Raw genomic sequence first — 206082 nt, 5'->3', positions numbered from 1 at the left:
TTTCGGTACAGCTGGATCTCGGGCCGGTTCCGTACAGCTCAGCTTCGGCCGTGCCGTGCAGGGGCTGCTCCCGGCACGCGACTTACATCAGACTTCTTCACAGGTAATAGGGAACACCAAAACCCACCCCATTCTTCATGGTTTGTAGCTGCTTTAACTTCCCTTAGGATCATGATTGATTAAGTCATGTATTTGTTTTTAAAATCCTTACCTATTTCATTCTGGTTTTAACTACCACTTATTCTTAGAGCTGAACTGGTTTTAAATATCCTTCTCCCAGTCTGAGCTTTCCCGGTCCCAGAAAAGAAAATGGATTAGCTGAGGGCTGTTGTTGTGGTGTTGAATTTCTCCTCTATCGCAATGTCGTAATGTTCGAGTCAAATGTTTCCAGGGAACAGCAGCTCAGCTAAATAATTCTGTTTCTGGAGGAATTAAAGAAGGAACTTTCCACTTGATCTCACGCACAATATCCTATATTTACAGAAACTAAATATCAGGCATAGATTGACTTGAGAGGTGCCTTTTAACTGACTGTGATATTTTGATCCGCCACATCCACCCCTGTGACTATTACGACGTGTCACCGGGTCCAGGCAGTCGGCCGAACCGCGGACCCGCGGGGCGTTGGGGTGAGCGCAGCAGCGGGGCTGGGAGCCGAACCCTCCCTCTGCGAACCCCATTCGCTTCCCGCGAGCTCCTCCCGCACATCCCTTGGTGAAGCTCGTTTGTATAAAACCACTTTTCCCCGGTGAAATGGAGCACCCCGAGGAACCGGCGGTCCTTCCCGGCCGGGGGGACGTTGCTGTGCTCTGCATAACGTGGGCACCTTGGGAAGGCTGGAGCTGGAGAGCGGGCATGGCCCGGGGGGGCTTCATTGAGGGGGGGACAGGACACATCCAGGCCTCTTGCCTTGATCATTTCAATCGCTTGAGCACCAGGTAGGGTTTGGACAAAAGCTTGGATTGCAACCAAGCCAACCACCCGGTGCTGGTCCCAGCGAGGGGCAGAGGGCTCTGGGAAGTCTCCGTGGAAGGTGCTGCTGCCCGGTGTGGGGCAGTCGAGAAAGCACCGATCGCGTCTCCATGACCCAGAGCCGTGGCTTCTCCTTCCCAAGCCACCACGAGGGAAACGCCGGTGCACCGGTGGCTTACGCAGGCTCCCTGCAAGCAGCTCCTGCGGCTTGTCCGTGCACCCATCTCCCAGCAGCTCCTGAGAGCGACTGGGAATACGGCAGCGGGCTTGTGCCCGAAGGGGTGTCGGTACCCCCCCCTGCAAGAAGGGGAAGCTCATCCCCTGGAAAACCCCTCCTCTCCATGGCAGGGGGTGAAAGGAGCGTGGTGGTCGGGGCAGAGGGGGGTAACACCCCGCCAGTGCCTGGCATCAGCCGGCCGGGGGACCGTCCACACATCTATTTTCGGCAGTGGCACGCCGGGAGCCGAGGACACGCCGTCTCGGCTGTTAAACCCATGTGAGTTTCCTATTGCTGGAGGCACTTGCTCGATGCCCAAAGACACTTGAGCGGTTAATTATGACCTATAGCTCTGATGGATCGTATCACCGCTATTTTTAGCTCTCCCACTTCTGGTGCGAGCCCTGTGTCTATCTCTTTTCAGCCTTTTATTTTCAGTTTCTTATTGCCATTTCCTAAACTCATCTCAGGCACCAGGTGGGCAGCAGCTGGGGAAGTATTTTTGTCTCTGTGCGGCACAACGAGACAGCTCCGAGGGCGCGGGGGGACGGGTACCGCTCCGCTCGGCCAGCAGCTGAAACCCGGCCGGGGTTGCAGACGGTGTGCGGCAGCTGACCCCAAAATCGGAGCCCCATCCCGGCACGGCTTTGCCGCAGCCACCGCGGGGACGGGCACGGCCGTTCCTGCTGGGAACAGAGACCGCGGTGGGTCCGTCTCGGTCGTTTCCAAACACGGCTGAGGATACAGAAATGGGGTGTTGCGTTGGTTTTGGGGTGTTGTTTCGGGTTTTGCACAGCCGAGGTGCGAGCTTGGCAAACGCCGGGGTGCTCTCAGCGGGGGAAGGCGCATCCTTGCTGCGAATGCAACGCCGGCGTGGTCCTCCCGGCACGATCGAAGCGGGATCGTGCAGAGACGAGGGAGCGGGGGGGGGGTGACGAGGGCACAAGTCAGAGAAGAGCTCCGAGTCCCTCCCCTGCCTCTCTCCGCTCCGGCCTGGGGAGACCGATGCTGCGTCACCCCTCCCTTGGCACCAAGACCTCTGGCAGGGACCCAGCGAGTTGGACGGGAAGGGACGGGAGGAGGAAACCTGGCCCTGGGGCTGGGAAAGGAATACCCCATCGCTCCTGGCCGCTGATGGGGGTACGGAAATAGCCAGTGCCCGGTTCCCTACGGAGCGGGCACGCGGCATGGACACAGATAGGAAAACCCTGCCCTGAAGCGAGCGACCCGGGCAGCGTCCGGATTCCTCCCGGCCATGCCAGTTCCCCCAGCTGCTCCCCGCCATCTCTGGGCTTCCCGGCATCGCTTCGTCCCTTCCGCGCAATCCCGTCCCTCTCCGCAGGCCAGGAGTTCATCTGAAGGCCGTCAGAGGGGTTTAAGGTTTTGGCAGAGGAACGTCAGGTTTTTGCAGAGAGCTAAACCAGCTCTGCTGCTCCGTGCAAACTGCTGGTCTTTAAATTCGTGGCCCTGACCGGCAGGCTGGAGTCCTGCACCATTTTACAGGATAACAAGGCACTTCTTGTAAAACAGCAATCTAGAAATGCCATTTTCACAGGTTATTGGTGGATGTCTGTGTTGCAGGCACACAGCTAATCCTGATTTAGTGCGTGCAGCTCCTGTGACTGCATTGCCCGAGTACAGTTGTATTACTGCCCATCCACCACCAAGTTACCCAACAAGCATCCAGAAGTAACTACACAAATTAACAACGCGAATCCGGCGTAGGAACACGTAACCGCACTCATCTGACCGTAATAAATCAAGCACGCAGCCCCGAAGCAAAACAAAGGGCAGTCACAGCTTAAGCGCGTACATAGGCAATCAGGCTGCGTACAGGTGATGAGCACCAGAAATTGAACCCTCTCCAAATCCACCACAGCACTCCAAAAGCCTTTGCAGGATGCGTTCCCGGAGAGGATGCTCCCCGCGTCGGAGAGCGAAGCGCGGCTGCTCTCGGTGAGGCCGGGGCTGCCCGCGGCCCCCGCTGCAGTCCGTCCCGCTCAGCCACCGGCACTGACTTTCCCTCTGCTAATTACGGTGTGGGAAATACGGTCAAGGTGGTGCAAGACATCTGGTTACCTCGAAATGAATTTTCCAAAGTTAATTATATTTCTCCTCCCGCAACATATGCTCAGGCGAAGATGAGGACGGGACCAATGATAGATGAAACAAGCAGATGCAACAACAACAGGGGAGGGTTGGGGCGGGAGGGAAGCAGAATCTCAAATCTTGCTGGTATTTGTGGAGCGTATAACTGACAGGAACATTTTTGGGCTATGAATACAAGCTGACGTATGCACGTATGTGCAAGCAGTAATCCTGCTAGGGCAGGACATGCCGATCACCTTCAGGAGAAGGAATTTTAGGCAGTCTTTTCCAAATGAAATCCCTTCATGCCAGCATCTAGGATTCGTTGTTGCCACGCATTTTTCTTTTTTATTGTCCCCGCTTTTTGTGGCTTTTCCTATCAACCTTGGTGCTAATATTGGGTTTATTTAATGTGCTTTTTATGATCTAGCTCCCCTGCTGCTGGCTGCTAGCTGCTGTCGCAGCCGCTCCAGGCAGGGGGGGACCAAGCCCCGGGTTTCTCTGCGAGACATTACGAGCTGGATGCTTCCATCAGTCTTCACGGACAGAGACTCAAGTTTTAGTAGCAAACAGCGGATGGCTGCGATCCTGGGATGAGTATCAGAAAGGACCATGGGAATCTCCTTGATTGACAGGCAGATCACAGCAAATGTAATACCATGGTATTTCTGCTAATTTGCTGGGAAGCGCAGGCTGGTGATGTATAGCGCTTACACACACACGCTGCAGATAGCGGGTGGAAGTGGAGGGCTCTGAGCACGCAGAGTCCCTGTGTGAGAGACTTACATCAAACCAGACGGTGTGGGAGGGCCAGATGCACAGGGAAGTGATGGGACCAAAATTTAAGCCCTTTGAAAGCTTCTTTTTCTCCGCTAGCCCTTACGTGAACAGGGCAATTAATCCTTTGGACTGCTGAGTATGATTTAATGCACGCACTGTGTCTTCCCACCCATTAATTCAGGTGGCAGTGGCAAAGTCTTTCTGTGTGTATTCGGTTAGCATGAGGAGGTTCACCAGGCACCCTGGGCAAGGCACTCTATGAGGATTACCAGTTAGAATGTCCCTGTATCTCTGAATATACAAACTGGGTAAGAAAATCAGGTTCAAACAGGCGGGTGAGACAACTTGGAGCTGTGCTGCAGAGAGCACTGACTTCATGTTGCTCTTCCAGATTGGAAACACAACTTCAACTTTTGCTCCTGGGCTGGGGAAAAAAAAAAAAAAAGGGGGACGTGAAAAGCATTCGGGAAGAGTTACGTTCACGACGGACCTTGCCTGAGCTCAGGCTGGAAGCAGCAATGAGTTTCTCCTGGCTTGGTCTCTCCTCCTCTCACCCCACAGACTTTTTCCATTGCACAGAACATTCATAACACCTTCTGGACTCGGGCTGGTCTCCAACACTTTGAGACGGACAGAAAGCACACCTGACCTCCCCGCTGCTGAAGCGGATGTGAAAATAAAGCAAGTTGGCTATTTTTGATCAATGACTAAAATCAAAACGCACATGTCCTGAAAGAAAGCAGGTACTGCTGCATGAGCCTGTCACCCAGGACGGCGAGGGTGACCAAGGGGACCCGCTGTAGCACCCATCTCCAGAGAAACAGCAACCAAACACCCCGATAGCTGGCATAGTGGTGTGTACACGGCAGCCCTCATGCTTTGCTAGGCACAGGGCATTTGGATAAGGATATTGCCTTTATTGCCTTTTTCATGTGTTACTCTCTTATTTTAGGGTATGGCTAAAACAGACCACGGAGTAAGATTCCCGAGTACTGAGGAAGAGGGATGAGAGCCCAGACTCACCGATCCTCATGAGCTTAATTATCATCCTGGTCCTGAGAAAGACAGCAGCAAATTTGGAAACTGAAGATGATGTTTTGGCAAGGGCAGGTAAAACCAATACCAGCAGGAACTGGCTTGCTTATGTTTTGATTTTTAAGTGGGTTATGAAGGATCTGTCCCAAAAAGATCCTCAATGCTATAAGCTCCAGCAGCTCCCAGGTATTTAGCTGAGAGGTACTTAGGGAGACAGAGGTTCAGCAGAGCATTCAGGCGCGTGCCCATTGGAATGGCATCCGAAAACATGGCTCAGAAAGTTGCTTTCATTTGGGAAACACCCCAGCTCAGTAGGCACGTTTTACTGGAAAAGAAAATTTAAGTGCTGAAGAGTAGGATGGAATTTTCTGCAATGTAATTTTATCTCTGTGAAGGCTTACAGTCATTTTTTTCTAAATCTGCCTCCTGCCCTTGTATGACTAAAAGAAAATCTGGGGTTTGGGGTTTTTTCTTTTCTAGTTTCTTACCACTACTGTAATGAAAACAGTCCTCAAACATTAACATTAAAAGGTCAATGGCAGGGAACAGGTTGCACTTCAGTAGCCTTCAGGCTTCAAAAATACTGGGGATTTCTAACTCACAACATCTGAACGGTCAGGACAGGGTTGACGGAGAAAAGAAACCCAGTTGCCCTTTTCCTTCAGCCGCAAAGGCCAGTTCGTATTTGTATCTGTGCAGTGAAATGAGGGATCAGGGAGAGAATTTGGTTTGCGATGGAGGTTGGCTGCTATGTCACTGGAGTAGCATCCAGCCGATGCGCCGGGTAATCTTCTCCCCTGCAGAACGCCTTTCCCTGCCCTTTTACAGACAGCAGCGGCGATGCCTGTCGGGGCTTGCGGTGGGTCAGCTGTGATTCCTTGGATCAAATAGCACTATACGCGCCGTCCGCATTTCTCTTGCCTCTCTCCAGCGCCCTGAGCACCTGTGCTGTATGTCACCTAAACCAGTGACCGAAGCCTTTGGGGCTGGATTACGGCCCAGGAAACACTTGCAGCTTGCAGAAAAGCCTGGGACGGGCGCTAGCTGCCTCGGCGGGATGGCAGCTACCCGGCAAACCCGGGGTGCGAATCCTGGGGGTGCAGCTCAGTGCTCGAAATAAAGAAAACAGCTCAGGTGCAGTTTTCTTTACCACAGCAGGTCTTACTTCATATATGTATTTACTGTTAGTAACAGCAGTGCTTTTTTACCCAAATGCTTCCGTTCTGCTGCTTCAGAATTGATTTTGCAGCTCAGACCATGAGCTTTTGTGAAGATAAGCTGGAAGCAGACCAGTGCCTGGCCACGGACACCGGGACGAGTTCAGCTCTGGGTTTACTCGGCTTTGCTCGCCTCTCTATTATCATCAGCCAAACCAAAATCTTGGATCCAGCTCCCCATGAATGGTGGTAAACTTTGGATCTGAGCTCCTGTAATAAGCAGTTGTTTGCTCTGGCTGGTGGCTTAAGACTCTGTAGAAAAAGATATTTCCAGGTATTATTTCTAAAAGGAGAATGACGGCTGAAAGAAGAACCTTGTCCAGCCAACTCATGTGTCCAACTCTTTGGCTTTCCAGGGCAAATGAGTAACTACAATGGGACAGTGAATGAGATAAATAACATCTAACTGGTATTGTAACGAACCTCGAGCAGTCTGCCTCTGTGGATAACCTGCAAATTATCTCCATTGCCGTTCTGTGAGTTTTTAAAAGCGGCTGCGAGTTATTCGCCAAATCCCATGAAACACAATTGGAAATGAGCAACAAATTCCCAGTGGTCTCATTTGAAAAATCCCTGCCCTATCCCTATAGGGAGGTAGAGCTCCAGGTTAAACACACCATAAAATGCTTGGATTTCTTTGTGTGGGATGGCAGCGTAGAGAGGGAGGATGATTATGTTGTGCGTCATTAACAGACCATCGAGCCCATGAAGCCATGAGGTTTTGTTACTGGTTCCTGGATAGCTGGGAGGTTAATTTGGCCGTGAAAGCAGAGGCGGATTTTGAAATGAGCTCTGTACCGCCTGACTGCTGCTACGAGTACTGTCAACAGCAGGCTGAGATGGGTGGAAAAAAGAAGGTAACGTAAGACCTGGCAAAGGATCCTTGTGGTCCTTGGGAGGCAAAGTGGGGACGTGCACACCGCAGGGACCCCACTGTGTGCCCCAAACCCCAAACTAGCTTCGAACCAGCCGCTTCAGCCTGCAGCCACGGTGTGCCTGGGCGGGTTAGGCACCCGCCAGCACTCGGGCAGGTTTTGCAGCCTGTGCTGAGCTCTGCCTCGCTGCGACCTGCCGGCAGCACCGGCCTCGCCGTCGGAGCCCTCTGGGCAACGGGGTGCTGCCTGCGGTGCAAAGGCTCAGCCTTGTTCCTGGGGTTGAACCAGAAGAACTAACAGCTCTTCCAAAACTACTTTTGAGTTAACTGGTGGGGGATTTGGCTTAGGTAAAGCTTCTGAAGAAATTCTCCGCGCCTTGGTCTCTGTGCAACCTTCTAGCTGCTTGAAATTCTAGAAGGAGAGGAAAGGAGGGAGAGATCCGGAGCCGCCCTGCTTAATTTGGATATAAAATATCAGGGAAGTCAGTCTTCTGGCTGTACATACTCTCAAAGTGCAGCCAATGGTGCAGTGAAGGAGTAAAGCAGGGACCGCTCTTCTCTGGGCAGCAAGCATCTCTGCACCCTCGCTTTTATGTCTGTCCAGCCTCCAGGAAGCAAAAAGCAGAAGATGCTCGATCCCTTCCCCTCCGGCTGGTGTGTGCGTGCCCAGATGAGCACATGCAACCGAAACAGAAACCGGGCTACGGCAAAGGATATGCAGAAGGCACATGACACTGCATATATGTTTGTTTTTAAGATCATCTCTTCATCCTTTCTTCATTAAAAGGCAAACAGCATTTTACGTCTCATAAGCTCTCACTTTGCAGTTCTCTAGCAAGAGTGTTAATTAGATGTTCTTCCCAATTTCTTTATGAAGCGGGTAAGCTCCGCAATCCCCATTTTTTAGGCAGACAAACTCTACCAAATCAAAACACCGCTCGCTCACACACACGTCCCCCTCGCCCAGAGCACGCGAGGTTGAGCGTGGCCACCCGACCAGCCGCGGAGCCGGCGCGGTGGCTCATCCGAAAAAGCAGCCCACACCTAACTCACGCATCTGCCCCTCTAATTTACAGCTCGGTAGATGAAGCCGGGGGGGCGGAAATCAGCGGGGATGCATTTTAATAATTTCCTTACAGGCGTTTTCAGAGGAATGCTGGAAGGGAGGGGCTGATTGATGGCCTCCCTCTAATTGGCATCGCCATCCCGCCCCAGCTCCGACGCCCTCGGCGGGTGCGATGCTGAGAAGGACCAGCTGCCAAGCAGAGCTGCCACTGGCACCTTCGGCTGACCTAAGATGGGCTGGAAGGAAGAGGGATGAGAGAGCGAAGTTATCACCGCAGAGTCGAGGGGACGCTTCCACGACTTGTAAATGTACCTGCAAGCTCGTAAAGGATTGACTGAAACACGTTTGCAAATATTTGGTATTTGTCGGCAAACTGAGATTGCTTAGCCACTCAGAAGGGAAAAAAAGAGGCACAAAAGTAATAAAAGACATAGCCAAAACCATAGGTCTACAAACAGGATTTCCTAGATTTAAGCTCTGTCAGCGGGGCCACTTTCCTTCTATGAGGAATAACGCAATTTCCACCTGCTACGTCAGGTTCAGATATTGCGTGTCTAGGGTTTTGTGAAGATTAATTATGTTTATGCCATAGAGTTTTACCAGCTAGCTGTGGATTTGCAGGAAGAGAGGTATTTCCTAAGGCACCGTGTAGGGCTCAGTACAGCCCAGTAAATAAGCTGATGACTCCCTTGGCTCTGCTCCTCGGGGCATTTCTTAAAAGTGCAGTCTTGGAGCACGCTGTTCTTAAATCAAAGCATAAAAATAACCAAAACAGTATCAAGTGAATTGTAGGAGCTGGCAGAATGGAGGTAATAAACAAAGTTAAAACAGCCTGATAACAATATCCTGTTACTGGAGAAGAATAAGCAATACTCCGTGATGGTGAAATATAAAAACTTTCTTGTGACAGGGCATTGATTTTCCCAAAAAGGAAAGGGAGAACAAACTGCAGCCGTAATGCAGCATGTGTGAGTATACCGAGAGGGTATAACGATGACAGCATTGAATAAGCATCTCATCTCCAAAAGCTGCATGACCTTTAGGAGCATTCAGGATTGCGTGTCTGTTTAGGATGTCATTAAACAAGACGGGCTTCCTCCAACTCAACAGTGCATAGAAGTAATTGGAACGGTTTTGAAGAGCGAGATTCCAGACTAGCTAGTTAGCAAACTTGGAAAAGCTACATGCCAGTAATACACCCAACACAAAAAATTAGTTTTGGATAATAGCTCTTTACTCCGTGTTCAAGTTAGTAACCTGGTTTCCATGACATGCCCAGTACAGGTCCCAGTGGTCCCAGTGCTTGGTGTGCTACAGACCGAGGGAGGGATACGGATGTCTTTAAGGCAAAATTAGATCAACTGGAATAGTCCTCAGGATCTTGGTAGTTGAGCTCCTGGTGAGTGGATGGCTACGTGATTGCTAACAGCTTTGCAAATCTGTGCGGGAGGGAGGGATTGCAGGGAACCGATGGTGCTCAGCCCGAGGTTTAGTACTCTAAAGCTAAGGGTGGTGCTATGAGCGTGTCTCTCACGGCCGGGGAAGTTATGAGTGGCATTTGAAAGCCACTCTACAGAGTAGAATAATGAGAGGGAAGAATTGTAAGGTAGCTTGAAGACTGACATTAATTACCCAGTAATTTTCTAGCTGTGATCCATGAAATACTTGTTGCTGATCCCCAGACAGATGGCTAGTCACATAGGACGGGCTTCTCCTCTTTATTTCCATCTGCTATATTTCATTAAGACAGCTAAAAATAAAAATATCCCTAATGTTATTTTTCCATGTAAGTTACTGCTACAGTGATTTGATGCAACTGTGAATAGAAGAGTTTCTAAGCGACAAGATTTTCTTAATTAATTTGTGATCCTTGGCATGAAAAGTGACTGCAAACCCCTACACTAGACTCATCATGAGCGCTACACTTACTTCTAAGTGCTATTTATCTAGAAGAGTCAGTTGAAAACATTTTTTTCTGGTATAAGAGGAGAAAAGAGGCTGCTGTCTCTTCTGAGCAGAAGTAGTTACCATTTTTAGGTCCTAACCAGTTGTAGATGGCGCCTACGGAATGGAGATGTAATCCTGGAGATCCTTCAGGCATGAAGTCTTCTTTCCCTCTATGTAGTAGGAATATCTCCAGAAACAGCTTTTCTGGACAGCTCCAAGCCTCTTTTTGGCCAGCGCAGGGGCCCAAAACCCCCTTGCAGGGAGCGGGCCATTTTGGGGAGGTTGGTTGGTTCTGTCTTTCACAGATTTTTTGGCTCTATCTAATGTGTCTTTGTGTGTGGTGAAGCTGGGTTCTTGCACAAACAGCTCTAGTTCCAGCGTTTAGTTCCTGATGTATTAAAGTGTTCTCCAGGGAAGCTGGAGTCCCCTCTATCCAGATTGCAATTTACTTTTTTTCCAAAAGGAACAAAAGCCTGAAACATGTAAGTGTTGATCATCTTTTCTAGTCCTTCCACGCCTTTCCCACAAATTCTTTCAGAGGGGCAGAAACTCTCCCTTATTTCACAATGAAAAAGTTTTAGCATGTTTTAGAAAAGGAACTGAGAGGTGGCTCAAACGCCCCAGAGTGCGTGCAGAAAGAGGGAGCGGGCAGCCCAGCAGAAGCAGCTTGGTGTGATGAGAAGCTCCAGGGACTTCGCTAACACTTGGTCTCCAGAACTTAAGATGAAATCTGGGACTGATATCTTAGACCTGCTATTTTTAGTCTCGACTACACAAGCCATTGCCATAGACCTCCTGAATGGCCATCGCAGACGCTTACAAGAGATGAACTCTGTTACTTTACCCTACTTTCTAAAGTCTAAAGCAAACTTGCTATTTTAGACAACACAACTCAAAGCGCCGCTAGTACTATGTCTTAGTGACACTGCCGACAACACAGGCGAGAACCTTTGTTCTCAGCCCTCCTTTATTAGTTGCTTCTGCTTAGAAAAGCAAGCAATTTCCTCACCCTCCTGGCAACGTTCCCACGAGGAAATTCCTCCTCCCAAGCCGTAGCCACGGAGCCAGTCATACAATCCTTCCTTCTCTCGGATCACGCTGTTTTCCCATTTGCTTGGGCTTTTGCCGCTCACCCCAGCCCGTCACCCCAGGAGAACCTTTGGCTCCGTTCTTGCGCCCGTTCTTCCTCCTCCAAGAGCAGTTATTTGAGTTCCACCCTAAGACCACACTGACTTAGGCCCCAGTTTAGCAAAGAATTTTATCACATGCTTAAGTGAAATTGACTTAGACCTTCAATCTGTTTTTAGCTTATCAGAAGCGTGGGTGGGGAAAGCTGTCGCCCTCTTACGCACTCTTGGCTCCCGTGCAGGTTGGCCGTTGATGAGCAAAGAGTGTATGTGCATAAAATTGAGCAGAAACTCAGATAAGGAGGACTGCTGCACTGGACTCCATCCAGCATGGTGGCGTGTCTTTTAAGACCTAATTATCTTCACACAACACTGCAGAGGTGTCAGCTCCGTGGCTGCGACGCTGCAGGTTATTGGGTACTTCTACCCCAACTCACCACCGCTGCATAGTAATTAAACCATGGGTAGTCTGTGCCTCGCTCAAACTTTGCCTTGGATATTAGGAATCCTGAATAAGGACTTCAAGAGTGATTCTTAAACTTAGGAGCAGAGAATGTGGCTAAGGTTGGCAAAAAGCAATGGTTGCCTCCAGTCCAGAAGAAAAAAAAACCAGTAATACTAGAATCAGTATTTTATTCTGCTTAAACCACAGTGAAGTTGGATGCAGTAGCACCTCATTTTCCTGGAGGGCCTCATCAGGTCAGTACAAGGCTTAATGACAATGGCTAAAGAAACAGAAAGACACCGTGGATTTCGCTTAGCCACTTACAACTTTTACCTTCAAAGTCTGGCATATTTAATTCAGATCATATAAAAATTCCAGTGGTGAAGGGTGGAGAAAATTGAATGTTGAATGAAGACTTTTGTTTTCCTGAACAGAGCTGAAATGAAGAAGAAGCTGGGTTGTGATGATCAGATTTCTCCTATAGGTCAGAAGTTCAATGTATCATCAGATTTCATGTCATGGGGCTGTTCTGTTCCTAATTGCAACCAGCCAGGACTCTGCACATCAGTGAGCTTTCACTCTGGGCTCCTTCCATAAGATATATATTGTAGTCAAAGTTGTAACTAAATAATTTTAAATGTATTTTTTAAGAGTGAATCATTACCTTTCAATTCTACAACACAGCAGAAAATGAAATTAGATGCTGGCTTACATTCATGTAAAATATAAAACCAGATACTTAACTGGATCATCATTAGAGCAAGTTTTTTTTACACAAATTTAGTACAAGCATTAAGCTATGAACCTCTGGTAGCTCAGGTTCAAAGGTATCTGGAACCTCACAGGGCTAGAGGAACCAAAACCCTGAGAAACGTGGTCCAAGGGCCCAGGCCCGACCCCAAACATCAGCTGTGGAGGATGGATGAAATACGGTTGAGCTGAGCTGAGTTCGTGCGGTAGGTGAGACGGGGATCTGTGCAAGCACCACTCTGCAGCACAGGTCCGGAGTGATCCTACTACATAACTAAATGAATTATTTATACATCTCAGGGAGAGAAGCTATAGGCATATCTCAAGCTGAAATAAAAAAAAACAGCTTAGCACTTAGCTGATGACTGACTTTTTGAATAATTTAAATTCGTCAGAGACATCCATGGTGGACTAGCGTGACCTCCAATGGACATCCGTTCATCTGCAGAATTAAATGAGACAGAGCAAGCGTGTGAGCTGTTCGGCCAGCCAAATGACAATATTAAATTATGACAGAGGAACACGAGCTGTTACGCAAGGATGATGTGGGGCTATGACTGAGAATCAAGCTGGGGTATCATCTCACGTTAATCCAATAGCTAGTGAAGGTTAAGCTACCAATCCTAAACCAACTTTACATCGTGTGTGTCTTCTGCAGAGTGCCTTTCTGCACACCTCCGCTTTAAGAAACCTCTGTCTCACGTCGTGATTAACTCTCGGACAGGTTTTATCCTTCCTACACCCAGGACAGACCATCTTGTGACCTGCAACATGTTCTCTCCTTAATAAATCATCTTCTAAGCATTTTCCTACTGAAAACAGGGCGTTCGCAGGTTTCAGCATACTCTGGTTTCCCATGTTGGGAAGAATGAGGCTTTTGCTGGTGCCGTAGGACAGCTTTGAGATGTAGGCATCGCCTCGGGTTGGAGAATAGTGCCAGCCAAGAGGAGCAGGACTGCACAGAAGACACGTCTGTGTTCCTCGGATGCTATGAATTTCTCTTGAAGCCAAGAAACCTGAAACTGCAGCGGCAAGTCAGACTTCCTCTCGAGATGGAGTCGAGGCAGGCTAATTTTAGTCACCATGCGCTATGCAAATCATCATTCTGTAGCTGAGTTTATTTTTTAAAGTGCTGACTGCCAAACTTGCTGCAGGGCATAGACTCTTCATATGGGTCTTAAAGAGGTTTGAAACCAGCTCTTTGGTTAGCGGTGCTACATTCCAGATGAAGCGGGGGGGTGCTTAAGGGGGTCCTGCTAGAAAGCGCGCTTTCAATAGGGAAGGTCTAGATGACTGGTTTAGATCATATGTTGATTTTCTCGCTGGCCAGGATTAGCTGTTAGTGGGTTTTTTGGAATATGTTTTTGGTTCTACATGTAATTTTTCTTTTTCCTTAAAAACTCCCCCGATAAGCTGCACACTGTGGGCCCACGGGAGATGATGGGAGTGCTGGTATCTGGATCACGCCCAATGTCTGTAGCTAAAGGGTTTTAGATTTATTGTCTAAATATTTGGCACATTCACAGAGTTCACTTTTAACTGGGATTGATCTGACTTCCTAGGAAAGAAGTAATTCTTTAAAAAATTATTATTGGGCTGTGATTCATGGCACTCATTTAAAAGACAGAGGCAGATATGGGGAACGCGGAGCAGCAGAAGCAAGGCAGGGTACGCTTCCAGGAAGCCCAGGCTTTAGCACGGACAGTAAATTGTTACATTTCTCTTCAATATTAAAAAGATTTAGCATGCAGACTTTCATCTGATAACTTTCATAATGTCTCTATCATGAGTCATACTATGACTGAATTGTTCTTTGTATTTAAAAGAAACAATTCTCCATTATTTCTTAGCGACCTATCAGAGACAGCTTCAGAAACTTTCCTTTCTTAACTTTAGGAATAGCCGCTTCCAAGTTTGATGTCTTACCTGTAACCTTCAAGGCATTTATCCATCCAAGCAGGTCTGCCTGGAGCTGAGTTTGGAAAGGCACTTTGAATCCTGAACTCAAAGATGAGGCAGGAGAGTAAAAGCTGGCGCTAGTTTTCAACTGTGAAATTATTTTAAAAGGCGCTTCTATGTTCTGTGGCTGATCCTGAATCTTTAACACAAGTGCTTTGGATCTGGGGCTTGAGCCCTAGCGAGCGGTCAGAATTTGTCCTTGAAATCTGCTGCAGGCTTTAGGGGGGACTTGGAGAAAAAATGTGCATAGCAGAATCTACGTTAGATAGGGAAGCTGTGAAATAGCCCATTGCATTTAGGGCATGGAAAGGGACTGCCACGGTGTTCCTCCGAGCGCAGGGAGCTGCTGCATTGTGTATTTATTTCTGTTTACGTGAACAATCTGCCTCTTTTGTAAGAAGCCAGCAATGCTCAGACGAAGACACTACCACGATTAAAATAAGTCACCGTAGGACCACATATACCACGTGTGGCAGCTCCCCAGCCGTTGGAAGGGTGGGATAGAGGAAAAATAGCTTTTCCCTTGTAAAAACCTGGGACGATGCAAGTGGAGCCCAGGTCCCCTCGTTCGGGGGAAAGGCGAGGCAGCCGGGCGGCCGCTGGATGTCAGTGGTTCTGCGCAGAGCCCGGCGCAGCAGGGATGCTGGCGGGAGGGGGGTCCCGGGGGGGCTCAAGACCACGCAGATGAAAATGATTCACCCGCTGAATTCACAGGATCTTCCTCCAAACCTGTCTTCCGTGGAAGTGGAGCCCTGTCCCAAATGTAAGACCAGGGAGTGATAAGGAGCCTCTGTGGAGGTGAACGGTGTGTTTGTGCTGCCGGGTGTCCCACCCGGACGAGCAGACACGCTTGCCTTTCGGCGTGGCTACGCTCGAGTTTTGTGCATTTTCTGTGTCATTTCATCGCCCCTCAGCTTCATATTAAATCTGACCTTTCCGCTGCACTTGACTGGGGAAAGGTAATCACCTACTTTGCTTTCTTCGGGGTTATACATCATTGCATATGGCAGGTAGATAAGTGTATCTGGAAAATACGGTTGCATGTGAGACTAGGCAGGGAAAAATATCTGTGAGTAGGTCAGGATCCACTTGAAGACCTGCCAGACCTGCCTGAGCACAAATATATTTTTCAAGCTGGGTATTTAACTCCCTCTGGCTCCCGTGAAAACTCAATGATTGCAGGAAATCTTCCTTTCCTTTGAACAGTGGAGAGAGACTTCAGTTCCCCCTCGCCCGCTGCTGCAGCGAGGCCCTGAGCGAGCACGGTGAGGCTTCTGTGATTTATGATGTTACAAAGAGTTGGGAAGTTAGGAAGGAAGAAAAGGAATATTTCAGGTTTCATACAGTGGCTAGAGATGAATCTAAATACGCCGTAGGGCAACCCTCGGACTGGAACTGAGACTGTGTGTTGCACAAAATAAACATCACTCAGAAGGAGTTTAATACCAAAGTAAGTGCAGCCATAAGCATCAGGGCTTCCCAGGGGATAACAATAACCTCACACAAACAGCTCTGTTAGAGCACCCTTACAGAAACTTCAGGGACCTCTTCTAATAAATGCAACTATAAAATATATGCACCTAGCGTGGGTTTGATCTGTTGGCTACTGACGATATTAATTGCTGTAACACGGTGACAATTCTGAAACGATGGCAAAGCTAATACAGCAGGAAAGGTGTGGGAACACAGCGTGGCTGCCGTTTGGGTCGAGCAATAAACAGCTTTCTTACAGCCGTGTCTATTTTATATGTCCAGGAGCAAACTACAAGAGCCTGCACTGTGCTCAGTGTTGCTACAACTGCTTATTCTTATTACTCTTTACAGTATCTTGATACGGTGCCATCTGGAGGTACCTGGATATTCGGGATATAATCTCTAATGATGACAGAGGGGACGAGTGTCAGCTGCAGCACATGCAAGGGCAGGGCTCCCACCGCTTGCGGTTTGAAACCCCTTAATTAAGGTGAAGAAAACACCTTGGTGTCACAGCTTGTTCTACTCATTTTACTCCTGTAGAAGCTCCACTTAATGTTGAAGTGATTAGAGAATAAGCTAACTTGATACAGAAGCATTGTCCAATGAAAACAAAGGCAGTTTAGCTAAAACTGGTTTGAAAACGCTCATTAATTAAGCTAACATAAATTTGCATAGATGTGGGCTTGCTAACACTCTTTCCCCCCTCTTCTTACCTAAATGGGACTAATTATTTCTCTAATTATGATGTAACTGTATGGCCTTGGGATCATTAATTACAGATGCACTTCCTCATCTCACTGTTTTGTCCGAATCCAGGCAGAAGAGAGGGATGCTCTTCTGGGATGTGCTGCTACTCCTTTTGGCTGCAGTCTTGACCTTAAAAACAGAGGAAAAGAAAAAAGTGAGTAAGCTGAGCTATTTATAGTTGAGCTAATTATTTTGATGTGATATGACAGCAGCGGAGTCTGTTTTCTCTTCACTCAATTAATGGCAATGGAAAAAGCATTCAATACCCTTTTAACAGTATTCATTGGCTACAATACAAGCCTTTGCTTAATGTTTTAAGACGCAGGATTTTGCAATACAGCAATGGGGGGGCACAATGCTGCGTTGTGCTTCTGGTCGATGTCGGAGAAGCTGCGATGTGAGTAGCAGTGAGGAGATGAAAGGGGGTTCCCGTTATTAAAGAAGAAAATCCACTATTTGCTGGGAAGGTAGCACGCAGCAAGTCTGTACAAACCACCACGTAAAATTGTGCGGGTCAAAGCTCAGGTGTCTTCTAGGACGCTTGGTGGACACCAAGGACTTTGAAGCAGCTGAAGCTTTACTATTCACAAACGGGGAAACTGAGGCAGAAGCGAACTAACCTGGCAAAGGTTGCAAAGCAAGTAAATGGCCAGAGAGTGACAATCTTGGTCTGTGGTCTCTGATCTGTCCAGAGAAGGTGGATTTATGCTGTGCTTTTCACTGTCTCTTAACTGCCTTTGTGCCGTTCCTATGCACAAACCCTGGGATTGAGACCTGCTGGGCAGCAAACAAAACAGGGAAGGTGGACGGGACAGAGGGGGGTGTCTCGGCTGAATTTTTTGTCACCCGTTACTAAAGATGCTGCAACAAAATCCACCCCCTGTGCACCATGATGTGTTTTCTAGGTCTCTGTGGAAGTTGCTAATAGTAGCTCCCCCTGGTCTCTGTTTTGGAGCTAGACAAGAAGCTAGACTGCTAATCTTTAAAATTTGGGGATTAAAAAAAAAGAGCAGATTCTGATTTTTTAACCGGACAAAACTTGAAATCCTAAACTTCTGTGAGTTATTTCTGGTGGAAAAGGACTTTACTGTTGAAGCTTGGGTCTTGTTCCCCCTCCCAGGCTTATAAAATAGCTTTTCTTCCTTGCTCCTCAGGGTGTTCTGCAGTTTGTCCCTCTCCGTGACCACAAAACTCCGGCCAGAGGATTGCCATGTATTACAGGGCTTTCTTCGCTGTTGCAAGAGAAGAAGGAAAAAAAAAAAAAAGCTTTCTCCTCCTTTTAAGGCTTTGATCAGGTCCCTGAAATCTGTGTACTTCTCAGGTTGCTTTTGGTGACCTTTCAGGCTTTCGGAAAGCAGGTGCTGTTTGTGAAGCCTTTACGTGACTGTCACTTTGTTTTCCTTTTATTTATATTTTTTAAACATGCAGGTCAGGCAGCTGCAGGTACAGTGCAATATTCATGAGAGGCTCCGTTTATGCGGGCGCAAGGCTGTGCAGCGGGATTACAGGGTACTGAATGTTATATGCAGTTTTAATTTCTTTTTATGACCAAAGGATACAGCCAGAGTTTCTCAAATGTGGAATTTATGAGAGCCTCATTCATGCAAGTTTTAAAGGGCTCCTGTATCTCTGCCTTGCAAAGCCGCTGCGCTGAACGATGGGGTGAGCAGCCTGCTCAGCCTTTGCCAGTTAACAAAAGTGTATATATAAAAACATGGCTAGGGCAATTAGTTTGACGCCCAAACGGCTTCTGCGTGTAGAGTTGAGGCACTCCTGCAGTATTTATGCAGCCCCAGCCTTTCTCTGAGTTACAGAGGCACAGAGAAACAAACTCCCTCAAATATTTAGACTCAAAAATCTTCCGAGCAGGGATTTTCTGTGCAGTGCAGTGCCGAGGGTTAACTTCAGGGCTTCTAAAAGCTACTACAGTGCAAACTATGTAAGAGAGTATATTTGTGGCAAGTCCTGGCGTCGTTTGGCCCTCCTAACTTCCAGTCCGGTGCTCCACACCGGCACAGCTCGCTCCTGTTCTGACTTAATTTTGCTCTTTGTATCTGACCTGCAAGTCCTTTCGCCCGAGAAGGAGCCTCTCTGCTTGCAGGAGAAGCGGGGTTTGTGGGTCTGGCGGCTCACGGGACACTGCTGTCCTCTTGGAATTTGCATTGTAGATCATGAAAACAACCTGGCATGAAATTCAAGGTATTAAAGGCAATAAATGGCCCTGCAACATAATGTGCCTATCTGATGCGGTGAATTATCCAGCCCTCTCCCGCTTTGAGCGTTACGTGTCGAATGACATGTACTTGCATCCCGCGTGGCTATTTTGGGGAGAGAGATGATTCTTTGGAAAGTCACCAAAGTTTTTGTAGTGGAACTGGATCCATGGGTATATTCAGAAACTTGGTAATGGGTTCCTGATGGGAGATGCCCCCTAACCATCGGTTTAAAACACTGAGTCGGGCCGTCTGTGTCTGTCTCCAACTCTGGAGTCCCCGGGGGAGGGCGAAGGGGACCTGCTCCAGTCTCCATAGGCACAGCGAGAAGTCACTTCCAAGCCTGACATCTCAGAACAAGGCTCGTGCTGTGCTCGGTGCTCCAGGATGGTCGATGCACGGTCCTGCCAGTGAGCCCCAAGTCCTCATCTCCTGGATGCTGCTGTTGCAAATGCCTCCCGAGTCCAACCTGGCCAAGTGGAAAAAGCCTTACCCGTCTCCTGCAGCTAGCGTCTTCAGCTTCTATTTTTGCAGAAGGGGAGCTTTCCTTTCCATCTTCCCCCCCTACCATGCCATCCAGGAAAACAAAAAGGCACTGCTAACATCTGCTCTTTTCTCCTCCTACATGCAGGCTCTTTCTCGGCTCTCTATTAAACCCCTTCCCACACAGAGGCGTAGGCAGGCTTATGCACATACATCTCGGTGTACAATTTTTCCCCATCCCTTGGGAGCAACATTTGCAACAGTGACTGGTGAGGGTTTATTTTCGTTCTTCGCTAAGACTTTGGTTAACGGGCTTTTCAGTCTCCAACTGCACCTACTCCTCTAGCGATCAGCCCATACACCGGGTAATGGCAGGGCTGACATGGAAGCTTATGGAGACACTGGGAGTGGGTGGAAATGGATGCAGCATCGTATGTAGAAATTTCCCATTGCTAAGCTACGCTCAGGTGCACTTACTTCTACCAAGAGGGGTTACTAAGGAAACAAGGAGCCAATTTCTGGGGAAAAAAGCAGACGTTTCTAATGAGCAACAAAAGTCCTTCACCTTTGATGTGACGGGGTCTGTTCTTTGGTCTCCCGTAACTGGAAAGTGTCTGATTTTGAACCCTGCCACCACTCTCTCGTCCCAGTCCTGTCCCTGGGGCCCGCGGCTGTGGCAGGGTGCCGAGCTTTCACCATAAAACGCACGAGCTCTGAGTCACTCCTCCTTCTGGCAAAGGAAACAGGAGAATCCATCTGGGCTCGTTCCATCCTGAAAAACTTGCCGTGTTTTGCAATTTGCACATTTTTCTCCTCAGATTGGAACGGGTTGGCTTTTCCTGAAGCTGGCATGGCTTTTTGTTGCAACAAGAAAAATCCCTATCAAAATACATTTTGCAGAAAAGTTTAATCCGAGAGGTTCAAAGCTAAACAATGCCGGCTGCTGCGTGGAAAGCTCTGCAGAAAGATGCTCAGCTTTTTCCCACAGCCCTAATCAAGCCCGGTTGCCAACTCTCAGTTTGTGTGTATGTTGCATCCTAGCTGAGACTCTTATGGGGAAAAAGTTACGCTGTCGACACGGCAAGAGAAGAGCAGGGGATTGCCTGACGGGTACCAAATAAAGGCAGAGGTCTGAAGGCACTGGAAGAGGTTGGACTCGCTGTTCTGGTCTCTGGGTTTGCAGAGCTGGGCCTCGGGTTGTGTGGACAGGAGCGGAGAGCAGCCGGCCTCCAGCCCACCCGAGACTTGCCGATCAATGGAAACGAGCGATTTGCTATATCGGAAACAGCAATTATCCTTGGAAATGCAGCAAGATGATTAATTGTACCACGAGGCATTAATAGTTATGTCAAGAGTACCTACTTCATGACATCAAACCAGAAAGGGTTTTAAGATATAGCATTACTCTATGAGGGGAAAAAATATTTTTTCCAAGTTAAGACATGAGACCCAAATACCTAAAACAATTCAGAAAATGCTAGAGAAGAAACATGAATAGGAGCAACATCATTAAGAAGGAACATTTCAAAAAGAATTATAATCCTCAACTGAAGTTCTCCAGTACAGAAGCAAAGAAAAGGAATTTTTCTTTTTTTAAATTTTATTTCCTGAATAGTGTGTTTACACTGGCGGGGATGTGACATAACTGCGTGTTTTCCCACCATTCAGAAAGTATAATTCTCCAAGTTATCACAAGGAACACTTGCTCATTAAAAAAAATAAATCTAAGCTTGCAAACCTGATGCATTTTGCAGTACGATTAACTTGCTGGCTTCCAGAGTATTTAATTCAAACAAAGAAAAAAGTTCAAAGAGAACAGTTCAGTTTATCTTAGTATATAATTTTTTTTTTCCCATGAACACAGAAAAAATGCAAATAACAGTTTACGTTGGTTTTGAGAGATTTACAATACTCTTAGATTGCACCCAGACCATCCTGAAGACATACTTTTAGACTTTGCTGTCAAGCAATTTAAAAACCCAATGCACTGGAAATTAATTCCAGAAGAAAGGAAAGGAAAAGATTGTTGTTCTTCCACTTTAGCTATTCTTGCTAACATTTGTATGCAAATGGCAGTGGGGATATGAAAAAAAGGAAAAACAGAGACACTTGTAGCAACATATTTATTTTGCAGCAGGAAAGGGCAGCGTGGATTTTTTTTTTTTTAATCTGTCTCTACACGAGAGGGTCTACATTGTAACTGGCAGTGACAAATATTCCATGTCCAGCGGCGATGGTTTGTACTGATATAAAAGGTGTGTATGAAGCAGATCATGGCCCTCTGGAGGCATCGGCGCTTTTCCTACGGGAAATAACAGATTCCACCCGAGCACCGAAATGCTGCTCCCATCAGACTTGGCTACGAAGGACTGATCCAGAGCTGAAGTCTGTGAAAAGTCCCCAGGGCAGCTGCAACTTCGCTTGCTTTTGCAGGGGAATAAACTGTCTTTATACAACTATATTTATCCAAGGGGTTGCACTACTTCAGGGCTCTGTTTCAAATATAGCGTTCCCAAGGCAGGTCCCTGGAGGGTGCGATGTGGTTACCCCTCCCGGGAAATGCAGAGCTGCCCGCGCCGCGTCGGCTGCTGGGTTTCTCCTCACTGATGGTTTAGGACAGTTTAAAAGTGGTGGTACCGAGGACAAAAGGAAAAATAATGGAAATTTTCTGATAGGACGTGTCATAGCTTGCTTCAGTATCCTATATATTGCTTTTGGGAAGCATTCTTAAATTACCTGAAATACAGTTGCACAGTATTTCCAGCAGTCACAGTCTGACCTGGGATATCATTATTTTGCAGTTTTTAATAAGAATAAAAAAATCCCCGAAGTGAGGGTTACACTGAATAGTGGTTTGGTTTTGGTTTTTGGTTTGTTGTTTTGGTTGGGTTTTTGTTTAATATTATGGTGCTGTTTTTTAAAAATGTCACAGTTAAGCGAGTGAGCGTGGTCACAGCTTCCAGTTTAGTAGATCCTTCATCATTTATCTGGGGGGGGGAAGTGAAAATATTTTCCTAAATAACCCTGTGTGATACCCGATCTCTGGGCAGGTATCACTGTGCTGACCTCCACTTTGGCACTAGCACAAAACCCCCGCCGGACCTGCCAGACCTCCCGGGTTCACGGGGTGGTCAGGACGAGCAAGCGATGGAAATATTTTTGGGATGAGCTGGGATTCCCTCTGAGATCCCATATAGCACAAGCAGTCTCACTATTTAAAATGACTTTGAAGTTGCAGAGCACAACACTGGCCCGTTCAGCCCCCGACGGCTCTTCGTTATCCAGCAGCAGCTCAGCGTTACGAAGATTGAAGGTTGTCAATTATAGAGAAATTAAGAGCCCTGTGAAGAAGAGTTTGTGCTTAAAACACAACTGGAGTTTGCCCGGATCCGGCTGATGTTTCTTGCCAGAAACAGGCACGGCTGAAACACAGCACAGCTTCAGTCTCAAACTGACGGTGACTCAGAGTTGCAAAATACCCGTTTTTGAAACCTACTTGTCCACATAAATAGTGAATAACCCAGGCTTCACCTGAATGCTCTGGTTTCTTAAATAGGCACAGCCCTAAAGCCCTGGCTGTGAACAAACATCGTCTGAAAAGTATGGTGTGCTTAGAGCATTCAATTAAAAATAAAAAAAAAATTGTGTATATTGTTCCTTCAGTGAGGAATTATTGCTTGAATGAGGAATTCAAATGAGGGAAGAGAATTGCTGCCCTTTTTCTTTCGACTTTTAAAAGATATATTTTTTAATATTTTATTTTTTTTAATTTAAAAACATCCCTGGGCACTGACAGTGCTGAAAGAAGCATTTTAAAACCAAAGCAAAGCTTTTAAGCCTTCGAGAACTGCTGGCAGGGAGAAAACACTGCCATCTGCTCTTACTCCTGTCTTCAGGGTGAGGGTTTTAACTTCAGCCCTGCCGAACGGCACGTGCGTACCCCCCCTGCCCGGCCGTAGCCGTTCCCTGCTCTCGGACCAGCACCGTGTAACACGCGTTACCCCCGTGTGTGCCTTAGCCTGGGTCTGAAGGCACAAACCCAGAAGTCCATGACATTTTCAAGGCCAGTTTTTGGCTATTTCACTTTTCCCAGGTACTCAGAAGTTTGTTACCTACGGCTTTTTATTGGGTTTGGATGCTGAAGGGATGATGGCCGGTGGGTTTACCAGAAACCTGATGTTTAAGCCCGTGTCCTGTACGGAAAGGGTCACCAAAGGATGGGTCTTGTATCCGAAAATAAGCAGGGCTGTCTTCAGCCAGCACATTCCTCAAAAGCTTTTCCATGAGACACCAGTGAGGCTTCAAAACAGGATTTTCCTGCAGTGGCAAATGTGAAAATGCACTTGAGCATTCTGCTCTGCTACTCGTGCAGCTGACCAGTACTGCTAGTAAGTAATAACTATGCATCCTGGGAGTATTTAAGTAAGTGGCAGCACAGGACTCCTTTTTACTTGCCTTCTGGAAAAGCTTGTGCTGCCGGGAATTTTAAAGCCAGTGCTGGGAAACGCTGGCATTGAGCAGATCTTAAAGTTTGCATTTCCCCAACCATCTGTGAAAAAAAAAAAAAAAAGAAAGAAAAAATTGTGGATTTATGCCACTCCAGCAATGGGACAGCAGTGCATCATGAGGTTCAGCAATACCCGTAGTAACTCAGATTTTTTTTTTTTTAAAGCCTTTAAATATTTACAACAAATTGCTCAGGAAGGAATTATATGTAATTCATTTTCATTGTTGTCCTGATAAAGTTTCAAAATCAAATTTTGAGGAAAATGCCTGGTGGTAGACACTTTATGGCAAGGAAAAAAACCCCACATCAGCTGTGCTAGCACTTGAGATTTATTTGGGCAATTACAGTTAATAGGAAATGCAAGTCTCCTAAAGAAATAACATTTTCTTCTTGAGCTGTCAAGGAACGCTGCGCGGACCATAAATGATAATAAGGCCGCGTGCGTGCTCAGGCAGATATTTGGCCCGGGGTTTGTTTTTCGGGGTCCCCTTTTCCCCCGGGTGCCTCGGGTAGGTGCACCCTGCGCGCTGACGGCGAGCTCGCTCCGAAGCTGAGCGGCCGGGTCAGCGGCGTGGTTTAGGTTCAGACCAATGCGGGAACGGCCACGTTTCCTTCTGGTTTGGGTAACTGAGTTTTTTGCATCCAAGTTCCAAATCGGCCCAAGTTGACTTGAAACGCTGCCAGCCTGGCCTGAGATTTGAAAGTCTGAGTCTAACCAGGAAATCTCCTCTTGATGAAAGTCTGGGGAGGGGGAGAGAGGGCACGATCTGTGTGTTATGTGCACGTCAATAATTTTATCTGCAGTAGGTTTAGCCTTCAAAAGACTGATTTTTAAAAAAAAAAAAAAAAAAAAGTGAAGGTTTGCAAAGCACAGCTCCGTTTCATGTAAACTCTATCTAAACTTTACTATTTTGTATTAAGACCATGTTAACCCCGTTGACCAAACCTTTTCCATGCTGGGTAAAATCCTCCTGTACCCCCCATCTCCCGGCAAACCGCCCCAACGGCACCAAAGCTGAACCCTATTGAGCTGTGCTCATCTTTGGGTGTAGGGGGGGGTCTGGTTCCCTCTGGGGGGGCATCACCATCACCCCGTACCGGGACGGGAGCCCAAAACCCATGGGGATGCTTGTCTGGGACGGAGGTGTGAATACGATAAGTTTGGATTTGCACAGAGCTGCTTTGGCAGGGCTGAGAAATGAAGGTCACGAAGTAAGGAGATCTGGGGTTATTTATACGCGGGGTGCTCACCGCTGAGAGCAGCAACATTTGATCAGGGACCTTTCCCGGCCGGAACCCCCACGCACCCAGAAGCGCACAGGCAGCCTGCCCCAGGGCGCATCCATCACCGACGCATCCATTCCTCCCGCCCTGGTTTGCAAAATAACCTGCTTTTGGGCCGGACTGAAGGGCAAGTGTGTGAGGCTGAACCTGCCTGACCTGGTACCAAAATTTGTGGCTTGAGCTGGGGGGGAGAAATCCATTGCGAATCAGGTCCCTGGAGCTAAAGCATCTTTCATCTATGTGCAAATGCTGAACTAGCACAGGTCGAAGTTTCTCTTTTGAAAGCCCACTGCTGGTTTGTGCAGCTTAATGATTTCCTCAGATATTTTTTCAGTTATTTATTTCCATCTCCAAAGGCTCCTGGCTCTTTAACTTTTTTTTTAAATGGTATTTTCTGAGCGTGTTTTCAAATTGAATGTTGATGAAAGACGACTTGCGTAAGAGGATGGGGGTTTGAGAAGCATTCGGGCCTGATTCAGCAAAAGCACTTGACTATCTTCAGTTTAATTTTACAAAGTAGTTAAGCACATGCCTAAAGCTAGGTATGTCCTTAAGTCCACCTCTGCTCAGCAAAGCATTTAAACACGTGCTTTGCTTTAACCAGAGACAAGGGATTTTTAGTGTATGCTTAAATACTCCCCAAACCTGGAACCTGAGCAGCTCTGGCAGACGATTACCCTCCTGCCTTTCTAGAACTGGTGGATCTGTCACACTGCTAAAAACATTTTTAAAAAAAATCCTTAAAATGTCCTATTTCTGGTAAAAGCAGGAGCAGCTCCTCCCCAGTGGTACAGGCTGTCCTACACCATCCTCCCCAGTTTGGGGCTGGAGGGACTATTGCCAGGCCAGGGAAGGGAGGGATGCTTTTCGAGTGAGTGAAGCTTTGTGGTTGCACCGACTGTCGTCTTGCTCTATATTTGGATGTTGTTGTACATGCAGAGTGCAGGTCCCTGCCTAAAGCCTGTGGGTGTTGCTGAAATACAGATAATAAATGGCTCGTGTGATTCGACTGGAGCCGCTTTGCCGAGTACATCTGAGCCCTATTCCCTTTGCTGGATGTGTCTGTTGCGGTGGTAATTTCTACAACACGCTTTCTGGTTTAAGGCTTCCAGCGTGTTGGTATGTTTAAGACTAGACCTCACTGGAGGGAAAGCTCAGACTGGATATGTTCTGGGTAGTTTGGCGGTTTGTCAAAACAGTCAGCAGAGATGGTCTGAAGCTGAGTCCAGCAAAACCAGGCAGGTAGGGATCAGCGGGGCTTCCCCTGAGATCTCCCATTCAGTTCCTGGGCATCTCCTGTGCCGAGTTTCCCTGAAACCTGCGAGGTTGGCAGCGCTTGGATTCTCAAATCAAATTATCCTGGAAAGCAGAAAGCCTCAAAGCCCTGGCTGAGCCAGAAACCGGTATCTTCTGGGATTCGGCAACAGCCTTAAATCACAGCTTCTGTAATCCAAATTTGGAAAAAGCGCCATTCAAATTTTTGATCCAGGGTTGCGCCGCGATGCAGTCATTTAATAGCTGCCACAAACACAGTACCGGTGGCCCGTGCTTTGTTATCTGGTGCATCAGGCACCACCACCCATGCGAGCAGGCGCTCATCAGCTGTGGGTAAATGAAGACTTTCCTTCTGTATTTAATATTAAAAAAATGTCTTTAAGAACAGCGCACCCAACACAAACGGCACCGAGCATCCTCCCTGCCATCTGCCCCCGTGCCGCAGCGCCGTCGCACGCCGTTACGGATGAGCACTGTGGGCGCCGGCTCCCGTCCTGCGCTTGGAACTGAAGGGATGATGGAACACAACTGTGGCAGCGGTGCTTTGGGTTTATTCATTGGCACTTTGGGTAAAAAGGTATATTTTCCAGCATGAGGAGTCTCCTCGTTCCCTGAAAGAAAAGCGGCTGCTGATCGCATAGTTCTAGCGCCAGGCGAAGGGCGGAGGACTGGGAAAGAAGAGTAAACGGATAAAAAGATCAGTGCCGATATTCAGATGGGGGTGATCCAAGTACCACAAGAAAGATCAGATCTATTCCCAGCTGTCCAGCCGAAGCTCAGCCTTAGGATGGGACAAAGTAAAAGTCTAGATCCAAAGAGCTCTCAGGTTGTTTGGATTCAGGAATCTGTCCTGGCTGTTGAAGACGTAGCTCCCTCCTCGCCTGTCTAGTCCCCCGTTGTTTGCCTTGGCTGCGCAGCTCTCACAGTATAGACTCCCTGCTTTTTTTTGCCAAGGCATGGGGGACATTTAACAAAACGCATTTTTTTTCAGAATATATTCCTTCTCTGCAAAGCTCTTGGTTATTCCTATCTTTTTTAAAAGTCTTCAAAAAAAAATAATTAAAAAAGTTGTTTGTGGTGCTAACGGTATGGAACGAGCTAAAGCTTTATGCCATTTTTAGCACTCTTGGAACAGAGAGAATTGGAGGAACTGAAAATATATGCTTAATCGCCCCCAGGAAAGACTGCCATAATATTTTGGGTTGCATAAGCAAACTAAATTGGAAATCTGGAATCTATTCAAGACCTTTTGATCAGGGAGCTTTGCAAGTGCAGAAAAGTAAAAACACAGACAGATGGGGATTAGAGTTGAGCATCAGGAGAATAATTTCCTCTTTTAATTTCAGTTCCGCCAACATATAAAAAGCATTAACAATCCAGTTACGTAACGTGCGTCAGAGCCCAGCTATACGGAGCAGTAATGCTCGGTGTAATTAAGCCATTACACAGCCTATGTTTGCTGCGTGGAGGTAGGAGCTGCTTTGCACAAGCAAAAGAACCCCCCCCCCTTCAAAAATCTGGGCAAATGTCCTGGCCAAAATTAGAACCAGTTATCGAGGCTAATAGGAGCTGCAGGGGGTTCAGGGAAAATTGAAGCCTGCTCCGAGATACTGCTGGGTTTACAAAAATCCAATTGACAATCACTTGCAAACCCCAATCCACCCTATTTTCTCTATCTTTGTTACTAAATCAGCTTCAGTGGGAGAAGCAAGATTAGGCTGAGGAGCAAGCGGAGATGTTTTTGCTGATTGTTTGACATTGGGAACAATAGTCCATAATATACTTTGTGTTATTCTAATAGTAGGATCTTTGAGAGAAGGCACTGCAACAATTAGAGGCTGGCAAGAGCCCCACAAATCTGAGGCTGCAAAGGCTGGCAGAATGGATTAGATTTCTCTTCTTGCCTGTTTTCCTCTTCTCAGGGGATATTTTTGCATACAGTGGCTGATGCAGAGCGATGCAAAAAAAAGTACTGAGAGGACTGTCTAAATAGGACCACTTACATTTCAGGATCAACTAACAGGACATTGCTTCTGAACAGGTTTTGAAGAGTTGCTGATACCCCAGAATATCCATTTTAAGAACTATTTGTCTACTGGGATCAACTCCCTAGACTGCTGATGTCTGCAGCCTTTAGATAAAAGCCACTTCTTCCAGGTAGCTGATTTTTTTTTTTTTTCCCAAATGTTTGGGGGTTTTTGCCTTTTTTTTTTTTTTTTTTTTTTTGCAAGCAGGTTTAACTGCGGTTACTTTTGCTTGCATTTCACTCTTATTATGTGAACTTAGGTGGGAGTAGGACTGTGATTTCACAGACCAGTTCTGCTTTTCTTCATTTCAATTAATATCACATATGGGAAGACATCTGTATTTTTGGCATTGCTTTACGATACTCTGCATAGGCACAAGCTCAGAGGAGCCTTGAGGAAGTCTCTGCAGTGGGAGCAGAGCTGTCCTGGGCATTTTCCTCCCACCCTGAGAAATCCCAAATTGGCCGAGACAAACCCTGGGAGTTCTCCCACCACAGCCCTCGCTCCAGCCCCTTCTGGGAGGCATACGGCGAGGAAATTCCCACCTCCTGGCAAACCTGGAACAGTGTCTGAGGGCAACCGGTAACCTTTGCAGATTAGAGCTGCTTGAAGGCTGCTGGTTCAGGCGCTGCACTGGGCTCAGGATTTGGGAATACGCAGTTGCTTTTCATACCGAATCGTTGAGCAAGCGTGGAGCCCGGCCGTTCATCGGACCTGGGGACTGCGGTTATTTTTAGACCACAAGAAGACCACAACAAGAAGAGTTAGTCATGTGTGAGCGGTACTCTCCGGGCTGATTTGCCACAATAAATAAATAAAAATAAGACAGAAGCATTAAAAATTTAGTTTTACACATGACTGGCACGTCATTTCCATTCAAATGGGTTATACCGTAGGTGCACATGAGATCATAGGCTGCTATTTAAGGAGGAAACCTCTACTTACATAAATGTCTGATTATGCAACTGTCATGGAAACCAGAGATGACAAAGATGTATTAGATTAGCTTGTCCATTCCCTCAGAGCGCAGGATTGTTCCTTGTGGTTTATTTTTTGCCTAAGATTTTAAGAAATGCTCAGTGGCTGCTGGATGCCTAGCTTGAGAAGAAATGATTTATAGTACGAGCTGAGCTGTCACTTTTCTAAAGGTGATTTGCTTTGGAAACTCAAGAATAGAAGCGCTTAAAGTCACCGGTCTCATCCAACGATCCTCGCACCAGCCTTTAGTTCAGCCCTGTGCTAATATTTTCAGAGTACCATTGCTTTCATTATTTAAAATGCATGCTAGAGTCTTAAAGGACATTTTTCTAGTGTCCTGCCTGACCTTTCTTTAATTTTCATCCCCTCACTCTGTTGTCTTTCCAAATAATACTCCATTTTCTCTGGTTTTGCACCCTGCCAGCACGTCCCTCGTTCGCTGTTGTTGCTTAGCCAAGCTATACAAATTTAGCTGCTCTTAATCTTTTCTCATAGGTCAGTCTTTCCAGCCACACTCATTTTTGCTGCTACGCAGGGAAATCAGTGGAGATTAGTATTTTAATCTTCTTTCCCTGTTTAAAGAAACCCCAGGAACTGTACACAGTGAATGGTTTTCCTGTGACTTTTAATTAAAATGTTTAAAAATTAATGTGTTTATATATATATATTTCTCAACTTTCACCTCCAGTTCCTCTCTGTCATTGATTTATCTGCTCTTCTGCCTTATTAGAAAATAGCTTCTTTTTTTTTTTTTTTTTTTTTTTAAAAATAAACAACAGATTAAACTTTGGTTTGGTTTCTTAGCATGAACAGGGTATCATTGTTATATCATGAGCTATACGGTTTAGTCTCACCCATGCTAATTCTGCAGAATTAACCTGAACTTGTTTTAAACCAAACCCTCCGGGTTGTCTGGTCCCACCAGACTCGGGATTTGGGAGGATATGTAGCAGTATGAAGACTAAAAGACTAATGCTGCCAGTAGTATTTACCCTCATTTATGTCAACTGGTTCCTCTCTTCTTGTATTTTCTGCTGGCTCACAACGTATTTGGTTGCTGTTGTTTTCCCTGAAGTTGGTCTCCTTGCTCTCACTCAATCCCAATGGTTGCTGAACTCTTTTGCTCCTCCCATGTCCAATCCAGAAACTGATGTCTAATTGCAATATGCACCTTTGGTTCTTAAGACCTATTTAGGGCCATGTTTAAAGAGTTTTAAAGAGTAAATGTTTTTTAGCTGTAGCTGGGCTTTACCCAGGGTCATAGGGCAAATCAAATTTAGGGTCCATCAGGTCCCAGCAAGGAAACAGACTGCAGAGTTGGGGCTTCTGCTCTGGCAGGAGGTCCCAGACCCGACCTGTACCCGTTCATTAACCGTTGGTGCCACCACGAAAGCTGCCACCGCTGCTGCAGAATATGGGGAGAAGCCAATACCTGATGAGCAGGAACTCAAAATACAAAAGCGCTTCGCACTGGATCGTTGCATCAGGCTTACGAGCTAATTCTGGTCTCGCTGAAGTCATTTGAAAAACTCTTTTTAGTGTGGGCATGGTTCCCGCTGACAGTCCTGCCAAGCACCTCGGTGGTAACCTACAACACCTCTCCTATCTCCCCATGCAGCTCCGGGGCTATTTTAGCCGAGGCTGTCAGCTGAGCTGAATTGTTCCATTATGTGGTGGCTTTGCAATGTGGAAAAGTGTTCAGGAGGGACCACTCTCTAAATGAGAGGAGAGTTATTGAGTCTCCAGAGCCAATGCAGTCATTGATTTTTTTTTTTTAATTTTTTTTTTTTTCCCCCTGAGGCAGCTGATACAGGGAGCAATTACAGTCGTGATTTTTCTGTGATATGGATCTCAATTGACCATGCAGTGGAGGGACGCGTGCTTATTTCACATAAAACCCTGCTACAGGGCAATGCTTTCCAGCCACTACTGAGCTGAGACAGATTTGACCCTGGAGATGAAAATTCAGATTGTAATGTCTCACCCTGTATATCCTTCCATCAGTGAGAAGACAATGAAACGTAGTGCTTATGGGATGATTTATAAGACCAAAGCACTCTAACTACTCATCTTAAATCACAGCAATTGGACTCCGTATAGGCAAGCAGATTTTTTTTGGAGCAGGTCAGATGAGTTCCAGCCTCCTCTTCAAGTATTTAAGAGAAGTCCTTAAAAGCAAGAACCTGCTTCGTTGCACTTCTTAAAAGAACAAGCTACCCCAGGGAGAACTCGCCTGGTCCCCTCCCCATGCCTCCGCAGCAGATGCCCACGTTGCTGCTGTCCCCTCTTCCACGAATAGACACGTTTCCGCAGGAATAATCCCTGAATTTCACCGTAAGAGCCTTTGAGAGCCTTCTAAATAATTTCAGCATGAGCTATCGTTAGGAAGTTAAAATCAAAGGCACGAGGACCAGCATATTTAATAAGATGGAAAAGGCTTTCAGCAAAATGAGAACCACATTGAAGGATTTGGGAGTTTCTCCCTATACGGATTCCGAAAGGGGTCACGGGTTCACAGTGCACTGGCAAGCACAGAGATGCTGTGTATTCAGCATAGGCAGTAATTACATCTCCTCTTTCTAAATTATGTTATCAGGAAACATCCATATTGTTTGCATGGGTCTAGATTACGCTCCGAGAATAGAATGTTCTCCGCATAAAGAGCGCGGCTGGAGTAAATCAATGAGGATGCACTCAGAAACATCAATTAAAGGTAATACAAGTCTTTAGCACAGTATCAGGGAGCTAGCAGAGTTTGAAATTCCTATTTTCCCAACCCTGCCTTCCTACCTAGGAAAGTGACAAAGCAGAGCTACTCAGAAATTCATAAGGTTTAAAAATAAAATACTTGTCTCCTCTCATCCTCGTCTTTACTCGGGTTTTTACTCAGTGCCGTTTCCCAGCATAGCAGCTGAATGTAATGTTTTTCTTCAAGAGATCTCAAACTTCTGCTGGGTTAAGGGGTTGCCCTTCTGCAAGTGTCACTAGTTGAGTACCTTGGTTTGGGGGTACCTGCTCTGGGACACCTGCAATCCGATTTCCTGAGATGCCGAGAGCCTGTTGCTGCTTCCAGCAGGAGTTAAGGTTTCCCAGCCCTGCTGAAATCCAGGTTCCAGGCTCCTTCAGGCCAACACCTAGAAAATTCAGACTTTCAAAGTTAACAGTTACCTCTGTATATAAAATAACAGCAAATCTATGATAGAAGTGGGAACAAAATCCAGACCTTTTGCCTTCCTAGTATGTAATACTTGGTGCTTGTTTGCAGAAGGGTTAGCGATCCGGCCACCTTTGGACATAATTAGTAAGGGTTGTGTACGTAAACGCCATCAACACGTTCTCTGCTGGTCCCAGTAATTTCCTGTTATTGAAGAAAATGGGGAATTAATGTGAATCTTCCTTCAGCCTATTAATTCTGCGTCCCCTTCACAGACGTTAATTCAAATGCGAAATCTGAGCCTGGGTTTGAGCCTCCCCTGTGCTCAAAGCAGTTCAGGCACAGGATTCCTGTTCGGGCCCATTTGTTACCTATGTGACACTCATCCATCATCATGATTGTAATGGTGAGGGGTGGAAAATTTTCCCCTAGCTACTTGGAAGAAAAAGGACCTTACGTAGAATTTATAAGCTTCTTCAGCTGAGCTAATTATTCAGGAAAGCGTATTTTTCATCGCAAGCAGCACAGGCAAGCAGATTCCATTCATAACTCAAATACCAAACAGCTTTAGCACCTTTGGTTTTAGTGGCTTATTTTATTAATATTAAGGTGGGCTTTTTTAGTTGGGTTTTGGTTTTTTTTTTTTTTTTTTTAATGCTTTTTCCCTTCGGGCAGAAAGCTGCTCCCTTTTCGTCACAGCCTCGATAATGAATTGCAGTGTACAAAGCCGGTCATACAATACGCAGCGGCGGCAGCGCGGAGCGAGAATCTTTGGGAAGAGTTTCCATAGAAACATTGACGTCCTCCTGGCGAACAGGACACCGAGTTCCTTCAATGGGAGGTATGGGGTTTTAAAGGAGCAGCGAGGTGGCGGGAAGCCAATCCAGCAGAGCTATGACTCGGCATCTCCCAGTAGAATAGGGGGTTTGAGCTGGTGGGAGAAGAAAAAAAAAAAAAATAACCCAATTACCTTCACATTATCAAAATGTTGGATTTGATGGTTGCTGCTTGAACGGTGCTGTATATAGCCTGGTAAATAATTAAACTGCTGACCGCAGAGTGCGCGAGAGCCAGCAGCCAAAAATCATAAATACTCAAGGCTGTGAGCTAGCGGCTTCTAAAAAATCTTGTCAGATTTTGTCACAGACTCCATCCCCAGAAGCCTTAAATTCGGCACAAATCGGCATGACGCAGGCATAAACCTCCCGGGGACGAGCAAGGTTGCACCCCAGCGATGCGCACCCTCCCCTTCCCTGCTTGTCTCGGAATGAGACAAGTGTTTTTGCTTATGTTCCAGCTCTGTGTTTTAAATAGCCTCGTGTCTACCCAGCTAAATAGTGGCAGAGCAGCCCTGTCTGGAAGAGGCTGTTTCTAGAAGGAAAACAGTCAGAGGAAATGTTTTTGCCAGAAATGTTGGAAATCATACAAAACAAAAAGGGAGCGTGCAAAAGAATTCGCCGCCGAGCGTTCCCCGGGTTTTTGTTCAGGCTCACAAAACGCTTTGTTTCGGAGCAATCCCCAGATAAGATTAATGAAGGTGACAGACGTCCCTTCTCAGAGAGCGTGTGACCCGCTCCGAAGCCCCGTCCGACGCCTGAGGACGCCGGCTGGAGCCTTTCCACCGGCTGGGGGGGCTTTGGCTCCGGACCCGGGAGCTAACGTGCCTCAGCCTGAAAAAGCAAGCAGCCATCTGACCCAACCTGGTTGCTCTCAGCCTTCACGGCTTCCTCCAGCCCTTTGACTCCGAGCTGGATATCTCTATCACAATTCAGACAACTCTCTGGTACAGTCTAATACATCTCAGCAAGGGTCTCAGGTGTGTCACCCTCCCAAACACCCGAGCATCTTCCCGTGGCGAGTTACGCAAGGTGAGCAGCACTTATTACAGCTCTTCCTCTCTTTCTCGCCAGCGCTGATATTGCAGGGGTGACTCGTTGTTTACCCAGCAAATCCCTGTGGTATGTGGTTTGCTTTGGGAAGGCGAGCTGGTGGAAGGGTGCGCTCCACCGGGACAGCGTGGAGCTCGGAAGGAGCTTTGCTACCTGCAGGAGCGGGCGCCGTGGTCTTGAACCGGCCTTATCCTCTCTGCAAGCGAGCTTCTCTTATTCCAAATTATCTTGCAGTTTGCACAGCTTGAAATCTCTCCAGAGTGATTACCAGAAAATACAAAGCATCCACAAGTCCACCACAGTTTAACGGGAGCCTCAGGTGCTCTGCACCTTTCGTAGTCTGCTCCAGATAGTCTTCAATTAGGCACCAAAGGCAAACTACTCGTGTGTGGATGCTGACCTTAATCACTTGTCCTTTGCACCGCTCAGAAAATGTGGCTATTTATACTGCTGTTATTACAATACTGAAAACTCTTATGCTGAAAGTTAAAGTATTTCAAATCTATATGGTTATGATGCTACATGTAGTTCTGGTTTATAATTTTATAGCAAAGACATCCATTTATTCAGTGGGCTCCAAGTAGGATGTTTGATACAGGATATGGAATTGATCTGTTTGCAGAATGTTTGCACGGAGATTATTTTGGTTAAACCCGTTCAGCAAGATTCGCCGTAGACACAGAAAGACAGAAAAGTCAGCACGTCAGAGGATCTCGAAGAAGTGTCTTGAGTTTTAGGGACTTACTCAGATTGTTTCAAAGGATGGCAGGAATTACTTTCAAGGGAATAGGAAGAGAGGGTAAAAAAGTTCTCCATCTTCCTGAGCAGTACCTAGCTCTTTTCATCCATTAGTCTCAAAGTGTTTTGCTACAGAATAAAAAACACTTTATCCTGTTTTGTAGATGCAGAAGCCTTAGAAATAAGGACCGGTTTAGAACGAGAGCCATTTTACTTGAGCACTTTGTCCTTACTTCCAACTTTGGTGAATCTGAAAGCTCATTATTCTTTTTTGATTAACCTCACCTTATAAGGTATTCAGCTAGCATGGCAATGAACTTGATTTCAATACCCAGGTAGGCTGGATTTGCATGCACAAGGAAGGGCAGACGACAAACCTGACCCACACACCCACCACAATAAGGCAGCTGGGTCAGAGGTGGGGCTGAGGACAACGCCTGGTGCTGCTATCCGGAGAAACAGGGACTCCGGTGCGCCCAGCGTCTGGCTTACCCACCCACAGTGCACAAGACTCTCGCTCTGGCATGGACCTATTTATACACATGCAGAAAGTACATGCTTAATTATACTGAAGTAGGAAGAATTACAGTTAAAGCAGGGGGACACGCTGGTTTGACTGCAGTTGTACCCTCCGAGCACTTTGACGTGGTATTTCTGCAAGAGCGAGCAATAAATGAAATTATCTACTTGCCTGATATTAAACTGGCGCACTACAGCAGTCCTGAATTTCTTCTAAACCAAATCTTATTACAGCACCTCCTATGCCAGAGGTCCTTTCTCTTCCAGAATATCTGCAGAACTGCAGTGCTGGGTGTGCATTCTTTATTGGTGCGGTGCTTTTAACCAAGGCAAAGGCACTGCTCCGTTCAAGCTGCTTAGGAGGCCCTGGCTGAGCAAACCCTCTTCACAGACACTTAATTGAGAAGTTGCACTTAAGTCTTACGAAACCTGACGGATCCTGATCACCCCCTTTGGTGCAGTACTGAACCGGGACGCCAACTCCTCATCGAATAACACGTAATTCCCATTAAGGGCAGATTTATCTGCAAGCTGAAAGGGGCAGGGGCTGCAAAGCCGCTAGCAGAACCACGCACCACGCTGAGGGGCTTTGGCAATGCCTCAGTGAATCCATACAGGCTCATGTTCAGTGGAGAGATGCTACGAACGTTTCTGCATACTGCTTCAAACTTGTGTTTGACTTAAAAAGTGAGAAGACAGCCAGTTCCCTTTCCATGTATCTTGTAGTCAAGAGCTGTCAAACACATTATAGATGTTTATATTCAGGCGGCTCTGTTTAGATGAAGCATTACTATCCTGCTCGCTAGCTGAATCAGGAAAGTCTTTCTCTGCACCTGAGCCTATGTGGTCGTTCCCTTTAGGTGGAGCTTCTGGAAAACTGCAGCCACGGGGAACTGCAGCCAGCAAACGCTGTGCAAATCCACTACACAGACCCACTCCTCCTGGAGTAGAGCCTATGCAAACAGCAGGGAAATTGTATTCTCTGTGGTATATCGTTTGAGCTTTCCTTCCAGCAGATCCTGCTTCTTTTTCACATCAGCTCCTCTACTGAATCTAGGACACGGGAGATGCTCAATCCTGCCTTCTGGGCTCTCGTCCATCAGATTTGCAAGATTTTTGTGATATAACAGTAATCACAAGCTGCTTGCATTAAATGGCATGCTATCGGAAAAGCCTGTCCGAAGGGCTCTTAGTCTTTGATCACTCCTTGTACGAGCAGAAAACAAAGTATTTCTTTCAAAAATGAAAAACGAATTCCCACTTTATCCTTCAAAATGGTGGTGGGTTTCTGTGCCTCAGACATGATACAAACCCATTGCAGTAGCCATTTTGAACACCTAAATTTTCTATAAAGAGCTGCAATTTGCAAAGCTTCAAAAGCCACGCTGGAGATTGAAAGCATATACTACGGAATAACAAAAAGGAAGAATAGACTTTGTTAAAGGTGGGAATTTGATACCAAAAATTAAGCATGGCCATAACAATTACAGCCATCTAGTGGGCAAAAGGTTTGTAAAAAAATAAATATAGTATTGATATTCAATTTCAACAGTAAAATACTTGTAAATGAAAGAGGTCTAGCAAATAACCAAGGGGGGGAGCTTGCACTGCTTTTTTTACTATTCTTCAGGAATACATAAAATCTTAAATATTTTCCTTCTTGCATTGTAGCCTGTAAATATTAGGAAAATTAGATCTCACCTGGTGCGACTGTTTTAACGAGGGACTTGCTGAGAATATCCGATGAAGTGTGTTATTGCTCACACTTCAGCTGAAGGAACAGGACTGATTCTTTTCACAGAGATTTCCTTTCTCCAAATGGTTCATTAAAATTTAAAGTTAGATATATGACAACACAAGCTTTACGTTAAGTAGATGGCAACAAATCAACAGGCTTCACAGAGTGATTAAGGATCTCTTTCTTCAAATGCTTTGTACATATTCTTTTGGCTCTTGATGTCATCCATCATTTCAGGAGCTCCTCAGGCTTCATGGGGTATTTCATGTTCGATAGGATCTCTAGTGAATTTCTACTGAAAAAGCAAATTGGAAAGTAAGTATTTAATCTAAATCTTTGCATATCAAAAGGAAGAAAAAGTACATCTCTTTCTTTATCTTACTTTTATATGGAGCATATGGGCTGAAATGATGAACTTCAGATCTGAATTCCAAAAACTCCAAAGCATTTTGATTTAGCCCATAATAAAATCTGCACTGGGATTTCATAACAATGCTTTTTAATCCACCTTGGAGGAGGGAAAAGATTCTCTGTGAGAGGGTTTGCTCTGTTATAAGTTTTTGGGTTGTTGGTTTGTTTTTTTTTAAACTTAGTCATCTGTATTCAAGATTTTAAAAACATATTTACAGAACAAACAAACCTTCCCAGAATAATCTCCGCAGGCTTTTGATTGCATGCCTTGGAGTGGAAGAACAGGCTATAGGATTTTTTAACCCTATGACAAGAAATAACTGGCTGTGAATTTTGGAAATCCTCTTTGGCATGTGTTCAAGCCGGTGTTAATGCAAACCGCCCCATGCCAATCTCCTGACTCATCCCAAATGGCAGCTTCTGACACTCATCCCATCCGTGGCCGGCCTTCCCTAGGAAGAAAACAAAGCAGCTCCTCCCTTCCTTCCTGAAAGCTCACGTGCTCGGCGTGCTGCTGAGCGGGTGCATCTTCTGTATTTCCAAGTATTTAATTTGGGGTCTGATCTTGTGCCTGCAAATCTCGAAGCGGGGGTTGTCACTGTATAATTTGTCTTGACTACCGAGTCCCAGGGCACAGAGCAGCTCGCGGTGCGTCCTTCTGCCAGCCCTGGTTTCACGTTCAGGGCATGAGAAACTCTTTGCAGCAAGTATGTAAAATTCTCTTTGTGCCTCTGGTGCAAATCTCTTTTAAGACAGCTATATGTCAAAAATAGCATTATGTTGCTTCTAAATCCTATATATTTTTATAGGACTCAATGATCCTTATGGGTCCCTTCCAACTGGAGACATTCTACGATTCTATGATAGATGTAATTTTTATATTATTTACGTAGTGTATAAATATCCAAGTAACCATTATCCAGAGGCAGACAATGGAAAATGCTGTTTAAATACCACAGTCCTGCAGAATCTCATGTGTTGGATTAAATCTTGGTCGACACTCGTTTGTGCCAGTTGCGGGAGGGCTTTTTCCTTGTCCTACAGGCGAGAGGCGAGGAGTGAAGGGCAGAGGCTCAGCTGCTCTAACTGTGAATTTCTTGACCTCTGACAGTTTGGTTTTTCTTTTAATCAGAGCCTTTTCTAAGCATAGGCTATGCAGTATAACATGCCATATAAAATCTCTGATAGATACAGAGCTAGATTTGTGATGCAGTTACTGGTATTTCATTAACCTTTATCTTGACAAGTGGAAATAACACGCTGTGATTCAGGGTAAATTTTTCACTTGCAGAGAAAAATGGTGCCAAAAGAAAGCAAATGGGCTAGAAATTAATAAATACAAATCTCAATAGCAAAAATCAACTTCCAGCTGGACTTGGCCCCTTGTGCATGTTTCAGACGTGTTGTGACGATGCTCTGCAGGGCACGACAGAGCCATGGCTTGCACATGACTCAGGAGCCCATGGGCGACCACAGCCAGCGTTGGGGACAGGGGTAGCCCCCCTCCAGGCTCCCTCCCCTGCTTTTTCCACCCAGATGAAGACACGGGCCTCAAGGATTGTCCACCCTGCCTTGGGCTGTGGCCCCTCCATGCCGCATCGGGTCTACGGCCCCGTGGTCCCACTGGGCTCAGCTGCAAAAGGCTTCTTGCTCTGCAAAAAGGCTGCTTGGGCTCACGGTCTCGATGATGTGGGTACCTGACCTACTGAAACCCCCGGGAAAACCATTTCTAGGAGGGCCTGAGCTAAATACAGCCTCTCGTAGACTGCAGACTTGCTGGTGGCTGGCAGAGTCCCCCAGAGGAGACGACAGAGCTGGTGAGTAATAAGGATAACTGATGTTTTTCCAAGTTGAAACCAGCCTGACTCACCACTATTTTGTTTCTTTTATTGTTATTTGTATTGCTCTGATGCCAGACAGCAGATCTCAGTTATTGAGCCCAGGGTTTTATCACCATATAACAGGAAAAAAGTGCCCTCTGAAACGCTTCCAGACTAAATCAGTAGGAGGGGAAAAAGAAAAAGCAAAGCCGCTTGCTCACTGCTGCCCTGTAATTCGGGGCTGAAAACCTCCAATGCTCTGCTCCTAACTAAGCACCTTCACTCACCCACGGTGGCATATTTTCCAGCTGGTCTTGCCTTGCTCTAAGCTTAGGTTTATAAATAGTCAGTACCATCTAGTTTTCCAAATAAGAGATCTGCTTAGAGCGTGCGTTCCCGGACCCCTCGTGCTCTGGGGAGCGCTCGCTGCCGGCAGGGGCTGCTCATATCCGCAGCTTTCTATTGAGATACTGATCTGAGGCTGCAGGAGAGCACAACATGCCATCAGAAAATGATCAGGAGACGGTAGATACACCACGGGTATAGCAGAGGCCACCCCTACCCCATTCGCTCAGGACATGCTCTCCTCCAGCGAGTGGCACAACCCTGTACAAGCAGCTCCTGCTCTTCTCTTAGGTGAAGTCAGGATCTATTCCTGGGCAGAGCTGCCATGGAAAATGTCTCTCCGGAGCTGCTATCTGCCAGGGGTAATGTCTCTCTCAAGCCAGTATCTAGCACAGGATAAGATTCCTACTGTTTGTGATGATACACATCAGCCTCTTGAGGTTTTCGCGACACCCTGGGTGTTGCTGGTGCAGGGAGCAGTCATAGCCACCGTTGTATCTGCAAAGCAGAAGATACACATCTATCCCTTGAAAGCTGTGATCCCTACCCCAAGGAGTTTAATAAAATATCAGGGTCTGGATCCAGTAACATCAATAGAAGCAGAATTATTCCCAGATCCAGAGAGAAAAGTACAAACAAAGAGAACCTAGATGTCAAAGAGACAAAAGCTGGCTGGGAGATCAATACAGAAAAGCTCTGCAAAAGGTCTGGGGTTTAATGAGAGATGAGTAGGATGGGACTTGGCATAGACAGAAGCTATTAGGAACAGCAGAGAAGAACACAAGATGCAGATAGTGAGAGGAGGGAGAGAACAGCTGGAAGAGGAGGCTGGGAGGAAAACAGGTAGAGGTGGGTAAATTTTGGCTTGTGTGCACCAGCGAAACAGCTACAGCCACTGCGAGGCCTGGCTAAGCACTGGGAAAAGCCTGATGGTTACAGAGGAGCCATGCAGAAAGCAAAGCTGCTCAGCTGCTGTAGGAGAACAGAAGTGGTGGTGACCCTTGAGGACGGGCATCGTGGCTGCTCCCAGGCTCTATGCTGGCCCAAGTGTTGGAGGCAGCTTCTCTGGTTTGGGGGGGTTTGGTTTTTTTTAAAGCAGGGCCCAGAGGGGTTCAGCAGCGGCAGCTCTGATTTCTACCCAAAGCTCCCCGGGGCTTCCAAGCACCCCAGCATCCACTGAGAATGACCCTAAAACTGAACTAAGCATGTGCCGAGTGCCACCTCTGTGACAGCGGGTCGGACTCGCCATGGCAGAGGTGTCGGTGAAGCTCTGCTGATCCACGTCCATCGGGGACGGGGTCTCCCAGGCTGGCACTGCACCCATCCCAGACCAGCCGCGATGCCTTTGCCACCGAACGGCAGCACGGCAGGCAGGCAGAGGGGCGAGGGTTTGTTCAAACCAACCTCGGCTTGCATCTTGGCTTGGGAAGACATGCCTGGCATTTTTGTCAGCAGTGTCTCTTGAAATAAATCATCAGCCGTTCTGGAGAACCGTGCCTGCGTATTAGGACAATTATTGCTTTCTTCCAGCCTCGGCTGTGTAAAAATGCATTGCTTCTCTTTATGAGAAATTCTCATCTCCTTCTGTCAGTCATCTTGTCTCAGCGGGGAAAAAAATCCCCAAGCCCTGTCATATCAGAAAATGAGAAAATTATCAATATCTAAAGTGTATGTGAAAAATATGAGCTCCTTCTCCGTTTGGGAGAATGGATCTCAGTTGTAAAGTCTTACAAACGTTAGCAGCTTCTCAGACATTCAAAAATGTTAATGATCCTAAGGTACTAAAATAGCTTGCCATAGAGTTTTCCATATTATAAATACTGTCTTGCCCTCTGCAGCCATCTAGAAGACTCTATCACAGATGAATGGTCCTATACATCGCTTTGTGTATTCAGAAAGCAGAGTCAGGATTAGTATATTCATGCAGACACAACAGGCTCTGATGATTGCCTGTGTATCTGGAGTTAGGATCGAGCTTTAGTGCCTGAGATCAGCTTAATAAATACTATCAGCTTCCTCCCACTGAGTGTAGGAATAGAAAAAAAATCTGTCAATAGCTGTAGCTTTGAATAGGAATCCTTGAGTAAAGTAAATCTCTCTACTTCAGATTTCCGCTGGCCTCCTTACGCTGCCTTGGGGAGAGAGGAGGGACTCGGGAGGTGACAGCCCCAACTGCCGCAGCTGAGCCAGCTGGGCTGCAGAGGGGGTCGCTACCAGCCCCAGGAATGACCCCCCTGTCACGGGGGTGTCTGAGCCAGTCCCGGGGTCCTCTTTCCCCTGAGGAGCAGCAGCTGACTCTATCCGCTGCCCTTCCAGAGGGAAGGTGGGGGTTTGGGTAAGTGGGCTCAGCTTCTTGTCCTCCTCTCCTAGAGCCGTGCACAGATCCCTGCGCTGTCCGGGGGCTTGTGCTATTGTTGCCTTCAAAACAGGAGATTCTGGAGTCAGCTCCCCATGGGAAACCTGGGAGCAGCTCCTTCCCTCCCTCGGGCTGTCTGCAGACTCCAGCAGACCTCACCTCCTTTGGCTGCACACAGGTCCTGTCCCAGCGCTTTGGGCTGGGACCCACAAATGTGCACCTCCAGATGCTTCGGCACCGCCTGAAGCAGCCAGAGCTGCTTCACGCCACAAGACCAGAGGTCTGAATCACATCCCCAGGCATGCAGGAGAGTGGTTTAATTCACATCTAAACCTTATTAACGCTACCTGGAATCACAGGTTTGAGTCTTGGCACCCGTGAAGCTGGCTGGCTTGGGGCGCGAGTGGAAGAACGCGGAGGAACTCGCTGCTTCTACAGCACTCCTGCGGTAGGACTCACAATTAGATTTGAATCTGTTCTGCTTTAATCCTTTTTTCAAATATCTGTCCCTTTTGCTTTTATGAGCCATCAATTGTTTTATTTCCCCATCAGATTAGTTTGTTCCTCTCACTGTAGCTTTGGGCTTTTGCAGCTGAATGGGACCCAGGAGACCTAAGCATCAGGACTGAAGACACAGTACAACACAAAAAGGGCAGCTGGTGCTCAGCAGACACCACAAACCACTTAAAATGTCTTTTGTTTATTAGCTATTGTTCAGTTAAATATAGTACCTGTAGCTTGAACAATAGGCAGTGGCAGAGTACGTGCTTTGTGCGCTTACAGGCTATTACTGAGCACCGAGGTGAGGATTTAACACACGAGGCCAGAGGCAGAGTACAGCAAATTTGCCTAGAAAGCCCTTATAATGCCATTATAACCGGCCCATTAGCAGAGCTACCGAGGAGACTACATAAATGATATTTATTGCATTTCTGCGAGCCCACAGCGGGCAAGTTTATTTAAACAATTTCATGCAGGGAAAGGCGGATGTCAGCAGGGCTTTGGGCTCCGGAGCTGCAGGAGTGCCGCTCCAGGAGAGAGGTCCAGGACACCCCGGGTGGGCCACCCATGCTGGGCTCCTCTTCCTCCCACACCAAGGTGCCCTGGGCCCAGAGGAGAGGATTCCTAACCTTCTTTGAATTAGGTAGGTTATTTCTGGGATGCTCGAGCTGGAAGCAGGGGTCCTGCTGCCCTGCTCGCAGATCAGTCATCCCCCCCGACCTGCTGGGACCCCAGTCCCATCCCAGCTGGGCGTTGCGTTGTGCCCACTATGTTCTTCAGCTGCCTACAGACAAGAAACGGGGCGTTTTCAGACACTTTTAGCGAGTGCTGTCTCAAAACTTGTGCTGGGACTCCAAGGGGAGCTACTGTTTGCATGAATCAGTCCAGAGCTTTTTGGATGCACCAAAGAGAACGAGATGTGAATTATTATTTTTTTCATTAATTTCCTCAGTTCTGAAGCTGAATTGAGTTTTCTGATCTAGTTAGCCCTCCTTTCCCAAACAAATATAATGGCTTTGAAAAATTACCTGTATTTTTATACACCTGACATCTGGATTTGGTAAAAATTCTGAAACTTTTTAAATGCTACTTGCGGTCTGGAGGAAGGGAGGGTGATATTTAGTAGATGATCTTTGCCCGCATTTTTAAGAAAAAAACCAAACCATCAATTCTGCTGCTGGCAATTGAAAAAGCAGTTAGGCTGAACTCGCTTTTAAGTGAACAAACACTTATGGATCTATTTATACCTGCCCTGAAGCAGACTACCGTAGGTGGAAAAGCTGTAATTATTTCCTTTCCCTGCTTTCCACTGTCCTGTAAAGATCTCCTGGAGCAGCTTGTTAACAAGTTACTGCTGTACATGTGAAATTAAAATCAAGCCCATATTAACAACCAAACCAATTTGACTAAGAATGACTAAACCAAACTGTAACAAAGGTGAGACAAGCTTGAAGGCTGCAAAGAGACAGCTTTTGTTGCTTAGCCCCATCTATCTAAGAAGGTTGAGAATTACAAATGATGAACATGGCTGGCAGTTGAGGGGGACAAAGACCTGATCAGTAGTGATGGGGGGATGCAACAACATATTTTTTCCCGTGTTCCTTTTCCCATCAGTGCATGTTTTCAATTTAATTCCCCTCCCTAAAGAGTCCCTCTCCTTTGTTATCTTCCTACTTTTCTCCCTCCCCCCTTCTCCCTTGGTTTACTTCTCAGAGCAGATGATGTCCTCCACTCACCACCCAGCTTAACTCTAGTTTCAGTATCAAAGATCATTTAAGCTGAAAATAGCTTTTACTGAGTCCACGTTACAACCCAGGAGTGTCTGGTCACCAGATAGGATCTCCAGCTGCCTCTCAGACGCTGTATCGGAGGGTTATCTGCGTTCTGGTACTCTCAGTACTATGGCCACAAGCCATTATGCTTCATAGCAATTCAGGAGGGTCGTGGACTCGATTACAGCTGATGATGGACCAGGTGGGAGGAGCTGATGAAACAGAGAAAAAAAATTAATTAACATTCAGCAGGGCAGCCTGTTCTGTAAAGAGATTTTTAATTTTTATAGAATGGAAAGGGATATTTTTTTTAAGTGATCATAAATTTTTATCGCTCTATGTTGCTACAGATTATTAGGAAATGCCTGGTGGTAATACTTACTATTGCTTTCTGGGGTACAGAGTCCAAATTAGTTATGAAAATAAGCCCTATACTGTTTAGAAGTATGAAATGTTGCCCTTCATTTGCAAGTATGAAGTAATGATGCTTCTGGAGCAAGAGGATGGATGTGCTATAAATCCCACTGCTGTGAACCTCTGCCTCCCTTGCAGTGCGAGGGAACGGCACCTATGAGCTGTGAACAGACGGTGCGTCTGCAGCAGCCTGAACAGAGTTAGATGTGCTCACTATTTTAGTGACCCCCTAAGTGTATAAGAACATCTTTACTTTGAGAAGATTATGCATATATGGCAGACCGGTGGAGGGAAGGAACAATGAATTGGCTATGGGGAGGGCTCTAACGAGTCCCTAAGGAGAGAGTCCTAGTAGAGATTTCAAAATCCTCACTACGCTTAAAAAGTAAATAGACTGTCTTGGTAGAAGGAGATGCAAAAAAGGTAGCAATTCAGTGAAGTTTTACTGCAATATATTTTGGAAGATTTGCCAGATGGCTGGCAGCAAGACTTTTAAACTCTGACTTTTTTTCAGAGCCAGCCATATTATCATCCATCAGACAGTCACTTTGGACTGACATTGCAGAGTGTGGCTGTCTCCTTTACATTTGCCTTGCTCCTGTTTATTTCTAGCTGATTTATTTATATCTGGAACTGATACAAGTGGCACGATTTCTTTGTTTCATTAAAAGATTCCTTGATCTAAACTTTAAAAGATTTGTCTTCAGAGAGATCAAAGTCAACCAAATGAATGCCTGGCATCCCTGAGTTTTTCTGATATCCCAGTCTTCAGGTAAATCCGGAAAAGACATTTTTTGTTGCAGTGTAGTAAGCTCTGGTGACTAGGTTAGAGCCGGCCATTGAATTCTTGGGTATTAATACATACCTATCGTCCAGGCTTCTTAATTACTATTTTCTAAGAGATGAAACAATGTTGACGGAGCCTGCACTGTCAAATGCAAGTCAAGGTAAAACCGGGCGCCAACTGCAAGCATGGAAAATTACATCCCACTGCCCAGCAACTCACAGTCAAGCAAGTAAAATACGATTTGCACAGCTGAGCGGAGGCATTGTCAGGGTGCTGACCTAGGAGCCAAGCACTCCTAAACCCCATCTGTCACGACCTGTTGCTTACTCCTGGGAAAACTGCGTACAGCCAGTTCTCTAAAAGAGGCTATTAATTCTGGGTACCTTATTTATTAATTTCAGGGTGTGAACCTGATTTCTAGACCAACAGTGGCATGGTGTGACCAGGACAGAGCTGTCTCATTCCTTCCTATTGCTGGAGGGGCAGTGGAAGCCGTTTCTTCCCAGCTTAGCTCAATTACTCCAAGAATTAGCAGGTCTTGAGCGCGCATTTCAAGCCCCGCTGCCTGTTACCTGCCAGTACCATTGAGAGAACAGGGTGTTTGCGGACGCTTTGAAGACGTAAAGCTGTATAGAATTGCTGAGTGTTATTGTGGATGGTTGGAGTATGTCCTGGATATGAATCATCTTGCTCTTTCTGACCTACTGTCCTAATTGAGAGTCATTTATTCTTTAGACGCTCGTCACTGTCTGGGCCATACCTTTTCGCAATGAAGCAGCAGCCTGGGGCTGCAGGTGTTTACCCCGCTCCCTTATTACATGACAAATTAGAGGAGATTTAGTAAACTGACATGCTGAATCATGGATCCTCCCCAAACGTGACCCCAAACCCCTGCCCCTTTGTTTTGCTGTTTTCTGCGGCAGGGTCAGGCCAGGACATGGCTTTCCCGTTGGCTATGTGAATTTTACTGCTGTGCATGTTCCAGTAAAATCAAAGGCCTTAGAAAAGGGATTCTGTGGAACCTTTTTTTTGTCAGTGCCTTTACACTCATTAGTTATAGTTTAGAGCACAAGCCTCGGGGCAGGACCAGCACAGTTGCTCCTGTTTGATTACGCGGGCACTACCGCATCTTCAAAAACCTCTGTCGCCTTGCAGATCCATAATGAGATGTTTCAGCCTTGTTTCTCCAGCACATTTAAGAAGTATACTCTTCCCTGACCATCTTGTATCTTCTTCTATTTATTAAAAAGGGGACTGATTGCCTGCTTCGAGACCCCTGTGGTCACAGTCTGCCTAGTCACATCCCTTTGAAGAATTTCTATCCAAGGGTTTATCTTCACTGCAGAATTAGCTCAGGCTTTCAGCCGAGGGTCCCCTGCCTCCCGGCTCTGCCCACGCTCCTCCCAGCAGCCTAACGGTAAATTGCAGCTGAGCAACCCACCGGTTGCTGTATATGAAAAGTTTAAATGCTGGAGTCGCTAGCATGACTGCTGCGATGCAGGTGTCGGCATACATCGCTCCATGCTGCAAATCCCCTGGTGCCTCCCTGGAGTCTTCCCGGTGATGTTCTTCCTTGTCATCTAGGCGCTTCCCTGATTCAGCTGAATCGGGGACATTAATACTTCCACTGTCCCCATTTGGATGTCACTTGGACAGGCTGGTGTCAAACATTTAGCAAGAGCAATCTGGATAGGAATATTGAGCTTGAACATCTGGGTTTTCCCCCTTTGAAAACACGCTTCTTCTAATATAAGTGAGAGAGATCTGTCAAATGCAGCCCGGGCTGGGAGTTACAACCAACGTGAACCCCTCTGGGGAAGCCACGGATATTTTTATGTATTTCACTGCTACCTTTGAAGGGTTCAGACAGTCATCTTTTCTCTCAGAATGCGTTGCTTTTTTCACCATTGGAGATTCCTTTTTTTTTTTTTTTTCATTATGTCTTTTAAATGTGTCTATGTTTTACAAAGGTACAGTGTTTGTACTGATCAACCAGAAGAGATCAATTCCTTAATTCTGGCCAGATTCTGACACACAGAGCTCTAGATCAGCTCTAAATTTCACATTCACTCCTCCACGCTGTATTTATAGCGGGTTTTTTACAATCAATTTTATTCTTTTATTTTGGGGTTCACTTGTCTCTGGAAACACATTCCAACTGAGTCTCTGCCAAAGGAAGTCCTTGAGAAAAGTTGATCCAACTTGGAAGAGAACTTCTAGGTAACAGGCGCCCAGTCTCCTGGTGTGAAGCAACAATTGCATTATTATCTCTCTGTAGTTGGAGATAAATGAGATTTATCCTCTTTGGGGCAGGGCAGGTATGATTTATTACCAAACAATAAAAGTTAAAATTCCTGGTAAGGAACAAGATCGGGGTGTGTAGCAACAAGTGCTTCTGGAGAACCTAAGCCTGACGTGCGTGCCAAAGTTACTCTTAATTTCTGAGTTATTACCTGATATGAAACCAGTCCTATGTATAAAGGAAACAAATTTCAACCTCTTCTATACCTGATTTTCAACAGCTACTAATGCAATACTTCAGTCAGCAAGAAAGGAGATGTTCATGGCTAGCTGGAAACTAAACCAAGTCCTGCCACTTCCATGACTGGTTTTGCTCCCAGATCCTCTAGGTCAGGGCTGGTGTCTTCTGCAAATCCTTGTAGGTGGGATTGCTGGTTAATAATTGCTGTTCTCCCAATTATTTAGGTTATGGCCCTTCTTCCGCTCCTTCTTTTCACTACCTGAGTGACAGAGTCGGAACAGAGATTATCCAAAGGCACAAGTGCTGGTTTGTCTTATTGCCGTAGTCAGCTAAATTTGAGATCTCTGCCCAGTATCCGTGGCTCAGTTCACCTCGGGTCTCTGGCATTGCTTCTTAAAATTGCCATTCTTCCACTTACATTTCAAAAACTGAAAATTGTTCTGTTTTTAAGGGTAGTCACACAGTTACACCTCCAAATGGAGTTTTGTGACATGAGGCCATTTTCAAGAAAAAAAAGATTTCCATTTAAAATACTTGGGGCTGTGTTTTCTTGCTCATGTTTGCAGGTGTTTTTATTAAAAGAGCCTGCTATGAGCAGTGTCATGTATGTATGCAGCCTCAGATTTGACTGAAATGAAATTGTGAGAATTTATGGAAAAGCATTTGGTGAGAAAACATTTGCAGCTATGTAGCCTTAGAAACTAGAGAGTTAGAGTTGGAGCTCGGAGAGTGGCTATGAATATGGAGAGCCGGGAGTTGGAATAATCACAAGGGAGGCAACTGCACCAGCCAGGATGAAAGATGAGAGTTTCAGCAGAAAATTGATCAAGATAACGAAGCAGGGGGAAGATGTCTTGTGACAGCAGCTGGATTTGTAGCATCTAGCCTCAAATAGGAGCATGAAACATAAGTTTGCTTGGAGGGGAGAAGAATCAATCAGATTTCACATAGGATTGTGAGACTATAGAAAACTCCAAGACGCCCTGGAACGCTGCACCATTTACCCTAATCGGAGGGTGAGTCAGCACTCAATTATGTTCAGGCAATTTTATATTCAGTTTTCTATGCGTTGGCGACAAAGCAATTTAGATAATATGGTCATGTAGCAGAATCACCTTCTTTACAAATCTGAGTTACATTAGCTGCAATAAAAAGTATGTCACTCTGAGTGCTCGTTTTCCAGCGTATAAGATAATCATCGTGTGGGATCAAGAAGAAATCTCTTCTCCCCATTGCCAAACTCAATGTAATTGCGCAACATGGCTGGTTTATTCCTTCTTCTAAAGTTGTTAGTTACAGCTACTCTTGAGACTAGACAGATCCACCGCTGTGTGCAGATACTGTCTGAAGTCTTGCGCATTAATAATAGCGTATGAGATAATAGCTCCTACTGGTTTGTGTATTCAAGAGAAAACACTCTGTTATATGAAGTGGGTTATATATATGTAGCTATGTGAGGATTGCTCAGCCTGTCCCTCACGTGGTAAAGACCTGTGACCTGTGAAACAGAAGAATCTGTGTTCTCTCCCTGCTGCTGCTTTATTGGCAAGTCCCAAGAGTATCATCCTGGGAGATTTCAAGGTGTGGTTCCAGGTTTACACAGCGTGTTGCCATCAGTTCAGGAAAGATGTTATGCTAATCTGACCTTTTGCTTAATCTTTTAAGGCATGTATTATACTATTTCGGAGCAATTATAGCTTTAGGAATCAGACGTTGGAGAGGAAATGAGTGATTTACTATGCTTTGAATCAACAGTTTAAACTGAATGATCATTTCAATGCCAGTGACAGATTCAGTCTTCCATGAACTACTCCTTACATGAACTGTGTTAAAACCAGGATGTACAAACTGTGTTAAAATCCACTTTGTATGTCTCAGGAGCAAACACACAGCTTGAATCTTCATTCTCCTCCATTATTCCTGTCGACATGACTCGATGGACTTTTAATAAGAGTTGAATAAGGGCCAGATCTGGAGCGCAGCAAACTCGAAGAGAAATTTCCATTGGCTTTTTTTAACGTGGATAATACCCTTAAAGATTCAGGGTCAAACCTCAGCTGTCATAAGCTGGCATCTTTCCACTCAACTAGCTCTTCATGTCTGCACAAATACAGAGTCACTAGGTTTCTGTCCATCTGAAAAGAAGCACCCTTAATTTTTTATTAATAATGAAGATAGTTTTCAGTGATCTTCTTCTCATGAGAATGATTTTCAGACTGTATTCATCAAGACACTGACATTTGAACTCATTTTACTTTCAAGTCACCATCGTTCACATATTGTCACAGCTTGACAGCACAGCGCGTTAACTCAGAGCTTCTCAAACTAATGCTCTCAGACCCAGTATCAATACCTGTAACCTTTGGCTTTCCTAAATGTGATATTCTGCATGTCAGCTACTAGTCACTAGCTAAACTCTCCAAGTCCTAAGCAAGTACTGGGCTCTGCATAGAACACTGTTACTGATAGGAATAGTATTGCAGAAAGGCATAAGAAACCCAGTCAACAGGCACACACTCCAGAAAAAAACCAGACTGCTTATCAAAAAGATGATAAATATTTAAAATATGGATGGATTCTTACTGAGCTGTATTGTTCTTGGTTGCTTAAATTCTTAGTCAAGAACCAGGTGAGATCATCTAAGGATGTTAAAATTATATTTTGTTCTGGATTTTATTGCAAAAATTGAGGTATCTTCCAATTGCTTCTTTATGATAAATTGACAATGTGGGAAACCTCATTCCTCCCCTTCTCATTCAAGACATGTCTACCTTGTTTTCTTGGAAGACTAGAGAACAGTAAGGGGTTCATCTGATCCTTACTAAGTAAAAAAAAACATTGCTGGGAGAGCCACAGGGTGCAAATTCAGAGCGGTGGCTTAGAAGACATCATGGCTAGCAAGAAAAACTAGTATTGTCTGGATCTTTGCCTAAATAAAATTGAGTTTCCATTTATTTCAAAGGGAGCCCCCTGGTAATTCTCAGACAATCTTTTTTTACCCTAACTGAAGATAATCAGAATGTCAAAAAATTAGCAGAACTTCTGTGTTTATGAGGCGTTTTTGCTAAACAGATGCCCCTCCATTGCTCATTCTTTCCATTTAAGCAGATTGAATGAAAGTTATTTCCTCATACTCATTTTTTTTCCCATTTAGTATCTCTTTCTTCACATTCAGTATCTCTCAGGAAGAAGACTGAACAGTTTTCCTGGATTTCCCCTCTCAGGAAAAAGATTTACCCGTCTTCCTCGAAAATGCTAAGTACACAAAATTCTTAAGTAAGTTCTTAGCGAAACTTTCAGGCTACCTTCATCTACCATAAATTGAAAGGGCAAAAGATCAGACCTTCATCTTCAGTGTTTATTTTTGATCCCCATAAAATAATTAAGGTGAGCAGTCCTTACAGTGTAAAAAGCAGCTGTCTCTTTAAAACTGTTTATGAATCACTGTTTGGAATGAGCGTAGTAAAGCATTTGAAGCCGATTAACTAAGAAGTTGCATGGCTATCAGCTAGGACAGTCCTAACCTCATAATTTTATCTATTAGATACTGCAGAACTAACTGACATTAAACTGGCAGAATCCCAGTGCAAAGGTGAACTCGAGGAAAAAATTATATTGGATTTTAATAAAACTTTCCTCAAAGGTTAACCTCTCTAAGGTATAAAATCAATCTTTCTTCCTTCCTTTTTCTTCAGCCCATTTATTCATAGCTATAGAAAATTCTGATACTCATGAAATATTTCCCGTTTTCTTTCCTCCCTCTCACTCTTATTACAGTATCTATCTACCTGTGACCATTATTCTTCTCAGCATTTTTATTTAGATTCCTTACTCCTCATTTCACTCTTTTTACCTGGCCTTCTCGGGATCTGTACCCCATTCTCAGAATGTCACTTATCAGGCTCCTCTTCAAGAACAGATCCTGCCTCATACCAGTTTCAGGACAAAAAAAAAACCCCCTTTTTACTTCATCCTGGAAGGTGGCTGAAACTTTGGGAAGAGCAAAGCTTTGGTGCAAAGTCTTTATTACAGTTTGTCAGGCTTCTCCTGGTTTTATTTTTCCTTCCTACCCAGCAGCTGCCTTCTGTGTCTTGCTCAGGACTCCAGTAACATTTGCCAAGAAAGCTATAACATTAGTAGCACGCCACTTACTTAGGATAGAATGATGTCCTTGTAAGCCCTAAGCTCCTGCAGATCAGTCCCCTTTACTGGTATCGGCCCAGCAAAATAATATATATATTTTTAAAGAAGAGTCACCAATATCTAAGGAAGTTCCATCTTAGAAGGGTTTTTTTCAGAGTTGTACTGGCGGCACAAAGCAGTAGATACCCAGATCTGGAAACTGCTTCTCCATCCTTGCCATACAAGCTCCAGCTCTTGATAGCCAAGCTTCTAAAATCCTGTTACCACCGGAGCCACTAACATCATCTACTGTAATAGCAGAGGAACTTCTGTTGCTGGTGTTTGGCTTTGCCCATCTAGCTGAGCTGTGTAGGGCAGGCCAGCGCCAGCGCATCTCATGAGAGTTGGTGCCCGGGCTTTCTGGGCCTCCAGGACGGGATGCACGATGCTGGGCTGTTCTCAGAATCACAGCCCCTCACTAACATACCCTCTGTCCTCCATTCTCCCCCTTTTACCAGAATACTTCTCTCCTTCCACTTCAAAGGCTACTTCTCCCCCTCTGTGGCAAGATTAACCGTACCTCTGTCAAGACCGATAGACATTTATCTAACCGCCAGGTCCTGCTCCCCCCATCCCTTCCCCGCATGCTCCCACATCCCCAGGACACTAATCCCATTCCTCAGCCCCCTGCGCTACAGAGGAACAAGTCCGGGCACAGCCTGGGTTGCTGTGGAGCCACACAGCAGTTTGCAGCAAGTCGCTGACTGTGGCTGTTTGCCCTGGGGGTAAGAGTCTGCAAACAAGAGTTATTGCACACACATCCTGCCATGTGTGCGTTTAACTTGGCATATAAAGCTGCACGCAGCAGCCCCTGCCAGCCAGCTGCTCTTGGTCAGAGGTAACTAACCGCTCGTAATTAGAGATGAGCTTGGGGCTCTCCCAGAAGATGACCTGGCCGGGACAATGCCCCGTGAACTTCTCTGTTTTGGCTGAATTCTGTTCTTGGTTATTCTTTACTCCATCGAAACAACTTTACATACAAGCTAATTTCGTGCTTCCCATCTAAAAACATCTTTGCGGTCAGAGAGCTCCTGAAGCTGGGCAACGTGATAGGTATATACACCCTCTATAACGTGTATTTATGGAAAAATCACTGCTTAAGCTGGTGAAGTGAAAAGTAGGAGAATCTACACTACATTTCAAAATCATTGTTAAGGTATATCCTGGAGATCAGCCAGGCTTGGCTGCTCACACTGATAGATGCTGGAAAAAAGGAACACGCGTCAAAATCAGCAAATGGATAAAATTGGGCTAGAGAGGGATGAACACAATGGGAAAAGCTTTCCATTTTTTTCAAAATCAAAGCCCAGGCTCCCACGCTAAAAGGAGAATTGTGTTCCTAAATAGGAAAATGTTAAAAAAGAGCCTGTACTATATTCGGGAATGTACGTTACAAAGCTTTATGTCCACTGTCAGGATAAATCTTATATATTCTGTAAGGAACAGCAAAATTCATTTAGTAGAGAAGATGAAAAGGACAAAGATGGGTGGCGGAAATTCTGAGCCTTGCCTTCTACTGCTCTTAAATTCTTGTCCATGTTGACACAGATTAGTAAAAATTTTCTTAGATATTTTTAATTCTTTTAACCGACTTTTAAGATTAATAAACTGTATTTTGGTTTTAGATATTGTATTGATCAATAAATAATACCGATTTAGTTTTTTAAAGAGCGCTATTAATTATTTTAGGAACCAAATTTATATTGCTTTAGTAGAAAAAAGAAGGTCCCTTTGTAGAGACTATATAGTCTCTACAAGGTCTTGTAGAAATGTAGGTCTTTGACAATGCAGAGATCGTAGCTCTAGAGATTAGACTGCAGAGACCCAGACTGTAGAAACTGTAGTTCAGTTGCTGGTGATGGCTGTCTTGCTGGCCAGCATCGCAGGATATGGCTATGCACAGGGGATGAGATCAAAACCCTTCTCGTTTAATACAGATTAAGAAAGTCTTTTTACTTCTAATCTCACTCCTGCCTCCCTGCCACGCTCCGAAATGCTTCTCTTGATTTGCTCTGCTGGGGAGAAAAATTGTCCGGGTTTGTCAGGAAAGATGACAATATATATTTTTTTCTTTTCTTTTAAGATTAATCTTTTAGTTGAATAGAATTGGCAACATAAGTAAAATTTTGCTGGTGGAGTTGTTTTGTATTGACTGCATTTTTAAAGATTTTTCTAGCAGGGAGAGGTAGACATTTTGTTATTGCTGTGTGTTAATCAAAAGGACTGAAAAATACTGCAGGACCTATTCTGACCTCTTTGTGGTCAAAAAGCCAGTCGAGGTTTTAAGAATACAAGCGATCCTGGATTAGACTCTGTTTTTAAGTGCTAATAATTTAACATTACTACAGTTTGGCCACCTACTTCTGATGTGTTGTATGTGGATGACATAATGATCACTGCAGTTTACAAGTCAGAATTCTTTTCAGGCAAACGAGGATAAATTGAAATTTTCATTGGACCACTAGAAGCGGGCTTCATTCTTGCTGACCTGTCCTGAAGAGGTTATTCTTAGGGCAATCACCTGTCTTGAACATTTAACATCGGATTTGTTCAATAGCATGCAATTTTAGCATTGACTGCATTAGAAGCTTCCTTTACATAAGCCACAGAAAAGTACATCACCATTTTCACAGCTTTAAAGGATCTCACAGCTGCCTTGATTATAAATGTATTAGCTCTGTATATTTAATTCAGTTCCTAATGCTTCTCATGTAGCGTTAAAGCCATTTAAAAGAAAGTCTCTGCTTTTACAACCTTTTTTTTTTTTTTTAGCAACTCAGCAGCAGTTAGGCAGTTTGTAAAGCTCCTTACGAAATCTCACCTGAAAACATTGATCTACGGAGTTGTGCAGTTTTTCCCACTTCAAAGGGAAATCTGCTGCTGCTGCTACCCCAGTCAGCGCAGAACTGAGCACCGTAACATGCTGAACTGTTCCCTGACACAGCTGATGTTAGCTGTCAATTTGTTCAGTGTGTGTTGTACCAGGGAGATTTCTTAAGTTCTAATTTAAAAAAAAAAAAAAAAAAAACAAACAAAAAAACCAACAAACCAACCACCGTATTTGTCTTTTCATCTTATCTGTTTCGGTAGTTATTTCACATTGTCTCTTAATTTTCATGTTAAAAGTAATGACAACTTGTTCAAAACAAAAATCCGAGACTCTCATTTGGATTCCCAGCTGTGCTACAGCAATTCCCAGTAGTCTCCCAGTTGCCAATGCTTATAATTTTACAATCTTCATACTTTATTTTCCATTTCGGGTGCCTGGTGATGACAGATGACCCAATTTTCACTGAAGGCCCATGCAACCCTTTATGGTTAAAAATGAATGAAAAATAGGGGAAAAAATCATAACTGCTTGGAGTCTGAATTAAGATTTTCAAGTTGTTTGCAATATTGCGATCCTAGTAGCATCAACATTGACATAAAACCATGTGTTTTACAACGAATTAGGCCTTCCAGCAGAAATTTTCAGCTGTGGAAAATCTCAAATATTACCCTTGCTATCTTCCTTTCCTTAACATTTTGGTTTTCAGGCTCCTGCCTCCCACACAGTCCTGTATATATTCTAAGCTCCAAATGGTTAAAGGCCTGGCATTTCTTCTGACTGGCATTTCCAAATCTCTCCTGGGGCCCATGCAGCGTTTATGCCAAAATGCTTTATTATTATACAAACACAGAGCAAGAGGAGGAGAAAAGAAAACCTCCGCAGTTTGTCCTCCAAAACCCGCTCCTGCTCGCCGGTTTGAAGCTAACCATACCAACCCCAACCCTAACAATACCCGCAAGTGATACTTAAAGAGCAAAACCAGTGATGTTTTAATGAACGGAGGGCCCGGCTCCCCCGCCACCGGGCCTGGTTCTCCTCCCAAATGTCTCTCGGTGCGGGAAGGAGGCGGCGGCCCCGGCGCTCGCCCGCTGCCTCACAGGCTCCCCCGCTTCCCCCAGCCGCTGCCTCCCGATTTAGCCGTGCCCCCGCGTTAAAATAAGGCCGGGCCGCAGGGCTGTTCCCGACAGGCCCAAATCGGGCTCGGCGGCACCGGCGCTGGGCGAGGGCCCTGGCGCCCGGCTCGGTCCCCAGGCTCGGCCAGGCCGCCGGGGGCCCGACCTCCCTCCCACGGCCCCGCGCCTCCCCACAGCGGCTCCCGCGGGCGCTGAGGCGGCGGCTGCGCCCCGCCGCCCCCCGCCCCCAACTTTTTTCCCCCCAAAACTGGGGTTTGACGTCTTCCTCCTCGATACCGAGTGACCAATCAGGCGGCTACCAGGGCGGGCAGGCAGCCAATCGGTCAGCGTTGCTACCTGTGGGGAGTATTTTTAGCCTCGGCGGGTGCGGGGCGGGGGAGCTGTGAGGGACTCGTCGGGCGCGGCGGGGGTGCCGCTCCGCACCCCCTCCTGGCAGGGCGGGCGCGGCTGCTGCCGCCGCCGCCGCGGGGCCTCGCTGGCCCCTGGCTGAGGGGAGACCGCCCCCGACAGCCCCGCCGCCGGGGGCTGGGGGACGCAGCCTGGCCCCTCGCTCCTGAGCGTGAGGGGCCGTGGGGTGCGCCCTCCCTCCCCCGCGCCGTCCAGGCGGGCTGCCGGCCCCCGCGGAGCCGCGATCGCCGCGGCCGAGGTCCCCGCGGGCCGTCGCCGACCGCCCCCCCGCCGCCCCCCCCCCGCCCCGTGCCGCGTCGCAGCGGCGGTCATGGGAGATGTAGTTCAGCGCGGGCCCCCTCCCCCCCCCTTCCCTGCGGAGCTGAGGGGCGCGAGGGCAGGGTTTGACGTAGGCAGTGACGCAACGGTGTTCTGAGGTGAGGAGCGAGCTGACGTAGAGAGCTGCCCCTCCACGCCGGGGTGGGGGAAGGGGTGAGAGCGGCGGGCCCTGCGCGCGAGGGGGCGGGGCCGGGGAGGCGGTGGCCAGGCGGGTGGTGGGCGGGGCCAGACCGGCGACGAGCCTCTGGAGGGCGGGGTTGGTGGGCGGGGCCGGGCGGGGCGCGCGGGCGGGGCGCGGCGGGGGGCGGGGGATGGGAGGCGATATATAGGGGCGCGCCGAGCGGCGAGGCAGTAGCAGAAGGAGCCCAGCTGCGGCGGCCGAGCGCGCCCGTCGTGGGGGTGTGAGCAGCGCAGCCCTCCCCCCCTTTCCCTTCCCCCCCCTTTTTTTTTTCCAACCCTCCCCCCTCCCTTTTTTTTTTTTTTTTTTTTTTTTTTTCTCTCTCCTCTTTCCTTTCCCCTCCCATCCTCGCCGAGGGAGCCGGCTGTCGGAGATGGGGGTCGGGTGCTGAGCCGCACCCCCCCACCCCGCCCCCGCCCCGCACTCACACCCCCGCCGGGATTGTTTGCACTACCCCCCGCACACCCACCGGGGTGAGTACCGCTCGCTGAGGGCGGGGGGACGGCCCGGGACGACGCGGGGATGTGCGCTGGGGTGTGTGTGTGTGTGTGGGGGGGGTGGTCCAGGCCGAAGGCAGGCGCTGCGGCGGGGGGGGGGGGGGGGGGGAGCTGAGGCGGCCACCGCCCGGCCCCGGCCGTGAGGCGAGCGAGGGGGCTGAGGCAGCCACCGCCCGGCCCCTGAGGCGAGGAGGGGCGGGGGGGGGGGGTTGAGGCTGAGGCGGGCGCGGCCCCGGCCGCCGTGGCGGGGGGCCTGAGGCAGCCACCGCCCGGCCCCGGCCGCTGAGGCAGCGATCTCCCGGCCCCGGCGGCTGAGGCGGCCCCGACCCCTGAGGCGGGGATGCCGAGGCGAGCACGGGCCCGGCCGTGAGGCGGGCGGCCCCGGGGTACCGAGGCGGTCACGACCCCGCGGTGACGGGGACTGAGGCGGGCACGGCCCCGCGGGGAGGGGGCAGGGCCGGGGTGCCGTGGGGGACGCCGATGGGAAGGGAGGGCGTGGGGACCGGCGGCAGCCCCTCGGAGAGGGCACGGCCCGGGGAGCCGGGCTGCGAGAGGGTCCCTCCCAAGGCGGTCCCTGGACGCGCTCAGGCTGGGAGGAGTGAGCGTTGCCGGCTGACTAATAGCTGCTGCTTGCGCTGGGCCTCTCCGGACAGCGCTGGCAGCCGTCCTCTAGGACCCTGCCCCACGGGTGGGGGGGGACGGAGAGGGGTGTCGCCGGGCCCGGGGTGCTGGCCTGTGTGCTGAGGAGAGGGGCCTTGCAGCTCCCCCCCCCCCGCCCTCCTTCTAGTCATCTCCCTTCCTCTTCTTCATTTTCTTTCTTTCGGGCTCAGAAAATGCTCTTCCTCCTCCTCCTCCTGCTGTTGCCGGAGCTCCCAGGGCTGTGAGCAGAAATCTAATGAGACCCGACTGCCTGGTTATGTAACTCCCCACACTGCTTAAGGCTCCTGCCTCTAACCCCCAACGCAGGGCTCTGCTCCTGGAGCAGTTAATGGGCTTCGATCCCTCAGAAATATTGTCCTCTTTAAATTTAAAAAAAAAAAAAAAAAAAGTTTGAAATGATCAAGCTGATTTGTTTGATCAGCTGCTTGCTTGTACCGTGGATCAGTTTGGGGGCTGAGAAAAATTTATAGCGTCTGCCCGGTGTGCCTTGAAAGGATCATTTCTTTCCCAAAGGACACGGAGGAAGGGAAACAAAACAGATGGATTAATAAATCATTTTTAAATGCCCCTTTTAACCACCCAATCAGCTTTTCTGTACTGATTGTGTCCCTTTTGTAAATATCTTCTGTTTGCCCTTGATCTTTTCCTTATCCCCACCCAGTGCTGATCCAGCAAACGTTTAAAGGTCGCCTTATCGTACAAGCTTTCAAACTATTCCCATGCCATGTTGGGGAGAACACGAGTGGCTTGGAAATAGGGTTCCAGACTTTAAAAGGAGATTATTTGGAGCAAGAAATAAAAAAGGATTGTATTCACATTGTTAAAGGATTTTGATACTGACTTTCATTTCTCTAATCGTTAGTGACAGCTACGCTAAATTTTGTTCCTAGTGATGCAGTGCAGAAAAGCACACTGTTAATTGAAATTCTCGTTGGGCCTTTAACTTGAGCCAAGAAATAGATATTTTCTTTCACTGGAACTTTTTGAACAAAAGTGTCTCCTGTGGATGAGTACCTTTATGCTAAGGTACTGCAGGATTTTCCTTAGCGGTACCTGTGCTAATACTTGATTCTTGTCCCTTCTTTAACTTTAGATAGCTAATTTCTCTTTTGTCCTTTGTGAAGGAGTGGCAACCATATTTTATATTAAATATAAAATGGAGTCATGGAGAAAGAGAAAAGCAATCGTTTTTGAGGCTAGCAAAAGCCCTGTTAGCTCCAGTAACTTTTTGAAATCTGAACTATAGACAGTGCGATATATGAATTTAGTATATATTAATATGTTACTCTGATAATAAATAACAATTTGTAGAAAGGGAAAAATCTGTGAATTAATTTATTGTAATAATTTCACGGTCATTGCCACCCTTATGACAGAAGATACATGTATCTATTTTGTATGCATTGACTGCATTATCATTTTAGCTATTCTGAGGGAGAATTGTTGTGTATGTACAGCGGACATTTTCTCTTCAGTTAGCATGATTTCGCCAGCACACAGTTTATGCGGATGGTTTGCTTGGACTTAAAATAAGTGTTGCATAATTTTAGCTATTTGTGTGAAATCTTCTAAAGCAGCTGTTAACATTTTTATAATTCTGTAGCTTACGGTGCAACCAATATGTTTGCAAACTTTAAAATGATAAATGACCCTTGGACTGAGACCTTTCAAGCTAAACTAATAGTCTGGTGCTAAATTTTGCAGCTGAGTACTATAAATCATCCAAATATGGGTTGGTAATTGAACCCTTGACAGGCCTGGCAGTTCTGTGATGTCTTAAAAATTATCCTTGCTGCTTTGTGAATAACTAAACGGCAAGCTCATGTGATTTTTGAAATGCCCCATGCTGTGTATGTAAACACATGCCTAGTGCATCTTCTGCAGTATTGTTTGTAAGCCACACCGAATGTAGTTGACATCCTTACCTTCTGCAGGCATGAACACAGATAGTTTGATGCACATTTTTTGATTTAAAAAGTACTCTATTTTATGCAGAAAATGAAGCTAAAAGAATAGGCCTTGGAGCTTGATCGTACGCTTTCCTTATTTGGATGTGTTTGCTTTTGTTTTTTCTTAAAGGAACAAGAGCACTCAAGGTGAAGGATAATAATCAACTAGAATCAGCACTTTGAATGAAATTTTGTTTCCCTGTGGCATCTTGAACACTTTCTTCTTCGGGTTTTGAAACAGACTTATAACTTTGTGGCATAGCAGCTATGCAGCTTGAAATCCAAGTAGCACTCAATTTTATTATTTCATATTTGTACAATAAGCTTCCCAGACGACGTGTCAACATTTTTGGTGAAGAGCTTGAAAGACTTCTTAAGAAGAAGTATGAAGGGCACTGGTATCCAGAAAAGCCATACAAAGGATCAGGGTTTAGATGTATACATATAGGGGAGAAAGTGGACCCAGTCATAGAACAAGCATCCAAAGAGAGTGGTTTGGACATTGATGATGTTCGTGGCAACTTGCCTCAGGATCTTAGTGTTTGGATTGACCCGTTTGAGGTTTCATACCAAATCGGTGAAAAGGGACCAGTGAAAGTGCTTTATGTGGATGATAATGAAAATGGATGTGAGTTGGATAAGGAAATCAAGAACAGCTTTAACCCAGAGGCCCAGGTGTTCATGCCAATTAGTGACCCAGCATCTTCAGTGTCTAGTTCTCCTTCTCCTCCCTTTGGTCACTCTGCTGCTGTGAGCCCAACTTTCATGCCCCGCTCCACTCAGCCTTTAACCTTCACCACTGCCACATTTGCTGCCACCAAGTTTGGCTCGACCAAAATGAAGAATAGCGGCCGTAGCAACAAGGTCGCCCGCACCTCTCCCACCAACCTTGGCTTGAATGTCAATGACCTGTTGAAGCAGAAAGCCCTTTCCTCCTCCATGCACTCTCTCTACGGGCTTGGCTTAGGCAGTCAGCAGCAGCAGCAACAGCAACAGCAGAAGACTTCTGCCCTTTCTCCTAACGCAAAGGAGTTCATTTTCCCCAACATGCAGGGTCAAGGTAGTACCAGTAGCATCTTTCCTGGTGACAGCCCCCTTAACCTCAGTCCTCTCCAGTACAGTAATGCCTTTGATATGTTTGCAGCCTATGGAGGTCTAAATGAGAAGTCTTTTGTGGATGGCTTGAATTTTAGTTTAAACAACATGCAGTATTCTAACCAGCAATTCCAGCCAGTTATGGCTAACTAAAAATAAAAGTGAAATACAAGTAAATACTATTGTACAAGTTAAAATGCACGTACCCAAGGGTGTATCTTTTTTTCCACCTCTTGAGATTTTTTTTAAGGCTTGTAGTATGAATACATTCAGGCTTGGTTAGATAAATACAACATGCATCATTTTTTCATTTGCCAACCAAGCACAAAATTATTTTATACTGACTGTACATTACAAAAATATACTCTCAAAATATGGCCTCTTACAGTATTTAAGATATAGCAAGGACGTGGCTAATTTTTTTCACGTGTGTGTATATATATATATGTCCACAAACATATATGTATATATATTAAAAAAATTGGCACTAATAGGTGGGTTTATTGGTCTTTTTCTAATTGTATAATTTAATTTAGTACAAAGTTTGTAAAATATCAGAGTATATATATTGTTTCTACAACATGGTATTGCATTTATATCTTTTTACTACAGTGATCTGTGACAGCTGCAGCAGCTTCATGTTGTATTTTTTTTACTGAAATTGTAAGATATCCATCTTAAAGACATCAATTCTAAAAAAAGTAAAAAGTTGTGTACAGAATATTCCTTAGTGGTGGAATTAAAATGTACGAAATATTTGCTTTTTTCAAAAGAAACACAAATTGTATTTTCTGTTAAAAGTTTAAAGATTTTTGCTATATATTATGGAAGAAAATGTAATCGTAAATATTAATTTTGTACCTACATTGTGCAATACTTGAAAAAAGGTATAAAAGTATTTTGAGTCAGTGTCTTACATGTTAAGAGGGACTGAAATAGTTTATATTAAGTTTGTATTAAAATTCTTTAAAATTAATTGACTGTCGTGGTCTGTGTTTTTACTGTTCTGCTGAAGATCGGAGCGCTGCATTTATTGTGTTGTCAGTGCTAATGATGCAAAAAAGTCTGACTCAGTGCATCACAAAGGAGCGATGGAAAGGGTTGCTGTATTGATGCACCACAATAATGGGTTGCTTTACCTAAAATACTACTGACAAAGCACATAGCCTGATTAAGTACTTGCTTACAATTATTTGAGCAAACTTTCACTTGTTTTCTGTAACTGCAGCTCACTGAAGTCAGAAGGTAATTTTTTTTTTTTTTTTTTCCTTGAGAGTTAAGACTATAAGCTATGTGAATGTTGAGTTATTGTGTGATATGATGTATCTGGAAGGGACTCAGGTGATTCAATGAAATTCACTTTCCATGTCATCAGAATGGATTTGAACTATTATCTCGAGAGGTCCGAGACCAATGCATCAGCGTTCTGTTTCTGTATTAGGGATTAATAGCTCAGAAAGTAGACTGAATAAAAGTGCTGATTTACAGTTTACTAAACTCATTGTAAACTTTCATTTTATACGCTCTATTAAAAAGAGAAATGTAATGCAACTACAGTGTGACATTCTAAGGTTTTTATTTTGGTGGATTTTACCAATTTTAACTTAATAGATTCTCAAAATGTGAACGTGAGTGGGAGGAGAAAGAATTCAGAGGCTGACAAAACAACTCAGCTTTTCCAGGGCTGTTTTGAAGTTGCATCCCTTACTCTTTTCTGTCTGTTCGGCAAATAGCGTTCCTTGCTGATGGACATTGTCAAGGGGAAGAGAAACTTACTTCTTTAATGTGTAAATCTAACAAATGTCAGCTTATTTTCCATGGCAGTTCCAGTGGTACAAAAAGAAGATACACGCCAAGTGGATAGTCCTTTGGCTCGTGATGATGAATGGTACGCCACAGGAGGAGTACAAGATTAAAATTATCCGAACTTTAGTATTCTGAAACTGGAATTTGAGACTGAAGATCAGTCTTTTCCCGTTTGATGCGCTTGATTTTACAAAAGGTGTAAATTCCACGCAGGCATACACCCCCAGTTTGGCGCGAGCAGAGTTTTGGTGGAAAGAGCCTAGTGCTGTAAGGACGAGGGTGTTTTTCAACACCAGTGTGAGATCTTTGCTTTGGACAGAGGCTGTGAAGAAATGGACGGGGTGGAGATGTGAGGCTGACAATGGTATCAATTTCTAATGCCATGACAACCAATTCAAAAGCAGTAACGGAGCGAAGGTTTTTTTAGGCATTCATCTGTCTCTATTTAACTGGCTTCTTTTTATTGAGTTTGCCATCTGGTTTGTCTTTCCACTAACGGCACATCAGTGGACAGAACCGCACTTAAAAGTGCATTGTTTGGTATCTAATTTTAAGTGGATGATTTTGCTTTTAAAGGGAATTAGAAAAAAAATAGAAAAAAATACTGGATCAGTTACTGGAAAATGGAGAATGTTACCTCTGTGTATTATTTCTGTTTGTGTACCTAGACTTTAAGACTTACTACAATTTTACTATTTACAATACAATAATAATACCTAAACTGCCTAGGAGGTTGAGCAGCTCAGTGGAGACTATTTTTTGTGTTCTGTAATATTTCTATTCCTGTGCTTTAAACTGAGATCATTTGTCTTAAAGGTCATCGAGCTTATCCTCTTCCCATGCCGATTTGTTCACTTCCACTGTAACCAGCTCTGCGTATGAAGGGCAGTGGTTTGCAGCAAGGAAGAATCTCTGGGAAGAAGGTGGTTTTTTGCAGCACCTTTTAATACAAAGATTTGAGTAAGCAGGGTTTGTTTATGGTGCTTTGCAAGGAGACAATCTGTAAGTGAGAGCTTCTAGTTTTCTCAGAGAATGCAAATGTGACAATTTTGAATGTTTTCTCCTACTTAGAGAAATTAAAGATGTGTGCTTTCTGTTCAGTCTACTTCACCCATTTATTTATCTTTTGCTGAAGTTTGGTGCTGAATTTGTTAGATCAAACATTGACATTGCAACATTCTGTTCTAAATGAGTGCCAAGTCAATCTCTGGTTTAATTTGCACGCACCCAGTATTCTGCTCGAGCCGTGCTGTCAGGTAAGCGCGTTTGCTTTGATACAGGGGACGCAAAAAGTAGTGAAGGGGGAAAAGGAAGCATTTGCTCAGTTGTGCAAGTTCTTTTGTATTTTCTCTTGTGAACATGCAATTTACTTCCTTAAAATTGCCAGTGTAAGTTAAACCTCGGAAGACATCTTTAATTTACAGTGAAGAAAAGGGTAAAACCCCAAGTGTGCGTCCCCCTCGATGCTGCTTAGTGCATCCTGTCTCTTCACCCAAAGTCCCCACCCGAGCACAAGTTAAAAGCACTTTCATCTGTCAGGCTCACTCAATTCAGCGCAAGTCGGTAACTTTTGAAAATCGTAATCTGAGATCTGTGAAGTTGAGCTCAGAGGCATCTTGGCATGGCAGGGTAGAGAGGATTCACTAGACAGCTACGGTCTGTGCTGCATTTGTTTTGTGGATAGACGACAGACCTTACTCCTGATCAGAAGTCTGGTAGCGGTCACCAAAAGTAAATTGATCTGATTATTTCTGCAAAGGAGAGCCAGCTCACAGGTGGAGTTGACAATACGTAGTGCTTCGTTACTGCCTCCTGTTCTCAAAGGTCCCTGCCGCAGATGTGAATCCAGAGGGCACGGGCTGGACTGGCACTGGAGTCTCGGTGAGTACAAGTTTGGTGGTTCTCTTAACTTCAACTAAGCTATCATAATTTATACAGATTGAGGGCTGGTGTAAGCCACGGAGAGATCCATCCCTCCCTCCTTAACGATGCAAAATTAGAAAGCTATTAAACATTGCTTGTACAGTCTTCTGCTACAGACAACCGTGGCAGATGATTACCCAGCTACAGCACAGGCGCCTGCCCAGCTGTCTGCACCCTGTATTCCAACGTGCAAAAGCCTGTTGGTAGCTAACAGCCCAGTTGCATTTCTGAAATATCAAGTAGCCAAACAACTAGTTGTTAAATCAGCTCTTTGGACCAGCATGGGATCAAAGCAGAGTTCATTTACTGATCTGATGCCCCAGACTGTTCTATTAATGTTTCAGGAATAAATACCTCAGAGTTTGTGTTGGTAGTTTTGGAGCAGATGAAGGAAACCAGTGGTTCAGCACTCTTTTTTATATCATCAGCAAGTTGATTTAAATTGAGTGTACAGAGTTGGCTGCATTCCTCTCGTGAGCTGCATAAAAAGTTCACTAAATCGAAGTGCCAGAGCTGTAAAATCCTGCTGAAGGGATTGTTTCCAAAGATCAGCGAGAGGAACGGTTAAACTGTTACCGTGGCAGTGTGCGTAGGACTTTTGTCCTCTTGGCTTTATTTTAGTGACGGTAGTAAGGAGTTTTGCCTTACAGAAGGGAAAAAGCATTAAGACTCGGGAACATAAACCACATTCCCTTTGGCACTACGAGTTCTCTACCTCATAGACAAAATATGATCAGTGTGCGGGACGAATAGCAGGTGTAAAATATTTTTAGAAAAACCTTGGCATACAGCGCCGACATCCCTCAACCCCCATCCTTTATTCTGTCAACTTTCGTTTGTTAAAAACAATCTGTAGTATCGATGGCTGCAGTTTTGGTGGAACTTGCTTTAGTTTTCCTTCGGTAATTTAGCACTTCAGAGGCCTGAAATCAGAGATCCTCTCCTCCTCTGAGAGCTGAGACACCATTACATTTAAAGAGTCTGTCAGCTCCGTGCCCTCATGGAGCTCGTTGTGCTGCGTTCCCTTGTCCCCTTAGCTTCAAGATCACCCGTAGCATAAAACAAAAGAGGACTCTGGGCACGTAGTGCCTTAATTATTGTTTAGTGCCCCTGTGAGCTTCTTTGAGAAGGTTATAGCAACAAGACAGGCTAACGCAATTAAAACCAGACCTGGAAACCCACCTTTTTCCCTTGGCAGAAGATATTAATTCCCTGCGACACCCATAGCCCCGTCCTTTGTCTTTTCTGCCTCTCCCACAGCATCCTCAGCAGGACCGGCTTGTGCGTTGCTCCCTTTGTTCGCTGCCTCTCGCTACTTGCTCTGCTGCACCGGGCTTTCATGCCGCTCTTCTTTTCACCCAGGCTCCGCTTCTCTCTGACCTCATCTCTTAAATTGCTCGATGCCAGGGACTGCTTGCCGTACCATGGGAGACCTCAGCACATGAGGCTCTAGCCACCGCAAGGTACCCTCTCCCTCCGCCCCTTGTAGGCTGAGGCTTACTTGACTTCACTTTCTCTCTAAAGACGTGGTGTAAAGAACTACTGAATGTCAGAATACAGGTAAGGATTATATTAGATGCTCACAGTCTCCCGAAACTGGGTGAATTTGCTGCTTGGGCAGCCTCATCCAGTAATGCAGCAGCCTGGGAGTTTTTAGTCACGTTGATGGAAATGAGAGGTGGCAGGTTAGTGAAGAACATGGTATAACAGATGACAGCTCGGGCACCCCACGTTCCAGATCTGACTCTGGGCAAGTCACTGCCCTTTTCTGTGTTGGTTTCCTCCTCTGTCTCCATTGAAATTCACTGTTAGCAAGTGTCAGACGTTAGCTGGCTATTGCTGTCTTTTCGCTGTCAATAAGGAGCTTCGTCTGATTTCTGTATGCCACAGGAACATCTTCTGAGGTTGCCTTACCGTTCTCTCCTTTTATTGCCTTTAGTCTCTGTGGCCTTTGAGAGTCTCCTCCGTTGTACAGTTCACTTAACGTGTATCAGATGACCTTTCCGTTTTGAAATAAGGCATGCATATAAAAGTGAAGCACTTGATTCTCATTGTCCATGGTATATAGAGTCTGATTCATCCACCGTCGGAGCAGAAGGCCTCCGGAGCAGTGAGATCTCACATACTGACTATTGTGATTCTCTAAAAGAATTTCTGTGGGTGTTTCTATAGATATGGAAGTATATATTCCTCCAGTACAAATCATGTGAAAATTTTACACCAGCCTACTCACCGAAGTTGCTGCTGGTCAAAATTAGACTTGCATACAGATTTTACAAACTAAAACAAATTCTCCTTTGATTTTCATTTTCATTAGAGGTTAAGCATCCCGTGTGCCAGCACGGAGACACGGCTGCTGGGTTCTGCCAGGGGCTGTGCTATGACCTGTCCGCCCAGTCTTCAACAGATTGCTTCAGCCTTGTCAAGAGTAGTTTCGGTGTTTTTAAGCCCATACTTGAGCCTTTAACTCCCTGCTGAGTCTCAGATGTCGTAGATAACTGCAACGTATTTTGGAAGCCAATGGGTTCTCGGTGTGTCTGTGTCTCAGGGTTAGTCAGGTACGTACAGCACCTCTGTTTGGCAATTTAGTGGGAAGAGTGCAGAATTCCTGACGACAGCTGAAACTGTTAGCACCTGGGGCAGTTACCTACTTTGCAGATATTTGTGAGTCTCATATTTATTAACTGCTTTGAGCCATAGATCGTATTTTACTTGAGAACAATTGGTATTTTGTTCTTAAGTAACGTGTAATGATGTTCTCCATTTGTGCCTTCTAGACTGTTAGTGCTGTCCTTAAAGACTCATTTCAGTAGTGCCAAACCAAATCACTCAAGAAATTGTGATTCAGGCCCCCAAGAATATTTTAGAAATTATGAGATAATCGTAAATAATAATCAACCTTGCACCATATTAATTTATCTTCCGGGTGTAGACTTAAATAGATTTCAGAATGTTCTAGCATTTCTCTCCAAGTCCACTAAGAACTTGATTTTAGGTGAAAATTTAGATCCTTAGAAAATCACAGGCACCCTGGGACTGGCGCTTCGCAGGAAACAAAACATCTAAGGGATAGTGATGAACTCATAAATGTTGGCAATTAACCACAGCTGCTTAATAGAATCAGATTTCTAAGTGATACAGAAGGACCGAGACCTACCACTGCCCTCCTGTCTGGGTGGTTTGCATCACAGATTTGACAGTCTGGTGGCAACAACTGCAGGCAACCAACCCAAATTAACTTGTACAAACTGATAAAGGACAGAAACACTGGGTAAGAGATCAACCACTGCATCTCTGACCTCTCGCTCCTGACCTTCAAGGAAGGTCTCCAAAACTGCTTCAGAAGACAAGCCGAGTACTAAAACTCCTGTCTCTAGGATATAAAAATCACAGAGATATTGATTGCATATTACATCATAATTTTTGCTACCACCAGCCATCCCATGGCAATCATTATTCCTGTCTCTCTCGCCCTCTCTTTGTGCCATAAATGACATTATCAGCTGTCCTCTGGCTAGTATCCTCCCTTTGATCAACAGGAACCAATCATCCTTCCTCTCAGATTGCCTAATTCATTAATATAATGAAGTTTAACTCAGAACAATTATTCTCAACCTGTATTTAGCTCTAAGGTTATTGCTTCTATTTCAGACCTAAGGAAGCCTTATGTGCCTGAAAGCATGTGTAGTTTTTCCAAGTACACCAGCTGACCTAATAAACGGTGTCCCCTCTCCCTGCCCTTGCCTCGCTTCCATCTCGCACCGTCCTCGCTGCAACGCGTCCGCTCCACCGCTCTGCTTCTTCCTGCTCAGATGAGTCTACAAAAGACGACATAGCCTTGATGAGCTGCTACGGGAGGTGCTCTACTAGCCCCGTTAATAGGAGGGGAGCGTAGGCATCGTGTGGTGGAGCTGCTCGGTCTGTAAGCCGTCCAGCCCACCTTGTCTCCGATCGCCTTGCTGTCCCTGAGGGTGCCACGTGGCAGTGGCTGGTGGGAGGTAAGCGAAGCTGCTGGTGACACTGGAGACCCGTGAGCAAGGCTGGCTCGATGATCACCTCAGTAGCTGGCACGCATTTGGGGGTGATGGACTTTCGGAGGTCAGTAAGGTTGTCTTTCATTTTTTTCTTGGTGTCTCTGTGGTTTTAAGAATTCCGTATTTGGAGCAGCTTACCTGCCCGAAGTCAGATACCAGGAGATCGGTTAAATTTAGAGTCTAGATCTCATCTTTATGAATCAGTCCTTTTTTCAATGTTCTGCTGTACAAACTCTCTCTTACCTTGTTTATTCTTTTAAATTCCTAGGTTTCCCCCTCCTGATTTTTTTCTCTGTTTTCCTTCAAAGTCCTCCTTTAGAATTGCTTTTCTTAGTTTCTTTCCCAAACCAAGCCATTCTCCCCATTCTGCTTGTCTGAGGTCTGTGCCTCACCATGTATAATTTGCAGTGTATTATCTGATGGAGACTGTAATCTCTTCAGGGCAGGGCTGTGTCCCTCTCCGGACTCACAGTTAGTTGCCTGTTTTTCTCTACGAGGTTGAATAAGAAGGACAGAAGAGTATACAGACACTCCCAAATGAACTGTGTATTTTATGATCTATGTTCAAGAAACAAATGCAGGAACAATTGTTATTGGTAACACAGTTCACGCCGTACCACTGGAGGCTTGAGGAGAAGTAGATGCTTTAGGCAAAGCAGGTTCCTTAACAAAATATTTGCGGAACACGTTTATCTAAAAATATACGTACTTATGGTAGAGAACAGCGTTCCTCTGCTGATCTATAGTTAATTGTCAATGGCAACACGGGACTCTTAAATCTTGTAAACAATCCTGCTGTAGGAATGTCCTGTACTTTATCCCTTTCCTTCCCTGCAGCATCCCGAAGCCCTGCCCAGGCTGATTTGCGTGGCCTCTGCTGCTGCTGTTGAAAGACTCCTGCTCACTCGGCTCTACCACCGTGCCCGCTGAGGCTCAGAAAAGGAGGATGGATGGAGAGGAGGATGACCCTCTGCACCTGCAACAGAGGTAACGGTGCAGAGGGAAACCTTAACTATGCAGGACAGATTTTTGCCTTTAACAATCACTGAAACTTTCCCTCTCTGTGTATGTGCTGTGGGTAATACGTGGCTAATAATGCATTTTAAAATGCATTTTGGTCCGAGATCTCCAATGAGTTTGGCTTTTTGATGCCTGCACAAATGCCTGATGAAATAAAAAAACGAGAGATATTTAAGCGGAGATGGGGATCATCTGTGAGACTGACTTTGAGATGACTCTCTCCAAAAGACAGAGCGATTAGAGGTAGGATTTTGACTCTGCCTGTTTTCCAGAGAGATCTGAGGCCGTCCAGCCTGACCCTGCCGCCGGGGGCATTGCTGCGGGGTGGCAACTGGCCCGTTCCCTGTCGTGACATTGAACAAAAGGCTTATTCTGGCTGGAAGTGCTGTGGCCAGGTCTCACATTGTCCGGTTCCCAGTTGCTTTTTGGAAGGAGCTAGCTGCGCTCAAGCGCCTGGCTTTCAGTCACTTCTGTGGGTCACTGTCATCTTGGATATTTTGGTCTTTTGTCATATATAAAAAGGTATCTGTATTATTTGTAAGCAGTAAGTCATCTGCTGGCCAGAATGGGGTTGTCTTCCTTAAGGGTGCTTAGGATGACATAACTCTTACAGGCAGAGGGGAAAATGTCCGTAGATGTTGGGATTGGTCATGTAACTGCTGCAGTTGTCTTTATCCAGAGCCTTTTCTTTCACTCTCCAATAGAGCTCCTGAACTCGAGGGCTGTATCTGATCTCCAGCCTTTCCCATAGTGACATTTATCTGGGCAGGCTGAAAGACAAAGGGGAACCCTGGCTGTATAACCTGTAGCCAGTTATTTCGTTCTTTACTTGTTTTGGTTTTTTTCATAACCACCTGATAAATCATAAATCATGCCGCGGAGAGCTGGGAATGAAAGGTTACAACCTGCTCACCGTGCTTGCCTGCTCCTGGCTTCCAGCGGTTCCAATTTCTCCGGGCCTCCGCTCCCCATCGGCATGAGATATAACCCCATTTCTGTGCCTTGCAGACGTGCTGTGAGGTTTCCTTCTCGCTTCAGAGCTCTGGGTGACCCTGGGGTACAATACCGCTGCTGTCGTAAAGCACGTCCCAGTCATCAACAGACTTTTATCGTTAGAAAAACCCCGTGTGGTATCACCGTCCCCGGCCTTGAGGTGGCCGTGGAGCAGAGGAGGGATGGAGGAGCCGCCAGCCGTCCCCTGCGGAGCCAGGGACGAGGTGAGCCGTGGACTTTGGCACCGTGAAGGTTGGCCTTAGTCTCCTGTGAAGTGCACGATGCCTCTCACAGCACGGGAGAAGAGAACGTACTATTTGCTTTCCATCCATTCAATATCCTGTGCTTGACCGGGATGTGCTTAATCTGGGGATAGCTGCTTTACGGGGATGTTTTCAAGGGAGCTGATGTCGAGTGGGACTAAACGGTCGCGACCGTCGCTTAACATAGACAGGGACACAAATCCTTTTTGCTGGAGATGACCCGGGCGGTGCGGTGCCCGCAGCGAAGGTGTTAATCGGTGTGCAACGCTCAATGGCGTCCTAGCAGAACGGGGACAAGCCAGTTGAGACAAAAAGAAGGAAAATTGGAAATTGGTCACTATTACTTGTAACTCTTTGAAGTCCTCTTAGAAGCAGTCCCCAAAAGACCCCCAAACCCCGATGGATTTATCCTGACGGTCCTTCCGTGGTGCACTTGGCCCAGGGTGCGGGGTCTGTGCCCAGCGCTTTGCTGCCATGAGAGTTGTTTGAATTTATGGAGGTCAGGTACCGGGAGGCCACTTGCAGAGCAAATGACTTCGCTGTGCAAGTTGTCCTTGTGAACTGGAAGAACCTGAAGGACTGGTGAAACGGGGACCCTGCAGCCAGCGTCTTCCAGGATTCATGTGGGGATTTTTCTTTTCCTCTGTCCTTCCAGAAACGGAGGAACATTTGCTGGGAGGTGCCTCTCAACATGGCAATTGGCCCACGAGGCTGTGTTGAGGCACGGCTGGGTCTAGGATGCACTATAAATATACGTGACAAATGTAAACATTGACTTTTGCCGGGGTGGGATTGTGTCTGCCAAGAAGTGCCAGCGTGGCGAGCGGGGCGGTCAGCGGCGCTGGGTGCTACGGGTGGCAGCGTGGCGAGGGGGAACGCTTTCTTCCCTTGGGTTGTCGGGTTTTTTTAAAGCAATTATTTAAAATTGTAACAGCTTCCTGCATTAGAATTGCAGCTTTTCCGTTACCGTGTCGTGGTAACCACGTTTCAACAGGTAGGCGAAGAAACTGGAAGGGGGGAAATAAGGAAATGAAGAAAGAGGAAGGAGGTATCGAAGGGGAAATGCCTCCACCTCCTCCCTCGTCTGCTGGGCTCCTTTCTTCGTTTCGTTTTCTTTTTTAAGACGTAAAAGCCAACATAAAAATTAGGAAGGGCGTAAGTCCGAGCCCCTGCTTGTGGCCGAAGGCAGGGTTCTCCTCCCGGGCCAGCCTCCCGGCGCAGGGGACGGGGCAAGGGGACGGAGCCGGGTGCCACGTCAGCGGCCGGCGTGCTCCTGCCCGGGGCTGCCAACAAAGGTGGCCATTGAGAGCCCGCCGCGCGCGTGCGCTCGCGGCAGCCGTGCTGCGGGAACGGGGCTGAAACCACCAGCGTGGTTTTTGCGCAGGCAGCTGATGAGCCACGTGAGCGTGCTCTCCTCCTCCTCCTCCTCCTCCTCCTCTCCAGCAGAAGGTCTCCAGGGTGTCCGGGGAGCGGTGGCGGGTTGCGGGCTGTCCGGTTGGGCGAGAGCTGGCCGCGTTGAGCCAGGACGGAGGACTGGGCTGGGTGGAAATGGGCTCCCCCAGGTGAATGAGCGACACCCACCCAAGCAGCCACAAAGCAAACAAATGTGCTTTTCCCCAGCCCATTGACTTTTTCTCTCGGCTGAGGATGCAAGAGCAGAGCAAGGGAAAATGTAGCTTTTTATTTCCCTCCCTTGCTCTTGCTAACTCCAGCCATCCCCTACGTGCAGCTCCAGAAGGAATGAATAAAATGATTTTGTTCGAGGCAGCTTCTGCTCCAGAGCATAAAGTTACTCAGCATTTGCAGGACCAGGTCATTGTAGATATTTTTATTCTGCGTCTGTTTTGCTCTGTCTCCGACTGATGTATTATGGATGCTTCCAATTAACAGTGCGTGAACGTAAACAATGCTTTACTCATACATTACAAATCAAAAGAGATTTTTCTGGGGTTTTTTTTGTTATGTCTGCAAAAACATATTCGTGTTCAGATTTTCTTTATGCAAAAATGAAAGCACCTGAACTCCAGGCCAGGGAAGGTTTGGTGAGCAGAGTGTAGGAGCCTGGCTACACCACGTTATGTAAACAAACTGGTGTTTTTGAAAGCAAACCTAGAGGAGTTTGTAAATGCATTTATTTAAGCAAGCAACCCATCTGCTCCTACCAATAATGGATTCACAGACCAATTGTATATTTGCTCAGCTTACAGGCCAATGAGTTTTGCATATGTTACGTGATTTGCGCAAATCGACAGGTAACGTAGACACACACGCTCGCATCTGGAACGCAGGAGCCATGAAGACAGGGATTTGAATAGTGACCTAGTTAGCACCTAGCAGCGTCTGGATCTTCAGGGCAAAAATATAACTTTTTTTTTTTTTTTTTTTTTTTTTAATGAACTGTTAGATTTTGTAAGGCAGACTGTAGCAATGCCCATTTCACAGGGCTGCATGACTCCTGCAGGATGCAGCTACCGCAAGAACGAGGCTTGGAGCTGCTTCACTTACCTGGCTGGCCAAGAAGGAAAACTCCAAATTACATATGAATGTAGCACAGCTGGGTGGAGGATCTGCCCCCACTCATGGCATTACCAAGTACACGGAGATGCATTTTAATTCTAGCTATGGAAGTAGGGAAAAGAAAGCTTTATCTAGAAAAGGAAAACTAGTTCTTTATATGAGAAACATGGAATACAAGCCAAACTCCAAAAGTCCTACCTAGAAATATCCTTCTGAGCCTTTCAGCGTGTCGAGGGTCCCTGTTTCTATTTGGTGTCCATCTCCCAGCCTCCTGCGGTGGCACCTGAGGCTCTAGAAACCTCCCTTCTTGCCAGAAACATTTCTAGAAACAGCATTTTTTCATCACGCTTGGGAATGCTCGCAGAACGCAATCTCAAATGGTCGTGAGCACTTGCCCTGGAGCTTGATTTAAGGAGCAGTGCTCGCCCAGCAAAATCCAGGAGCTGTTTCTGTGATATGCTCCCTTGAGCAGACTGGTGAGAAAAGTGGAGGCCAGGAACTTAAATTTTATCACCTTGTAATGCCCAGAGGCTCAAACCCGTGACAAAAGTCTCACTGGTCAAGGCAATTACTAAAAAAAGGAGAAAGGGAAAAAAACCTCCAACCCTGTCCTCTCTCCAGATTACCAACTAAACAACCTGGGAGCTGCAATAATTCTGCAAAAGATGCTCTCAGGAGTGTTTTTTACAGTGAAAGTAGTCATAAATAACAATAAAAAAATGCATATGTGTGTATTTTACAAAGCAAGGAAAAAATTTCTTCCCCTTCAAGCCCATAGTCTGTGAATAATTTGTGAACAAGAGAAGCAGCTCCATCTATCTTACACTATATTTGTTACAAATCATTTGCTCATGTGTAAATCTTCCTGCCAGGGTAGGAGCAGCAAATCCTCCTTCAGTTTTTGTCTGCTGAAAAACTTCTATAGCTAAACATGAGAAATGGAATCAATAAGTAACAGGTGTAGAAGTGCATCTCGGGATGAATATATTGCTGGAGCCTGCGGCGGAGGGGCTGGGTGACAGTCTTTGTGAGGCAGCTGGTGGCTGCGGGGCAGGATTTCTGGCTGGCACACATTGCTGAGCCACAAGGGCTAATAATTTTGCAGGAAACCAAAAGCCAAACCAAAAAGACCATCTCCAAAACCTGTTTGCCTCCCAGCACACCTAAGGTGAGCAGGCAAACAGCCACTACCCGAGTGAAATGCATCAGAGCATTCCATCTCGGAGAAAACTTTTTTAGAGCGCACAGAAAGTCCCTCGGTGGCAACGCTGCTCCTCCTGACCCTCCTGTGAGTCTTGTCGTGGTTGATAGATCTCCGAAAGCTCCTGCTTTGGAGATTCTGTGACTAAGTGAGACCTTAAACTTCCAGTCACGAATAAAAGTGAGAAAAAGCGTGTATGTTTAATGCTGGTGGTGGCAAAGGAAAGCGTAAATCTGTGATGGCTGAAAGGCTCTGCCAGCTGAAGGCAAATTAAAAGAACGACCAAACCACCCAAGAATTTATTTATTTATAAGAAATAACAAGATTTTAACGCCAAGTTTGTGACACTGGGAGATGTGACTCATGATCCCTAAATGCTTTGGGTTGCCAGCGCGCTTAGATATTTCTGTAATCGAAAGCCCAACACGTAACAGTTGCAGAAAGGTGGTTCAGCCCTTCCAGGCTCTACGACCGGGACGGAGGATGCTCTGCCGGGCCGTGGCACCGAGGGACCACTCGCTCCGTCCTGTCACCCGTCTCTTGGGACTGTAAGCTCTCGGCAGGCGAGTTGCAGCTCTCCATCGGTGTTTGCAGAGTGTGGCCCCCTTCCAGGCAGCTCCATAATACAAACACGGTAAATAATCTGAAGCACAGACATGGGCCGGACAGTCGAGGAGAAAAACGCCCGCCCCATCCTGCTCTTGATATTTTCAGGGGAAAAGCACCATCAGAGACCCAACAGATAAGGAGATTTTGGTGTAAGTCCTGCTTATCACACCTGTTAGACGAGTAGATCTGAGAAAGCCATTAACTTTTTCCTTTTAATCTATGTTTATTCTCTGCTGACTCGGTGCGAGCCTGCTGTGTCTATATACAGCCCTTCCAGCCCTGCGGCTCCGGTCGCACGTGCTTGTGAACGGCCGCTCCTTCACCGAAACGCCAAACCGACTGATAAAAGTAGCAATTTGTTATGTCAGACATGAAATGCTCTTGCCCATCTCTTGATTAGATGACTTTTGGAGCTAGCTAGCGCAGTAAAAATTGTGAATTGCAAATATTATAATCAAATATACAATTTGAGTTTCATCCCGAGTTAATTACCTGAGTAGTATACATCTGTTAGCTACAATAAATTACAGCAGAAATGGAGAATTTGATTGCAATATTCACTTTTTGGATGATCTGCAGGTCAAGTATTATTCACTGAAGAGATTCATGAATAATTTTGAATAACTGGACCAATATATTTAGAAACTGTGCAATCTGCAAACAGGGAGAGAAAAAGCCTCAAATAAATTATACATTGTGCCTTTTTCCTGCAGCTCTGGAAATGGATTTGATTGCCTTGTCACACTCCCTACTATATCTTTTTTTTTTCCCCCGTATAAACCTAAAATCTCCCCTGCTATGTTACTAACCAGACAAGGATGAAAGCAGTCAAACGAAAACCAGCCATCCAGCTGGGAGCCGGGGGGTCCCTTTCCACTTCGAAAATCTAAATTATACAGCCAAGTGTTTGTGAAACAGTTAAATTAACCAGGGCGAGGCAAATCGAACCACAACCGGAGGATGCTTCACTTGAAGGAGCGACTAAACCAGGCGGCTGCAAAGTGCCAGGTCCCCAATCCGTGATGCCACACGCCATCTCGTGTCAGGCGCTGGGAGTAGCTGGACGCTCCTGCCCCAATTTTCCAGCGATGTGACGTCATTTCAGGGATGAGGGTTGGTTTGGTTTTGTTTTTTTTTCTTTGCACCCCAAATATTGCAAAAATAGGAAGGTGTGACCGTGTGAGGAAGACCTTGGGTCCTCCATGCTGGGGCTGCGGTGGGTGCAGTAAGTGTGCGTGTGTGACTAGTTGGGTCGTGGTGCTTGGTTTTGGCTCGTGTAATTAAATTTTGTGTTGGACATTGCTGGATGGAGAACCTGACGCTGCCTGTTTATATGGTGAGGACAGTGAGACCTCCTCTGCCCCACAGCTGTCTCTAGACTATCCCGGTTGCACCTTGCTTTCTGTCCAGGGATGGAGTGTCTTGGCCAAGGCCAACCTTGGAGTCGTTTCCAGATGGAGCTTTGTGATTTCCAGCATCTTCCCCAAGCGCCGTAGATGCAGCAATTGCGGGACACTTCCCAAAAAGCCTGGGGGCTCTAGAGGTGGAAGGGTTTGTGACTGTGACCATTGTCCCTCCTGCAGCACGGTGCGCTTGTGGGGAAGCAGATGGACGTTAAGGTTCCTGTTTCAGCAAGATTTGACTTTATGGGGCTGGGATGTGGCTGAGATTTATCTGGTGATCTTAGAAGCAAGTCTCTAGTAGCAAGTAGTGTTTTCTTAGCCAGGCGGTAACCAACGCAGTCTGAGCATGATGTGCAAGCGCTGCTGGGTTTTTAAGATGTCCGTAGGCTTTTGTGCTTGTTAATGGGAACGTTGCAAGTTGTCAAGCTGCTGGCGCTCTTTTGAGAGGTGCGATGTACAGGATCTGCCCAGGGGGCTGCCTGCACACCAGAAGCAGGCTGGACCGGCTGCCCTGGTCAGATCCATGTGTGGATCATCGAGGTCTCAAATGGGAAGAGCTTGTTTGAAGTTATCATAGGAATTCACAGCTAGGACTCGCTTTCCCCCACCATGTATATTAATCAATATTGAATTTCATCTGCTATTTTATCATGCTGTCACTTGGTGTTACGATGCCCTTCTACAGCTCCTCACAGTCAGCTTGCGTTTTTGCAGCCCTAAATAACTTGATCTCAACAGCAACCTTTGTAACCCACCTCTCCCATCCCTCTTCCAGACCATCGAGCAGCCCTGGGACGCTGCCGATGACGTCCCTTCATTGTGAAAACTGACCTTTCGGTCTCACCCTTTCTTTTGGGTGTTTCAACCAGTTGTTGGCTCAAGAGACTGCCTTACCTCTCCCCGAAGGACGTCCTTAAAAGCCTTGGGTGAGGAAGTTGCTCTCAAGCCTTGATCCAAGTCTATCAGCTGGACCATCTCCGTCCTCGTGACTGCTTCAAAGAAAGTTAAGTGTTACGGAGTATCACTTCCCTCTGTTGAAGTCCACAGCCTCTTCCTCTTTACATCATATTTATCACTCAACTGTGAGTTTTATCTCCATTACAGTTTCTACCAGACTTGCTGAGTTTTCATACCCAGCTCCAGGGAACTCTTTTCTAAAATTAGCCCCATGTTTGCCACCTTCCATCCTCTGGTCCTGCTGCAGACTGACGCAAAGGTTATCCACTGCAGTTAATGGTTAAGCAATTTTTTATGTGAGTACTTTTACCCTTGGGTGAATACCATCTGATCCTGGAGGTTTGTTACTGTTGTTTTTCTATTTATTTCAAGCAGTAGAGGAAGTCATGTCCTTTACACATGTTACAATAACCCCCTTGGTTTGGGTGTGTTGGGAGTGGAGCGAAGGAGGAAGAGAAGGCACAAACCCCTTTATGGGTAGTTCCTTTTTATGCCAGTTAATCCAGTCCAACTACCGTGTTGTTATGCCAGTTTAAGGTGAAAAAATGCTTCCCCTCCTCCCTCTAGATGAATCTTTTCCTCTTTCTCTTTTCTCCAGCCTTCTCCTTTCCTCCCGCATTTCTAGCCAACGCTGGGACAAATGAGAGGGCGTAGGAATTGCCAGGTGGGGCAAGACCCATGGCCCTTTCCATCCAGTAAGCACCAGTGTCTCGGGCCCCAGGGGTTCGTACAAGATGCCCCGGAGCGGGGTCTGGAAGAGGCTTGTCCCCTCCCCAAACTGGCCATAATTCACGTCCGTTGGGTTTTGCTCTCATTGCCGTTGTCAGAGCTGCTGCGACCACGGGCTTCTGCAGCACGTGCAGGTCCGTGTCCACCAGCAAGGCTGAGGTTTGGAGGAGACCCTCCAAACCGTGCCGGCTGGGCTCACAGTTCAGCGGTCGGATGGGTAAGCACCCAGCGCAAGCTGGTACCGTGGAGGGTTGGCTCCGAAGAAAGGTGGTAATAGGGATGTGCACAGAGGAAAACACCGAAATCAGAGAGTTTCCTGACTTTGAAACCTGAACCACATAGCAGCCTTTGGAAGACTTCCCATTCACTTTCTAAACTCTCAGGCCTGAATGTCATATCATTTGCCGAACCATAAATAGCTGTGAATTAAACAGGCTGCGCCGCCTTTTTGGCTAATAGATATGTCCGCTAGTGCTGCAGTGTTATCTTCATATCCCACTGGTGTTTGCATTGTAGATCAGGAGCTCAAGCGGACTTTTTTTTTTTTTTTTTCGCCCAAGATTTAAAGAGCCGGCAGAACATTTATTCGGTTGTGCAACCTCCATTCAGAGTATTTCCCAGATCCTGGACATGGGGCTCATTTTTTGTCCTTTGACAGCCACTGTAAATCAATAAGGCGGTTGGAGGTCACTTGTAGTCAATCAGTAACCAGTGCCGGTGAAGGGGAAAACACTAAATATTTGGTATAAAAACACAGGCTTTAAACTCGAAGTTCTCGCTCAGGGTGACATTTTGGCAGCCGTGCCTTCGGAAACCTGGCTCCATCCAGCCTCGGTGTATACACCCAGCCTGGCCCCGATCTTTTCCTGGTAAATATCTACACAGAGAATTTCACAGCACGTGCACATGGCACAAATTACAGCAAAGCAGGGCGCAAGGTGCTTCAGGTGGAGGAAGTGGGTCTTGTGGTGCGAGGTGTTAATTTGGTGCCAGCTGAATTACTCCTCCTTTTTGCGGGAAGTCATTAGCTGCTGGCTGAAGCCGCGCATGACTTTCGTCACAGCCACCTCCCTCAGGAACCGAGACCCGTGGCCAGGCAGTAATTCTCGCAGGGGTCCCTAATTCCCTTTGCAACAACTGGGAGCTAAGCTCTTAAATACCTTTGCTGTCTGAATCATATTCCAACGGTGTCATCATCTCTGTTTGCTCCTAGCTCTGGAGCTGGTTGCCTGTAAAAACTTCTGCCTGACCTCATCTCGAGCCCCTGCAATGAGAACACACTCAATTTCCTCTTTCCTTTGACCTCAGCTGCTCTGGGCTTTGTGGTGATGCGGGATCCTATCTCTGAGTAATCATCCAGCCATCTCTCCGTGCGTGCTAACACGAGGCCCTCGTGCCCTGCACCGCCGGCTGTATAATGCATCAGGCCCCGTACGTAATCCGGACGTGCTCTAGCAGTGTCCTGTGCAGAAGCTGCACGCCGTCGCTTTTTTGCTGGTATTTTGTCCCCCTGTTAATATAGCTGGGCTGCACAGACGGTTTGCACAATAACCCGTGACTCATTTTCCGATCCATCTGCTAGATGGTTTCCATTGAGCTCTAGCTGCAGGGTTTGCAGATTCGTGTGTTGCACATTTCATCTTCACTCCAGACTGGGAGGTGGGCATGCCGCGCTGGGGCCAGCGGCTCTGCGCTTTCCTCCTGCCTCCCCGATCCGTCCCTGAGCGCCGGGGACGTCCTGCAGGTCTCCGACCCAGCTCCCTTGCTGCTTCCCAGGCCAGCGTCTGCAGAAAATGCTGCTTCTCTGGTGTCCGCACGTGGAGGAGAGCTTTGACAGCGGCCGCTGGCCGTGGCCGTGCAGCTTTGGAGGTGGCATCCTTCCTCCAGCTCTTCCCCGGAGCCTCAAACAGGCGCTCGTGCTCCTTCCCAGCCCTCTGCCGTGCGAGGAGAGGAGTCAAGCAGGCTTTTCCCTTTCCCTCTCTCTCCTTTCATACGCTTAATACAAACTTTAGATACCGGCGTGTCCTTCCAGCTTTCTGGCAACCTAGAGAGATGCACCCCAGAGAGCAGGACGGAAAACTGAGGGCACGAGCAACACAAAAGGGATTTTCTGATCAGGAGCCGCATGCAAGTACCTATTAGCCTTGCAAAGGCTTTAACGACATCCTTCAGCGCCTGGCCCTGCGCGTAGGCTTTCCTCAGGCTGGCTGACTGGTCAGACTTGAATTTTAGGCTTCTTAAGGGTTTAATGAGAGGCTGAACTAAAATACTAGCTTTGAGTGGAGAGCTAAATTCTTCAAGGTCAGAAGGTGGAGAGGCTCGGGGTTAGGGTCAGTCCCATGCCACGGGGAGGTGCGGTGCTCTCGGGATGGCCAGGGACGGTTTTTCCCCCTCGGCGAGCAGGCGAGGGGATGCCCGTGGCACTGCTCCTTCTGCCTCGGGACAGACGTGGTGTTTCAGCGCAGCAGAGCTGCCGCAGCCCTCTGCGCCCCCGGGGGTCTCCCAGCGTCATATTGGTCACGTCCAATATTTGCTTTCTCGGGGCGACCTGTCACTGTGGGGCTGCTTGCTGGCACCAAGCTGGTCCCGGCTGGCGCGCCTGCGTGGCACCACAGGAGCCGAACGGATCAACCCGATCCATAGCAGGGCAGGGAGCGCGTCCCCGTGCGGGACCGGTGAGGGATGGCAGCTGGGTTTGACGCTCGCCCTCGTGCCGAGGGCGCGTCTGCCCGGCACAGAGCCGTCCCACAGACACCGCGGGGCTTGGAAGCAACCCGGCTCCGTAGGTTTGGGCAGGAGCTACGCGAGTGTGGCCGTACCGCGTCTGGGAGCTGGGCTGGCCTGTTCAGTGTCCCCTTGCATTGCACCACGTTGGAAAACTGACCCAAAACGTCCCCGGGATCCCCCGCGCAAGCAAGCCCTCGCATGCGCGAAGGGGGCTGGGAGACACGTTACGCCTTGCGCAACCCTGGGTCGCAGCGCAGCAGATCGCTTGCACGCTGACTTCGCTTAAGTGCAGGCTTAATTCCCAGGGGTTTAACAGAGTAGAAGTTAAGACTGCGTTTTAGACCCCAGGCTTAAGCGCTGTAATGTGCTAGCTGGAAAAGCAATGAATCGTGTGCTTTTTGCTCTCAGCTACGTTTGCATCCCAGCTCTTCTGGAACAACCGGGTACATGTCTCCCGAGTCACTCCAACACTCCCACACTTGCAAAATCCTTTAGCTTTTGGAAAAAAAAAAGAGCCATATAAAGCCAGTCTTTATTAAACCTTCATCCTCCGATGCCTCTGTGTTAGAAAGTACGGCAAGAACATGCCACTTCCTACGGCTTGCTTGAAAAATGATAGATGAGCCATCGAAACAAGTGACACTTGCTACAGCCAGGGATGATCCGGCAGAGGTGCTAACCGCTTCAGAGGGCAGCGGAGCCGGCATCTCCCAGCTCCAGAAAATGGTCTTCACAAGAACATACACAAACGTTATAGACCTTTAATCGGAGTTTTTCTCATTTACACGTAGGAAAGGTGCAACGATAAACCAAGCAGATATTTTCTTGGTCAGCAAGTCTGAAGCAGGCTCCTCTCCCTCCCACCCAGCTTCTTCTGAAATTATACAAATAACTGGAGATTTAGATCCATTCCCGTTGCCGGAGCATTTTGGACGTAACCCAAGCCCAGACCACTTGGAGAGGAGCCCAGTTCTCCATCACGCTGTGGTCGCTGCCCGTGTCTGGTGCAGGGCATGGAAAGCCTTCACAGAAACCACAGCTGGCCCCACATTCAACGCCGTTACCCTCACTGTTAGTTTTCCTCCCTGCAACAGCAAAATATCCAACGTGTGCAGGCTCCGGGGGGGGGCGTTTAGAGCCTTGCACGTCATGCTGAAGCCCAGCATCTACCTATTTAATCTCCTTCCCCCGGCCCTTAACCATACCCAGCCCCAACACCCACGTGCAGAAGCAGACGCGTGCCCGCCGCCCGCCCCGCAGCAAGCCCGTCAGATGGCACCACGGAGCAGCGCTCGCTGCACCTTCCCTCCTCTCGCCCAGACGTGTCTTGACACCGGTCCAGCCTTGAACTGGCCTTTTGTGCAAGGCAGAAAGCTCCGGGCACCGCCGTAGTAACTCGCCGAACCCACCAACGATAAGGCTCGCCGTGCCACGCTCGCCCCTCTTCCCTGCAATGACAGTCCTTAGCGGAGGCAGGATTTTTCCAGGATCAGCCTTTTCTTTATTTAAGGATTTTTGCATAGGCAAATGTTACATTTTTGGACACACAAATGTTAAAATGATCAATCCCATGCGTCTGCACGCGCTCACACCCACAGCCCGTGCTGTCTTAGGGTATTTATTCATACGCGTATATACATTGGCCTGGCGGAAAATGTTTTCCGCGGTTTGCAAGAATGCTCTAAAAGGGTCAAATTGATAAATGCCTTTAAAGAGTGCCCACTCTGCATGTCTGTGTCTGTGCAGTTTGGTTTCAACAGCTCTGTGTCTGTGTGATACAGTCTGCAGACTGTGTATTGCACTTTTCTATTTTGAATTTTGTCCTGACTCCTCTTACTTTACTCTCTCGCCTATAAAAGCAGGATTTTAATGAAAATAAGCAATAAATTGCTGCATATGCTCAGGTGTAAAGGATTTTCAAAAGCAAGACAGCTGGCAGCACACTGCCATCCTTCTGCCTTGGACTTTTTGTGATAGACAATATATTGATTAAAACGGAAACAGGGAAGTGCAATGGAATGAGGGTGTTTGCTGACCTTGTTCTGATGACAGAAAAGTCATTTCAGGGTGAGACCGTGCCTTGAGCTTCTACAGGGACCTGTTGTCCTGGGCGTAGGATGAAGGGAGTTTTTTCTCCAGTAAGGATTGCAAGATAGGTAGTAGTTGCCATTTAAAAACGAGGTACGATCCAGAGAAAACTGCTAGGAAAATTTCAATTAAAAGAAGCAAATTCATAACGCATAGATTGGTTAAATGTGCACAACTGTAAATACAGACAATAATTTACAGGCTTTCCTCTTAAAATATTAGTGCTGCTATGAGGAGACGAGAGTGTGACTTACTTATAATGACTTACCATAACATTTCCATACTGTAAATGAGACAGATTAAGTTGACATTATATATTACTTAGCTGTGTACCAATTAGATAAACAAATGCTATGAATTCCATCATTTATGATGGAAGCTACATAAAAATTGTATAATTACTGCAGTGAGTCATCTAGTTAAATGGCACTCCTATATGGACGAATTGATTTCAATGCAAGATTAATAGCCTTTTGCTGCTGTTTTACGTGCTTGCCAAAGAACATACTACATTGTTGCTAAGCATCATTAATGGATTAAAATAAGGGTTCTGCATAATTCCTACGGTGTATCTTCAAACAGCTTGTTTAGTTTGTGCACTAGCCTAGCGCTTGTTAGCCCTACATAACACACGGGTCTGGAAGGCTGACACGTGTGAAGGAGGTTAATGCAATCCTAGGAACTCTTTCAAAAGCTCACAGGTTTTCTTGTGGATGACTTCGCGGAGTTTCCGCACGCGCCGGATGCTGGAGGTCCCCACAAAGCTGTCTGGCTGTAGGACAGCCATGCCATTGTGGACATCTCCCATGATGATGAGCTGGCCATCCACTGTGGTCATGTTGGGACATGGGCAGCTCCAGTCCATGTTCAAAAGCGTGATTTCTAGTGGTTCCTTCCCCAGGAATTTTAATCCCATTTTTTCATCTTTGAGAATCTCCTCCACTGTCACCAGGGCATGTCCCGAGTCTTGGTCTTCCGTCAGCTCTGTTATACGGCCCAGGATAACAAAGTCGCTTTTGCAGAAGCTTGTCACCAGCTTCTGGCGTGGTTTGCAAGCTTTGCAGTGCGTGTTCTTCGGGAAAGGGCACATCTCTTCGCAGGCTTCCCGGCTCTCAAAGTTGTTCTCGTTGCCTCCGCACCCGCCATAAATGAAGGACTGGCACTGCTTTGTCAAGCTGTTATAGGCCCATCTGGGCTCGTAGGCCTTGCAGTGACCTTGGAGGGCTGGCAGATTGCAAATGTTGATTGGGCCATTCATGCATGTTAGCATACAGTTCTCGTAGGTCTCAAAGTGGTTGAGGTTGCTGTTACAGTTCCCATAGATGAAAGTAAAGCAGTTGTTTTTCTTTGCGTCATAGTACCACCTGGTCTGCTCTTCCCCACAGTCCTCGCTGTCTGGTTGCTTCAGGCACTCATCGGTCGGAAAATGTGTTTTGTTTTGGGAAGCTTCTTTGGATGTGGGTTCTCCTTTGATGACTGACAAAGGGAAATCAGCCCTGAGAAGGCCACCGCTGTTTTTGGCGGTGCAGGTGTAGATGCCTGCGTCTTGGAGCTGGGTGTTGTAGATGACCAGCTGGGCGATGTTGGTGACCACGACGTTCCCTCTGACGTGATTTGGCTTCATGATGACTTTGTCTTTCCCGTCGACCTGCTTTTCCCACGTGATTTCTGGCTTGGGTCTCCCTGTAACATCACAGAGGAAGCTGACGGTCTCTCCCACGTAGACTGACTGATGGACGGGGTTGTTCACTAGAGCAGGCGGCAAGATGTCAATGACCGTTGTCTCGGAATAGGCAGTAGTAGGGCGAGCTGTTGTTTCTGGTGGGATAGGGCTGGTGTTTGGCCAGGTCAGATGGTACCTACAGGTGACGACGTTCAGTGTAATGCCTTTGATGCAAGCTTCTGCATCCATGTAGCACTTGTTGTAGTAGGTGAGCCCGTCGGAGGCGCAGGTGAAGCTCGGCTCCTTCTCACACCTGTCCTTGCACTTGCAGACGGGTTGCCCGTCCCAGATGTCACACTCTGAGCCTTGCTGGATGCACATGAAACGGTCGCAGGTTGCCTCTTTGGGCATTCCCACCGGCCCCTTTTTCCCCTTGACGTCCATGTAGCGAGCCGCCACGCAGCTCTTCGTTCCACAGACATTGGGGCAGCACTTCTCAAAGGTCTCGCACTCCTGCGGGGAAAGAAAATGACCTGATCGTTACTGGGGACGGAGTAAAGTCCTTTTTAGAGACCCAGCAAGCAGAGCGCCCAGAACCTTTCGAGGTGTTAGCTCAGGGGACCTGGTCTGCCACAGATATCTGTGGCCTGAAACTCAGTGTCCCCACCGGCAATGAGTAGAAACATCCCCCCCCAGTATCTCCCGAGAGATGTCTAAACACCTGAAGTGCTTCAAGAGAAGACTCTCGAGGAGGAAAATGTATTCCTGTTTCTTAAACACTAACCTCATCGTAAGTCTTTCCTAGAGTCACATGGACTGCTTGACTACCGAACCAACAACCCCCCTTCCGCACTCTCCGAAATGCCTGAGGACAAGCCCTGAGAAACAAGAGCGGATGGAAAGTCTTATCATATGGCTGTAGGCAGTAATCCTTCTTATTTTCCACAGAAGTATGTAAAGTATTATTTGAATTCCCTGAGACTAACAGCCTACTCTTGGAGGTGAAACTGCCAAGGATTTGTAATTGTTCACATTGTAGAGGAAATAATAGAATATCTCAAAAGTAAGGAAATTCTTGCTCCAAAAATAATTTTTCTATGGTATTTAGAAAAACAAACCCAAAACAGCTCATTATGGCTTCTCTGTCCTATTTTAGTCCTATTTTCAAATGCAGCATTGCTCTTCTAGTGATTTATTACACCCCGTCTCAGCTACAGTCAGCTCTAAATTGCAGTTAATTTTAGCAGAATTTTCATCTTCTGTGCAGAAAAGGTATTTGATATGTGTGATCACAGCTGCTGTGTTGTTATGGATTACTTTAAGGGACCATGAACGCTGCTACCATGTACACAACAGGGCACACTTCCACCGTGTGTTAAACCTCTGCAACCCCCCCCCCGAAATCCAATGGCTTTCTCCGTAAGTGAGAACAAAATGTTTTTTAAGCTACCAAACTAAATAGCTTCCCCTGAGTCCAGTATCCTTTCCTTATTGGGAAAAAGATGACCTAATAACATAACTCTTTCCCCATTTCCAGCAGCACATTACTAGGTTTCAGAAGCAGTTAGAAACCAGAACGGGTAATGGTTTCGGCTGAGGTTAAGGAGCATGGCTTTAGCAAAGTTGGTGACAGAGTCCTCGGCTGCTTGCAGACCACTCACTCCATGCGAGGTCCAGGGACTCTGTGCTGCCACAAAGCAAAAGTGAGTATTTTTAGCCAGTGGCTTCTGGCTTTCAGTTTTTGACCAGTACGTTATTCAAACAACGTCCTCTGCTGCTGCAGCTGGGGTTTTGCAAGTGTTTTAATATTCATTGCTGCACCTGGTAGTTGAAATAAAGGGGGCTTATTTGGGAATGGCAAAAGTAAAACCAGCACCTTCATTCATAACACATGGGATCCATCTGAGCAAATCTCTTTGTTTACTTGATGGCCAGCCTTTTTCTTTATCCCCCCCCCCCCCCCCCCCCACTGCTCCTTTTAGCATTGCAGAAACAACCTGGCTACAGAACATAAACCCAATGACTTTTTTTCAGCACGGGACATGTTGCTGTCAGCCTGGTTTGGGCTGCAGGAGCTTTGCTGTTGGACATGATGTAAGAGGCAGGACGAGCAGGTATTTTCAGATGCCAGCTTGAGCTGGCAGTGCTGACAGGTTGAAAAATGAATTTTAGGGTTGTAAGCTAAGCACATTTTGAGCTGGGAGCATCACAGAGAACATCTGCCTGGTCATTTTAACCATGCCCCTGTTTTGCACTCCAAGCACGCTTTGTGTTTCAAGTGCAGCAAAGGCTGATGATTTACATGTTAAATCAAACCATTTCATACAGGATTCCTCCCAGGAATATAAAGCATTGGTGATGGCCACCACCAACAAAGTGCGTGGTGACACTGCTAAAATGCTACGGCTTGGCCCCAGGGCATGCCGAGTTCTGGAGTATCAAATTCGGACGTTTCTTTTGACAAGAAAGCAAGGAAAATGTTCAAAGAGAGCGAGTGCTGTACCCACATCGACATAAGTGACAGCTGCCACACACCTCCCCACTTAACTGGTAACTCATCGAACCTTTTCTATTTTATATAGGTCACGGGTCAATTAAATACGTGCGCTGTCTGCACCAAGTCCCGCACAGCGCCGGCGCCTTTCTATCTGGAACAGAAGCAGACTGCGGTGCAAACAAGCCCGCCGACAAACCCCGTCGCCCGCGACGCAGAGAGATAAAACCGTGCATCACTCACCAGATCAGCTTCGCACTCTCTCTTGCAAGTGCTCTGCGCGTCTACCCACAGGTTGGGGTTCATGTCATTGGGGCATATCCCAGCGTGGGAATACCGGATTGGAGGTAGAGCTCTCCCTTTCAGAGAGACCTCCAGAAGCAAGAGGACACTGCTCTTCCCCAGCAAGATCCACATCCACCGAGTGAACAGCACCAACAACATCTCAGAACTTCTCCAGGGCAATGGCAGTGACCAAGCTGGAGGTAGTTCTTGTTTGCTCGGGGTTGCTTTTTTTTTGGTAAGCCTTAAATTTTCGAGGAACCCAAATGCACCTGACTTTTGTAAAAACTTCAGCAAGCTCCTCTGCTGCCTCTGTTGATAGTGCAGTTTGGTCTGGACCTCATTGGATTAAAGGTCCTAGGAAGTTACCCCCTTAATTTAAGAGAAATGCTAATAGTCTGAGCAGAGTTAGCTCTATTTATACCCTGCCTCTGTTAACAAGTCAGAAAAAGTAAACTTGATTTCTTTGACAGGCACACGCTTCCTATGTCCTGGTGGCAGTCAGACAGATTTGTTGCAAGAAAAAAAAGCTGGAAAGAGTTCAAAAGGCTGGAACTGGCACGGTGGGACCCCTGCATGTTTCTGAATGCAGGGAGGCCTTCTTAACCCCTTTAGACCTAAAGTACTTCCCTATGCTAAGAATGGCATTTATTTCTGAAAGAGTACTTGTCTAAATAACACGGACCCGCAGTCAGGGGATTTCCCCACGGCAAGGGGCTACACAATCACTTGCTAAAAGGAACGAGTAATAGGATTGAAGCAATTAAAGCTAGAATATCATATTTTAACAAAGGAAGTAGGGAAGAAATAACTTGTTTAAACTCCGGCTTGACAAAGCAGTATGTCTTCATAACTTCTCCCGGGACTCCTCCGGGCTTTTTCCTCCTCTTTGGTGGGGAGATTTCCAGGATGCTGGTTTTAATGCTGCCCTCCAACCCCACCAGCAAGATGTTAAAAGTGTCCCTGAATTCCTCCACATTTCCTGACAGCCAGATCCCATTGTACAGTGCATTGCCGACCCCTTTAACAGCGACAACAAAAAAATAGTAGAAGTTCAACTCTATGGAAACCTGCATAAAGGAATGTACAGCATTTTTGCATTGGGGGGGGGGGGGGAAATCCACTCAAGCTGAGTTCCTCGTTCCCTGATTATTACAGCAAGGGGCTGATCCTGCTCGTGCTGAACATGTGCCAAAATCCAGAGACGAGGAGCAGAAGTCAGAGTCGCTCAGCACCTTCCAGGATTAGAGCCTTTGGGCTGAGTTCTGGGCTAGCTTGGATGGATCCTGCACGGTACTAAGAGCCTCCTGGGAGGACCAGGTAAGTTTGCATCCCACGTCGGGGTTCAGCAGGGCCGGACCAGCAGCGCGCTGTGCTTTGGGAGGAGGGAAGGTTGCGCATCTGTCCTGTGCCCAGCGCTAAGCGCTGCAAAGCCGACAGACCCGGGCGCAATCAACCCTTGATTTAGTAAAGACTTGCCATTGGATTTCTTAAACCAGGGTTGCTTTTCATGGCAGAGTTTGGGCCTCACTGCCCCCCGAGTGATGAAGGCTGCCAACCAGTACAACCAGCAGTGAACTGGGCCACCACGCAGGCAGTGCCCCAGGCCATGGGGCTCCTGCTCCTCCCCTGGGGCAAGGAAGGCAGCAGAGCGCAGTGACCTGCCGGTGCTTCCCGAGGATCGCCTCCGAAAGGAAGGGAGAGCAACCTGAAGCCGATCTGCCCTCGGCTGTGGCATTTCTGTGGCAACCCAGGCTTATAAAAGAGGCTGTAGCAGGTTTGATTTGTGTGACCGCATTAACGATATGCACAGTATTTGAATTTCATATGACGTGCGGAGAGAAGTTGTCCAAATTAGCTATTTATAAGGAGCGAAGTCAACCGCCAGGCAGCAGTTTGCAGTTGATTTATTCTCTCTGAAACTTTAGAAACCTGCATGACACTTGTACAAAGTGCGGCTGTGCGCAAAATGTTTTATTCAATACTTGTTTACAAAGACAAACGCAGCACCCTGTGATGCCTAAAAAAGCCAACCAAAAATGACACATTCCCAAGAGGTACTTAAAATTCTTACAGCTCTATTAACAACAAAATCACATGTATTAGTGGTTCTGTTGACTAAACAAAGACACTTTATATTGTAAAACTGACTACAGATAAGCTTTGAAACCAGCTGTATGTGGGTCTTGAAGAGTGCGAGTATCCCGGGCGCTGGAGGAGCTGCTGTGATGACCCCAACAGACGCTGTACGTGCAGGGAATTTGCTCTTGGTTCATGGCATTGCCACTGTGTATCCATGGTTGTCATTTTCCCCTGCCATCTTGAGTCTTTTGGGGCTGTTTTACCCCTTTACCCGCTGGGCCAGAGGTGGGAAGCTGGCGAGTCCACGGGGTTCTTGCAGCCTCCATCTCCTCTCCTGGTGCCAGAAAGCCACCTCCTTGCAAGCTTTGGCCACGTTGAGTGAGAGACGCACCAGTGTGGACCCACCTTAGGTGGAACTCCCTTCCGAGGAGGAAAAAACAACATTATCTTATTTTTTTTCCCCCTCCCAGACCAAGGATCCCTTGCCCAGAGGCACATTTCAGCTGCAGGGGAGCAGAGTGGGGTTCTGAAGAATCAGACACTGGTTTGCATCAGACAGACAGAACAGTATTCCGCTTTGCTATGTCCTCCTCCATCCAGAGGGATAGTCTCCAGGGACAGGTAAGTCCCACCGCACCTTTCTGCTTTTGGCTCCCAAGCATCATGTCCGGTGCATGATTGCCAGGATGGTGGAGCTCAAGAGGTGGCAGGTTAATGAGTGCAGCTGAAGGAGCAGTCACACGGGACATGCAACTCAGCTGATTTAATTGTGTCCCTACTGCAGGTTTGTGGGGTCATTCAAGGAAAGGCCATTTGAATGGCTGGATTTGATGTATTGTCATCCCAAATGTTGGGCCAGAGCTTGGCCCAGCGGAGAGGGGCAAGGACATCCCATAGGAGCTTGGGGAAAAGGGCAAAGCAATTATCATGAACGACAATGATGGTTTTGTTGGGTCACTGTACTATCTTTATAAATGAGGCACAGGAAGCCTGTGTTAACTGAGAAATCACGCTTTCAGCAAAACTTTTGCATAGGAAGCCTCTTAGGGAATCAAATCCTGGCCTAATCCAATGGAAACGGGACAGATGCCGTGCTCCTCCGACTCCCATCGCTCCAGGAACAAGGAGTGCTCAGCCCCATGAAGGATCAGTCCCTTGGCCACTTGAACACAGCCGGGAGAGAGAGGAAAACAGGGCCATAAATCTCCCTGTGAATGCGGGCAGGCAGCTCCTGAGGTCAGAGGAGGCAGTGAGGACTCTGAATAACCCTTGACAGCTGCCCCGTCCCTGACAGAACATCCCAGATATGCTGTTACCCAACCTGAGGAGCACATCCAGGAGGGGACACCACTATGCAGGCTGCCCCGGGTTGGCTTGGGGACAGCGGGGACCCTGGTTGTCCCAGCATGGACAGCCAAGGTCTGCCTAATGCACTCAGTATCTCCTGGGTTTCACTGAGGGCTGTTTTCTCACCTGGTTTAAATTAGTTTAACTCCAGTGACCTCAATGGATCTGACTGGGTACTCCAGAACACTACCAGCTAACACCAGCTGTGAATCAGGGTCTTTGTCAAGGTCCCTGGGCAAATTTTTTCTGTTCTTTCCTGTTTATAAAGCACTGTGCATTTTTTTCTTTAATATCAGAAATAAAATAATCCTTGTTCTCCATTTGTATGAACAAATCTATTATGTATGCTGAATTTACGGCTTATCTTGTCTCATCCCTGTCAAATACTGATGTGATAAAGATCTTCCCAAATGAGTTCGAGCCTTAGAAGAAACCCCACTACTCCCCCCAGATGCCCCTTTCCTGATCAAGGTGTTGATCTGAGTCTGTTGGATGGGGAGCTGGGACAAGCTTTCTCTTGATCTCAGATGGACAAACCTGAGCCCCGACAGCACAAAGCAACATCCCGGATCTGCTCCCAGCAGTGGGGACATGCGGTCTCTGACCAGCCTGTGCTCCACAGACGTCCATCCAACACTACACCACGGTCCTGAAAAGCCCTCCTATGATGCCCAGGGTCCTGGTTAGGGCTGATGATCTAGAAATGGCTTAACCGTTGCTGTGTTTTTGTAAATGAGACTTTCTTTGCCCTTTTTCTTCCTCTTGCTGAGCTCCTATGGGATGTCCCTGCCCTTCTGTGCTGCGTCAAATGTTGACCCAGTGTTTGGTTGTGACCCCTTCTAATCGAGGAGGGAAACAGGATTCTCTGATGCGCAGGAAAGTATAATTGTGTTGGGTTTTTTTCTTAAACCACTTTTAAAGGAACAGCAAACCGTTGATCGTATTCATTAGTCAAAATGAGCAATCCTCATCTGGAGTTACTCCATGGATGGCAGATTGATTTGCTGGTTTTAGTGTGGAAGGGCTCTTGGCAGGAACTGTCACCCTGCGATGTTAAACCTCCATCTCCCATTGACCTCTGCCTCGGCAAAGGGGCCCTTCCAGATTCGGCCTCTCGTGCTGTCTGGGCCTGCCGCCACTCGCAGCCAGTTTTGCCAACACAAACACAAACCACCCCCTCTCCAGGCACGGCTGTGATTCATCGCTGCCGGGTGGTAGCTCGCTGGTTGTGGCATCGAGAGCCCTAACAAACACGAGGGCTGCCGGCTGGAGGGGGCACTCGTCTCTGCTGGGGGTGCAATGGATGCCCGCAGCACCCACCGCCAGCAGAGGCAAGCCCGGGGGTTGCAGGTTGGACCTGCGTGCCTCTGCTGGACGTCTTCTGCCTTTAAGCTTAGCTTAAAGCAAAGACCCTGGCCCTTGAGGCCTCCCTCGTCCTCCACGCAGGGCAGCCGGGCACCGCAGGACCTGGTACTAACTCCCTGGGGACCCTGATCACGCAGGCAGCCCCAAGGACATGCTCTTCTTCAGCCCCACCACCGTCATTCGCGCTCCTTAGGTGGCTCCTTGTCCATGCACAGGTGAAAATGTAATGCCTGAACAGAAAAGTACTTTAAAAAAAAACCACTTCTGTCTCATTTAGAAAGTAACGATGTTCCAGCCTGTATGTAAAGCTTACTGCACTTAAAGCTGATAGCCAGACATTTGAGAATGTCACTGCCAGATCCCTTTTGGAGCACGGCTGCCAACCGCTTGCCTCGAGCAGTAACGTTGCTTCCAAACCCACGCAGAAATCCAGATAATGCCTCGGGACCTCGGCTTTAGCTTGCTTTGGACTGCAAAGGGCCACATCTTCCCCTTCGAGCGATGCCCCGCTCCCACGAACCTTGGCAGGACCTGCTCGGGGGATGGCCAGGAAGCCCAGCTTGGATGCCTTTCCACATCCCTTAGAAGAGTGCCCGTCTCACGCCGGCCATGAGGTTGGCCGAGGGAGCAGGATTTTGGGCACCATGTGATGCACCTCCGAACATCAAAGCAAAGGCAAAGGCTGCCGTGCTGACCACATGCTTTGGAAGCACATGCATACGAGCAGGGGCAGATTTGGGCTGAAGGTATGCAACGGTAATGGCGTGCCTGGGTCCTATTTTGGGGGCTGTTCATACGCATAATTAGCAGTGGGAGCATATTTCAGTTTCCCCCTAGTTGTCAGGGTTCCCTGTAAGCACCCATAACTCACAAGTGCTGTTTTTTACTTCTGAAATAACCCATCTGAGCAGATAACAGCATGTACGGACAGGCTCAGGGAACTGGGGGCATATTTAGAGCAGCGATTGCTCACCGAAATGAGCCGCTCTTTATGTGCATTCTGCCTCATGCGCAGATGCTCAGTAAGCAGAAGTTAATGTAGTTAGACAAAAGGGCTCCGTTTGGGGGGAAAAATCAGTAATGTCAGGGAGTTTATTACAGGGTTATGGGCCACCTGCTAGAACTCAGCATTAGGCCTGCGTTACGTTGTGTTTCGGTGAGAGCTGATGGCATTGCACTCAGACGAGGCTAGTGCCAGAATTATTATTTTATGCCTTGGCAGATGGCTTCTGCTCAGGGGTTTTATCTTTGAGTGCAGACATACGACTAATCATCATTTGCTTTCTCTTTCTCTGCTAATGTAAGCTGGGCAGGAAGCAATTGCCAGTTTGATGATGGTTCATTATTGCTAGGTTTATGCTGTCTGAAACAGCACAGCAAGAGGCAAAAAGGGTACAAAGGAAGATAATCAACCAGTTATCAGTGAGATATGGGGAAAAGCTGGGCTCAGAGGCTTGTCTTTCACTGGCCTGTCTCCTTCTATCTCTCTTTCAGAGGCAAAGCCTTAGGTATCCCATAGATAATTCGGAGAGGCCATGGAGCTGGTATCTTCGGATAGTCAAGATTGCAAAGGTCAAATGTTGGGAATTAGTTCACCCTGCCTTAGAGCAGGAGGGTCTAAGTCCCTTCCCAAAGTCCCTTCCAGCCCTGTTCTCTGTCACCCTCAATGTGGAGCGAGACCTGCTCCATCAGTTAAGCTTTGAATTAGGGAAATCTGAGATCCCTAATGCAACCTAGAAAGCCAAGAAACAGAAATCACAGCCTCAGTGGCATCACTGCAGGGCCAGCACTCTTCACGTTAAGCCCTCTCAGTTACCTACTTGCGTGGTGTACAGGCTGGACAAGGGTACTGCCACCTGCTGAAAAGGGTGACATCCGTACCACACAAACGCACGGCTGCAGCAGAGGGGCTTGCAGACCTCGCTTTGCTGCAAGTTTTAGTAACTAGTGGTTGGTTCCATGGCTAGCGTCAGTAACAGCACTTCAGGAAACTCTGGCACCAAATCCACGGTGTGCAAATGGAAATGTTCCCGTGTCTTGCAGCACTGCTGTGGCTGTGTAAGCCATAGCATGAAAACCTCAGAGTTGAACTGCTACATTTGCTGTTGTTGTTTATGATTTTCAGTTTTTCTGCTTGGTTCCAGCTCGATTTGAATGAAAGCTGAGAATAAGTGTGAGGTGTGGGCCTGGCGCATGCTCAGGCTGAGTGCTCAGCACATCTTTCACCAAAGCTGGTGGTGTTTCTCTGGGAACGTGGGTTAATTTAGTTCCACACGTAGGAGGCTAATGAATATTATTAAACCCATTGCACAGATTCACTTCAGTCTGCAAATGACCCTAATTTAACCTCCCTTATTTACCTTTAGGAATTTAAAGCTGGGAGGAAATCACTTGCTGAGTGTCACACAGCAACAGCCATGAAAGGCTGGAGTCCCGAGACCCCGCTTCCAACCCCACAGGCACCATTTGCTTGTCAAAAAGCTAATTCAATATAGAAAGGTCACGTTGCTTTTGTTTGTGATGTGATTCAACTAATATAAACTGTAAGGTTTTAATCTCCTGTGCTAATTTAATTTACCCCCTCCGCCAGCTGTCACCTTTCTTCCTTGAAAACCCCGAGTTTCTCCTGGTTTGTACCGTAAACCTTAATTCCCTGTGACTTCAGTGTGAAGGTGCCATCTCACCATCGCTCTGAGCCGATCCTTTTAGGAAGTTTATGAACATTTCAGTGGATGAGGTCTGAGCTGAGAGTTTGTAAGGTGAGATAAAACTGCTGCAGATTTGCCTGGTTTTGTGCTTCTTTGTGAGACTTTACCAAACCACTGAATGTGTCGGAGTTTGGAAGCCCTCGCTGTGGCTGGGAGCCTCTCCAGGAGATGCAGAGCAGCTCCCAGCAACTGGGCTTTTCATCAGGCAATGAGCATTGGCTTCTCCAGACAACCTGGAAGTCCCAAGGCTCCTCCGAGGGTTTGGTATCCAAAACTTCGCTATAAACAATAATTAATTTTCACAAAATGGAACTATTTCCATTTCTGCAAATATCATGAAATCCTTTTAGCGTCAATTCTGTCTTCTTGGAATTTAAATCTAAATTAGGACAAAATTCTTTTTAACTGAAGAGTTATTGCCTCCATGTGGCTTTGCTGGCTGTTAGCGGTCCTGGCGGTCGCACAGCCTATCCTCTAACCATGCTCAGAGCGTGACCTCTGCCCGAAGCAGACCCCTACCTGGTATGTTGGGCACATTAACAGCCTTCCCAAGAGGTGAACTATTTTATTTCAGTTTGCCCTGTGTACTATTTTACCCCCAGATGCGAGACATCATACGCTCAGCATTGCTTGACCCAGATGACGGCCGTCAGAAACAGTAACCTCTTTTGGGCCACTGACACCGTTACTTGAAATGCCCAAAGAAGTCTAAATGCAGATCTGCTATAAACAGGGTGCTCCTCTCCCAGCATTCAGCAGATCTGAACACAAGCTAGAGGTGCAAGTGATGTCTGCAGAGCAGTGACGATCTGCTTCCATTGTTCTTTAGAGTAGCAAGCCAATCCTGCCCGCCCTGGCAATGGGATGTTTGTCTGCATTTAATTCCTTTTTTTCATTCTCGCTCTTTCTGATTTTACCTAATTCAACGTACATTTTTATTCTGATCTTTTATTATTTGCAGCGTGAAGAGTCCACCCGCAGCCTACATCGTAGCAGGGTTCACTGAAATGCAGCACTTTCTTTTCCATGGCAGTTTTGAAGATAACCAGTCCTCGATTGCCTGATGTGATGGTGGCCGGCAGAGCAATTGTAGGTAATGCTTAAGAGATTCATGTGGTTTAATCGTTATAATTTTCCTGTGCCTCTAGGGCCTGCACGTTGGGCTCACTGCGTTATCTAACCAATTGCTAGGATTGTGTTTTAATGATAGACGCAGCAGGCTGCCTTTGAGCAGGGAGGTACAAAGGAATCGGAGCATCATTAGAGGCGAGCGTTTCAAACACGCTCTGTAATGGCCTGATTTTTCTTTGATTGAAGTCGATGGTAAATATTCTGCTGACTTCAAAGGGGAGCGGGGTGAGGTTACAGCCAAACACTCTTGGAAATCCCACCCAGTGCTTGATTTTTCTTGACCTGAAGGCCAGTTCAGTCAGCTCTGCTTCCACAAAGGAGCTTTCAGGAGTCCTGTAAAAGCCGCCAGAGTGATTTTAGCCCTGGGTTCACATGGTAGCAGCATGTGAATTGTGGCAAATCTAGAGGACGATTCAGCCCTCCCAAGTTCTGATTTCTCTTCTGCAGATGTCCGGCTGGCATCGCTCCTGCTCTTTCCTCATTGACTGTGCGGAAGTTTAGGGCAATGGGATTCCTAATTAGGTACTCCAGTTCGGTGGGGTGAACTCCTGCAGTGAGACGGGAGGATTTGGGGTACCCTCACAAAAACTTTGGCTTTGCTGTGCGTCAGCCATGAGAACAAGCTGGCCTGTGTGCCTGGAAAATCTTTACATCATCTCTGCAACCCATGGCATGAGCTGTGACTTTGTGTCTTCCCATCACAGAGAAAATGGTCTTGAATTAATTTTTCTTTTGTGCTGCTTCTTTTGTAATTTTACACATTTTTCTTTTGTGTTTCTGTAACACTGTAGTTACGAAGCTCTACGCAGGGTGGAAAATCAGACTTTTCCATACATTTCCAAACATCTCTATAAACTAGTTTCCTTTTAAAATCAATTAGATTTGTCGAAATGGAATTGTTATCTACATGGGACCCGTTCCTGCCTCTGCCACTGACTTAATCTGTGAGCCTAGACCACTTACTCCCTCTGCGCCACAGCTTCCACCTCTCTGAAGGGGACTATAAAGCTCACAAGTGGGTCAAGTGACATCAGTTTGTCTTTTAAATCCCTACTTCCTACCATTGCCGCAGAAGTGATATGTGAGTGTGAGGTGTGATTTGCTGCAACCCCAAAACTGTCTGAAAAAAATGACGAACGCAAAAAATTGTATCTACAGCCATTTGTTTGCACGTCTTAAGCTGCAGCTTAAGCACAACCTTTTCTAGCTCACACACACATACTTTTTTTTTTTTTAAACTTTGCCATGCCTAGAAACCTAATACTGTTACTGTTTCAGAACATATACTTGGTTTGTACTTTCTTAGCTCCTTCTCGATTTCTTTGAGGAATCTGGTGTACCACCGGCCATAGAAAACCAGGTTAGTGCACAGTAGAGGCTTTCATGGCCACTAATCTTGATGACAAAATTATTCGAACAAACACTTCTTGTGTCACCAATATATATTATGTAAAACCTTGTGACTTTGATTATGTGTCTATAATACAGATTAGTCTGTTTGGGTGTTTGGTGCTGACCTCCAATAAGCTCCTAAAGTATTAGCAAGAATTTGCAAGTGACAGGCAGGCAGAGGTGCTGTTCTGCCTAATCCCATTCTCGAAACTCTGACTATATATGTCTGAACAGTTTCTGTTGCTTTCCTTAAGGCACCGGGTTATTTCTTTCTCTGTCCCCTCCCAACAGCCTTTGTCCTTCTCTCCACTGCATTGATGTATCACAAATGTTGGAAGATTTAGCTAACCTTATGGATTAGTGCCAGGAAGACAGCGAGAACAAATTTAGAATAGGAGGCAGAGAATGTACCAGCTGGGAGGTGATGCTGTCAATCTCCATGGAGACCTTTTTAGTTACAGCTTTGCTAATTACTCTGTTGAATTGTATAGCGTCTGGTTGAAAGCCCATCCAAGTCAATGGAGAGTTTCTAATTGACTGGCCATGTCTCAGGACCATGAAGAGTGCACAGGGCATAGCCCCTAAGTGTAACCGGTTATGATTTGCATTTGTGCCTTTCTCCTTGATGGCCAAATCACAGCCTAAGGAGAATCCAGACACCTTGATCTGGTCTCCTGCATGGGGCCAGCTTCTTCTAAAGAAAAAAACCCTGCAGAAACAAATGTAGACCTTGTTTTAGCATGAAAATTTTATTCTTAGGCATGCAAGTGAACCATCTCCATCATCTTGTTAACAGCCTGTGCGCTTTCCACAGGAGTCAGCTCCTGCGGGAGATGAAATTGGACGAGATCCACAGAAGCCTTTTGGCTCTGAACACCTAGATAGGACATGGCCCTACGCATGTGTCGGTCAACTACATACATTTGCCCCATGTCCCCAGGGTGAGCCTGTTTCGTGGCTTGGGAGAGCAAAGTGAGGGATGACAGACACGGGCAGAGAGGAATGCAGCCAGATGTCTGGAGAAAAAGCAAAGGCGGCCCCTTGTCTGCTCAGTTTTCTGGGTTAGGACATCTCTTAGCTCAGAGGGGACTGGGCTCACGCCTGGGGACCCTACCCACTACTGCAACACAAGCAACAACAACCCTCAGCGGCAGAAGTTTGGATCCATGGCGCTGCAGCTCAGGCTTGTCATTACTTCAAGCCAAACTGGCTTTAAACACTAATCCACTGAACAATTTCCAGTTGTTATCAAAATCTATTGGACTTCTTAATCACGAGCTGATGTACCACCCCCCTCAGGTTCCAGTTCCCTGACTTGTTTGTTCAGAAATTATTTATTTGTCCTACAAATAGGAACAATGTTATATTAACAAACGAAAAAAAATCAGCTGCGCACCATGCCTGATTTCTGAAGGGATTTGGCTGCCTGAGCAGATCCTTCCCCTGCAGATAACCATTCCCCCAAATATCAATGCCATTTTCCAACCCCTCCCATCAAATTTAACTCCATGCTGCAGGCATGTACATCCATGTGCATGTGTATGTGCTCACACCCGCTGAAAAATCTCTTTCTTAGGCACTCAGGTTCCCCTCAAGCCCCTGTGGGATGCTCAGCAGGGCTGAAAATCCATGGGATAGCTGGTTGCACTGCGATTCAGGGAAGCTGCAGGTGGCTAAGACCTGTCCTAAATCCCAGCCCTCTGTACCACTACCAGTGTTGCTTTTCCTGCCTGGTGATTTGGTGAAAAGAGCCATGATTTAAAGTCAAAAGAAAGATGATCGGTGAGTTCCCTGCAACTTTGCAATTCACTGGAAGGATTTATCTCTCTCATCAAGAATAGAGAAGCTAAAGGTAGGGCCCCAGCCACCCTGCCTCAGGTGCTCATCTTGCCTGACACTAGACAGCTGGAAATTACTGGGTTCACAGCTCGTTACCTTTGGCTCCTTTGACAGCAGGTAGAACACAATAGGCATCTCCAGAGGATGATTAGTCTGCACTATTCTTAGACACCTGCCCCAGGATGAGATGAATCAGCTTCTGTGCTGCATGTTTCTTCCCATGGGCACGAAGCGAGCGTTTGGGTGACGCAGGCTCAGACTTGACAACGTGGAGCTTCGAATTTAACCTAATTCACCTACAAACTCTCACGCAGCGACTTCCATGGGGTCAACACAAAAACTGGTATACTATGAACTGCTTCTCCCATGTGAATTTGATTCCACCTCTGAAATTGTCTTCTCTGCATTCAAACACTCATTGAAAAGCCCAAAGTAAGCAGCGTAGCTTAGTTTAAATCTAGGTGAATATTGGGCTTGACTGTTAATTCATTCCATCTTTATTCTCCACCAGTCCTGCCATTTCCCTGAGCCTTAATGCCATAACGGCTTTAAGTCTTTCTCTGTGTGTGTATGCACATTAAATATAAAGTTTAAGGTTTCCGAATATCCCTAAATCTTATTTCTAATACTCTTACACAAGTGCAGGGTTGGTTGAAATTGCCAGAAACATTATTGCAGTGGGTTGGGTGGGGACTGGGTGTTTCAAATAAAATTGTACAGCTCTATCACTGTGTAACTGGGAATTAAGCCTTTAAAACAATTTTTAATAATAATTTTAAATGACTGAGAACTTGGTTAAAGGAGTTGGGGAATGAAACCTGAAATGCAAAAAGGGAGTGAAAAACTTCCTAAGCCTTAAAAAAAAACAGCAGCAAAGAGCAAACAGACAGACCATGGTTTCTCCAAAAAAGGAGAAAAGAACCAATCCAGAGGGTCAGTCACAGTCGGAAGCTTGCAAAAAGACAGATATTAAAACTAAACCAATAAAATCTGGAAAACTTGCTCTGAGGACAAAGAATGGCCCAACTCTCCCTTGTGGTTACCCCAAGCAGCAGCAGGATGTCCAAGCATGTAACAGCTAAGCGCTGGCTCTGCACTGCCAGGCATGCCCCAGCGTTCCCAGCGATGCCTTCAGGCTGTCAGGGCTGTGCCCAAGGCTGGTTAATATCTTCCCCCTTGGGTGGTGAACGCACAGGGAGCACCGAGCACCTGTAAATCCCAAAGAAAACAAAATAGCACTTATCTGGGCTCCACACACACACACACACTCTCGCTGCGGCTCAGAGCTCAGCATGTTCCCGCTGAAGGCCCAAGGACATTTAGCAGGCACATTTGGGAGGCAAAGTGACTGCTCGCTTTTGCGCAGCCGAGCCATGAGCACGCAGCACTGGGTGCGATTCCCAGCCGCTTCCAAAGGCGATGGCCAGCCCTCTGCCGGCATCTGCCTCTCTGCATCCGGATCTACGCAGCCCCCGCTGCTCTCGGTAGGGAGATGTACGCACGTGTGCCCTGCACAGGTACAGGCATCGTGTGGGCTTGCCAAGTACGGGCACAAACCCAGCTGCCATATGGGAAAGGGGAGGGAAGGAGCAGGGAAAGAACATGGTTTTGGCTTTGCTCGGTTTTGGTGTGTGCAACGCTGGTGCCGATAAGCGGGGAGGGGGCAACGCGTGCGAGGGAGTCTGAGGCTCCACGCGCGAGGCACGAGCAGGAAGGCTCATGGCAGCAGCGGGGAGTTTCGAGTCAAGTGAACTCGCTGCTAATCCTCTTCTACACAGTCCTTCTTGCAGGAGGAAATCTTATGACTCCAGGGAGAAGTACGTTGTGTAACTAAGCAATGGTGAACCCGAGTTGCATTTAACAGGGCTTGGCACAAGCACGACAGTGTAGGATACTCATCCCAAGAGAGCGTGAGAGAGACCGTCTCACTGCATCGCCCGCTGGCTTCGAGTCCTTAAAAGCCCTGGTGTGGCCTTGGGAGAGGAGCTCAAGTAGAGGGGGGGAAAAAAAAAAAAAAAAAGAAAAAAAGTCCCATAAGCCTAAAGAAATCAGCTCACTGCGCAGGGCTTCCCTGTGCTTGTTGTTGAAACATTGCATAATGTCCCTTCGCACTGCACAGAGCTTTGAAATCCGCAGGCTCAAAGCTGTATGGAGGCACTGTGGATGTGCCGAGACAAATTTAAAGGCATTTTACAATTACAGCAAGAAGCACAAAGCCACGCTGCGGGCTCCTCTTGCTGTTCCACCGTGACATCTAGTGGCACTGTGCAGTTTTACTGATGAACTAGGGTCTGTGTTTCTGTTTTTAGGCCTACTCATGCACTTGCCTCCCGGATAGCTTTTCCCCATCGGTCTGAGAGATGTCACATAGGACTTTGGAATTGGAAAAGGCTATTTTGCCACTTTATCCTATTGGATTTTTCCAGATTTAACAAGTTGGGACTTAAAGCTTTCACAGTATGCGAAAGAGCGTTCTGCTTCCTTGAACGTGTCGCCAGGTCTCCACATTTGTGTGCCTTGTCTTTGTTTTACCAACTTTATGCCACAGGTGCTGAAAATAGACAGAAGAGATCATGGGTTAAAAAGCGTGATCATTTAGGACAGCGAGTTAAAATAAAAAGATCTAGGTCACAGCAGCGTCCAGTTGAAGGCTGGTCTTCCAGGTCTCTGAGGTTTGAATTTGCAGTTGTCGCTGCGTAAATCTTGTTTGCAAACCATTCTCTAAATCGAATTGTTTCTCGTACAGTTGGTCGTGTCTTTTGGTACGAGCTGGGCAATATTTTTGCTCAGCCTCTTGCAGTCTGTTTCATGAGACCAACAGCATGTGATCTGGTGTTAAAAAAATGCCACTGAGTCACTGTGTAACCTTTGTCATGCTAGTTAAAAATGTCACTACTGTTTGTGCGTGTCCCTCCTGCGTTCACAAGGGCGGTTTGCAGGGATGCTGGGCACTCACTTAAGAGAAACAGAAAGGTCTAGCCTGTGGGCCTCAGCCTCTCCCGACTGATTAAAAGGAGGATGATTGTCCCTCTTTTTCTGTGTTTTGAAGCTTCATTTATATTGATAGATATTCAGGAACTGTTTGGACTGTAAATGCTGCAGGCATAATCTTCGCATAATTGCCACAACTGCCACAGCAGGAACACAGTCCAAAGCGACTGCAGCCCAAGTCCTAAATTAAACAGTAGGTTAAAGATAATGTCACTAATAAGAAAAGTAAGCAATAAAAGAGAGGCAATGAAAAAAAAAAAACCCAGCTTAGTGCAAATTTCTGATTGGTGGCAGACACTGATGCCAAAATAGAAACCCTGGAGTTGAAAAAGAGCTCCCCAACACACGCCGCAGTGATTTAATGAAGACCCAGAGAGGCAAGAGCTGGGAATTAGGGGTGCCAGGGCTGGGGGTGCCCGGGGAACCCCCGGCAGGTTTCGCTGCCGGCCCGTGGCTTCGGAACCCGTCCTCGTGGCCCCTGCCCGTGGCGGCCTCGTGGCTTCAAGGCCGGAGCCAGGCTGCGGCGGCTCAGCCAGTTAAAAAGCGGGCAAAGCCGGCTTGATGTGCCTTTGCCGGGCAGGCAGTTTTGAAAAGCGGCTTTTTCCCTCTTCTCCCGGGAGCCGTCTCCCCTCAAACCCCCGCGCAGGGCTGGGGCTGTTTGCCGGGCAGGGCAGCGGGCGAGGGCGGCGGGAGACCTCGAGAGGAAACGCTTCAGTTTTGGCGTTTTCACCCCGCCCGTGCCCCTGCGTCAACCCAACGCCCGAGGGTCGGTTCCCTTCCAGCCTGCTCTGCCCTCGGGCATTCCCCTGGGGAGGGACAGCGGCCGCGGCAAGCCCTGGCGCGGCCCGCACCCCGCCCCGGCCCCGGGCACAAAATGGCGGCGGCCGTGAGGGCGCCCGCCGGAGCGAAGGGCCGGGGCGGCGGGCGGCGGGGCGCAGAGGGCCCGGCGGCGCGGCGCTGAGGAGGCCGCCCGGCCCGCCGTCCCCTCGCCACCTCGTGACGGGCTCCGGCCGCCCCGCCGCGGCGGGGAGGGGCTGCAGCGGCCGGCCGCAGCCGGGCCGAGGTGGTGGTGGCGGTGGCGGGGGGGTGCCCTGCCTGGCGTCTGCCGGCCCCGGGCATCGGCGATGAGCGGCGCCGCGGAGGCGCGGGAGCTGGAGGAGCGGCTGCGGGAGGCGGCGGCGCTGGGGGACGTGGAGGAGGTGCGGCGGCTGCTGGGCGCGGGGGCGGACATCAACTCCCGCAACGAGATCAACGGCTGGTGAGGGGCGCCGGGGGCGGCCGGGTCGGGCCGGGGGCGGGAGTCGGCGCCGGGGTCCCAGCGGGCTGCGGCGGGGAGGGGAGTCAGTGCCTCCTCCCGGGGAGGGGGTCGGGCTGCCGGTTCGCGGAGGCAGGCCCGGAGCTCGGGGTTGCTGTCGGGCCCGGCTCCCTGCTGGGGGGGGGGGGGGGCACGGACGGGACTGGCCCTGCCCTTGCCCTGCACGAGGTGTTTGGGCAGACGTGTGTTGGGCTGGGGGGGTCCCCACGTGAGGCTGGGCACCCCTCCTTAGACGTAGGGGAGAGCTGCTTTGAGGACGCAGCTCTTCTGTTTCTTAGTTTTCCTGTTGACAAAAAAGGAAATGCTAATCTCGGGAGGCTTTGAGATTTACTCCTAAAGAGGATCATCATAAAAGGAGGCCACCCTCCCTCCACTGTCACTACGGGTTTGCTGGAGGACCTCTTCTGAAGTCGCTCGTGTCCACCAACACAGTTAGGGCAGCGGTGGAGAGTCACTCTTTACGCTCTAGCGAGGCAAAGGAGGGCCTTGCCCCGCGGAACTTACAGTAGATTCATCACTTTTAAAAAGCGATGCAATGAAGGAAACTTTATTCCCGGTTATTTATTGTCACTCTACACGCAACTCGGGTGAATTAGGATGGGCATGTTAGGAGGAGCCGGGGCGATAGATCTGAGGCTGACGGCACAATCCCTCTGCTTCCTTCCCCGCAGGACCTGTTTGCACTGGGCCTGTAAGCGGAACCATGCTCAAGTGGTGTCCTGCCTGCTGGGTGCTGGTGCAGATAAGCAGATCCTCACGGCTAAAGGAGAGCTGGCTGCACAGTTAACTTCGAAACCAGACATCCGGAAGATTTTGGGAGGTACCGTTCCCATCTTAAAAGTCATCTAGAATTCTTGGTCTAAAGAGAAAAGCATTTTTAGTGCTTTTATCTGAGGCAGTAGATTGACAAAACTTTGCCTAGGACTATTGTATCTCATTAGATAGCGCCAATTTATAACTGTAATTCATACTCAGGGAAATAGACTTGGGGATTTCAGGTAGGAAGGCCTTTTATTCTGAGCTGTGTCATCAAGAGATTGAAGAGCTGTATACTTTGGGAAGTGTGCTGCTGCAGTCCCATTTGCTCTCATTAAGCAGAAGGGAGCATGCAGGCTGCAAATGGAGGCTTTCAGAACTGTACAATTTGACTGTTGTCTGACCGTAAGAAATCTTACAAATCCACTGAAAACTGCAGCATTTCAGAATTTAAGGTGTCTGAGCATTTTGTTACACTGTGACTTGCAGTATGATTAATTTTTTGCCCCATAATTCTGTCATCTTACACTTTTCATATGCACAGCAAACCTAGATGGATGTGACACTCCTTGAACACTGCCAGTGCCTATTTCCACCAGCATCTAGGTACTGTGCTCCAGATTAAAATTTTTAAGTGCTTCACCTTTGGAAATGTTGATCTTCTCTCTTCTGCTAATTGCACTTAAATTGCTCTCCACAATTATATACTCTTACGTCAACAGTGCAGTTATCTTAAATGAAGTTGCAGCTAAATCATGAATAAGGTGACAACAGCCACAACTGAAGGAATGCCATGTTCTTTGCATGAGCACTTTTGTTTTCTTTGAGCAAGGTGCTCATCTCTTGGACTTAGTTCATGGCAAATGACTTGCGTTCCATTTTTAAAAATCTAAATTGTCAAGTGCGTGTGTGAATGAACGCTGTTCATAGTTGCCTTATATTTCTGTCCGTTAAGCTTTCATATGTTTCCTGGGGAATAAACATGTATCACTTATATTCTCCTAAATGTTTTTTATTCTGGAAGTGTAGTGCTATTGAGCGATCTTTCTGAACTGCTTTGACATTAATATTAATGTCCTGTAATCCTCAGTCAGGCAAGAATGTCATTTACTGCAGTCATTTAAGCCAGAGAAGAGTTGGCTTGAGTATTCTGTCAAATTGTCACTTACCTGAAGAAATACTCAGTTTCATTTGTTGGCATGGGTCATAATAAACTGTTTACAGCAGTGTTATTAAAACCATTGTAAAATGAGATTTAGTGAAGAACTACGGGTCATACAGTTCCTTTGAAAGTGCTGGAATAACACTTCTAGAAATGACGTTGTCTTTCAAGTTATTTTTTTCCCACTTTGCTTTTAAAAAACACAATACGTTGTAGAAATTTGTAGATTTTTCTTTCATTTCACAGCTACTTGCTTTCCAGGTCTTACGTGCTTATGATACATTAGTATCATCCCTTGATTACCTCAGAATGTGATGTAGTTTTAAGACACAATGGAAAACTAACTATATTCAAAATGAGAAAGATCTATCCAATAACGTGGTGGGTTTTTTTCTCTCTCCAATCCCCTACCCCCCATTTTTGAACTTCATTAATAGAGGAAGAACCTGAATGTCAAGGAGTGAAGGATTTAAGTTTGCCAATTGTTGCAAACTACTTGGCCAACCCGCCATTCCCTTACATTTACACTGAAGAAAGCATTCCAGACAGCTTGGCAGAATCCCAGAATGAAAGTGCTTCCACCTCTTCTGCTTCCCAGTGTGGAACTAGTCCTTGTTCATCAGCAACTCAGGTTGAAAGCATACGCACACCTACGTCATGCAACAGCGAAGATGATTTCCCCGCACTAGACGCTGCAGAACAGCCGCCCGCCCTGTCAGCAACTATCGCAGCACCAAAATCCATCAAGCCTGAAGTACAGAACGGCCCCGTTTGCCAGCCGCCCTTGCCTCACAGCAGAGGTCTGTTCTCTCCGGTAGCATCCAAACAGGCTGTACCTCTGCAAACCGACAGTTCACCTACAGGTCCCGCGCCGACGTTTCAGCCCTTTTTCTTTACTGGAACTTTCCCATATAACATGCAAGGTAATGAAGAGTAATTTCCCATCCTTCTTTTGTATTTCGGTTCCATGTTTTTATTACTGGGTGAAAGAGAAAGAACCATTCTATTTTCAGACTCGTGGAATAGAGGCAGAGATGTTGAATTCTTCGGCCGAAAGTAGCCAGAACTATTTTTTTCTGCTCTGCTAAGTAAAATAACTGTTATACTGTATTTTAAACATAGTAATACTTTGCAAACCAATGGAAAGATCAGTCCAAGCAACATAACAATTCAAATTTTGCACTATATAATATAGCATCAAATGCATCTCTGGTAACGACTTTGTGACTGGATGGATCGGATTTTTAACATTGTAAACATGGTTCCCCTGTGTATTTCTTGCTGTTGAAATGGAAGCTTCTATTAACTGTACAGTATTTCTCAGTGAGATAATAGGTATTGTATTATAAAACCTGAATTCAAAAGATAATAGTAAATACTTCAATGTTAGGTTTGGGTTGATTTTTTTTTTTTTTTTTTGAGGAAAAAATCCTTTTAATCTTTTTTTCAATCAGAACTTGTGCTTAAGGTGAGAGTCCAGAACCTCAGAGACAATGACTTCATTGAAATTGAACTGGACAGACAAGAACTGACCTATCAAGATCTGCTCCGAGTGAGTTGCTGTGAATTGGGTGTTAATCCAGAACAAGTAGAGAAGATCAGAAAATTACCTAATACACTAGTAAGAAAGGTAAGAATTGAAATCGGAGATTAATTTGACTTTGCACTTTGCAGACATCAGAGAAGGTATTTTTGTAAAAAGATGGGCAAAACATGGCCTTGTTAAAAAACAAAAACTGACTTAAGCTCACAAATTCAAAAGGATGTTGAACTTAAAACTTCATCATAACTTAAAAATATTTTTGTCAAAATACAGATTATTTCAGCTCCTAAAGTGCATGAAACTATTACAGCTTCATTTTTTTTTTAAAATATATTGGAAACGGTGCATTAGTGTGCTTTTAACATAACTGCCATGTACTACTTCACTGTTTGCTTGCCTAAAAAGAACAAACAGTAAGGGGGAAAAACCCCACAAATTGGCATGTGAATCATTTAAAGATAAGGCTGTTAACAAATGAACATGCTCTTCTGTTCCAAAAATACCTATTCTGGAGGTCTGTAAATGAAATGCATTTGGTCACAACTCTTAGTTAAGTGACATGCACAAACACAGTCAAATCATGATGAGGTTCAAGGAGAAAAAAATGTACAATTCAAGGAGAAAAAAAAACCCAAACATGCTTTGAAAGAGCATATACTGGTAGGATTTTTTTTCTTTCATTTATTCTTATCATTGACTGTGACCTCTCTGGCATTTTAGTTTTTACTTCCTTCAGCTATTATTATAAATAATAATAACCAGATATGTTTAGAAGGAATGCATAGTTCTGTCTGTTCTTTAAAAGGACAAGGATGTCGCCAGACTTCAGGACTTCCAAGAGCTGGAGTTAGTTCTTGTGAAAAGTGACAGCTCTCCTTTCAGAAATGCTGCATCAACTTTGACTGAGAGACCGTGCTACAACAGCAGAGCATCAAAGCTGACTTACTGACTCTTCTAGATACATCTAGTGTACGAAAACCTGGTAATTATATGCTGCTGCCTTTTGAAGGCAGTGAATTAAGCGTGTGTAAAACCTTAAGTTATTGTTAGGGTTACTATTTTAACTAATAGTTTATCTTTTGTATTTAATATCCCCTTTACTTTTATTTTTTTACTTGATACTGTATTCAGATAAGGGATACCTCATTTGTCTACTAAAATCACATGCTTCCAATGTATTTCAATGAAGTTTATTGGTTGTATTTGGCAACAGAGGGCAGGAAAGACTTAATTATTGATATGACAAGTATGTTGAGTACTCCCACTCTTTGACCAAATAAGACTCATGGAAAAGAGATTCAGGAAATTGTGTGTGTGTGTGTGTGTGTGTGTGTGTATGTGTGTGTATATAGTTTTTAAACTTCCTGATTCAGTTAAACGTCAGAGGGTATCTGGCATACAATGAACAGCTGCTCTCTAAAAATGTAAAACTTGCAAGTCCTTAATCTCTTGCCCCTTCACAAAGACTTACCCAGATGTGTTGTCTTGCCTGCTGGGGATAGAAATATTTAATGCTCTGAAGTGACAAGAAAAATTTTCACGGGGCTGAAAATAAGTGGAGTAAGAGTGTCCACATTTAAATGTTTCTTTCCCATACGAGAATACTGCAACTTAAGTGATGGCATCCCTCCACCTCCACAAAAAAAAAAATATGGAAGCCCCTCTGTTAATTAAGGAGCATTTAAGTCACAAAGCAAGTTAAAGTGCCCTTTCAAAAGAAAGCCCTTATGTTTCAGGAGCTAGGGAGGAGATCACAAATCTCTGTCCATGGTTTTATTTATTTATTTTCCCAACGATGCGAGGAGACTATGCATTACTGACACCAAAAGTCAGTACTGTTAAGGTGGGTAACTTCTTTATGGCCCACCCTCACAGACCAGTTACAGGACGTGTGGTTAGCTTCTGCTGTGTGAGGAGCAGAAGCACAACAGTATACTCTTGAGGTATCACAACTGTAAGGAGCATACCATGCTCTTGATTAGCCATACTAAACTGGAAACATCCACCATTAGCAAATAAATAACCTGTAACTTTACATGTTGCACAGTCTACTATCACCTTTACGTAAGTGTCCAAAGTTCTAGCCAGGTGAGTACCAAAAGGGCTGAATGCCTCCAGGTGCTTCCAACTGAATTTTTTTGGGGAAAAAAAACCCAACCCAGACTCTGGTTAAGCTACAGACTGCTTAACTTGCACTTAAGCAAGTCAGTAATGAAAACATCCATCTGTGGTTTTATGAATGGCAGAAGTCAGTCATCATTAAAACACACCTTGACGTCATTCCCTTTCAGTCCGAACAAAGTATTTAAGTCACAGCATTGCTGGAGTATTAACAGCCTGCAGCTTTTCCTGTTAACGTGCTAGTCTGCAAAGTCACACCTTATGAAGCTTTTTGTTTTCTTTTGTACCAAAAACTACAATGATGACCTTTGCACCAAAAACCTTAATTGGGTACTGGGGTAGGTGGAAGAGTGAGGGACCTGGACTTGAGCTGCTTCCCCACCCCCAACAGTATTGATTTTCCTTCCATCTCTGCTTTATTAAGCTGCGCTAGAGCAGAGTTTATGCACAGCTAATGCAGCGTTTGTTGTTGTTGATCTGGATTGTAGTGTTGACATTCAGACCATAAATAGTACAATCAACGTGTTTTGGTAGGAGCAGCATGGCTGCCACCCTATCTTAGCTTCCTGCAGCACACATGCTTTATCCTTGAAGTGGCTCCAAGCGAGGTAAGTAAAAGCACGCATGTCTGAAGAATATAGAAACCCCTTCTGCCAGCAGAAGAGACGCTTGACTCTGGGTTCAGGATTGCATCACATTACTTAGGCTTAAAATTCTTGCTTAGTGCATTCAAAATAATTATCATCCTTTCCCACTTGCTCCATATAACCTCTTACCACTTACTTACTTCAACTCTGCTAACTCCCTGTTCTCAGTCCCGGCCCTTCTCTATCCAGGAGCTGGGCTACTTTAAAGCCCACTTCAACTCCTGGTAAGCTCAAGACTGTGACACAGTATGAAGTAAAATTTCCTAACTATGGCTCCCGCTTTGTTTTTCTTGTAGGAGAGGAAAGGAGTTCTTATTTTAACAATTGTACATTTATCTTTTCAGCATAGCTTGGAGGCTAGTTCAGATTATGTGCAATAACTGTTTGAAAAACAGTAGTAGTTAAATGGCTCAAAATTAAGAGTACCTAATTTCTTTTCAGTTCCTTTGTTTAGGAAATCATCATAAAGACTGCCTCCACTAATTACTGAACATTCAGCTACAGGAGCAGCTGGTTTAAAAAAAGCTTTATTTGCTCTAGTTTCCACCAAGAATAACTGTTAATGTGATAAGACTAAAACTTTAATTGTGATCTGACTGTAATAATAACAGTAAGTCTATGCATTCAGAGAAATATTTTTGTATGTTTTATGCAGTTTGATAAACTCTAAGGCACACTAGTTCTGTTAACTGGGGTTTTTTTTTGTTTTGGTTTGTTTTTTTTTTTTCTTTGAACAATAAAGCGTTGGTATGACAACTGAAACTAAGTTTACAAAACTTACTGTTCTTCCAAGGACAACTTTTGTTTGCACTACAAACTTGTACTGAACTGACATTGCTACTCTTCACTTATATTAAAATATCTGTTGTTTCAAGTACCTAGATGTCTTCCTTTTTCGGGGGGTGGGTGTGGGGGGATGATACATGGCACTCTAGAGGGGACAGGACACTAAAATTTTAACACAACTTTGAAAAATGATGGGCCAGTACATTTTCAAAAGACTGTCAGGCTGTCAAAACCACTATGGAGAAAGCATGTAGGAGGTGCTTACTTAAGCTAGTTGCTTTTTGCTTAGCATTCCTAGAAAATCTGAGATTATATTTATCTTGGGCTCAGGTGCTGAAGATGGCACTTTTCACACATGAATCTGTTGTGCAGACACTCCTTACAGTCAAATCTGAAGGTCATTACTAAGAAAGGCACCATGCTTCCTATGCTCTGAAAGATAAGACTTTTTCCTTATTCTTCAGTGCACTAGGGAAAGATTACACCATCAGACATGTCAGAAACTGAATCTCAGTCCAATTTACTACAAGGTACCTCATTTTATCATTTATACCTCTGCAAAATAAGGAAGGGAAAATGCTAGTCCTGTAACAAGTATGTGCAACAGAAGGTAAAAGACAAACATTTTAGCCACTGGAAGTAGTAACACACTCAGGCAGCAGCTGAATCACTTCTCTCACACAAGTTTCAAAAGGAAAAGGTGTTCATACAATGTCCATAATTAGAACTTTGTTATAATTTTACTTGCTCCTACTTGCATTAATTTTTTGTGTTAAGTTTTTCCAAAAAAACCCACCACCCAGTCTCAATCCCCTGTGCCCCTGTATGGGTGGCTGCTTTAAAACGGTATCAGTCAGAAAGGGAACATGGCTGTCTGCATGTGGTATCCCTCCTTATCAAAAAAACAGCACTCCATTTCACCAGAGGGACCAACATGCAGATCCTTTTATGAGTGCACTTCCACAAACAGACAATACAAGGCACAACAAAATTAGAACAAGCAAATTACAATAGTGCTTTGTCCATGTATAGTTGACTTCAGTTACATGTATAGTCAAGTCCTGAATACCAATAAGAAGGATAATGCTTTTTTTAAAATAGTAAATTCAATGCCTTACAGACACATCACTGAAGTACACCTTACTGTCTCTGCTGCTGACTGGTACGCAGTGCAGTTCTTCTCCAACAAGAAGCAAACTTGCTTGCACTATAGCTTCACAAGAAAGCATAAGGCAAGTCTCCTTTCCCTTGTATCTGTTCTAACATGCAGACTGTGCACGCTTACCAACTGCGTTAATATTCCACACTGCTACTACAGTGCAAATATAAGGCAGTCTGATGGCCAGTGTCAGCAGTGGCATCTTTCTGTTAATGCTGTAAAAGTCTAAACTACTTCATAAAGGCTTAAGGCCTACATTTTTATTGTAGGATTTCTAAAATTTCTTAACCAACTGCACCATAAGCTGCACTTTTTAGGGGACACAGAATCCCAACGGCCGTCTAACTGCTGAAAAAGTAAACTTGAAATACTAACTGATGGCACCAGAAAAACCCAAACCCACAATCACCACAGAATAACTAAGCATCCAAATTAATGGACTAAACTTGAAGACATGAGTAGATTTATTAGGAAAGAAACTTATTTAATATTAAACGTTCAATGACAGAGACAATCAAATTTGTAACAGAAATTCAAAGATACTTTATTTCCATTTCTTGTATATCAAGAAGCTAGGAATAGCTTAGTTGTAAAAATGGGATTCATTTTAGTTTGATTCACACAAATACTAAACATTTATTCTTGTGTTTTAAAGTCCAAGAATGAAAACTTGCAATTAAACACTGAGCAAGCCATGTGTTCAGGTTATGTTGGTTTCTTATCTTAAAAAGTCTTAAAGAAAAAAAGGATACAGGACTTATATTCTCAGTAGCATATGTGCTATTATCAACACATCTTTCTGAACTCTGGGAGGAAACACCAGTCCTGAATTAAATTTTATAAAAAAAAAAATTTCTAACTCAACTTTATATTTTTCTACGCCACTACAGCTTTCTTTCACCTCATTTTAAAGCAGATCTTCAGTTTAAGCTGTCTTCCGCTGTCTTCGCAGACTCTTCATGTAGTAGTCCTATAATGCAAAATTTTGGGAAAACAGACAATTAGACAGCATTAAGAGCATTTAGTTTACCATTCCTATATATTGGCCCAGTTGTTAGCTGTCATCTTAACTCTACAAAAATGTCAACATTGAACATGACTGGCTTTAGAAGCAATAATGTAGCATTAATGGTTTAATAATCAACATTAAGTGTTTAAGAGTCCTAGCATAAATAATGAAACTACAGTAACAAATTATGTTGCAAGAAGCTCATTTATCAGCTGTACTCTCCACTGTTAGTTCCTTATTTCAGGAATACAACTAAAGACCTTCTGTAAGAGTAAGAAAGCTATGTCAAGAGTGGGGAAAAAACTTCAAGTTTTCTTTTTAATACAGTATTTGTATTTCCTATTGTTTAGCTGTTTCATTTCCAACAAACAGTTTCTCAGCATACATTCTTGCCATGAACACTGTAATCATTTGGTGGCATCTGTCTTTGTATTTACATTTGCCTTAGAAGTCTGTTATCAGCCATTCCACTTGTCTGTACTATGGCTGACTGCAAATTCTCCTACACAGTAGGAAATATTAAACACATACCTCTTAAAGACTTGCATTGCATTGAAAGTAACAAGGCGATTATTATGTAGTGTTTATTGCATTTTAAACTCTTTAAAGATATCTAATTCTGGGCAGCACTGCATCCCTACATACAGTTGAAAGAAAATTCCATTCTGTTAACATCAGATTTACAGTATTCACACAATACACAAAAAGTCCTTTTCACTATCTTGAAAATCAAAAACACAACAGTAAGCTTAAAGATTACAGGCAACAGCATTCAAACATGGATGTGGGTAGAGAAAGGAGTACCTGGCATGAGTACCTGCTTAGTTTGACTGAATCCTTGATTTTTAATTTGGCTTTTCATGGGCCGCTCACAACACCAACGCTGTGTGAGGTATGGTAGTCAGCTGCAATAATTCATAAACCCTACACTTCCATCAATCCAATGCTACTGGCTCTCGAGTTACAGAACAAACTGCATTAGAATGCAAGGCAATAAAGCAAAAAAACTAGAAACATCCTTGACAAAGAAATACTAGCAGTTTATATGAAAACAAAGTAGTCCAACATGTGCCTCAAATATTAAGTATTAAAGCAAAAGTTTCTGCTGATGTACCAACACAATATGGACTTAAATACAAAAACAGTTCAACTTTTTAAAAAAACGATAACAAAATCCCTAAAAATAAAAAAGGATAATTAATTTTTCTATGGTGACTATATTACAAATATGTCCCAAAGAGGCACACTAATGGGGGCACGAGTCTGCTACAAAATAGCTGAGACAAAACAATGTACCTCAAAATGTTTTGCAGGACTACACTGTCTTTTCCTTCAGAAGGTGCTTTAGTATGTCTTCTTACTTGGCTTAGTTCCATCTTCATCTGTGCATACTTACGCTGCACTGTTAAACAGTAACAAAAAGCCCTAATCAAAGTTTGAAATAATGCACTTACCTCTGTCTGATCTGAGGTCATATCAGATCAGTTTTAATTGGACTGAGTGTCACCTTCAGATTTAATGTCTTCACTGGTCCCATTGACCTCATTCTTAGTATCACTCTCCTTCGAGTCTGTATTTGTGTCTTCACTCTGTTTTTCTCGACTACTGGACTTCATACTACTTTTTTTATCATCAGATCCCCTCTTTTCTGCCATGAAAGAAGACATTGACCATGGATTTCAAAGTAAAAACAAACATTGCACATGTGAGATATATATTGCATACAAAATGGGACAATTATGTTCTATAGCAATAACAGTAATACTCAAAAAGTTACAGGAATAGGCTTCAGACTACCATGCTGGAATGCAGAGGGTACAAAAAAAGGTCAAAGGGGACAGTACAGGGTGGGGAAAAGAGGAGAAAGGACAGACCTCCTAACAGAGGCAGCTACTCGGCTGTCTGTTGAAATATACAGATTGGGGGTAAAGAGGCAGTTGAGAAGTTAGGCAAATGTGTAATTATGGTGCATGGCTTCCTTACTTATCGTGGGACTCTTTTTGCCCCCAATTTTTAATTTATGATGTGTATGGCCTTCTTCGGTTTACAATTCTCATTGAATATGGTTCTTGAAAACAGAATCAGAAAGGAGTGGTGGGACGATGCATCAGTGCATTATCAAATAAATCAATACTTGCCAATTAAAAAAAACTTAGCAACCCCAAACGATCAAATACTTGTGCAAACAAACAATATTAAGCACCGACAGCTTTGAAGGTGGGGATCACTGTGACGATCAAAATTAACTTTACTGTATGGTATGTCACAGAAGCTGCACGCTTGTCAGCATTATTAATTCTCAATGTTATAGAAATGGCAGTCACTTTTAATCTACTCATTAAAAAGGCTTGGGGAGACAGTTTGGAAGATACATAAAAAGCACTATTTTCCAAAGGCAAAAGAACAGCAAGATGGGAAGGACCCCACAATTTCATCATGAATTGGAAAGCTGACTGAAGAGTTTGCTACACTGCTGAAAAACTCATCTTTTCCTCAATAATTTTCAAAGAAGGAAGGAAGCCAGAAGTAAAAATATTTCCATGGGAAGAAAAACATTCAGTATTAGAGCTGCGTGCCTCATCCGTAAATTCAGTATTTGCAAATTTAATAAAAATATCAATTATTTCTGTATTATTTCACACCATAATATTCAACCTTTTTATCAGTAAAGACACTTTGGAGAGAAAAAAAAAATCCAAAAAACCAACCTCTCGGATGTCATCATACAGAACAACATTCATGCTCTTTTTTCTGATTATTCCCTGCTATCCGGGCAATTAAAATAAATAATATAAATAAATATATATATATATCCCCAACACAGGAGCACACAGATCGAACACTCTGAAAAAGTTATTTTAAATAACGTTATCACCTAGACTGGCATAACACACTTTTATATTCCAGAAGACAAAGTAGAAATTAAGCTTTAAAAGAGAAGCAACATCCCAACTTCTTTGTTTTAAAACAGACCACCAAAGGGAGGGGTAAAGCCCCCACACAGAAATGAGGGCAACTGCCTAATGAACACTACTACTGAGGTTTCATCTGAAGCAGCACATCCAGTGCACTGTGCTTGGAGAAAGCACTCAGCGATGTCAAAAAGCTAACTGAAGAACTAGTAATTTTGTATCTGTCTGCCCTCAGTTTTGCAACTCCGCAGGTAGATTGCACTCTAACTAACCTTGTTAAAAAGTCTTCTTTTTGTGTCTTATAGGTATCTCCGATGCACACGTAGATCCATTGAGGAATAGTAGTCTTGTTTCCCCGCAGAGGACTAGTAGTCAGTCCAATAATCTTATCTTCTGTCCTATGTAGATATGGTAGATCTTAATAGCCCTATGGATGTGCAGTGTGCAGGGTTTTGTTCTGTCTTGTTTGTTTCTTGAATTTGGTCAGGAAGGGTAATTTTGTTTAAGGTTAAAAAAGTACTATTAAACTGTGGTAGGAAAGATGAAACTCTTCTAAAAACTTAAATAGTAAGATAGGTTTACCATAGCAAACCTCCAGTTTGCCAAGCAGAACTGAGAAAGTATATTCAACAAATAGTCCAGCAACTGAACTTCTTTCAACTCCTGGAGTATCTGCAAGCAGTTAAGTTCCTCCACTGTATTTTCCATCAATAAGATTTCTTTCTTTAAAAGCACATACAATTAGTTTGCTGTTGAAACTGTCTATATTATTTCAGCTGTGATCTATTAGGTATAATCACATAATATTGACTTTGCTTCCTGATTCAACACATGCACATTTTTCTGATTGAGTTTGTGTGGGCAACAGATATATTTTGTGAGAATTCTTACCAGGATAATGTGAATGGTTTTACTGTTCAGGGAATGCAAAAATCAGTCAAACATAATGTGCAGTATTACTGAGCGTTTGGGTGTTCTGACAGTATCTGCTGAGGTTTAATCACTAACATGAAAACACAATCACAAATATAACTATTTTTATGTAAGTATATGAATCCAGATTAAGGAAGGTAAAGAGCCAAGTTAAAGTGGTCTGGAGGCATGTTCCAGTATTAACCCTTCATAAAATGAAGGTACTCGCAGAACAGATGTTTTCCTTTCCTTAAAAAACCACCTATTTATTCCACCTACTCTGAAGTTAGTTTACTTGAACAGTAGTTGCGTTCTGCTGGTTTATATTAAGCTAATGCTGAGCTGGTGTTTATGGCTGGTGGCTCCCTCCTTTAGCAAGTGTATCCCTGTTCCTGAAACTTGAGTCAGAAATTAAGTGTCTCCATTTTTACATATACATTTTTCTTACAATCTTAAAGGTCACTGTATTCCACAGTATTTTAGTGAACAAGAAGTCAGGACTTCTGAATATTCAAAGTACGGCACTAGTTTAATGCTGTGTAACAGTAGGCAAGTCTTGGGCAACTGTGCCTTGTTTTTTTTTCCTGTTAAGATTCATGTTTATAAAGCAGTTTGAGATTTCACGATGAAAGGCACTATCATGAATAGTTACAGCCAGGCCTTTGCTGCTTACTTTTATAATTGCAGATCAATGGTGGATATAAAGACAGTTAGATTCTGAAACCAGTATTCCCAATGTAGCAGTAAGTGTAATAAGTCTTAACTTCTACATTACTTCTTTTTGTGCAAGCAGTAGAGCAGGTAGCCAGCCACACACTTCAGATAGCTTTTAGAGGTTCATATATCTACTTAACCACCTACAATGCCACATTGCAAACATGAGGATGTAATGGTGTTTACAGCTTCATCATAGAAATTCAATGCTTGCTTGTTAAATACTACTGGTCTGTTTTTTTTTCTCCCCCCCCCCCCCCCTTCTTTTTTTATTAAAGATTTTTCCAACAAAGGGAAAAACATAAACTTCTTCAGCATTATAGATCTGCTCTAAGGCCTACTTGTGTTTCTACAGATGTCATGACTACATAGTCAAAAAAAAGTAATTCATTTTCCCAGGTGGAATTTTCATCACAGCTCATAGCATCACCTCACTGTTCTCATTTCTGGAGGAAGAAAGTAGCAAGCAGCAAATAAAATGGCCAGCAAGGAAATCAGTCAAGTTAAAACTGAAAATATTGAGATGCTGAAGAAAGTTCACTAGCTCCTCTATTTATGGAAGGATTAAAGAAAGAACTGAAAAGCTATTAAGCTCAAAAACAGACCAAATTTGAATAAATAAGAACACAGTTATTTATATGCACAGATACACACAGAATACTGAATAGGACATTCTTGACTAAGTACCAGAAATGTGTTCATAAAGTAGGCAAAAAAGGCACAGTATCAGGTAGGAATAAAGTAACAAATGGACGGATACAGGCTACAATACTCAATCACTAAGCATCAGTCCCACTGCCAAGGAGCAAGCAGCTAAAAACCACTTGCTCGTAAAGGGCAAAGCAAAATAAGAGAAGAATCAGTGCTAAAGATGCACCACAGAATAAACCAGAAAAATTAAAACGGTCCAAGGAAGTCAGGCAAGAAAATACACGAAGCATTACCAACATTTTCGGAACTAATCTGCTGGATAAATATGGAAAAATAAGGGTAGGGCAAACAGGCCTATGCAATCCAGAAACATGCGCATAGCACCTTTCATTCCAGATAACCTCAAAAGTACCTTAGAAACATAACAGAATTGTTTCATCCATTACTGACGGTCAGCTCTAATAATGAAGTGGGGTGGCTGTTTCAGACTGGACATTAGTCAGCACCCCAACAGAGCCACTAGTTTAAGCCCAAAGTTAGTATTACATTCCTCCAGAAGTTTCTAAAGACTTTTAAAGGGGGAAATTTAGCAACAGTGAATTAGTATTTTTTCACAGAATGTGAATCTCTAGTGTTCTCTCTGTAGCTCTTTTTAATCTTACTTAAAGGTAAAGCTTCTGAACACCAGCCTTTGATGAAGCAGTGAGTCACCATCAATGCTGCTGTACATGGCATGTACTGCTATAAAAGCGTTCCAAGGACTAATACTGCATTCCTTTGAGACTCACCTGAATAACTGACAAAGCAAATCTCACTTCATTAAAAACAAAACAAAAAAAAAACAAAACAAAACAAAAAAAACCAAAAAACCCAAAACCCCCAAACCCCCCCCAAAACAACCAACCAAAACAAAACAACAAGGGGGAAGGATGTGGGGAAGAGCAGGAGGTTGGGGAGAGGGCATGCAATTGTAATTTAGAGCATTACAGAAATTCTGCAAGATTTATCTTGGACTGCATTCATAGATTAGAAAAACAACTTAAAAGCACTGTTAAAGGAAAATAAAGGAAACACGATAGTGCAGAGAAGTAATAGATGGTACAAGTGGAAAAGCAGCTACCAGTCTCCCACAAAACATGTACCAGAAAAGGGTAATTACAGAAATATCTGCTAACAGTAGGAACAACAGAAGATATTCACTACTATGAAAATCTGATTACAGGCTTATGTTTTTCTAAAGGTAAACAGGTCTTAAAATACATCAAAATCCTCACACACTTAATTTGCAGACAAAGTGGTAAGCTTTTAATAACTACTGTAACAGGTAAGAGGTCGACACTAGGGTGCACGTATGCACGCACATACATTAACAATAACTGGAATGAACAAAATGTTTCAAGTTGGTTAACAGCAACGTATACAGCTTATAAAACCACATCTGATTTGATGCTAAGAAGAACTTTCAGTCACTCACTGAAAGGCTAAGAGCTTTTCAGACTTTAGGGAAAGATTAGTTTCAGAACTTGATACAAACTCAGTCTTCACACAAACATACCTTTTTCTTTTGACTTCCTGTCTTGTTCTCTCTCTCTGCTTTTGCTTCTGTGCTTGTACGATTTCCGATCCCGGCTTTTTGATCGTCTCCTGTCCCTACTGCGTGACCTATGTTTTCTTTCTGATCTATCATGACTTCTGCTTCTTCTTCGGTCACGACTCCTTAACATTCAGAGAAAATTTAAAAAATGTATATGTCAGCTGGTATTATCTAACTCAGAAGATAAAATAGTAAAACAGTAGCACTTTCTAATACATTGATTATTTGCAGAAAACAAATATTTAAAACAAGCCTTAGCATACTGTGTATAAGTATTTCTCAGTACATGGCTTCATACTGCCTTTGTCATTTACTCAAACATTCAACCACACAGCTTAAAAATATCCTATGAATTAAAGGCAACTTAAGGAAAAAAAAAACAACCAAAAAAAAGACCCTGTTCTTTGGGAGCATTTGTCTACTCAAAGCTCCCTCCTAAGACCACTTCCACCACAATGGTGTCATCTACTTCCAAAAACGGAGAGAAGACAGTGAACATGCAGCAAAAACTTGCTTAACCTTAGAACCAACAAAGTGTATTCACTTAAGAGAAAACAACAGTGAAGCTAACAAATGAGTGATGTGACCCAGGCTGACAGATCAAGTCCCCACAAGATTTTTACATTTTGGAAAGTTACATGAAAATACTTACACACACACACACACACACACGCGTACCTGCTTCGCCTTCTTTCTCTGCTTCTTGATCTTTTGTGGTCTCGTGAACGGCTGCATCTTCTGTCAGATGTTCTGCTTGAATGTCTACTCCGTGAACGACTCCTTTTACGTCTCTCTCTATCACGAGCCCTCTCTTTTTCCTTTTCTTCTTCTTCACGTCGCCTCTTCCTTTCCCGCTCTTCTCTTTCCCGTTCCCTCTCTTTCTCTCTCTCTTCTCGTTCTTGTTTCTCTTTTTTTAACCTGTCATCACGGTCAGGTTCTTCTGTTCTTTTTCGTAACTTTTCCTTAAGAAAAAGTTCACAGAAAGAAATGAAGATTACTCAAGATAAATCATTCAATATAACTTAGTTTATACATTCTGAGGATGTAGAAGCTTAAGCTTTTAAAAGATTTCAGTTCTTTTTTCCAAGCAAAGGACAGCCTACATAGAAGCACTTTCTAAAGTCCCTGAAACTGAAATCCTTTGTCTTGCAGAGCTTTTTTCGCTTGTCATTCTCACTAGAAGAGGCCGCATTACAGTTCTTTACTAAGGCCACAAAAAATTCCCACCTGAATTTACATCTTTGCTTTTATCTAGTGTAATCACATACAACAAAGATGTCAGTGCAAACATAATACTAAATGGGCAATGTAGGATTCCATTTAATTTTTATGTACCATCTTTGGAGTATTTCACCCATTTGAGAAAGTCTACTGGACAGCCTTTTATTTACCCTAGGAAGCCTCCAAGCAATTTTTAAATGTTCAATACCGGAAGAAGATGCTTACTTTTAAATCTTCTACAGTAGCTTTTATTTTGGCATAACCCATGTGCTGCTTTCCCATCAAGTGGTCATCTACCCTGGACTGTGCATCTCCTACAATTAAAAAGGCTCCACAAACTTCACAAACTTCCATTTGCTTTTCTTGGGCTGCAAAGCTCTCAATTGTCTGCAGAAGAAAAATATTTGATAAAGCAAAAGAAAAGTTTTAGTCAGAAGCCAGTGAAGAGGTTTAGAACTTTACTGTTACTGTTGTCAAATCCTAGGCACTAGTGAAAGCTGAAAATCATATCCACATGCTTTGTCTTTGGAGCACTGCACCTACTAGGATGAACAGGGCAAAAATAGGCTACATACACCCATTCCACATAAGCCACAAGGGAAGAGTCAATTAGAAAACACAGAAAACAAACCTTATTCCTCACTGCAAAGGATTAATATGTATATAACCATATCTGCAGCTTCCTTGCAATCTCAGAATTAAGGAAATAAGAATCAGTTTTCTCTTAAGATTATTTCTTTGCCATCAACTAAAATGTCTGGAGCTGCAGAATAACCATGGAATATGTCTCAAGGAATGAAAAGGCTACAATATCCCATGAAGAAATACAAAAAGGAATGCTGGGCTTCTATTTGAAAGGATGGTAGTCAAACGAATTCACTGTTTCAAAAGACATACGAGAAATACACTGAAATTTCAACATAAATCCAAGTGATCGTTGCTGTGCAATGTTCATGAATCATATACTATGGATACAGACGCTGCTGCCTGCAACATTTAAAAACCAAACCAGGAATCACAATTTGAGCGTTATATTAAACATCAAAATATAATGTTTAAACATAAGCTCCTTTTTATTGACAGGAACTTGCTACTTAACACATTATCCTTGGCTTCTGTAGCTCTCAAAATCAGACAGATGCTTGTCTCTAGTCACAGCCCTAACACAAGGGCTTTCTGTAACACAGCCAGATTAGTAATTCAGTAAAATAATATTGCAGAGGCTACACGGCAAAGTTTAACTGAGACTTGAACTACAGTAAGATGCAAGTTCACCTCCAGGACTGCTGTGTAAATAATTTCATAATTTGTGTGCAGGAAACCCACTCTTAAGGTAACATGCTAAATCAACACGTTGGATTAACACATTTACACATCCTGTTAGTCTCTAATAAATTCTGCACAGAACTTGCATGCCTTCAATGTAAGGACAAGGTTTTTAAGAACGTACTGTTGCACCAAATTTTGAAATAAGTCTGACAGAACTACAAACACATTACTTACTGAAGTTGTAGACCTCAGCAATTCTCTCTCTTCCTTTAACTGTTCAACAAGTTTCATCATTCCTTGTGCCTCTTCCACCTTCCCTTCTGAACCTAGTTCTTCAATCTACAGGACAATAAAAAAACTCAAGTATAATTTTTAATCAAGTAACAAAGGCGAGAGGTCTCTGTTACAGGGGGGAAAAAACCTCACCTGTTGTAGAAGTACATCAATTTTGTCAGTTAACACCTGAATCTTCTCTTCATTTTTACCAGTAGGTCCCGCTCCCTGCCAAACAGTACAACAGTACAAGTGTGTCTTTTTTTTTTTTTTTTTTTCCTGTTAAAATATCTTTAAAACACATGAATGTATGTTTTCTCATATTCCAGAGACACTTCAGGAACAGCCTCCTCCTGCCTCTTCTCCCATGAGGACCTACTAATCATAGTCTAGTCTAAGATAACACTCCACAACATGGCTTACTCCACTCTTGCCGAGTGAAGCAACTTCTACTCGCACTAATTCCTCCTAAATCAACAAAAACGTTCAAGGCCCTAGTCCATAAAAGGTAAGACATCTGAATTCAAAGTCCTAAATTTAAACTCTGCAACTGCCAGACAACTATTACGTATCTTTGCAGAGACTCAAGTTTGACTTAGATGTTCCGTGGACTCTGAAATTTAACTTCTAAGCATAAATGTAAAAAGAACCTCACTTTATCCCAAATGTACTCGTTAGTAATGTCCTCTCTGTAGGCTGCCAGAATAGACTTGTATCTGCTTCCCCCACAACCTTTGCTCTACTCCACAGCCAATAAGCTCTCTTGACTGGGTACTGTCCACAGCTCCTTCTGAAGCAACTGGACTTTGTACAGAACAATTAACTGGGGCAGCAAAAAGGAGCAAGGCCGCCCTAGCAGTCATGAAACTCTGAGAGCACAGGCCACACTCACTGCTCCAAATCCATCAGGGGACAAGAAAAAAAATGAGTGGAGTAAACACATAACATTTTTCTCCCAGTCAGTTTAAGCTTTTCATTAACAGCTGTCTAGTATGCAGCTTGGAACTGAGAAAAGTTGCACAGAAGTATTTCTTTCTCAAACTTCCATGATTCCATCACTGCCTGCCAATGATGGTGCTGGAGCAGAAAGAGACCACTGCCTAAGTATGGCAGCTGACAGAGGGATTTAGCTCCATCAGCTGCTGAAAGACCCAGTACTTGCCTACTTCAGTAATATCACCGTGATACAGCTTACTAGTGGAGAGAATGAGGAATATACAACTAAGGGAGAGAAGGTAAACTGAGGTTAACAGGGTAAAGACAACACTTGACAGGATTAATGTTCCAGGGCAGAGAACAGATACTGATTCTGAGGAAACAGAGACTAGGGAGAACAGAGAGGGACTCTTGCTGACTGTGGAGCCACTTGGTTTGTCCATAAGGGCTAGATGCAATCTGCTGGCTAACAGATGAAGACACTTATCTAAGGGGAATCTTCTGGAAAAAAATATATACCTTGTCTCTTCAGGTAGAAGAGAGAACATGAAGACACTATCTAGAGGAAAAATTGCCTCAATGATTCTTCCAGACTCACCCCAGAAGACTGTTGATTCTGTGACAGTGCCAAACGAGCATGGCCTCTTCGAATCCTGCGTTCTACCTCTGCAAGTAAGCTTTGTAAATAGCGTAAGAAGTCTCTTTCATAGCCCACTTTCATAAAACGAGAGCTCTTCTCATACCTGGTAAAATATTTTAAAAATGAAAGCTCACATCAATCCATAATATATGAAAAATAAATTACAAGACCTGCAATGTTATAAATTCTCACTCAAGGTAAGAGAATATTATACATTTAAATAAAAGTTTACGTAAATCAAAAAGCAATTAGTTTCTCATGGTTGGGTTGCTTTTAAAAAATTTCAAGCACACTAGGAACACTATTTGCATTAACATATCAACCAACATACTTACTGTTTACGTAGATTTTCATCATGAATTTTTTCACAAGGACCTAAAAAGACCACACAAAAAGCTTGAGCTTGCATTCTTGAATGCCGTATTCACATTCCACCAGCATTTGTTTGTGCACCATGATAGAACAGAGCTATAAACACTTCCCAAGGACTTTTATGCCTGCCTTTCTGCTTCCTTTGCTTGGAATTTGAAAGACACATTAAAGAAAAAGAATGCCAATATGGTTTAGCAATTATAAAACCAAAGGAGATTCTGGATGACATATAAAGTCTTCATATAAAACAGAATCTCCAGATCAAGTTCTACATTGGTAAAACTACACAAACAAAGTAATACTTTAAACACCTGGGGCCTTAAAAAAGAAAAAGAAAAATGACGGGTATGAAGGGTAACTTCATTAAGCACATTCTAAGCTCCAGCCAGTGTTCTTTGTAATAAACCGGCTACTTAAAACGTTGATCTTCAGAATAATAAAATTAGGACATATGTGGCTGGAGTTCATGAAGGTAGTCATGTTAAAATTCCTCACCTTCCCCAGTCTATCAAACTCTTCAAAGGACTTGGAAATTAACGCTGAGACAAGAAGCCTGTTTCTCCTAGTTACTGTCTCCAAACTACATGTTGTCCGCATACCGTCGCTTGAAAACTGCTAGTAATTTAGAGATGGCCTTCAGTAATAACTATTAAATGAGTCTCTAAAGTAAAGAAGCTCAGTAATGGTTTTAAACTGAAAGAGGGTAGATTTAGATTAGATGCAAGGAAGAATTTCTTTACTGTGAGGGTGGTGAGGCACTGGAACAGGTTGCCCAGAAAGGCTGTGGATGCCCCATCCCTGGAAGTGTTCAAGGCCAGGTTGGATGGGGCTTTGAGCAATCTGGTCTAGTGGAAGGTGTCCCTCCCCATGGCAGGGGGCTTGGAACTAGATGATCTTTAAGGACCCTTCCAACCCAACACCGCACTCCCCCTCCTGAAAAAAACCCAACCGAAACCCAACCAACCAACCAACCAACCAGCATACTCACACAAAAATAAGTTAAAACCTTGCCCAGGTAGAATAAACCAAACTAGAAGCCAACACTTCAGGACAAAACCACCTCACACCCAATAATTTAGCTTTTTAGTTTTTTCACTCAGAGGAAGTAGGATCTGGAATAAATATTGCTCTTAACACACTGTATCACTGGCAATCCTTTAAAAATAAAAAAGCCTATTTTCAAAGTGTTTTGACAGAGCATTAAATAATAAAAATGTAGTCTGCAAACAAAAGTTCAATTGTAATTACATATAAGTGAATAAAAATGACACGACTTACAGACTTACCTAAATCAGAACGGGTATTTGTAAATAATTCAGCTGGGCAAAAGCCACAAAGGTAGTATTTACAAACCTGACAGAGGAGAAGAAAGAAACAGGCATCATTTTTTTCCTCATGAACTGGCAATTTTAGGTAATCACTTCCATTTTCTAAAATATAGTGTAAAAATCCCCTTTGTACACTGCAAAATTTTTGGAAATTTTACACACATACACTATTCTTTGTGTTACTTGGTAGTAGTTAAGTGCTACAAGGTGCACCTTAATGACAAAACATCAAAAGTCTTACTTTCCACTGCAATAATAGTATTTCTTAATTTCACTGCTAAATATTTAAGATTATAGCAGTGTCACCTATTTGTAAATACTATATAGTATTTGATATTTCCAAAGTAATTAAATCCAATTGGACTACTTAAAAAGTTACAGTGAAATTCCTTAACCGTGAAAACCTACAAGGAGTGAGGATGTCTGCCATGGAAGCATGAAAGCAAGTTCCTCTTAGCCTGTCTATAACAACTTTGTATTCGGCCTTCATTTCTTCAATGCTACTGCCTTGGAGAACAGGAGCCATCAGCATTCAAACATAAGGTACTGCCTCAAGGATTCTGTCGTCAATTAAAAGACTTAAGAACACATACGATGATAACTATCCAAAAGCTTCCCCATTCCAATGCTTTTAAAAATCCCTACTTTAAGAATGATATGCAAAGAGACATTGTATACCTCTTAAGGCAGACAGGGAAGACATTCATTTTAACCTGGTTTCCTGCCAACTAAAAAAGGGTTTGTTTTGTTTTTACACAGCCTATTTTTACTCTAGCAAGTCAGGTTCTTTTTGATAACAGAAAAATACCACCAGGAAGTTAGCAAAAAACCAACCTGTTAGTCTAGCTAGTAAATACTTAACATATGATGGGATAAAACCAGCTTTTGTTAAAAAGATTATTCACCCTCACCTATGAACATAGGCTTAACTAGTCAAGTTGGTCAGTTCTTGAAGTTCATAATACAGAAATCTCCTTCAGAACAGCCCAAAAGACAAAAATCAGAAATACTTTCACCCGTAACTTCATAAGCAGTCTTAAATAATTAATTCTTCAACAGACCCTTCCCCTAGACATGACTGCCATTAACTAACATGTCAATCCAAAACTAGCCTGGACATTCTTCTAACATCTCTTTTATGTTGCACCAGTTCCTAATATTTGGCAAATCTAGTAATTGCTACTGCATGTTACAACCTAGTTCTTAATACTCTCACATATCCTGTGGACAAAGATTTGTGACATATTATTTCCTAAGTTACATTTTGAAGTATTTTAACAAATGGGGGTGAGGAGAGAGACCCAAAACCTACGCCACACCAACACCTCACTGAAATGCCTGTGACACCAGTTGATCAAATCAGATCAGTCCAATTTATTTTTCCATGCTAACTGTCAGACTGCGAATCAGACTACAGAAGTTAAAACTGTACTGCTTTACAGATTACACAGAAAAACAATCAAGCTTTCTACTAAAAAGCCATGGGCACAAAAAACCCAAACAAACAAATATCTTTTACTATATAATTTGAATACTTCTCCCGTGATCCAGGTTAGGACACTGTGGCACCTATCTGAAGCAATTTAGCAAGAACAGTTAAGAAAACACCACACAAAATCACAAACTTTTTTTCTTCTCGGGAAGCAAGGAGAAAGTTACTGGACAAAATGTGGTTTCAGAATCGGCTCTCTTCTCTAAAAGCTGCAATATCCCTTGTTTTAATATCAAGTTATTTGAAGGGAGCAGTTTCTGGGATAAACTCCTGTACTAGTCAATAGAAATACAGTTTCTCTCTACATTCTCTCTCTCCTCCATTTTCTCATCCTCATATCCAAGCATTAGGTCAGTGAAATGGCAACTCCCCCCCCAGAATTTCAGGGATAGATTAGACAATTTCCTAAGACACAGAAAGCACAATAATTACAGCCTGACTGTATTATGCTGTACAAAGAGTTGTAGAACGTCTTCTGTCAGCTCAAAAATTATGCCAACTGGCCTGTAACAGTTTTGAAACAAGTAGCAACAAAAGGAGCAAAGGAAAAGTTATTAGAGGCAGAAGTATGATGAAGGGGGAAAAAAAAACCAAACCACCAAACAACAAAACAAACCAACATCAGAAATAATTAAAATTATTTTATGAAGCAGCACTGCTAGGAAAAGCCTCTTCTTACGAGCTGATGGTTACAGCCCAAAACTGTAGTAACCAATACTAAAATATGCAGCTTAAACGTGTCACATATTGTATTAATCATTTACATACTAAAAAAACAACAAACCCTCCCACATGCACACACTGAAAAGCTGCAGTAATTATCCCCTAACTAGCTCTGGATGTTATGGTACCTAGTGAACTACTTGACACTCTCTCCTAAGCAGCAGCCTGCAGACAAATACTCAGATTAGAGTGGTTCAGAACTAGTGCATCTGCAGCAATTTTCTCCCTCTCTCATACCTATTTCATTATGTTCTTCAACTGATTTTACTTCCACAGAAAAACATTACTTGAGAGAATCTTGAAAGGAATCACTGTGGCTTAGCTTCACCGTGTGCTACATTTGCCTTGACAGGCTGTAGATGCCAGTCAGCTGCACTTACAGTCGGTCTTAAGTGATCAATGATGAGTAAGAATAGAAAGGGCCAAGAAATGGCCGAAGAGTCACAGAGCCATTAAAGGACTGAAACAGAGGTGATACGCTTCAAATGGCATTACTCATCCATGGCTTATCAGACTGCTGCACTTAGCACAAGTCAGAAGTAATATGGAAATACATTCCCTATTTGCAGAAACAGAGCAATAGGCAGTTTAGTATGGATATTTACCTATGCAGGTAACAAGCACTTATTCCTTTTTGCCGAATTATTCTTATGACTCTGCTACCAAGAACATGTAACAGACAGGAATGTTACTGTCAAACTACTGCAGCAGGATTAGCCATAGCTTGTGTCTCAAAGCCCCTAGGGCCTCACATTTTGGTAAGACACTAGAACGAATAGACAGACAGACACTTGGAACTTTCCACTTCTTCATCTCAAATTCACTAACCCTTGAAATCCCTTGGAGGTGGGAAAGTAGTATCCTTCACCTCAAATTTGACTAAGCTGACAGCAAGAATGGCTAGCTCTTCCAGAGTCTGTGAACCAATTCAAAACTTTCCTATATAAAGAAACTATTGACAGCTCTGTATCATTAAGACTTCTACACTAACATGTTCCTCTTCTGCAAGAAATTATTTACTGATGGACAAGTATCAGTACAACTGATCATGTAAGCAAATTCCTTTAGGCAGACAATTCCTAGTAAAAAGGCTGAGAATAAAATCCAGCAGGTTGTGGCTTACACACCAAAACCTAGGAAATTCCTTCATATAGATGAGTTCTTTGAAACCATTAGAGTTCACATGCATCAGACATTTTATGAGCAATGCCCACCCAGCCAAAACCAAATAAACATAAGCCCTTCTCCCAAACTCCACTCTTAGAGATAACCTTCCATTATTAGTATTCTTCCAAAACAAGTAAAACTTAATTAAGCCCCCCTTCCTTCATCCCCTGGAGGATTAAGATCTGAGATTCTATCTAGATGCAAACCAATGTTTGTACTGGCATCAAAAACCATAAAAGTGTAACACATCATAAATAGCTAATACCATAAAATCAGATTTTAAATACAGAACCTACACTTTGAAAAACTGCATTCCTATCAGAGATAACTGCTCACAGTCATTTCTCCGTAACAGCTTTCCACCCCTCCTCACTTTCTGAAAACACTGAATTTACCTTGAAGGAATGAACCATCACAATCTCAAAGCCTTATAAAAAGCATGGGAAATCAATGTTGGGCTTTCTTATGCTACAGAACAGCCTCAGAACTCTTACACAATTGCTATTTCCACATGAACTTGTTTTGTATAGGTGGCATATTAAAGCAAGAATGCGTGAATCAATAGTTACTGTTCCAGAAATATACTTTGTCTACGGATATGACAGTAAGCAGAAAGACTAAAATATATGATACTAATAATTTCCTCCTGCATAGAAAACAGAAAGCCTTTATGCCAAAACTAGAATTGATCATCTAAGGACACGCTGCAATACTGAAATATACAGCAACTGGGATTTCATTTTTTTAAGATTAAAGGCTTTAATCATATCAAAGTTTTAAATTAAGATCTTAAGCTCCATAAAAGGCTTTACAATACATGATCAACATGTTTCATTATAACTGCAAATAAATGCTCAGCTATCTGAGCTTCTGCTTCCACACCTTCAAAACAACCTACTCCTACCCTGTATTTCATTGCACCTTCCATATAGTTTTCAATAACCACCTAGACGCAATTTACAAATTATAAAGAAAATAGAAATGAGCTTGTTTTGATAACCTTCCATATCTAAAACTGATGAAATGTGACACAAAATCTTAAACTTTGGTATGAGTACAACATGCTCATTGAAAAGGCTACATGTTGATATATGTCTAATTTTACAAGAAAAGACATTAGCATATGTATTTCATTTGAAAAGCAAAACAGCAGTCAAGCAGATGAATTAATGTTACTATTTGAACCTTATCTGCATTTCCTGTCTTTAAAAACACGTCAGCATTGCAAATTTAATCTTTAGGTGATGTAGGAAGTCAAACCGAAACACGTGTTTTAACAGCGGTAAATTTTTTTTTTACCAACTCGTCAGTTGACTATAGGAATCTATGAAAACATTCCTTTCAGAGAGGTTGCATTTAATTACGGTCCTATAAACTTCATAAATAAAAGCAGGAGCAGAGCAAACAGCAGCAGTTCCTGCAAGACTGAAAGCCCAACCCTAAGCCGGTAAATTTCCCATGGCCTTAAGACACAGGACAGCTCTCCACTTTCTAAATTGTCAAAGGAGGACTGGGAAGAAGAGACAAGGCCCCATTTCTGAAACAAAACTGAACAGCTCAGAGACAGATTCCTAGGGTTATAGTCAATCTCTTCAGCCTAAAATTGAAAAATTTGTTCATCTGAAGACGAAGAAAGTAATCTGAACCTGATTAAAGAGAATGAGGCAAAAAAAAAAAAAAAAAGAAGAAAAAAATCTCTCTCACCTTAAGAAATAAACCAAATAAAGCAAATCAATCCCCTTATCTATTCTACCTGGACCAACATGGCTCAAGCCATTTACTTCATATTTCCAAAGCTGAACAACTCCTTCTTACTTTCAGAATCAAAAGAAAATATGTAACTGAACACCTAATTGAATAATGATATATGGTTAGTAAGAGAGGTCTGGAAACACATTAAGAAGGTCATGAAAACTTCGTGAACTCACAACCTCCTACTGATGTGCACAGCTTACCTATATAGCAGCATTTTTCAAGCGGGTAGGGGGTGGGGGGTGTTCCTTGCACTTGCAAAATCTAAGGCAAGACAGATATTTGTCCTTATCTCACGTGTTCCGAGACAAATTAAAACATGTATTAGCCATCTTTAAAATAGCATAACTCTCATCTGAAAACGTGAAATTCCCACCTCTGTGATTAAGACACAATTTAGAACAGCCAAAAGCAAGCATTTCTCCCTCCTCTCAACAACATCCCAAGAAAATGCTAACGGGGGGGGGCGGAGCTAAATGCTTTTTGCAGCTTAAACCACAGAAATTCCTACCACACAGGTAATAAACAAACTATTGTAACTGTGACACTTTCTTTTAACGCATACCGTAACCCAAAAAATGTATCATGAATGAGGAAAAAAAGTGTTCATCTCCCCAAAGCAGCAGCTATAGGAACTTTGTAACTACCACTGATTTTTTTTTTTTTAATAACTTACAATACGACTACGATGGGTGTCACTAAAAGTCATCATTCATTAAAGCTCAACCATACCTGGGAGAAACCCCACTCCAAAATAATTTAAAAACTGTCGTTTGAGCTATTTATTGCAGAAAATTAACGAACAACCCCATTAACAAAAAATACATAAATACTACTACACAATAGTACTGTTTAGGTTAGCCGCCCCCGCCCCCAGGAGCTGCACAATTCCTCTGAGGAAGGATAGAAGGAATCAAGCTTTTCTTATCAAAATCCTCAGTTTCAAAAGTCTTACGGTTCTTCCTTGTGCTATAACCTCCAGGTAGTTAAGTCAGTATGTCTGTACCCTTCTGTTTCCTTCCCCAATACCACACTCCGGAAGAGATCCGGAGACATTTGTCTTCCAAACTACTACCATTTGCCTCATCTCCCTTCGTGCAAACCAGCAGGCTTCTATCCAGAAGAGCAGAATTCCACTATCCCCTCCCCCCATTATTTTTCTTTTTCCCCACAGGAGATCTCAGCCACCAACAGGCCTCTTAGAAAACCCCTATTCCCGTTTATCGACACTCCGTGGAGAACACCACCTCTCTCCCTTGCGCCGAAACCCAAACACAAGGCCTCTCCCCTCCCTCCCAGCAGCCCAAACAACAGCGCAAGCCCTCTCGCACAGCCTTGCTATGGCGGGATCCTCCTCCCTCCCGGCCACTCGGTTGTTCCTCCTCCTCCTCCTCCTCCTCTTAAGGCTCAGCCAGGTTCCCGCGCAACGGCCCGGGCCTAGCCCGCCCCGCGGCCGCCATGCAGGAGCCCCGCAGCCTCGGGCTCCGCACGAAGGGCCCGACCCGCACCCCCGCCGAAGTCCGGGGAACCCCCTCCCCTACCCGCGGCCAGCACCTCATCCCTTCCCCCCGCCCCCGCTGCTGCCCCCGGGCCTCGGCAGAAGGGTGCAGGCCCGCAACCGCGGTCCGCGTCGCTACGACAAAACCCCGACCCTGCGAGGGGGATGGGAAGGAGGGAGGGAGGGGAGAGGCGGCTCCGCTTCACTCACGCTCTCATGGTCCCACCGCACGTTGCTGCGCTTCTCATCCGGGGCCAGGTTTCTGTCCCGGCCCATAAGCTCATCTAGGAGCTGGGCGGCCGATATCATCGTGTCCTCCTGGCCGAATCCCCCCTCGCCAAACACGGGCTGCTCCGCCGCCGCCTCTCCTTCCCGACCGACCGCGCCGCCGCCGCCGAGAGTGACAGAGACAAAATGGCGGCACGACTCCTCGCCCTGCCCACAATGCAGCGCGCGGCTGCTAACCGCCTCTGGGGCCTGGCGGAGCGCGGGACGGGCCCGCCGCCGGCCTGGCGTGGGGGGCGGCCGCCGCGCTCCTCACCCACCCGGCGCCTGCCGCAGCCGCGTCCCTGCGGAGGCCGCGGCGGCTCCCGGTTCGACGTGGCGGCGGGGAAGAACGGGGACGGGGCTGGTCTCCTTCCCGCGGCCCGGCCCGGGGGTGCCGTCGCCTGCGCGGCCGCCGAGGGGCCTCGACGGGCGAGGGGGCACCAGCACCGGGAAATAACGCCGCAGAGAAATGCCACACGGGTGCGTGGCTGGGTGTGAGGGCCGCCAGGTGCCCCGCAGGCCGGTGTCCTGCGCCGTGGGGTGTCGTGGCGCCGGGACGCGGCCCAGGCGCGCGGTGCTCCGGCAGGAGGCTTCGCCATGCTTCTCGTGGCGGGAGGGAGAGGACTCGGGCCTGGGCGGCAGCTGGAGGGTTATGGCGGTCCCCTCCGCTCCCCGGCAGGGTCACTGCACCGAAACCATCCCTGGTGCGCGGTCACCGACCGCCTGACTGCCTCCAGCAGTGGAATTCTACCGACGCGTTGGGGGGAAAATAAAGGCCCTCGGATCTAACCGAAATCTTACTGTTTGGTCTTGGAACCCGTTTCTGCTCGTTTTGTTGGGTTGTTTTTCCTTTCTGGGAGTGACTTTGTACCTCATCTTTACTGACTTTCGCATGCCAATTTTCAGCTACTTCCCGATTTCTCAAAATCATTGTGAACATCCTAAGTGCATGAAATTAATTAAATTTTTAATGAAATTATAGGTTTTTTTAAGAGCTTGAAATCTGTATTTGTGCTGATCCTGTAAAACCCACAGGACTCTCGGCAGCCTCGCTCAGCATCACGGAGGGCTTCATGCAAATGCCAGCGTTCCCTGCGGAGTTTCCTTTCGGAAATCTGCCCGTAACACCTCCATTAGGCAGCGCTGTAAGGCACCACAAAGTTCTTTCAAGCTTTGTAATGATTCAACAACCCATTGGAACCGCTGGAAGGAAGAGTGTAACTGAAATCAATGCAAGACAACTTGTATGAATTTTCAGTCTTAATAACCTACGGTTTGGGGGTGGGACGGGAGGTGGGTGTTTGCTTTAGAAAATGGGGCAGAACTGGGCTGTTTCAGCTTCTTTGTATTGCTCTCATTGCATCAAGAAAGCAAACAGGTACACTGGAGCCTAACTACTGCAGAGTTCCCCGGCATGGTCGCGCAGGGCAGACGAATAGAAATGGCTAGCTCTCCGGCTGGAGTCTGAAAATGTTATTTTGACCCTTTATAGTCGTGAAATTTTTACCAGCTGTTCTCCCTGCCATAAGTTGGTTTAGGCCAAGTGCACAAGGCCCAAACCCAGCTTTTCAAAACAACCCATGCAAATTACAGGAACTACCTGTACTCTTTCCAGTTGATTTGCGGGCAGGTGTCGAGTTCGCTTTTTAGGCATTAATTGATTTTGCCGGGAGCGCGCGAAGACGAGGAGACTTTCCTCGACGGAACAACTGCAGCAACCCAGAGCCCGCGAGAACAAAGAGCGGGCAGGAGCCGCTGCGTCTCACGCACTTATATCGAGCAACACCCCCGTGCCTTCAGGACCGCCGCCCGCCTCCCCGCCCGGGCCGGGCAGCCGTGGCTCGCCGGCGCGGCTGTCAGCCGGAACTCCATCCCCGGGCCGGGGTTGTCACCGGTAATAGGGTCCCCCAGCGGAGCGCGGCCCGGACGCCGGCGGGGGTGACACCGGCCGCCGTCTCCGCCGTTCCTTCCCCGGGGTGAGGGAGGGGGGGGGGCTGCTCGGCGTGCGGGAGATGAGAGCTCGGCCCGGCCGGGAGGAGGCCGGCGGCGAGATGGCGGCTCCGGCCGCCGAGCGGGAGCGGCAGGAGCGGCTGCGGGAGGCGGCGGCGCTGGGGGACGCGGAGGAGGTGCGGCGGCTGGTGGAGCTGGGGGTCGGCCTCAACTCCCAGAACGAAGTCAACGGCTGGTAAGGCTCCTGCTGCAACGGGGGGGGGGGGGGTTCTCCTCGGGTGTCCCGGAGCTAACGCTTTCCCGGGAAACACGGCAGAGTGGAATCAAAAGGTCGATCCGCTCCTCCGTGCCGGGAGAGACCTCTCTTCCCACGAGGACGAAGCGGTGCTGGAGCCGGTCACCGCCGGGACAAACGCGCGTCCCCTTCCCACTCCTGCGTGGATCCGGTGCCGTTCGCCGCTTCTCCGGGTCACCAGCTTGTTGCTTTGTGTTGCTTTTTGTTTGTTTATTTATTTATTTTTGGAAGGGCACGCTGAGACAGCACGGGCAGTCAAAATGCAAACCTCGGCTTGCCAACGCGTGTTCGCGTCTAACCAGAAATATTTTCTATTAACTCCAAAATCAGGTTCGAAAATCACTTTCCCTTTTAAGCAGGGAACGCGCAGGCTGTTTCAGTGATAGTTAAACTCTTTGGTTTTGACACCTATTCAGATGCCACCCAATGACACTAAACCGGAGACTTTTCTGTAGCAGACACTTGTACTAGTGGGACTCTATACGTGAACACACGCGCACTCCTCTGTGTTATCCAAAGCTGGATTTACAGGCAATGCTCAGGTGTTTTTGGTTTTTTTCAATTCAACCTGTATTTACTCTGCTGTATTGTGCTTGAATTTGTAATTAAAACCAGGAAGAATACAATTAGGAAAAGAGCTGGACTTTCAAAGATGAAAGATCAATCAGCAATCTTGAGGAGTGCGGGACACTTGCAACTTGAGGTTCAAAGTGTGGTGATTAAAATTAGGACTTGTAAAAATTTCAGAGAACCGATTCATAAGACATTCAGTTATCTCAGTGTGTAAGATAAACAGCTGCTTGTCATCAAAATGAATTTGTATCTAAAACTGGAATTGATGAAAGAAATCTGTCATAAAATATAATTATTTTTAAAAACAATGATCTGGTCATATTTAACTATGGCACTAAATGGGTCTTCACTGTTATTTAATTTTTCTTGTAGAATTTAAATTTCTCCAATGACCTCAGTATCTCTGATGCTAAGAGGTGCTGAGTACTTACATTTTGGTGTGTGTCGGGTCCATGGGTAGCTGGTACCTCTCTGCGTGAGACCACGTGAAACGGTCAGGATGGATCCCAAAATGAGGCCAGTGCTATTGAGGCTTACATACCTTCTGTACTAACTAACCCTGCAGGTTTTGCACTCAAAGCAACACAGCCACGCTGTCTGTGCTTTTTCCCACCACTTTGGACCAAATTAGTTTATGACTTGGCAGTGTGCTACTTCTGAATTCATGCACGCTCTTCACACTCATTTCACAAGGAGATATTTGTGAAAAGGCCAGAAAACGCTGCACAGAAAAACTGAACAAACGTGGTCTGAGTTTCACGGAGCTTCATGTCTCAGATTCTGTGGGATCTTTGGTGTTAAAAATTCAGGAATACTCTCTGCTGACAAAATTCTTTTACCCCATTTAAAAATGGCACTTTCTAGCTGAAATGCACAGCCCAACCGTGGAGAGAGAATTCAGGATTGTACACTGTTGTTAGCAATATCACCTCTGAAACACAGATATTGTAGCACACTTCTTAGGATAGTCTATGAAGAAAAATATGTATACATACACTTACATTCATGTCTCTTCAATTAGATCTAATTCTACATAACCCCTTGCTGCACTGACTAGTCCCACTAACTTTAATTCAGAGATACTTACTGCCATCAAGATGCATTAATTTTTATTAAGAGAAATTGTAGAATTGAGCCTTTTGTTTCTGTTAAGACAGGCTTAATTAAGTCAGAATATATAGCAGTTAATGAGGTTTTGCAAGTTACCTTGTCTTCTCTTGTTTTACCTGATTTGTATCCCTCCAAAGATTAGATTATTTCTTTTCTCCCTTACGTTCTTTTACACAAGAAAATTTAAAACAACAGAATTTTGTATACAAAGTTGGGAGTTGTTGGTCAAGATAAAACTTTGCAGTCTAATGACTGTGTCCTTAAAAAAAAACAAAGTAGAAAAAGCTTTTTGGAGCTGGACTTCCAGCTGAATTTTTTTTTCTCTTACACGTTTGTTATTTATCTCTGCTTTATTTTATTTAATTCTTAACAATCAAACAAACTTGGAGAAGGGTTGTGTTCATTTTTGCAAAGAGTTTCCTTCAACTGGAACTAGAGTATTTAAAGAAAAAAGCTGGAGAAAGGTCAAACGTCACTAGAACGTGGGATAGGGAAGAATGGTAAGACTGCACAATGAGTTAAAATGTGTGAGTCTACAAAGTCCCTAAAACTAAGCACTAAATAAGCTAAGTAGCTTTTAGGATGTTTCTTTATTAGTCTCTCTAGGTCAGCAACTGCAAATAATAATTTAAAAAAAATAGAAAAGCGGTTAGTTCTGTGCAGCAGTTACAGATTGCAGAATACTAGTTGTCTGCAGATCAAAGCTTGGGAATTGCTAGTGCAGCAAATAGCAACTGGGCAAAGAACTGTGCTTAGAAACTATGCTTACAATATTTTAAACATAATTTACTTTCCAAAAAGTGCAAGTCATTGTGCTGACAGCATTAATTAAAGAGTAAAAATAGCATCCCAGGGAAGTATCTCTATTAGCTCACATACACACGCAAGTATTTCAAGTACAACTTATTCTTTCAAAGATTAAAATAGCATACACAAGCCTTCTTTTTATATTTATTTTTCCAGAAAAGTTAGTAGCCTAATAAATGACAAATTGAAAAGATCTTGAACTTTAAAAATACTACTATGGTAACTTGGTATCAAGAGTATTAGAGCAAGGGAAAACTACATCAGCAGGTGTCACTGCAGGCTCCAAAACCAGTGTAAATTTCCAAGGAAGATTGCAATTAAAACCTTTTTGTTAGCCGTGCATTAGGTCTTGTTCTTCTCACAGGCAGCAAGAATGAGTGTCAATTAATCTGCTGTAATTTAGGATTTCAAACAGTGTTAACGTTTTCCATGTGCAGGACTTGTTTGCACTGGGCATGTAAACGGAACCATGCTCCAGTGGTGGCTTACCTGCTGCACGCCGGTGCTGACAAGGAGATCCTTACGAAGAAAGGAGAAAGGCCGGCCCAATTAACGTCAAAGCGAGAGATAAGGAAGATGTTGGGAGGTAAACCTATTGGCTTTGCGATATGATCATCAAAGGCTGTAGTAAAAGGCTGTTTAAAGCATGTATGTTCCAATCTTTATTTTGCACGTGAAGATACCGTGTTTGGGATTTAGTAATAACTGTGACTTGATTTCTAGAGTGTTTACTTGGTAAGAAATCAAAGTTTAAGAAAAGACGATTACCAACAAATTCCATATCCAGCTAGCCAAACTTTTTTCTAAATACTGAAAAATTTGAAAAACTGTATTTTTAAAAATGCCATGATTAAACCAATGACAGATGCAGCTTCCTGTTTGCAAAAGGGCAACAGGAGAAAATCTTTCAAATTTCTATGAAGCCCTTATATGAGCAACACCTAATTTTCGTGGTGTTGGGTGGAGCTTAGACACTGTGTTGAATAAATGGAAAATACGCAGCCCAGAGAAACAGGTCATTAGACACCGGCAGAGCATTTTTGTAGTGTTTTGTAACTGTTGGAGCAGAGTAGGCTTTGCTGCTAGAGGTGATAAGTAATTTGAAATGTGGTCAATTAACAACCTCTTTCCTCCCCTTTGTATTCCCTTGTCTGTTTTTGTTTTCATTATTGTCTCCCAGCTGTTGAATTGGTAATGTTGCAGCGTTCCCAGTACTGCCTGTTCTTTTCCCTTTATCCCCTGCCTTAATATCGAACAACATATTACCCATTGTTTTTCATTGCCTTATACATTATGAAGACAATAGCATTATACCACCAGAGACCATGTTACAACGTGCTAGCTATGGATTAAAACAAAACAAAACAAAAGTATTGCAGTGTTTAGAAGGAAACAGCACCCCCAGAATTACTAGAATCAGACTCTGCTTTTGTGTTTACTGTGTTGCAGCACTGGAGCATGGTTCTGTTTACTGTAGGAAAAAAAGGCATAGAGCTTCTTGATTCATCTTTTATCCTGTGATGCTTTTAACACTCTACTGCCTCCCCTAAAAAACAAAAAGAAAAAAAGAAAAAAAAAAAAAAAGAAACCCCACAGTGCAATAGCAATATTTCTTTTTTTCCCTCAAATCAGTCTTGGAGAATATTGTTTTCTTTGTTTTACAGTGGAAGATGATGAACTCCCAGACTTAAAGAAAGATTCAGATCTGCCAATCATCCCTAATTACCTGGCTAACCCACCCTTCCCTTATGTTTATAACACCATGAGTAAGACTATTCCAGATCCCTCCATGAATGGGAGTATCTCACACTTAGAATCACAAGATACCGACTCTTCTTCCTTACCTGATGTGGAGACTTACACATGTGCACCATTACAGCATGGGAATGCTGCTCCCAAGGCGGCTGATAACGGAGGCATGCCGTCACTGCCCAGAGGGTGTACTGTACCACCACACTCAAAAACTGTCCTTCAGAGAAGTCCAGTTTACCAGGGATCTGTGTCTTGGAGCAGAAGTCCCCCTTCGCCAGCTGGATCAAATCAGTCCATACCTCAGCAAGAGAACGGCTCCTGTATGGGGCCTGTGCCAGCATTTCAGCCCGTTTTCTTCACAGGAGCTTTTCCACTTAATATGCAAGGTAACACTAAAACTTCTCACTTTGTCCTAGAACTTCTGTCATCTTGGACGGTGAAAATAGACTAATCACAATTACATGTATTCACAGCACTTCTAGAGATTTTCAGGTTCCCATGCTTAGGCATTCAGGAAACATTTGAAGGGAATTAAAGAGGCAGATCCCCTGTTTCTGCTGGAAGTGTTATTAAGATATTGATGAAAACATTTGCTATTTGTCTTAAATGCTATAAAAGCATACAGACACCAGGGTAATCTAATTCTCTAAAGAGCATACTCCAAGCTTCAAAGAAAGAATGTGAGTATGCAGCCAGCGAGCTCAAGAGAGAACCTCACATGGCTCAATCTGCAGACCTGAGTCGTGAGGTGAACTATTATATGATCTGCCATTTCTGCAGGTAAATTTTGCCTGCCCAAAGAGGGAAATCTGGAATTTCAGTTTCAGTTCAGAATTTCATTCTTGAAATAAAAGGTGTTCTGATGCCATGAATTAGCAATGAGAGGTTAACTGATGATGAATTAAAAAAAACCCAATGTCATGGTTTAACCCCAGCCAGCAACTAAGCACCATGCAGCTGCTCACTCACTTCCCCCCCGCCCAGTGGGATGGGGGAGAAAATCAGGAAAAGAAGTAAAACTTGTGGGTTGAGATAAGAACGGTTTAGTAGAACAGAAAAGAAGAAACTAATAATGATAATGATAACACTAATAAAATGACAACAGTAATAATAAAAGGATTGGAATGTACAAATGATGCGCAGTGCAGTTGCTCACCACCCGCCGATCGACATCCAGTAAGTAAGTCCCCAAGCGGCGATCCCCCGACCCCTACTCCCCCCAGTTCCTATACTGGATGGGACGTCCCATGGTATGGAATACCCCGTTGGCCAGTTTGGGTCAGCTGCCCTGGCTGTGTCCTGTGCCAACTTCTTGTGCCCCTTCAGCTTTCTCGCTGGCTGGGCATCAGAAGCTGAAAAATCCTTGACTTTAGACTAAACATTACTTAGCAACACTGAAACCATCAGTGTTATCAACATTCTAGCTCAAAAACATAGCACTCTACCAACTACTAGGAAGACAATTAACTCTATCCCAGCAGAAACCAGGACAACCAATAAAAGTAATCTTGGATTGCTCAGGAAATTGATAACCAGTATAATCTACTTTTAAATTAGCTTAAATCCAGTAAGATGAGTATTCACACAAAGGTTCATACATGCATACACGCGCAATGTATTATATTTGTAATGATTTTTTCATACAGGTTGATGAAAGTCAATCTGATGAAAACTGTCATCATACAAGTCCAGTTGTTTGCTTTCTGAGTGTTCTTGTATTGTTACAAATGATACAAACGAGGTTAATAAAACATAGAAATATTTGGAAGTTAGCACAGAGTTATCTTTTCCAATTCCTTTATACATCTGCCTATTAATGTATCTTTCTATTTCTAATAGAACTGGTGCTTAAAGTTAGAATACAAAACCCTAATCTTAGAGAAAATGACTTCATTGAAATTGAACTGGACAGACAAGAACTCACCTATAAGGAACTGCTCCGAGTGAGTTGCCGTGAGCTTGGTGTTAACCCTGAGCATGTACAGAAGATCAGAAAATTACCAAATACAATGTTAAGAAAGGTAAGAACTCTAAATTTTGAAGTGCAGTAACTTACAAAAAAGATTTTTAGGTTACCATTAAAAAGGAATAATTGGTCACCTGCATATGCCCATATTGGAAAAAAAAAAAAAAAGCCCAAACAAAAAACCTCCCTTCAACTTCCAGCATTCAGCAGTTGTTTGATTCGGATTTTTAATAAAAAAGTTCTCAAGTTTCTTGATCATTTGCTTTCATAGACATTTGGTGTTGAGGCCAGTTAATACCTGATTTCTCCACTACGTTCTTAAATTCAGTGCAATACCACACCACTGTGACCTGTCATCAGCGTTTAAAAGGCCTGCAGTACTCAACTGAGTTTTGCTAGTTCAGTAAGGACTGTATGTGGTCCTTTCAAAAAACAGAAAGGTGTTTCAGAATTATTCTGAGTGCAGGGCTCTGAACGTAACTGTCTTTTCACTTCAGTGACATTTACCTGTGCAGTAAACAGCAAACGGACCTGCTGACCTGTTTTACTGATTCACTGTTGACCTTTCTTTCACTCTTAAATCCCTCTAGAGCATTGTTGGCATCAGTCATGGACCTGATCTGATTAGTACTAGATCAATAGACTTCACTGTACTGCATCTTCACCGACTATCAGATGACTTATTCTTTGTTAGTCAAGAAGTGGGGAAAAAAAAAAAAAAAAAAAGACATAAGCAATTCTGTCACTTGCCAACTTAAGTTATTGTTGACAGGAGTGTTTTTATTTCCAGTTCTAATTACTTCAGGCTCTCTGGGTAGGACTGCAGGACACTTACTGTTCCTTGAGGTGATACAAAACTGGTTCTGTTTAATGCTGTTTAGCAGCAGAGTACTGCTGCAGAGGGGATCAGAGCTTGAGCCTGTACTGTGGGAGGGTGTCTTCCATTGCTCTCTGAAGACCTTGCCAAAGCCAGCTCTACGATGGTGTTGGTGGGCTGCTCTAGAGGAAGCTGCGTGCAGGACCTTCTTGGGTAGATGCAAGAATCAATTCATGAGCTTCTAAGAATTACCAAGGGAAAAAAAAGAGGAGTTGGGGGTGGCATGCAGTAGATCTTTACAAGTGTAATTAATTCCACTAGTCACTTGCACTCACCATCAGTGTTGCGTTCCTTCTAAAAATAGACTTGAGTAGCTGAATAGGATCCCAGAATAAATATGAGATGCAACAGGCTGTCTGCTTTCCAGTTTACTGTAAAGAATTGTCATATTTATGGATAAATACATACTTTGTGTTATTATGACCCTATTATTTTAACTTACCTCTGCAAAATTGATAGGTTTATCACTTAACAACTTATTGTATTTATTTAAAGGACAAAGATGTTGCAAGGCTACAGGATTTCCAAGAACTGGAGCTTGTGCTAACAGTAAGCGACAAACAGTTACTTTTCAGAGTCCCAACACTTTCTGAACGGAGTGGTTATAACAAGAAGGCATCAGAACTTACGTATTAATTGTTTAAAGCATAAAACAAAAGATTTGTATCTCTCATTTTAAAATTACGTTTGAAATACAGTATCTATAAGGGCTAATGATGTGAAAAAAAATCTATTTTGTTAACCTTGAAATAAACTAAAGTTGTTATGCACAGTTACAGCCTCTAGTTAATCTAAGAGTAATGAGTCTAATATGAAAATAGTATAATGCAAAGGTAGTATCAGTAGAACTATCTGTTAATGCAACTTTTCCTTACAAAAAGATAATCTTGAAATACTGCAGAGTTAGCAGCTCTCAGGGAAAGGCTTACCTTAAACTGTTCTGATAATTTGTTTGCTATAAAATAGCAGAGGTACTCAAGCTAAAGAACCTGCCATGAAACCCATTTAGTATTTGTACTGAGTCCATTACCATTAACATTCACTTTTTAGATCATGTATTTTAAGTCATATCTTATTTAGAAGACAAAAACCAGAAGGGTTTATATCTGTGGAAGAAGCACAAAACTATGTCTAGTTTAAATACTGTATCAAGTGACTTATTACCTGTGATTTCTTAATCCCTGTTTACACTTTTCCCTATTTCTCAGGTTGAAAACAAGTGATAGTAATTATCCAAATCATAAATATGCTCTCAACCAAAATCCCTTTTATTGTTGTCTTTATATGTTGTCAATATATAGTATTGACATGTGCAATTTAAAATACTATTTTTGTTACTGTATTGAAAACACATTTCTCCAATGCTGCTTTAATTTCCCCTTTTAAAAGCACAAAAATTGTAATCTTATTTTCCTTTTGCCTCTACATTCCTGAGAAAGATCGCATCTGGAAACTTTAAAGTTGCCTGTGTAAAAAGAAACTAGTGAAATGCTCAGGGTTTTCTGGGCTGATACTAAATCTTGATGTTCCTATGCAATGTATTTTCTTTTTTTCCCAATGACTTGTGTTTACCCGTGTTGTTTACTGGGGGGAAAAAAAAAAAAAAAAAAAAATCACTTTTCCTGTTACTTAAAATTCAGAATTAGACTACTTTGCTATGAAATTGTGGAATAAGTAAATTGAATAGTATTTCAGAGCTGGATTTTATCTAATTTTTTAGGATTTTAGTATTTACTCAATCATTTACATTTGAGGAAGAGTTCCGTTCTGGTAGCCTAACTGTAAAAGCATGTACTACGAATTAGATGAATGAGCTAACGTATGAGATGAGATGTAACAGGCAAACAGAACATACCAAACCGGACTAAACTTCCCTCTGTTTCTTCGTCTTCCCGCTCCCTTCGCCCCAGTTTCTTTGGAAACTACAGCAACCAAAGGATTCTATTGTCTTGTTGTCTAAGAATTTACAGCCCAAGTTAGCTGTAACAATGTACGTGGACCCGTAAATGTGATTTATAGAAGTAGCATGCTGAGCAGGGAGCCACCCAAACTAGCTGGAGGAAATGCTGAGGCGCAAACTGCATCTGAAACTCTTATGGCTCCAGCTGACTTCCTCTGACTGGAGTGAGGTATCCACCACAGCCTCGTCTCTTTTCTCAGAGGCTGTGGCAGGTAAAGAAAGAAGTTCGTTCTTCCCCTGCAGTCAGAGCAGTCACCTATATTACAGCTAATACAGTAGGAACTGGTACCCAAATTTACCCGTGCTCTCTCTTTCTCATCCAGTGAATAGTACTTTGTGCAAAGGGAAGCAGCTTCAGCAGGAGTGACTGAGCACACGAGAGGGAGCCCTCTCCCAATCTGCCTTGTAGTCGGATGTTCAGTGTTCACCTGGAAGCACAGATCCATGCAAACACCCAAATTTCCTGTGTGCCAATTAACTAGACTGAAGCTCAGTCTCCTAAGGCTGATAGTAGAACATTTTGTCACAACAAAATATCCTCATCTGAAAAGCGTTGGAGGTCAAATGTGGTCTGAGTCATTGGCGATATCTGGTTTTTATACCCAATTGCTGGCGGTGTATTAACTACTGTATAATGCAATAATAAAATTGTTGTTCCTCGTATCGCACTTTGTCTATTGCATTCTCCCTGGCACACAGAACAGATACAGTTTAGGCAACGGCTGTCTAATGCCAGCTAAATCCATGAAGGTACCAGGATTAACCAGCCAGTTAGACCCACTCAAGAAAAGCTCAGCTGTTGGGTTGATGACTTCGTTGTTACACTCATTATCTTGCACAGATGCTGATCGCTATCTATGCATTCCAAGGAATATTTTTATACTTTACGCAGTTTACACACAGAAGACACTATTAACACTCCTAACAATCTGATCAGTGTATTATCATTACATTACCGTGTATGATAAATAATTCATTACTTTATGCTCTGCTATTTGAAATGTTAATGTCAAATGAATGCTTGGCTGCAGATTCTTGTTTCTATTTAAGAAGTATCATTTGTAAGAATTAATAAATAATTATTTTTGTCTTCTCAAGGTTTTTCTGAGCTTTACTTACGGAAAAAACATAGGAACTTTTCTTGCCAGGTAGGTTTCTAGAGTACTTGGTGTAGGAAGTGAAGAACTACAGCAAAAGACGTTCTGTCAGTTTCTAGCAGCAAATATTGTTTCAACACAGTACTCCCTTTATCTGAGGAGGCTTGGTTATCATTAATAAGGTAGATATTTATTTATGCAAAACAATCACTTGAAATAATACGTGATTTAAGTGGTGAATGAGATGATAGATAAATTATATACACATCTGCTCAGCATGCATGTTCTGCTTAAGGGGAGACTTACTCATAGTGACTTCATACATAAGAGAGAGAGCGCAAAATTATAATGCTTCTGTGCCAATCATGTCCCTGCAGGCTTATGTGGAGTCTACTAAATTGGTAGAAACTGTGTAGTTAATGATTTATATTAAGCCATCTGTAGGTTTAGTTTTAAATACACACTAGTCATAATTCTTACACTGAAGAGGAATTCTATAATGCTAGAGTTGCCCTGGGCAGGGATAGCAGAGGTCCTGGGATAGCTCACAGCCCTGAAGCTGTAGGATTCAACTCCCTTGTCCTGGGGGAAATACTGAACGGAACAGGTTGGAACCACTCAGAGATTACACATTATTTCACTATTTTTCAGCTGAGTCACTGCTTAACTGGGCCTGTCTCTCCACTTCAAAACCAATGAATCCTTATGCAGAAAAGACACAAAACAGGTGTATTTTGTACCATTAATATAATTTACTAATTATAAACCTGAATACAGTACTTATTGCCCTGTGATACATACATTTTCTTGGCAGAATGTTTGGCATTCTTTGGAAAAAAAAGCAGGTAATAAAATATTTTATGTATATAGAAAATATTTAAAAATATAAAATTCACTTTCTGGTCCTTACAATTGTAAAATACTTTGTTCACATATCAAAAGTTTAGTCTACTACAAAAACTGTTTTGTAAATTACAGTACATTCACAAGTCACTTTTGTGGCAAGTCAATAATATTAAAAAAAAAAAAAAAAACAAAAAACCAAAAAAAACCCAAACAAAAAACCCAAGGGGTCTTCTTTTCATGCTAGTCCAGCATCTTTGGCCATACTGTAGAAAATACCCTTTGATGCTATAAGGCTTGCAGGGGTATCAAATTCAGCTATGGTTCCGTTGTCTAGAACAAGAACCCTGTGCAAAACAAAAGATGGTGGGGGGGGAAGATACATCAGAGAATTCCTCACAAGAAATGTGATAGCCCTTTTTATCACAAAGCAAACTGCTCTAATCTTTTCCTTGCCTTTGTTTTGCTCAATTATTTTCACATGTTGCAACACAACAGAAAATAAAACATTCTCCCCGAGCTGCTGTTTGATTTAAAAAGGTACCTCTCAGGGGTAATAAGGGCATGGGAATCAGTGTCATACTGGTAGTTCTGGAAATGAAAATACAGTACCAGAAAAGCCAAGGAGATAAAAGCTCATGAAGTAATATATTTTAAAGTAATTAATATGACATGATTTTAGTGAAAAAGTTACAGCAGCTGCTAGTTGAAAAAGAATCCATAAGCTTGCTGACTAGTGCCATTAATGCTACTGGGTAGCATCTCTTGCACAGCTCTGGTTAGTGAATATAGAACCTGTTTCTTATGCCAACAGAAGCTAAGTCAGGTCTGGATATTCTAGATTATATGGCTTAAACATCATTGCTTACATACTACCTGACAAGAGCATCAGTGTGACTAGAGACAAACCAGACCCTTTTAAGTGCTGCTTCACATACCCAGTAAACTGGTGAGCTCCCCCCCCGCCACACACTATTAAGAAATTTTTACCTCGTGTAATCCATAATGGTGTTCAGCCTGTGAGCTATTGTCAGCACTGTGCAGTCTTCAAACTGGGTCCTAATTGTCATCTGGATAAGATCATCTGTCTCAAGATCGATCGCTGCTGTCGCTTCGTCTAGGATCAAGATCCTCGTCTTGCGAAGCAGTGCTCTTGCCAGACAGACAAGTTGTCTTTGGCCAACGCTGCAAGCAGAGACAAGGCTTTCACAAACGCCCCACTGCCCTTAGCTCTCCACTGCTCAGAATCACTTGTACTAGAGCAGATTACTCATCAGGTAAAGCTACCGAACCAAAAAAATAGTATTTAGCAAACAGCCTGGTCTGTCAGTCTGTCAGCCCTAGAGCTAATACCTACACATTGCAGCATTACTCAGCTAGTTTTAGCATATGTGTTCACTTAACTGCCTGACCCAGTCCTGACAGAGCCACTAAATGCCCCCTTTCTATCACTGTGACAAAAGCCAAGGAAATTAATGATTACAACGCTTCTGCCTGAGTTTTCAGGCACACGCACAGTTATAACAACACTGAGCATATGCGAACTTAAAAAAAAAAAAAAGAGAGAAAAGAAAAAAAATATTTCTGAGGCTCTAAGTGCTTTCTACCATCAAAAAAAAAAAAAAAAAAAAATCCAGGCAGCCCACACTTCCTCCCCTGCTACAAATGCACCCCAGACACAGCCTCTGTTCAAGTGTTTCTGCGGGATGAGGAAGGAACTGAACATTCATCACATACATAATCTGGTTACACCACAGTCTCAGAAGCCAGCGCAGCATATCAAAGCATGGCATTTTCTCATCCCATTCATGTCTTCATGGGTATTCCAAATAATAATGGAAAATAAACACTGCTAAGTGTCAGTTTAGGCAGAGGACTCTTATTCAGCACAGCAGTTATATATGTTACCATGGCATTTCCCTTCCTACCAAACCATGTTTAAGGGACTGCCTATTCCTAATACTCTGTCATCCTGAGACTTCTTTCTTTACTGATATGACAGGATTTTGGTTTGGTTTGGGCTTCCCAGCAGCAAAGAAGAATTGGATCATTCATGGCAGAGGCAGAACAGTAGGCAAATGTTTGAGCCTTAGTGGTTTTCTTGAAACAGGAATAGGTGGCTAAATCATTTCAGACACAACAGACTACAGCGTAAACCTGTGCTCAGGTGTTACTCACTGTTACAGCTGAATGAAAGCTCAGTGTATGTTTCTAGTTCAAGCATTCCTTACCTAAGATTTTCTCCACCTTCTGAGCATTCATAGTCCAACATGGATGGCTGGCTGCTGACAAACCTCTTCAGATGAGACAGTTCAAGAGCTTTCCATATTTCCTCATCTGAATACTTATTAAATGGATCCAGGTTCATCCTCAATGTTCCAGAAAAGAGAACAGGATCCTGGATATAAAAACCAACTTTCATTAGACAAGTGCTTTAGTTGTTTTAAGCACAGAGTTACTGCTTTGAAGTCTCCATTACACTGCAGGTAGGCCACCTCCCAATTCCATCCACTCTGAAAATACATTGTGTTATACAGACTTAAAACTCAAGTTCCAACTGAAAAGATGGTATAACCTAAATCCTGTTTTATCACCCAGCATCAGCTTATAATGTGGCAGGAGAGGACCATTTAAAGTATAAATAGGTTTTTTTTCTGAAACAATTTTCTGAGTGTAACAAAGCATTTTCCTCTGTGGATAAACCATTATTCACGGTTTGCTAAGCTGTTAGAGATCCTTCCTTTATTGTGATACACAGAAACAGTACCTGAGGAATAATTGTTAGCCTCGATCGAAGGTCATGGAGACCAATCTCTGAAATTTTCACACCATCGATTTTAATTTCCCCTTTTACAGCTTCCAGGATCCTAAAGAGACAGAGCGTCATGGAGGACTTCCCTGCTCCGGTTCTGCCAACAATTCCAATCTACGACAAATTGCAGGTTTAACAACAAAGCATATAGTTAAAACCAAATAAAACCCAATAAAACCCGACAAAAAAACCCCAAACAAACCCCCAAGATTCCTCTAAGAGCTTTGACACAAGATCTGAATCTACGAAAGAATGTAACCATCTCTCCCTAGAAAACCGTGTCATACATTGTAATGTATATGTTTCCATTCCCATAATTTGAATATTGCATATAAATATGTATATAGGCCTAGAGCCATCCTACATAACTTTGGATGATTAGCTGAAGTATCCATGTTAGAAGTCCAATCACTCAAGGACAAGAAATAAAGGCTTTTCAGAGGGCAATTCAGACTTTATGGTAAGCATGTGTATCTCCATTCCAGAAGGCAGTTGTCATCCTGTCTGCTTAGTATAAGGATAATTCTCTTCTCTTCTACTAACACCCTGTTAAGGGGAGGACTCTCCCATGCTAATTCTTCTGTCGCCAGCGCGCAAAACCCAGAACCTTCAACTGAAGCGTGAAGGAGTGAATCTCCCAGAACAAAGACAATTTCCTGATTAAGGAAGCAAAGAATGTCATTTCCTTCCATGCCAAAAATTTCACAGGGAAAGCCAAAGAGTGGAAAAAGCTGGAATTCCTTCTCCCACTTGCACTGCTTCAGAAAAGCGTTCTTGTCACTGAATTTTTGTCACTTGTGCTGGTGCCTCCTACATGGTGTCAGGTAGCCTGTTGCCAGCCTAACTTGCAAAGTCCTATGCAGGTGGTCCTACTGCTTCCAGCCTGGAGGATGCTGGCACACCAACAGCGTGGTTGTCACTGCTGGCTCCTGCAATGCCAGCTTGAAAAGGTCTCCACCGCCAGGGCAAGTGTGCTTGTAGACCCTACTCCATGGTTGTCACTGGAGGCCCAGGGCAAAGTTCTAGCAAAGACATACAGCTGGTAACTCACCTTTTCTCCACCGTGCACTTGGAGGTTTAGACCCTTCAGCACTAGATCCAGGCCCTTCCTGTACCTCACTGAGTAATTCACAAACTCCAGCTCTCCCTTGGACGGCCAGTCTTCTGGGGGACTCTTGCCCTCAATGATCCAGGGAGCCTAAGGAAAACAGAAATCAGAAATGCCTTGTATAGGTTTAAAAAAAAAAAATTTCAAACTCAGATACAAACATTAACATTTGTGGGTTACTAGAAATATATCTGATAAATTTATTTGATAATGGAGATTTGATTTATAATAATGGGGGAAAAACATGGGTTCCTAAGTATCTACCCATTTTGGTCTTTGCTGTAAAGTTTACAGGAAAAAAAGTCTGAGCATACAGGGCCAAATCCTCAATGGATATAAATTTACATTTTTTCCATTAACATTAATAGAACACTGCCTGTTTCATGCCAGCTCAAGCTCTGGCTTATAACATATATCATGCATCTTGTCTAGCTTCCTTTTAGCTTTCAGATTAAATACTTGATCTCCAGAACCCTACACTGCAGCTCTCCTCAGATCATCCATTTCCTAATTCTTAGTCTCCCATCATGTACACAGAACTAACAAAAGCCAGTGTGTCCACAGAGCAGAAGATTTCCCAGCACAGCTCAATCTGCCACCTTTAAAAGTCTTTGGCAACAAAAGTAGATGATTGGATGATTTTCCTGAATTAGGCAGTACAGTGTTCCTAGAGATGTTCTTCCCTCATGGGAGATGAGGACTGATTAAGCTGATTAAATAGAAATACTATTGAAAACATGTGCATAGCCTGATAATTGTACCGCAGCTGTGCTCACTAGCAGGATCACAGCACCACCCATGCAGGTAGGACTATGCATCAAACACTTCAGACCCGATGGGAGCAATATTCTGATGGTGAAACTCATCTCTGTTGTGCTATAGCCACTCACAGTAGCAGCAAATGAGATGCTAAGCACAGGCTGCATGACGGCAGTAATAATTTGGAGCTGCGATAGCATAAATTACAGTTCAGAGCGTGACATTTGTTCAGGTTAAATGATAACACTCTCAGAGCAGGAACCGTCTCTCGAGTCTAAAGAAAGACCATGTAAATGTGTGCATTAAAATTTTGCCATGCTTGTTGGTGAGCATGCTTGACGCTTGTTAGCTGACCTCTGTTTCAGTTTCTGAATACTCTTTTATTCTTTCAACAGCCACAATGTTAGTTTCAAGTTCAGAAGTCATTCGGACCATCCAATTCAGAGACAAGGTCACCTTGGAGAAGACAAGGAACAAAATATCACCCACAGAAGAACAACAGATTTAATAATAACAACAACAGAACTGGACACTGCTATTAAGACATGGATTCACATTAATATTACAAATGGAATAGTTACCTTTGCATTGACATTAATACAGTTACTGGGACAAGAAGTCTACAGATAATCAGGTGCTCACATGAAGAAGTGTATGCCTCCCATGGTGATTTAACAAACGGCCCTCTCAAAAAGGCTGGTTGGAAGTCATTCCCCTAGTCATGGCTCTCACTGGAAAATTGCTAACAGCAATCCTGCACACTCATGGTATCTAAAGAGCTTCTGGCAAGAGTGAGGCCATTATATCTGCTAAACTGTCCACAGCTTGGGTGAGTACAATTTATCTTGCCTATTTATGAATCCTGCTGATCTGCCTGTGATTACCCAGACACACCGATGTGCTAGGTAGCAGGCATGATGCAGGACATTTGAGCAGCACGGGCTTAACGACCTGTTCTTGGTGGGTGCACCTGACACTTCCTGAGCTTCCCGCGTGCCACCGCTAGGGATACTGGGGTGCAGCACAACCCTGATGCTCCCAAAGTGCCCTCAAGTCCTACTGCATGTGAGCTTGCTGATGGTTTCTCAGCATTCAGCGTAAATCTCTACTGTTTCCAGGTGTCCCACAACTCATTTTTATTATTTCCTTATTAACTTCAGCTTTAACAAGCACTTAAATTATTGCTAATATATCCATACCATCTACAAAAATGCAAACCCATCAATGAACAGAAAGCTGTAATACATACCTGTAACGCATAAGATACTGAAAGTCCTACCAAGCCAGCATTCAGGCTGTTTTTACCAATCACAGCAAAAAGGGCAGCAAAAAGGACAATACAGTTCCCCACAAATTCAACTCGAATGCCCAGCCACCTGGTAAAAAGGCAGACGTAAGCAGAGTGGTAAATGGTTGCTTGGACCAGTTATGCAAACACAGGTTTATCTAAGTGGAAACAAGAAGTTATATGCCTTTTTACCTGTTTGATACTATGCCAGGATAGTAACTCTTCTGATTTTCATCCATCTTCAGATCACTGATGTCTACGAAGGACTTCACTCTTCTATAGGCTCTGATGACACTGGCCCCTGATACTGTTTCTGAAAAGTGTGAGTAGATAGGAGATCTGCTCACAGACTCCAGACGCTTCAGCTGGCGGGAGGTAGCTACGTAGAATCGCTGCCATTTTTTGGAGAAAATTGAAGCGTACATGAAATACTTTCTCCTTTAATTAAGTGAAAAATTTTTTAGGTTAAGGACTTAAAGGAGATTTTTACCAACACACTTCAACCCTCCAAAATATTCTCTATAATTAAGAAGGATTTCAAGAAAGTTATCTTTGCTTCGTGCCACAACAGAGTATTGGGTAACTGCAATTTCTATAGAGTGTAAGTTGAATTTACCTATGTCCCTTTAAATTTAGTTAATATAGCCTAACAAAATGAATCCATTTGTAGAAGCCTCATTTTCCAAGAAATGAAAACATGAATTTGCACCTCCATTATCAGGTCTCTATTCACGGTCTATAAAATAAGCTTCAATTTTGCTCAGAAGTCAATAAAATTGATGCTTTCTTCTTTCAACATTGTAACTCCTCACCACCTTAAAAACTTGTCAATGTGTCAAATATATACGCACTTCAATATATTGAAGTGCACTGCAGCTCTATCTCTAGCAGTAGGCTTATTTGTTATTACTTAAAAGCAAAAAAAGGTTATGCCTATTTATTTCATGACCACGTCTCACAGGACATTTCTTTTTCTGAGAGAATTAAAGAATGTTTTGTTTACATAAACATGTAGTTACTTCAGATATTTCAATTTTCCCCCAAATTCATGGTGTTTTCCCTAAAAAGAAACACAAACAATGGAATAAGAATCATTGCAATGGTAGTCAGATATTTTTCCAGTTACCTGAACAAAGAAGTACAGAATTGCAAGTGGAACTATAACCACAGCGAAGAGTGGAGTACTTGCTATAATTACAATCATTGTCGATAAAGAGGTGAAGAATGTTCCAAGGAACATCAAGATGGTCGGTGGGATTACTTCATCGATCACATAGATGTCCTTTGAAAAGCGGTTGATGATTCGGCCGGTTGGGGTGGTGTCATAGAAGGACTGTGGGGTGTGAAATTTGTTCTCCAGCAGAGCAGCGTGGAGTGTCCGGGCTGCATTAATGCCTCCCATTGCCAGGGTGAAGGAGCAGATGAGTACTATGAGGCCTAACAGGTGAAGAGGAGACGTGTTAACCAGTGAACATGATGTTCCCGATTCACAGCTCTTTGACTCTCAGCAGTTTCTGTTGTGCTAGAAGCTTTTTCTCCTTTACTACATTCCCTGTCCACCCTTCTCTTATGATGTACATTAGCACTGCGGCATTACGGACACTGCTGCCTAAGGCACAGGAACATGTCCTGCAGGATTTCACTATGCATCATGGTATGGATGCATGTAGGATTTCACATGCATCATTCACAGATGCACAACCATCTTCCCTCTGCTTTCCGCAAGCCTCCAAGAAGTCCTAATGCTACAACTTCACCCCAACCCTTCAGACTCTTCTGCACCTAAGTTTTCATGTTTTCTGTCCAACTTACCTCTCTCAAGCTTCCATGTCACCTGTTCAACCCCCTTCAAGGGCTTCACAACAAAAATTAAAGGTGTTGGGCTGAACTGAGACTTTGTACCTCCAGGCTATGTTACTTCACTTGCTTTGAAGTATTTGGGGGGCAATTTTGGGACACCAGCAACTGGTGCCATGGCTTCCCACCTAATTCCTCTTTACTAAACATTCAAACATCATGATTTTTTCTGGTCTCACCTTGCAAGAGGCCCAAGGCAGCATAGACTCCAATTCGCATGGCTGTGTTGTGCTGAGTCCCATTTATCACCGGCTCGTTGGTCCAGTCACTGAGCCACACGTTGGCCCCAATAGCAGCAGCATTTTGACAGCAATATAGGAAACATATCACTAAAGAAATGACAGGGCTGACAGCCTTCACATATTGCCAGAACACTGTCAGCTTTACCTGCAAAATCACACACCAAAGCTGGTTTGTACAACTTACACAATCAGGAGTTTAGACAGAAGAACAGAAAAAAATTCTTCATCAGAGGAACTGCTAAGTTCAAAACTGCCCAAACTCTAACATACCACAGAGAACAGCTCACCTGCCTGAGCCCCACATCAGGGAGACGACTTTCAAAACAAGTCAGAAACTTCTCTGAAATACTCTTTTCCTCCATTTTGAGGAATTGTATTTTATTAGTTTTGTGAGGTTTTAGTTTTTAAGACTATACCAGAGGAAAAAAAAAAAAACCAAAACCAAACGAAAAGAGGCTGATCAAATATCAGCAAAGGATGGATAACAAGAACAGGAGCCAAGTTTTTCAGGCAAAAGAAGCAACTTGGCAGGCATATCGAGCTCAGGACTACTTTAAATGGCCTATTTAAGGAAAAGTACTGAATATGCCTCCACTTAGGTGTCTTTATAGCAGATTAAATGAGGTACCAAATGCTAGTGCACCCCAATAGGAACATAAACAGATGATGCTTGTAGCAAAAAGTAAAGATGCTATCTCTAAGTTAGTGCAAAAAGGCAGAGAAGCAAAAAGAGAGAGACCCAGAAAAAAACTCAGTCTCTAAAAAAGCATTAGAAGGTTTTTATTATAATTTAATTTAATTATAAAAGAACAAGTGTTGTTGATTAGGGACTTTGAAAGCTAAAATAATCCACAGAAACAGTTAATTACATGTCTGTGCCATGGACCATGTACCTCAGACTAAACAAGACACACTGAGCCTTCTGAAGTGGAGGGAAGGGGCTTTCTTTAACAAAACCTCCCTGCTCCTATTCCATCTGCTGCTCCTTTCTGTCCCCTTCTTTTACTTTTGTATTCCCATCTTCTCTTTTTTTCCTTCTCTTCTCTTTTTCCCTGTTCCCATTTCACTCCCTGGCCCTGCTCGGGAAGAGTACAGCCCCTTTTGTACCTATAAGCATAAAATGCTCTCCAAGTTGGGGTGGCAGGTATCATTTAGGCAGAACAGATCCGCTGGCACACAGAAGGCAGCTGGCTTGTATAACCCACTGCTGCGGGTCATCAAATAACCAGTGCTGCAGCTGGACTCAACAGCAGCCAGACAGTTTAAAAACCAACAGTGCTGAAAGCTCTGCAATGCAAAGGCAGGGCTGATGGAGTGCAGTGCTATGCGGTATCAGGTGACTGTGGCAGGAGCTGGAAAGGATTTTTTTTTTTTCTTCTTTTTTTCCTAAGTACATAGCCCTTGCCAGGTGCAGAAACCTCTGCCAAAATCCCAAATTTCAATGATCAGTGGCCACCAGATTAATGCCTAAAGCCTGCAGTCATGATTTATACAACACATTTAACAGAACTGGATCAAATGTAAAAATAAAAATTATTTTTTCAAACAGAAAAAAAAATTTGGAAAAAGGGAGGGGGGAATCAAACCATACCGTTCCTGTTTCAGTGGTTTCAGCCTGAATAAGTTTCTCGTTAGGATTTTTTCTTGGCAGAGGAGGCTCTGCTGGCTTCTTTTCACAGACTCTTCGCTTTGTTGACATTTTGTTGGGACATTCTCCTCCCTCAGAAGATATTACACTAAGTTGCCTAGTTAAAACAAAAGAGTCATTAGGAGAAAAAGGGCATATTGTGGCAGTGCTAAGCCAAGACTGGGATGCAGCAGACTGGACTTATTCGCAGCTCTTCTGCTGAGTTCCCATGCCAGCCTCACTCACAACTATGGGTGCTTGTACCACCCCTCTGAATGTTCAGTGATGTTCAGTGATGCCAGAAATATAGTACCTAACAAAGGCTGTGGTAGGGCTTGGACTCTTTGGTAAAGGCCTTCAGAGGCTTCATCACAAGACAGACATTTCAAAGCTAAGCCCTGACCTTCTCTGTTTTCACATCAACAGTTAGCTGGACAGCATCTATGGGTATGGTTATGAAAACTTTAAAGATTTCCAAGATTCCCAATGGAAAGGCACAATACAAAGGGTTTATTTATCATGCAATTGGTAGCATTTTAGTGTTGTGTGGGTAAATACATACAGTAGTATTACCTGAGAACCAGAGAGTAGCTTTAAGAAATTGGTTCAGTTCGGTTTAAAAAGAGGATTGCAGGAAGAGATGTTTGATCTTCTTTGCATGTTCTTTCACATTTATTTTCAAAAGGATACTAAACCAATTTATTTGTAAGAGGAAACTAAGGAAACTAACTAAAGCCCAGACTGAGAAGCAGTATATGACTAACATCTTTCAGATGTGTTTCACCCCAGACACAGACTATAAATACATGAACCTCATGTTTACCTAAGAAACTGTTTGCGGACCTCGTTCGTCACTGGTTCGTTATCTGCCAGATCAGTGTGGATGCTGAGGGTGTCTTCAGCTAGCAAGACTTCTTCCTCCTCCAGCACTGCAAGACAAGAACACACCTCAGATTTTTTGCTGAATAAAGCAGAAAGCACAGAAAAGGGTGGCTGTACAAAGCAAGAGTCATGAAAAACAATATCACAGCAGGAAAATCATAGTGCATAAACTCCCCCATAGTTTTGCTTACATCCCTTCTCCTAACTAAATTGCAAAGATCTTGTGAGGCAGGTTGGCTGCCAAATGCATTTACATCACATTCCTCTGGTGCATCAGAAATGTTAAGGAAGTGTTGGTTCTAGCTAAATTCACTTATAGGGCATGACCTAGGCATGATCTTGGGATGGGGGAGTCATGCCAGGAACTACTGCAAGCCTCTGCTGTTGCTAGATGTCATGCATGTTCCTCTCTGCCTGTCTGGAGAGAAGCAGATCTGCAATCAGAGAGCGTGGGAACACTGTCACACAGAGGAAACATTTACCAAAATGCTTTAATCGTGTATCATTTTATCAGAATCAAACCAAGCTGGAAAGTAACCCAAGATTAAAATGTAATTTGAACTTTGCTGTATGAAAAAACCAACAATATATAAACAGGGAAAAAATATCAGACTCTAGGTAGCCCCTTTGATAGCAAGCCCACTTTGTTCTCGGCTACTTAATTTTCCTGCTGACCTTGATCTTTCTAATTGTAAAATAAATTCCCAATTTCAGAATAATTTCTAACACAAGAATTGCTTTTTTTCTAGGACAAACCACATGAAATTTTGAAACAACTTTGTGAAAACATTTATCAATAATACAGACCTGGCCATAGAGTGCAGAAAGGCAAATGTCAGGCTGTCATGAAGAGGCAGGGGACATTTTATACAGAGAAAATATCTGTAATCTGGTTGACAGAAAAAGACATGTTTTAAGAAAAAGCAATACTGTACTTGTTGGTTCATCCTCTTCGATGTCTTCATCAAGTGCATAATTTCGCAGGAATTCTGCAAAGGCCTTGTTTTGTTTCAGAAGGTCTTGATGAGATCCCATTTCAGAGATTTTGCCATCGACCAGCACAACTATATGGTCTACCTGAGGCAGGAAGCTGATACCATGGGTCACCAGAATTCGGGTCTGGATAGGGAAAAAGAAAAAACCCACATCTCTCAGTTGTCACTGTGGGGATGAACACTGCTCAGCAAGCCAAATACTACCACATTTTTGGGACAGGGAGTGAGTTACTGCGTCAAGGTGAAATGCCAGTGAAAATACACTGTCCTTGTTAGCCAAATTAGCTTGGAAATATGTACATGAACTTAACTATGCTTCCTATTCCATGCTGATATAACCACAGAGGAAGTAAACCAACTGAATTTTCATTCCCCATTTCTCTTGTGCTGATTTCTTTGCAGCCCTTCCCTTTTGACGTCTGAGAAGATCATAACAGGAGTAGAAGGGGAAGCAAAGAGATTGCAATTTGGTTGGATATTGCCAAAGACCTCTGTAAAATCAGTAAGCTGTTACAACTTCCTCACTGCACCGCCTCCGAGTAACAAGCAGCAATACTAAGCTGACAACCTTTACAAGTTTCTGCAAAGTCTTCTTTTTGGACATCTCATAGTAGGGGTTTTAAAAGACAGACCAGATTTCTGCCTCTACGTGTTATGACTAGATCACATCACTTCTGGGCATGCTAAATAGCAGCTCACTGCAGAGTCTGTGCTGTGAGGAAAAAGGTGTCCACATTGCCAATTTAACACAGAAATGCAGGAATGATTCAGCACTCAAGCCTCGGTGGTGAAATAGCTTTCCTGTTACCCATCAGTGCTTCTGAGTTTGTGTACATTTTTAAGAGGATCTAAATGCCAGCTTACTTTTCCTTTAAGTACCCCATCTGGACCAATAACTTTATCAAAGATGTGCTTTGCAACATGCGAATCCACAGCAGAAAGAGGATCATCTAATAGGTAAATGTCAGAGTTGCTGTACACTGCACGAGCGAGGCTCACTCGCTGCCTCTGGCCACCTGAGAGGTTGATGCCCTGAAGGGAAAGAGGAGAGAACAAAACATACCACACGACTGTTCCAACAACAGCTATGACTTTTTATGGCTCTCACCCAGTCAAACACACGGATGCTGAATTGAAACATGAGGCACTGAAGAGAATAACTCACTCTGAGCCAGAGACAGAATAGAACGCCTCTAAATCTGTTTGTTCGCTGCCAAACTTCCACTCACCCAGCAATCTGGAGACGGAATAAGCCTCTTGCTTAATAAGCTCCTAAAGGGAGCTATTAAAACACAAAACTATAAAAAGGAAGACCGTCAACCAGGATGTAAAATGTAAACATTCAAAGCAGGGCTGCGGCACCTGGAACATCTTCCACATCTCTCATCTTACATACAAATCCACATATCCACTCCACTTCATGATATCCATCTCAAATTTAGTGGCCTATGAAAAAAAATCTTTGTTGGTAATCACAGATGTAAAAGTTTCTCATTAAAATGAGGTGTTAAGGGATGATCATATCACTTTTTCACTTGACGCACACCATATGTTCCCTCCCTTTTTATCCCTACAGGAGAAGGAAGGACTTTAAGTATTCTGGACAGATGCACCTTTACAATTGGACAACAAATGGAGGATGCTCTGATCTTCCAGGGCTAGATGTGTAATTATGCATCACAGTACAAACACGTGCTTAAAGTTAGGAACAAGTTTAAGTCCAACTGCCTTCCACAAAACTGCCCCGCATGTTTCAGTGTTGATTGTAGCAGGGATGCCATTGTAAAGATCAAACCAAATCAAGTGCTGACTTTACAGCAATCTCTCTTTAGCTAGACAGAACAGGAATCACCAAGCAGGTCTGACTTGGAAAAAAAAACCAACCCTTACCTTTTCTCCGATCTCAGTCTGATCTCCTCCTGGCAGCACTTCCAGGTCAGTTTTTAAAGCACAGGCCTCCAGGACATTTTGGTATTTTTGTTCATTAGGAGCTTGGCCAAACAAAATGTTATCTTTCAGCGTGGCGTTCTGGATCCAGGCTTGTTGAGGCACATAAGCAACAGAACCCTTGAACAAGGAGGGAGAAAGGAAACCTCTGACTTGTAACAAGCAGCAATTCACAGTTACAACTCTGATTAAGATCTGCAGCACATAGATGTAGCTCCTGTTCGATATACATTCACATTATACATATATGTGTGCTAATTGCTGATGTATAGTTGATAGAATTGGGAAAGTCATTTTATATAAAACACAACTGAACAGGTGTGGGCAAAACCCAAATAAACATGCAGACAAGCTGGCATAAGAGCAAACAGAATTCCCTCTCCAGCTTGATGTGCATTATAAGCAATGGCAGGCATAAGCAGCACATTTCCATACCATTGTTAAATGGCATTGTAACCAACCTTCACAGCCACTTCTCCTTCCAGCTTTTCCATTTCACCCAGGAGAGCAGACACCAGAGAAGACTTCCCACAGCCAACATGGCCAACAACAGCAACCAAAGCACCACTGGGGACCAACAGATTTATACTGTGGAGGAAACAGGCTGGAAATTAATTAAACATTAGTTTACTAAAGACATTATGGGTCTTTAAACCAGGGCTGAAATACACAGTGACAAATCAGCCTGACCTCAGCCTGACTGGATATAGTAAGCATAGCTTGGTCACTGGTCTTCTCCTACCTTTCTTGTGCACAATCAACTGTAACCAGAACTGTAGGAGCAAATGGAAACACAGCATTAATCCATCTTCTTGGTTGTTAAACCAGTAGGATTGGTAGCAAGACTTCTAAGACCCTTTGCTGTGTCATATCAGTCCATCAGCAAGTCAAACAGGGTTAATAAGCATTTTGAAAGCAGACAATCTTCCAGAAGTCTTTTGGGGTTTGATTTTAGAAGCAAGAGCAATTGTACGAAAGTAGTGAGTGAATACATCCCATCTAAAAATGTTCAAACCGCCTTAGTACCATATTTCCAGTGCTGGTACATAGAGTTCACAACAAGACAAGAAAACCAAAACTTTCCCAGTTAAAATCCTTTACTGTTTTCCCCATTATGTTCTTAAATGGACTGCTTTAGGCCCTGGTTTTGAAGGTGACCTGATAGGGAAATGACTGATGGACACAGTCTCTTTGCCATCAAAGTGTCTTTCACTGATGAAATCAAGCCAAACTTCTGTTTGCACAGATTCTGATGCAGAACTAGGGCTCTAATTCTTATGCATATTCTTACCAAGCAGGTAGTTGATGTTTTGAACACTGCAAGAGGGTTTTTTTTTTTGGTTGTTGTTTTTTTAAAAAGAAATATTCAAAGCAGGAAAACTCAAAACCACTACACGGGTTTCTTTTCATTATTCTTTCCCTCTAGTTGAGTTTTGCCTTACTGCTATTTTAGGAAGTCACCAGGTAATTTTTAGGCCCAGGTGGCTAACAATCTGAGCTGGAGATGCATGGTTCTTTCTGAAATAAACACCAGAACACTGAAGTTAACCTGGCTGCAGATTTGGTTGCCTGAACCAAACTGGCTCCTTTGAACTCTAAGCCTCTTGCTTGCAGGTTATCCATGTATAACCTGTTAAGATAATACACTCAGCACAGCAGCATGAGTTCCTTGGACTGAGAATTCTAAGAACACTTACCAGGTTTCTGTGATTTTGATCTGACAACAAAACATAACATAAGGAAGTATATGCTTCCAGGCAAATTTTGTTTGTATTCATTCAAACAGGCAAATGAGCAAAACATGCACCCCCATTGTCTGGAAATGGCCCATCTACAGCCACCGGGATGAGTATGCCACAAGACTCTTAAAAGAACACATCACTGTTCGCATGCCCAAGTCCAAACCCAGACATCTCAACTGTCCTTATAATCCATCAGATCAATTTGGTCAATTTGTCCAATGCTTCAGTTAAAAAAATGTCTATTTAAGAAATTTACATAGCCTTTCTGTCCTTCAGTAGGTAACTATTTTATGTGAGTTGCTGTGGAGTTAAAGCCTTACAGCACTGTTCTGTTAACCTAAATACCATAAGCCATGAGGATTAGCTCAATGTTTTAAAGGCGGAAGAGATGCATATATGTGATGCGTGAAAACAACCTTTTTCAGAAGTGAGCCCGCAGATATTACTAGACATCTTTCAAACAGACCTCCCAGGCACCAGAAACCAGGAAGCAGGTAGATGTTGTATTGCAATTGCATAAAGGAATCTTACTCTTTCAAAGATGGCTTAAGCTCCTTTCCCCAGCTGAATGTCGCATTTGTTACACTGATGGCATTGCCTGTGTGACAAAAACATAACAATAGAGAAGGCAGGAAATGTATTACACAGAATAGTACAGCTGAGAGACTGGCAGACAGAGGAATTATTATTTATGGGTGTTTCATGTACATTGCAGTTCCCTATTCTACCAGCATGGGAAGCACAGTCTCATGACTGCGGGTCACAAGACAGGCTTGTTCAGAGTTAAAATAACCGATCACGGCTTAAGCTATAGACTGTTTGCTTACAGACCTATGGAGCTGAAAAGGTGTCCCGCTTCACCCTGCCCCAGTGAGGCTAGTCCCAACATTTGCTGCTCAGAATCACCACGCAAGTGTTAGCACAATTTTACTTAAGAAATCACTTTCAAGTCGGTAGGAGACACTGCATGCTGTTGACTTTGATATATCAGATTAAATTTGCCTCTGTGCAGCTTTTTGCTTGCCATACTAAAAAGTTACAGATCTGCAGGCTTCCTTTACCTCCTGGTGGGGTGGTGTATAACAGTAATCACATGACAGCCACACAGCCATCCCTTCTCCTCTGCCTACGGCATCACACAAGAGAAGTTTCAAACCACAGTATCACCGAAGTGCATTACATGACAAAACACATTTTTTTGAGACTACCTGGTTTGCTCATTTGTTTTGGGATACTGTTTCCAACAGAAGAAATCAAAACTGTTTACAATGTTCCTGAGCGTTTGTGCAGTGCAAAAGGTTTGAACAGGTCTTGCTGTCCCTAGTCAGTGGATGCACTTCATTATTCAGTGCTATTAGCAGTACATTGCAGATGCAAACTCAGGCCCAAGAACTCAGCTCAAAGCTCAAAAATATAGCCAGAAACTTCTGTAATTTCCACATAGCCTGAACAACAAACACATACTTTTCAAACCAGCAACTTTTTTTTTTTTTAAACCAAGATTATTATTGTTATTTTCTTTTTGGTTTTTGTTTTTTGTTTTTTCGTAACTCAACCAGTCCAAAACAAATACAGGATGTTTGTTGTATTAGCATAGTTTAGAAAAATACTGATGGCTTTACCTGGTGCAATCACTTTTGTTTCCACACAATTTGGATCAAGTTCATCGTGACTCAGGAACTGCTGAATTCTCTTTAGGGAAACGCTTGTCTAAGAAAAGAGCAAAAAAGCGTGGTGTTATTTTATCATTCTTTTAATGGGGACTTAATGCTCTTACTACTGTAAAAGAAAGCATGCAGAATGGCTTAAGCTTTCACCCAACAGGCTTCCTGAACAGTGACTCATTCTTTCCCTACAATCGGTCTTATGCTGAAATTCAAGCTTTGAACTGTGAAATTTCTCAGACCAAGCTGAGTTCATCTGAGTGAAGCAAAATTCACACAGGCAAGCTTACTCAGATGTCACACTTTCCAATACAGGGCAGCCATAGGGAAAAGATATTAGAAAGAAAACCAGCTAACAGGCAGATGCAAGGGATCTCTGCATTCTAGAAATCAGGGACATCTGGGATTCTTTTTGTTCAAGTTGTTCAAAACAACTTACGCACAAGATCCTCCTTACCTGTGCAATGTTGCTAATGACTTGTGGAAGCATATTGAGGGGAAACTTTAAGATATTAAACAAGGAGAGGGATACAAAAGCCTTTTCTGCATCCAGGATATTCTTCTCATCCACTGAAACGTATACAGCAAATGTCGTCAATGCTACCTAAAAGCCAGAAAGGGAGTTTACTGTGAGACATATGTAATATTTTGACATTTTAAAAAGCAGTCAAGCCTCATAGGCATCTTTGAAATAAAAGTATCAACAACAAAATTGGGCAAATTCTCTCTTTCTGACCTTTTCAACATGCTTTAAGAATGACAAGTTGTATGAACAAGTTGATATAAGAAAGGGCATGTGAAATGAAATAACTTTCAGATTACTAATGGATACATCTAGTTGCACTAGGAGATTCAAGAGGTGAACTACAGAACTCAGGTAAATAAAGATGAGAAACAGTTACCTGGCTGCGGTTTGGCTGCATTTCCAACTCCACCCAACCAAATTTTCCCATTGTAAACTGCAGGCTAAGCAAACAAGACTTACTGATCAACAGGAAAGGGAGTAAAATCCAAGTAATTTGCTGGTTTGCTGTATGACAGGGACCATCCACTGTGGAGGGACCATCCTACACAGTAAACTAACGGTGAGCAGGAGCGGGAATGTGCATTTAAGGAAGTGCATTAACTTTAAGTAAACATGAAAGAGGCAGGATCTTGAGGCCATTAAGAATATTTCTGCAGGGTTGGGCCTTTGATCTTGAGAACAGTTGGCTAGGAATATTTTTGACAAAGCACTTATCTGAATGTTTTTATTCACCAAAACCAAAACCCTTTCTGCAAAAGGGATCACAGTGCGATGAAGTAGAAAATAGAAGGAAAGGGAAAACTGAGGAAAAAGCATTTCAGAATTGGCATTGTATCATTTGGGCTTTATTTTTTACATTAAATCAATCTTTTTTTAGGTTGTAGAATAATTTAACTCCCTCTCCCCCTAAAACAAGCAGAGCACTCTAACACGAAAGGTAGAAACGAGAGCTTAAGACAGACGTTGTCCTGACTGACTCAATTAAAATTTTTTTTGCTATTCACAAATATCTCTGAGGTTTCAAATTCTAGTTTCAATTTGTTATGGGAAGTACTTTGAAGTGGTTGGAAATTCTCCCAAGACAGCTATTCCCAGCTTTCACTGGCAGGCTTTATCAAGAAATACTTTAATACCGATTAACAGAAAGGCTCTAGAGAACAGGGAACTTTGCTTCAAAGCATGTGAATAATTTTTTTAAAAAGTATTTACATTTTATTCCTATGTACATTTAGCAAGCAGAAAGCCTCACACTTATCCTTCAAGGATGTACTTGTACAGCTTAGAAAGTCATGCAAATTCAATTTACCAGGAACGGTGCGCTGATCCATGCAAAGGTGGACAAAGAATTGAGATAGGCAGATTTTTTCAAAACTCGCAGCTCATTCTTTCGTATCTCCAACACTTTTTCTGAAAATGATGGTTCCCAAGCATACAGCTTTAGCACCTTTATGCCACCCAGAATTTCATTCATTAATTTAATGCGGGAGTCTTTATATCGCATTTGTTCCACCTAGGTTATTAGTAAACACAGGAGACAGAGCGTCACATGAATGACTAGAAAACAGCTTTCAACATGTTGTCTCACAGCTGTGATGGTCCTTGGGCTATTTCTAAAGAGGATGCAAAAGGTAATTAAAGCAAGCCAGACTGTTATCAGTAAGCTTATTGTGCAAGTCTATACATCCAAAGAAACCAAAAATCAAAGAAAATGGCTGAAAAGCAGAGCAGAAAAGTTTTCTACTCATCTTCACTGTTAGGGGTTACATTTTCAAAACCACCTTAAAGAAAGATTCAGGCACTTCAGAAAAATGCTACCCTACTTCTTCCTTTGATTTCTTCAGATTTTTTTCCTGATATGCACAGTTGTATTTCTTATGGCATCCCTTGAAGATTGTGGTTACTCCTAGTTTTTTTTTTTCCTATACATTAGAATACAGTGCTTCATTCAGTTACTTTAAAAAAAAAAAAAAAAAAATCCCTGCTCAGCTGTATAGACAAAATGAAAAACTGCATTCACAGACACATGCACACCAAGTTATGCAGCTCTGAGCATCTTATAATGGGCAAGGAGAAAAGGAATGTTAATACTAACATGTCAGTATCCAAGAGATTTAATGGGAAATCTGGATGTCTCTTTAAGGCACATAATAATACCACTCTGTTACTAAGGCTGTGCTTAAATGCCATCATTTATATTCGTTTTCCAACTCGTACCTTTGTTACATCAACAGCTTGATTTTTTATTTTTTTTTAACCTTCCAAACAGTCACTGATCAGTTGCACAGCACAAGCCACTTACTAGATTTTACTAGCACAAAGCCAGAGGGCACTATTATATTGGTTTTTTCAGCCTTCTTTGACTAGAGACGACTAAGACTACAAAGAAAGGAATAAAGGATCCTTTTACCTTAAGATAATAATTCAAATTTAGCCCAGCTCTGTAGCAGTGAAAGTCAACACTGGCTATTAGCATAAAAAACAAGCTACCATGTTTCAGTTCCCATCTCTGAAAACAGTCATTCACAGCTCAAAGAACAGCATTTATTTGCCCTTTCTCTAGGCACTCCTAGAAGAAGCTACCAGGTGAAGGGATATGGAGACAAAGAAACTTCTTGCTAATCCCAGAAGCAGGTCCAGCAATATGAACAGCGCCACTGACTCAATGCCACACCTTTCCCTTAATTAACATTCAATTCACTATGGAAAAAACTGAGAAGATATAGTTATTAAATATTTCAATACAAACTTACTCATAAGTAAATTGGTGCAAACGGCAGCTCATTAATGGCCAAAACAACCACTGATGCCTGCCTTTCTCATAGCACAGCTGCCAATTCAGATAACATCACCTTCTCTGCTGGTACCTTACCTGGAATGCTCTGGTTTTCATTGCTATTGCAGAGTTAAATGGGATAAGTAAAACCATCACGGCAACTCCTGCCAGCACAGAAGGCCCTAAAGTCTTGATTGAAAGAAAAAAGGTAAGTTGTTGTTACTTGTACCCAAGTGCTACCGTTCCCTATGGTGAGCATTAAAACAACAGTAGGTTATAGAAACAGAAATGAATGTTTTACATAGACAAGTTGAACTCCTCCCAGTGAAGTGTTCTGATTTCACAGAACAACTATGAGGAGGAGACAGAAAAATATGACCGCATCCACCTTGAATTATTACTATGCTAGTATTGGTGATAGCAGAGCGCTTTGTGATTTACCTGTTAAGCGGTTCCCAGTGGAAGCGGAATGTTAAGTTTCAACTAATGCAAATACAGCGCTATTGAGCAAATGTAGAAAGGGAACAAATAAGCCACACAGAAGGATTTTGTCCATTGAATTCTCTCCAACCTAGAGAACTGTAATTACTGAATTAAGCCAGTACCCTCAATGCGAGTAAAAGTATACAAACTGCTAGCTACCAGAGTGCAGCTTACCAGCGGAGCAGCAACTCACATAAAACTGCTGCAACTTAATGGCTTTCAAGTCTAAGTCAATATGGTTAAGTTGATGCTAACATTTTATGCAGTAAAACAGATTAATTGCATAGAGACATTTCAAAGATGAAAGCCAGTGCTCAGACTGAACCTGGAATAAACCAGAAACAACTTCACTGGAGCAAAGGAAAAATTATGGTTATTCCAGGTGAGATTTGTTTCATGTTGACTTGCACAAAACTTCTTTATATGGCGTGATATAATCTTTATACATGGCTTACATTTCCTATGTTCGGGTTTTTTTGTTTGGTTTGGTTTTTAAACCATTTCCCTCAAGCTCTCATTTGCATCAACTACTGCAAACACTGTGATGAGTCCAAGACTGGTCCTACCAAAGCATGGTAGGGACAGAGGAGACACAAAGGCTATCTTTTGCTTCAAATGCCTTATCCTGCCTACCAGCTGAACACAATAATTAAGAGACTAATTGATCATGTACACCAGTACAAGCTATTTTGCTATAAGGCAGAACAGTAAGTTTCTAAAAAAGCAGTGGTGGGTCAAATTAACAAAAAAATAATAAGCTTGCACATCATTTAGACAAATTCTGAAAAAACATGACAATGTCTGTACCTGCCAGAGGAAATACAAAGCAAGAAATATCTGGAGTGGTGCAGACCACAACATGTTCAGGAAAGTCATCAGGTCCATGAAACGCTGGGCATCTACTGACATCAGGTTGACAATTTCTCCAACAGTAGATGAGCGCTTCGCTGAGTTTGTGATGACTAAGGACTGAGAAATAAGAGGGATTCAGTGGATTCACAATCTTGATACGTATTGAGAAACACAGAGAAGAAATCCTCAATTATTAGCAAAACAAGACACTCCCCCGAGAATGTGCGTCTCCAACAAGAATAAAATAATAATTCACACCTACATCAATTCCTAATCTCCAAAGAACAAGACTTCATGAAATGGTTTGCTTGTGAGCACTTCTGTCTCAAGCAGTATGTAGCATTCTGAAGAAAACCTAGTTGCATCTAATTGACTCATAGCACAAACACGCTATTCTCCTGGATCCCTTTTCTGAATATTTAAAGTGAACCAATGATACCAAGTGAGCCTGTGATACATCTGGTGACCTACCAGTACACCCACATTAAGCTGCTGATTGCTAGAAAATTCTGTAAAGTATGATAGAGGTACTCCTAAAAACTCAACAAAACCCCAATCTTTTATATTCCAAGAGGCTATTCTCCAATATGCCTGTTCTTCCATGAGTATTTGAGAACTAAGGCCACTTGCTTGACTATACACTGGTATTCCAACCCACGAAACACTTCCAGTCTTACCTTTCGGTATATCACTCCAGTGATCCCAGTTCTCAGCCTCATCCCAGTAACAAAGCAGTACTGGAAATGCTGGTGAAGTATGAGTGTCTGCAGAACAGCACAGATAAACATCAAAGCCGCAATCAAAAATCCCCACCAGGCTGGGGCGTCTTTGTTCTTAATGAAGCTGATTAATACACTGTTTTTCAGAAGATTAGGGAAGGAAAAGGAAAAAGAAACAAAAATAAAAAACATGCAGCAAGTTTAATGGGACATAACACAGCTTCTCTCAACTATGGCATCCTCCCACATCCTCTCTTTAACCACAAAAAGTAAACAGCTCTCCAGGATGCAAGCTGAGTTACGATTTCAGTCAAACAACATTGCAAAGATCCAACAGCAAAACCTTAGACTTTGCCAGTGAGAAAGTCCATTTGCAAATGAGCCTGTAGAAAATGAAATATGATGAGAAACTCTAGGTTTCCCCCAAGATCCAGCATTTAAACACATGGCTCACTGTCTGAGCTCTTCTGGGCAGCCCTCCAGGGCAAGAGGTGAATGACAGGACACAGTAGGACAGTGCAGTAAAGCAGGAGAAACCAGCTTCTCTCCCAAACCCTTTTCAAGCAGCCTGAGTGCTTCTGCCTGGGGTGTTTTCCCACAAAAAAGCTAGATTAAAAGACATCCTCCTGGATGGATGCATAAGAGTTCTTCACTCCTACTTTTTCAGTAAAATGGTAGTACCATTAAACTGGCTATATCATCTTTTATTAATAAGCCATTTCTTACTACACACAGCTGCTCTCCCTGCAAGACCTGCACACTGTCATATAGCAAACAAGCAGAACAACTTCTGGCAACATCCAGTGTTCTCAAAAATCACATTTGTGATTTCAGCCTACTGACCAGAGTATTGAATTGTCAAAATACAGAAGGAACAGAGATTTGGCTCCATGGTTCAAATAATCAGCAGGGGGAAAATACACCAGGAAACTACAAATCAGGCCCCAGAGCCTTGTGTTAGAAGCATGAGGTTGCTCCATCTTTCTTCTTCCAGTCCAGAGAGATCTTCCTTCTGCACTGCACCAGTCAGTCATGCTGTAAGTGGACAGCTTCAGGAAAACCTCTTCCTTGTAGTCCCAGCAAGGGATTCAGCAATCTTTTTAGAAACATAAAACTGTCTTACATGCAACCTGCCAGACAGCCATGGCTTTTTCATTTTCTCTTACCACTAGCAGTGCATTTTCCAAGACTGCAGGAATTCAGACTTGAAATTCCCCATCACATGCCTTGAGAGATCACTGACAACATATCCAGGAATTTATGTAAATGTGAGAAATTCCCAGAATAGATTATACTTAATGTGTTCTCACAAGGAAGCCAGCTGCCTCCTCTTCACTAGGGACTCTGGAAGAAGACAGACTGTAGGCTATTAAATGTCACCATATTGGGTCGGACCCTCTTTTTATCAAACTTCTGGCTATGTCACAAACCACCCACAGAACAACATGGGCTAAGGAGAATCTCCATCCTTTATTGGATGCGGGACGAGACATAGTGACAAAGGATGAGAAAAAGACTGAGGTACGTAATGCCTTCTTTGCCTCAGTCTTTAATAGTAAGACTAGTTGTTCTCCAGGTACTCAGCCCCCTGAGCTGGAAGACAGGGACAGGGAGCAGAATGAAGCTCCCATAATCCAAGGGGAAATGGTTAGTGACCTGCTACACCACTTAGACACACACAAGTCTATGGGGCCAGGTGGGATCCACCTCAGGGTACTGAGGGAGCTGGCAGCAGTGCTCACCAAGCTACTTTCCATCAGGTATCAGCAGTCCTGGCTAACTGGGGAGGTCCCAGTTGACTGGAAGTTAGCAAATGTGACAACCATCTACAAGAAGGTCTGGAAGGAGGATCTGGGGAACTACAGGCCTGTCAGTGTGACCTTGGTGCTGGGGAAGGTTATGGAGCAGATCATGAGTGCCATCATGCAGCAACGTACAGGACAACCAGCTGGTCAGGCCCAGTCAGCATGGGTTTCGTGTACCTGAAAGGCAGGTCCTGCTTGACTAACCTGATCCCCTTCTACGACAAGGTGACCCGCTTAGTGGAGGAGGGAAAGGTTGTGGATGTTGTCTACCTAGAGTGTGCCCTTAGTAAGTCTGCAGACGACACCAAGTTGGGAGGGAGGGTTGATCTGCTGGGGGGTAGGAAGGCTCTCCAGAGGGATCTGGACAGGCTGGATCGATGGGCCGAGGCCAGTTGTATGAGGTTCAACAAGCCAAGTGCCGGGTCCTGCACTTTGGTCACAACAACCCCAGGCAACGCTACAGGCTTGAGGAAGAGGGGCTGGAACGCTGTCCAGCAGAAAAGAACCTGGGGGTGCTGGTCGACAGCCTGCTGAATGTGAGCCAGCAGTGTGCCCAGGTGGCCAATAACATCCTGGCTCGTATCAGAAATCGTGTGGCCAGCAGGACTAGGACAGTGATCGACCCCCTGTACTCAGCACTGGTGAGGCCGCACCTTGAATACCATGTTCAGTTTTGGGCCCCTCACTACAAGACAGACATTGAGGTGCTGGAGTGTGTCCAGAGAAGGGCAACGAAGCCGGTGAAGGGTCTAGAGCACAAGTCTTACGAGAAGTGGCTGAGGGAACTGGGGTTGTTTAGCCTGGAGAAAAGGAGGCTGAGGGGAGACCTTATTGCTCTCTACAACTACCTGAAAGGATGTTATAGCGAGGCGGGTGTCGGTCTCTTCTCCCAAGTAACAAGCGATAGGACAAGAGGAAACTGCCTCAAGTTGTGCCAGGGGAGGTTTAGATTGGATATTAGGAAAAATTTCTTCACCGAAACCGTTATTAAGCATTGGAACGGGCTGCTCAGGGAAGTGGTTGAGTGACCATCCCTGGAGGTATTTAAAAGAAGTGTATATGTGGCACTTAGGGACATGGTTTAGTGGCAGACTTCACAGTGCTAGGGTAATGGCTGGACTCAATGATCTTAAAAGTTTTTTCCAACCTAAACAATTCTATGATTCTATTCCATGATTCTATGATCTCAGAACACAGCTCCACACTGGTGTTATTTTAAGAGATGCCCATATAGGAGCAAGGACCTCTCTTCTCCCCTTCCCCACATCCACCTATGGCCTTCATCCAAACTCCATTCCTCTCCTGGATTAACAGCACTGTGTGCTTTTCCATTGATTTAGAAATAAAAACCAGTTGTTTGATAGACATGCTGGTATTTCCACTGTTACTTTCTTCTTAGGTAATGATTATCTGGTGAAATTCTCACTTTAAGAATAATACTAACAGAGAAAAAAATGTGGGAATCGTGCAAATTCCTTTATGGATCAGGCTGAGCAACTGGTGCCCCTGGAGATGGGAGGTACAGGTGTTCCTTTTTTTTTTTTTTTTTTTTTTTTTAATAGAACCATAATTCTCTTTCACTTGGCAATTTACTGCAACTGTGCCTCACACATTCTCATTACTGCGCACAACTAAGAACACATGAACTCATCTAAATGGTCCAAAATCTTTCCCAGATGACAGCGGCATGGCCAAAGCACCACATAACTTGAGCATCATGCTTCATTTGTATATCAAGTCATGCTGCAGCTGCAGCCACCACCAACACATGTGGGTGTCAGATGTACAGAGACTACTGGATCCAGCAAGCAGTGCTTCGCTTTGATTTCACAAATAATCTTTTAGAAATGGGGACAAATTGCTTTGGACTGCTGCATGAAGCAACAGGTAATTTGTAATTCAAGGCTGTCTATTGGTGATGGGAGATTTACAAATCTTGCATTTCAGTGAAGCTTGCCCAATTTACAGCTTAGTCCACAAAAAAGAACTCCTGTCTTATGGCATTTCGGTGGGAAGGTGAGGGAGCATACACATGCAGCACTGTGAGGGAAACTAGCTATGCATTTCAAAAATAAATACTCCGTGCCAAAGCCAAGCCTCCACAGGGACTGCACAGAGAAACTACTCACACAGTAAACCAACCTTAACAGCTGCGGGTTGACGAAAGAAAGTAGGTCTTGTATCAGCTTGAAGAACGAGCCGATTAAGAAGTATGGCCCAAAGGTCCTCAACAAAGCTTTGAGAAAGGAAGGCTTTCTATTGTGCTTTTTGTCTCTGATTAGAACTTCTGCTTCCTCTGGACCATCACCAACATGATTCAGCACATGGTTAGATTTCTTCATATATGTCACATCTTCTTTCCTAGGGGAATGAAACAAGCAATTAGAGACAACTGACAAGAATGTCATTGCCCTATGTGTACAGCACCGCAGTAACATCTAAAAGTCTGCTCCTTTCTTTGCTCTGCTACTGGTCAACAGCAAGACTTTCAACAAGATCTAGATGTGCTCAGGGATAGGCCACTCTTGTGTAATGAGTCTTTTCTTTTCTTTTTCTGTAGTACTTATGAGGTGTACTCCATAGGCCAGAAAATCAGTCACCATGGGATGAGAACATGGCTCAAAGGAGTAGAGATGAAGGCTTGACTTCCTTTGGCAGAAGACAGAGTTGATCTTGAATCGCCAATTTCTTGTAAAGGAATTCTCTAACAGTTGCTAGTTACATACCACAAAAGGCACCCTCACCTAGCCCTTCTGAGGCTGTATTTGTTGTTCAATTAGTAGCTGTACCAAACCTTTAGCCTTATCTGATCACACAGCTGCTTCCAGAGAAGTAGTCTGAATCCCTCCGGGGAGACAGGCATTGAATCACACGCCAAGCTAAGAGAGGAAGCAGGCACAGCCCTCTCAAAATATGGTTTTGCATTCCTGGAGACTTGAAAGAGCACAAACCACAGCACCTCCAAAGCTAAGCCATCTCTGAGATCTGGGCCGCAGCTGTCCGAGGTTCTTCCAGGACAGAAACTTTGGGTTTAGGTGCCTAAATTTTACTTAGATGACATTGTAAGCATTTAAACCCTGTTTGGCTGTATCCCTTTCTTACTTTGTGCTTTTCTTTCTCCACCTGCAAAATAAGCCAATGAAAGTGATCTCTTCTGCAAAGCTCTTTGAGACTGACTGATGAAAAATGGACCCAACAGGTCCACGCTGCTCTCCAGGGCTCTAGGTGGGTTTTCTGGAAGCACCTCTGGGTGCCTGACTTCTGTTGCCTATCAATAAGGAGGGGGTGCTCTGGGAAATTATTTCCTCCATGAACTGCTCTCAAAGAGCAGCCTGGCAGCTTTTCTACCAGCAAATACTGAACTGCTGTTGTTTCTTGGGGGCTATGGGACCTAGAGAACAATTTCCTGAACGTCAGCGAGGAAGGGTAAGTCCAAGCAGAGCAGGGAGAAGGAAATTAGAGTCTGGGGCACATAAGCCTTATAAGAAGGGACAGATGGAAGAGAGACCCTAGGAACAGTGAAGACTTACAAGAAGGCATTTGAAAAATAACTTAAAAGCACTACCAAGTGAGGTTGGATTTATGGATTCTTCATAAAGAGTGTGCAGATTTTTTGGGGCTGGCTGGCTGTAGAGTCAAATAATTCCAACAGCTTGTGAGCATTCAAAATGATCACTGTGGCTAACAGCCCACAGGTAGAAACTTGTTCACATCCTTTCAAACAAAGGCATGTGGAAATCCCAATTTCTTCGCAATAAAGTTTGAGGGCAGGAGGAGAACCTGAACCAGACTTTTTTTTTTCCCCAGACAGGAACAGTGTTGTTTTTGTCCTTCCAGATCAAACCTGGAGAGTTTATGAGCAAAGCTTTATTTTTCTGGCAACCAGGCTGTTAAACTCATTGAAGGATTTGAAGAAACAAGACTACTTGCCCCTGGCTTTGTGCTGTTAAAAATGTTTATTACAGTGACCTAACAGCAACGCAATAGTTCTGTTGCAGCAAAAAATCCCAAAGGGAGAAAATGCACATCTAGTGTTTACTACGGGTAGCTAGGTGAGGTCAGGTTTTCAGCAGTGTGTGGGACTGCTCACACCCAGTTTTTTTATCAAAGCAAAAAGCATGTGCCTGGTTTCCATTATTTATAGCAGGGGAGATAATAGATGCTGATTATCTCATGGGAAAACACATAGCTTTCTAAATAGTGATGACAAGGCCCTGCATCTTCAATCTGTCTTCATAAGCATAGTCACAGAAGCTAACTAAAAATGAGGCAAAATAGATTCCAGCTCTCTCTTCTCCATCTAGCACAGCTCTTTCTCAGAAGCGACTGCACTTATCAGTAAAGTGAGCGAGTAGAGACTTCAGCCATACATGCAAAGAGAGCAAAAGCAGAGGAAAAATACTCTTTGCATGCATTATTATCTACGATAACAACTTAAATACACACAGATCTCTCCTGTAACTCATTAGTAGAAAATGAATTATGAGCAATTATTAAACAGTAATTCACAAGACAGCTGTGAAGCAAAATGTAAAAAAGGTTTTGTAGGCTTAGGAACAATAGAAATGTGATAGTCATTACAATAAAACAAGTTTAAAGCTTTAGCTATGCCAGAGTTGCAGCTGATTAAGTTTTTTAAAATAAATTACTACTGTGTACACTGGAAGTATTTTCCATGACACTTTCAACACATGTACAACTTGACACAGCATTTTTAATGTCATAAAAGCTTGCTCAGAGCAGATTTAATGAGAAAAGATAAAAAAAACCCAAACCTATTTACAACAGCTCCCAAGCAAATACCACTAGTGTTATTTGACATGAAATAATTGAAAATACCTACTTATAAATGAAGAATAAGCAGAGCCACAAAGCTTTTAGAGTTACGTGAAACCCAGCAATCTGGAGTACAGTGATTTGCTTTGTTTTTGCTTTTTTCCCCACCTTAGAATCATTAATATAGTCACCACAAAATTTTACCTGAGCTAAATACAAGCCAGAATTTATGGTTAAATTCATTGCCAACTGGCCCCAGTTTGTATGAATAATTTCCAAAATGCAATGAATCCCATGACAAAACTCCAGGCATGGTTTCTGGTTTCCTAGCAAAAGTTTTCCTGGACCCTAGGCACTTCTGCACAATGGCTGTGCTCTTACTATATAAAAGCCTGAGGGAGTAAGATTTATGTCTTTGCAGCAAAAGACCAGAACCCAGACAATGCACATTATTCCACACTGTAAAAATAGAGACATTAAGAAAACAAAAAACCCCGAAGTAAAACCACAGCACACACAGAGCACTAGTGGACAAGCTGCTGGTGTTAGTGCTGGAAACCTTTCAAATTTTAGCTGTGAAGTGGAACTCTCCACATCATAATCACCCTTGCCAAGAACCTTACAACTCTCTCCTAATATTATCACATAATAGGGTCTTTCCAATTTGGCAAGGATATGCACAGAAGAGAACAGAGGAAAGCCTCCACATGGAGGAGAAATCTCCACAATGAAAGGAAATGGAAGTGCAGGCCTCCTCCTTATTGACATTTTTCATTTGAAACACACTATTATCACATCTATTTGTTTGAAAACATTTTGGACATTAACCAGTGGGAGAAGGAAACACAGTTGTACAATAGATAATTTCTTAAGATTAGATTAGGACAGAACATGCAATAAAAAGGATATCCTCTCCAGCATGGATGTAACTATATGAATGTTCTGAACCTCATCCCATTTCCATCAGAGACTATGGGAATTTTGCTGCTAACTTTCTAGGCAACAGGAGTAGGGTCTCAGCTTTTAAAGTGGGATATCTCTTCCCCTCCCGCCTTTCATGTGTTTTGAGTTTCGTATCTTTACTGCTAGAAAGTGAAGAGTTCCTCACTGCTAAGAGCCTTAAGGCTAAAAATAGCGTCAGGCCAAAAAAATCATGATGGGGACGATGAGGAATTCCTTTTGGTTTATGGTGCCTAGAAGTTGTGCTCTAACATGCCTAGGAGGGAGGCAATTATGGGGTTAGACATCTACCAGCTCAGTGATGAAAGTTGTTCATTTTCTACAATCCAACCAACTCAATCCCTTCTGCTTACGCATCTTCAGCCCTTCTCCACTTGGTAAATGGTACTACCTGCTCATGTAGATTTTAAGCACCTAGTTAAAAAGCATGTACGTAGTACACAAGCCCCAGAGGGCTCCTGCTTGCCTCTGCCTAGACATATTAAGTAAGCAAATTAGACGGTTAATATTAATGAAGAACACATAGGTTGAAGAGGTAGGTGCCTTTTTTAGTTGGCTCATTTTCAGGTATGAGTAGCTTATTAATGTTGAAATGACTCGGATCAATCTCCGTTTGCAGACTTGTTCCAGGACAATATACTTACTGTTTGCACTCTGCTTTTTCTTTGTCCCACTCTTTACTTAGTTGCTGCACAATAATTTTTGAGGTATCATCTTCATTCAGCGACCACAAATCTTTATCTTCAAGGGGCCTTTTGTAACCAAGAATTGCCATGCTGCACATATAGAGAAAACCAGTTCAGTTCAGTTTGGCTAATAGTACTTAAAGCATTGCTAGTAACTCTGGGACTATTAAGCTAACAAAAGTAAGAAGATACATCTCCACAGAAAGGGTGATAATTATACCTCCATCTCCCTCTGTTCCTTATATTGATTGTTGATATTTGCAATTAAGGAAAGGACATTACATAGTTTTGATTACATGTATGTTATTGAAAACATCACTTCAGGAAAAAACAGGACAATAAAAAGCAACTACCAGAAGCATTTGAATGAAACTGTGGTGTTAAATGAAAACAGTGAAGCTTTAGAAGTGAAAATAACTAAGTCTATCTAGAATAACTGTCAGAGGTGAACAAAATGCAGAAGTGAAGCACACGTGAGTTAAAGAAAAAAACAGATTTCTCTGAAAACTACAGTTCTTCAACTGTAAGAGGAATTTTGTCAAGGGATACAAACATCTACTTGCCAAGACTCTTGATGGGAAAGCTGAACATTCAAAACTCTGGAAGTTTAGAAAGATCTCACACTCTCACTAAAAAGAAGTTTATAGGGCTGTTGCCAGGACAATGAAGTTACATGGATGTAAGAATGAAGATCTCAACACCCTCAACCACTATGGAAAAAATGGGTCTTAACTTGACCTTTGACAGCTGTTCCACTTCTTTATCATGGAGTAGTAGTAAGCCCAATCTCAAATTTGCATCTTTAATACACATGCCTTTTGACAGCAGTATCAGTGGTAATCATTTGTATATATAACCCAGTTTACTTTCCCTCTTGCATAGAAAATGTCCTTATAAAAAATTATTGACCCATGAACCCCAACAGGAAACAAAATGCATCCCCAGATGGGTGAAAGGTTGCCACGATTAATCTTGTGGAACACAGTCTTAGATCTTGGTTTAGGTTATACTCCAGCACACGATAAGCACAACCACTGTATACTCTATTAGTCATGCCACAATTGTTGCCACTACTCTTCAGAGAAGAAATTTGGGCAGTATGAGCACTCTGAAAGTGGTTCATAAAAACAAAAATTCTAGAAGTGCTGACACCACTGTGGATGAAAGAGCATCCAACATCAACTACTTAGAGAGGAAAAATCTCTGCATTGCTAACTCTGTACAACATGTGTCACAGGTAGAGTTTGGCGTTGTCAGTTGTCCAACAGCTTGAAAAGAGAAGCTCACCTTGTAAACCACCAAAATGTCAATCTTGACAGGAAGCCTGAAGTTAACTCTGGACATGGATTCTATAGTAAAGTTATGGGGGGAAAAAAAACAAAATAAAGCAAGACATTTACCATTACTTTAATAAGATGACAGTCGATTTTGCTTAGTTTGGGTATATTACATGTATGTACCTACATCCTAATGAGACATAAAATTGATTTCTTTCATTTCCCATGTCATGTAGAACTCCCTTTATCTTTAAAAATTGCTTCATATACTGCCTTTAAATCACACTTATATGAAGTTAAATGTCATTCTGTAGTTTCTGAAATGTTCATTTTAAGAAATGAACTCGATTTCTCTCTCAGCTCGGTTCAAACATAAATCCAATTATAGAGACCATTTTATGAATTGGAGAAGAAATTTAATCTGTGACACCACTAATATCTTCCATTATTAATGTTTTTCCATATCTATTCTCAACACATATAGAACTCATTTATTAAGACAAACCTTATAGACTTTAGCTAACTCTAAATTAATGTTAAGCAAGTAGACCACCACCTCCACAAAACCTACTGTTGAAATAATAATTAATATTACACTTTAATGTCCAGAAATGTAATTTCAACTTCTGTGAAGCAGCAAGTAGGAGAGCTGCTTTCACTACATAGCTTCCAGTCATTACTGATGGCACAAATAATGGAAAAAGGCTTCAAACCCTAATATTACTCTCCAAACCCAGTGTTTCATAAGGGTGTCACCAACTACTGCAATCTCAGTGACAATACAAAGGTGTTTTCAATGACAAGTATTTTCAGTGGAACTTTCAAAGCATGATATAGTCTGTAAAATGTAAATAAAGAAAAGTAAAAATACTTACAGGATCTGTATTAACAGGGGAAAAAAATGGAGGCTTTTCTTTAAAGCATGAAAGGATCAACTCAATGATTACCAAAGCAAAGTAGATGTAAAACGTGGTAAACCTGAACCTTTCATTTACATGGCCCTAGAGGGGAAAAAGAAACACAGTAATAATTGTTTTTATTGTACTTCCCAGGCCCCCAACTCTCTCTCTCTCTCACTTTTTCACAGCTTCTTTTGGAAATTCCATTCTTCCTCTAGAGTTGAATACTGCAAAGTAGTTGCTAGCAGGAATTATCTTACAAAAGTATGCATGTACTCTGTAAAGTGCCTAAGAACATGCTTATCTCCAAGCTTTTCATTAAATTACGTCAAGTTCAAAGTGTTTATACATCTTCACCGCATGCAGACACCCTCTAAAATCAGAGCTACATGACATCCTTTCAAATTGCCTCCAGGGGTTCTTGCAAGATCATGTCTTAAGTGTAGGAACTGTCAACCCAGATCAGGGAACATTCATTTACTTTAGTATCTTGTCACTGACAAGCAGTCATCATTAAATACTTTCAGAAGAAGCTGCAAAAAACCACTGTATTGCATAATAACAGTTCCATCTGCTCTAGAGATATCTCCTTTCCTACTTATATGAGTCCGCAGTTGATTTAAAACTTCTTACTGTGAGGGTATGTCCCTTCTACAGCTCTTTCATACCCTAATGTAGCTGTGAATGCTCTCATTGTTCACTTAAAATGTTTAAACCTTAAGTGCAAGAGAAAGAATATTTGGTCCTTGGCAGTTGCAAGAACAGGAGAAAAGTTACCCATGCCCGTTCCAAGGCTCTGCACCCATAATTTTAAGTTGATTAAGGATTCAAACATTGATAGTCCAATATTTGTACTTATTCACCACTACTACAGTTTGAAAATTGACTTTAAGTGGTGTTTGAAAGGGTCTCACCAAGATTGCAGCTATTTTCTGAAGAAGTTCTGCATAGACTGCCATTTAAGGTTTAATTCAATCTCTGCTGGAATATTTACAGCAGCCTGCTATAGCAAGATCCTTGCTAAAAGATAATGCTGCTGACAGTTACAAAAAGTAAGTATACAAAAAAAAGAAATCATCAAACAGAATCAACACTGATTTCACTGAGGAGAAGCAATCACCTTAATGTTTTTCAAATACTCCTTTTCCTTCTAGCCTTTGATGATCTAATCACTGAAGCAATCTGCTGTGCCCTACTTAGTGAAATTTGTTTCTGTGAAAAACATAACAACTTTCTTACTGTGGGAGAACCTGCTATGTTTTCAAACAGGAATCATAACAGCCCAGGTTTCATTCCCCTCCCTCCAACTTTCTGTTCTCTATTTAAAGCCACAGTTGGAATCAAAATGCTGTCCTCAGCACATCAGGCACTGACAAAAGAAAGGCTATGGAGCTGTACCATGTGGCCAAGCTGCCTAAGCAAAAAAGGGAACATCACATATTAAAACGCATCATTTCTGATTACTACCCATCCCTATTTAAGCATGGCAGGGGAAGGGGGCTGCAAAAGGGGAAGAAAAAAAAAAAAAATCTGTTCTAATATATATACAGTATTGGTACAGCCCTCTCATGTCTATCAGGTTTCCAGTATAGCCTTGGGCTAAGCAAAATACGCTTTTTGACATTGCATGAGAAATCCCAGTTCCCTTCAAGTTATACAAGTCTGAGTCAAGGCAACGGAACCAAACTTTTCTTTCTCCCTGGCAAAAGCTGGGCTCAGATCTGATTCCAAACTCGGTGATTCATTCCCTTCACAGAGATGTTAATGCTACATTTCCTGTTCTCCAAGTGCTAACAAGGATGGCATGTTACCTGTGCTGTTGTAGTCACGATCTTAGACCTGAAAGGCCCCACGGCACAGAGCACAGACAAAAACCAGAAGATAATGAGCACTCCAGAGGACTGAACTCCTCTCAGCCTTTCGTATTGAATAAGCAGTGTAGCTAACAGCTGTAAAAGTAAATACAGGAACACGTGAACACAATCCCATCCCACTGCTCCTCTTATTCACGCTCTCAGTTGGCAGCTATTACAGTCACCGTTGACAACAGGACCTCTTTGAAATAAGGCCCCATCATAACTTCACAGAAGTCAATGGCAAAACCTCCTCTATCTAAGGAAAGCAGCAAATAACTTTATGAAATAATTTGGTTTTACTGTTTTCAAAGCCTCATCTCCAGAATTCAGTTTTTAAACCGGATTTTGTACCTAGGACTAGGCACAATTAAATATTAGCTACAAACATTTTAAACAAGTGTAAGAGTTGTCATTTCTCCAGTCCAGATGAACAATCATGACTTGTCTAGAGAATGGTATTTTTAAAAAAATATAACCAAGGGAATTAAAAACTTAATGGGCAAATTTTACTGCTTCATTTTTCATACAACAGCCACAAGCCTGTTTGCCATCCTGGGCAAAGCAAATTTGGTTTCTGTTTAACAGAGGAACAACCACCAGATAAGAGACACAGTTTTACAAAGTCCAATACAGTACTGAAAAACGCACAAGACATGCTGTCTCATATCTCCCTGTTTAGGCAAAGTCATACCCAAATTCTCTCCACACCTGGATCACAAGCTTGGAGAAATAGATGAGAGCAAGGTGGGAGGCAGAACAATCGCTCCATTATAAAGATTTTAATTTACCTAGCTGAATCTACATGAGAGAGATATCTGTAACTGCGGCCTTTTCGGTAAGCAAAATTTGCTTCAGTAATACAAGTACTAATAATTCAGCTAAAAGAGTACAGGATGAGGCAATGAATGCAAAGGAACCCTTTTCCTCCTTCATCTAAGAAAGGGTTATTCTTATTGGTCACAACAAACAGAAACAGTTACGAACCACAGTGATGCCAACGATCAATGGAGTTACAAAATAGACTGGTGGAGGCGTCCTGTTTTGCAGGAGCTCGTGGAAAGAGTAGAAGAGATCTGCCCAGCTCACGCACCACAGCAGGACACCGAACAGCTGAAAGTAGCCAAACAGAAACAGCATTTGGTAAACTCATCTCCAGGGGCAGTCAGAGGGCTAGCAAAACCATTATGATTCACAGATTCCCAGCAAGACAAAGCTGTGTAAACAGAACAACACTGCTGTGCTGACCAGCTGCAGTCAGGTTAATGGAACTGTCCCACTGCACTCAAACCAAGGATCCCATCTCAACTGCTTTCCGAGGGATTTGCAAACACGAACAGTAGAAAGACTAATGTATTTACCTGTTTTTTTTCCCATACTATTCAGTCTTGATTGGAAACACAGGCAGCATCCAGATTAGAGGCAGACATGCCCTGAAGCGGAAGCCTGGAATTTTTCTCCAGGAATAACCCCAGTTCTCTTGTGGCCTATGGAAAGTGACTTGCTTGCTTTCCTTAGACCTAGCCATTTATAAACCAGAGGTGCTGTTGACACCAGCCATCTCTTAAGCACAAGATGCAGATGAAATCACATAACTATTGGGTGGGTAGAGTGGCTTGAAAAGATACCTTACTGTGTTTACTTTCACAACGAGATTAAATTCTCACTAGACCCACCTTAAGGTCTTTGTTGTGCAGCTTTCAGCAGTTTAAAGCTTAAGTAATGGTGAAGCAGCATAGTTTTGGCTCAACAAAGGGGTGAACTCTCTTCTGCAGAGCAATCAACTCCTCTCTCTACCCAGAAAGGTGGGTTCACAGGATGGATTTCCTTACAGATGAGCTGTCCTTAGGTATCCTTCCTCAGAAATCTGTACGTACACTGTTGCTTCCTATAAGCAAGTTCTCCAGTTCCCCCATAAATCAGAGGGGATTTTGTTTAAACCCTACTGCAGCACTTGCTTGGATACTGAACTAATGCTAACAAACTCAAAATTGCACATTACTCATGGAACACTGCAAAGAGATCTTACCGTCTTGAACCTGCTCAACACGGAAAGCACAATGTACCCTCTTTTGTTGTGCTTTAGGTAGAGAAGATAAAAGGGTAATACACTCCATAGATAAATGCTGGGGATCCATGCTAGGATGGTATTCTGGAAACACGGTGTCAGGTCTGGATTATCAGTGTGTATTGAAAGATTTGAATCCTGGAAAAGAGATGAGACATTTATTAATAGAGAGGCAGAAATGCTGCCAATTGGAACATCTGCTTGAAGAAATTGTATCCAAATTCTGCTGGAGCTAGCACATGGCCTTAGTAAAAGCTTTCCAAAAATACCTATCCCAACTACTTGTGGTTAATCTGTTGTAGTAAAAGGACTAAGTACAGTTTTAAATACTGGGCAAAACCTAGAAAGACACACTTCTGCCCTCCTGTATTTCAGATTTGGATTTATATTTCGTAGCAGGCAAACCCCTTGTGTTGCCGTCTTTGCTAAGGCTTAGTTACAGGTGCTGATACCATGGCACTTCTCAGGCATTCCCAGCCTGGAGTGCAACTGCTAAATAAAGCTCTTGAGGCAAAATCCTTGACTTGAGAACTCATCCAGCAAGAATGTCCAGCACTGAATAAAATTATCAGATTTAGATCAACCGTATGCTGACCTGGGAAAACCCCCTCCATTTATGACTAAAATTTTGTCCTTCTTACGCACATGCCTCCAACTATAATTACTTCCCTATTCTAAACAAAGGTAAAAGAAACGTATTGTACATGCAGGTAGGAATATGGGTTTTCTTGCAAACATTGCAAGCAAGGCTTTCCATCTATGACCTTGGACACCACAATTCACATATGCAACTTGTACCCAAGGATTTGAATGCACCACATGCAAACGCACAGTCACACAAGTTCAAACTAAAATAGAAATTTCAGTACAGTTAAGGGGAACTTGGTTTTAATCAAACCTACTGGAAATTCACAACTTGCATTTTGCCATCTGATGTGTCATCTGAAATGTGGTAGATAAATACTTGCAGGAAATGTAAAATTACTTTGTTGTACTATCATTAACAAGCAGATGATAAAACTAAGATATCTGTGGTTCAAATATGCCTTATCTCTGCACTAGAATCATTCACTTGTACCTAATTATTTTTGGGTATGAGCTCTCAGTAGAAGTATGCTTCAGTTAAGCTGAGCCACTTCTCCCCACCCCTTATAAATGAATGACTGACTAGTCTGAATATGAATTCTTGAAAAGTATTTCCAGCCCTGCTTTTGTTTACCAATACAAAAGAGACTGAATGCTGAAAGCAATGGTTGATTTTAGGAGAACTGAAGAGACATAATCTGCTTACAATCTTTCGATCTCGGTGATGATCTGTCAGAAGGGATGTGTACCCCTGCATCAGTCCACATACCCACAAAAGAGCTCATAAGTGTAATGAAACTACAAAGCCTTGGCAGGTTGCAGGATGGTTTGGCTGAACTGTGACAAGTTTGTCACTCAGTACTTCAGCTTTAGCACAAATGAAAGCCCTGGCAGTGGTGAAGGGTGGCACAAATCCATTAGCTGTGCATCTAAACTGCACCCTTTAATGCTGCAGAGTTAGTGCCTCTCCAGCTGAGCAATGGCTCCTTTGGAGGCATGCAAACACCCAGCGTGGGCCAGGGGAATAAAAAGATTCCCATTTACCTAAACAGGTTTGTCCAGACCTAGGGAAAACTTCAGCCACAAATCAACAACACAGGGGCAATTACACTGCAATTCAAACACAAGATCAAAACCAAACCAAACTCCAGCCTCACATTCAAACTATTTCTGTGTATTCCTCCAGCGAGCAGGTCTCTGGCACCAGAAAGGAAGATAACGTTTAAAGAGCACCCATTTTTGGCTCATCATCAAAACATTTCAGCATCTCTAACATGATAAGCTCTCCTAGCAGCTACCCTGCCTGGGGCAGGAGATGCCCTCTAGAAGTTTGGAGCTGAAAAGCTCTTTAGTTCCAAAGCAGGACTTTATCTACTATCATTTATTCAACAAAATACTAATTTCCTCTTTAAATTACATGTGGTTTAGCAATGTCTTGAGCATGTTTGCAATTGTGCTCCTTTAGCTTGCTGGAAAGAATCCTGGAAAAAGGAAAGCTGAGGAAGAATAGCAATAACTGGGCACAGAATAAAACAAAGATTCTGTTTAAGGGAAAAGTTATTGCAGGGGGGCGGGGACAGTATGGAAAAGCAGCACTCCTAATTTAAACCTTTCCTATAAGACCAAAATGTCCAGAAATTACTTTCTGTCTGACAGCCACCTAGAAACTGCCCCAGATGTCCATTAACTTTGGACTGAACACAAGCTGACTATTGTATCCAAGACACAGACTGTATGGCTGCCAAGCCATTTAAAGGTTTTCATTAACTCTTATTTAAACAAGGCAAAGGACTTGCATTTCTGAACGCATAAATACAGCTGGCCAGAAAACAAAAATTCTGTCCTAAAAAAACACATCTAAGATTTTGAGATTCGGTCGAATTATCCCTAAGAATAAAAGTGGAACCCGTCCAAAATTACGTGAAAGTACAAGAAGCAGCACCCACCCGATAACCAACAAGAGCCTCCTACTTCCATGGCACATGGGAAATGGGGATGTGGGCTGAAAGAGAAATCTACATCCAAGGTGACAGACCTGACTACTGGCTATCTTGGGAATGTTTTCCCAAGTCCAATTCCATCCTGGACCAGATAAACAACCTTTCCTGGAACAGATCTGTTTCTGTAAAAAGTTTCCCTTTCAATGAATTGGTGTTTTCTGAGAGCAGACTCTTTCCATCCTTGAATACAATGAGAAGGGTTCCTGTTAGAAGACACTATACCTTGAACATTTAAGTAGTGTAATTCCATACAAATTACTTGCTCCCCCCAAGACCAGACCATAGTGGACTAATGCTGCCATGCCATCTGCCATGTAGCGGGGACTCTGTTAAGAATTATCTTTATTACTTTTAAATCTGGAAATCTGAAAGTTACATTTCTCACCACATTTCTTACCTAGCTGGATCTGTTTCCACAGAGCTGGCAGTTCCACTTTATGGCTTTATAAATCACCACACAGACAGCATATATTCCAACATCCACTCCAACCCTAAACAATTCATTTTGAGTCAGAATATGACATGAAGTTTCAATATAATCTATGGTGACCAAGCCGACACAGTTAAATATTGCTAAATACCCTTCAATTCATCAGTAAAGTTACGGAACTCCACCCTTGAGAACAAACACAAGAAGCAACGGCTGGAGGGACACACCAGCTCTTTGACTCCTATCTTTAAGGCTCCTGCTTTAGTCCGGCTTTGCCTTTCCATATTCTGAACTCTGCCCTGGTAAGCGGAGCAGGTTTAAATATTTCTTACGTCCCATTCTGATTGAGGATGAAAATACCCACCTTGGGCTGTCTGGGTTTGAGGGTTTTCTTTGGACTTGCTACTCAAAGAGGTCTAATACTCTGATGTTGGATAGCACACACATTCCTCGGTTCACAGCTCTATGCTGTCCTGAGAACAAGTCACCTTCCTCTGTGCATCACAGCTCTGTCTCAGGGTCCCCTTCAGTGAAAGCCCACTGAAAACACTCTGCAGGCAGCTCCATGACCCAGAGCCGGGGTGACCCATCAATAGGCATCTCACAAGGGGAAATACTCAGCAGCACATGTTGGGAAACACCACTTTCTCCAAGAAACTCATCCCAGGAAAATTGTAACAGCCAGCGTGCCCATCACAGCTACCATTGGTGTCAGCTCGCTTCCCCACAAGCAAGTCTTAAGGGCAGTAACCTGTGACCTCTTCCTAATCCAGACTCCCACTGTGCTCTTTGGCTCCTCCAGACTGCCAAGAGCTCTGTGGCAACTGCCTGTATGCAGCAGCATTTCCTTGGATGCAGTATCACGGATCAGGTTGGAGGCTCTGCTGGTGAGACACAGCATTGCAGAAATACCAGCCCACTGTACCCAACTCCCTGGGTGCACAATGTACTTAATCCTGTAATAATACTTAAATGCAATGCCAACATCCATGGGAAAAGAGATTAGAGATGCTTGTAACAGCTTCACAGCAGACAAGGGGTCCCCTGGAGTCTAGAAGTTACAAATTAGTGGGGCTTTCTGTTGATCAGTTAAGAATATCATTGACGTTGTCCCTTGCAGCAGCTTTCAATCACACCCATCACTCCAGTCACAGTCTTTGGATAAACACGACGCTCATATTAAGGGCCATCTGTGCAGCAGGACTTACATTTAGATGAGCAGCTTTAAATACATGTTCTTAATTTAAGGGAAAGTATTCAACAGGGGAAGCTCTGAGCAACATTAAATCTGCTCTAATACTTAGTACTTTCTATTATACTTCCCCCTCTGGAAAAGAGCACCGCTATTGAAAAGGCCATCCTTAAAACTGATAATGCCTTTAAAGGAAACAAAAGTTCAATGCAACATATCTTGGGTTTCTTGCACATCATCCCTTACAGCTTTCAAAGAAAAGGGGGAACAAACAGAAAACCTAAAGCTAGACTGAAAAAAAGGAATAGGGAAATTCCTGTCTATCCCTTTCGCAAGCCCCAAGGATGATGTTAACAGAGCCTGCTGAGAAAGACCACTCGGGATTCTGGTCTTGGGTTTAAGTCTAAGCCAACTCCTACTCCACTACAGAAGTTTAAAATATAAGTGCCTCACACTGGCTTTACCCGGCATACAGCTGACACTGCAGTAATGCTCTTCAAACAGCCAGCAACCCAAGGGAAGACTAACGATATCTTTTGTAGTCTCAAGCAGTTACCTCCATTGAATGGATAAATTAATACATGTTTCTCTCTATGTTTCTACAGGGCAAAAAGAATTGGGAAAAGGACAGGAAACACAAATTTATTCTTTATCTGCTGGAAGGTGAAGGCCATCTGGTTGACGTCATTCACACTCTACCCAAGGTTAATACATGCCATATCGCTGATTCTCTGTCAGTTATCACTAGTTGGCACGTTATTTAATGTTAAAAATCAAATTGGAAAGCTGACTGGGAAGGTACACCTGAAGAGTAAAAGATAGGGAAGTGAATAGCTGACAGTAACAATGCTTCCCTGCAGTAAACAAACATGGAAATGGTATCTCTTGTAGAAGAAATTGTTAGTGAGAACTTAAATGGAGTGGAGAATCTTCCTGCCCTTCTTTTGCCCCTAGATCTGGTAAATATCCTGCCAGTGAGTTTCACTTGCACAACCTCGCACAAAAAAAGAAAAGAAAAAAAAAAGGATGTTTTTCTCTTGGCTCTACCATACTGCCTCCTCCCAGAAACAAAGATGGCTCTACAGTGGCTCTGAACCACAACACCAAAAACAACCAGGGCTCAGTCTTAGCTACAGCACAGGCTTCATCTCAGCCTCTCCATGTCTCACCTCCCACTTCTAGCTGTTGTCCATCTCCCCTGCTTGGTCCCTGTTGGTAAACTCTTTGGGCAAACTCTAGTAATCATTTTATTAACACAAACAAGCACTCTGCTCCAGGCCTCCAAAAGGCTGCCTGTTTCAAATAGCCTTTTCAGGGCAAGATCATCCATTTATGTTTCCAAAGGAACAATTTCACCCTTATGCACAGAAGGAGTAACATGCTTCATTAATCCACAGTGCCTGTTGCACAACTTAATTCCTTCACATGAATACATGAACAACCTTTCCCCACTGCCCCCCTCTTAAGGGCAAGAGATAATGATATTCTCCACTGCAACACCACAGCAATACTGCTTGGAAAAAAGGTGGGGTTGGGAGGACGTAAGCATTTATAGTACTTACACAGTTAATAACCAGAAATAGTATTTTTCTGTTTACAAAGCACACTGCAACAGTTACCTACATTAGTGAAGGACACCATGCAGGACGCTTAACTTTCTTTTCCAGCAGTAGAAGGATCTTTAGTGACTTATTTTAATGGATCAAATAGACCTGGCACGAGTTCATAGCCCATATGACCTAGTTTATGGTTGTGGAGTAACTAGTCACAGGTTTTTGCTTGAGTTGAAGCTTTATGGTACAAATGGTACCAACAATGCAATGAACTTGAGAACTGTGGACCAGACATCCAAAAATCAAGGTATGGGTTTAGTGACAGGTGTTATATAAAACAGTAAGTTTCTCTTTCTTCTCCTTTTAGTTTTTGAGTTTTAAGATTAGAAGTTCAGATCTTCTCTGCTGTCATGAACAAAAATGAGGCAGGATGAAAAAAAAGTAGGTTCATATTCTGCCACAGTCATGTGAGCCCAGCAAATGGGGCTTTCAAAAAAGCATCTATAGCTTGAGAGAGTAAAGTGGAAGTTGACAACAGTAACTATATGTATCTAAGACAACAAACACCTAAAGTAAAAGTAATATCCATCTACTTCAACTGTTTTAGTAGCAGCCAGCCTTCTTGCTTGGACAGAAGAACATTTATTGACTTGCAGAGGGGAAGGCATAGTGCAACCACAGAGGTATGAATGCTTATGAATCAAAAACAGGATTGAGAGTAAAAGGAAACAGGATCATTCCTTCAAAATAAAGGCCCTGACTGTCTTTTAAAATTGATCAAAGGTATATACCCTTGTAGAGAAAACGTTCTGTTAATTGCATCATCAAAGGCCTTTCCTATGGCCTTATGCAAGTACAAATAAAGGAGTGGGCTGCCTTGTTTCAGCACAGTGTGATGATGGGTGTGGGGGAATATCCTTAATTTAAGCCATCCCATATCCATTCAATTGAAAGGAATTAGGTTAATTCAAGGATCATAATGAAGGTAGCTCAATTAAGAAGAGGTAGGAACAGCTGAAACAGCTGCAAATGAGACAGTCCCTACTTTATTTTCTCCCCTTCCCACCCTGACTCCTGCATTTTAAGCTGGCCCATCCAGTTGTGCTGCTGTACAATAATAATAAAAGGGATTGTCACAAAAAAATTGTCATCAGTGCTGCTCTGACAGTCCGCCTGCCTAGTGGGAGCTGGAACCGACAAATTAACTGCAGCGATAATGAGATTTTAGCATGTGGTCAAGGCTGCCTTTAACATGACAGTAGCGTGGGAGTTTGGTGGGGCAGGATACAAAGGTGACATGCCATCTCAAGTGTCCAAGGTTGGTCACACTCTTCAGCTGCAGGGACACTCATTAGGGGAGCACCAAGAAGTCCAATGCAGCAGCAGGCTAGAGGGCAAGGACAGAGTCTGTGTGCTAATGAGCTTTAATGGCCAAGATTAAGCCTGGTTTACCACTCGCAGAACTGACCTATGCTCACCTAACACAGACGAGCATTACACTCTAGCTATACTCTTGAAGTTAATTTGCACAAACTATACTCATCTCGGTCCGCAGACCTACTTATTTCAGTCACTTTTATTCAGCAAAAGAGTGAAATCCACAGTCTGGCCCTAAACCACGGCAGTAGTTTCAGAGAGAAAAAGAGCTCGCAAAGCACCATTACAGGCAACATCTTTGGGAAATGTCTGCTCCTACACCTCCCCCCATCCTCTCAGCTATTCTCTCTTCTCTTCCCTTCTTCATAACGTGAAGGTTGGCCTTCAGTGTTGTTAAGCCAAAAAATTCAGAGATAAAGAAAAGATGGGATTGGGTGACTATCAAAAAGAACACGTTAATCATAGAAATTGGAGCAAAGGCAGAACTGTCCTGGTACATTGTTCTACCCCAAACCAACTGCATGCACAGCTTCTATCCAACACTAAGTGACGTGAACTTAAAGCCTAAAACGTGATTTTTTTCAACACCCAGGAAATCCCTATTTCTAAAAGGATTGTGTTTACCTATGATCTGTACAAACACTCTGCAACTGAATCTGCCCAGCCAGTGCTGGTACGAAGAGAGCAGCGCCATCCCTAAGGGACTGCTGTAAAACCACAGTGGTCCAATTGCAACATGCTTACAACAACAATCTTTCAAATACCCAAATGAGCCAGAACTTCCACCACTTTGCCACAAAGAGGCTGAGACATGGAAAGTGAATTTTTGCGGGTCACCAACATTCAAGCAAGATGTACCAACTCTGTATCGGGGCAGGAGAAAAAAGGGAAAAAAGAAGCAGACAGAATAACGTTGCTGCCTATGGAAATTACCACTGGCCACAATCTTCCATCTGATAGATCTTCCAGTAGTAAACTATTTCCCCCAGAAGATATACTTTGCTTTTTCAAATGAGACAAAATATAAAAGCATAAAGTTTTTTACTGCTTTTTGTTCCACTTCACTTGCTCTCACCTCCCCTTACTGTAATAAAATGATTATACCCAGAACATGGAGAATTTATCCTGTTTATTTTTCCATGATTCCAATTGTACTTAGTAACAAAGAGAAATGAAAGGGAAAAAATTGCACATGTAAGAGGTGGGGGAGATTCTAGAATACAAGTCATTCAAATGGGGGGAAAAGAAGAGGTAGCAAAGGAAGAAATGAGAATTTTTTTTTTTAATTGCACAAGTGTCAAATGTATTCTCAGAAAGTTTCAGAAAGAAAAAAGAAATTATGACTTCTGAAACTAAATGACTTTGACATTTGAAACAACTCCTGTGAAATAGTTTTTCTTCTCCCCCTCCTTCATTTCTTATTCTGTTCTAATTCAAAGCTTTATGACACCAGCACGTGACATTACTGTAAATCATCTAAGTTTTATGTTGACTTCGCCTCTCATGCTGCCGTGAGATTAGCACAGGGACAAGGTGCCAGCTCACACGGGCCCAGCACGGAGTCAGGGCTGTTGGCTGTACAAAAGCCTGAACACGTTCCTGGGATGATCTCTGGCTGCTTGCCGCTATGCTCTCCTCCAGCTCAGCCAAATAATGTGTGACTGGATAATGGCCCATCATAGTCATGGCAGTATCATCTGGAGACAAATGGAGCATTAGCTTACTGGAAAAATCAAAGATCCCATTTAATAGGTTTTTCAAAGGAATTTTTTTTAAATTAAATTTTAAACAGTAATAGTCTCTTCATTTTAATACATTACAAATTTACACATGTAGAAAGGAAAGGATTATATCTCCAGTGGCATAGCAGTTTGCCTACCAGGTAGGTTAGGCCCATCTCAAAATGCTTTATATTCTTAACTGTAGCGATTAAATAAGCTCCATTTTAAGGAGCTCCTCATGTGACTCAGGTTTTGTTTCAGATATTATTTCTTTTCAGGAGGCAAATTTTATAGTATTCCTAAGCCCCAGACACCACATCGACCAGCTATGTCACTTAAGCTAAAACGGTCAGAGCTGTGACCAGGGAGGAACAGTTGTGTTGAAAGCTGAAGAACATACATGACCTTGAGTTTTGCTACAGAGAAATAGTCTCCCCGTGGGGCTTTAATCCTCCATTAAAGCAAGGTAGGACCTTGCCCCGCTACCATCTGCCCCATCTCACAGCATCCTCAAGTTTTACTGTCCCACCCCAGGGAAACACATGGAAGGGAGGGACAAGCAGGCTGTTGCGTCCAGAAGATCTTTGTGAAGCATCTCCTGCAAAGCTGCAGTGCACCTGGGCAAAGAAAGATTCTTTTCCCTCTAGGGATTTTTTTTCCTAAAAATCCTTTTTCCTGCAATTCTAGATTGCAATCAGGAATTCCAGAAGGGACTCAACCATGCTGGTCAGATGTTGGTAGTGACAATTTTCTCAGCTGCCCCCGTTCTCCTGCACTGAGGACTGTATTGTTCATTTGACTAGTCAGTGTGTTGGTTTGAAGGAAATGGCAATGACTGCTTTCCTTGAAAAACATGAACAATCACATTCACATATTCTACTGAAATGAATGTCATTTTCAAGAGCTTTGTTAATTGACACTGTCATTGAAGGACTCCATAAATCCTTGATATTGGCAGCTTTCACTGGTATTAAGTTTTGCTCACAACTCTCAAATCCAGACTTCGTCTTTCCCAAGCAGATTCAAACACAGTCTCTTCCACCGTTTACACACAGATGAATGATAATAGGTCCTGGGTAATACTCCAAATCTACTGATAAATATTTATACTGCCCTTGACATTGAGAATCTGAGGCCCAAATCCTTTAGCAATAGCTTCCATTCAACTCAATTCAAGAATCTTAAAATCTTGGAGGATTTGAGCTTGAGTACATTGCTTTTAAGTTTAGGATGTTACCAACACAGCTACCCTTTGAGAGAGCATAACTTCATAGATCTGATGTCTGAAGAGACCATTAATGTTACCTGTTTTCATCTCCTACCTAACATGAGAAAGAGCACAGATACCTGACACAATTGTGAAGAGATTTATAGAAGTGGGACTCAGTTACCTGAAGTTGGATGCAGTTAACAAAGATTATGTGGAGATCTGTATCAAGTTTAAGTAACTACAAACACTGAACATTCTGTGTTTATCACAGTGTGGCAGAAGGGGAAGCTAATATATAAAGAACAGCCAGTCTGGACCACATCATCCTACCGCAGAATCCCTCCTTTGCAACGACCTGCTACCACCTTTCGCTTCACTCTTCCTCTGCTAATTTAGTTGCAAATATAATGGAATAACTGAAATTCAATGTTTTATTATTAAATTAGGGCCAAATCACATAAGCTGTGGGGGTTTTTAAATAAACTTGTACATGTTACAAGTACATTGTCATCTTCCTTGAAAGAAAGATTTCTTCCTGACTACATTTATCCTAAGTCATCTTGAACTGCAAAAAATTTAAGCGTGATACATGATGATGCAAAAGGGGAAATTATGCAGCGGGCAGACTGGTGGCACTTCGAGCCAACAGAGGAGGAAGCTGCATTTCTAGAGAGCAGCATGACTTTTAGTCCAAATCTACCAAAATTTCACAGAATGACTCAAGGTGAAGGAATATCCGCAAAGCTAAAGGTTAAAGGGTTGCTTGTATGAGACTATCTCAAAGACAAGACTGAGGTATTGTTTACTTTTGAGAATTGCTGCAACTTCCTGCTGAATTACTCAAGAGTCTCTGGATGAAGAAGGAGCTGGCACTCCATGTGGGACGGGGGAAAAAAAAAAAAAAAAATCTGTCAGGATACCAAGACACAGGGTAGGCAAGGAAACTGAGCTCTGTCAGCTAAGCAGGATCAAAAGGAACAAGTCTGGATCTCATCCATAACTGACTAGAAGTTGTGGTCTCCCTTTTGAAGCGCCCTATCACTTCTCCTACCATTTCCTATTTACGCTGTTAAAAAAAGCCAACATCAAACCCACAAGTTGTTGCTTAAGCCTAGGCACTCAGTCTGTCTGCCCTCTAAGGTGTTTCTATGACTCATCATCTCAACAGTACCCAAGTACTGCAGAGCACTTAATGTTTTATCCTCACAGCAGCCATAATGCCATTTCTTAACCAGGAGTCTGAGCCACACAAAGACAAGGTATCTTTACACTGGAAGAGAATTTGGTTTTCTAAGCTCATGTTGTTTAGCTGTTAGGCCAAAACACTTTCGCAACAAACAGTCCCTAGGAGATCACTTTCTTCTCCTCTCAGAGGAACCACTCACGTTTTACTACAGTGGAGGACATAAGCAACAAATAAGTGATAATTCAGTAATATCTACTTCTCAAGTACAGAGATTGTGGGTCACATAAATTGGCATGCCTATCTAGCACACTTACTATCACACAGTAAATACGTGACAGAATAAATAGGAGATAATTATTGGCAATAGTAAACAGCACATACCCACACAAGGCAGTCCTTAGGTGTGTTATCACATTCATCTCCTGAAAGGCATTTAGCATGGAAACACCATTAGGAGAGATCAACAATTAGCTTTGAATTCTCAATTGAAGTAGACAGTATGTTTCAAAGTGTTCAGATGAAGAGATTGCTCATACTGCATTTTGAAAAAATAATGTTCCGGTTGTTCCTCTTTATGTATAAAATACCCTATATTTGTATTAGCAGTTTGCTGATTGCATGTTCAACAGGTAAAGCAGTAGCTGGAAGCCAAAAGCTTTTATAGATTTCTAACATGACCTACAGTGTTTCCTTTAATTTCTTATTTCTAAAATGGGTTGAACAGGAAATTATTTTGCCTCTGCACAAACACAAAAAAAACCAACCCGTTGACATTTTGAGCAAAATTCCCCGCCCTGCATCAGGGTGAAGAGTTGAAACCTTAACACTTTTGATAAGCCAAAAAAATCCAAGATAAATCAATCATCTATTAAAGTTGATATATTTCAATGTAAACATTTTTGTGAGCTAATTCTGAACTGTTTTGTTTTGAATCTGACCTCCTTTTAACAGAAAAGTATTGTAGTTGGTTTAAACTCCAAAACAAAGAACTGTTTAAACTGGAACAGCATGTTTCCTTTCGCGCTAAACAGTTTTAAAACTGACACCAATAAGTTGTTCAGCTTCCAAAAATATCTAGATTTTCTTTGACAAAAAAGTGGGGAAAGAGCCTAAGTTCATCAGCTATGAAAAAGCAAACATTAATACTGGTTCACATTTTATCAAGTTCTTGATCTGAACTGCAAAGCTGCGCACCATTAGTTTGCGCGCACAGGCCGGTAACTGCCTTTCACCTTGTCCTCCCTTCTTCAAGTGTACAGCAGCACGAGAAACCCCAACTTTTGTGGACTTAGTTCAAAAAGAAGCCTCTACCTGCGTTTTCTTATGGAACGGCGTATTGGCACAGCAAATCCTTTCAAGGTGACTGTCATCTACATGGTCATCACTTAAAATCTCTCATAAAATCAGTTCACTGTATACACTCCTGTTAACAGACAAAATACCACCGCCTACCAAAACTAGGGTACAAGATCCTTGGTCACTGAGTTCAATCTGCTGGTCATTGGGTCACATGTTCCATTTCACACAGTTATTGAGTACCATTTTTTAAAACAATTACACAGATGGAAGGTTGTTCTGACTCTAAACAACTCTGGATCATTCCAAAGAAACAGAACAGGTCTACATTTATTAAGTAGTTTGCCCATTTGTTTAAGGAACACTGCTCATCTCTTTTCAGTCAGTCTCCTTTTATTCTTTAGTAATATTTTATGTTGACGTACAAGTATGTGATAATTACACAAAAAAAGAAGTTTCTGGAGGGCCTTGTAACGCATGCCTGACATCTTCCTTCACAGACTTGGACAGAAAATGCATTCGTCTGCCAATCCAAACTACCATGTTTCAGATCAACTCGATTTAGTCACATTTGCACTATTACTTTGAGCAAGGCTGAAGGTATATTTTTTAATTATTATTTATGCTTTGTTAAATATATCTAGATCTCTTCGTCATTTATGCTGTAAATAATTGTTTATTAATTAAAATATCTTCCCTGGATTACCTTTATATTACTTCCTGCAAATTTAGTTTTGAAAAGTTGTGGCAATATTAAAACCAGGATACACTACCAGAGCGTAGCATACACCAGACACAGCACCGCAAAGGGTACTGTGCTTGAGTGTAACAGCACTGCATAAAGTACAGAATGATACATTTATTTCATACTTTAAACCAGCAAAACTTCCTAAACATTTTACATTAACATATCAACAAACTGTTATCAAAAGCTTTGGCTACGAAGAGTAGTTGCACTACAAGCCTTCCTTGAGAAGCTAAGACATGCTTCTTGAGGCAGTCAATAAACTAGTGAGCAGTGTTGATCTGTTTGTGCTTGTTCCTGTTCTATAAGTGTTTATAGTAGAAATAAAAGGTGAAAATACTTGTTTGAGCAAGCTTATCTGCCAACTGCTGTAGCAGAGAGCGCGCAGAGCACTCAGAAATGAAATCTCAGACCAAACAAAGAAATGTAACCAAGGGGCTTAGGAGCCTAAGTCCTCTTTTAAAAACTAATGTTTAGACAGATTTTGAAAGATAATTAGTTATCTGAAGATGGAGCTCAGCATTAAGTCCTCATAACCAACTGCTTGTGTTGTCCTTTAACAGCTTTCTAGCAGTGATTCATCTTCAGCCATTCCTTTTCACTCCTGCTCATCTTTCTTTGAAAAAATCCCCCTTCAGCTAAATCAATATAAAAGAGAAAGACGCATGCAAATATTGTGATTTATTGGTGGGCAGTTCCAGATTCACCGTACATGCTGAACTCCCCATAGCTTCATATAGTCTAAAGTGTCTGTGTACACAGCAGAGAGGAAAGCAGCGTGCTGTACCTTGGGGAAATACTGCACCAAGTCCTTGTAACAGCATTTACACACTTCACCATCTGAGCAGACCATGGCAGCAATTTCCAAACTTTTTTGCTTACAAACACAGTGCCTGCTGCAATCAGCCTTCCCAAAAGACTGATGGCTCCAAATACGAACATAAGTCACCGCAGTTCTCCGAGGCTTGCGACCACCCTTGGCTGCCACGAACCCATCACTCTTTAGCAGTAACAAAGCGCTTAACAGGGAGTACTTTCCTGCTCATCAGAGGGATTCTGAAGAGCAGCAGCAACGCTATAAAGCGGGACCCCTCAGAAGAAGGCAACAGACAGGTTCATTGCTTTATGGTCCAGAGATGGACTACAGCTGTTAGGAGAGCTGTAGGAAACACCGCACCTCCTGCAAGGCGGCGGGAGCTGTGGCACGGCCTGGGGTCTTGTGGGGTCCCCTGGGGCCTTGGCTCTGGTCTGGAGGCGATGAATCGCGAACAAGAAAGGCGTTACCGGCCCTGCTGCTGGTCCCGCTCCTCAGCCGGCTGCGGGAGGACTCACCGCACCAGCCGGCTCCCGGGACAGCCAGCCGCTGGGGCTAGGCAATCAGGAGAAAGACGCAGCTCAGCAGCTTAGCCCCTCCGAAGCCGCAGGACCGCCCTCTCCCTGCCGGCTCCGGCCCCCCAGACCCGGCGCGGCCGAGCACACGGCCCCTTTCGCGGGGAAACTCCCCGCGGCGGCCGCCGAGCGGGGCACGGCGCTTCTCCTCCGCCCCGGGGCGAGCCCCACAGCCGGCGCCGAGGGGGCTGGTCCCCGCTTCCCCCCTGCCGGCCCCTCCGCGCACACCTCCCCGGCCAACCTTCTCCTCAGCGCGGGGAAGCCCGCGGGGCGGGAAGGGGAGTTGGGGGGGGGGACGGAGGCGGCACCGCCGGCCGCGCTGCTTACCCAGAAGCGGGACCCGCAGAAAGCCTCCATGGCCGCGGCAGGGGCGCAGGAGCCTCCTCCAGGCCCACGCCGGGCACCAGACTGGGGGAGAAGCCGGCTCCTTCCCTCCTGGGCGGACCGGGGGCGGGGAGGACGGGCGCGGTGCTCCCCGTCCCGCCCTCCCCGCCGGCAGCGGGAGGTGCCGGCGCTACCGCCCCGCTGCTCTCGGCCCCTCAGGCCGGCAGGCGCCGGCCGGGGCCGCGTCGCCTCGGCGAGGCGTCCTCAGGCGGTGAGGCGGCCGCTAGAAGGTCCGAGGCCTCCCCTCAGCCGGCGGGGCAGGCCGAGGGCAACCCCCGGCCCCGCTGTGGCAGTCCCTCAAAGGCCGAGCACACCCGGCCGGTGTCACGGGGAGGGAGAGGGGGCCGCCGCAGCCCTCCTCCGGCCCCTAAAGCCTGGGCGCTGCTGCCGAGATGTGGCTTCTTGCTTTCCAAGGGTGACCTCCCTGTGGAAGGACCAAGCCCCCAGGAAAACATCATTCCCCTGGCTGGTGTGACCGGTGCTGGGACAACCAGAGCCCTGCTCTTGGAGGGGGACGTTGGTTGTCCCCACACGGCAAGTGAAGGGTGGGCCGAGGGACGGTCACCCGGGGTGGCTGCACGAAGCTGGGGTATCTGCTGGGTTCGGGGACCACGTCCGTCCGTCCAGACCGCTCAGGCTAACGTTAACATCTTGGGGACGCTCGTCCTCGCCCCTTCAGAGCGGTGTGGAGTGTGGTTGCCTCAGCGGACTTAAATGAGCTTTAATGTGGACTTTAATGTGACTTAAATGAGCATCACATCTCTTACCCATCCATCTACAGGCTCTTCCTTCATGCTGATTGCTTCTGCTGTAGACATGTGGTTAAACCAGTGGCGTGGATCTATTTTCAAAAGCTTTTAGTCAATAAATTTGACGTATATGTGTAACTAATAGATTTTTGTAGTGTAGCACCTTGGGCACAATCTGGATTTCACCTCCCTGTGATGCAGAAGCACTGTTTGCTTTCCTCTTGGGCAGGGCTTGCCCTACAGCATTATTGACCTTCCAGCACCTGCTGTTCATCCACCCACTTGCTGTAGCATCTGGTTCAATAACATCACCTCACGCAAAGCACCCTGCTGCCACAAATCTACTTAAATATTTTAAGAGTTTGAGTTTCCTTCCTCGCTGGAAGGTGAGGAACCATCAGGCAGAAGGGTGTTGTCAAAAATGCTCACCAGAGCAGAAAAAAAGTGATGAGAAGCACAGTATTGCTGTGTCCCAAAAATATTTCATCCCTAAAGAAAAAATATTCTGCTGATCTTTTATGAAGGTCACTGAAGATGCTAGGGGTGATACCCACTCAGAATACTATCAGAGGAAGCTGTGTGCTTCCCACGAACAATGCTGAGAATTTGTTTTAGACATTTACTATAACCTGGCTAAAGGGACACAGTTCTTATTAGTGTGGGAAGATCTTGCCCAATATAAGGTTCTTGGGTGACTGCCTACAAGATTTGAAATATCGGGCTGATCCAGGCTAATCAGCACAACCACATTACAACCCTCTCACGAAAATACTGGAGGAGCCCTAGACAACTGGGTGAACGAGGTCTTCTAAGGACATCATGGGTTGTCTTTGCAACTCTTACATCAAAACTTTTTTTCAGTGGAATTGCACCACAATAAAAGTTTTAAGAACAGTCAGTAATAGCTGCGAGTTACTCCTTTATGGCAACAACCTGTGAGAGCAGTTGCTCCAAGAGAATTGCTGAGAATTTGATATCTCTTGACACGTGGACACGCACTTCTGTGTTTCTTGCTCCACAGAGCAGAACTTTGTGCAGTTTGAGAATGTGCCCGAAATTAAGACCAGCTCTGACGTTATGTCACAGCTACAGAGGCACCTCACAAACAGCTACTGTAGGCTGTGTGTATAGGAGGGGAGAAGTTTATTTTATCAGTGTACTGCACAGTTCCATTGACATGTGCAATGTGAATTGATCTCTGATTAAATTATTGACTTCGGTGGAATTGTTCCACTGTATCTGTGGACAAAGTTCCTGTATTAGCATATTTTCCCTGGGTCTTACAGGACCCTAAAGTAGGGGGCCCTAAATGATTCTGCCTCTTGCTTCATGTTCCTAATTCATGGTGGGCAGCTTCTGCCTTCAGTAGCAGTTAGTGCCATTAAACAGGGATGGTACTGATGAGTGGGTGCCAGTTGGGGTGCCAGCCCCCCCTTTGATTGCGAGCCCCCCCCATGAGCTCAGGGAGAGCCACCAGGCAGCCAGCCTGGACCTCGCAGCAGACCCTGCCAACTTGCACTGGCTTTGCAGTGTAATTACTGACTTCCAGGTGCTGTCTGGCAAAACAGACTAGCAGAGAGAGAAGAATCAAAGGCAGGAATTAAGGAAATATTAAAGTCTCAGACAGACAAAATGGGGGGAAGCTTAAAAGCTTCTGTGAAGAGCCATGGTAAAGGATTCTGCTGAACCTGGTGCAGAGCGGAGCCTGAAGCACTATCTCGGGCAGCTCACTTCGGTCCTGTTTCCTTTAGATGATGGGAAGGAAGATGGAGGTACCTAGAATGTGTCATTACTCCTGTGACGTTCCCCCAAATGCAAGGTAGCTATGCAGGAAAACAAAGTGGCACCTTTGGTGCAAATGTCAGAGAGGTCACGAACTCACGTTTTCACACTGGACATTTATTCCAGGGAGTGGCAAGATCTGATCTGGGTTCATTCAGTAATGTATTTGCATCCTCTTTTCCATGCCAGCTGCACAGTAAAGGACTTTTTACCTGCTAGCACATAGAGCAGGTCAAGTCAGCGCAATCACAAAGCACCTACAAGGCACACCCAGGGCCACGCAGCAGAAAGTTAGCTATCAGCTAGAGAGATTGGCTGAGGCAGGACAGGAGGTAACATGAGAGAGAAGCTGTTTGTGTAAGCACAGTGCCAGGTACGAGGCAGGCTTCTTTTCATATTGCACCTCATGCTGATTTGCAAAGCACTAAAAGCAAAATGAAGTGTGACTGACTCCTGAAGAAATCTGTATAAAGGAGGACATTTAGAGTTGAGGGTTGGGGAGGGCTTGAGCATGTGCAGCTCTGGAAGTCACAGTTTTATGGTTAGTTGACTATAAATATCATCTTCTTTCTCGGAACAGCAGAGGCTCAGCTTCCTTTCCAAGACCCAAAGGTGTCACATTTTACAGATGGTAAGAAAAAGAGTCTGCCAAAGCAGCATTTACAGCAAGGCCCTATACATTTACTTTATAAGAAAGGGGATGACACCTTGTTTTAACACACATAAGATGTGGACTTGTAACAAACTCTGCTTAAAGTCAACACTGCATGAGTAGCAGCAGACTTTGGGTTTCTTCTCCTCAAGCGGTCAACGGTGTTGCATATAGCGTGCATCTCTCTCCTTGCAGGAAAGGATTTAACTTTAATTTCCTCATTTCTGGAAAGCACAATGAACAGTTTAGAAGTCCCATGATAAACCAGATGAGGGAGTGGGCTGGGAATTTGCAGCCCCAGTTTTTATTCACAGCTCTGTTTTGGGCCATATATTGGCTCCGTGGCTTTGTAGGCAAGGAGTGGAAGGCAAGATTGCCCTGGCTGAAAGAACAGAGGCAGCAGTTCCCTGGAAAGCCAGCGCAGGGAGGTTGGGAGCACACTGCATTTGGCCTGAAGCTGCACTGTAAAGTCATTCTGTCTACTGTGGAGTGAGGTGGGGTCCACCCAGTGCATTAAGGCTCTGTAAAAGGAGAAAATGGTGTGTGTATGACTCCTCCAGGACACCGTGTGTAATACCGTCTTCCCCTGTTACATGAGTGCTCCTACATTTCATGCTGACAGCAGTGAGCAGGAGAAGAATCTAGACATGCTGAGAACTGCCTAGATCGCCCCAAAGTAGTCCTGGAGCTGCTCCAGCAGTAAGCAGCCAAACTCTGAATGCACTGGGCATATCTCTCTCACCTGCTAGGTAATTCCACAAACGTGCTCTCCAGTGCCTACAGAGGTTGACTGAAGCCACGGCAGGCATAACACACCCCAGCTTGTGGGTGGTTTAGCTGCAGAAGGAGCTTAGAGTGATGGATGAACAGCGACAAACAAGAGGCACGTGGCACTTGGGCCTTCTGGAGCTGAGACCCAAACTATCCTACCCTGACAACTATCCAGCCCTGACACAATTGCCACAGCTTATCCTCTCCCCCGTCAACTCGGCCACCCCACAAACCCCTCCTAGTTTTAATGGGCTGAAGTCGTTCAGGATTCCACCGCAAAACAGGCACGCAGAATTCACGGTGGTTGCAGGAATCCAAACACGGGGTCCTGCTTTGTTTGCATGAACGTGGAGTTGTCACCAGGCCTTGGCCACACTGAGATGGTGGCATCTGGCAGAGCAGTTCTGCACCGCCTTTGCGGGTGTCAGCCCAGCACATGCTGTCCACTGCAGTATTTTTTCTTTGTAGAATGACTCCAATATTAACTTTGTCCCGATTTCCCCCGGAACAGCCGGATTCTGCTTCCCGTTCCCGTAAAATAATTGTTAACACAGTAAGTAATTAAGTGGTTTAACCATCCTTTTCATTTCCCAGCTGGACCTGCAGGGGTCTTTGGTTGCATTAGTTAGAGTATTAAACAGATATGGAGAGATGATCTATTCAGGACCTTTGAAAGCTTGCCAATTATAGCATCCAGTGACTCAAGCAATAATAGAAAATGCCAGAGGATGTTGCAGGATTATATAGCGTGTTGTAAACATATCCAAAGCATTGAATACAATGTGTAAAAACCACCTTAAAGTCCAATCACTCTCAAATGCGAAAATGCCAGCGGGGCAATGGCTTCACTGATGACGCTGAAGACCACACCAAACCAAACAGAAACAGCAGGTTACGGGGGATCTCAGGTGCAGCCTGAACTAATGCACACAAATATCCCAGCTAAACCACTTCATGGCATTGCCATCTAGTGACAAGCACTCAGCCTGCGCCCAAGTGAACACCCGACCTCTGAGCACCTCAGCACGAGCCACGTAAGATGGCACAAGGCCTGCTTGATTATCCTGCTCCCACGCTGGGCCAAGCAGAGGTTAAACACCGAGCTCACAGGTTGGGGATGTATTGTAGCTGCTGCATGCAGTCCCATACGGGACTGGCACGGATCGGCACGCGCAGGGAGGACTGTGTGCTGGGCTTCTAGGTTTTACATGTGCTTAAAAGGACACGTAAGACTGTGCAGGGACGAACAAGCCTCTCGGGTGCTGCCACGGCCTCTGAGATGTTAGACAGCCCTAGGACTGTCCCTGGATGGGCTGTCATCTCCCAGGGCTTTGCACAAGCCTGAGCCATGCAGCTGGGGAGAGGAGAGAGATGCCGGAGGGTGTGCGCAGCAGCCCGGCTTCGAGCAGCTCCCGCAGCCACGGAGCAACGTGTGTCTCTGCTGCGTGGCTCCACTGGCTGGCATGGTACTCCTGAATGCGGGCTAAACCCTTCCTCTCCTCCTACCATAGGAAAGGATTTTTATAAATTCCGTAGCTGAAAATCCCCACAGAAGTAGAACTCTGTTGCTGCTTCTGCAACATCGAGCTAGGAAACAAAGAGCTTCACGGGCGGGCAGAACTGCCCCGCAGGGTCCTTCGTACACATTCCCTGGTAGCCGGGGTGTCCCACTCCCGGTAACCCGGAGGGCAGCTCGCCCAAACCCGCTCCTCGCCCCCAGCCCACTAGATGGTAGCAAAACGCTGCGCACGGGCGGCGCCGGCACGGTCGTGACCGTGGGCTCCCCACGCCCCCGGGGCTGGTGACCCCTGCCCACCTCTGGGCAAGTCAGTTCAGGCCTCTGTCCCTCCAAAACTTTATTGGCCTTAACCCTTTAATCTGCGGGATCCTCACCCCCTAGTAGCTGATCACAGCTGGCCCTTTACACCATGCTGGTGGCAATAAAGGGAGCCAGGCTCGTTTCTTTAAATTGCTTTTTCCTACCTTATTTTGGGGGGAGCGGGATTCTAGTACAGGTCACATCTAAGACTTGTTGGTATGTCTCTGTATCTCTGGCACACCTGAAATACAGAAGGCACAAATAGGCCTTTCCTATTTCTCATGTAGCTACTTGCAGGGTTTTGCAGAGCTCCGGCCGAGGGATGTGCTGTGCACACAGCTTTTCCAATGGGACACTGCTCTCCAGAAGTTCACCGACTGTCTCAACTAAGCCAGAAACAAATTAAATTTGAAGTGCTACTTCCCTGGATACAGCTACCATTACACGGAAAACAAGCTGGTTTCACATAGCATCCAAATTACTTACCAAACAAAATAACAAAGTACCATGCCCCAGCTCTGGCAAGTTGAGAGAGTATCCACAAGCAGCCAGCCTGGGTGGGAGCCTTCTAAAAACCACAAGCAAAACTCAGCAAAAGAGCTTCATACAGGAACACTCACAAAACAGAGCAGAAAAACAACCCCCCTTCCCAAACTCCTCTGAAACCCAGCATTGGAAATAGAGGGATTTGACATTCTCTGTAAGGAACAACCACAGGGCTAAACTCACCTGTGTGCAGAGAGGTGTGAAGTGCTTGAACCTGTGAACTCCTCTGCTTTCTTGGCTGAGCCCAGCTTACTTTAATGCCATGTGGATCCTCCAGCCTCGGAGGGGTGGGAAGGCACTTCAGTGGTTCCAGCCTGAGGGGTTTGGCCCTGCAGATGCATCACAGGTCTCACCCCTTGAGTCCTGCTCTGCATGGATTTGCACGGGATTTTGCACAGATCTACATTTTCCCTCTGTTTAAGGGCTAACTTCCTTCCTGCTGTTTTCTACTCAAGAGACGACTGTGAGAAGGCCTTTATCAAAACCCCCTCTAGACAACATAACCACTCTGGGTGTCAGTTTAGGGTCCCTTCTGCTACAGAGCGGTCATCAAGTCATTCAAGCCAAAGTGAGAAAGAGGGCTGCAGAGCACCTAAGTGCCTGCTTCCTTCCTCTAGTGGCTGCTCTCCAGAGGAGAGGAGACTTCACCTTAGGAGCTAATTAACCCATTCACTAAAGACCCCTGAAGAGTTCAAGGTTCAAATGTTTCTGGTAGTATCTAAGCAGCATCAGGGCTCTGAGCCCCCGCTGCCCTGCAGCACGCAGTCTGCAGCTCCCGGAGCGGCACCTTCCCTGCCAACTCCTGCTTTGCAATGAGCTAAATGACCGCAGAAGCGATGGAGAAGAGGCTGCTGTACTTCAGGCTGGAAATCCTGAAGTTGCGAATGCGTGGAAAAGCCCAGCGTCTTCCTCTTCACAGCAACATGTTTTCACGGAAAGATCAAATCTGTCCCTTCTCCTGACTCCTTTCTCCCCTTTGGCTGCAGCTCTCGCCGTTGCAGTCCCGGCAGCCTTCTCGTCGTTCAGCAACTTGCGGAGCTGGGCTCTGCCAGCGTAGTGTGATCTGTAGGAACACAGCCGATGGTCTCGCTGGTAAAACAGCACACCCTGGGCGATGCGCTGGGCCAGATTCGCTTGCGGTGTCAAACCGAATTGCTTCACAAAGGGCCGACATTTCACAATCTTTCTTTCAACTTCCCGTCCGCTGCTGCTATGCAATACCTACTCCAACTGTTCGCAATTAAAACATGACCAAAGATTTGACCGCTCTGAATGATACAGATTATCATCAGCAACAACAAAAAAGGGAAGTGCACAGTTGTTTTCTTTTCAAAAGCTTTTAATAGGACACATTTGTTTTTGTCATTTGTAAAGATTTACACTCATTTTTTGTTGGTTTTTTTTTTTTCTTTTTTTAAAAAGGAACATTTTAACCCAAT

General features: G+C 44.2%; 6 protein-coding genes and 2 long non-coding RNA genes across 21 annotated transcripts; 4 read left to right on the top strand and 4 right to left on the bottom strand.

The window, feature by feature from the left end:
- Positions 1-8270: 8270 nt before the first annotated feature.
- Positions 8271-11654, bottom strand: LOC115342236. Its single transcript, XR_003923688.1, has 3 exons — positions 11206-11654; positions 9882-9999; positions 8271-8485 (listed from the first exon to the last, which is right to left on the bottom strand). It is a non-coding gene; the product is annotated as an uncharacterized LOC115342236 (long non-coding RNA).
- Positions 11655-33443: 21789 nt separating this feature from the next.
- Positions 33444-62619, top strand: TOB1 (transducer of ERBB2, 1). 2 transcript variants are annotated; one of them, XM_030014686.1, is made up of 2 exons: positions 33444-33462; positions 60679-62619. In XM_030014686.1, the coding sequence occupies exon 2, from the start codon at positions 60816-60818 to the stop codon at positions 61794-61796; it is 981 nt and encodes a 326-aa protein (XP_029870546.1). In that variant the 5' UTR covers positions 33444-33462; positions 60679-60815; the 3' UTR covers positions 61797-62619. The 2 variants fall into 2 exon arrangements, with proteins under 2 accessions (XP_029870546.1, XP_029870545.1); XM_030014685.2 differs by lacking the exon at positions 33444-33462 and adding an exon at positions 57631-57915.
- A 20684-nt stretch (positions 62620-83303) lies between these two features.
- Positions 83304-88929, bottom strand: WFIKKN2 (WAP, follistatin/kazal, immunoglobulin, kunitz and netrin domain containing 2). Its single transcript, XM_030016016.2, has 2 exons — positions 88314-88929; positions 83304-86089 (listed from the first exon to the last, which is right to left on the bottom strand). The coding sequence occupies exons 1-2, from the start codon at positions 88512-88514 to the stop codon at positions 84578-84580; spliced, it is 1713 nt and encodes a 570-aa protein (XP_029871876.1). The 5' UTR covers positions 88515-88929; the 3' UTR covers positions 83304-84577.
- Positions 88930-90852: 1923 nt separating this feature from the next.
- Positions 90853-97861, top strand: LOC115342295. Of its 3 annotated transcripts, XR_003923704.2 has the most exons (3): positions 90853-91055; positions 95737-95905; positions 96816-97861. It is a non-coding gene; the product is annotated as an uncharacterized LOC115342295 (long non-coding RNA). The 3 variants fall into 3 exon arrangements; XR_003923705.2 differs by lacking the exon at positions 95737-95905; XR_005932522.1 differs by lacking the exon at positions 90853-91055 and having other exon boundaries at positions 95400-95905.
- A 6245-nt stretch (positions 97862-104106) lies between these two features.
- Positions 104107-111628, top strand: LOC115341879 (ankyrin repeat domain-containing protein 40-like). Its single transcript, XM_030015451.2, has 5 exons — positions 104107-104465; positions 105194-105342; positions 106878-107363; positions 107895-108070; positions 108789-111628. The coding sequence occupies exons 1-5, from the start codon at positions 104332-104334 to the stop codon at positions 108930-108932; spliced, it is 1089 nt and encodes a 362-aa protein (XP_029871311.1). The 5' UTR covers positions 104107-104331; the 3' UTR covers positions 108933-111628.
- Positions 111629-113155: 1527 nt separating this feature from the next.
- LUC7L3 (LUC7 like 3 pre-mRNA splicing factor) lies at positions 113156-133599 on the bottom strand. 6 transcript variants are annotated; one of them, XM_030015441.2, is made up of 13 exons: positions 133370-133599; positions 126486-126552; positions 125163-125202; positions 124786-124930; positions 123405-123479; positions 123213-123317; positions 121935-122096; positions 121167-121450; positions 120450-120610; positions 115213-115353; positions 115002-115107; positions 114523-114588; positions 113156-113666 (listed from the first exon to the last, which is right to left on the bottom strand). In XM_030015441.2, exons 1-12 carry the CDS (start codon positions 133466-133468, stop codon positions 114564-114566), a joined length of 1410 nt encoding a protein of 469 aa, XP_029871301.1. In that variant the 5' UTR covers positions 133469-133599; the 3' UTR covers positions 113156-113666; positions 114523-114563. The 6 variants fall into 6 exon arrangements, 5 of the variants coding, with proteins under 5 accessions (XP_029871301.1, XP_029871300.1, XP_029871302.1 ...); XR_005932521.1 differs by having other exon boundaries at positions 114523-115107; XM_030015440.2 differs by having other exon boundaries at positions 113156-114588.
- A 1708-nt stretch (positions 133600-135307) lies between these two features.
- Positions 135308-145809, top strand: ANKRD40 (ankyrin repeat domain 40). Of its 3 annotated transcripts, XM_030015449.2 has the most exons (6): positions 135308-135611; positions 138599-138747; positions 139826-140299; positions 141753-141934; positions 143252-143305; positions 145040-145809. In XM_030015449.2, exons 1-6 carry the CDS (start codon positions 135439-135441, stop codon positions 145040-145042), a joined length of 1035 nt encoding a protein of 344 aa, XP_029871309.1. In that variant the 5' UTR covers positions 135308-135438; the 3' UTR covers positions 145043-145809. The 3 variants fall into 3 exon arrangements, with proteins under 3 accessions (XP_029871309.1, XP_029871310.1, XP_029871307.1); XM_030015450.2 differs by lacking the exon at positions 143252-143305; XM_030015447.2 differs by lacking the exon at positions 145040-145809 and having other exon boundaries at positions 143252-144343.
- Positions 145810-146545: 736 nt separating this feature from the next.
- On the bottom strand, positions 146546-198381 carry ABCC3 (ATP binding cassette subfamily C member 3). Of its 4 annotated transcripts, XM_030015438.2 has the most exons (31): positions 198268-198381; positions 183218-183394; positions 182176-182301; positions 181147-181284; positions 179312-179437; positions 178447-178508; positions 177118-177249; positions 172880-173098; positions 168891-169068; positions 168169-168330; positions 166975-167067; positions 165412-165615; positions 164037-164183; positions 163538-163625; positions 162447-162513; positions 160635-160761; positions 160117-160293; positions 159091-159258; positions 158167-158350; positions 157173-157278; positions 156314-156467; positions 154660-154867; positions 153750-154060; positions 152816-153015; positions 152585-152711; positions 151690-151791; positions 150520-150666; positions 149424-149582; positions 148888-149054; positions 147647-147841; positions 146546-147003 (listed from the first exon to the last, which is right to left on the bottom strand). In XM_030015438.2, the coding sequence occupies exons 1-31, from the start codon at positions 198295-198297 to the stop codon at positions 146895-146897; spliced, it is 4590 nt and encodes a 1529-aa protein (XP_029871298.1). In that variant the 5' UTR covers positions 198298-198381; the 3' UTR covers positions 146546-146894. The 4 variants fall into 4 exon arrangements, 1 of the variants encoding a protein (XP_029871298.1); XR_005932520.1 differs by lacking the exons at positions 146546-147003; positions 147647-147841 and having other exon boundaries at positions 149424-149523; positions 198268-198312; XR_003923553.2 differs by lacking the exons at positions 146546-147003; positions 147647-147841; positions 148888-149054; ... (8 more) ...; positions 157173-157278; positions 158167-158350 and having other exon boundaries at positions 159206-159258; positions 160635-160777; positions 198268-198350.
- Between the last annotated feature and the right edge of the window lie 7701 nt (positions 198382-206082).

This window comes from Aquila chrysaetos, chromosome 5, assembly GCF_900496995.4.
Source record: "Aquila chrysaetos chrysaetos chromosome 5, bAquChr1.4, whole genome shotgun sequence".
In the NCBI taxonomy this organism is placed as follows: domain Eukaryota; kingdom Metazoa; phylum Chordata; class Aves; order Accipitriformes; family Accipitridae; genus Aquila; species Aquila chrysaetos.
This window is presented reverse-complemented; position numbering and strand designations above follow the sequence as displayed.

What these genes read in the sequence shown, in the direction of transcription:
- TOB1 (XM_030014686.1), top strand. Translation starts at nt 60,816, where the DNA reads ATGCAGCTTGAAATCCAAGTAGCACTCAATTTTATTATTTCATATTTG.
- WFIKKN2 (XM_030016016.2), bottom strand. Translation starts at nt 88,514, where the DNA reads ATGTTGTTGGTGCTGTTCACTCGGTGGATGTGGATCTTGCTGGGGAAG. An exon ending in GAGAGTGCGAAGCTGATCTG is followed by an intron (nt 86,090 to 88,313) that starts GTGAGTGATGCA and finishes CTTTCCCCGCAG; the next exon opens with GAGTGCGAGACCTTTGAGAA.
- LOC115341879 (XM_030015451.2), top strand. Translation starts at nt 104,332, where the DNA reads ATGAGCGGCGCCGCGGAGGCGCGGGAGCTGGAGGAGCGGCTGCGGGAG. An exon ending in CATCCGGAAGATTTTGGGAG is followed by an intron (nt 105,343 to 106,877) that starts GTACCGTTCCCA and finishes CTTCATTAATAG; the next exon opens with AGGAAGAACCTGAATGTCAA. An exon ending in CTAATACACTAGTAAGAAAG is followed by an intron (nt 108,071 to 108,788) that starts GTAAGAATTGAA and finishes GTTCTTTAAAAG; the next exon opens with GACAAGGATGTCGCCAGACT.
- LUC7L3 (XM_030015439.2), bottom strand. Translation starts at nt 133,468, where the DNA reads ATGATATCGGCCGCCCAGCTCCTAGATGAGCTTATGGGCCGGGACAGA. An exon ending in TGCGGTGGGACCATGAGAGC is followed by an intron (nt 126,553 to 133,369) that starts GTGAGTGAAGCG and finishes CTCCTCTGTCAG; the next exon opens with GTTTGTAAATACTACCTTTG. An exon ending in TTGATGTACTTCTACAACAG is followed by an intron (nt 123,318 to 123,404) that starts GTGAGGTTTTTT and finishes ATTGTCCTGTAG; the next exon opens with ATTGAAGAACTAGGTTCAGA.
- ANKRD40 (XM_030015447.2), top strand. Translation starts at nt 135,439, where the DNA reads ATGAGAGCTCGGCCCGGCCGGGAGGAGGCCGGCGGCGAGATGGCGGCT. An exon ending in CAGAACGAAGTCAACGGCTG is followed by an intron (nt 135,612 to 138,598) that starts GTAAGGCTCCTG and finishes TTCCATGTGCAG; the next exon opens with GACTTGTTTGCACTGGGCAT. An exon ending in GATAAGGAAGATGTTGGGAG is followed by an intron (nt 138,748 to 139,825) that starts GTAAACCTATTG and finishes TTTGTTTTACAG; the next exon opens with TGGAAGATGATGAACTCCCA.
- ABCC3 (XM_030015438.2), bottom strand. Translation starts at nt 198,297, where the DNA reads ATGGAGGCTTTCTGCGGGTCCCGCTTCTGG. An exon ending in CGAAGAGGATGAACCAACAA is followed by an intron (nt 157,279 to 158,166) that starts GTACAGTATTGC and finishes CTTGTCTTGCAG; the next exon opens with TGCTGGAGGAGGAAGAAGTC. An exon ending in ATTCAGAAACTGAAACAGAG is followed by an intron (nt 150,667 to 151,689) that starts GTCAGCTAACAA and finishes TGTTTTCCTTAG; the next exon opens with GCTCCCTGGATCATTGAGGG.